The 240,473-nt window shown below is 39.8% G+C and overlaps 2 protein-coding genes and 1 pseudogene across 3 annotated transcripts; all 3 read left to right on the top strand.

The window, feature by feature from the left end:
- The first annotated feature begins 20,795 nt into the window (after positions 1-20,795).
- LOC116875802 (cyclin-dependent kinase inhibitor 3-like) lies at positions 20,796-21,570 on the top strand. The gene is given in 1 exon segment (XM_032871584.1): positions 20,796-21,570. A coding segment is annotated over 1 exon segment (639 nt). The 5' UTR covers positions 20,796-20,814; the 3' UTR covers positions 21,454-21,570.
- A 14,890-nt stretch (positions 21,571-36,460) lies between these two features.
- SYNPO2 (synaptopodin 2) lies at positions 36,461-205,945 on the top strand. 2 transcript variants are annotated; one of them, XM_032858735.1, is made up of 5 exons: positions 36,461-36,648; positions 170,812-170,963; positions 174,369-175,180; positions 177,623-179,805; positions 205,248-205,945. In XM_032858735.1, the coding sequence occupies exons 1-5, from the start codon at positions 36,544-36,546 to the stop codon at positions 205,785-205,787; spliced, it is 3,792 nt and encodes a 1,263-aa protein (XP_032714626.1). In that variant the 5' UTR covers positions 36,461-36,543; the 3' UTR covers positions 205,788-205,945. The 2 variants fall into 2 exon arrangements, with proteins under 2 accessions (XP_032714626.1, XP_032714615.1); XM_032858724.1 differs by having other exon boundaries at positions 205,245-205,945.
- Positions 108,746-110,729, top strand: LOC116871335 (annotated as a pseudogene).
- Positions 205,946-240,473: the final 34,528 nt, after the last annotated feature.

The raw sequence follows: 240,473 nt of genomic DNA, 5'->3' as shown, positions 1-240,473 counted from the left end.
GGGGCTCAATCCCAGGACCCTGGGATCATGTCCTGAGCCTAAGGCAGAGGCCTTAACCCACTGAGCCACCCAGGCACCCCAATAAATGTTTTTTTAAAAAAGGTAGTTCTTTTCCTGCAGTTGATCCTTTAACAACATGGGTTTGGACTACATTAATCCATCTATACACAGATTCTTTTATAACTACAGTACAGTATTATAAATATATTTTCTTAATCACATTTTCTTTTCTCTAGCTTGCTTTATTTTAAGAATACAATATATACTCTGTTCCACTGGTCTGTGTGTCTGTTTTTATGCCAGTACCATACCGTGTTGGTGATCACAGCTTTGTAGTAAAGCTTGAAATCAGGTAACGTGATGCCCCCAGTTTTATTTTTGTTTTTCAACATTTCCTTAGCGATTCAGGGTCTCTTCTGATTCCATACAAATTTTTGGATTATTTGCTCCAGCTCTTTGAAAAATACCGGTGGAATTTTGATCAAATGACATTAAAAGTATAGATTGCTCTAGGCAGTATAGACATTTTAACAATGTTTATTTTTCCGATCCAAGAGCATGGAATGGTCTTCCATCTTTTTGTGTCTTCTTCAATTTCTTTCATGAGTGTTCTGTAGGTCCTCGAGTACAGTTCCTTTACCTCTTTGGTTAGGTTTATTCCCAGGTATCTTATGGTTCTTGGTGCTATAGTAAATGGAATCGGTTCTCTAATTTCCCTTTCTGTATTTTCATTGTTAGTGTATAAGAAAGCCACTGATTTCTGTACATTGACTTTGTATCCTACCACGTTGCTGAATTGCTGTATGAGTTCTAGTAGTTTGGGGGTGGAGTTTTTTGGGTTTTCCATATAAAGAATCATGTCATTGCAAAGAGAGAGAGTTTGACTTCTTCATTGCCAATTTGGATACCTTTTATTTCTCTTTGTTGTCTGATTGCTGTTGCTAGGACTTCTAATGCTATGTTGAACAAGAGTGGTGAGAGTGGGCATCCTTGTCATGTTCCTGATCTCAACGAGAAGGCTGCAAGCTTTTTCCCATTGAGGATGATATTTGCTGTGGCTCTTTCATAGATTGATTTTATGAAGTTGAGAAATGTCCCCTCTATCCCTATACTTTGAAGCGTTTTAATCAGGAACGGATGCTGGCTTTTGTCAAATGCTTTTTCTGCATCAATTGAGAGGACCATGTGGTTCTTCTCTCTTCTCTTATTAATTTGTTCTATCACATTGATTGATTTGCGACTGTTGAACCATCTTTGTAGCCCAGGGATGAATCCCACCTGGTCATGGTGAATAATCTTTTTAATGTGCTGTTGGATCCTGTTTGCTAGGATCTTGTTGAGAATCTTAGCATCCATATTCATCAGTGATATTGGTCTGAAATTCTCCTTTTTGGTAGGGTCTTTGCCTGGTTTGGGGATCAGGGTAATGCTGGCTTCAGAGAAACAGTGTGGAAGTTTTCCTTCTGCTTCAATTTTTTGAAACACCTTCAGGATAATAGGTATTATTTCTTCTTTGAAAGTTTGGTAGAATTCCCCAGGGAATCCATCAGGTCCTGGGCTCTTGTTTTTTGGGAGGTTTTTGATCACTGCTTCAATCTCGTTACTAGATATTGGTCTATTCAGGTTGTCAATTTCTTCCTGGTTCAATTATGGGAGTTTATAGTTTTCCAGGAATGCATCCATTTCATCTAGGTTGCTTAGCTTATTGGCATATAACTGTAGAGAGCCCAGATATGGACCCTCAGCTCTATGGGCAAATAATCTTTGACAAAACAGGAAAAATTATATAGTGGAAAAAAGACAGTCTCTTCAATAAAGTGCTGGGAAAACTGGAAAGCTATATGTAGAAGAATGAAACTTGACCATTCTCTTACACTGTACACAAAGATAAACTCAAAATGGATAAAAGACCTCAACGTGAGACAGAAATCCATCAGAATCCTAGAGGAGAACATAGGCAGTAACCTCTTCGATATCAGCAACAGAAACTTCTTTCAAGATATGTCTCCAAAGGCAAAGGAAACAAAAGTGAAAATGAACTTTTGGGACTTCATCAAGATCAAAAGCTTCTGCCAGCAAAGGAAACAGTCAACAAAACAAAGAGGCCACCCATGGAATGAGAGAAGATATTTGCAAATGACAGTACAGACCAAAGGTTGATATCCAGTATCTATAAAGAACTCCTCAAACTCAACACACACAAAACAGACAATCATATAAAAAAATGGGCAGAAGATATGAACAGACACTTCTCCAGTGAAGACATACAAATGGCTATCAGTCACATGAAAAAATGTTCACCATCACTAGCCATCAGCGAGATTCAAATTAAAACCACATTGAGATACCACCTTACACCAGTTAGAATGGCCAAAATTAGCAAGACAGGAAACAACATGTGTTGGAGGGGATGTGGAGAAAGAGGAACCCTCTTACACCGTTGGTGGGAATACAAGTTGGTGCAGCCACTTTGGAGAACAGTGTGGAGATTCCTCAAGAAATTAAAAATAGAGCTTCCCTATGACCCTGCAATTGCACTGCTGGGTATTTACCCCAAAGATACAGATGTAGTGAAAAGAAGGGCCATCTGTACCCCAATGTTTATAGCAGCAATTGCCACGGTTGCCAAACTATGGAAAGAACCAAGATGCCCTTCAACAGACGAATGGATAAGGAAGATGTGGTCCATATACACTATGGAGTATTATGCCTCCATCAGAAAAGGTGAATACCCAACTTTTGTAGCAACATGGATGGGACTGGAAGAGATTATGCTGAGTGAAATAAGTCAAGCAGAAAGAGTCAATTATCACATGGTTTCACTTATTTGTGGAGCATAACAAATAGCATGGAGGACAAGGGGAGATGGAGAGGAGAAGGGAGTTGAGGGAAATTGTAAGGGGAGGTGAACCATGAGAGACTATGGACTCTGAAAAACAATCTGAGGGTTTTGAAGGGGCGGGGGGTGGGGGGTTGGGCGAGCCAGGTGGTGGGTATTAGAGAGGGCACGGATTGCATGGAGCATTGGGTGTGTTGCAAAAACAATGAATACTGTTATGTTGAAAAGAAATAAAAAATTTTAAAAAAAGAATACAATATATAATATATATAATACACAAAATGGTACTAATAAACTGTACTTTTTTGGTAAGTCTTCTGGTTAACTGTAGTCTATTAGTAGTTAAGTATATGGTGAGTCAAAGGTTATACGAGGATTTCTGAATTCACAGGAGGTTGGGTTCCCTAACCTCTGCACTGTTCAAAGGTCCACTGTAGTTTGTTGAGAGATTTTTTTTTCTTGATCGTACCCACATCTTTTGAGATAACTATATGTTCTTTTCCAGTGGACTGCAATGATTGAATTTTAAATGTTAAACAGTCTTACATTTCCAGAATAAACCTCACTTAGTCTTGATATATTATCCTTTTTATATGTCCTGTATTAAATTTGCTCATATATTATACAGGACTTTTTGCATCTATGCCCATGGAGATAATAATCTATATATTTTTGGTTATAATTGTACTTAAATCATTTTCAAATGTTCGGATATCAATACAAAAATTTTAAAATTTCTTTTAATATATAGATACATATTGTTTGTTTCTAGGAAAATATTTGAAAATAGTTTTTGAATAAAACACTTTTGGTCAATACATAAATACGTCAAGTATTAAAAATATATTAAAATAAATATTAATGCATTTGATTTTCATCATTTTTACTGCTCTTCTAGTTCTCAGAGGTGTCACAGATGGGTGATAAATTTTAGTGGTCCTTTATTTTTTTTAAAGATTTTTAAAAAGTTTTTTTTGTATTATGTTATGTTAGTCACCATACAGTATATCATTAGTTGTGTTTTTTTTTTTTTAAGACATTCTTGTCAGGTTGTTTTTTTTTTAAGATTTTATTTGTTTGACAGACAGAGATCACAAGTAGGCAGAGAGGCAGGCAGAGAGAGGAGGAAGCAGGCTACCCATGAGCAGAGAGCCTGATGCGGGGCTCAATCACAGGACCCTAGGACCATTACCTGACCTAAAGGCAGAGTCTTTAACCCACTGAGCCACCCAGGCGCCCCCTCATTAGTTGTTTTTGTTTTTGTTTTTTAAGATTTTATTTATTTATTTGACAGACAGAGATCACAAGTAGGCAGAGAGGCAGGCAGAGAGAGAAGGAGAAGCAGGCTCCCCACTGAGCAGAGATCCCAATGTGGGGCTCGATCCCAGGACCCTGGGACCACCACCGGAGCTGAAGACAGAGGCTTTAAACAGCTGAGCCATCCAGGCGCCCCCCCGCCATTAGTTTTTGATGGTAGGGTTCCATGATTCACTGTTTGCCTATAACACCTAGTGCTCCATGCAATACGTCCCTTAAAGAATTTCATTTGAGAGAGAGAGAGATAATGCATCTGAGTAGGGGTGAGGGGCAGAGAGGGAGGGAGCAGCAGACTCCCTGCTGAGGAGGAAGCCAGTTGTGCAGCTTGGTTCTAGGACCTGGAGATCATGACCTGAACCAAAGGCAGACACTTAATGAACTGAGCCACCCAGGTTCCCCATTTAGTGGTTCTTTATTAATATGTAGGGAAACTGTTGAGTTAAGGGCAAGGTTGGTTCTTGGTTGCTTTTAGGCCCTCAGACAAAGAAAAATAATTTTTTCTTTCTGTTGAAACATGACCCTCTAAACCTTTTGCTGGAAACTGAACATATATCCTTTCTGAGCCTCTGCTCTTGCTATCCCCTCCACCTAGACTTCCCTCTTAATTCTTGTAGTCTTTGCCTTTTGGCATTTTTCCTGCACTTTACATTTCAAATTAAATGCTCTCTTCTTCCTCCACTCCAAAAGTAAGAGATTTATTTCTCCTCTGGACAGATGATATTAATAATCATGAACACATATGACAATCACTACATGCCAGGTACTATTTATTCTAAGTACTTTAAATATGTTAACTCATTTAATGCTCTTAACAACCTTAGGTAGATATTATTTTTATTACTTTCTTACAGATAAAGAAACTGACTTGTAGAGAACTCAAGGAAATAGCAAAAGTTTATGCCATCAATAACCGGAAGTCAAGGAATCCAATCTAAGCTGCTTGTCCCAGCGTTTGCCACCACATTACATCACCTCTCAAGGCAATAGTTGACAATTATTTTCCATTTTCTACTGTCACTAATGTAATTTAAATCCTCTCTGGACAGTTACTTTTCAATATCTGACTCATTGCTATTGATAGAAGAGGCACTATAGAACATACTCTACCTCTCACACTACTCCCAAGGTAACTTCTTAAGACATGCATCTAAACAGCACCATCCCAAACATAACAAAACACAATAGCCACACACACACACACAAACACACAAAACCCCGTCAATTTCTTAGTTATTTGTTTAAAAACATTTGTTAGCTCTTCATGGCTTTAAAATAAAGTTCAAAGTCCCCCATCGCATCAAGGACCATTTAATCTGATCCCAGTCAACTCTTCCAAACTAGGCACTAGCACCGGGGACAGCACTCACTGTTCCAGCCTTTATTCTCCAGTTGCATCACTTGGTGAGTCCTTACACATTCATACCCACTTGTGTCTCCATCCTTGTTAGGATTTTGTTCTGCCAGCAGGCTTCCTTGCTCTCTTTTTGTGTTTCGAGCTCTCTGCTTCCCTCCTGGCCCAACTCCTTACCTTCTACCTCACTTCTACTTGCTCTTTTCCTCTCCATGTCCCCTCCCTTCCCATCTCTTTGTGTCTACAAAATTCCAGCTCGGTTTTTTTTTTTTTTTTTTTTGGCAGTGTCCCATAAGCACCCTTTCATCACCAGCAAAATTATTTTATTTTCTTCTGAGATACCATAACATAGTAAACCTCTACTGTAGCACGTGTCATATCGTATATTGTGATTTGCATTTCTACCTAGTTCCTCAGCTAACTAGTGAGCTGTTTGTGTGCAGGGGCCATGTTTTACTCATCTTTATCTCCAGGACCTAGCACTTTGTGCAAGATGCACAGTAGGCACTCAAAAAATGTCCTGTGAAATGATTTCTCTATTTATTGGGCCATCTAATAGGGTCAAACACATTGATGGCTCTCCATAAGTAGTTTTTGAAATGAGTAATCTGTATTTTCTTGTTCTTTGGCATTAGTATAGCTCTAATTCTGAGATACCTATGGATTTATTATGGAGGATTATAAAACCTACCAAAGGATAATCAAGGCCTTCTCTATAGCAAAGCTTCATATTAAGCCACAGTTTATACTGAGATGCAGAGAAATCATTCCAGATCATGCAGTATTTCAAATATATATAGTACATTTATATATTTACATAAAATAGTGTTTTATTGGCTTCAAAATAATTAATAAATAAATATAATTAAGCTATTTCTATGATTATATTGCATTAAACTGTGGCAATCTTTATAGAACTTGTCTTCATTCTTTTTAAAACATTAATGGAACAAAATATAGATAATTTCTTTGACTTTCTCCATTAAAGGCACTGGGGTAATTTAACAAAGCAGTGCAAAAGAAATACTAAATGTGAGAAAATATTTCCTTTCAAGGAATTATTCATAAGAGGGCATAAGTAAGAGCCAGGTAGAGGAACCCAATTCCCCAGGAAACTCAAAGAGCAGGATGAACTACGATAGGTGTGCATGGTGCATAATAAATAAGAAAATGATGACTCCAAAGGCCAGCCAAAAGACAATAAATTAATAGCAGATTGGATTGCATTTGTCAGCAGAAAGATTTTGTTGGAAAATTTCTGGATTTGACAATAAAAAACTACACAGAGCATATGGTTCATTGAAACAGGATACTTTAATTTTTTTAAAGATTTTATTTATTTATTTGACAGACAGAGATCACAAGTAGGTGGAGAGGCAGGCAGAGAGAGAGAAGAGGAAGAAGGCTCCCCGCTGAGCAGAGAGCCTGATGTGGGCCTCGATCCCAGGACTCTGGGATCAAGACCTGAGGCGAAGGCAGAGGCTTTAATCCACTGAGCCACCCAGGTGCCCGAAACAGGATACTTTATTTTTTTTTGAAAAATCAAATTGTCGGACACCTGGGTGGCTCAGTCAGTTGGGCGTATGCCTTCAGCTCCGGTTATGGTCCCAGGGTGCTAGGATTGAGCCCTGCATCGGGCTCCCCCGCTCAGTGGGGAATCTGCTTCTCCCTCTGCCTCTCCTATCCCCCCACCCCTCTTCCTTTGCTCTCTCTTTCTCAAATAAATTCTTAAAAAAAAAAAAAGAAAGAAAAATCAAATGCCTTAAGTAATCTGTGAAATTACTAAAATTTTGAATTTCTTCACAGATCAACATGAAAATTAGTTTTAAAAAATCTCTGAAGAGCCAGTGTAAAGTTTAAGATTGTATTTAATTTCCAGTTGAGTAGAATGCTTTTACACTAACAGTCACACAGATTTTTCTAAAACCATTTATTTGCATAATATTGATCTTTATATCATAACTATGATACATTTAGAGTATTTTTATTTATTACAAAGACTTTTTTTGAGGGTCTTGACTTATACCTTGACTGTAATCTTGGGAAAACACAATAATGTAGTACAACTGTAGGAATCAAGTAGTGGCATTTCTCATTTACCTTCATTTCTCTTGCTTTCTTCCAAGTTTATACTTCAGCATAATTGAAAACCACAGGGGCTCCAGACCATTAATTTCTCAAGGTCAGTTCTTGATGCTAGGTTATTTTCCTTGTGCTCATTTCTTTCCTGCTCAGACCCAAGGGCATCAGCCTTATCCACCATTCTCTTTAATATCATTAGCATCTTCCCTAGTGTTCGCTGGCTCTGTAATGAGGATATCATCTCTCCAACTCCTACTTCCCTAAAAACAAGCATAGGAGGCACTTTTCAGTTAAGAATTTTACTGTTACTTACTGTGGGACAGAGCGTCTTGATAAAAATAATGGGACTAAAAGTCACAACGTTTAAGAAAACTTAACAATGGCACGCCTGGGTGGCTCAGTGGGTTAAAGCCTCTGCCTTTGGCTCAGGTCATGATCCCAGGATCCTGGGATCGAGCCCCATGTCGGGCTCTCTGCTCGGCGGGGAGCTGCTTCTCTTCCTCTCTCTCTCTGCCTGCCTCTCTGCCTACTTGTGATCTCTGTTTGTCAAATAAATAAAATCTTAAAAAAAAAAAAAGATTCTCTTTCTCTCTCGCCCTCTGCCCACCCCTCTCCCTGCTTTCAAGCCCTCTTTCTAAAAAAAAAAGAAAAAGAAAAAGAAAAGAAAAGAAAGAAAAAGAAAACTTACGACATTTTTTTAAACGACTTTATTGTTTTTTAGAGCCGTTTCACACAAGGAAGGCTCAGAGAATTCCCATATAAGCCGTGCCACCAAACTTATTAATGCATGCTGTCTCCTCACAACTTCCTGATATGGGGAGGCCTAGAAACTCTCAGGACTCCTGTCCTACTCTGTTATTTTTGGTGCAAAGTATTATGTATTTCCTGTTTCCAAGCCCAAAGATCTCTTTCTCTATAAAGGCCTGCATTTCCAGTTACGTAAGCTTGCAGGTGCAAACGATAGGTATATGTCCGAGTTATTTTGGGGTATACATTTCAGGGCCTTTCAGACTTGACTCGCTTCTTGGTGGCCTCACAAGTCAACCTAAGCATGCTGTCCTATGATGTTACCACATCGACAAAGTTTCTTCGAAGAGTCATGCTTCTTGGGTGTTTTGGGGATGATACAATAAATAAGCTTGAATGACTGGATCTTCAGTCTCATTAGCCCCTACTGTCTGATGCATCATGAGGCCTGTGTTATCCATGTCCTTAGCTTAGCCCAAGGGTGCTCATTTCATCAAGGTTTATGTATGTTGCCAAGAACCACCTCCCCTCCCCCCGCCCTTCCTCAGTGTTTCCAATTCCCAGTTTCAGGTCCGTCTTCTGCCTACACTATCACCACCCTCATCCCATAACAAGTCATTGAGGCCTGGTCTGGGGGTTCAATGAAAGGGTGACCTTGGCTATGAGTTAAGCCCTAGAGGCCAAACTTTTTCCTGTGACCAATATCAATTTCAATGAACATCAAAATTTTATATCTCCTTCCTCTCAGTTAGGAGAAAAGTAAACTCAAAGTGTTCTAACATAAAAGCGTGTTACATTACCATCCTGATGAATAAACAAGATGATGATGGCTACAATAGCGTCTATTCCATGGGTTACTGGCTCTAGTATTAATTGAAAAGGCAAGTAAGAACACCAGGGCATTATGCCGGTAGCAACCGTAAGAAGCAGTTCTGCCCGGGCCGCGCAGGATAGGTCTAAGGGAATAAAGAGAAGAAACTGGAATTACTAAAACATGAAGTTTGAAGGTAGAACTTCGTGGGGCCGGCCTAGACCTCTAAGGAGGGGTTGCTGCTTGTCTGGTGCTGGTGTCTTTGAAGAGAGTCATAAGACTGGTTTTGCAAGTGTTGGAATAGCTACTAACTGGAATCAAGGGCTGCGCGGGAACTGACTTCGGTTGGAAACAATCAGGGAGGAAGCGGCTTCTCCCTTCTCTGGCGTTGCGCGTTCCCTCCACCGCCCCCTATTGGCAGGCTTAATAAGGAGCCGCCGGCAAAGCCGAGAGACAATTTGAGAGTCCGAGCTCAAGTTCAAGCATCACCCTTCGGAATGTGGAAGGGTGGGTTTGAAGCCGAGACGCACAGTGTAATAACTGACATATACTGAGCGCTCGAGCGTGAGGGCGTATTTAGTGGGTGGGGTGGTGAAAGGAAAAAAGATGATAGAAGGAGAATCAGCTTGGTGAATGTCAGAGAAGGAGATAAGAGGCTTTTAGCAGTTTTAAGTATTGTGGCTGAAGGAAGACCATTGGTTTCACAACTGTAATTTGGTTAAGAAGCCATATGTGGAGTCACTGAAACAGGCACTAGATTATAATAAAGTGGACACAGTGTATGTTGACTCCTTTTTCAATAACTACAAAAGAAAGGAGGTAGAATAGCATAAAAAAGTAGAAATAACTTGTTAAAGAATGAAGACAATTCAGAACACTTCATGTGTGGCATTTAATAGGGGCAGGAATAGTCCAGATCTGAGACTGTAAGAATCTGGCACAGTGATTTCTAGAAAATCTCTAACCAAATCAGGATTAAGAATTATATACAGTTGGAGTGAGTGTGTGTGTAAGTTTCTAAACCCTCCCTTTAGTTTCTGTAGCCCAGGGTTCTTCAAATTAGGTATTATTGACATTTGGAGCCAGAAAATTTTCATTGGGAGGGGGGTTGTCGTGTGCTTTACAAGGTGTTCAGTGGCATCCCTCATTGCTACAAACTAGATGCCCAAAGCAAACCATCCCATTTCCAACATCATGACAATCAAAAACTGTCTTCAGACACTGTCAGATATCTGCTGGAGGCAAGTTACCCCTGAGAACCACTGCACTGCTCCAAGAGATCAACAAAGCCTCTGCTGATTTGTTGGCTTCCGGTTTCAGTGCACGTTTGGCAAAATGTATATTCTCAGCTTCTTGTCCTTCTCTGGAATCTTGATTATCTCCTAATTCTGGTTGGTTCAGCACTTCGGATGTCTTTTTTTTTTTTTAAATGATTTTATTTTTTTATTCATGAGAGACAGAGAGAGACACACACACACAGAGGCAGAGGGAAAAGCAGGCTCTCCACAGAGCAGGGAGCCTGATGCGGGACTTGATCCCAGAACCTGAGCTGAAGGCAGACGCTTAACTGACTGATTAACCCCTGCACCACTGATGTCTTTTTTTTTTAACTGATTAATTTATTTTGAGAGAGAGGGAGAGAGAGCAAGCACGTGCATGTGCACACGTTGGCAGAGAGGCAGAAGGAGTGGGAGAGAATGTCCAGCAAACTCCACCCTGAGGACTGAGCCTGACGTGGGGCTCTGTCTCAGGACCCTGAGATCATGACCTGAGCCGAAATCAAGACTTGAACACTCAACTGACTGAGATGCCCAGGCATCCCACTTTTGATGTGTTTAAATAGATGTCTTAAAAAATGTGTTTGGCTTTTCTAGCAGTCTCTGTGGTCATTTTGTTCTGTTGAAGGATATCACCTAATATTCAGAAACACAGCTCCAAGGAATTATCTTTCAATGTTATGATATTGTTGGTTAATATATTGTTTTTCCTTTATTCTAACAACTGATCAACAAGCTTTGGCTCACAGGCCAGATATATTCTGGCCTGTTTTAGAAGTAAAGTTTCATTACAACATAGTCACACTATCAGTTCCAGATTGTCTGTGGCTCATTTTGCGCTAAGACTAAAGACTGGGGGGTGCCCGAGTGGCTCAGTTAGTTAAGCGACTGCCTTCGGCTTGGGTCATGATCCTGGAGTCTTGGAATTGAGCCCCACATTGAGCTCCCTGCTCAGCGGGGAGTCTGCTTCTCCCTCTGACCCTCTCCCCTCTCATACTCTCTCACTCTCTCTCTCAAGTAAATAAATAAAATCTTTTTTTTAAAATTTTTTATAAACATATATTTTTTTCCCCAGGGGTACAGGTCTGTGAATCGCCAGGTTTACACACTTCACAGCACTCACCATAGCACATACCCTCCCCAATGTCCATAATAACCCCACCCCCCCTCTCCCAATCCCCCTCCCCCCAACAACCCTCAGTTTGTTTTGTGAGATTAAGAGTCACTTATGGTTTATTTCCCTCCCAATCCCATCTTGCTTCATTTACTCTTCTCCTACCCCCTTAACCTCCCATGTTGCATCTCCTCTCCCTCATATCAGGGAGATCATATGATAGTTGTCTTTCTCCGACTTATTTCGCTAAGCATGATACCCTCTAGTTGCATCCACGTCATCGCAAATGGCAAGATTTCATTTCTTTTGATGGCTGCATAGTATTCCATTGTGTATATATACCACATCTTCTTTATCCATTCGTCTGTTGATGGACATCTAGGTTCTTTCCATAGTTTGGCTATTGTAGACATTGCTGCTATAAACATTCGGGTGCATGTGCCCCTTCGGATCACTACATTTGTATCCTTAGGGTAAATACCCAGCTGTGCAATTGCTGGGTCATAGGGTAGTTCTATTTTCAACATTTTGAGGAACCTCCACGCTGTTTTCCAGAGTGGTTGCACCAGCTTGCATTCCCACCAACAGTGTAGGAGGGTTCCCCTTTCTCCGCATCCTCGCCAGCATCTGTCATTTCCGGACTTGTTAATTTTAGCCATTCTGACTGGTGTGAGGTGGTATCTCATTGTGGTTTTGATTTGTATTTCCCTGATGCCGAGTGATATGGAGCACTTTTTCATGTGTCTGTTGGCCATCTGGATGTCTTCTTTGCAGAAATGTCTGTTCATGTCTTCTGCCCATTTCTTGATTGGATTATTTGTTCTTTGGGTGTTGAGTTTGCTAAGTTCTTTGTAGATTCTGGACACTAGCCCTTTATCTGATATGTCGTTTGCAAATATCTTCTCCCATTCTGTCAGTTGTCTTTTGGTTTTGTGAACTGTTTCCTTTGCTGTGCAAAAGCTTTTGATCTTGATAAAATCCCAATAGTTCATTTTTGCCCTTGCTTCCCTTGCCTTTGGCGATGTTCCTAGGAAGATGTTGCTGCGGCTGAGGTCGAAGAGGTTGTTGCCTGTGTTCTCCTCAAGGATTCTGATGGATTCCTTTCTCACATTGAGGTCCTTCATCCATTTTGAGTCTATTTTCGTGTGTGGTGTAAGGAAATGGTCCAATTTCATTTTTCTGCATGTGGCTGTCCAATTTTCCCAACACCATTTATTGAAGAGGCTGTCTTTTTTCCATTGGACATTCTTTTCTGCTTTGTCGAAGATTAGTTGACCATAGAGTTGAGGGTCTATTTCTGGGCTCTCTATTCTGTTCCATTGATCTATGTGTCTGTTTTTGTGCCAGTACCATGCTGTCTTGATGATGACAGCTTTGTAGTAGAGCTTGAAGTCTGGCATTGTAATGCCACCAACTTTGGCTTTCTTTTTCAATATTCCTTTGGCTATACGAGGTCTTTTCTGGTTCCATATAAATTTTAGGATTATTTGTTCCATTTCTTTGAAAAAAATGGATGGTACTTTGATAGGAATTGCATTAAATGTGTAGATTGCTTTAGGTAGCATAGACATTTTCACAATATTTATTCTTCCAATCCAGGAGCATGGAACATTTTTCCATTTCTTTGTGTCTTCCTCAATTTCTTTCATGAGTACTTTATAGTTTTCTGAGTATAGATTCTTAGGCTCTTTGGTTAGGTTTATTCCTAGGTATCTTATAGTTTTGGATGCAATTGTAAATGGGATGGACTCCTTAATTTCTCTTTCTTCTGTCTTGTTGTTGGTGTAGAGAAATGCAACTGATTTCTGTGCATTGATTTTATATCCTGACACTTTACTGAATTCCTTTACCAGTTCTAGCAGTTTTGGAGTGGAGTCTTTTGGCTTTTCCACATATAGTATCATATCATCTGTGAAGAGTGATAGTTTGACTTCTTCTTTGCCGATTTGGATGCCTTTAATTTCTTTTTGTTGTCTGATTGCTGAGGCTAGGACTTCTAGTACTATTTTGAATAGCAGTGGTGATAACGGACATCCCTGCCGTGTTCCTGACCTTAGTGGAAATGCTTTCAGTTTTTCTCCATTGAGAATGATATTTGCGATGGGTTTTTCATAGATGGCTTTGATAATATTGAGGTATGTGCCCTCTATCCCTACACTTTGAAGAGTTTTGATCAGGAAGGGTTGCTGTACTTTGTCAAATGCTTTTTCAGCATCTATGGAGAGTATCATATGGTTTTTGTTCTTTCTTTTATTAATGTGTTGTATCACATTGATTGATTTGCGGATGTTGAACCAACCTTGCAGCCCTGGAATAAATCCCACTTGGTCGTGGTGAATAATCCTTTTAATGTACTGTTGAATCCTATTGGCTGGTATTTTGGTGAGAATTTTTGCATCTGTGTTCATCAAGGATATTGGTCTGTAGTTCTCTTTTTTGATGGGATCCTTGTCTGGTTTTGGGATCAAGGTGATGCTGGCCTCATAAAATGAGTTTGGAAGTTTTCCTTCCATTTCTATTTTTTGGAACAGTTTCAGGAGAATAGGAATTAGTTCTTCCTTAAATGTTTGGTAGAATTCCCCCGGGAGGCCGTCTGGCCCTGGGCTTTTGTTTGTTTGGAGATTTTTGATGACTGTTTCAATCTCCTTACTGGTTATGGGTCTGTTCAGGCTTTCTATTTCTTCCTGGTTCAGTTGTGGTAGTTTATATGTCTCTAGGAATGCATCCATTTCTTCCAGATTGTCAAATTTGTTGGCATAGAGTTGCTCATAATATGTTCTTATGATTGTCTGTATTTCTTTGGTGTTCGTTGTGATCTCTCCTCTTTCATTCATGATTTTATTTATTTGGGTCCTTTCTCTTTTCTTTTTGATAAGTCTGGCCAGGGGTTTATCAATCTTATTAATTCTTTCAAAGAACCAGCTCCTAGTTTCATTGATTTGTTCTATTGTTTTTTTGGTTTCTATTTCATTGATTTCTGCTCTGATCTTTATGATTTCTCTTCTCCTGCTGGGTTTAGGGTTTCTTTCTTGTTCTTTCTCCAGCTCCTTTAGGTGTAGGGTTAGGTTGTGTACTTGAGACCTTTCTTGTTTCTTGAGAAAGGCTTGTACTGCTATATATTTTCCTCTCAGGACTGCCTTTGTTGTGTCCCACAGATTTTGAACCGTTGTATTTTCATTATCATCTGTTTCCATGAATTTTTTCAATTCTTCTTTAATTTCCTGGTTGACCCATTCATTCTTTAGAAGGATGCTGTTTAGTCTCCATGTATTTGGGTTCTTTCCAAATTTCCTCTTGTGATTGAGTTCTAGCTTCAGAGCATTGTGGTCTGAAAATATGCAGGGAATGAACCCAATCTTTTGATACCGGTTGAGACCTGATTTAGGACCGAGGATGTGATCTATTCTGGAGAATGTTCCATGTGCACTAGAGAAGAATGTGTATTCTGTTGCTTTGGGATGAAATGTTCTGAATATATCTGTGATATCCATCTGGTCCAGTGTGTCATTTAAGGCCTTTATTTCCTTGTTGATCTTTTGCTTGGATGATCTGTCCATTTCAGTGAGGGGAGTGTTAAAGTCCCCTACTATTATTGTATTATTGTCGATGTGTTTCTTTGATTTTGTTATTAATTGGTTTATATAGTTGGCTGCTCCCACGTTAGGGACATAGGTATTTACAATTGTTAGATCTTCTTGTTGGACAGATCCTTTGAGTATGATATAGTGTCCTTCCTCATCTCTTATTATAGACTTTGGCTTAAAATCTAATTGATCTGATACAAGGATTGCCACTCCTGCTTTCTTCTGATGTCCATTAGCATGGTAAATTTTTTTCCACCCCCTCACTTTAAATCTGAAAGTGTCTTCAGGTTTAAAATGAGTTTCTTGTAGGCAACATATAGATGGGTTTTGTTTTTTTATCCATTCTGATACCCTGTGTCTTTTGATTGGGGCATTTAGCCCATTAACATTCAGGGTAACTATTGAGAGATATGAATTTAGTGCCATTGTATTGCCTGTAAGGTGACTGTTATTGTATATTGTTTCTGTTCCTTTCTGATCTACTACTTTGAGGCTCTCTCTTTGCTTAGAGGACCCCTTTCAATATTTCCTGTAGAGCTGGTTTGGTGTTTGCAAATTCTTTCAGTTTTTGTTTGTCCTGGAAGCTTTTAATCTCTCCTTCTATTTTCAATGATAGCCTAGCTGGATATAGTATTCTTGGCTGCATGTTTTTCTCGTTTAGTACTCTGAATATATCATGCCAGCTCTTTCTGGCCTGCCAGGTCTCTGTGGATAAGTCTGCTGCCAATCTAACATTTTTACCATTGTATGTTACAGACTTCTTTTCCCAGGCTGCTTTCAGGATTTTCTCTTTGTCACTAAGACTTGTAAATTTGACTATTAGGTGACGGGGTGTGGACCTATTCTTATTGATTTTGAGGGGGGTTCTCTGAACCTCCTGGATTTTGATGCTTGTTCCCTTTGCCATATTGGGGAAATTCTCTCCAATATACCTTCTGCTCCCCTCTCTCTTTCTTCTTCTTCTGGAATCCCAATTATTCTAATGTTGTTTCGTCTTATGGTGTCACTTATCTCTCGAATTCTGCCCTCGTGGTCCAGTAGCTGTTTGTCCCTCTTTTGCTCAGCTTCTTTATTCTCTGTCAGTTGGTCTTCTATATCGCTAATTCTTTCTTCTGCCTCATTTATCCTAGCAGTGAGAGCCTCCATTTTTTATTGCACCTCATTAATAGCTTTTTTGATTTCAACTTGATTAGATTTTAGTTCTTTTATTTCTCCAGAAAGGGCTTTTATATCTCCCGAGAGGGTTTCTCTAATATCTTCCATGCCTTTTTCAAGCCCGGCTAGAACCTTGAGAATCGTCATTCTGAACTCTAGATCTGACATATTACCAATGTCTGTATTGATTAGGTCCCTAGCCTTTGGTACTGCCTCTTGTTCTTTTTTTTTTTTTTTTGTGGTGAATTTTTCCGCCTTGTCATTTTGTCCAGATAAGAGTATATGAAGGAACAAGTAAAATACTAAAAGGGTGGCAACAACCCCAGGAAAATATGCTTTAGCCAAATCAGAAGAGTTCCCAAATCGTGAGGGGGGGGGAGGGGATATAAAGAGGTTCAGAAAGAAAAAAAATAAAAAAAGAAAAAAGAAAAAAGAAACAAAAAAAGAAAACCAATAATGAAAAAATATAAAACAAAAATATATATATATATATTTATATATATATATTAGATATATATATATATAGATATAGATATTAGATATATATAGATATAGATATATATATTTATACATATATATATATTAGATAAATTAGTTAAAAAAACCTTAAAAAAGAAAAGGGTAAAAGTTAAAAAAATTTAGGAGAAGAAGAGAAAAAAAATTGAAAAAGAAAAAAAAATTAAATTAACTGCAAGGCTAAAGAATCATGGGGAGAAATCATGAGTTCCGTGCTTTGCTTTCTCCTCCTCTGGAATTCCGCTGCTCCCCTTGGTATTGAAACTGCACTCCTTGGTAGGTCAACTTGGTCCCGGGCGTTTCTTGTTGACCTTCTGGGGGAGGGGCCTGTTGTAGTGATTCTCAAGTGTCTTTGCCCCAGGTGGAGTTGCACCGCCCTTACCAGGGGCCAGGCTGAGTAATCCGCTCGGGTTTGCTTTTGGGAGCTTTTGTTCCCTGAGCGCACTCAGTAGAGTTTTGGAGGATGGGAATGAAGACGGCGGCCTCCCAGTCTCCGGCCCAGAGGAGCCGACAGCCTGGGGCCCCACTCCTCAGTGCACCCTCAGAGAACAGCACCCAATTGCTCCCGTCACCCTGGGCTCCGGCCGCGTTCCGAGCTGACCGAGCCTGCGAGTGGTTCAAGGTAAACCCGAGCTTAGAGCTCACTCCTCGGCTCTGTCTCTGTAGCCGGCTTCCCCGTTCTAATACCTGTAAGCTCTGTGACCCTCAGACACCCCCAATCCTTCTGTGACCCTGCGGGACCTGAGGCCACGCTGACCCCGCGTGCGCTTAACCCCGGTTAAGCCTCTGGAGCGATGTCCCTCAACGGAACAGACTTTTAAGTCCTGATTTTGTGCTCCGTTGCTCCGCCGCTTGCCGGGAGCTGGCCCCTCCCCCCGCGGTCTATCTTCCCATCGCTTTGGATTCACTTCTCCGCCAGTCCTACATTTCAGAAAGTGGTTGATTTTCTGTTTCTAGAATTGCTGTTCTTCTTCTCTTCGATCTCCCGTTGGATTTGTAGGTGTTTGCAATCTTTAGATAAGCTATCTAGCTGATCTCCAGCTACCTGAAGTAGTCTCAGCCTGCTACTTCTCCGCCATCTTGACTCCTCCTCCCAATAAATAAAATCTTAAAGAATAAAAGGAATGCAGAGTGGTTGTCCCAGAGAGGTAAGACACTCATTTCACAGTTTGCCAAGCCCTGCTCTAGATCTTGGATACCATGAAGGTAGGAACCAAGAGTTTGTATCTCTAGTGTCTAATATATTATAGCTGAATGACTGCATATATTAATTTTTTTAAGTTTATCCAAAAATGTACATTGAACTCAATCACTTTATTTTAAACATCCAAAGGCAACAAAAGATATTAGTATATTTGTCTACATTATTATGTGTAATTTAGGTCAAATGGCATCATTGGTTAAAGAACAATGCCAAAATGTTTATTTGTTTATTTTTGTGGAGAGGGTTAGAGGGAGAGGGAGAGAGAATTTTAAGCATGCTCCATGCCCAGCACAGGTTCTGAGGTGGGGCTTGATCTTAACACCCTGAGACCATGACCTGAGCTGAAATCAAGAGTCTGCCATGTAACAGACTGAGCCACCCTGGTACCCCACCAAAAGGTTTATTTTAAGAATAGAGAGCAGATTCCTGATTGTACCTGTTGCTTTTTTTTTTTTTTCCAGTCATAAATTACCCGTGTTGCAACTGTGTTGCAAAAAAATATATATTATTTTTTACAGGGAAAATAGGCAAAGCAAATGCTTCAGTATAAATCAGTCATTCCTACAGATTTTTTTAAAAAAGACTTATTTATTTTTTAGAGAGAGTAAGTGGGGGAGGGGCAGAGGGAGAGAAAGAGAAATTCTCAAGCCAACTCCACGCTGAATGTAGAGCCTGACCCAAGGCTCGATCCCAGGACCCCGAAATCATGACCTGAGCTAAAACCAAGAGTTAGCAGCTTTACCGACTGAGTCATGCAGGCGCTGGACATATTTTTTTTAAAAAGTACATTTATTAAAGGTGGTCATTTACTTCATCTTTCTGTTACTAGAATAGTTCCCCATATGTATTTATATAATTCATTGTACATGTTTTCCTTGAAGTTCATCTGAAAATTATAATAATTTATATTTGATATATTTGATAATGTATTATTGAATAAGAATGCCGTCCATGTAGTTTCCCTCAAGAGCAGATAGCCTTTGAAACAGTTACATTTTTCTGTTCTTTCACAAACAAATGAAGCAGAGGTAAGTAGCTCACAAATGGACTCATAAAGCAAAGAAAGGAAATGATTTACAGGTTCAAAGTTTTTTGTTTTGTTTTGTTTTTTTTTAAGATTTTATTTATTTATTTGACAGAGAGAGAGAGAGAAGAGAGATCACAAGTAGGCAGAGAGGCAGGCAGAGAGAGAGGGGGAAGCAGGCTCCCTGCTGAGCAGAGAGCCTGATGCGGGGCTCGATCCCAGGACCCTGAGATCATGACCTGAGTCGAGGACAGAGGCTTAATCCTGTGAGCAACCCAGCTGCCCCTAGCTCAAGGTTTTTGAGATTAGACCAAAATAATATTTGTGTTGTTGTATGGACAGTTGTGACCTGAATGCTTCTCCTTTAAAATCTTATAATTCTTATTAAAGATTTGTTCTACTAATCTTTAATGATGAATATTGTTAGTCGGATATTATCTTGAATTCATTTTGCATCTTGAATATTAACATCTGTGTGTTTGTCATTCCATTAATTCTGTGACCAAAGCAAGTTTACCATACTGTAAATCTTATCAGTCTTTGAACAAAAGTGGCTTAAAACTCTGAGACAGTGTTATCTTATGACTTTGGGTTGTACCTGGATAATATCTATGATTTATTTACTCATCTCTTGAAGGCTATTGGTAACCCTTAATGATTTACATCCCAGGGTTTCCTTAGCTAAAACAATTTTGGTAAGAAACTAAAGGGTTTGTTTTTTAAATGAATGGTGATACTAACTGGGAAGCATGCCTCTGTTTCACAGGGCTTAAAACAAAGTATCTTGCATCATTCTGACATCTGGATTTCATTTATTGCTAAAGCAGGATAAGATGGATTTGGAAAGAATGAAGTGAAATCAGTTTTAATGATCATTATCTTAATTTTGGGCTGAAAATTTCCCTGCAAGTCAGGCTCTGTCATGTTTAACTTTGAATGTGCACTTCACAGGAATAAAAGTTGCGGTGACCTGATCCACCCCTATTCTCCCTCTGACTTCAAAAAACCACTTAATGAAAATTTTTGGAGTAAAAGACATAATCTTACTTGAAATTTCTGTGCAATGGCTCTGTTAGAGCTCATATATATATATTTTTAATTGCCTGAATTTGTTAAAAAAAACTTAATTCCTCCAAAAGTACAGTACACTTACTCCGGATTTTACAGCTTTTCAAAAGATTATCTAAATTTGGGTGATTCTTGGATTTTCAAAATGCATTCATAAATGAGATACATAAGAAAAAATGTGTTTGAAGTACCTTACGTGTGCATTAAATTTTCCTATAATGATAACATAACTTTTTAATTGTTAATCTATGCAAATGTCCATGCATATTTATGTGTGCCTTTCAAAAAACTTTTCTTACATTTTCTTGAAATTCTGCATATTCTTGGCAGATGATGTTCTCAAAAAGACTTTAAAGTTTTGACTTTAAAACTACTTTTAAAAAGTTTTTTATACCTTATATTGAAGGTATTAAGCTTAGGTTTTAAGTTCTTCAACATATTTAAAGATTTATTCGTTTATTTTAGAGAGAGAAAGAGAGAGGGAGAAAGTGTGTGTGCGGGCACATGCAAATTAGGGGAGGAGCAGAGGGAGACAATCTTCAAAAGCAGACTCTCCACTGAGGGTGGAGCCCAACATGGGGTTTGATCTCATGATCCATGAGATCATGACCTGAGCTGAAACTGAGAGTTGGACGCTTAACTGACTGAGCCACCCTGGTGCCCCTAAAAACTATTTTTGAATTAAAGATGGAAAGAAAGGAGGTCAGGACGCGGGGCTGCCAGCGATGAAGCCGCCTAGTTCATTGCAAACAAGCGAGTTTGACTCATCAGACGAAGAGCCTATTGAAGATGAACAGACTCCAATTCAGATATCATGGCTACCCCTGTCATGAGTGAATTGTTCTCAGTTTCTTGGTTTATGTGCTCTTCCAGGTTGTAAATTTAAAAATGTTAGAAGAAATATCCAAAAAGACACAGAAGAACTAAAGAGCTATGGTATACAAGACATATTTGTTTTCTGCACCAGAGGAGAAATGTCAAAATACAGAGTGCCAAACCTTTTGGACCTCTACCATCGGTATGGATTTATCACTCATCACCATCCAATTCCAGATGGAGGGACTCCTGACATAGCCAGCTGCTGTGAAATAATGGAGGAGCTTGCAATCTGCCTTAAAAATAACCGAAAAACCTTAATACACTGTTATGGAGGACTTGGGAGATCTTGTCTTATGGCCGCTTGTCTCCTCCTCTACCTGTCTGACACAGTTTCACCACAGCAAGCCATCCACAGCCTGAGAGACCTGCGAGGGTCTGGAGCAATACAGACGATCAAGCAATATAATTATCTTCAGGGGTTTCGGGACAAACTAGCTGCACATCTATCATCAAGAGATTCATTATCAAGATCTGTATCTAGATAAAAAAGAATTTCAAATAACATATATATGACCATGTCTGAAATTTAAGAGCTATTTAACATAATTTGTATGGAAATGAAACTTACCAGTGTCACCAACCCAAATGTAAACGTTTATGTGCAGATAATCCTGAAGTTTTTATTGACAAAAAAAAAAGATGGAAAGAAAGATTTTCAAAGACATTTAAAATTCTTGCAGAGAAATAATTTTTCATATATATTGATCTTATTCTCAATAATCCCAATCATCACTAGTATCAGCATGAGAAAGGAAGCAAAAGATAGTAGTAGGAAGAATAGAACTAGAAATAGAAAAAGAGAGCTGGAAGTTATATTTCAAATGACAAGTTTCTCCTGGAAATCAGAGCTCTTGGCTGCTGGCATAATTACCAAGTTGAAAAGAAGAAAAATGGAAGGAAGTGCTATTATTAGAGATATTTAAGGCCAGATCTGATAATAAAAAAATAAACAATAAATAATAAACAAATTCAGGAAATAATAAACAAAATTCAGGAAAACCCCCAGAATATGTTCTCAGGGCAATGGCCTAAGTGACTTCCATGTAACTTTTTTCTGTGTACCACTGATGTGGGAAGAGGGCTCTGGAGTTTGGTTTGCTCTCACTGATTCCAGTGTGACCTAAAGCAATTTACTTGATCTGACTGCCAGGTTTTCCTCTCTCTAGGGAGTTTAGAGAATGATACTTACTAGATGGGCCCCTTAATGTTTGTATCCACTTCAGGATTTCAAAGAGAATTCTATCATGATGGAAAAAATATAATTGATGAAGGATAGTTGGAAGAAAAGCAGAGAGGGACAAGGGGTCCCCACCCTAAGAGGAAACAACCCTTAAAAGGATTTTATACCACCCTGGAGGGAGCCCTTCACCTTATCCCATGTGATTTATAGATGACAAAAACCTGGTTGGATAACAGGCTCAGGGAGGGTTAATCAGATTAAAACCCCTAGACTTAGAAGCTCTGGTGGCAACCCTCTTGGGTCCTTTTCCTCTTTGGGAACTTTGTACTATCATTTGGCTATCGCTCAATAAACTTTGCTTCATTTCCCACCACTCTTTGTTTGGTCTACCTCTTCATTCTTCCAAGCAGCATGATCAAGAACTGTGGGCACTACAGGAGAAGAAATCCTGTCACATTATTCTTTGTCACTCTACTTGTTAATTCACAAAAGTTGAAACCTGGAATTAAAGTCCAAACCAAGTTAAATATGTTAGTTTGACTACATTTACAATGTTTCCATTACATTCAGTGTGAGTCTATGCAATTTTATTCCATGTGTATTTGCTGAGAAGCTGCTATTGTCTTCAGAAAACTCAAAATTTTGGACCCATAGATCTTGATTCATTGACCATGTTGGAAGGCCAAGGGGTTCTCTTGCTTGCAGAGCAGAAAAAGAATCTCCCAAAACCCTATCTGGTTTAGCAATTTCATTAAATCTGGATGTGATGCACAGTGGAAGAGCGTATAGTCAATCCATCAGATGTGCTATCAGATATACAACCCATCGAATATACTATTTGAGAGGCTAGGGAATTAGGAGCACTGCAATGGAATCCCAGTCATGGATGAAACCAGTTGCTTTCACGGGGGCTCAGTTCACAGTTCTGCTGAAGGGTCTAGTAATATTTCTAATACTTCTACTACATGGTCTTCTGAGAAACCTGTAAGGTAGTGAATTGGGAAAGTGTCCTGAGTCCAAAATTAATAAATCACTACTAATTACAATAACCAAAAAAAAAAAAAACCCAAGTGCCTCCTACATTCCAGCACAGTGCTGAGCATCAATTAACCTCATCAATTCTTTACAATAGCTTTTCCTTTTCCACACATGAGGAAACTGAGGCATAGGAGTCCCAGTAACCAGCTAGTGGTCTGTCTAATTCCAAAGAGGTGTGAAGAGTAACAAATTCTGGTCCGCTGAACGTATGCTCCTCGGACACAGTGCGGGGGGCAGTTTTACTTTCTCTTTGCTCAGTTATTGCTGGCTGCCTTGCAAGGGATTAGCAGTTTTCTAGGAAATTCCTCACTTTTGTGGGAAGCCTGTTGCACCAACCTGCAATGAAAAAGTATTTCCTTCCCAAAAACTCTCCATTAATGCCTCTGTGTTCCCATCCAGGAAGATCCATTTTAGATAAGATAGCAAAGGGAGAAGTTAAAGGGAAGATTTATGAAACAGTTGCTACATGCCAGGTACTTGTTTAAAAAATAGATTTTAAAAATATTTCACTTATTGCTTAGAGCAACTTCGAAAGAGAATATCGAGGTTCAGAAAAGACAATCGATGCACTCAAGGCCGTGCAGAAAATAGCAGCAAAATGGGGGGTGGTTTGAATTCACATCAAGCCCCTGACTCTTCCCATTACCTGTGCCGCCTCTGATAAAGATACACTTACAGTGTCTTGTTTGGCCAAAATATTTTTATGAGTTTATGATTTTTTTTTTTAGGATTTTATTAATTTGACACAGAGAGAGAGAGTGCATAAGCAGGTGGAACAGCAGGGAGAGGGAGAAGCAGGCTTCCTGCTAAGCAGGAAGCCTGATGTGGGACTTGATCCCAGGACTCTGGGATCATGAGTTGGGCCGAAGGCAGACCTTTAACTGGAGCCACCCAGGTTCCCCTGATTTTATTATTTAAATCAACAGTGGTAACCACCATCATTTCATCACTTCAACTGCATGTACTAGGTCTCTATTCAAACATCACCTCCTCCCTACTAGAAGCTTTGCCACCATCTGACAAAATATAGGGTTATCTTCATTGCCTGCCCCACCTACAGGAATATGAGCCTCCAGGGGAAATAGGCCTCTGTCTGACTTGTTAATTTCCATGTCCCTCATGCCTAAAACAGTGACTGAACTAAATAATAAACACTGGTTACATGAATGAATAAATTAAGGCAGGTTTTTTAAGCCCAGGATGGATAGCAAGCATGAGACATGGTAGTAGAGGATGGTTTAGTCTGGAAAAGATTACTCTGATACAAGAAAATGCAGCAATCTGAATCGTATTTTTGCTTAATAGGTTAAAAGTGATTCCTGACTTAAACTGCTACCCGTATCTAGAATTTGACTCCAATATAAAGTTTCACTTAGCAAGCCCATCAGCATTATTTATTTTATTTGTTAGGTACTTTTAACAGTACTATTGCAACTTTTAGACATTTTGACATTATAAATTTAAATGTATCTATTTTTTAAAAAAGATTTCATTTATTTATTTGTCAGAGAGAGAGAGAAAGTGAGAGAGCGCACAGAAACAGACAAAGGCAGAGAGAGAAGCAGGCTCCCTGCAGAGCAAGGAGCCTGATGCGGGACTCGATCCCAGGACCCTGGGATCATGACCTAAGCCGAAGGCAGCGGATTAACTGAATGAGCCACCCAGGCATCCGTAAATGCATCTATTTGAAATATTATTAACTTCCAGAAGTGTAAGGGCAAAGCAGACATTTTAATTCATTTTGTGAAGCTTTGAAGTAAAAGAGAAGGTGGAAAGACTGATGAGAAATCAAAAGGTCAAAAAAGGGACAACTAAGTTATGAAAATCTAGAAAGTGTTAGCTTTATCTAGTAAAAAAGCCCTATACAAATTAGCCAGCTCCCACAAACATCTCAAAATTCAAGTAAATAATTGTTTTTATTAATTAACTGACACACCTTTTCCCCCCTACATTTCTTCCTTGAATGCTCTTTGATCTCTCTTCTTTATATGATAAAAATGTCATGATATCATTTTTTCCATTAACATCTACAACAGTTAACCAATAGTAGTTTTTATCATTGATAATAGGGTTGCACACAATGTGGGACTTCTCGTACAAAAGTAATCAGTGTAACGTGGCTTTACGTTTGTGCCTATAAAGTAAGAATTCCAGTACATTTTATTTTTTATAATAGCCATTAAGAATGTATGGCGCGGGGCACCTGGGTGGCTCAGTGGGTTAAAGCCTCTGCCTTCAGCTCAGGTCATGATCCCAGGGTCCTGGGATCGAGCCCCGCATCAGGCTCACTGCTCCGCGGAGGGCCTGCTTCCTCTTCTCTCTCTGCCTGCCTCCCTGCCTGCTTGTGATCTCTCTCTCTGTCAAATGAATAAATAATATCTTTAAAAAAAAAAAGAATGTATGGCACATTTGTGAGTATGTGCTACATTTTCTGGCATATTCCTAAAGGGAGGCACCTTTGCATTTTTGACTAGGCATCAATAAGAAACAAATTCTTCACGGGTGGTTTTTGTATTTTGCCATTAGAAGAACAGTCCACAGACTGGTCTGTGGTGCCGCACATTTCAAACTATGCTGTCCTCTACTACACAAATACACACAGCGTCCGCACCTCAGAATGGGTTGATGCTATGATAGGACCTCTGGCCCTGCCTTTTCATGTTTTCGCAGGAGGCAAATGGATACAACACATGGGAAGCGTCTGCCTGGAAGCTCTTCATTCCTGTGCTGGGCAGCTGGCAACAACGGTTCATGAATGCGGTTGTGAACCACAGAAGCATATTTCGTGAAACCCAAGCTGAACAAATCCCCACCTCGTCCTCCCCTTGGCGGGATTCCAGAAAGCCTAATGGGTACTCCACCATCACTTGCAGGGGAAGCTGGATGAAAAAGATAACCATCTTAACCAAATTCGGTTGAAGTATTTTACTTCTGCAGATTTTACAACAGCGGTGTATGCACATGTAAACACGCTGTTGGTGTTCCTTCCTGAGCCTTGGAGGGAATCCCAGAAAGAAGGGTCCTGAGCTTTAGCTTCACTAACTCCCTATTAGATTCTCCAGGAAGTGGTACACATCTACCACACTTCAGAGACCCTAACCTTCATATCTTTTCTGTATTGACAAAGCATATTTTTGCTGTTCTTCCTGCCTTTCAAATCAAATCATTATAATTTGTGTCTCACCTCAGGGAAGTTTTTCTGATCTCCTGTGTGTCAGGCCCATTACTCTCTGCTGGATCACCCTGTTCCTCTCTCTTTTTAGCCCCCATTTCCCTCCATTTTGTGTACATACTTATTGTCTTCCTTCTCTGGTAAAATGCGGGCTCCACGAGAGCAGGAATGCTGCCTAGGACACTCACAAAAAATATTTTTTTGAAAACGATTTTATTTGTTTGAGAGAGAGAACAAGTGCACACAAGTAGGGGGGAGGGGCAGAGGGAGAGAGAGAAGCAAACTCCCTGCTGAGAAGGGAACCCGATGTGGGGCTCAATCCCAGGACCCCGGGATCATGACCTGAGCTGAAGTCAGATGCTTGACTGACTGAGCCATCTAAGCACCCCCCAAAAATCATTCGAATGAATGAATGAATGAACTATAAGCTTAAATGTAAGTATCTTTTTAATTAGCTCAAGAATATTATTTTATAATTTTAATAAGTTTACTCCAACTCAAGTCCCCCATCTCACTGGATCTGGATTGGTGGGACAGCCAGTCTCATGTATCCTTAGAGCTACTTCTGCGCAGGGGTTGCAAAGTTGTTGGGAGTCAGCAGAGCAGCAGGTCCTCACTCATCTGCCTTCACTGGTCACTGAACCTCCACCGTCTTGGCCAGCAGCCAGGTACCCACCGGCAGCCTCTGTGATATGCATGTGGCTGAAGAGTGTTGGCAAAGGTTGGGAGCCCTGCTTTTGGTGTCCGGCCTCCCTCCAGATACCTGGTAGCTGTTTCCATCTTACCGTTATTTCTCTGGCAGCTGCATGGTGGTCGGCACTACTTGGGAGACCCCCAGATGGCCAGACACTCCTAGTTAGGTCTAAGTCCCTCCCTTGCTTTTCTCAAGGGCACTTTTCTTGCTTTTCTCTGCACTTGGGACACCTTGCAAAATCATTTCATGGAGTTTAGGCTTTACAAAACTGGGAATCACTATTGCCACCTTTCTTTCTTGCTCAGCAGAAGTCCCTGAGTTAAGGAAGTGAGAAGGTCTACTTCCTTGGAAGAGGAAGAAGGCAGAAATCTGAAGAGTGAACAAAATTATCAAAATCTCAAAAATTATCTTGTCACATACCTTTTATATATTTTTGTATATTGAAAAGGAAACTAACTGGTACTTTGGCTGTCTCTATGCTCTGTCTCTCTATTACGGGCTGAAATTTATCCCCCAAATTACATGTTGAAGTCTTATTCTGCAGTATCTCAGAATGTGACTGTATTTGGAGATAAAGTCTTTCAAGGGCATTAAGTTAAAATGAGGTCATTGGAGCGGGCCTTAATCCAGTATTACAGGTGTCATTATAAAAAGGAGGTTAGAGATACAGGTACAGAGAAAAGATGATGGGAAGGCACTTGGAGAAGACAGCCATCTACAGGCCAAGGAAATAGGCTGACACCTTGACCTCAGGTTTCCAGCCTTCAGATTGTGAGACAAGTGTCTCTTCTTTAAGCTACCCTGTCTATGGTGTGCTGGGGCGCCCAGCAAACTAATATGCTCCCTCATGCTGTGACTCTGGGCAGGACAGCCTCTCTGGGCTTTGGGTAAAAGTAAGAGTCGCTGGCCTGCGTCTCCTTCACTCTGCAAGCCCCAATGATGGGATTTTAAACCACCACCAGCAACTGTGGTAGTTTCTCCCCAAACTACATACAGCCTCAGAACAAGAGAGAGCATGCAGATGAGCAGAGAAAATGTTAGGGAAACCTAACAGACGGTTGCAGGGTGTCTTCTTTCACGCTGCCCCTTCTCTCTTGCCCCGGAATGCGCCAGAACACATCACCACCTGCTCGGAGGGCATTTCACAGGAAACAGCTCAAATACTCGAGTCACAACAGGCCCTCGTGGGGTCAGCAGATAATAAATGAGTGACTCTCCAATAGTCAGAGAGTTGCCTCACTGTTTAACATGAGTTCACAAATGTTTATCCATCGTGTGGATTATCTATGTATTTTTTAACACTTAGGATAAAGTTCTCTTATCTGTAATTAATTAATCCAGCCAGCATGTTTTCTCCAAATGTTAAGAACGATCATTTGAAAAGAGCTTGTCTTTGTCTGAGATATTAATTTCTTTCCATAGGTGCAATTTTATGTCTACTTGTTGTTAGTCCTTTTTTTGCAGAGGGAAAAATTAAAACAAAACAGTAATAAAATACGTTGTCTTAAAGCTCTAAATTTTAACCCTGATTTGGGAAGGTATAATTTAGTGACAGTTCCAAATAATGATTGTAGCCCATGGAAAAAGTGCTCTTGTGCATTTAAAAATACAGATGCTATCATTTAGATCTTTAATAATTCATTGGTATTACCTTACATTTTTCCTCAAAAATTATTTTTACTCCTTCTGATCTTTCAAGTAATACTATCTGAAATACAAAACGTGCAATATTTAATAGTTAAAAAAAAGTAGCAAAATGATATTGTCAGGAGACATCATGAATCATGTTTTCAGTTTATTTTTTGACATTACAGACAAATGCCTTCCAGCTTTTTGGAGAAAAGAGATGCCTAAACCTATTTTTTCTAACAAGTTTACTTAACTCCATCTTCATTGTCCTAAAATGTATACACACACACACACACACACACACACCTGTACTTTTATAAAATACGCTTTTTGAAACTGAAACTTTAATGTGTGTGTATCCTATGGGGACTTTAATCCCTGTGGTTTCATTTGGTGATTCATTCAAATTTAGCTCACATAAATATATTAGCTATTGTTGTAAGATGCCTGCTAGGTTTCTGTTTCTGGTTTTGTGTGTGTGTGTATGTGTGTGTGTGTGTGTGTGTTTAGGGCTTTTTGGTAGAGATGCCTGGGTGGCTCAGTCAGTTAAGTGTCTGCCTTCAGCCCAGGTCAGGATCTCAGGGTCCTGGGATTGAGTTTACATCAGGCTCTTTTCTCAGCGGCGAGCCTGCTTCTCTCTGTCTGCTGCTTCCCCAGCTTGTGTTCTCTCTCTCTGTCTCGCTGACAAATAAATAAATAAACAATACATGTAAAAGTAATTTTTTAAAGGCCTTTTGAGAAGGGGCACATGCACCCCAATCTTCATAACAGCAATGTCCATAATAGCCAAATTATGGAAGGAATCCAGATGGATAAAGAAGATGTGGTTCATCTACACAACAGAATCTTATTCACCCATCAGAAAGGATGGATACCTACCATTTGCATTGACATGGATGGAACTGGAGGGGATTATGCTAAGTGAAATGTCAAGCAAAGAAAGAAAATTATCATATAGTTTCATATGTGAGCTATAAGAAATAGCACGGAGGATCATAGGGGAAGGGAGGGGAAACTGAATGGGAAGAAATCAGAGAGGGGGACAAACCATGAGAGACTCCTGACTCTGGAAAACAAACTGAGGGTTGCAGAAGGCGAGGGGGATGCAGGATGGGGTAACTGGGGTATGGGTATTAAGGAAGGCCATGATGTGATGAGTACTGGGTGATATACACACCTAATGAATCCTTGACCACTATGTCAGAAACTAATGATGGCTAATTAAATTTAAATTAAACTGAGTGCAAGATGACCACTCTGGACCAGCCAAAAAAAAAAAAAAAAAAAAAAAAGCATTTGATAAGCATCAAGATTTAGTGGCCCAAAAGGAAAGGTTAGGTTTGGTATAGATATTGAAATCATGGTGTATTATTACAATTTTGGTTTTTCTAAATTTCAATAATGTTGTGAGATAATAGAAAGTGTATATTGGTCTCTGACCCCAGTTCCTGGCACACTAGGAGCCTCTCTTGTTTTAATGTTGGTCTATGACTTTTGTTCCTGATACAGAACTCCTGAAATCCTTGTGATTTTCTGGATGGTGGGAGTGTCTTTTTATTTCTTATGAGGTGATTGTGGGTGGGCTTTTGGATGAGGGCTGGCTACTGGAAAGACCAAGCCAAGATCAGAAGCTTGAAATTTTCAGCTTTGCCACCCATTTTGTTGAGAAGAGTAATGGAGCCATCATGCTTATATGATGAAGCGTCTATAAAATTCCAAAAGTACAGGGTTTGGAGAGCTTCTTTATTGGTGAATGATGGGTGCTGGGAGAGTGGTGTGTCTGGAGAGGGTATGGAAATTCTTCATCTTTTCCCATATTCCTTGCCCTACCTTCCAGCTGGATGTTCTCTGTATCTTTTACCGTGTCTTTTAATAAACAATCAGTTAAATGTAAGTAAGTATTTCCTTGAGTCCTGTGAGCCACTCTAGCAAATTAATCAAATCCAGGGAGGGGATCTTTGGAACCTCTGGTCTATAGCCAGTTGGTCAAAAGCCCAGGTGAGAACCTGGACTTGTGACTGGGGTCTGAAGTGTATGTGTGTGTGTTGGGGGGAGGAAGTACATTTTGTGGGACTAAGCTCTTACTTATGGGATCTGATGCTATCTCCAGGCAGAGAGTGTCAAAATTGAGTTGAATTTTTGAATATCCTCCTCATGTCCTGAGAATTGTTTGTTGATGGTGTGGGGTACACTCTCCACTCCCACTCTCACTTATTTTTTAGTAAAAAATTGAATTAGAAAAATAACAAAGAAGCATGACCCAGCGTAGGTGGCTAATGTGAAATTATTGTAGAATAAGTAATTCCTATAAGAATATTTTTGTTTTATAATGTGGTTTTCCAATTCACATTAGGCTCAGAAATCTTGCTGTGCTGTCAAAATTGGGAAGGATAATATAGGTATTATTTCTAGAATGATCAAGTGAATGAATGGATGGATGGTATTATAAAATAGAACATCTGGTACATTGTTATATCCTTTAAATGACTTAGAAGTAGAGATAGTTTAAGAAAATCTTTTTTTTTTTTATTGAGGTATAGTTGACATTGTTGCATTATGTCAGGTGTACAACGTTAAGGTTAGTTTCAGGTATACAACACAGTGATTTGACAAGTGTGCATGTTATGCTATGCTCACCACAAATGTAGCTACCATCAAAGAGGTCATTTTCAAAACCACTCAAATCACTTTTTTTCTTTAAGAAAGTGAATTTTTATTCTTGTCTTAATTCTTAAATTCCGAATAAAGAGCAGGCTGTGTGCTGTTTGCACAGGGCTCTGGTTCCATTTCTCTATTTGTGTCTCAGTTTCATTTTGTTGGGTCTGGTACTTGATTTCACCCTCCTTGCAAGCTATTAAGTTAGCCTGCTCCTGTTTCACGGAAGCTGGAAGAAGACATGCGATTCTTTGGTCAGAGACAAAGAACTTTCTTATACAAGGTACAGCAAGCAGCGTGTATATCAGCACATTTACATGTTTATCTAGCTTCAAACTCCATAGGGTTTCTAAGATATTACCCAGATGGATGCTACATACGTAGTGGATGTCCATAACAGCTAAGGGACACTAAGTCTAGTGAATCCATTGCTTTTAGTTCATTTTTATTTTTTGCTTTCAATCAGCTAGCAAACTTACTCTTTTCCCCACATTGAGATATTACCACATCCATCAAGGTTGCCTTACAAACACAAGCCTGAGAAAAGGCTCAGGAAAAAAAAAGGATTATGACCTTGAATTCTGACACATCCAGAAAGACACCTAGGAGCACTAGAGACCCACGGAAGACTCTCTCTCCCAATATACCTTGTGGTGGTTTCACCTTCATATTGGCTTCCCCCATTGGCTCTTATCAATATCCATGGGGCAAACAATATTGTTCCTGACAGCTATCTGGAAGAGTCTCAAGATGTCCTGGTTGGACCATATATGAATTAATCAGTGGAGCTGGGATAATGTCCTTGACTTAGGCCTAGGTTTGGCATCCATTCCTGAACTAACCCCTGTGTTGAGGAGGAAAGATTACTCTGACTGTCTTAGATCAACCAACTTATCCATGCTGTTGGGGTGGGAGGATTAATTTTTACCTAACCCAGTAGTTCCTGCCCAATAGGGAAGGGGCAAAATGTTAGGGAGACTTTCACTAAATATTCCACATGGTCTTTAAGTGGTATAATTGAAGAATTTTGCTTTATTGCAGATTTTCCCAAGTCAAATGAAGTGAGAAAAAGAAAAGAAATTAGAACTCTTTGGCTCTCTTTTCTATACTTTCTATATTCTGGGAAAGCTTATCTAGTCTTTCATTCTACTCATATTAATTGAGCACCTATTAGCGGTCAGGAATTCTATTAGACCTGGGAATACAAGTTCAAATAAATTGGAAACATCTGCTAATCTCATGGGGCTAATCATCTAGTGTTGGATTCAGACAATTTAAGAGACCGTTTGAATGACAGAGAAAGTGCAGGGTGATGGCAGCACATGGAAAGAACACCTGACTTGGACACAGGGGCAGGGCAGGATGGTTAGGAAAGGCTTCCTGGAGAATATGATGTGTAATCTGAGACCAGAAGGATGAGTAGGAATTATCAGGTGATCTATGTGTGAAAAGGATGAGATCGCTTGGAAGCATGACCTAGCAGATGGGGCAGCAAAGCAGGTTAAAGAAACTAAAAGCAGCTTTGTGTGTTGAATTATAAAATTCAAGGTGGGATGAGGTTGGAGAAAAAGTGAGAGTGAGAGGCAGAACGTATTCTCTAAGTAAAGGAGTTTTGATAATTTTGAAAGCTCTTAAAGACTTGAAACAGAGGGAAACATAAGTAAGATAATGATTTCATTTTAGAAGTTTCACCCTGGCTGTAGAGTCAAAAATGAATTGAGGGTAGAAACCCAGCTTTTGTAGCAACATGGACGGGACTGGAAGAGATTATGCTGAGTGAAATAAGTCAAGCAGAGAGAGTCAATTATCATATGGTTTCACTTATTTGTGGAACATAACAAATAGCATGGAGGACATGGGGAGTTAGGAGAAGGGAGTTGAGGGAAATTGGAAGGGGAGGTGAACAATGAGAGACTATGGACTCTGAAAAACAATCTAAAAGTTTTGAAGAGGTGGGGGGGGTGGGAGGTTGGGGGAACCAGGTGGTGGGTATTAGAGAGGGAAAGGATTACAGGGAGCACTGGGTGTGGTACAAAAACTGAATACTGTTATGCTGAAAATAAATAAAAAAAATGATTAAAAAAAAAAGAAATAGAAAAAAACAAAGCTGGGAGAGATGAGTTAGGAGATTGTTGAAATCCAGGCCAGAGATAGGATTAATCACACATGTGGAATAGAGTGAAGGGGCAGATTTGTGATCTATTTAGAAGTTAGATCCATATATCTTTTTTTTTTTAAAGGTTTTATTTATTTATTTGAGAGAGAGAGAGAGACAATGAGAGCAGGAGCAGGAGGGAGAGGCAGAGAACGAGAAGCAGGGAACCCAACATGGGGCTCAATCCCAAGACCCTGGGATCATGACCTGAGCCGAAGGCATATGCTTAACTAGCTGAGCAACCCCAGTGCTTCTGGATCTATACCTCTTAATGAGTAACTGGACACAGGAGAACTGCACTAAGGAGTACATAAGTCCTGGAGACAGGATGGCAATGATAAGAACAGATATATTAATTCAGGCAGGCAAACGTTCAAATTTCTACCACTTAGAATCTAAGGCTGAGCTAATTACCAGTAAAAGGGAGACACTAATAACTAAGTACCTAGCATGGTTACTTTGAGGATAAATAAAATACTATAAATCTTCAGTAAATTAAGCAGTATTTGAGTCCCTGGTGTTCTGGAGGAACTGGTTGGATGGAGTAGCAATTCCTTGAGTATAGCAGATGGGAGTGTGTTGCTGCAAGTAACAATAAACTGGACCTACAGCAGTTTAAGCGAATATGGGACTTAAGCGAATATGGGTTATTTTTCTTGCACAATAAGGACACTGGAGGTGGACAGGTATTGGCATTCATTCCGTCAGAACAGGAGTCTTTGCTGTGATCTTCATCTTTATCTCATGGTCACAATTTGACTACCCCAGTTCCAGCCTCCAGCATCATATTCACATTTAAGGCAGGACTGAGGGGAACCAGGCACAAGAAAAAGGCCATAAGTCTGTCAATTATCCTGAGATGGGAAACACAGGAGTAGAAGCAGAAGTTGGAGGAAATATAATGAGCTTGATTTTGAATATACTGAGTTTTAAGTTTTATATGTGTTCATGTAGAAACAGGTTTAATGAGCAGTTGAATATATTGGCCTGGAGTTACGGAATGATATTTGAGATTGAGGAGGAAGGTTAAATTCTGTGGGATGAATGAGAGAACCCATAGAAAGGGTGTAAGGTGAGAAAAGTAAGTAGATCAGGACATAGCCCTGGAAGAGAACACACACATTTAAAGAATGAGTAGAAGCTCAGGACTGCCAAAGGCGAGAGAAGAGTGGTTAGAAAGAAAAGAGGAGAGAGCATGTTTTGTATTCTAGAATAGAAGCCTTGGAGAGAAGACAAGAAGGACATGGTCAATAATCTTAAGTGCTCACAAAAGCGAGGAGGTAATAAGTGACCTTGTAGAGAGCTTTTCCCACTGTGGGGATGAGAGCTAGACTCGACCGGGTTGAAGAGCACAAAAATAGGCGGGAGTGGAAAGAACAAATGTAAAAAGGTTTTTTTTCTTATTTTATTTTAAGGTTTTCTTTATTTATTTGTCAGAGAGAAAGCACAAGCAGGGGGAGCAGCAGGCAGAGGAAGAAGTAGACTCCCCACAAAGCAGGGAGCCCGATGTGAGACTCAATTCCAGGACCCTGGGATCATGACCTGAGCCAAAGTCAGACACTTAACCGATTGAGCCACCCAGGGGTCCCTGAAGTTCTTTTTCTTTTTTTCTGAGTTCATACTTTAAGTTGTTACTTATAAAATTCTTTTTTTTTTTTTTTCAAAGAAAGATTTGGGAGGTAAATGCAATTCACCTATCAGGAGAGAATCAAACTTGAGATGCATGTTTGATCTTCATGCCCATCAAAGGATCTCTTTGAGTTCTGCCAGTATCTGAGTGACCGTCTTTTACTCCAGTGAGAAGGCACAAACAAAATCACTCGACACCTTTGGCTTCTGGGCAGCAAGGCTGTGTGAAGGTTCACTGCAGAGAGCTTCCTAGTACTGAAACAGGCAGAGTGTCTGGAAGTCAGTTTTATCTGGTACTGCATGTAACACGAATTAACTTTCCCAAGCTTTTCTTTATTTGGTATGTTTTTATATGGATGAATGTCATAGAAAATAAAAATATTATGGGAAAATAAAAATGTTCCATTTGCACAATTTGTGATAGATTGTATTCAGATTTAAAACATTAAAATATTTTCTACCACATATAAAGTCGACTTTTATTTTGGACCACCCAGACTCAGAACACTGTGATGAAGGACTATAAAAATAAGAAACTTGTAGATGACATTGTACGTAGTTGGCTGACTATTTTGGTTTAAGAAGTTTCTTTCCTGCTAAGGAAGGCAGAAAATTAAACACTTATTTAAATTTAAAATACTCCAAACTATGTAAGAGACATAGTTAAAAGAATGTAGTTTCCAGGAGGGAAATTATTTTCTTCTCCTCTTCCTTCTACCTCTTCTCCCCGTCCTCAACTCTAAAATACGTACACCTATTTCATAGTTCAAAAAAGTACCTTTCAGAGTAGGAGGTTAAAAAAGAAACAACAAATGGTTTGCTTTATTTTATTTCCTCTTATGTAATTAGACAGTAGACGCTTAGAAAAAATTGTAATATTTTCACCCTCTTGATCTCCCTTTGGTCTGTTTCAATCATCACTGTGGTCATTCTCAAAACATTTATTTGACAGAATCAAATTATCTAGTGGTTGAGTTCTCAGGGCTCGTATATTAGGATGTCACACGTAGCCCAAAGATTAAAACCTTCACGTGTTCTCCGCCAGTCACAGGATTATTAAACGGAAGTTTTTCAATCATCCTTTCTTTTAAGTACTGGCATTTAAATCCGTTAGCGCTAGAGAACTTTCGCTTCCCCGCCCCCATCCGGCCCCCAATGCGGACCTTCTCCCAAGAGGAGTCTCTTTTCTTTGCCTGAAGTGGGCGGAGCAAAGGAGCGTGACGCAAAAGTGGGCGGTGTCTTTGATGCTGGGAGCGCCTCTGCCTCCTAGTGAACGCGGCCAGCGGCCGCAGCAGCTGCTGAGGCTCTCGGTTCCCCGGGCGTGCCTCCTAGGCAGGCGCCGGGAGTTAAGTACACATCTCAGCTGCACGGAAGCCTCCTCTGGCTTTTCAAGCTCTTCATGCTACCCAACTAAAAGAAGAAAATGGGCACGGGGGATTTTATCTGCATTTCTATGACCGGAGGGGCGCCCTGGGGGTTCAGACTGCAAGGTGGCAAGGAGCAGAAGCAGCCCTTACAAGTGGCTAAGGTAGGACCACCAAAGAGGTGCTATCACCGCTCTGTGCTGGGAAGGAATGAGAGCAACCTGTTGATGGTTTTTTTCAAGTTGTGATTCAGGACTTTATGTATTAGTTTGATTTTGGCGCCGATGTTGAATTTTTCTAGGATGCGGGTTTGTTCGTGTTTCGAAAAGAAAAATTACCAGTAATTGATAGGAAAAAAAAAGAGTGCCGTGTTTATCAGTTGAAGAAAAGGCTAGTTAATCAGCTTTTCTGACAACCAGCAAACACCTGGGAAGTTTCTTCCAGGCAGTATTAGAATACGCAGTTACTGTTTCACGTTATGTTTCTCCGAAGAGAAATGCTCAGCCCAGCTTAACCAATTGGCATGGCTTTTGGGGACTTTTGTAAGGCCTTGGTAGTGACATTTACAATGCAGCATTTATGAAAAGTCTAATTTTGGGCAATACTTTTAGATATATGATGAAAATGTCAGAAAATCTATTTGAAAGAATATTCTTTTAAGGATTTGACAAATAAATGCAAAAATCTACTCCATTCCATCATGTGTACTCATCTAGTTAACTGCTCAAAACAAAATTAGAAACACTGGAAATATATTGTAAGTAGCTTATAAGAAACTTTGAAATGCACCTAATAATGACTTTAAATGCTTTCGATGCTTTTGTTTCCATTGTATTGCTTGTTTCTTGCTACCAGTTTGCTGGAGGGGATCTGATATGGTCTAAATTGAGATTCAGCTAAAATACATTCTAAAAATGCATGAAATTTAAGCAGACTTTTACCTGAATTGGATACTAAATTGTAGTATTGTAGAGAGGAACATGTTTGATTAATTTCCACTTTTATATTAAAAATGGATTTAGATTCTTATGAAATATGTGGACTTCTGGCCTTTGTAGTTTTTTCTCTTGGCTTTGGCTTTAAAAAATTTTTTTTTAATTTTTAATGTTCACTGTGAGGAAGGAGTTTCTTTGAAACTTTCTGCAACTAGGCTTCCATAGGAAAATCCTTTCATAATGCTATGGTGGAATCCTGCCACCTAGTGAAAATTTCTAACATCAAAAACGAAGCATAAAACAGAAGGTTAAAGCAAAATTTTTAGAACTGGAAAGTTTCTCAGAGACCTCTGGTTCAACCTGTGGATTTTAGATAAGGAAAGAGCCCAGAGAGTTTAAGTAACTTTCCTCTGCTCCAAACTAGCAGTGATTGAAGAATCTGAAAAGGTGGTTTCATTATGTTGCTTTAGGAGTCTGTGGCCGGAAACATCAGACAGAACAGTGATGCCTAATTCGGAGTACGCACAATTCATGAGACTGAACTGGATTTGTTCTGGGTCTAGAATAGCAGTTGGCTGGCTCCAGTTACTGAGATTTGGGTTCTAATTCCAGGTCTGATCTAACTTGTAGCCGGGCATGAGACAAATCTCTCACCCTTTCTGAGTCATCTGTTGTGAGGTGGTGTGTGTGTGTGGAGAGAGAGAGAGAGAGAGAGAGAAAGAAAGAGAGAAAGAGACAAACATTTTGAGTGAGAAAGGAAAGAAGAAAGTAAATTGGAAATTGTAATCTACCATTAGTGAGATTCTATATTGCTAGAGTATTTTACTGTCCTATTAGTATACAACTTTAGAATCGTTGCCTACCAGTTAAAATATGGGGACAAAGGTGGCTGAATGCTGTTATTCCCTGTTAGTTCTTTTGTGACCAGACCTTAAGAATAGGGTGGGTATTGAGTTTCTCCTGAGTCCTCAATGTGCTTACTGCAAAGCAGAACTATTGTGTGGTAATTTTTTTTTTTTTAAAGAATTAAACTAATAGCTAGTGAAGGGTGCTTTGGGAGCATTTCTCTGCTGATTACATCTCTATGAACAGGATTCAGAGAGGCTATTGTGTATGTGAGTGTCAAAAAATTCAATCCAGCTCTTCCCCCAAAATCAGATTTCTTAAAATACCCTGGAAATATATTTGTGATTTTTAAAAGACATTATTAAAGTATTTGGATGTTTGTTTTAATTTTCTAGTTTGTGATAGTATAATTGATTATTAATTCTAAAATATCATTATGAAGACATCTGGATGTTTGTCTTAATGTGTGTGTGTGTGAGAGAGAGAGAGAGGGGTACACTACAGTTTATAGTCTAGTTTCCCCATATGTAAAAAGTGACAAGAGAGCCTTCTAAAGAAGATAAAATTTATAAGTTAATATGACAATGGCTACTTTTGTTGGTCTATTTTTTTCCCCTTAATTCAAACTTACATTTAATTTCTGATACTAGCATTATTTGTTCTAGAAAACCCTTGGAGCAAAGTGCTTGTCACTTTCTATGTGCCATGGCCTCACAGGGATCACTGTTTTTCATTTAAAACATCATGTCAACTCAATTCTAGTAATGGTCCCTCAGCTCAAGGTGAAGTGAACATTGCATAGCCTAGACTTCCTCCTCTTTCAAGGTGATGCTTATGGGGGCCAAGTTTACCCCAAGAAGGAAGATGGAGAGGAACAGGGCGGAGAGCCTGGGTAGGGATGTTGCTAGCAAACACAATGCTCACAGTTTTGAAGAACAGGAAGGACGAATTTGGGAATTAAAGAAAATATATACTAACAAAGAAAAGGAAATTTCAGACAGTGCTTGAATCATGCCCCCTTAAAAGGGGAACACTACAGCAGTTCTATAGATAACAAATTTTTGTCTTGTTATAAAATATGTAGTGTTCAGATTTTTCATAATTCTGTGTAGAATGAAAATTGAGGGGCCCCTGGGTGGCTCAGTTGGTTAAGCAGCTGCCTTCAGCTCAGATCATGATCTTGGAGTCTTGGGATGGAGTCCCGCATTGAGCTCCCTGCTCAGCAAGGAGTCTGCTTCTCCCTCTGACCCTCTCCCCTCTCATGCTCTCTCTCTCACCCTCTCTCTCTCAAGTAAATAAATAAAATCTTAAAAAAAAAAAAGAAAATTGAACAAGCTGAAATAAGGGGGGGCACCCCCTAGCCTTATGTTATTAACGATGATTAGAAATTGAGTAGCTTTGGGGCACCTGGGTGGCTCAGTGGGTTAAGCCGCTGCCTTCGGCTCAGGTCATGATCTCGGAGTCCTGGGATCGAGCCCCGCATCAGGCTCTCTGCTCAGCAGGGAGCCTGCTTCCTCCTCTCTCTCTGCCTGCCTCTCTGCCTGCTTGTGATCTCTCTATCAAATAAATAAATAAAATCTTAAAAAAAAAAAAAAAGAAATTGAGTAGCTTTATAATTCTAGTAAATATCCTTCTAGTGGCACATTTAGTCACTTTTTTTTAAATTTTATTTTTTATAAACATATAATATATTTTTATCCCCAGGGGTACAGGTCTGTGAATCACCAGGTTTACACACTTCACAGCACTCACCATAGCACACACCCTCCCCAATGTCCATAACCCCACCCCTCCTCTCCCAACCCCTCTCCCCCCATCAATCCTCAGTTTGTTTTGTGAGATTAAGAGTCACTTATGGTTTGTCTCCCTCCCAATCCCATCTTGGAGATGCAACATGGGGGGTTAAGGGGGTAGGAGAAGAGTAAATGAAACGTTTAGTCACTTTTGAGAGATGTTCAAACATTTTTAGTATTTGGCTGGCTGATTGAACTGTAGGCAAACTCCAGCTTTTAAAGATCACTAACAGAAATATTAATAATCAAACTTTCATTGATATTGAAGTTCAAGGCCATGAAATTTGGTTTTGTTTTCAAGAATAAATTGAATTTTTAAAAGATTCAAATAATCAGTAACGGTTGTCTGGTTTTTGAATGCTTATTTATCTTTTAATTTGTGTTCTAATACATGTGATAGAAGGCAAACGTTTCTAATACAGAGTCATAAGTGTATTTCCAGGAGACATTCATAGAAACAAATTGATTGAGGCATATTTACAACATAAAATGCCATTGTATGTGTGGAAATATTCTTAGAAAAACTATGTTAGCACTTTTACTTTACAAAACTCCTTTTTTGAATATGGACTTAGATGGCTATGCTTCTGGACAGAGAACTTTGGAAAATCTTCATATAAAAAAGTGGGGAGAAATTTTTGTTTTACAAACAAATCTTATGAACAACTGAGTAATAACTCACATTTTGAAAATAATGAGCAAAGAATGTTCACACTGTATCCTTTATATGTTGAATGTTTAGAACTTTAAGTTTTCTTCAAAACATATAGACCACTATGGCATTTATTATTCTCTTACTGAATTTCTTTTATTTTCTTCCTTTCTTTCTTTAAATTTTTTTTTTTTTTTAAAAGAGAGAGAGAGGAAGAAGGGTTGGGGGAAGGGAAAAGGAAAGAGAATCTTAAGTAGGCTCTATATCCAGTGTGGAGCCTGATGCAGGGCTTGATCTCATGACCCTGAGATCATGAGCTGAGCCAAAATCAAGAGTTGTTCATTTAATCTGCTGAGCCATCCAGGTGCCCCTGAATTTCAGTTCAAAGTTTCAAGTAACTTTTATTAAAATTGACATGACAAATTACAATCATGTATTTTATGAGGCAGAAGTGGATCTAATGGTTCTGTATGTCCTCTCTTCAAAACTTTAAATAAAGATGTGTTAGTAAAGCACAATCAGATAACATAGTCTTATCCATTAGTGCCATCAGTGAGGTCTCTAAAATGTTTCAAATAAAGTAATTCCAGAAACTTAGCTATTTCTAAATGGAAAAAAAAAAGAAATATTTTAAATGTGTTTGAATATGTGTATTTGAGGATAAATGCTCCTTACTACATATGATTGATGACTTCATGTTTTATTGAGTTTTTGAGGGCTTTCTAGAAATTCTAAAAACTGGTATGCTTATAGAATTCTAAAAACAGGTATGCTTACACGCTAGGCAAACCTATTAAGCATATGTTATTTAAAATCTTTGTTTTGGAATTGTGTGTTTTAAGACATCTAGGTTTGTTGAAAGACAAACTAAGATAATGACTTTAAAAAATTTTATTTTTATTTTTTAAATTTTTTGTTTTTCTTTATAAACATATAATGTATTTTTAGCCCCAGGGGTACAGGTCTGTGAATCGTCAGGTTTACACACTTCACAGCACTCACCATAACACATACCCTCCCCAATGTCCATAACCCCACCACCCTCTCCCGACCCCTCTCCCCCCAGCAACCCTCAGTTTGTTTTGTGAGATTAAGAGTCTCTGATGGTTTGTCTCCCTCCCAATTCCATCTTGTTTCATTTATTCTTTTTCTACCCCCCAAACCCCCCATGTTGCATAAGATAATGACTTTTATCAAGCTCTTTTCAGAAAAATATTCTTTGCAGTATTTTCTTTGAAGGTGTTTTTTCTTTAAATGATCCCCTGTAACCTAAGAAGTAGTTCTTAGAGATGAAGAAATTCAGGCACAGAAAGACTAAGTTACTTTCCAAAGGTTAAGCTATAAAAAATGGTGGGATTTGATTGCGAACCTAAATTCTTCTTCTGAATTGGTAGAAACAAGTGCCTGAGAGAATAAAGGAAGGCTAAGGTGGTCCCCAAAAGGAAGCTTGTAAAAAATAACGTGCTCTTTATTGAATTGTGATTTAATTGGCCAAGGGATCCCCAAGTTGAGGCCAGATATGTCACCACGGGGCTTCCTGAAGGGTTGTGTGATATGTTCTGGTACATCCCCAATGCCCCTTTCCCAGCTGATGTAAGAAGAGGAACAGAGAGATGCAAGAATTATGGGGGTCCTTAACATTGGGATGAAGTCATCATTAGTAGTGGGAGAGTTTCCCCTTTCTGAAGCCAAGATCTCTGCATTGCTGGGAGGCAAGGAGGTGCTGAGAAGCTTAAAAATGCTCATTGTAAAGATTGGAGGTACCTGCAAGAGGGGCACCTAACAATATATTCCTAGCAGGATGTCTTCTTTGTCAATAGAATCGCTGGCCTGCCTAGTGCCTAGGTGAGTGGGGAGATAAGAGGTCAGAGAGAGATAATTATCATATGATCTTACTGATGTATGGAAGTTGAGAAACAAGGCAGAAATCATAGGGGAAGAGAGGAAAAAAATGAAACCAGATGAATCCAGAGAGGAAGACAAACCATAAGAGAGTCTTAATCTTGGGAAACAAACTGAGGGTTGCTGGAGGGGAGAGGGGTGGGGGGTTGGGGGCTGGGTGATGGACACTGGGGAGGGTATGTGTTTTGGTGAGCTCTGTGTATTGTGTAAGACTGTTGAGTTACAGACCCGGACCCTTGAAACAAATAATACATTATATGTTAATTAATTGAATTTAAATTAAAAAAAAAAAGATAGGGAGGGATGGGTGAAGGAATAAAACCAGAGAAAGATGTAAGAGGAGGGAGAGAAAAAGAGATGAGACAGAGAGAGAGAATGAGAGATAAGAGTAGGAACTTAACTATTTGATAAGGCAAGGATCCTTGCATTTCCCAGGGGTGAATGACTGGCACAGAAAGTGGAGGGATTTGAACCACCCTGCCCGATAGGCATGCTCTTAGCTAGGGACCAACAGACACAAGCTGGCATCCTGAGGAACTACTGGGGGGTTGGAAGGGAGCTGGGCAGGAGCTCTATTTCCATGTTAAGGAACTGTGCTATGATAAAACTCTCTAGGGCTTCTTGAAGAAACCACACAAGTGTCCTAGCATCTGGACACTGGCTATAGAGAGGACAGAGATGGCCACTCAGTGTTAACCAGAGGAGAGCAGCAACTAGAGAGAAATACCACCTCATTCAGTTATGAGTCTACCATCCCCGCTCCTTCCCCAGTCTTCCTGCCTTCAACCTGGGAGGAGCTAGAGGGAGGTAGGAAGAGAGCAGACAACATCCACCTCGGGTAGCCAAGCCCCAGAGCCACAAGCCCACCACAGTGCTTAGGGAGAGAGCCTAGGGACAGATATTAGATTGAAGCTGTAATTGGACTAGACTATTTTAATAACTGAGAGTCAACAGAAATGCTTGGGATATGACCAAAGCATTATTATGGGAGGGATCTGGCTTTCCCATACTTGAAAGCAGTTGCTGGAAGAAATGAAAGTTTCATGTTTATAACTGAAGGAGTTGACCCTCCTCAAAAATAGTTCCAACAAGCAGGTTTATACTATTAATCACATGCATTTGATGTATGTTAGCTTGAAAACTTACCACCAACTCATACGACTTCCAGAGATGATCATGTTGAAGCTATTTTATCTAGGTTGAGTGAATGAAAATCTGGCTTTGGGCTGAACCAGAAATGTAAGTTACTTCTTTTCTCTTTTCTCCTTTTCTTTTTTTGAATGTGAAACAGCACTTTAAAAACCGGGTATGCTTTTTGCTATTAGGTAGGCACATACTTTCAGTTAGTTTAAAAAAGTATTTCTAGAGCATTACCGTCAGGGTCCAGAACTCTTCATTTAGAAATAAGTACTCTGAACTTTTATTGGGCCTTAATCTAAGGTGATTGTTGTTTTCAAAGAAAGCCGTATTGCAGATTCCAAAAGTTAGTGTGTAATATCATTGTGACACACATATTACACCTAACTGAATAATATTTGTATATTTCTCATGGTAGTGGCTTCCAAAATAATCTAACCTTCCTTTGTCAGTCAATAAGTGTCCAGGAATATAAGCTAATTTATATATTTAGCTAAAAATACTTTGCATGAGTATATCTTACAATCGTCCAAGTATGTTAACATATGTTATCTCATTTAATACCAGTTGAGTAGATAGTTTTATTACTCTAAGTTTATAGATGAAAAAATTGATTCTGAAAAAAAAATTATTTGCAAAAAATTTATATAAAGGAGTCCAAAATCAAATATAATTCTTTCCCCTATGGCAGGGACGTCATGCTGCTCTCTGCATCAGTTTGAATAAAGAGAACAGTCTATCATTTAGTAATGCTGAAAACTGCATAACTTTAATTTAGAGTTTGTATGAAATAGTATGTCACCACCTAAGATTTAATAGTTAAAAACATTTATAACAATTTCTTCTTTCGGTGGGATCAAGGAAAAGGATTATGGGAAATGCATCTCCAAGGTCATGTGCAATGAGAGACAAGACTGGAAAGTGAACCAGTTTACTTATAAATAAACCTAAAAAATACATAGATTCCAAGAATTTTATTGTATCTATCCTAATTCATGATGAATGCCATGAGACTTTTGTAAAAGGAAATGGAGAATTCCTGCCTCAGCTTCATCAAACAGTCCTTAAACTGGATGCCTCAGTTGGTTGGGCGTCTGACTCTTGGTTTCTGCTGGGATCATAATCTTGGGGTGGTGGAATGGAGCCCAGTGCCTGGCTCCCCGTTCACTGGAAATCTGCTTGAAAATTCTTTCCCTCTGCCCTCTCCATTAATGCACATACACTCAGTCTTTTTTTTTTTTTTTTAAGATTTTATTTATTTATTTAGTAGGCAGCGAGGCAGGCAGAGAGAAAGGGGGAAGCAGGCTCCCCGCCGAGCAGAGAGCCTGATATGGGACTCGATCCAAAGACCCTGAGACCATGGCCTGAGCCGAAGGCAGTGGCCCAAACCACTGAGCCACCCAGGTGCCCCTACACTCAGTCTTTTAAGAGCAAACAACTTCATGAAGCGAAAAGCCTCATATGAGAAGCAAAATATTATTTGTGGTTTGATGGATATTTCATTGTTTAACCACCTCAATGAGAATATATTTATAGTATTGAATTACCTTAGGCATTTTTTTAAGTATTTACCATTCTTTTTTATTATAAATGAGTATAGGTGGCCAGGTTCTCAACAAATTGTCTTCCACGTCTTTGTGAATCCATTGGTATGTGGGAAATATTGGCAATAGTAGTTATAGTTTGGTGTTATGATTGTCTGGATTTAGTTTTCCTTACCTGGCCTTTAAATATAGTGTGTTTCAGATAAATATACTAAAAAATACAGTGGATTTGCCATTTGAAACATTGTGTAAAATCTCCTGTCACTTGATTATGAAACAATAGTTTTCCTAACCTTGGTCTTGGATTTTTATAATCCTGCTCATCCATGGCTAGCTTTTCTACTTTTATTTGGAAGCAGTGTGGGTACCAGATTGATAAAACAATGGGGGTAGATGAATTTTCCTGAAAAGAACTACAGGTTTATGATCTAATTTTGCCTGGACAGTATGCCTTTCTTACTGCTTTTCCTTTAGTCCCTTTATCAAAATCTACCTGGCTTGAATTTCACCATTTTAAGATACAGATTATTTTTTCCCTAAGGAATTTGTAATAACAGCCAATCAATGTCATTTTCCCCAAACATCTTACTGCCTTTAGCAGTATTTTGTGGAGATTAACTTTATTTAAGAAACTCATGTATAATGTTTCCTGAATGCCAGGCACTTCTTTAAACCACTTTTTAAATATTATGAGAAAAGTCTGTGAGGTTATCATTGTTTGAGATCCCTATTAGAGAAGCACACAGAGGTTAAGTGATGCCCAGGTCATATAAGTAGTTAGGGTTAGACCTGGAGTTCATACCTAGAGAGTTTGGCTCCAGGGTTTGTATTCTACCCACACAACTCTTGTGGGTCTAGTGTGGTTTTCTTTATTCATTTTCACAAAGGCATATAAAGACAATGAATTTAGATGGTAACTGGGTACTGACTTTCTACCTCCTCTAGCTCTTAGTCTGTTTCCTGCCCTGGATGCTTTCACTTAGGTCTTCAGCCCAGGCCCTTACTCTTTGTCTTTTGGATAACTATAAGCCTTTTAACTGTCTCCCATGTTGAGGTTTCACATTCCTAAGATTTGTGCTACAGAGAGCTGCCAGAGAGATTTTTCTAAATCACCTGTTATGTCATTGCTTAAAATACTTCAAAGTCTCCCCATCGTAGTCATCAAAAGAACCATAACATTTAAAAAATCTTATAATGTACAATCAAGTACTTAATGAATTATATCACACAGAACAGCTTTACTTTATTTATTTATTTATTTATTTAATTTGCGGATGAGGAGGCTGAGAGTTAGAGAATTTAACTAGATAATTTAAGATCACACAGCTGGTAAATGGCAGGTCCAGGACCAAGTCCAGTTTAATGCTGAAGCCCATAGTCTGAGCTGCTGTCTGCACCATGCTTTGTTTACTGGCCGTAACTCCATGTTATGGAGGCACCCATAACCCTCCACGATCCCATCTCTGCTATACTTTGCAGCCCCATCACCTGGGACTCCCTTCAAGGTGCACTTAGCTGTTTGAAAATATGGCAGTTCTCTTGTCAAAACACTCTGCCTTTCCTGCCACCAAGATTCATCCCTGCTGTGTGTACCCCTTCCTCTGGCACCTAGCCTAATACACTTGGAGAAATTTTGCTCACTCTGGGCAACTCAGTTCACAGTCCGTTCTCTCGGAGATCTGACTCAATTTTCTGGTCAGAGGTAGGTAAACATTTGCTCTGTGGTGGTCCCTTTATCACATATAGGTTTCACCTCATACTTTTGTACACTTTGCTGCCTGTGGCTGTAATTTTTGTTCACATGTTTGTTTCTCCTATGAGAGCAGTGGCATTCAAAATGTTTTGATTATATCTCCTTAAGTAAAACAGTTTTGAGGGTAGCCCATTTGTACCTCATATACCTATAAATGATGTGTGTGTATATATGGGCTATATAAGCAAGATATATATACATACATATGTAATACTGTGCCAATATTTTATGTACAGTGTATAATATATCAAAAAGGAAAATTTTAAAGAATAAAATGAAGATAAAATCAGCAATGTTTTTTAAACTAATTTTTATTTTACTGTAATAGCACAAAAAGTCTTCTCACTGTCACTGACCAGAAGTTGTTTTTTTTAGTGAGAATGATGTGTTTGATGGACTCTGTGATTTTGAAAACTGTATGTGACCCCATGAAGTACAGTTAAGAGGTCTAGTGAAATTTTAATTCATTTCAATACTTGATTTTGAAGACTATCATGGCTGAAAAAGATAACCTCTTAACATAGGTAGTTCCATATTGAAGAAATGAAGTACTAACGGGAAATTATTTTTCGTTCTCAACTCATAATGCAAATGTTTTTGTTGTAATTTGATGGGTAGATTTCCATCTTCCTTGATAACCATACTTTGTTCTCACAAACTAATGAGAATAGCCTATATTTTAACATTTTAGTGTTAAAATCTCACTGACACTTTTTACTTGGAAGATTGAAAACCTGTTAGAAATTATTTTTTTTTAAGATTTTATTTATTTATTTGTCAGAGAGAGAGCACAAGCAGGGAGAGCAGCAGGCAGAGGGAGAAGCAGGCTCCCCACTGAGCAAGGAGCCTGATGTGATAAAGGACTTGATATATGGACTCTGGGATCATGATGTAAGCTGAAGACAGACACTTAACCAACTAAGCCACCCAGGCATCCCAGAAATTCTTTTTTTCTAGTTAAATGTGTAGATAAGACATTTTAAAGAATAACACACTTAAATAATTTTCAACTAGAAAAATTGCATAATCATAGGAACATTTTCAAGTACTCTTCAAAATCTTCTGTTTCATCTACTTATGTTTTTGAAAAGTTTTTCTCAAAGCAGTTGATTGTTAGGGAACATATTGTATTTATTTATCTAAAATATAGGCCAGATAACTGATAACTAAGAGCCCTTATTCCAGAAAAGGTTAACAAATTTGGAATATTAATTTATCTGTTAAATAAAACTGTGAAACATCCTTAGGTTCTACAACTCTTAAAAAGATTTGCAAGAGATACCACTGAACCTCAGTGATACAAATTTCTGTGACACAAAAACTTTTGTGGTCACTCCCTACATCACTGCAACATATTTTAAAGATTCTGGTATATTTTAAATGTGAGCTTTTATAAAGTTAGAATTATTGATGACATCTATAGCACTTTTGCACTCTGTATTCAACTTACCCAAACATGAATTTGCCTTCAAATTATGCACTGAATGAATTTTATGGGAGACACCTTCATAAATTTACCATAGAATATTGTCTTCGTTAATCCCTGTTCAAGCAGCTACTTCCTCAGTGGTTTTATGTACATTTTTTCCCATAAAACATTGACTTTTTTAAAAAAGATTTTATTTACTTATTTGAGATAAAGCACATGAGAGAGAGAGAGAGAGAGAGAGTGCTTATGCACAAGCAGAGGGCGGGGCAGCGGGAGAAGGGGAAGCAAGCTCCCCTCTGAACAGGGAGCCTGAGCCTGGCCTGGGGCTCCATCCCAGGACCTTGAGATCATGACCTGAGCCAAAGGCAGAGACTTATTAACTGACTAAGCCACCCACATGCCCCAAAACACTGACTTTTTAAAAATTAAATTATTAATTTACTTTTTTTTGAGAACTTATCTCCGTGATCTTCCTTATTGGTTCTTCAAAGGAATAGTTCATCTATGAAAATATCAAAATTGAATCTTGAAGGTACCATATGTTGGGACATACCAGAAATATGTTCTTTTATTTAACTTTACAACAGACCTCCTCCAACACTACTTTGTTCTCATATTATTTCTACCAGTCTCTTGTGGGAGGAGGTTGCATCTTCAGCAATATTTGATAACAAAAAATACATCTTAGTTTGTTGCCAGTTACACTATTTTAGCCATTTTTAATTGCATCCATGAAGAATTTTCTAAACATTATCATTTGGTTTACATTGTGTAGTTTTAAATGGAGTATTGCCTGACTTGAACCATTGTTGGAAAAATAAGCCTAGAATTTTTTTGTGTTCTGGACACTTTGTTATTAAATCTCTTCTTAACTGATTACTTCACTCTAACAGTGGGTAATATCATTCAGCATAATAATGTAAAAGCTCCTTTCTAACAACAGTGAATATGAATTCATATTCCAAATAGTCTTTTTGGTAGTTTGGGATGTTTTGTCTACCTGTTATGTGATTAGGCAGTAATGGTTTTTAATCTCACAATATGGCTGATGAAGAGTTCTTTAGGATTATAGAGATAGGTTAACTGTGCCATATTCTTTTTTTTTTTTAAGATTTAAAAAAAAATTATTTATTTGACAGAGAGAGAGAGAGCACAAGTAGGCAGAGCAGCAGGTAGAGGGAGAGGGAGAAGCAGGCTATCTGCTGAGCAGGGAGCTCGATGTGGGGCTCGATCCCAGGACCCTGGGATCATGATCTGAGCCAAAGGCAGACACCAACTGAATGAGCCACCCAGGCACCCCAGCTCTGCCATATTCTTGTTCTTTTGTGCTTGAAATGTATTCCTTATCTTTATTTAATAGCTTCCTTTCAGAAATATTTTAAAACTTGTGTCATTTTATGGGAATTAAAACTTGACAATAACATGGAAATTAACTTAATGAAGCACTGTAAAACATGATATATTGCAATATGCTGAGAGAGAATGAACATGTGAAGAAGAGTGTTTCCCTTCTGCTATGTTGGGTTGTCCTCAGTTCAGTGGGGTCATCTTATATACTGTATGAAATTCTTAATTGCTTAGGCCAGACTGGCCCAGGGTACCTATGTTAGCCTTTATGTTAATGTAGATTAAACATTACTTGGTACTTATTTCCTTCTCATTTCTTTTTTCTTTTCTTTTTTTAAAGATTTTATTTAATTATTTGTCAGAGAGAGAGAGAGCTCGCACAAGCAGGGGGAGAGGATGAGGGAGAAGCAGGCTCCCCGCTGTGTAAGGGGCCTGATGTGGGACTTGACCTTACAACCCTGGATCATGACCTGAGCCGCAGGCAGACGCTTAATGACTATTCCACTTGGAATCCCTTCTTCTCATTTCTTGGATGAAAATAAGTGTCCTTAGGCATTCCAACTAGCTTGGCCGATTATTGGCGGGGAGGTCTTTTAGGCATAGTGCACTACAGTATAAAAGGGCCCTGGGACAGAGTCACCCTTGGCAAGTTCAAGGAAACCTAAAGATGCCAGTGTAGCTGGCACATATTTCCATGAGAAATTGCTGTAGAAGTCCAGTCTTCACAGTGATAAAAATGAAAAACTCTCTCCTGGGAATCCTGACCATGCGGTTATTTTCCCATTGCTAAGTGATTAACATACTGAACCTACTATAACAACTTTGAACTGTCCTCTTCGTATTTCCTCGTCATCCATTTCAGCTTTTCATAATGGAGCGGCCTACCGATCAGTGTCTGGAACACTTTATTTAAATGAATAATTGCGACTGCCTCTTATGTAGAAGTTTGGTTAGAAATTATATTAAACTAATCTTTCTCTTCTTCTGAAATTGATTCTCCCAGTGAGAGAAGAAGAATTTAAGGAGTGTCAAGGAGAATTTGATACATAGATCCTGTTTATTTTGACCTCGGTGTCAGACTGAGGGTAAAGAAGAGTTTTATATTTTCTAGTGTGTCTTCATTTTCTTTCTCCTTCAAAAAAGAGGTAATCCTATTTAGATATTTCTTGGGAACTGACCCTTGAAAGGACAAAAGCATTTTAATGCTGGCTATCATTTCTATGTGACTTTAAACACATTTTTTTCTGAACTTGTTTACTCATCTGTAAAATGGAGTGCTGTGTAATGAAATTGCTTTTTTTGTAGATTAAAAAGTGGAACCAGTTTGACAGGTGAATCTGAGCTTACTATACTTTGTAAGTATTGTGTATTCAAATATCACCTGACACATAGTAATCATGTCATCATCATCATTATTCTAATTAGAAGAAGTAACTATCTTCTACACAAGTTTCTTTTTCTTCAGAAATTAAGAAAGCACTAAACCAATTCCTTGTACTCCTGATATACAAATGGAAGTTAAGAGCACGAAAGGAAAATAGAACAACATGTGATATTTCTTTCTCCCAGTGTTAGTTTTCATTTTTGATTAAATGCAACTTTTCACAAAACGTTTGCAGTATCAAGGACTAACCAAGATTTCTTTGTTATGTTGTTTAATTAGTTTAAGGCAATGGATTCTAACGTTATACATTATACAAGGCCAAATAAAGTTAAATGATTTTCTTAAAAATCGTACAGATTTTTAAAAAAGATTTTATTTATGTATTTTAGATGGATGGAGAGGGAGAGAGAGAGCATGCATGTAGAATGTGGGAAGGAGCAGAGGGAGAGAATCTTCAAGCAGACTTTACGCTGAACGTGGAGCCTGAGGCAGAGTTTGAACCCACGACTCATGAGATCATGACCTGAGCCAAAACCAAGAGTTGGCCCCCCAACTGACTGAGCCACCTAGGCACCCCCAGATTTTCTTTAAAGGAAAATACTTGAAGCTATAAAGAATTAATTGCAATCATTATGCTGAGCTCTTTTTAGAGTGAGTGGACGCTGACTCTTTCAGTCATATTAGTCTTTGTGCCTCAGTTTCCTCAATTGTAAAATGAGGATAGTGTTAGGACCTATCTCTAAGGATCATTTTCAGGGTTAAAAATTATAAATATAAGTCACCTAGCACATAGGAAACATTCAATGGTTTAAAAAAATTACGAGTAGCACCTTTCTGGTTACTTTACTTTTATTTAACCAACTTTCATGAAATTGAAGGAATATCTGCTGTCTTCCACACAATGCCTTTTGAGATCCAGATCTCAATGTCACTGAAAGGGCCCCTGCAGTCCTTGGGATCCCTCCCTGTGAGATGGCATTTAATGGTTTCAGAATGTGGCCGTACATTCACTGAGTAAGCCATGTCCCTTTCCTTGGAAACAGCATATGGAAATCATCACAAAGAAAAGGAATCATTTCAAGGGCTTTGAAAATATAAAAGAAAATAAATTGTCCCTGGTAAGTAAATATAGGACACTGATCTCTGAATAGTTAGGAAAACTCTGTGCCAGGGCCTTTGGCGAAGGGCTAATGAGCATTTCATTCCCTCCCCCATCAACACCCCCACACTCTTGTCTTCTAAATTAGAAGAAGTTATTACTATATAAGGCTGCTTTTTCTAAGTAAATGATAATACATTAAGCTCTTGGTGTTTCCAACTTTCCAAACAGTGGTGAGTTATTTTCATCAGTCAAGATCAAGCTAAAATGAGAAACAAAATTTGTGAAAGGCTCAGGCCTTGGGAGTTGGATATGACCATAAAACTCACCTTTATTTTATTTCTTTTGTGAAAAACAACATTTCCCCCTGGATGGTGCTTAGCATGACTGACACTAGATTGAGTTGTGTGAATATTATATTACGTTTATTGGCTGTTGCATTGAGTCCAAATGCAGTGATCCATTTTGGGGTCTCCAGTCTTCTGGCTGCCTGCCTGCCAGATGGGGAAATGTTGATCAGAAGGATTTCATCCTGAGGCGGAGCTTCGATCAGGAGGGGAAGCACATGGCTGTATGCTTCCTCTCTGCCCAGATGACCCTGGGGCTTCATGCTGAGTGAGTTACCAGGGTTCCTTCAGGGCTGAGAGGAGACATGAATTCAATTAAAGATCCCATTATGATGTTTATTCCATTCTGTTCTTTATTACCTTCTCTAGTCTGATCCTCTGCTTCTCTTTCTTATTTGAGAAGTTCCTGCTTCTCCATCTTCATCGCCCCCCCTGCTCTTCAATCGCGTCCTTTATCTCATTCTTTTTGTCTCTTATTTCCCAGAGAGCTTTCTAAGCAAATTTCTAAGCAAATTAATCTGACGTTTTATCTGCAGAGGAAAGAGGAGAGGTACTGTATGTGTCTGTGTGTGTGTGTGTGTGTGTGTGTGAGAGAGAGAGAGAGAGAGAGAGAGATTGAGAGAGACAGAGACAGAGAGACAGAGAGGGAGAGAGGTAGAATAAACAGGAAGTTCTGCATAAGTCTCTTAACTGATTTTCATGGGAAGGTAACAACATACTAGATTTTTTGATTCAGGCATGAAATGAACAATAATGGAGAGTTATGTTGTCTTTATAAGCATTTTCCAGGCATGTGTTTTCCAAAGTTCAGCATTTCACTCATGGAAACTCCTTTTTAAGGTTTTTTTTAAGGCCCTTCACCTCCTTTCTTGGCTTCTGGTTGAGCCGCCTGCTTCTTCCTGTTCTCATTTTCTCCCAACATGACACGTGTATTCTTCCCACAGTCCTCTGTAACTGCCCATGATCTTTTCTGAAATAGAATGTTTTCCTGTTTATTTCTCCCAAGCACCCAATAGGTATGTAATAAGGACTGTTAATTTTTAACTGATTGGTTTATCCAGACTCTTATTTGTAAATTACCAAGTGATAAAAACTGCATTCAGTCAAAAATAAATACTTACTATGTGGGGAAGTTTATAAACTTCATCAGAACCTTTAAGGATGAAAACCTGAGTTGAAATTCACAGTCTGCCTCAAAGGCAAGTGGGAGCGTGAAAACAGTTATGCTTTGGGATTGAAGAAAAGGACGGAGGGCTGGGACAGACGAATGGCACAGGGATGGCAGGAACTAAGGTTTGTGATGCAATGTGAAACAAGGAGATCCTTGCTTTTGGTGCTCATAATACTGCTAGACTAGAACCCTTACTCCGGGCCCAGTGTCCCGGAGCCAAGGTGGCAAAGAGTGGTGTCAGTGTATGGTACACCTTCCCGTTTTGCCCTTAAACAAGCAAATATTACTGTTTTGCTGTAGATGGTTCTCATTAGTATTTCTAGTTAAAAGATTTGCATTTTCCTACACTTCTGTTGGCACCTTGGCTCTTTGAAAGCAAGACCATAGGTATTGGCATCTTCTAAAATAGTGCTCTTCAGGGGCGATGATATACATGTGTGTTACATCTATGTGTAACTAACTATGCTTAAGGCACACCTCTCTACTTATTGAAAGGTTGTTGGATAAATAAATGAGTAACTGGAAGGACATGTTATTCTTTAGCATGAGAATGGCAACCACTAAAAAGCCTGATGTCGCTAAAGCTTTATCTGATGCTTTTTTAAATGAGCAATGTATTTAGAGTAATTAGAATAATACTGTATATGTTTTATGTGTGTGTGTTCAGACATATTTTTATTTGAGATTTTGTAGTAACAAGACACCAATCCAAAGGGTGCAGTGAAAGTACTGAACTGAATAGGGGTCAGGAAGCCTGAATTCTGGGCATGGTTCTAACTTGACTTTACTCTGTGGCCTTTAACTGAGATGTCACTAAAACTATCTGGCTCCCAATCTCTCTATTTATAAAATGAAAGATTCAGAATAGATGATTTTAAAGTTCCTTGCAGCTAGAGTCTGTTTTGAATCAAGAAGATAATAGGTGAAAGAAAATGTCTATGAATGGTCATATTTTCTCTTGTTAACCTGAAAAATAAAGTAGTATTTTTTGGAAAGGGCAATTATTATTAATTTTTTAAGATTTATTTATTTATTTGGGGGGGGCTGAGGGAGAGGAAGTGCAAGAATTTCCAGCAGGCTCTCCACTGAGCAAGGAGCCCGATGTGGAGCTTGATCCCAGGACCTTGAACATCATGACCTGAGCTGAAGTCAAAAGTCTGTTGCTTAGCCGACTTAGCCACCCAGGCTTTCAGAAATGACAATTTTTTATGTAGCATTTTATGGGAATTTGATTTGCCTTTCTCCAAATTATAATTTATAAGACATATTTGTTTAAAAAAACTAAAAAAAAAAATTCTCAAAATGATATCAATTTAATGAATTCTCTCACAGAATTTTCCTTTTTTTATGCTTAAAATTATATTACAGTGAATTACCACTGCATTTTCTTATGCTTTTTTTGTAAATACTTGATTCCTTTTCTTTATATTTTTCTAAATAATTAGTTTCCTAGCATATGCTAATGTAACCAATATATTTTTAAAATATCATTAAGAATTTGTGGATTTAAACATAGTTGATGTTTTTAGAAATATAACTTCTTTACTCAGATTCTGGATCTGACATAATTTATACTTTTTTAAGTTTTGTTCTCCTTTGCTAGAAACCCTAAAGAGACAGTGGGTATGGACCATCTCATCAAGTAAAACCACTCATTCTGACCTAGCTGTTCACTTCTATGAGGTATTCTAATTAGATGGAGAAGAGGGAATATATTTGATATTCATCTATTCCTTAAACCTCTCTCATTTGGGAAAAATGTGTCCAAAAAAAGGAGAGAATTTTTAGCATACTTGGACTTGATTAGTTTAGTTCCTCATATTCAAGTGCAGGATTTTTTTTTTTTTTTTAAGATTTCATTTATTTATTTGTCAGAGAGAGAGCACAAGCAGGGGAGCAGAAGGCTCCCTGCTGAGCAAGGAACCCTATGCAGGACTTGATCCCAGGACCCTGGCAACGTGACCTGAGCCGAAGGCAGATGCTTAATGGACTAAGCCACCGAGGCTTACCAAAGTGCAGGATTTTTAATCAAATCATGTCTCTATCCCACAAATGGAGTGCTCACAGTTTTTTTTTTTTTTTTAAAAGAAAATAGCTAGAATTGAAAATAGCTTTTATTTTTGGATTATAAAAGATGACACATTGTTCTTACAAAAAAGATTCAAACATTACAGAAAAGGATAAAAATAAAGTAAAAATCATACAACCCAGAAATGACACATTATTAACATTTCAGTGAACAAGTTGTTAAACCCCTCTCCCGGCAAATGTGCTAACTTACAGTCACACTTGCATTCAGTTTTATGTCAACTGAATGGTACTAAATATACTTCCTTATTAAGTAACACAGCATGAACACCATCCCGTGTCAGTGAATATTGATGTACATTGTAATTTTTAATGGATGCGTATTGTCGAATTGTGTGGACTCACCACAATTTATATAACCCATCGCTTCTTGAGCATGTAAGTTATTTCTACTGTTTCAACATTAAAAATAGTGCCGAGATGAATACTTTTGTATATAAAATAGATTTGTGCACTGGTCTGATCATACTTGTAGAATAAATCTCTAAAACTAGAATTACAAGTTTGAGGGCATGCTATATATATATATATATATTTTTTTTTTTTTTTTGGTGGAAATGAAGACCATCTGAATAAATTCGAGGGCAGCTATTACAAAGAGACATTTTCTTATCATGCATGTATTACTCATTATTACACTAGCAAGTATAATTGTTTTTAGCTGACGAAATAAGTAAATATAAACTCAAATAAGCTATGTAGCATACTTTCATCTCTAAACATTTAAAAATATTGGTACTGATTTGTAACTTAAATGTCTTGGAAGAAAAGTTTTTGAGAGGGGGAAAAATTCCCGCTTGTTTCAGTTCTATTAAATTTTCAGATTGTTCCGGGATAAAAATTTTGCAAGAAGATTAGTGTCTTAAAAGTAATGGACAAAGGTATTAATGCCTATATCAATGATACCTAGATAAGGCTATTTAAAAGACAGAAGAAAAAAAATAAAAGAAGCAGAAGGAGGAGGAGGAAGAGGGGGAGGTGGGGGGGGGAAGGAGGGAGAAGTTGGAAACAAGATAATTTATTGGCAGTCTGTATCACTATACCAGTAGCCACCCCTCCCACCGCACCTCCCTGCCTGCTGTTCCCGTTGAAGGGCACTCTGTAATACAGTATTTTTCCAGGAAAAGCCTGGATTTTCTCTAAAGACATTGAAAATATGTGTGGGGAACATGAAGGCATTTTGTGTGGAAAATAGCACCCAAGAATGAAACCCTTCTCATTCTGGCACAGGAGGAAATGGGTTGTCGGAAGCCTGACACTGGACTCTTCCCCACACCACATAGAGAGTTCTTAGTCAAAAACTGTACAAAAGAATATGAAGAGCGTTAGCAAGATAGAAGGGAAAGAACAAAATATACAAGTAGAAAACATGACCCTAGGGGAAACAGACAATTTAGAGACTAGAAACTTTAAAAAAAGACAAGATGCCTAATATAGCCAACAAGATTCAACAAGACTTATAACCATAAAACAAAAAGAATGATTTAAATTGGTAAATTAAGCACAAATAACATGAAGGAATAGAAAATATGGAAAGCAAAGTTGAGATAGTCTTCGGAATACAGATAAAAAGACAAAAACTTATATAGAAACCACCCAGAAGATGCAGTATCTAATAGAAGTCCTGAAAGAAGAGAACAGAGAAAATGGATGGGAGAAAATCAAATAAATACTGGAAGATACTTTCTTAGAGTGGACGGGCTTGAGTTTCAAGATTGAAATGCTCTACTTTCGGGCCCACAGAGATCCTGGACCTTGACAGTCTCATGAAAAATAAGCAGAATATCCTAAGTGTCTTCAGAAGTACAAAAATAAAACCGTCCATGAAATATGGGAATGAAAAATAAATACTGTTTCTCATGATTACCTTAAAAACACAAAACAAAACAAAGCAAATCAGTATATATTTTGAAAGAATGTATAGAAATAAGGTAGTTATATATTTAAAAAAACAGTATTAATACCCAGGGAATCAGGGTTAGCAGCTTTCTATGGAATTATCAAGAAAGGATAACCAGATAAATCAGATTTTTAAAAAGAACTATTGTAGGGCTGCCTGGGTAGCTCATTCGGTTAGGGGTCCAACTCTTCATCTCGGCTCAGGACATGATTTCAGGGCCGTGGGATCAAGCCTCATGTTGGGCTTGGCACTGGGCTTGGAACCTCTTTTAATATTCTGTCTCTCCTTCTGCCTCACCTCTCCCCCCTCTCTCTCTCTAAACAACAACAACAACAACCCCAAAACAACAAAAAACATCCCAACCTGTCCTAAAGAAATAATTAGACTCTGATCTTTTGCTCTCTTTTTTCCCAGAGCAAAATGGTGGTTTTATTAAAGGGTGAGGAGAGAACTTGTGGGCAGAAAGAGCTGTCTGTGGTTACTGCTCCTTGCTGCTCCGGCATTATGAGGAGCGTGTGATTATATACCTTGGGGTTGGCAAAAGTAAAGATAAGGGAAGTTCCAGAAGGATGATATTTCTCTTTTGAGAAAGATATGAAAATAAGTTGTATATATGATAAAGCCATATATAAAAGTATTATAATAAATGTCATTGCAGTATTGTTTTCCTAAAGTTACAGAGTCAGTTTCAAGGGAAATATTTCTTTATAAGAAACATCATCATTGAAATTTAGGCCTTGGAATTCATTTTTTGTTTTAATTTACAAAAGTATTGCAAAACCTCTGTTTAGTTTTTCATACAGTTTATATAATTTTGTTTTAATAGGGTTTAAAGATTTCTAATATGTGTGGTTCTTAGAAAAAGAGAATTTATTTTGTAGAAGATTGGGCCTGCATAATGTAAAGCATGGAAGAATGACCATCTCTGGTCCCCTGTTCAATTCCCTGTAACAGCCGAGGGGCTCCTAGATAGGCCCAGCCACCTGGCCTGGAGCCTGGGTCCCCAGGAATGACTTCGCGCTGAGAGATGAGAACAAAACTCATGTGTTCTCTCAAACATCCTTCAGACCTTAACAAACAGTACCAGTGAAGGTAAATTCACTCTGAGGAAACACAGTATGAAAGATAAATCTCCTTTCATGGAAACATCGAGAGAATGGGAACTTACATACATGCAGACCATCTATTCTGTTTACATGTTTAGTTTAATTTTTTTTCTCCCTTAGCTTAATGACAGAGTGACGGAGTGGTTCTGAGACAGCCCAAGCCAAAAATGTGCTGGTGAGGGGCTTGACCTACAGGAGTTGATGTGTTTGGGTGCATGGGAGGGGAGGAGAGCTTGTGGGAAAGGGAGAGGCTTGTTCCCCAGCCTTCCCCAGGGACAACCTCATTCCAGTAGAGAGAGATTAGGTGGAAGCAAAGGAACTATTTTCTGTGAAATTCTGGGTCTTGGCTGTGCCAGCATCCAGATGACAACGTGTGACACAGCACTGTGGAGCTGGGTGTTCTGGCCATTTCTTTTTTCTCATGCGTGGTGAGGTTGGGGCAGATGGAGGATATGGCAAGGGCTGAAGACATCGCAGTTTATTTTCTTGAGGGCTTTGCAGCTTTCTACACAGGAACCACAACTCTTCTAGCAGAAAGGCGCTTTGTCATGGAGGCTTCTAGAAAGAGTGGTTGGTAGAGGTAACCATGGATGGATGGAGGACCATACCCATCTGTGGGAAGGTGGGAGCAGAAGGATGTGAGTGAACTCTACCTGAGGACGGAGGAGGAGCTAGTAAACTTCCAATTATTAGTGTCCCTGAGGGCATTGTGATTGCACTTAGATCTGTGTGATTCCCAGAGTACAGATGGCCTGGGTTCACATCTCTGACTCTTCCCAGAAGTTGGTATCCACGTACCAAAAGGTATGCTCGTATCCATGTACCATCTATAAGCTAAAATAATTAGAAATGAGATGACACAGCAATTGCACAATGCCATGTACAGATCACTCTCAGTATGTTCTTGGTCTCTCCCCTGTGTTGAAAACAGACAAACTGAGCATGATCCCCCTCTCCCAATTTTTTTTTTCCATTGTCAGAGTGTGTGTTCTGCAATGACCCCCAAATCATTAATCTAGCTACAGTATTGAAGGCTCACCAGTCCCTTCTGTGTTGCTGCTTTTAATCTTCGATTCTGTCTTTGCAGCAACACATGTTGTTACTAAAGATTGCCCTCGCAGAGAGAGAGACCCGGACATGGTACCCTCAAAAGCTTTTCCTTAGAACCTGTCCCTCCTTGGAATAGGAGGGCGCTCTGAAACAGGATGTCAGTGGAGAATGCAGACAAGATCGCTGACTTTGCCTTTTCTGTGTTAGGACTTTGTTTTGCCCTCTGTCCCTTCATTTGCTTTTGACCTTGCAGAACATGCCTATACTCGTATCTAAAAGAGGAGCACTGCCCCGGGGATTTCCAGTTTCACAGCGTCCAGAATCAATCTTCATGAGCACAAATGCTTAGAAATGACTTGTTTAACTTGGTGTTTGCTCATGTGTTTATGGGAAATAAATATGGGTTTTTTAAGAATTGCCCTTTTAAACTAATTGATGAGATAGAGAGGAACACTGGTGCATTGATTTCCAAAAAAAGGGAAGAGTGGTTTCAGGGACTTAAGTGGCTTTAGGGGACTTTGGCCCACTACCTGTAAACATTTCATAAATCAGCTACATTGTTTAAAGCTTGGTGTATGGGTGGATGCTTGTGGGGGTGAGGAGACTCCAATCTAATAGTTTATTTTAAGATACATTAAAGGAACACAGCAAGAACAAATCTTTCTTTCTTATTTTATGCAGCCATCCTCGCCCCCCATAATCTTTTAAAGTTTAGTTTCGCCCAGTTGTTTTAGTGAATCCTTCCAAACAAAATAAAGAGTACTTTTTTTGCTAAAACTATCAATGCTGTATCTTGTCAATGCCTGTGCATTTGGTGCTTGATCATATACTGTTAATTTATTTGATTTTTCACAAGTGTGTGGTTTCCCATCTCCCTACCCCCAACGCTAAGTCCTTTAAAAGCAGGGAGTATATTTTACATTTCTTTTTTCTCATGGTTTCTTACACATAAAAAACCCTCAATAAATATCCAAAAGATCTATTCTGGATTTTTCTACTCATCATCTAATCCTTAATTCCTTTATTGCTGGGTGCCATTTTTACTGTCATATGGATAAAGATAAGAAAATATTTTGATTTAAGAAAATGGATATGTGGGTAGAATTTTTAAGCAAATTTATCTTTGAATTATTGAGATTGAAATCATCTTCAGCTATCCTTAGTTCCAATATCATGGATAGATAATTGGGAACTGCATGTGTTATACCTACATGAACTTTCTTGGGTATCCATTAGTATGCATCAGTCACACAGACTTCTCTGCTTCTCTCTTATAGATTCCAGATGTATGTCTGAGATTAATTCGATCTTTGTTTTCCCCCCATCACCATTTGTTTTTCTATTGAAGATAGTCACCTTTCAAGCAGCTGGAATGGAAATATCAGTATGTTCTTGGATGCCTATCCTTTGTTCTTTCTTTTGTTTTATATTCTTCGTGCATGCATAAAAGTTTTTTTGGCAAGCTCCACTGATAACATTAAAAACTCTACACTTTTTATAGTTTGCATGACATTTCTGTGTGAAAGCCTAAGGAAAGCTTTTTGCGTGAGAGGTCATAATGATGGCCTTGCCATTTCACCATCATGGAAGACTTAAGAAATACTAACATTTCAAAGCTCTTTTGATCATTTTTTCTGGGAGTTGAGATGAGACATGTACTAAAAATCATTTTGTTTACAAGTCTCATTTTTAGAGATCTTTTTTCTTCCTTTATAATAGAATATATACAATGAGAACACAAACTTATTTTATAAAGAGAAATTTCCCTTGAGGCACAGACATGAATTAACAGGTTATACCAATTGATGGGAATAAGTCTACATGCAAAAGAAAATCGGTTGCAGAATGGCAAAAACTGAAAAATATGGAAAGTATTAATGGGATCATGAAACCTTAGAGTTGAAAGAGACCTCTTATTTGATACAGCTTGCCTCTCGATGGAGGACTTCTTTTTAAACCACCAGTGATAAACAACCAGCCTTTAAAAAAATAGTTCTGATAATGGGACCAATGAAATCTAAATTATTATGGTCACCATTACTCAAAGAAAAATTTTCTTTATATTTAGATGAAATCTTCCTTGTAACTCTTGCTCATTGATTCTAACTCTGCCTTCAGTGCAATATAGAATATGTCCACTCCTTCCTACAACAGCTGTTCAAATAAAGACTTCCAGAAATGTCAATCATTCCTTCCCTGTTATTTATCCTTGTAATGGAATATATCTACCTCAAAGCTTTAGCTGTACCATGGTTTTTTTTTTTTTTTGGTTGGCTACACTCACTATTAATTAACACTGAGATTCCACAGTTGTAAAATAGTCTCAGGCATCAATAATGAAGAAAATGTTGAGCTAAGCACATCGTTATTATTTATGTTTATAGCTTCAACTTTGTAGTAGGTTTTTTTTTCATGTAATGTTCTAAGTTGCATCTATAATCATTATTATTAGGGTTGCTATTTCAGGGTAAAATCAACCACATTTTCCAGATTTATAGATTCCATCTAATTTTTAGCTTCTACTTTGGCTGTTTGTCTTAATTCAACAAGCATTTTCACCACTTGCTTTATGAAAAGTATGGTTCCAATGTGTTTTTCCAATATCAAGAAACATTTCTCCATGTCTCAGCAGACACTGCGTATCCTACAGATTTGACTCAATTCTGATCCTATCTACCTGGAGATAGCATCAGATCCCACAGGCTGAGGGCTGAGTCCTACAAGACTGCCCAGTCTTGGGCATCTGGGTGGCTCAGTGGGTTAAGCCTCTGCCTTCAACTCAGGTCATGATCTCGGGGTCCCGGGATCAAGTCCCGCATCCGTCTCTCTGCTGGGCAGGGAGCCTGCTTCCTCCTCTCTCTCTCTCTCTCTGCCTGCCTCTCTGCCTACTTGTGATCTCTTTTTGTCAAATAAATAAAACCTTTAAAAAAAAAAAAAAGACTGCACAGTCTTCAGGCTCCAGTCACATCCAGATTGTTTTCTGTGCTTCTGACCAACTGGCTGTAAATTGGAAACTCCTCCTTGGGTTGGGTTAATATGTAGGGGGACCTCACAGAACTCAGAAAATCATTTACTTACACTTACTAGTTTATCATAAAAGCTATTGTAAAAGATAGATATGAGCAGCCAGATGAAGAGGTACATAAGGCGAGGTCAAGAGGGGTCCTGCGTGCAGCAGCTTCAGTCCCCGTGGAACGGGGGGATACAACTCTCTTGGCAAATGGGTGCATTTACCAACCTGGAAGCTCATCAAGCCTTGTTATACATGCATTTTTCTAGAGCTTAATCTGCAGTGTCCCCTTCTTCCCAGAGCTTGGTGGATGGGGCTGAAAGCTGCCACCCTCCAATCCTTTGGTCTTTCTGGCGACCGCCCCATCCCGAGCCTATCCAGGGATCCCAATCTAAGTTGCTTCATTAAATAAACTCAGGTATGTTCACAAAGCCTTCTTATGAGTAACTAAAAACATTCCTATCACTCAGGAAATTCCAAGTGTTCAGGAGCTTCATGCCAGGTAGCAAGGACAAAAGCTAACTATATTTCTGATTATACCACAACTATGCTTGATTCTTAGGTGAATAAGACATTGTCCTTGCTCTTAAGAAACTTCAACTTCCACGGAAGAGGCAGATTTATAATTACTATACAGGGTGATAAGTCTTTAAAGAGAAATAGATAATATAAAATAAAAACCACGAATAACCTCTTTCTGTATGGTAGCATCAGGGAGCACTACAGAGGAGTCACCAGTCCAACTGGACTCTGTCTTGGACAATGACATTCCTGGCCTTGGGAGCCATTCAACAAGGACATAAGAGCCGGTAAGAGTAGGGCCTGTTCAGTGAATGACAAGCAGCTGCAGAGACCAGAACTGAGATATTGTTCAGTTCTGAGGCTGTAGTGATCTCTTTTATGTGTATTGGATAAATCTTGATGAATTATGTATAATACAGAATGCAACCAGATAGGATTCAAAATGTTCCTCTCTGATGCCTGAGCCTTCTTTCCTTTATTGTTTTATTTCCTTTGTGCATGCATAAAAGCTCACTGGGATGTTCTTATGGTAACGTTCAAAAGTCTACACTCATTTTCCATAGTTTGCGTGAAATCTTCGTGTCACAATCAACAGAGAACTCTTCATGAGGAAAGCCGTAATGAAGATCTTGCCAGCTCACCATCATGGAAAGAGTTAAAAGATACTAAATTTAGAACCTCTTATAATTTGTTATCTCAGAAGTTGAGAAGAACCGGGGATTAAAAGTCATTGTCTTCTTACTTTCTTTTTTTTTTTTTTAAGATTTTATTTATTTATTTGACAGAGACAGAGATCACAAGTAGGCAGAGAGGCAGGCGGGGTTGTGGGGGGGAAAAGCAGGCTCCCCGCTGAGCAGAGAACCCCCTGATGCAGGACTCGATCCCAGGACCCTGAGATCATGACCTGAGCTGAAGGCAGCAGCTCAACCCACTGACCACCCAGGCGCCCCTGTCTTCTTCCTTTCAACTCATCATCTTATTTGCTATAAACTCTCTCAAATTCTCATTAAAGATTTTTAATCAGGGGCATCATAAGATCTGGTGTGTGCTCAGAAAGATGACTTAATGGTGGGGTGGAGCTGGATATTGAAGGGCAGAGCTTGGAGGACGGAGACGGGTGAGACAGAGACTATAATACTCCAGTGACAGATAGTGAGACTAGATTGGGCTAAAGCGTTGGGCTGGAAAAGAAGCAGCAGACCTATCAGAAAGATGCAGGATGTGATTAGCAAGAATAGGGGAAGAGTGGGCAATAAATTGGAGGATGGATGTGACATTTATTGAAATGTGTAGGAGGAACAGTTATGGGGAATAGCAGGAGCAGTTATGGGGAAAAGAAAATCAATTTAATTTTGAATAAATTGAATTTGTGTGGGACACACAGAAGGCGTTATAGCATGAAGAGCTAAGAGATTCAGGCTGGGCTCAGGAGAGTGGCCAGTGCTAGAGGAAATCTGGGGTTAACAGTTGAAACAGAGGAAGTGAGAAGCAGCTGACAGAGGGCAGAGACATGGAAACACCAATATATAAAGTATGAACAGAGAAAGAGGAGAGAGTGAGAGCAGTTAAAAGAGGTCTCTGGAGTGGTAGAACAGAAGTACTTCTGGTAAGTTAAGAAAGAAGCCTTTCAAGGAATGGGTTATCAGTGACAAGTATTTCAGGGCTCAAGGAAGAGGACTATAGGACCATGCATACCTTTGATACCTGGGAGGTTTTTGGTGATTGTCTCTCACTAGAATGGTGGGGATGGAAGCCATGCTGAAGTTGGCTGGGGATTGAACAGGAATTCAAGGAGGGCATGTGGAGATAATGAGCATAGATGTTGTATTTAAAGTATTTAAAGCAGTGAAGGAAAGATAGCAAATAGGATGTGAGCAAATAGGTGAGAAAACAGGAGTGAAGATGCCATCTACTGAAGGGAAAAGATGGTCCAGGAAAGCGTTTTTCAGAACACTGAAACCAAAAAGAGAGAAAAAGAATGTAAGACAAGTAGTTACTCTTATAGCAAGATCAGAGGAGCTGGAAGGGATTAAATCCATTGAACTTAGTGCTAAGTATGTAGAAATTTTATTTATTTCATTTTGATAGTTGGAAGTGTTTTGTATATAATAAGAAATATTAAATGTTAAGAAGTCCTATAAAAGAAAAGAAAAACAAGTAACATCTTTATCTGAAAGCTTTCTAGAGCGTCTGAGTCATGGACTCAACTTTTACTTTTTTTACGTATTTGAATTTTACTTATTTATTTATTTAAATTAAACTTTTTTTATACTTTGGACAACATGAGCCCAGAATTAGAATAAGTATACTGACTGCTTGGTTCATAGCATATTTCTTGAGTTGTTTTTAATAATATCATAAGCACATGTGACCCCTCCCCACCCCCACTCCCCGTCTCTAAACAAAAACTAGAACAATAGGGGCACCTGGGTGGCTCAGCTGGTTAAGCAACTGCCAGGTCATGATCCTGGAGTCCTGGGATCGAGTCCCGCAACAGGCTCCCTGCTTAGCAGGGAGTCTGCTTCTCCCTCCGACCCTCTCCCCTCTCATGCTCTCTTTCTCACTCTCTCTCTCTCAAATAAATAAACGGAATCTTAAAAAAATACTTTGGTTTCATGTAAAGAGAATAAAACAATTGCAAACTTTTGGAAAAATGTCTAAAGATCTAGCCACCATTTAGTACAATTTTATATTCTCTCACTTCGTGTTCAGAGAATGAGAAGAGTTACAGGGAAGTCCAAACTGAAGTGACGGATCTGCCATCAGATTGTTGAATTAGTTAAAGAGCAGGTTAGTTAAATGGTGCCTGCTGCACAAAGCCTTTTTTTTTAAAGACTTTTATAAATTTATTTGAGAGAGAGAGCACAAGCGGGAGGCAGAGGCAGAGGGAGAAGCAGACTCCCCACTGAGCAGGGAGCCTGATGCGGGGCTCGATCCCAGGACCCTGAGATCATGACCTGAGCCGAAGGCAGCCGCTTAACCCACTGAGCCACCCAGGCGCCCTGAAGCCTTCTTTTAACAATATTTCCCATTTAGCTTTCTATGCAAACTCTTCACCATACAAATGCCTTTATAAATTTCCTAGAAACCGAGTTCTCTTTTTTCACTTTGAAAAACAAATTTCTTTAAAAGAGTAGCCAAACTATAATTCCAAACTGCAACCAGGTGTCTTAATATTTGCAGAAACAAGAATGTCCTTTTATTTTACCATCTCATGTATGCCCAGGTGCCTATCTTTATGTAATGTGTTTATGTAAGAGATTATGGGATGGGACGAGCATTAAACAAACCTACAGATGTATTTGGCCAGGCGGCTCCTCCAGTAGTTCGTGTGTTTTGTAGGATTCTTGTTCTCCGTTGTTGAGACTGTGTTCAAATAGAAACAGAAAGAGGTTTATCTCTAGAAACAGGTTTGATTTCCATAAAAGGCAGTTGTTTCTTTTTTCCTTTGCTTCTCTGGAGAATTGGCTCCAAACTGGGAATAGTGATCCTCTGACTCATTTGCAGAGCAGTGCTAAGGCATATAGAGTTTAGCTGAAATTATAATGAAACGGACCCTAATTAGACTGTGCAGAACAAGACAGTAATTTTCAAAAAGAAACCTTACGGATTGCATTTTCTTAAATGTACTTTGTAGGTGGAATAAATTGTTCCTTTTTTTTAATGACTTAATCTAAACATTGGAATACAATTTTCATTTGCCTTTTTTTTTAAAGATTTTATGTATTTATTTGACAGAGAGAGATCACAAGTAGGCAGAGAGGCAGGCAGAGAGAGAGGAAGAAGCAGGCTCCCCGCTGAGCAGAGAGCTCGATCCCAGGACCCTGAGATTATGACCTGAGCCGAAGGCAGTGGCTTAACCCGCTGAGCCACCCAGGCGCCCCTTCGTTTGCCTTTTTAACTCAATAGATCTAGTTTTCGTATTTGACAAAAGTCATGCTGCATAGTTATATTAGGTAGTGATAATTTAATTCCTAAGTATTTCAGAGGTAATGCAATGACTATTTTAGATTTACAAGTCCATCAAGTTACATAAAAAAAATTGTACCAACCAGGGGTGCCTGGGTGGCTCAATGGGTTAAGCCTCTGCCTTCAGCTCTGGTCATGATCCCAGGGTGCTGGGATCGAGCCCCGTGTTGGGCTCTCTGCTCCCTGGAGAGCCTGCTTCCTCCTCTCTCTCTGCCTGCCTCTGCCTACTTATAATCTCTGTCTGTCAAATAAATAAATAAAATCTTTAAAAAAAATTGTACCAACCAGACTACACAGGCCAAGATTAAGGCTATTATAAAATTAAATATACATTTAAGAGTTCGATAGCAGTATCAAACAGCAGTATCGAATAGCCAGGTTTAGTGGTGTTCCCAGGGTGATACATGCATAGAACGCAGAACTGCTTTCCTCACTTGCACAAAGTGAGATCTTTAAAAATGTTTACTGAATACTTATTTAAAAAGACCTGCTTGTTGAACACTTGCATTAAGTGAAAGAGAGCAAATATAAAGCACAAATATGACGGAAAGTGCTAATAGATCATTATACTCATTCCTCAGTGCCTCAGTTGGACCTCTCTGTCCCTCAGACTTGTGCTTTACCAGCCATTTGCAGTTGATTAGAGTTGGATTTGAGCCAAAACCTCTTCGCAATCACCATACTTAGCCCTCTCCCCCTCATATTTTGGCTATTTTTATGTACCAAAGTAATTCAATTAAAAGAGAAGAACGTGGGGCACCTGGGTGGCTCAGTCAGTTAAGCACCTGACTGTGGATCTCACCTCAGGTTGTGATCTCAGGGTCATGAGTTCCAGTCCTCCCCTGGGCTCTACGCTTGAATGTAAAGCCTACTTTAAAAAAAGAGAGAGAGAGAGGGAGAAGAATGCAGTCATGTAAATATCAATTTTTCAACTCTGTTTTGATGTGTTTATTCATGTCCATAAACATCAACCCCTCACCCTGAGTCAAACTAGGTCCCGGGAACACAAGGATGAATTCTGTAAAGTTCATGTCTTCAGAAAGCTTGCACTATAGTAGTGGGAGTCAAATATGTGATACAATCAGTGTAATAAGATTTTGTAAGTGTTGTAGAAGGTGGAATCGGGAACAGTGGAGGCAGGAAGGGGAATAGAGAGAGATGATCAGAACATTAGAAGATGGAATACACAAGCTTTAGCTTGAAATTCAAGATGTCTATCAGGATGGAGCAGAGGGTGGTCACACAAAGTGTTCTAAGAACAGCCATGAGGCATAAACCAGCATGGTCTGGTAAGAGTCTCTGAGTGCTGGAGCTGGTGACAGCCGGGTCTTCTGTGTGTAACTAACTCTGTAGGGTAGGCTGGGGGAGGAGATCAGCCCACAAAAGATTTAGTTGGGGAATTAGGCAAGAGGCATATCATGGAGGGACTCATGGCCCTAAAAGGCAATGGGAATCCCATTTAAAACATTTTATGCATTTAAGGAATGATATGGTTGACCCCTGGAGAGAGGATTGGTTGGGTCAAAGACTGAAGGCTAGTTGAGCAGTTATAAGATTATTGTCCTAGTAATATGGGACTAAAGATGAATGGTAGAAAAGAGGAGATGGTTATCACTGATCAAAATAATTCGATTCTGTAAGATAAGGTGGTTGAAGGGACGTGGAAAACAGTGAAGGAGAAAGGAATCTGTTATGACTTGGGTGACTGAGCAAATGTTAGCATCATTTTTGGAGACAGTAACTATAGGAGAAGGAACAGGTATACAAGAAGATGAGTTTACTTTTATGCATTTGAAATCTGAAGTTCCTGGAAACTGTCCACAGTGCCTTGTCAGTAATTATGGATAAGGATCCAGAGCTCAAGAGAAAGGGAAGGATTTGGAATTCATCTGTGTACAGCTGGTGGTTGAAGTCATTGGAGTGGGTGAGATCACCCACGTCATGAAAAACAACTTTTATCTAAGTGCTCCAGCTTCACACATATTAAAGTAGATACAGCAATACTTGGCATCCACAGTGGGCACACCACCAGGTACTTGTTCTGTCTTGGACCCTGGGCTCTAAGAACAAAATATTCCACCATGGAACAAAGGAAAAGGAATCACTTCCTTAGGCATTCTCTCTCAAAACTGAGAAGAAACTTAAGTATCAAAAAAACTTCTTGTAGTATTAATGTGCTATAATAAGAAATACATATTTCATATTCCAACTTTATTCTGACTGCATACTGGAACAGTTTTGCAGAGGGTGAAATAAATCTTAAATCAAATGAACATTTTCATAATACACATATGAAACCATTTCTTTTTTGGACACCAGTCTAATCATGAAATAACTGGGTCAAAGGTGGGCATGCTGGCCTGATCAAAAATAATCTCTTCTGGCCAAGGAAGATTGTTATTAAGATTCCCCTAAGTTCCTGACCTAGCCTTTATTTATTTATTTTTTTATTATGTTATATTAGTCACCATACAGTACATCATTAATTTTTGAGGTAGTGTTCCATGATTCATTGTTTGCATATAACACCAGCGCTCCATGCAGTATGTGCCTTTGTTAATACCCATCACTAGCCTAACCCATCCCATCTCTAAAACCCTCAGTTTGTTTCCTGGAGTCCATAGTCTCTCATGGTTTGTCACCTACTCCGATTTCCCTTCCTTAATTTTCCCCTTCTTTCTCTTAATGTCCTCCATGCTATTCCCTATGTTCCACAAGTAAGTGAAACCCTGTGATAATTGACTTTCTCTGCTTGACTTATTTCACTTAGCATAATATCCTCCAGTCCCATCCATGTGGATACAAAAGTTGGGTATTCATCCTTTCTGATGGCTGAGTAACATTGGGGTGCACATGGCCCTTCTTTTCACTACATCTGTATCTTTGGGGTAAATACTGAGTAGTGCAATTGCAGGGTCATAGGGAAACTCTATTTTTAATTTTTTGAGGAACTTCCACACTGTTTTCCAAAGTGGCTGCACCAACTTGCGTTCCCACTGACAGTGTAAGAGGGTTCCCCTTTCTCCACAACTTCTCCAATGTTTGTTGTTTCTTGCCTTGTCAAGTTTTGCCATTCTAACTGGTGTAATGTGGTATCTCACTGTGGTTTTGATTTGAATTTCTCTGATGGCTAATGATGATGAACATTTTTCCATGTGTCTGTTAGCCATTTGTATGTCTTCTTTGGAGATGTCTGTTTATGTCTTCTGCCCATTGTTTGACTTGATTATCTGTTTTTTGGGTGTTGGGTTTGAGAAGTTCTTTATAGATCTTGGATATCAGCCCTTTGTCTATAGTGTCATTTACAGATATCTTCTCCCATTCTGTGGGTTGCCTCTTTGTTTTGTTGACTGTTTCCTTTGCTGTGCAGAAGCTTTTGATCTTGATGAAGTCCCAAACTGAAGAATGGAACTCGACCATTCTCTTAAACCATACACAAAGATAAACTCAAAATGGATGAAAGACCTCAATGTGAGACTGGAATCCATTAAAATTCTAGAGGAGAACATAGGCAGGAACCACTTTGCATCAGCCACAGCAACTTCTAAGACATGCCTCCAAAGGCAAGGGAAACAAAAATGAAAATGAAATTTTGGGACTTATCTAGCCTTTAAAGGTTGGGTTTTTGTAGGGCTTCATGGTCAGTCCCCAGCCTTCTCACTGTGTGCACTATGCCTTGCATGTTAATACCATTCTCAGAGGTTCTACTGTCATCATCATGTTTATGGCCACATCGCTGTCTCTAGTGGAGATCTTACCTTCCAGTCTGTCGTCTACACAACTGCCAGACTAATGTCTGAAACACATGGCCCATGTCCTTTTCTGATTAAAACTCTTCCCAAAAAATGAAACAAGATGGGATCAGGAGGGAGACAAACCATAAGAGACTCTTAATCTCACAAAATAAACTGAGGGTTGCCGGGGGGAGGGGGTTAAGGGATAGGGTGGTTGGGTTATGGACATTGGGGAGGGTATGTGATATGGTGAGTGCTGTGAAGTATGTAAGTCTGATGATTCACAGACCTGTACCCCTGGGGCAAATAATACATTATATATTAATAAAAATAGTAAAGAAAAAACCTCTTCCCTTCCAAGCTAAAGCCAAAGCTCTTTAATTTGGGAAGACAGATCTTTTGTTAATTATGTTCTAATGCTCCAGCCTTATATCTTTTCAAACTACTTGAGCTTTAAACTCTAGCAATACCAACAGCTTATAGTTATTTTTCATAGGAATTTATTTATTTATGTATAATATACTTATTTTGCCATCTTGTCTTCATTCTTCTCCTTCAATATGCAGTTCTCTGTCTTCTACCTAACTTCTGTCACTTCCCCACCATAGCCTGGCTTGGCCTTGAATTAATTACCTCATCTCAGTGTCTTCATAATATTCTGTGCATATCTTTGTCACTTAACACAGTGTTTCACAATTATCTGTTTCTATGACTTTTTCCCTCACTACTCTGGGAGCACCCTGTGGGTAGACACTATATCTTATTCATCTTGTATGTTTGGTGTCTACTGTGTGCTTGTAGAATGGTCAAATAAATGAGGAAGGAGTGAAGGTCAAAGTCAAACTCACATGGAAGATGGGTCTTTGTATTTCAGTGTATTGTCTTAGCCACACTAATTCTGGTTAATTGTGTACAGATTTGTTTACTGTCAAATGTTTTTTTCTCACCAGTTCTAATAATTGGCTTCTCATTAGATATTGCCTGAAGTACACATACGTCTGTCTCACGGGCAAAGCTGTTTCATTCTCTCAAGAAATCGTTCCGTGTTAGAGAAAAAAGATTGGCTCTCTGTTCCAAGACCCATATGTAAACGATCTCTTCTGGAAGTAAAAACATGCTATATTTGTGGTGCTTCTGATTTTATCCTCTAAATAATTCCTTGAAGAAACTCCAGTCCTGACTGACAGGATGGTCAGTCAATTTTGCTCCTAACTCTCTTTGACGTACAGATGCATGGGACGTACATATTTTCTAACTGTATATTCTGCTGGAACCTACATGTTCATATGGAGAGACACATACCATATTTATTTATGAAATCTAACAACCTCTTCTGTGTATATTAACCCCTGGCATTTTAAAATTTCTGTCAGGTGTGAATATGAGACTGCTATTATAATAGGATAGAAAGACATACTGCTAGCTCACATTTTAAATTCCAAGAAAAAGTGTCCTGTAGGACTCTCAATATATTTAGGGATCTCAGACAGCTAAAAAGCTCAGCCTGTCAAGAAGAAATAAGTGTTTTTGTTTTTGTTTTTGTTTTTTACCAGAAGTATCATCCCCATAGTATAGTTTAGTCATATTTGGATTGGCTGGTCTTTGCTATGCATATATCTTTAATTATACACCTGTGCTAATAACAGCACAAGGTAAATCTTTTAAATAAAATGAGAAATTCCCTGGATATGCAATAAAGGAACTGGGACATCTGGGTTCCTTGTATATATTTTGGGGAAAAAAGTCTTCTCTGCCATACATACAGTATGGTGGCCACTTTGGAATATTGGTGTTTTAGCTAAATTTCACGCATAATGTGTAGTCTGAGAAAATCCAAAAACTGACCTTGGAGGTTGCTTCCTAGCTCTGAGTACAAACATGATGGTTAACTGACCTATGTCATCCCTCGCGGCACACAGACATGGACTGTTGAGTGGAGCCCAGGAAACGCCGCACACGGCACCCAGTTGGAGAGAATGCTGCCTCTTCACAGCACAGTAAACTTGTGCTCCTCCATAACACAGCGGCTTCTCCTCAGCTTCTTGAACCATTCCTGTTGGAAAAATCCTTGCACGAGGAAGGACCGCATCACGAGGAAGGACAGTGTCCCAACAGGGAGTGCTAAAACAATAACAACAACACAACTGAGTTCATGTGGCCACAAGTTTTTCCAGAAAGCCTTGAGGGGATTGTTATACTAAGTTTCAGTTAATGCTGATCTCAGCTGGAATAGTCTGCACTTCTGGGTTGTTTGTGTTTCAGTACACATGTAGTTGACAGGAGTTGTCTAGATATGTCAGATTCTACACATCTGTCAGTGAATCAAAGCCTTAAATGTGAGAGGTAGTACCCAGGGGCTTTGTGTGGGTGTGGAGCATTCCCCAGGGGATGAAGGAACAACAGATCATGCAGAGTTAGAGACATATCAAGACCAACCCTTCTGGTACAGGTATTCCCATACTCCAGGACCATACAGGTCTGCAGAAAATTTTTGCCGCTGCCTATTCTTCTTCTTTCTCTTTTTAAAGATTTTATTTATTTATTTGAGAGAGAGAGAGAGAGAGAGATAGAGGGAATGTGCGGAGTATGGGGCGAGGGTCAGAGGGAGAGGGACAGGCTGACTTCCTGCTGAGCAGAAAGCCCACTGTGGGGCTCAATCCCAGGGCCCCAGGATCATGACCTGAGCTGAAGGCAGGCGCTAACCAACTGAGACATCCAGGCGCTGCTCCTTCTGCTCCTCTCCCTTCTTTTTCTTCCCCTTCCTCCTTCTTTTCCCTCCCCTTCCTCCTTCTTTTCCCATTCTTCTTGATTGAAAATTGGCAGGAAAGGATCTTGTGGCATGACTAATGAGAAATAGAACATCTTTGAATTTGGCATTGCTTTTTGGTGCTATCACTTGGAATGGAACAAAGCCATGAACATTCTGAGTTAACTGTTAATAATAACATGGCCCTTAAGAGAGTAGAAATAGGGGTGGGACATGTAATTATACTTCTCTGCCCAGGTAGGCTGATCAGGAATTGGTGCTCCGAAAGCTCATGTGCCAATTTCCAAGATATCTTAAAAAGATCTAAGAAGTGCCAAGCTTTTTGCTAGGTACTGGGAAAAACAAAGATAAATTAGGCACAGATCCTGCCTCCAAAATGCACACAGTCCAGTAGGGGAGAAGCTAGCAGATTTTTACCAGGCAGATGAGGGAAAATACAACTGGAGCAGACGGCACAATATTTTCAGTGGCAAAGAGGCATGGCATGGTGTGCTGTGTTTCCACCCGTGTGAATGCAAAACAGAGCTGGAGATCATAGGGAGTAAACTGGGGAGGAAGGTGGGGGCCAGATTAGAAAAGCCTTTGTAAGCTGTTGTGTGGATTTGGGGTTTTGTCCTGTGAGTGTGTGATAGGGAGCTATTAGCAAGAGTGAAATTTACTCACATAATTCTCAGGTTCTCATGGAGACGAAATAATCTTTTTTGCTTTTTGATACACATCTGGAGCTGTTGCGAAGCTATTGCAACCATGGACTATGGTGAGGACATGAACTGTGGCGGCATCGGGGGCGGGGGGTGCACTGAGGAGAATGGGACGCAGTTAAGAAATGTTTAGGTAATGCAGTGGAAAGGTCTTGATGATCAGTTGGAAGTAAGAGGAAAGAATAATAAGGGTGATTAAAGGAATATTTCTTTCTGCCTTGATTAAATGGTGTTGGCAAACCTGTGTGACGTGGAGAACCCTGACAGCCAGGCTGTAGTTGGGGCCCCAAAGTCTCTAGAAGTTAAAGTGAAGAGAAAATTATAGCCAGTTAAAGAGTCACGATAGCAAAAGGTGTAATAAAAGAAAAATGCAGAAATGCTATAAAGCATAAGTGTAATGAATGTAAATTATTACTGTTGTAGTTAAAAATGCTTTGGGCTGTAGAGGAGCCAGGGTTCTGTCCCCCAGCTCTCCTAAGTCTGGCAGAACCTTGGGGGTTCCATAAAGAGAGCATGCTCTCCGCCTCCCAGGTTCCTGGCTCTGTGAGCCCATGCAGAAGCAGCACTAACACTCCCTTTTTCCGCCCCTGCCAGGACTATCCCCGTCCATAGATGGAGACATCCTTAGGGACACACCAGCTGTCCTCCATCATGTTTGCTCTCACTCTCTGGAGTCTTCTGTCCCTTTCCCCTTTCGCAAAAAACAAGACCTGCACTCTCACATGCGAATGAACTCCTCTTGGTCCTGTCTCACCAATTTGCCAGACATTCCTAGTCTTTCCTGGACCCTAGCACCTGACGGGTACAGAAGCAAGTTGAAATTCCTGCCATGGGTATTTTCTGCATTAAAAAAAAAAAAAAATCTGAAATTCGACATTATTCAGATATTTGCTCTCATTTTCCTCATAGTGACTGCCAGATTCTCTTGATTTTATGTTATTAACAAGACATAAAATGTTGGAATCAGGAAGGACCATGAAGAGTATGTTGACCAACGCTATCATCCTTTTGCAGATGAGGAAAATGAGGCCCATGATTGTAAAGTAAATTGTGAGTTGACTAAACTCTACAGCCAGGTAGTGTCTGGGCCAAGTCTAGACCTAAGTGCAGTCATTCTCAGACATTACCTTTCTGCTTCCCAGAGATTTTTTTGAAATTGCATTGGGGAGAGAGAGAGAGGGAGATGGAGAGGTAGAATGAAAGAGAGGCCGAGAGAGAAAACAAGTGAAGGAAGAGAGGAAAAGGGAAAGAGTTGTGTCTCCTAGGTTTAAAGACATTAGCCCTCCCTGCTGGGCTGGAAAAGTAGAATTTTCAAAAAATGGCATTTGAATCGTATAGTAGTGTAGCTTTAAGATAGCATTACATTATGCCTCTTTTTTTTTTTTTTTAAAGATTTTATTTATTTATTTTGAGAGAGAGATAGTGAAAGAGAGACCAGGAGCAGGGACAGAGGGAGAAGCAGGCTTCCCACCAAGCAGGGAGCCCAACGTGGGGCCTGATCCCAGGACCCTAGGATCATGATCTGAGCCGAAGGCAGACTCTAAACCGACTGAGCCACCCAGGCACCCTACATTATGCCTCCTGTGAATGTAGGAACTTGTACCTGCTTTTTGATATATAGTGGTGACCATGTTGACTGAGGGTTGCTTTTAATGATGCTATTCTAGACCTTGTTTTTTTCCTAAAAGTGATTGAGGATTTACAGCTATAAGAGAACTTTGGGGATGATGGATGTTTACTGGCTTATGGATGAATGCAGAGTTTGTGAGGGCTGTTGCTGCTCTTGGTACTTAGTAGTTGTTATTGGCTTTATGTATATACTCTATTGGTATACTTGGATTTTTGGAAACTTTAAGCTGTGCTGTCATTCTTAGGGAAAAAAGCATTCTGCTTGTATATGGTATTGTATAGAAATTGGTGAGGAGACTGTGTTGATCTAGAAATACTAAACTTCTCCCCCATTTCACCTTTATAACGTTCTTTATTAAATATGTACATGGGTTGATGGCAGACATGAATGTTCTCTTTAAAAAAAAAAAAAAGCATTTGTGAATACTTATTGCACTGCATCCTGGGAGGAAGAAAGAGGGTGTCTGCAGTGTGCTGGAGATCTGAGAGGCTGGGCTGCCCGGCTCCCATGACAGGAGGTTTGCTAGGCAACCAGAGCAAGTTTTCAAACCAGCTTAGATATTCCTGCCTGGCCTGCTGCCATCCTCTAGGAAGGCAAGTAGACGCTGTAAATTAGAACTGACCATAATGGCTGACATGTTACCCTTTAAGAAGTGTTGATATTTTATAGCAACAGGTTTGTTTGTACAGAACTAATCAGTCCATGTAGGGGTTTATTAGCTAATTGGTCAGGATCAAAACTTATAAAAACGTTTGGAAAACAGTCTTCTGTGATTACACTGTAGGAAAAAACCCTTCTGATGAAGTCAGAAGTGTTGATCTTTGAGAAAGCTTGCCAACCTGCATATAAATTTGTGTGGGAAGAAATATATTTAAAATATGTCCTTCTATAGTAAACTTTTAAAAAGCTTCTCTGAGCAAAGAAAAAAAAAACAGATGGCATAGGTCTTATTAGGTCATAACTGATACTCTGAGACTTGCAAATCCAGACCAGTTCCAGCAACGTCCAAAAATGTTTGCAGTGACATTTCTTTAGCAAGATTAGACGTTACTCAGAAAGTCTCAGATCATTAAAAAAAAAAGGTTTTCAAGAAAGCCTCCATTATTTGTTCCTTTATTTTATACATGTCTGGTGAAGGGGATTAGCCCACTTATTAGAGGGAACCACAATGCCTAAACCTAGTTACCCCGGGATACTGTCAGGCAGTTTGACTATGTTGTATTTTTGTGTTTATATACTTGCATATAAATACATAGTAAGATGTAAAGCAACTTCAAAAACCCTGAGTAATGACTTGTTTCTTGTTCGTGAACTAAGCCACATTCCACAGCAATGTGCTCTTGTCCTCCACTGTACTTCCCTGATGATAGCATTTATCATATTGTCATAAACATACCTGTTTAATTAACGGTTTTCCATAGAAGATTATAAGCTCTGTGAGGGAGGAACTGTTTTATCCTGTTTCTTTGCCAGAACTTAGCAAAGTTTCTGGTCTGGTAAGGAGAAAAAAGGAGAGGTAAGAAAGAGAAAGGAAAGAAAGGGAAAGAAAGAAAGAGAGAGAGAGGAAGGAAGGAAGAAAAAGAAAGGGAGAGAAGGAGGGAGGGCTGGAAGGAGAGAAAGAGGAAGGAGAAAGGGAAAGAAGAAGAAGAGAGAGCAGAAACAAAAATAAAGCTACCTGAGGTGCACCTCGGTGACTCTGTCAGTTAAGCATCTGAGTCTTGATTTCAGCTCAGGTCATGATTTCAGGGTCAGGGGATCAAACCCCAAGTCTGCTTGTCTTTCTCCCTCTGCTCCTCTGGCCCCCCTTCCTAAAATAAACAAGCAAACAAATAAATAAAATTTAAAAATAATAAAGCTAGCTGAGTGGCTCTTTTTCTTTTCTTTATTTTTTTTTTAAGATTTATTTATTTATTTATTTGACAGAAATAGAGAGAGAGAGATCACAAGTAGGCAGAGAGGCAGGCAGAGAGAGAGAGATGGGGAAGCAGGCTCCCCTGCTAAGCAGGGAGCCCGATGCGGGACTTGAACCGAGGACCCTGAGAGCATGACCTAAGCTGAAGGCAGAGGCTTAACCCACTGAGCCACCCAGGTGCCCCTGTTTCATATTCACAGTTAAAATAAGGAACTGGCCAATTCTTTGGACCTTTAAAAAATTCAGATGATGGGCACCTGGGTGGCTCAGTGGGTTAAAGCCTCTGCCTTCAGCTCAGGTCATGATCCCATAGCCCTGGGATCGAGCCCGCATCGGGCTCTCTGCTCAACAGGGAGCCTGCTTCCTCCTCTCTCTCTGCCTGCCTCTCTGCCTACTTGTGATCTCTGTCTGTCAAATGAATAAATAAAATCTTTTTTAAAAAAATTCAGATGAATGTTTTCATCTGAATGTTTATCAGAAACCGAGTTACTTATATCTTAAAATTTTTATCAACATAAAGACTTCAGTATGTCCTTTGAGGAAATCAGGTACCCTCTCAAAGTTTTAAAAATCAAGAGGTTTCTAATCTTGTTTCAGCTATTTTTTAAAAAAGATTTTATTTACTTATTTGACAGAGAGAGACACAGTGATGTGGGGCTCAATCCCTGGATTCTGGGATCATGACCTGAGCCAGAAGGCAGACACCCAACCCCAAGGACTGAGCCACCCAGGCACACTTTGTTTTAGCTAATTATGCAGAAAAAAAGAAATACATTTGGTTGCATTTTCCCAAGTAGAGAATAACTGGTTTTTAATTTTTAATAAAATAATTTATACTTCATTTCTTGTTCACTTGAATCCTATTCCTCACTTTAGCCAAATGATTTCTTTTAATCCTCATTTTTTGTTGTTGTTTACACAAATAGAGTCCTTCAAGATCTCCCAAGATCCTGCAAAACTGAAAAATTTCCAGTAGGTTAATTCTGATAGAATGTTCCAAAAGTACATGTGTACTTTGTAAAACAAAAATATATAGTGATTATTGTAACTTGTAGCTAGATTGATATAGATTAAGTAAAATTCCATTAATTAGAACCCTCAGTCAACTGATTTATCATGGGTGTGTATATTTTGTTTTGGATTTACTTATTTTCTACATTCTGCATTTAGAAGAAAAAGGTAAAGAACTAAGAAAACAAGTAGATAGTATTAATTTAGTAAACAAAAACTATATCTTCAATAGTATATTGTTGGAATAGATGCTTACGATGATAATCCTTTAGATTAGCATTCATACTGACCCTATAAGATTGTAACTAAGAATTACAAGGGTGTCTGCGTGGCTCAGTTGGTTGGGCAACTGCCTTCAGCTCAGGTCATGATCCTGGAGTCCTGGGATCAAGTCCCTCATCGGGCTTCCTGCTTGGTGGGGAGTCTGATTCTCCCTTTGACCCTTCCCCCTCTCATGCTCTCTCTCTATATATCTCTCATGCTCTCTCTCAAATAAATAAATAAAATTTTAGAAAAAAAATTTATAGAGAGTCTGTTATGTGTGTAACATTGCATTAGGTACTCAGGCAGAAGCGTATATGTGCTAACAACTGAACATTTATTAAGGATGTGTTATGTGCCAGGTGTAATGCTAAAGCTTTATCTGTGTTGCCTCAATCCACACAAATGTCATAGGAGGAAGATAATATTTTTTTTCCAGTTTTATACATCAGCAAGTAATGAAACAAGTAACTTGGAGAAGATCGCATAGCTAGGATTTTAACACAAACTTGGTCCTGGATTTTTCTCTGTTGCTCTGTTATGTTATTTTAGAACTTTCTTACCATCTTCCCCATTATTTCCTTCCCACCCCTACTCTTGATCTATGTTGTGCATACTTTTGGTATCACATTCATTTATTTTTTTACAAGATTTATTTATTTATTAGAGAGAGAGAGCATGAGCGCACACGCAGATGTGGGGGAGGAGCAGAGGGAGAAAGAGAGCGAGAATCCCAAGCAGATCCCCACTGAGCACAGAACCCATCATGTGGTCCCACCCCAGGACCCCCAGATCATAAAATCAAGAGTTGAGCCAAAATCAAGAGTTGGAGGCTCAACTGACCGAGTCACACAGGTGCCCCGGTTATCACATTTATTATGTATTATATGGACACAGTTTGCATCTTAAAAAAAAAAACAAAAAACTTTGTCTTGGGATGCCTGGGTGGCTCAGTCAGTTATAAGCCTCTGCCTTTGGCTCAGATCATGATCTCAGGGTCCTAGGATCAGACCCCACATCAGTCTCCCTCAGCAGGGAGCCTGCTTCTCCCTCTGCCTCCTGTTCCCCCTGCTTGTAAATTCTCTCTCTCTCTGACATGAATAAATAAAACCTTTAAAACAAACAAAACCCCCCCCCCCCAAATTTGTCTTTCTCATTAGAACACTAGTTCCTTAAAGTCATGGTATAGGTCTTTTTCCTATTGGTAGCAAAGAGCCTCCTAGCATAGTGCCTGTCATTTAATAAGAATTTATTAAATATTTGGCAAGAAATGAGCAGTTGTATTTGGGTTTATCTCCTTAATTAGATTATGACTACCTCAAGGATAAAGATGTATCTGACTTGTAAATTCCTTACCCATGGTGATGACTCGAATGAATATTTACTGAGTTAAATAAGGGTTAAAATGAGTGTTATTATGTTGTATTAACTAAGATATGAGAATACTGTCACATCTTATGCAGATTTTCAGAATGGTACCTGTAATACCTTCCAATTTAAAAAGAAGGTATTACAAGGCCTTCCAATTTAAAAAGAACATTGTTGTATTCTCAGAATAAACTTGAGAAATTAGAAACTCAGAGGTAAGGAACATGGACCCTCATAGAATTTGTCTTGTCGGCATTCACAGATTTGTAAGTGGCAGAGCTGGGATGAGAATATAGGTCTTCTGACTCCTAGTTTGAGTCCTTGCCATGATAGTAAAATATTTCACAGCTGACATTTCAATTTATGAGCACACTTAATACCACCATATCCAGGGTCATTAGGCTATTCTTTTTTTTTTTTTTAATACTTATTGAACATTCACAAAATGGTAGGTTCCATTGTGAAAAATTTTATACATCTGTCCTGTACTCCCAAGAAATTTGACTCTCCCTAACAGGGGGAAGAGAAAAAGCAATTCTCTATGAATCCATATATCCATATATCCATACCAATTGTTTTCTCTGTGCTAAACTGTGCAACGATCTAGCTCTGCTGCACAGATCAGAAATAGCCCAGAGTAAGTGAGAGATAGAAAATGATCTAAGCAAATCAGTGGGATCACAGATTCTCCAGAACCAGGTCTATACCCAGTCTATTACTACCCACCTGGATACAGTAGTCTCTTTCCATTCCTGTGGCTCAGTGCATCTTGGGTTGGGATTCCCAATGCATGCCCCAGACGTTTATGGAATGCCTACTACAGGACCAGTCTTACACATCATTTAAAAAAAAAAAATCAGCAAATAGTTGTTTATATTTTGGGGTGAAAACTCCTTACTCTATCAGTCATTAATTTCAATTTATTGAGGTACAGGGGCTTTTTATCCCCCCCTTGAATTAAACACTTCTCTGTTCAACATGTCTACAGGTTTGAAAACCACTGTTTCTAGTCCCCATTTTAGAAGGTGAATCTTGCACAGTGGAACGTTAAGTAAGTGTGCCAGGGGCTAACCATCACTTGATTTTGTGGTTACCCACAGCCTTGTAATCTTTTCCCTCTGTGGGTTATCTTTTTTCCTGACCCATATGGCTTCCAAGCAGACTTCTAATAATACGCTTCCAACTATTTATAAGACTTTTCACTTCCAAGATCTCAGAATGTTCAAAAATAGATGAGAGTGGTTTTTTTTTTTTTTTTGACATATCTGTATTCAGAGATAGAGGCAGAATTGACCCCTAAGGGATAAAGTAGCATTTAGAGTGGGATTCAAAGAAGATTCTGGCTTAGGAGAAGAAGTGCTCTCAAAAGCTTCTCATACTTGCTGTCAAAAATATAGAGCCGAGAGTTCTGAAGTTGTAAATATACTTGTTTATATGTGATAGGTTATTGTTTTTTTTTTTAAATTTTATTTATTTGAGAAATAGAGTGTGTGTGTGTGAGAGAGAGAGAGAGAGAGAGAGAATGAGAGGGGAGGAGGGGAGGATGGAGAGGGAGAAGCAGGCTCCCCACTGAGCAGGGAACCCAATGCCAGGCTTGATCCCAGGACCCTGAGATCATGCCCTGAGCCAAAGCAGACAGATGCCTAACCAACTGAACCACCCAGGTGTCACTGTAATGGGTTATTGTTAATTAAAAAAAAATCATCTATAAAAGTGAGCATTTTGAAGTAATTTATCTCCTGCTAGTTATAAAATTTCAATTCCTTTGAATGATTGATTCTTGCTTACTATAGCCAACAATATCTAGATTTCATGCACTACAGATAATTTTATTCTGGCTGAATAAGAAACTTTCATGGGAATTGGGCACAGAACCTATTTAAGGTTGGGATTTGCCCCAAAATGGTGTTTTCTGTGTGAACATGATGTTGAAAGGTAAGAACTTCTTTTCTGCAATTTAAAACCAGAAATATTAAATAACCATTGTTAATGAAATTGATAGACAAAGCTTGACAGTACATAGGCATTATCATATCAGAACAAGAACCCACCTTTCTAGAGTGTTTCTTACACATTTTCCAAGCACCCTGTTGGGTGGTCTCTGCAACATTTCCCATTTCTCTGTGTCTGGCTGTAGGAGTCTTCTGCGAACAGCAATCATGTGAAGAAATGTACTAGAACATGCTCTACCCTGAAAAGCTACAATTTTATTTTTAAGCCAGAACTTGCTGAAATCCATTTTTCTAAGAGGAGAACTGAGTAAAAGGACATAGAAATAAATTTTAAGGGAAAGGAACAAGTGAAACTATTTTATCTTGGCACTGAAAAAGAAAAGTTTTGAATTGTCTTGAATTCTTTGAATTCAACTGAAAAGAAAGCCTTACTTGGTTTTAGGGATATTCTGGCTAAACAATATTTATCACAGGTTTCCAGAGCTGGAATCTATGAGATTCAATAAAAGAAGAACCAGGTATAACCTTTAAGTAACGTTACATAGGGTGGCACATCCTAGAATTTTTGTTGTGATGCTACACAGAGAAAATGAAAATATTTCTGTTGCATTTTGGGTAACAAGCTGCTCCTGGCCAGACACTCCTGATATAAGGTCTTGGTCTACCTGGAGCCCTACCCAACTCTCCTGAGGACTGAAAAAAAAATTTTTTTTTTTCATCATACTCATGGGCCATAAGCCAGCAGGCAAAATTAATGCTAATATTTGGTTTCAGTATAAGTCTTTGAATTTCACTTTTTATTTTAAAATTTACATATAGGCATAGATGAGTAAAGACTAGTAAAATTTGAACCTGGATGTGGGTCAAAAACCATTCTATAGAATCAAAATATGAAATATTGAGATGTAGCATGCAAAGTAATTTATAGTTCTTATAGTTTTAGTGTTGAGAAGTTATCAAAACTTTAAACAAATTGAGAAATTATATAAGCATTTAATATAGTCAACTCACAAAGGCATTAACACTGCAGGATTTATGAATTGATTATAACTGCTTTTTCTTCTTCTATTGACAGTAGCCCTGCGGGGGATGGAGGGAGACGAATTGAGTTTATGCATGTGGAATGAAAAGTTTTCTATAAAACTGCTTGCATCTGTTTTAAATGCTTAGTAATTTTTTAGTTGGAATTTTGGCAAACATGCTTTATTCTGAAAGAGATACTAATGGTCCTGAGACCCAAATGGAGATTTTTATGATTCTCAGGGACCAATATTAGAGAAATCTCTTGGTTGCTAAGTGGATCTCTTGATGCACCATGTAACTGGTTTCCTTTTCACTTTCTTTCTGAGAATGGGTCACTTTACACATATTTGGGTAAGAATCAGAGTTAGGAATCCATTGTTTTCATGTGTGGAAAACACTCACAAACGGCTTAAGAGACTTCACTGGGTCATGTAATGGAAAAGGTGGTTGGGAGAACTGGCTTTAGGCAGGGCTTGATCTGCTGGTGTCCGTGACATGAAAGGTCCAGGTCTTTGCTTGGTGTCTTTGTTCACCTCATTCCTGTGTGGTCCTAAGATGTCTACCAATTATTACGGCTTCCCTATCTCTTTTCCCTGTGGTGGAAATAAAACATATCTGCCCCCACATTCTTAAGAAATCAAATTGGATTAAATCACATGGTCACCCCTAAACCAATCATCATGGCCAGAGAAATGGAATGCACTAATTACTTAGTCTAACCCCTCCCCCACAATTTCCAGTGTGATGCCGGTGAACTACACAAGTCATCCAATGGAAATTTATGACTGTTAGAGTTATCTGTAAGAAGAATGGATGCATCATGGCCAGAGAAATGGAATGCACTAATTACTTAGTCTAACCCCTCCCCCACAATTTCCAGTGTGATGCCGGTGAACTACACGAGTCATCCAATGGAAATTTATGACTGTTAGAGTTATCTGTAAGAAGAATGGATGCTAGAGAAAATCATTACATGGTGAATTTTAGAAATAGAAGGAGACTTTAGAATCTTTAGCTAAATGCCTTTCTGATCGGTCAATCTTTACAAAAAAAGTAAAATGGTCATTTAGTCTCTGTGGGTATCACTTATGACAATGAGTCACTCTAGCCTGTTTGATTTTTGAACAGTTGTATTGGGAAAGGCTTTTTTTACCTTGAGCAAAAGCCCTTTGTCCTTCATCCATTGGACCCTGTTTTGCTCTTTGTGGCCACAAAAAGTAAATTCAATTCTTCTTCTACAATGTAGCCTTTCTAGTATATATTGAAGATAGTTAAGATAGTCATCCTTATTCTTTCCTCTCCAGGCTCAACATCCCCATTATCTCATCTGTTATTGATGTTGAAAGGTTTAAAATACCCTCACTCTTTTTGCCTTTCTTCTTTTTGTGAATTCTGGCTAATTAATTCCAAACTCAGACACACACTTCCATATACTGACAGAAAGACTCCCAATGTGGCTATTGGAAAGTGGTTTATTGCCATATGTGTGAGCAGAAAGATATTGAACAAAAGGAGGCTAAATCTCTTGAAACAATTTTTTAAAAATATTTTATTTATTTATGAGAGAGAGAGCGAGAGAGAGAAAGAGAGAGCAAGAGAGTGAGAGAGAGCAAATGAATAGTGGGGGAGGGGCAGAGGGAGAAGCAGACTTCCCATCAAGCAATCCCAGGACCCTGGGACAAAGATATGAGTCAAAGACTGAGCCACCTAGGTGCTCCAAGGAGGCCAAATCTCATGGAGAATAACTTGAACAGCAATCTATAGAAGAAGCCAGTCTCAGGACTAGTTACTTAAAATAAATTATCTGTAGCTAGAATGTGTACAGAAAATATGTTTTGGGACATGATTCCTCAAATCTTTAACCATTAACATTGGGTTTAATTACTGATTTTTTTTTGTTGGAGGTTTGATATATAATTTGTAAAACATTATGAATTATTAGCATTTTGATAAATAAGTGCCTAATATATATGATATCTATATATAATAATATATATATTTGTGTATATATTGTATATATAATATATTGTATATATATTTTATATATTCAAATATAAATATATACTGTTTTGTTTTTTAAAATAATTCTCTTTATTTTGTCTTATAAAAATGAAATAGGAAGTAGTACATCAAGATATGTGGTCATTTGTCATGAGAGAATTCTCAGTTCTCTTCTTCATGTAAATGTTCTCCAGCACAGTGACAACCTCCCAGGAGTGACAACTTGAAGCACTTGAGTATCATGAAAAATTTATACTGGTATTAATTCTAAAAAAGGACTGGTCCCAATCAGACACAGGAAAGTGGGAAGGAGTTGAGCACTGATTTGAGGAACACCTCTTTTTTTTTTTTTTTAAAGATTTTATTTATTTATATGACAGAGATCACAAGTAGGCAGAGAGGCAGGCAGAGAGAGAGAGAGGAGGAAGCAGGCTCCCCGCGGAGCAGAGAGCCTGATGTAGGGCTCGATCCCAGGACACTGGGATCACGACCTGAGCCAAAGGTAGAGGCTTTAACCCACTGAGCCACCCAAGTGCCCCATGATTTGAGGAACACCTCTGATGAGGTGTTGGCATGCCTTCTTTTTCATCCGGTCTGCCACCAGCTCCTGTAACCTTACCTATACAATACACTGTGGGCATGCTCTCTCTCTTCCAACTTCACTGCCACCACTAGTCCAAGCATCATCCCAACCATTTGGGACTCCTGCCATGGCCTCCAGCCTGATCTCTTCCCATCCTCCAGTCCATTGTCCAAACAGTAGCCAGACAAATTTAAAATGCAAATAGGGTCATGTCTCTCCTTACTCATAGAAAGGTCTTCAGTTGCTTTTCATTGTACTTAGGATGGTAGAAAATCTTTCACCAGTCTTCGAGGCTCTGCCTACTCGTCCAAACCCATTTCTCTCCATTCTCTCAGTTGTTCAGTACATTCCAGATATACTTACTTTCTTTTAGTTCCATTACTGAAATAAACTCTTTTCTGCCTCAGGGCCCTTGCATATGCCCTCTTTGCTGCTTAGAACAGTCCCCAATTCTTTGCCTCTCTACATCCTACTAATCATTAGCTCTTACCCCAAGGGTTCTTAACTCTCCATTCTTCCCTGACAGCCCCAATTCAGACCCTGTGTTTTATTCTCTAATAATATCCTCTATCTATCTTTCAGAGCACCTATGTATATACTGTTTGAATGTCTGAAGTTCACCTCAGTTAGTAGACCACAGGTTGCAGGAGGAGTAGGTTGGCTCACTATTGGATCTCCAAGATGTGGTCGAGCTACATGGGTTTGAATCCTTATGCCCTCACATGGCAGCTCTACCATGAATACTCAGCCTGTTTCTTCACCTGTGCAATAGGAAATATAATAATATATTTTTTTACAGGAGTATTGCAAGGATCAAACTACAAATTCCATGTAAAGTGCTATATAGAGTACCTGGCACATAACAGGTATTCAGTCTATATTGGTTATTAGTATATTATTGCTTTTAGAATATATTATTGTCAGCAAAAGCCGCTAGGAAATTGTTTTAGTTTCTTTAATAATTCTAAAAAGTCTCTAGAAAAGTTATTGTTATACAAGTTAGAATAGCATTAAAATACATGTTTTTTTTTTTTTTAAGATTTTATTTATTTGACACAGAGAAAGAGAGCATAAACAAGCAGAGAGAGACAAGGAAACAGGCTACCCGCTAAGCAGAGAGCCTGATGCGGGGCTTGATCCCAGGACCCTGGGACCATGACCAGAGCTGAAGGCAGAGGCTTAAACCACTGAGCCACCCAGGCGCCCCAAAATAGATGTTTTTCAACTGTTAGCTTCCCTGTTCATTTATAATTGTCTAATATTTCAGCTTAGCAATGCTAAAACATAATTTAACCTGTTTCAGAGGTTGTTTTCAAATATGTTGGGTTTTTTTAATGTGCAGATTATATAATACTTATTTTCAGATGCTTAGAAAAATAATCCATTGTTACTTTTTATTTTTCCATTGAGATTTCTTAGTTTAGCAGATTTTTTAAAAGAATTAATTAATTAATTTAGAGTGTGAGTGGGGTGGGGGATGGGAGGGAAGGGGCAGAGGGAGAGGGAGAGAGAGAATGTCAAGTGGACTCTGGACTGAGCACAGAGACCAACATGGGGCTTGATCCCAAGACCCTGAGATCATGACCTGAGCTGAAATCAATAGTTAGACACTTAACCCACTGAGCCACCCAGGCACCCCAGTTCAGTAGGTTTCAAATGCAGGGCAAACTGGTCGTGCCTCTTGACAAAGAAATGTTTTGTTTTTATAAACTTCAGCTTTTGGAGAATAATGGCAATTTTCCCTTTGTTTCTTTCCTTCTCTTCATCATGGGATTTTCATGGGGGAGATTTTTATACCTTTGGTAAGATCTATAGAGGAAAAATACCACTTAGTGTAAAAGGATTATGACAGTATATAGATTTTCTCTGTCAGACACCTTTCTTTGGGTAAATATTTATATGAAATGAGGCACAGAATTTAAAATAGCCCTAAAGAAGCTGCATACTCTCCTTGACAGCAACAACAACAAAGAAGTTTGTGTATTAACAGTTGGTTTAACAGTGTCTGGCAGAGAGAAATAAAGACAAAAATATACTTTGGTCCCATAATATTTATAGCATTGCCAGTTTAATCATTGTGCCCTATTTAGGAATATTTTTTGAGTGAGCTTTATTTTAATGTCCAAGAACACAGTTGTAAGTTGGTGGCAGGGAAGGTCAGTCTCTGCAAAAGTCAACAGAATACATTTCTGTGCTCGTCCATGAAGGACTGAGAAGGCCCTCGCATTGTAAAACTCGTGCATTCTTGTACATCCTGACATAGAAGACATCAGTAACAATGGGACAGCCACTTGGAAATGTTGTGTTCTGCTTAATATGCTTTTGTAATAAACACTGTCTTCATGAGTTTATAAGTGAGAAAGGCAAGAGATTCCATTCTGTAGTTTTGAGTAATGCATATCCACATATGGCAGCAACTTGTTTGTATGGGACGCCCACTGTTAGAGAATGAGCTGCTCCCCAGAATGCACATATTCCAGATAGCTGGAAGTTCAGCTGAAATGCATAATCACTTTACATTTTGAATCTTTCTAACATTTATATAACCTTTGCTTTAAAAGCTAAAAACCAAAAATAATTTCCGTTGTACTATAAATCTATCAAAAATGTCCACATATTCTCTTGGCTTACTGAGAGTTCTACCTGTTGTAATTTAGCCTTCTTGTAGACTCGATGTTCTCACAGGGACATCACTTTCTGATTTGTATTGTGTTAAAGTTTGTGAACATGTCGGCACTTACACTGAGGGACACTAGGCTGCCATATACAAAGCTTTTTAGCTTCTTCTCTTTGATTTTAAGTTCTCTGTGAGAGTATATGTGCCTCTGGTTCCATCTCCCATCTGTTTTTTAACCACTGGTGGGTTAGAAAATGTATTAGAATTATTTCCAAAACAAGAGTAAATTGGCTTCAAGTGATTGCATAAGGACCACTCTATGCATCAAGCATGATAACTTACTTTTCTTCTTTGATTCAACAAAGACAAATTGAATGTCTACTTTGTGCTCATTATTGGACTGGGGACACCGTGGTGAGAATGGTCTCTGCCATTAGGGGGGACACGCATCTGCTGAGACTCATGCTGTAACAGTGGAGGGACCCTTATTCCTACCTGGGGATTGTCAAAGAAAGCACTACAAAAGAGGCAGTGGTTGAAAGTGAGTTTTCAGCAAAGAATCCTGACAGAATAGTTTTTCAGATGAATAAGGTAGTGATGGTGGGGCAGGGAGGTGGAAGGAGATGGAGAAGTGAGAATTCCAGGCAAAAGTTTGCCCTCCTACTTCTCCTGTCACTCCATCTCAGTCTTCCCTGATGGCTCCTCTTCTTCTTGTTGATTAATGTGGATGTTTTTCTGGCTTCTGACTGAACTCTTTTCCTGTCATTCAACTCATTCTTCCAGCATCATTCATAGCTGCCATTTCCATTTCTTGGAGGTGATTTTTCAATTGTTTAGACATTATTTTTAAGTGTTCTATCTCTAGAGCATCATCTCTCTTCTCGTTCCAGACCATTATATCCAAATGAATGCCGGACGTCTATTTTTATGTCTGACAGACATCTCAAGTTCAACCCCTCCCCTAAATCTGATTCTCCCCTAGGTCATTTACCTCAGTGAAAGGACTGCTAGACCCATCTAACCAGTTCTTTAAGTCAGAAATCTTGGCTTCTTCCTTGCTCCTTTCTTTCAATTCAGCAATGCTGTTCAGGTCTTCATCTTGAACATCTTTTTAATTTATCAACTTCTGTTCATTCCCAGTCACCAATTTCACTCAGGAAACTATCAATTTTCTCCTACATTGCTTTTAAAATCTACTAACTGGCGGCACCTGGGTGGCTCAGTTAGTTAAGCATCTGCCTTCGGCTCAGGTCATGATTCTGGAGTCCTGGGATCAAACCCCATCAGGTTCCTTGCTCTGTGGGGAGCCTGCTTCTCCCTCTCCCTCTGTCTGCTGCCCTCCCTGCTTGTGCACTCTCTCTCTCTCCCTCCTCTGTTGATTAAGTAAATAAAATCTTTAAAAATATATATATATATCTACATATATGTGTGTGTGTATATATATATATACATATATATATACACACATATATGACTTTAAGTTAACATAAGTGAATTGGGGAAGGGAACAGTTGTTCATTTAGAGCTTGTAACTCCAAAATTGCTCTCTTTATATTGTAAGACTTAAGACTACATGCTGCTCTTAATCAAAGACATGATGTCACACCATTTCAGAACTGTCTTCAGAGCTTGTGTCATGTTCTTTTGAATAACATCAGGAGTTGCAAACATTGCCCTCTAAGGCAGGTAGTTTGATTTTAGGGGGAAAAGAATCAAGTGATTCGAAACTGCATACAGCAAATAAGGAAAATAATCCTTGTTCCTAAAGCCATGTTCATAAAAATTGAGTATGGGCTATAAATTCAATAAATCTGACTCTAAAGGCAATTCCAAAAGGAGTTTAGAAATGTCTTGAGCTATGTCAGCATCACTGGGGTGAGTTTGCAGGAGAAATGCTTACATTGCGATGTGCATGTCTCGAAGCATTACTTGGCGGTCATGTGGCTTTCAGTGCCACAGACGTGTGGAAGTAGCACCAAGTTTCTGTACTACTGGATTTCTGATAGAGCAAGAATGCTTAGGATGAGTCTTATTGCACTTTTTATGTGTTAAAGTTTAATTTTTAAGCTTTGATCCCACATTTCAAAATTGGCATTTCTACTATAGGCAAGGAGGTTATTTATCTTTGAAGTTTTTTCCTCAGATGTTAGCTTTACTTTTGGACATTTAGGCCTGATCTAGAACAGCTTTTCAGTGTCAAATCAAGAGCATGTTTAGGGTAATTGAGGATAGATTGGTGTTGTAGTGGACGAATTGATGAAATTACAAGTCTGCTCCTAATATTGATGCATCGCCGTTTGCCTAAGACTGTCCAGATTTTAAACCTGAAAGTTTTCTGGGAAACCCGTCAGTCCTGGGCAAATCAAGACAGTTACCCACTGCTAGTGTCTTAGTTAGCTCCTCCATTCTTTTTGGACTATTTGCAGTGAAAACAAAACAATGACTCAATCGTAAACAAAGGACAGGGCACATATATCTTGGAATTCATACAGCAACTGAACTCAAACAGCAGCATAGCTTAGCTGAAAGTAGGTTGGGCTAATCACTAACTTTTATGCTGATTCAACTGAAGTCAAGTTCTACTTCAATAACAGCAACAATACAGAGATAGTAATGCAATCGTTTAAGTTTTAGCTATCATGCTTACTGTATTTGTTGTGGTTCTTGAGTGGAGATATTTTGACAAGTTATGTCGTTGGGCAAGGAAATAATTGGCTTATTTGGTTCTTCAAAGTCTTTGTAAGTAGATCTAACAATTACCATGATGCCTGAAAAATAAATTATAGTGGAGTTTGAGTTAACATTAAAGATATACATCATTGAGGGAGAATTTAGGGCTCTACAGATAGGAGATAGAGCACTGAAGTCAGGAGGAGCTGCTTTTGTATCCTGTCTTGCCATTGACCAGTGTGTAACTTTGAATTTGTTGCTCTAAACTTCAGGTTCCTCGTAAAACAAACAATAGGGACAATTATGGTATTGGTCTCCTGGAATTGCTGTTTATTAAATGATAATGAATATATAATACTTAAGTTGTGCCCAGCACATAGGAGGTATTCAAGAAATAGGAGCCATTATTATTTTTTTTAAAGATTTTATTTATTTATTTGACAGGCAGAGATCACAAGTAGGCAGAGAGAGGGGAGGAAGCAGGCTCCCCGCTGAGCAGGGAGCCGGGCATAGGGCTCAATCCCAGGACCCTGGGATCATGACCTGAGCCGAAGGCAGTGGCTTTAACCCACTGAGCCACCCAGGCGCCCCAATAGGAGCCATTATTATTTGCACCTATCAGAAGTTTCGAGAGTAGTATATTCTGACTATATTCTAGAGTCATGCTGTGTCTTTAATTTCTAATTTCCTATCCATTGCTCTGCAGAAGGATCATTTTTTTAAAAATATTTATTTTATTTGACAGATAGAGATCACAAGTGGGCAGAGAGGCAGGCAGAGAGAGAGGGAGGAGGAAGCAGGCTCCCTGCTGAGCAGAGAGCCCGATGCGGGGCTCGATCCCAGGACCCTGGGATCAAGAAGGATCATGTTTTTAAAATACACAAAGAGCACAGAGATTCTGATAAAAGATGTCTTACTACTTATCAGTCTAGGTTCCAAAATCAGCATAGTGTTACTATAGGAGAATATTGATAGAAATAAATCACCCATGACATAAAACTCTTTGCAGTCTCCAAAACAAGATAAGTTAAAGAAAAAAAAGAAATTCTAAAAACTAAACCTGCACAATTAAAAGAAAAAAAAAAGGACTTGAACTACTCTCGTGTATACCTTACAGTGACCTTATGTATGTCTTTAGTTTATCTTTCAAGGCGGACTACATCAAAACATATGTTACTTGGGACAAGAAAATGACGATCTGTTATTAATATCTATTAAGCTAAAGATGTTAGAAACCAAGATATGACATTCCAAGGTAGTTGCTACACAGGTTATTTGATTTAATTCTATTCTATTTAATTCTATTTTATTTATTTATTTGAGAGAGCATGCAAGCAGGGGGAGGGGCAGAGGGACAAGAGGAATCAGGCTCCCCACTGAGCAGGGAGCCTGATGTGGGGCTTGATTCTAGGACCATGGGATCGTAACCTGAGCCAGAGGCAGATGTTTAACCCACTGAGCCACCCACGTGCCCGACTACACTGGTTTTAAAAAGTAAGATGATATGTCCAAAATTCTCCTATTTAGCTGTTTTCCAAAGTTCCTTGATGTATTGAGTTCAAAATTAGAGTGTTACATATATGAAATCAAAATAATCCACAATTTTTCTCTCCCAGGTTTTTCCTATAGCTAGTTTGAAAGTGGCTACTTGAATAGTTTAAATACTAATGGGAAAATCCCCAGAGAAAGCAAGATGTGTCCATTGTAGGGCATTGTAGACAAAGGTAGGTTGAGATCATGTGGTCATCTACCAAGATAATCAGAGGCAGACTGAAGGGAAAGGAAAGGGAAGAATGGGGCCCCAGTTGGTTAAGCGGCCGTGGCCACCTTTGGCTCAGGTCATGATCCCAGGGTCCTGGATTCAAGCCCCACATCAAGCCCCATATCAGGCTTCCTGTTCAATGGGGAGCCTGCCTCTCCTTCTCTCTCTCCCTCTGCCCCTCTGCCTGCTTGTGCTCTCTGTCTGTCAAATTAAATAAAATCTTAAAAAAAAAAAAAGGAAAGGAAAAAGAAGGGTAGGCACAAAAAGCAACTTCCATCCAGAACATTCCCTACATAGAATACCATAAGTAGGTCCAGATGCCATAAACTTAAAAATATGTGTTCTGCTGCAGTGTATATGGGTTTTATTTTCTGTGTGAGACCTGACATTAGAAAGAAAGCTAAGACATCAAGCAGAAACAACACTTTCTCACCAAGTGAGGGGTCAAGATGTGCTATTTGGTAAATTCCAGTGCTATTTTGAAAACAGCTGACAGATGATTAGGAGAGGTCACTGACTTTCTCGTTCTTTTTGTGACCCAGTTTTAGACAACTGCCAACCAAAAAGAAGAGAACAGCTATCAAAGACTGTTACAGTCTGGCAATCAGGTCCCAGCTTAGGCTCTGCCTTCCTCTGTGAGCCCTATATATCATTGCTCACTCTCTGTTCATTCTAACTACAAAATTAAAATAGTAATTGGTACTTCCTTTTATATTCTTTAAACTTTATTTGAATTGCTACAGTGCATTGTATGTCTTCATTAATGTTGTTGTAGATTGCAAAATCCTAGAAAATTACACTAAAGTATGTTAGTCTCCTAATTTCACTCTAATGTTGCACATGCATTATGATACAATTTAGCACGTTCTCATTTCTAAATCATTTATATAAAGTATAGAGAGAATTCTCTGAGTATTTCTTTTTTTTAAAAGATTTTATTTATTCATTTGACAGACAGAGATCACAAGTAAGCAGAGAGGCAGGCAAAGAGAGAGGAAGGGAAGCAGGCTTCCTGCTGAGCAGAGAGCCCAATGAGGGGCTCAATCCTAGGACCCTGAGATCATGACCTGAGCGGAAGGCAGAGGCTTTAACCCACTGAGCCATCCAGGCGCCCTATCTATGAGTATTTCAAGAATAAAATCAATGAAAGTCTTTAAAGTTTCTATGAAAATCAGTATGATTAAAGGAAATCCATTTAGGCTAGGACTTTTGGGTCAAGTACTTCAAGCTGACCAATTTTTTTTACTGAATTGATTGTCTTGCTCTTGTGTAACTAAAAAGTTTGAACAAATACACTTCTACCATCTCTTCTATCAAGATGATTTTTTTTTTTTCTGTTTAAAACCTGGTGTTTCAGGTTTAAAAAAAAATCACATATGTACTAGGCTTCCAGTCAGTTTAATTCATCTTTAAGCAGATTGACTTAATTCTATGAACTTCAGAGTCTCTGGTGATAGATTCCATCATCTCTGTATTATGTCTTTTACAACCTGATGGGGAAAATGGTTTACATCAGGCAAAATGTATATTTGAACAATAAGGTCACAAGCGGAGTTGTATTACCTTTTATGGTCAGGGAGACACTTAATGTGTTGCAGCCTTCTCTTTTAAGCTACATAGCAAATATGACACAGCACTTTGTTTTTATGCCTGGATTCCCATATGATCTTAGTTTCTAAGCTCATTCACGTCAACAACCTGAGCCTTATTTTTGCAGCATTTCCTCTTGAAGTACAGAGAGGAGGATGGCTTTCAGTCCCAGTTCTCATAAGTTTGATTAAAGCCACCTGAAATAAGTTTATTGTCTCGCGTTCTGCTTTTTATCCTCTGTGGTCTTCAGCATTCTCTCCCCTGTAAGGACTGAATCGGTTTATATTAATAAGTTCCTTCCCTGAAGAAGTAATCATTGCACCTCTGCTTTCAGATCTATTCCTGTGTTAGAGGGCAATTTTGAACTCTATATAAAATTAAAACAATAATGAAAACAGCTTAAGGGGATGGAACAGTTTACTTCTAGCATGTGGATATGTTTTAAGTTCTAGAAGGAAGTGCTACCATAGCATTGTGTGCGTATATATATATATATATATATATGTATAGTTTTAGAAGGACAATGTAGGTTAGGAATTGGCATGATTAAATAATACCAAGAGACAGGATACCATTATCACCATAGTCCAAATTGCTTTTTGTTTGATGTCACCCTGGCTTTGGGGATCTGATTAATGTTTGGTATTTCTAGCAAAACATAAAGAATTTTACATGTCTATAATGGTCCAAAAGGAAACTTCTTTGGTTAGTTAACCCTATAAGCAAAAGCAAAAAACAAAAACAAAAACAACAACAACAAAAAAAAACCTCATTTCTCCCCTCCTTCTCTGTAGAATTTGTTTAAAGAGAGATTCAAAATGGTTGGTTTAGAGCTCTCTCTGGTTTAATATAACCAACTGTGGTTTACAAAAGATGGAACTTTTAAAGTTAGTTGAGGGTACTAATATGATCCAGGTTATTAAGATCCTTGTTCATAAGAATTAAGAACAAATTAATGAAGTACAGGATAAAAATTAGCAGTAGTAATGAAAGGTCAATTTTCTTGAGAAGAAAAGCAGTGGTTGGGAGGTAGGGGGTGCCGGGTGGCTCAGTTGGTTAAGCGTCAGACTCTTGATTTAGGCTCAGGTCATGATCCCAGTGTCTTGGGTGGATCTCCAAGTCTGGCTCTATACTCAGCAGGGAGTCTACTTGTCCCTCTCTGTCTGCTCCTCCCCCTGCCCCAGATCTCTTTCTCTCTCTCAAATAAATAAATAAATCTTAAAAAAAAAAAAAAAAAAAGCAGTTGGGACATAAAGTGCTTGAGAGTCAGGTTTTATCACAGTGATTCTCAAACTCCAGAGTGTGTTGCAATGACCTGGTAGGCTTATTAAACCACAGATCCCCATACCCCGCCCAAATTTCTGATTCAGTAGGTCTGGGGTAAGGTCTGATAATTGGCATTTCTAATAAGTTCAAGGTCTACACTTTGAAAACTACTGTTCTATCCTAATAGGCCCTCCTGGGGTTGGAAGGCAAACAATTCTCTCCTGCCAGTTCTCTTAGGCCCAGTGCTGACCCTGTGCTGACCCCAAAATGGAAGGGGGGAGATTTTCTCCTTCGAACGCCATGTTCTTTGAATCGTGATCATGGGTCACTTCCTATTTTCATTCCAGAAGTATTTTCTCCACTACATCCTTTTCCTGACTGTACATGGGGAATCCATAAGAAATATACAAGTTTTTTTATTACAGTGTGAAATATTTGATACATGTACATTTATAATCAAGGTAGATCATAAACATACCATGTCCTCAGTTAGCTTGTCACAGCTTAATGCATGGAGTGAGCGTTCAGGCTTGTCCTCTCTGCTTAGCAGTTGAAGGATCTTTTTGATCCACCCCGCCTCCCAGAGAGCTTTAAAATAACAAAGCCTGGGTCCCATCTCAGACATATGATCATATGATGTAAAAATCGCTAAGTGGGGGCTTGGCAAATAAAAGTGTTTGGGATAGTTTTTATGTGCAGCCAGGGTTCAGACCAGTGGTAACCCTGACCGTGTCTTCTCACTGGTTATCAGTGGGGTGATCACCCTCACAGGGGTAAAAATTAGCTCTTTGCCGGGGGGGGGGGCAAAAATATATCTTAGGTATTATAATGGTTTGTGGACCCCCAAAGGGCCACAGTGTAACACAGATGTACAGTAGATCTGTAGTATTAGCGTTTCATGGGGATGGAGCAAAGTAGGAGAAGGTTCTTTAGGAAGTGATCATGAAAACAGGTTGAGAAATATTGCCCTAACCCTGAAAGACTGCTGTGAGTTTTTGGTAATGTATCTGACTTCTGAAATGCAACATGAATCTGGTTGAGTGCTCTTGCAGACACACTGGTAGGAAAAAAAAGTTTTTTTTAATTCTATTACCTGCTGATCATCTAGTGAGGTACGTTTACATATATTATTGAGTTAATCCTCATTGCCCTGTATTTTTCCTGTAGAATATACATCAAAATTATATTTAGTTTTGCTTGATTCTGGCTTCACTCCATTTTCAAAGTATTTTATAATGAAAATAATTACTGTCTTCTTGAGGCTTAGTGACAAGTTCCATTGGAAGCTGGGAGGCAACTAGGTGGCTTCAGATTGCTTTCACTCTAAACGATTACCAAATATATTTAATCCCTTTTGGAAAACATAACATTCCATTAGAAGAAATGGCAAAAGCAAGGAATCCCCATACCTTCATCTCGATAGTGTTATTTTTCTAAAGAAGTCTAGGAAATTGTAACTTCATTAATTTGTACTACTATGGTTGTTTTCAGAGTATAACTTGCCATAAAATAGGCAAATATTTAAAATACCTGTGGTTGCATATGTTCTTTTGCTATTTTCAAGGGTACAAAATTGTTTTAAAAGGTACCCAAGATTTTGTTATTTGGGTGGGATGAGGCCAACAAATCAGGAGATGATCACTGTAACAGTGACAACAGTTACAGTTGCCATAACTGTAAAAACAGTTCCCAAGAGGAGGGGAACAGCCGAGCCATGAATGGCCACAGGGGAAGAAGGGGGTTTGGTCAGGAGGTAGAAGGAGACAGGGGAGGGCATGGGTGAAAGCCTTAGGTGTGGTTTCTCAGATTAGGAATGGGCAAGGTGAGCAGGTTTAGAGTTGGGTAGTTTGAATAATCTGTGTGCTATGGACTGTGGTGGTGGGGGAAGAGGGGTGGTCCCTGTTGTCTGATACTTGGCCTCAAGATGATTAGAGCAAAAGAATGTTCCTTCCTGGAGTGCTTGATAGAGGAGGAAGAGGATTTTTGGACTCTGGATTGGTTGTTTTGTACATCAAAGGGCTGCTCAAAGGCAGAGCAAGTTGTTGACACTGTCTGGGAATTAGCTAACCTGGGAAAGGCAGCCTATGCTAGTTGGTAAAACCTCAGATGTCAGAGTATCAGGAAAACAGAAAATTTAAAAATATAGTTAATGTAGTTAAATATAGTTACTACAAAGTTGTCTCCAGAAACTCAAAGCTATAAACTAACTTGGTTGTGGAAAAGGAGGAAGACATTTGAATGTTGAAAAAATAATGTACCCAGATGCTATTAAGTCTTCTGGTCTATTTCTATACAAGGAGAAAGCTTTAACCAAGAACGCAGATGTTCAAATCTTCCTGATATTGTATACATAAATCAAGTTGGCGGGAGGAAACAGATGGCAGGAGGAGTTGACTGGCACTGTGGCCTGGATAACTCTATGGCCTGTCTTATTCCCTGTGTGCTTGGCTTATGCCGACACAGTGTATACTGATGGAAGCTCAGAGAAGATGCTCTCTGTTACCAGACAGTAGCAATACATGAAGAGACAGCAAGTTTGTGCCCCATGGACTTGGGTTTTTTTCATCCAAAATGCAAATTATATCTTTCTTGAGATTGGAAACAACCGAGAAACAAAACATAGGAAACAGAAGAAGATGTAAATATAACCAAACAAACTAGAGTAAGGTGAATTTGAGGATATGGCTAAGATGTGCAGCCATAACAAGCTTCTTTAGTATTTCACCCCAGAATTAAACTTCCCCACCCAGTCTCATGCAAAGCTGGAGAGAGCCCATTCTTTCAAACTTATCCAAGGACTAACTGAAGAATGCATCCTGAGGAAGGGTTCTGGGGCGGGAAGAGCCAGAGGAGGCTGATTTCTTGTAGGCTTGTTCAGTACCTCCTCCCAGTCTCAAGAATCAGGGAGGGCGGACGCACATGCCCCTGCTTGAAGAACAAGTGAGGAAGAGTGAGAGAGGAGACAGTAGGTCCCCACGTCCTTGCTCTGGAAAAAGTACAAGTGAGGACTGGAAATCCCCCTTCACTACTTCGAGGATTATTATGAAGATAGATTATAGATAAAATATGCAAGTGCCAAAAGTAATAGAAAGTATGTTAAGTGGAAAGTTGAAATTCAGTGAAATGACTGTCATTTTTGGTCTTTTTTTTTTTTCTTTTATGACACCCAAGAATAAGTTTTTTAATTCATGAGAAAAGGGGATGTACTGTCTGAATCCAATTTACTTGTAATTATGTATTCTGAATTACCTCATGATTCTCAAATTCCATTCCAGTAAGACTGCAGATTGGTGAAAATGCCAGAAATAATGTAATAGCAATCCGTAAACATGAGTATTAAATCGTACCATTCCATTATTCTTGTTAGTATTTTAATTGCTCACTTTGGATGGTAGGTATTTATTCATCTTTCCACATAGAACAAATTAGCACATTCTTCATTATTACATGTATAGGCCACCAGCAAATGAGAACTTTTCCAACAAGGATACTAAGACAGACTGTTTATTAAGTGCTTTGTCTGCCAGGCATTGTGCCAGGTGCTTTATAAAGCTTTATTCCTAATTGTTTACCAACTCTAGAAGGAATTATTATTATCCCAATCCTATAAAGGAGAAAACTGAAGGTCAAAGAGATTAAGTAACTTCCCCAAAGTTCTACAGATTGAAAGTTGTAAAGTCAGAATTAAAACTCAGAATCCAACAAAGCCCACATTCTCGCCTTTAAGTATATCCTTGGCTGGGAAAAAAATCTCATGTGAAAAGAGAGAAAATAATGTTGTGGTTCCATTAGTGTAACTAACAGAAGTGACCTTGGAACTTCACTTAGTGGAAGTATAACAAGGGATTGGAAGACAGCCTTTTTAAACCCTCACATATTATTTTAAACACATTATTTATTTTCAGCTAAGATGTTTTGTTGGTTATCCAAACTGTGTTGAAAGTTTAGGGAAATTTGAAACAAGGGTTTTTTGTTTGTTTGTTTGCATTGATTTTAATTTGAAGATTTTAATGGGCACACCGTTCATTTAAGGTTCTATAGCATCCTGTACTTCTCTATTCTTATGGCTTCATCACACTTGGGACAGGTAGGTGTTCATTAAATATTCACAGACTATTTGGGTGTACTAATTAATGATTAAAGGCATAGGGTTCTTAGAAATGAGTGGTCTCCAACGACAGACGTTCCTTTTGAAAATTAAAAATTGCTCATATTAGTACGCATCATGAGGCTTTCAACACTTTGTACCATATAGAATGTTATTATGTTTCCATAATTTCATGTATAACTGCAAAACCACCATGCTTATTATAGATTCCTAGGTATTAATAGAAAGTGCCAAAGGTCACCAAAGTAAAGATCATAAGCAAGCCTGAGGTTGAGTGCTGATGAGCTCCACAGAGAACCAGGGAAACTGACGTCCCTTGGTCCTCTCCAATGCATTGTCCTCTAACAAAACTGGATGCTTCTGGGCTTGGTGAGGAATGGATCAGAGTGTGACAAGGTAGAGTGGAACCCCTCTCGCTGGCCTCCTTTCCCCCTCACTCCTCCCAGAAAGCCAGGATTCCTACCAGGTACTCGTCCCTCCTGACACACAGCCTGTGTCTGTCTACACACAGACTGCTGCTCTCTTTAGATCCCATACCTGCCTTTTCTTTGGCATTACCAATTATGTATGCTCTTTTCATACAGGCTTTACTTGCTAGTAAAATCACAGTTTTATATCCTTTTTAAAAAAATTTAAATATATGGATTTTCATGTAACCATATCCTACAGTCTGTATATATCTTTTTTTTTTTAAATAAAGATTTTATTTATTTATTTATTTGAGAGTGAGAGAGAGACAGAGAGAGACAGAGCATGAGAGGGAAGAAAGTCAGAGGGAGAAGCACACTGCCTGCGGAGTTGGGAGCCTGATGAGGGACTCGATCCAGGGACACTGGGATCATGACTTGAGCTGAAGGCATTTGCTTAACCAACTAAGCCACCCAGGTGTCCATGTACATATCTTTAAAACAAAAAAAGATCTTTAAAAACTTATACTTTGCTTACAGATGTACTTAGATGTCTTCATTATTCAACAGTAGGGTCTTCCCCCCAGTTTCTTTCTGTCCTTTTTTTTTTTTTTTTTTAACTTCAGGAAGATTATTTATGGGGAAAGTCCTAGACCCTATTCCCAAGCTAAACACAAATTATAATACAAAGCACCCTTTTATATCGACTTATCATTGCCATGTAGAGAATATGTATGTCTCAAAGATGAAAGTATATTCAACTAAAAATGGGCATTTCTATGCTAATGAAAGTCTCATCTGAAAGTAAGTGTACACCCCATCTTTCTGTCCCAGAAGAACACTTACATGCATTCAGGAAGAGAATGAAGCTGAAGCAACCTTAGGCATAAAACTGAGCTAGAGGTGAGCATATATATATATATTCTTGAAGTAAATGGTATTTCTACACTCCCCAGATTAATTGGTTAGTTGATTAACTGCCTTTCCATATATAGATATAGATAAGAATATAGGTGTATGTGTATAGGTAAGTCAGTATGTGTGTGTCTGTATCTCTCTCTCCATATGTATCTATATCTATACCGTGGGAAATATGCAAGGAAGAAGAATAGCTCACACTTCCAAAGTACATACTATGTGCCTGGCATTGTCTAAGCACCTTACATTTATTAAACTCATTTCAGGCTCACAATAAATCTACGTGGGAAGTATGATATTGTTGTCAGTTTTACAGATGAGGAAACTGATGTGTAAGCAAATAACATTGCCCAAGATCACACAGGTGGTTAAGGGATGACTTGAACCCAAACAGTCTGGCTGTAGTCTTTTCCGCCAGGCCAAACTGCCTCCAACCTCAGAGGAGGTATAACATAACGGCAAATTTAAATAGTCGCATAGGAAACGTGAAATGCCTCCATTCCATGACACGAAGCGTCCCACAACAGGGTGTCCTTAGATAGCGCTGGGCCCCGCGGCAGGGCTAGTGGCCAATCAGCAGGGTCTGTTTCCCATTGATCTTACTGTGGACTGAGATAACCAAGGGAGGCTTCTTAGGAAGGCAAGAATGGAATTGGGCCTTCTTCAGTGGAAGGATTGGTTGAGAGAAGCAGAGAACAGAAAGCATTCTAAGGTGGGAAAAGGACTTGAGCCACTGTTCAGAGACAGAAATGCACAAAGTGTTACTCAAAGAGGAGCAGTAGGAAGGCCAGTCTGCCTGGAGCAACGGGGTCAAGCAGAGAAAGATGGGAGACGTGTTTAGAAAGGTTGCTTAAATCCAGATGTTACAAGGATGTGACTATCAGGCAAAGAATTTGGGCTTCGTTTCGTAAAGTGGTAGTGTCTTAAAGGGTCAAGATCAAGAATGGGAAAGTGAAAAAACAGGATTTGGGGAATATTAATCTGGCAACCATGTGCAAGATGAATGGACAGGATAACAAAAGGGAAAAGGGGCCCTACTTGGAAATTTGTATATTTTTCAAGACGAGGGCCTGTAATTCGATAGGTATGTATTAAATAAATATAAAGGAAGGAAGGCATAAATCTGGAAATATTACTGAGAAAATATCAGTAGGAATGGTCTGAATGGTTAAGGAACCCCAAGGGAAAACATCAAAGATTATTTCAAAGATTTTAAATGTAACACAAAGTAAGATGGAGTCTATGGGAGAAGATACACCCTGAAATGAGAAGAGAGATTATTTGTATTTTGTCGCCATAAAAATTATTCCTGATTGGGTAAGTTAGTTCTTACTCAGCCAGCCAGTCAATCGGTAATTCTTACTGAGCACTGGAATTCAGAACAGAGGAGGAAGGAAGCTTGGTGGGAGAGATGGAGGCAACTGTAACTCCCAGTGAAATAAACCGTAGAGCTTGGGTGATCTTAGCTCTGACTTATTTTCTTTTGGTACATGGAGGATGCATGTAGGAGGGTGACGTGGTGATAACAAGCTGATGGACTCACGCACACAAGACATCCTGGGAGTGTCCTGGCAACTTTCATCTCTGTAATGGATTTTTTTTTTTTAAGACTTTATTTATTTGACAGAGATAACCAGTAGACAGAGAGATAGGCAGAGACGGGGGAGGGAAGCAGGCTCCCTGCTGAGCAGAGAGCCCGATGTGGGCCCGATCCCAGGACCCTGGGATCATGACCTGAGCTGAAGGCAGAGGCTTTAACCCACTGAGCCACCCAGGTGCCCCTCTGTAATGGATTTTTGAACTATGGTCTTTATTTAGAAAACCCAACCCCCCCCCCAGAACATGGGGGGTTCCCCCCAAGGGAAGTTTACTGTGATCTTCCATGGCAGGGACCTCCTGGGTGCTTCTGATCTGAAAGGCTCTTGAGAATCTGTGGAGAGAAGTAAGAGGTAGGCAGGGACCCATCAACACACCCACCCAGGAAATCAGGGGCCAGTTCTCCTATCTTTCTGGCCTTTGGCCTGTATAACCTAGTGTGTAAGAATATGTGCTTGGGAATCAGGTCTGGATTCAATCCCCAGCTCCTCCATTTATCAAAATTATGATGTAGAAAGCCATTTAATCCCATTTATCATCTGTAAAGATGGCAGTAATAACCCTATATCAATGATTATTGTTAAATGCTCTGTTCATGTGGCACACTGTTTTTATTTTATTTTATTTTATTTTACTTTATAAGATTGAGTGAGCATGCTTGGAGGTGAGGGGCAGAGGGAGAGGGAGAGAGAACCCTAAGTAGGCTCCACACTCAGCACGGAAGCCAACATGGGGTCCATCCTACAAGCTTAAGATCATGACCTGAGCAGAAATCAAGAGTCAGGTGCTTAACCAGCTGAGCCACCCAGCCACCCCATGTGACACACTAAATACATGAGAACTACTTTCTTATGTAAGGAGGTTAATAGGAAGAATGGTGCTTATCCTACTGGATTATGAGGACTGAGTATTGTCAGGTCTCAATCCTGATTCTTTTACTACATAATAAAATGGCTTGCATATTTGAACATTTTCATAGCCCTTCTGTTCCCACTAATACGTGCTATTCTCACAACAGACCTGTGAGTGAGTCAGTGTGTTTGCAGATGGAGAGGATCTTCAGAAAGGGGCAAAGTGTTGTTTCAATCCTAAAACGAGGTCACAGAGCCTGACCTGGAACCCAGGGCTGCTCACTCCTGTCAGAGCCTGATGGGAAAAAGCCTGCCGCCACTTTTCCTGTGAAAATACCCCTCTATTAGTGAACACAGTGCAGAAATGAGCTCTAGTCACATCAAAGACCTGCTTGTTGAACTTTCGACTTTTGGCAAGTCTTAGCCTCAGCAGTTCCTTGACATTCTTTCTACTTTTAGTTTTCAAGGCACTTTTAAATTTACTCTTAGCATTCTTGAATAGTAGGCATTGGTTTCTTTTTTTTTTTTAATTTTTTTTTTCACATCTCAAAGAAGTGTATGACTATGTTCCCTCTAAGTCCACATTACCTATCCAAATATTCAAATCAGAATGTTGGTTTGGATACATGTGGTGTGTGTATGGAGGGGGGTGCGTGTTAATTAACATGAGGAAAGTGCAAGTGAAATTAATCTCAAAGATTTTGAGATATGTCATATTACTTTAAATCCTTTGATTTTGAATATAAAATATGCTTTTCTTCAACTTTGTACATCAAGTTAATGAATTGACTGGTCCATTTTTTAAAAAGATTTTATTATCTATTTGAGATAGAGTGAGCATGAGTGGGGGTAGAGAAAGGGCAGAGGGGGAGGGAGAAGCCGAAGCAGATACTCCATTAAGCAGGGAGCCTGATGCGGAACTGGATCCCAGGACCCCAGGATCATGACCGAAGCCAAACGCAGTCGCTTAACCAACTGAGCCACCCAGGTGCTCCTAGTCCATTATTTAATAAAATTTTGTACTTGCTTGCAAGGTATAAGGTCCTAGAGAAGCAGGTTTCAGTCTTAGGTAACTTTGTTTACCTCTTAGGACCTTCTGGCCAGTAGGAGAGGGGGTGGGAGATGGAAGAGAGAGGGTCAAAAGTATAAGACTGACATTTCTGAATCCATCTCCAGTGAGATCAGGATCGCAAAGAGCTCTGCTCTGCAACTTGTCCATCGTTGTATGAGTGGAGGGAAACTATAGAAAATTCTCCATATCTCCTCTGGCAGTCTTCGACAATCTCAGACTGCTTTAGTCATCATTTCTCTTCTAGAAGCAAGATGGCTTTATTAGAAGAATAGTTGAAATTTTCCCTCAATGTGCTCCCCTCAAATTTTTGAGGATTAAGTCATAGAATGACCTGCCAGCCCCCAAGGGAGATACACTTGGGAAAAGAAAAAAAAAAAAAAAGGACCAGTATTCCTGCATTTTGAGGTCATACATTCAATTTTACTTTGATTTAAAAGATATGTTTTCCCCAAGGCACCAATTTTTATGTTTTGGACAGATGATATTTTGACCCTATGTGATATATTTCTATTCAGAGGATTTTAGGATATGTTTGTTCATTAGTAAATAAAGCTGAGATGTATTGACTATAAAGTTGTGTGTAATACAGAATTTCTTATTTTTATGAAAAGACAAGGAATATATTTTCCTTGGAAGCAAGGAATTAATTGCAGCCCCGAGATGTATATCCCTTCTCTACATCAAGCATCAAAGGAAAGCAGCTCCCTCAAATAATCACTCTCCATCCTTTTCACTTCGCAAGCCAATCATGGAGGCTTGAACCCTAAATTTAACTTTGGAAGTTTGCTGCAAGTTCCAAAGAATTTCCTAAATAGGTTTCAAATGTTAGCACTTTGTAGGCTTGGGAATGAAGAATTAAAAGAGGAGCGACGATTACAGCTGCAATAAAAACTTGGCACAGAATGAAACAGGTTTTCCCTCTCTCTCTCTCTTTTCATGTACTCACCTAAAGCAATAAATGTGTGGGTGATTGCCCCTGAGATTTTCCAATAATCTCAAGGCAGTTTAATGGCATAGGCAACAGGCTTTTTAAGAAGCTCACTATAAACATTAATTTCAATTCAAGGAGTATCTTTTAAACTTACTCTGGGACAAATCTGGTATAAAGAGACATGCGAGGTACAGAAGAAACATGACCCCCAGGCCCTCTCTGGTTGTCTCTGACCGTCATGCCGCCCCGCCTTTCTTTCCTAGTTCCTCCTCCTCTACCAGTTTCTATATGTTGGAGTCTCTAAGGCCCTACTTGGAATGTCCACCTTGGAGGAATCTTTTGTCTTCTCTGCACTCTTTCCCTATGTGTAGTGGGCTGAATGGTGGTCCCCAAAGCGATATGTTCACACCTGAATTCCCAGAACTTGTGAATGTTAGTGAATGTTACCTTACTTGGGAAAAGGGGTCTTTGCAGATGTAATTATGTTAAGGAATTTGAGATGAAGAGATCATGCTGAATTATTCAGGTAGAACCTAAATCTAATAACTGTCTTTATAAGAGAAACACAGGAGAGGGGCACCTGGGTGGCTCAGTCGGTTAAGCATCTGCCTTTAGCTTAGGTCATGATCTCAGAGTCCTAGGATCAAGGCCCATATCAGGCTCCCTGTTCAGTGGGGAACCTGCTTCTCCCCCCCTCCCCCACCCTTGCCCCCCCACTTGTGCTCTCTCTCTCAAATAAATGAATAAAATCTTTAAAAAAGAGAGAGACACACACACAGGGGAGATTTGACAGACAGAAGAGGAGGAGGATATGTGACCAAAGAGGTAGAGTTTGGAGTGATATGGTCACATTAGGCCACAAGTCAAGGATTGCTGAGAGTCACAGAAGCTAAAAGAATGAAAATATGCATTCTCCCCTAGAGTCTCCAGAGGGAATGCAGCCCCTACAGACACCTTGATTTTGAACTTCTGGCTCCAGACTATAAGAGAATAAGTTTCTCTTGTGTTAAGTCACCAGTTTGTAGTTATTTGTTACAGCATCCACAAGAAACTCATACAATAGTGATCCCATCTAATCTCTCATCTTCCTATCCCATCCATAGATTTCAGTTTTCAAACCTGACCTCCCCTCAGAGTGCCATACCCAACATACATTTAACTTGATTACCGGACCTCTCCATTTGATATCAAGAGATATCTCAAACTTAATATGGCGAAGGGAACTCTTAATTTCCAACATTTACACTCACAAATCTACTTCCAGGTGTTCCCCATCAATAAATGGCACTGCTATCTCAGGTTTAGGGCTCGTTCCAACTACTTCATGGCTCTAGCAAAGAACCTAAACACCATGCTTGATTCTTTTCTTGTTCTCAATACCTGCCACCTAATTCCTAGATGGATCCTTCTTAGCTACTATCTTAGTCCATCTTCTCTGACTCAGGTTTCTGTTACAAACTTCTGTTCTCTCTGCTTCTTCTCTCATCCTGCTCCACTAAAGCCAGAATAAACTTCCTACAGTGTGACTCAGATCCTATTACTCTCTGCCAAAGATTTTTTTTTTCCCCTAACTCAGGAGTTTTATTTTATTTTTTAAAATTTTCTTCATTTATTCATGACAGACAGAGAAATAGAGAGAAGGAGGCAGAGGCAGAAGCAGGCTCCCTGCTGAGCAGAGAGCCCGTTGTGGGACTCAATCCTAAAACCCTGGGGTCATGACCTGAGCCAAAGGCAGACGCTTAACCGACTGAGCCACCCAGGCATCCTTTGCCAAAGATATTTTAATAGCTTTCTGTTCCAGTTAGAATAATATCCATATTTCTTACCTTGGTCTAAAATAATGGTTCTCAACTGGAGCTTTTTGGCTTCTCATTTGTTACTTTGGTGCCCAATTGGTAATCCCCATTTGGTAATCACAGATGCTTAGGTTCTTTGATTGTCACTAGGAAGAGCCTACTGGCACCTAGTGGGTAGAGGTCAGGAATGCTGCTAAACATCCCACACTGCACAGAACAGCTCCACATGGTAAAGATTTATCTGGCCCTAAATGTCAGTAGGGCCAAGGTTGAGAAATCCTAGCCTGTGGAGTCTGCAGGAGCTGATTGATATCTGCCTTTTGTTGTCTCATTTCCTTCTACTCTTCCTCAAATATGCCGAGCTTGTTCACATTTCAGAGCTTTTGCATAGACTTTGGGTTGAAACATTTTCCTAGATCTTTGCATCTCTGTATCTTCATTATTCAGGTGTGAGCTCAAATATTACCCTCTCAGAGAGACATTTGCCATCTCTAGTGGCCTTCACTATCCTGCCCCAAGTTGCTCTATCACATTAGTTTCTTTTTACTTTCTGTAATACTGATCTTATTAGTACTTTAACTTAATTATATTGGTGTTTGTCTACTCTTGGCTTCTTTGCTCAAAGATTTAAGCAAAGATTTAAGCTCTTTGCCATCTGCTCCTGCAGCCATACTTGGCACAGAGTAAGTGCTCGGTGAATATTTGTCAAATCACTGGGTACAAATGTAAAGCAATTAAATAGCTCATCAAATGTTTGGTGCCAAAAGTGATGTGGTGAATCACCAGGAAGGCAGGTTTGTTTCTAGCTCTTGTTAATTTCTAGTAGATGGCTCTGGGTGTTAGCTCCATTAAGGACTTAACTCCACTGACCGAAGGAGTGGTTGGGATGTTAAGACTACCTTGTTTGTAGAAAAGCTGTAATTTTGCCTGTGACTTTGTTGTTCTGAAGATAATGTAGGTTTTCATGTAGTAGATGGCTGGTAACCAGTTGATAATACGGTTGTGGAGTTTGAAGCATGCACACAGAAGTAACAGATGAGTCCCTGAGAGCAGACAAGTCCACTGAGGGATTGCTTTTGGAGAGAAAAACCAAGAATTTTCTCTGAAAGAGCCTACTGTTTGGAACAGAGAAAAAGAAGAGTCAAAGGAAATAGAGAAAACTGGTTAGAAAAGTAATAGGAAAACAAAACAAAACGAAGTCTCTGAAGCCCTGAGTCATGGAGTGATAGAAGACCGCTAATTTATAAAAGAAGTATTGTTAACCCTCCTAGAAGCTGATTCTCACCTCCCTCTTGACCCTCTGTTAGCTTCAGCCTATTGGCTTCCTTTCCAGCCTCCACCGTCAGGGTGGCTGAGAAGTCCTACAAGTTGTCCACCTCTGGCCCCCAGGGCCTTCAGCAGCCGCTCCAACACAAGCATTCCTGGCACCCACATCAGCTTCTCCACTTTCTCATGTGGGCAGCAGAAGCAGCTACTGGAGTGGACTTGGCACCAGCATGAGTGTGGTCGGGGGTTATGGCAGGGTGGGGGTATGGGGAGCATCATAGCTGTCTCTGAATCTGAGCCTGCTGAGACCCCTTAAGCTGGGGGTAGATTCCAACGTTCAAGCTGTGCACACCCCAGAGAAGGAGCAGATAAAGACCCCCAACAACAAGTTTGCTTCCTTCATCAACAAGATGCAGCACCTGGAGCAGCAGAACAAAATTCTGGAGACCAAGTGAAGCCTCCTGCAGCAGCAGAAAACAGCTCAGAGCAACATGGGCAGAGCGTTCGAGAGCTCCATCAACCACCTTTCAGGGCAGCCGGACACATGGGGCCAGGAGAAGCTTCAGCTGGAGGTGGAGCTTGGCAACATTCATGGGCTGGTGGAGGACTTCAGGAATGAGTACAAGGAGGAAATCAAAGAGCATGCAGACATGAAGAATGAATTTTTCCTCATTAAGAAAGATGTGGATGAAGCTTTCATGAACAAAGTAGAGCTGGAGTCCCTCCTGGAAAGCCTGACTGACAAGATCAGCTTCTTAAGGCAGCTGTAGCAGGGGAAATTTGTGAGCTGCAATTTCAAATCTTGGACACGTTTGTGGTGTTGTCCATGGACAACAGTTGCTCCCTGGACCTTGATAGCATCATTGCCAAGGTCAAAGCCCTGTAGAAGGACATTGCCAACCACATCCAGGCTGAGGTCAGATCATGTACCAGATCAAGTATGAGGAGCTGTAGACATTGGCTGGGAAGCATGGGGATGACCTCTATCACATGAAGACAGATTTCAGAGACGAAACAAGTATCAGCCAACTCCAGGCTGAGATCAGGGACCTTAAAGGCCAGAGGGCTTCCCTGGAGGCTGCAGGCAACTCAGTGAGCTGACTGTTAAGGACGCCAATGCCAAGCTGGCCAAGCTGGAGGCTGCCCTACAGAGAGTCAAGCAGGACATGGCACCGCAACTGTGTGAGTACTGGGAGCTCCTCAGAGTCAAGCTGGCCCTGGACATTGAGATTGCCACTGAACATGAGTATCCATACCAAGACCACCAGTGGCTACTCCGGTGGGCTGAGCTGGGCCCAAGAAAGCCTCACCAGTCCTGGCCTCAACTATGGCCTCAGTTCCTTCCAACCTAGTTTCAGCTTGGCAGGGGTTCCAGCTCCTTCAGCCATGTGAACCCCAATGAGTGTGTGGTTGTGAAGAAGATTGAGACTGTGATGGGAAGCTGGTATCTGAGCGGTGTCATGCCTGACCAAGTGAACAAGCACTGTAGTCCCCCCCAGCCTCCCAACTCCTGTGGCTGCCATACAGCCTTGGGGAAGGAGCTGTGCCGAGGAGCATCGGGAACAGGGAGACACCTAAGGCTCAGCCCCCGTCCTCAGCCTGCTCTTGGGGGGAGTCTACCGCCCTGGGTACAACCTCTCGCCCATGACCCCAACTAAAAACCAATTCAAGTGTCTTTTCCCAAATAAAGCCTCAGATGGCTCTGCCAGTGCCCCCTCCCCCATAAAAAAATAAAAGAAGCATTGCTGATGCATTTTTGGAATTTTGTGCTTTTGTGTTGGGGATACACGTTCCTTCCATTAATCAGTAAATAGCTGAAAAGTCTTTGGCAAAGCAAAAATAAATTTAGCTATAAAGAAGTACCTAGAAACAGAGAAGATAATGAAAATATTCAGTTCTTACTTTCTAAAAATGTTAACCCTGCTATGAAATTCCTATAATCCTAAAGGGTTTGGGGATAGTCCTCAGACCGCCAATTTTTTTAGTATCTATTTTACTTATTAGGAAAAAGTCTGATAATTTGTAATAGCTTCAAAGTGTTGGAAATAGAAGTTACTCTGTTCCCTTTCACCCTGTGTTGAGTGGTTGAGAAATCACCGAGGGAGATTGGCAAAATTAAGAACTGGCAAAAGCTTCCATCTGCCCCAAACTGATCCAGTCCCATTTCCATGTTTGGAAATGGTTTCTTGAGCTTATCCACACTTTGTTGGCAGGTCATATCTTTGCAGGATGACAGGCACTTTTCTTTCTGCCACCCACTAGCCATGATCCTGGCCTTGGGGAATGCAAACCGTCTGTCATGTCCAGAATCTGTGGGCAAATAAACCAAGGACCAAGTGAAATTGTGGGTGCGGCCATTGTGTAAGGACTAACCGCATGGCCACCAGGCATCACTGTGCTTGCCTGTAGAGGTGGATTTTGTCCCATCGTAGAAAGAGAGAAGGGAAGGAGAGGACATTTTTGAAACGTGGGTGGAGAAGGAGAGTTAAACTTATCTGGTAACGAACTCAATTACTACATTTTATTCTAAGAAAGAATCACTTCTGCAACACTTTTAGGGAGAGAATACATTGTTGAATTCAATGTATACAAAGTCAGATACTTTGCAGGGGACATCCTGGCCAGACATCTGTCCCCTTAGATGATCCCAGGGAGGATGCAGACAGTTCCTTCTGTCCTATTTCAGCATGTTTTCATCCAGGAGAAACTAAACTTCAATCCTATCTACAATCTCAGAGGTGAGTTAATTCAGGTTAAGGGTGTACAGGCCCCCAGACTCAGAAATCATTTTGCCTGCCTTACTGATCCATATTACCAGTAACTGCTGTTTCAATGTTTAATATATCTTCAACAATAAGAGAAACTTAAGACACTGGAATCTTCATATATTTAGACCTGGTCCCAACAATTATTTTTAAGGTTTGTTATCTTTAACTTTTTAAAAAACGTTAGATTTTACTTATTCCTTCTGTCAATTGATCAGAAACACAGGGAAATGAGGATCCATTAGCTTTTTAAAATACGTGTTATTAAATGTTGTTAAGATTCATTCTGTGGTCTGTAAAACCTTCCTCATCTACTGACCCAAGAACTTGCATTAAGTTATTTGCATTAAGTTCTGGGAAACCTCTATTCCCCAGTTAAGTACCGGCTCTAGGCAATCTCAGAAGCTTCGAGGCCAGAGCTGTCCTGGGTACATCCTGTCCTTGAAATGTGACTACTTCTAATCAAGGGCTGGCCAGGCCATGCATGCCTTTTGCTGAGACAGGGTGCAGCCTAGCAGGGTGTGCTTGGTCTTGGAATAAGAGGAAGATCACCTTATGATGACCATCCACCAGGCTTTGGGTGCCATTGAACCTAATTCTAGAATATGGAGCAGATGCCCAGGGAGGTTTTAGAGGCTAAGAGGTAAACCAGAGATAAAGGAAAACAAAACAAAACAAAAGCCAAAAAACATTGCCTGAGGAAACATTTGGGTTTATATATTCCCTCTCTCTCTCTCTCTCTCTCTGCCTCTATTTTTGTTTCTTTCTTCCTGCCTCCTTCTCTCCCATTGGATTATTTCATTAATTGTAGGTGGTTCTTGATGAAGAACTCTGTGATAAAGCTATTCATCTCTTAATTCAACAGATAGTAATTACTCTGTATTAGACAGTGTGCTAGAGATACTGATGCTCTTGCAAATAAGAAAACCCCTGTCTTCAAGGAACTCGTGATCCAAAAGCCATCACAGACAAGAAAAATAACCTTTCTGGCAGGATGCATAATATGTCCCAGGTATTAGCTGGGACCTCCTGGCCCTCTGGGACCTGGCAAAGATGAGCAGCGCAAAACTCCCATTTCGTGTCTCTTTGAAGGCCAAACCATGTCCCCAAGATCCCTGTTAAATTCACAGTCAGCTTTGCTCTGATTTCCTGCTTTCTGATGCTCTCTGCATCTTGGAGCGCTTCTTTTATTTCTGTTCTGACAAACCCAGGGTGGGGACGAGTCCTTCTCTTCTGTTCACTCCCACTCCCGGGTGGGCCTCTTCTCCTCCCACACAAAGCAATCACCAAAACAAGGTTACGATACTGATTCTATGTTTCAGAACTTGAACTGAAAGTTTGCTCTCATGAGAGAGCACAGCGGTAAACTTCAAATGACATAGGGCACATTCTTGTTGTGGTGTCGGTCTGGTACCCGTCACCAGGGCCTTCTTAGTGTCTGCTTCACCTCACAGAGCACTCAGATGTCCTCCTGTCTTCTCTTCTGCCTCCTGATTCTCTTCCGCATGCCATCCCTCCTGCACTGTATTCTGCCTCATCCCCCACACTCCAGTTCTGGAATATTCTTGCTCTCTACTGTCCAGAGTAAGCCTCTCCTTTTCATGTACTCCACAATTAAAGTGCAGGCCCATCTTGTTCATACCCAAATCCTTCCTGGTGCTCAGGCAATGGGGCTTTCGTGTTCTAGAATCCACTTTCTATTCTTTGCACAGAAGGCAGTGTGGCTGCATGCTGTTTTCTCCTCTCCTTTATCTGTAGTAATTCACTTATACACACATTCAGCAATATTTGTTGGATGTCCATTATGGGTCAGGTACCACTCCACGTGCTGAGGTTAACACTGTGTATGAGATGGACACAGGTCCTGTCCTTGTGGATTTACATTCCAGGAAGAATGTACAAGATGCTAAGAAGAAGTAGAAAGGCCCCACCTCATTCTGGGATAAGATTGCACATCATGGAGAGCTAAGTCTGACAGGACAAGCAGGATTGATGTAGGTCACGCAGAGGATATTTTAGACACAGAGACTCAATGACAAAAGTTGGCACTGAAGTTCTCCACCATTCATTCGAGCTGCTGGAATGAAGAGGGAAATAAATTGTGGTTTATTTCCATTATTTCTCCCTCCAGCTCCCAAACCTCAATCCTTAAGTGATAGCTTTTGGGCAGAGTTGAGGTAGGAGCTCTCTAGTGAGGAAGACAGGGCACAACCTCCCACCCTTTTCGGTTTCAAGGTGGAGTCAAGGGTCTGAGAGTCTTATTGGAATTGGTTTCTCTTTCCCAGAGGCTGGGCCCTGGAGCACCGGTCTCTCTTTGCACCCAGGTAGATCTTAGGGAAGGAGCTTCTCTGTGATCTTGTCTTGGAAAATGGAAGTCAGGGTATGGCTGGAGGGTTTGGTCATGCTCCTAAGAGCTGTGGAGTTTGGAATTGGGTCCTAGGGCTGTTGTTAATTCATATGAACACTGATGCAAAACTGAAAGACAAAACAAGATGAAACAAAACAACCCTGCCACTTCTTCTGGGATGATGCAACCTGTGGCCAGGGTACAGCCTCTGAGAAGGGAAAGGTCCCCTCTGCCGGCGTGCAGCCTGAAAGAAGGGGGATCCACTTTGTCTCAGGTTGACCAGATTCTATAAATGTAGTCTGAAGAGATCGATGAGGTTCTTATAGTACCCGAATCCATGGATATACTCAAACTGTAGGTCTTTCCTCACAAGGCTCTGAATGATTAGCTAATAAAATGGCAGCATTTAAGGAACCCCACATCACAATCGGGATATCTTTTCCCTTCTTCTTACCCAATTACTTTAAAGTAATTGGTTAACCTTTATTGGGCATACTTGACATGCTCCAGGCGCTGCACTAAGTAGTTTACAGAGATTAACACCACGAATTCTTAAAATAATCCTATGACTTACATATCATCAGTTCCATTTAATGTTTGAGGAAACTGAGGCTTAGGTGGTTGAGCTCAGCTAGTGAGTGTGTTTGAACTTAGAGCCTGTTTTAACTCCCACTCTATACTGCCAATTTTCTTTTTTTCCCCTGCTTTCCTCCTTTATCTCTCCTCCCTCTCTCCTTGCCCCATGGAAACAAATCCTTGCAGAGGAGCCAGGTAAAAAAGGTATGCATTAGGCTCCCTGGTAACTCTTCAGGTGACCTCTGAGTTCCAACCGGCCCTGAGACTGGGCTTTCCCAACAAAGAGCTTCCCTTTGTTGTTTGGGGTATGCTGAAGAGCCCAGGATGCCAAAAATCCTGGCTTCAGGTTTCCAGACCAGCAGTCATGCCCAGAGCCTAATCCTCGCTGGGTGGTGACCTGTCAGCACACAAGAAACACAGGTCCACTTAGCTCTTGGCAGGAGGTTCTGTGGCTTTTCTGGCCAGACCAGTCGAAGGCACAATGGAGAAGCCCCCATCCATGGTTGTTTCTCATGCAGGGAAAAGTGATATAGAATACTAGCTGATAGTTTCTCTACAAAGAGTCTCCATGTTTCCCTTATGTTTTTGGCACACCTCAGGATAATTTCCTTAAGTATTAGCTATCTCCTCAAAAAGTCATAAGATACACAACATTTTAACCAAAATTTATAGTTAAAAACTGGGGCCATGATAGTAGTACTCCTCTTGACCTGGATTTGAAAAACCTTTATACTCTAAAAACACGTAGAGTCTTACTTGAAACATGGATCTATTCATGCACCTTTAACCTTGGTTAGAGATCATGGTATGGTGAAGCTGCATAGTAATCCAGAAAATGTCTAATTTTGGTGAAAAATATACAGCAGCCAATATAGTAACTTCCAAATAAGATAACCTGGTGCTCTCAGTTATTGGTTTCCAAAGACTCGAACATTTCCTTGTTTGGTTTTGGAGGAATTTGCTGTGGGATTTCAGCCTGGCCCTCGACTCGCTGGAAGACTGCAGACTGAGAGCAAGCAGGCGAAGAGCGAGCGAAAATGAAAGTAAGAGGTCCTGGGCTCGAGGCTTAGTGTGTGTTCTTTGAGGAAGGAAGAACTCCTGCAGGGTCAGGAGAATGTCACTGGCAGCCCTAGAACTTGCGAATGCCAATCAGACATCCTGTGCTCCAGACAGATCAACAAAGTCCAGAGGCAAAAATGTTTCATGTAACTGTTACAGCAGTGTCCTGGCTTCCCTGAGATGTCCTCTCTCCCAGAGGTTGTTATTTTACCATTAGTCATTTAACCCTTTCCCCTGATGTTGACATACCTAACACAGTAGGGAAAGCTGGCGGTAGATCTTCCAGAACGAAGCACAGGCTTTGGAAGGTTACAGCTAAGAAAGTATCCATATCCAGGTCCAGTCCCGTTTAGTAAAATTTCTAATTATGATACAGTGCTGGGGCATGCCAAGAAGGGGAACAGATATGCATGCGTTGGCTGAGGTGAAAAGAACAACGTCTTCTTCTTAGTTGGGGTTGGAGTTGGGGTCAGGGAGTGACAAGGTCTTATTTTTGAAAATTGTGAAATACATATTGATTAAAATGTATAACATTACTGGGTATATTTTCTTCTTACCTCTTGAGAACTTTTGTAGAAATAGAATGTGAACACTACTGCATTTTTCTTTTCTTATTTTTTTTAAAGATTTTATTTATTTATTTGACAGACAGAGATCACAAGTAGGCAGAGAGGCAGGCAGAGAGAGAGGAAGGGAAGCAAGCTTCCTTCTGAGCAGAGAGCCCAATGCGGGGCTCGATCCCAGGACCCTGGGATCATTACCTGAGCCGAAGACAGAGGCTTTAACCCACTGAGCCACCCAGCCGCCCCTCTTTTTTTTTTTTTTTTTTTTAAGATTTTATTTCTTTGACACAGAGAGAGAGAGCGCACACGTGGTCAAGTAGGCAGAGCGGTAGACAGAGGGAGAGGGAGAAGCAGGCTCCCCACAGAGCAAGGAGCCCGATGCCGGGCTTGATCCCAGAACGCTGGGATCATGACCTGAACCAAAGGCAGACACTTAACAGACTGAGCCACCCAGGTGCCCCCTACAACTGCATTTTTCAAGTGAGGTTTCCTAAGATGTTTGAAACCTGAGAAGCACATCAGAAGTCCTAAGTCTTACTGTTAAATATTATGAAATATGATGTGGCAAAATAAGGCTTTAAAGTGAAAGGAGCAAGAAGACCACTGTTCTGATTATACCTTAGCCTTGTCCAGTGGAGAGAATCTAGTAACTTTTCCATGGTTGTCAGTTGACTATAAAGGCTCCTGGAAACTCTTAAATTCTCTGCTAATATAAGCACAGCACTCTGATAGGTTTCCACAGTTCTAGTGTCTCTTACACCATGTAGGTAAATTTTAGACCAACGTCACAAAGTAGTATTATCCTCTAAGACATTCTTCTGTTAATACTCAAGTGAACTCTAAGTCCCCGAAATGCTACATAGGTATTTCATTGTACTCTGTAAATGTTCTTTTTGGTTTCAAAAATGCATCTGGGACTAAAAATGTATTGTCTTTCAAACCACTTACATGTATGATGTTTAAAATGGAAAATGCAGCCATAAGGAAATACAATATTTCTCTCCAGATTGTAATAAAAGGTTTACACGATCAATTAACAGTGCTTTCACTGCCCTCTGCTGCCTTAATGAGAACATTGGATTTGGAAAGCTGAGTCTTACATCTGATTGGGGAAGGCCAACTTTTCATTTATGGTCAGTTATTGATGCCTGCTGGCATATTCCAAGGGTAACACTATCTGACTTGGAAAATCTCAACAAGGAAGCAGCCAATGACCCAAAACCAAATAAGCACTATGTTCTTATGAGTCAGGATTTTCTGGGGTTTTATTAAGTTCCGAGTGTTCTTACTATAAGATCACTAATATACATGGAAATAGCTGTTTATTTAGAAGTTGATTACAAAGGTTTTTAATACCTTATTATTTTTTTTAAGATTTTTATTTTTGAGTAATCTCTAGGCCCAACATAGGGCTCGAACCCACAACCCTGAAAACAAGCATCACATGCTCCACTGACTGAGCCAGCCAGACCTTCCAATATCTGTTATTTTTTTAAAACATGAAAAATTAATAGAAATGGCAATAAAACTGATAAGATGAGAACCTTTGCTTCTTTAAAAAGTGAAATGAAGCTTAATAGAATTGCTTTGTGGGACTGTTCTATTATTTGCATTTAAATATTGGGTGCTTAACATAAGAAAAAGATTGAGTATTTTCATAATTTCATTATATCTTCATCTACTTTTAATCAACAACGTTAAGTCCCATGTCAGTCTATTCTCTATGGCTTCTGTTTAATAATAATAGTGAAAATTACTAACTTACTCATGAAATTCTTGGAGATATGCTTGTTATATATATTCATTATTGACCTAGCAAAAGCTTTACCTGAAATCTGTTTTACTCCTGAATTATAAATTATCAACAGATTTTATTCACTTAACAACAATGTGTCAAATAACCTATTAAGTATCAGGCACAAATTTATAGATGAATATAAACTGCCTTTCTGACCTAAGATGCTCACAATTTAGTGGGTGCAAAATATAAATAAACATGTCTTATAGAGAAATTTCCAGGGGCAGGAGGGAGAAAAAAAAGAAATCCCCAAAGGTCGTGCTCCCATTTGTGCCAGTCAAGAGCCCCAATAGTCTGATTGTTTTGATCAGGACCTATGACACAGTTACTAGTGACTAATTTTGCTTGTAGTACTCCTCAGTGTTCACTAAGAAAAACAGGAATGGGTTTTGCAAATCTCAATCTCTCTCTCTCTCTCTCTTTTTTTTTTTTTTAACTATATACCTTTTAATAACTTGATACCTTCCTTGGACAAAATGGCTGTATCTACCCTAACCACCCCATTTCCTCTCCAATCACAAATGTGTTTGTAAACAATAGAAAGATAAATATACTTTCAAGTGCAGATAACCTTATTTTATTTTTATGACTCTGAAGGGACTGTAATAGAAAACTGGTTCTGTTATATCCAATTACTGCCAAAACAGAGAGCTATTGATCCAACACTCCAGAACCAAAGTGGATATTTTTTGGTGGATGATTCTGACATTTAACTGGCTCAGAGTCAGTAATCCTCTTTAGCAAGTTTATTTGGTTACCAAGAGTATGTTTTGAAAACACAAGGAATACACAAAGGGCTTTGTTTCAAGTCCTCAAATACCATATAAGGAATGCATGGGGAGTGACTGCTCAAAGTTAAAAGCTTTGATAAAGCTTCCCATTTTGTTATGGTGAAGGTAGTCGTTCAGTTATACTTGCCTCGGAAGTTTTCTAGGGTTAAGGCATTGAAATCATACTGTATGGTGTGCATTTGGGACCTTTGACTATCTTTCCACATATATGAGCCCCGAACGGAAACCTTGATCTTCTTCTTGAGCACCTTAACCAAGCCCAGCCTGCCTCTAGTGGTCCCCTCCATGAGAAAGCAGAGTGGCCTTCGGTTTGGACAAATTTAGTCTCCCCCATCCTGTGGTCATTGTGGTTCTTCAGCTAACTAGCACCACAGGAACGCACTACTACCCATCAGTAGTTACAAAAAAATGCGGTTGATGGAAACCTGTCCACATTAAGAAATATTTTAAGAAAAAGTTCCATAAATTGTTTTTTATCCAATAAACATGTAACATTTTAGAGGGCAATAATTAATCATCCTCTCTTCCTCTTAATTTTAGAACCAATTAAGAAATAGACCAGAGTTAAACGGATGGAGCTTAAAAAAAATATCAGCCTTATTATTGGTAAACTTGACTTGGAGAGTATGGTTTGACCTGTGACCAACCACATCAGTCTTCCTACAAAAAACTGAGGGTTGATGGGGGGAGGGGGGTTGGGAGAGGGGGGGTGGGGTTATGGACATTGGGGAGGGTATGTGCTATGGTGAGTGCTGTGAAGTGTGTAAACCTGGAGATTCACAGACCTGTACCCCTGGGGAAAAAAAAATATATGTTTATAAAAAATAAAATTAAAAAACAAAACAAAACAAAACAAAACAAAACCTTTTTTTTTTTCCCCCAGAAGCATTTGCATGTGTAGGGAAAACTTCTACCTATAACTGTAGGTGCTTTATAACTCCTTGTCAATGCATGAATGAATGAACCAATCAATCACAAAGGTTGCTTCTGCTTTTTTTTCTCAGAGGAATGTCGATATCAATTCCAGAGTACAGAAAATCTTTTCATTTGTTTTGACTCCATGACCAGTTGCCTCTTTGGACCTGCCCAGCTGCTCTCAGGTGGCAGAAAGCTGGAGTGGCTTTCGGACTGAGCACTTTCTGGTGCCAATGAGAGGTCCCATCAGCACCTTTTCCTCTTTCTCTTCCCCCTTCATCTGAAAATACAACATGTTCTCTGATGTGAAGATGAGTGTGTTTGATTTCAGAGATTTGCTCAGTGCTTTAGGCCAGCTGTTTTGGCTCAAGTGGGATTAATTTAAACACCAGTTGTTGTTTAGCAACTTTAGTCAATCAACAGATATTTATTATGATCTTTTATGCAGAAAGCAAAGAAAAAAGCAGAACAACTCTTAAGAATGGGAAGCCAGGGGCGCCAGGGTGGCTCAGTTGGTTAAGTGTCTGCCTTGGACTCGGGTCATGATCTCAGGGTCCTGGGATTGAGAGCGGCATCAGGCTTCCTGATCAGTGGGGAGTCTCCTTCTCCCTTTACCCCTTCCCCCGGCTCATGCTTTCTCTCTCTCTCTCTCTTCCTCAAATAAATAAATAAAATCTTAAAAAAAATTTACAAAAGGACAGCCAGGGATTCTGCTGATGATTATGCTATGCCAATGTTTTTATGACAGCAGAGGAGTGAATGCCTGTCAAATTATCAATTTTACTCGCAGTGAAGGTGGACTGGGCAATAGAACTTGGACTTGAGGCTAAACTAGCACTTCCTTTTAGGGAATTTCCATTTATTAAGGTTATTTGGCCTCTGGTGACTGGCCTGCCTGCCTCACCCATTCACAGACAAGATGGGAAAGCTGGCAGGGAGAACAGAAACCTAGCTGGGCCTACCTGGGGAACATGGATTTTGAAGCACAAGTGAGTCCACTTCCCACTCCCTCAGCCAGTATAAGACAGTGAGAGAAAGGACTGGCCATCACAAACTTTTCCATTCAATAACTGTAGTATTTGGAAAAATCCTGGTTCAATGGTGTTCACACTCTTCACTAATCAAATTAGCTACTCCTCCCACAGGAGAAGTGATAGGAGACATCTAGAAGTATATAGTCCCATCTGTGGGAAGAATGGAATTTCCCCTTTGTGGAGAAAGTATGAAGAGGGAAATAATGATCTCCCCAACACTGAATTATTCCACAGGGTAGACCACCCTTGGTAGTCCTGGTGACCTTCACTGTCCTGAACTCCACTGCGGATTGACATGTAGAACTCTATTTAATCTCTGTAGAAACTCAAAGAGTTAACCTAACTTCTTCTCATGGACACCCGCGTCAGAACATAATAGAAAGAAGACAGAATAATATTTACCATACATACAAAAAGAAATCCGATCCTGCAAGCAAAATCTGTACCCTCATGTTTCCCATTTGGGAAAATAAAATATTTTATATATATTTTTCTTTCCACCTCCCCCTCCTTCCAAAATGCAGGAGCTTATTTGTCTGAAGTAACCCACAAGGAAGTCTAGCAAATCTGTCTCTTACATGCTGACTCCAATTTCTTTGTATCATTTCCAACATTTTTCTCCTAGGATTGTCTTTAGCTTTAAAGTGGTGTCATAGGTTAAAACGTTTTGCCATTACCTAACAGTTAAAGTTATGTGTCTCTGGGTTGGAATCCTGGTTCCCTCCTGTACTAGCTCTGTGACCTTGGGCAAACCACTACAGTCTGTCTGAGGCTGGGTTGATTTTTCATCACAGGGTGAGGGCTTACTAATTTTTGTGCCTTTCCTCTGAATCTTAGAAATGAATTAGATGCAGAATCAGCAGTATATATTTTATAAGCTGGGTGTACCCACCAGCCTCCTGCTTTGTCTCCCCACTCACACCATTTTTAAAAAATTTTTATTTTTTGCAGGCAGTAAATGCAATGGGAAAATGTGAACTTGGAATGAAACAACCATGGGTTTGAATTTCTGTTGTATCATTTATTAGCTGTGTGACTTTGGATAAATCAGCTAAAGGGTCTCATTTTCTTACTGGGCTAAAAATGTTAATGAGGAAAGAGACCTGTATTCAGACTTCTATCTTAAAGTGGAGAATCGTAGTACGCACAGCAAATATCAGATTTTGTCCTGCATTTTAGAAAGTGGTTTATATAGTATATGAAGTCTTCATTTCTTCAGTGGCTGATTCGTTTGTAAGGCATACCTGTGCACTAAATTTGTACACAAACACACACACACACAGCTCCCCTGGAAGCCAGCTTCCTTTTGGGAGAGGGGAGTACGATTTCTTTGAGAAAGTCGATGGCCCAGGGCCGGTGATAACTGGCAATTTCTGTTATGGTGATGAGTGAGGATGGGTTAATCCCTCTGTGCCTGTCAGGTTTGGCCAACTACCCCCCCACCACCGCCCAGATTTCCGTTCATCAAATGTAAATATGCATCTTGCCAAGTATTTTCCATTTACTTTGTAAGCTTCATGTTTTTCATTGGAAATTCAGCCCATGTGTGTTGAGTTATTTACTGAACTCAGAATACTGTTGGGCAAATGCCAGTTTATATCCAAAGAGTTCCCTCCCCACAAAAGAACCCACCATAAAGTTCCACTTTTTTTCTCTCTCTTCCTTTCATTTTTTGTATTAATCAGGACCAGAACTGAAAGAAGTCACATAAAAGTTATATGGGCTACACCGGCCACTAGTCTTTAAACATACAAACTACAAGAACCATACCAAAATGAGCTATCTGGGTCCCTCAGAACATCTTGTTAAAATTGTCCATTCTGTGTTGACTTGTTTTAAGATTCCTTTCTTCATCAAAAAGGAAATTAGTTCTTAATGTTTCCGTTTTACAGATGAGGACACTAACAGTCAATGACTTGCTTATCATGGTCAGATGATAGGAATTTGGAAAGGAGAATGAAGAATTAGAAAGAAACACAGCTGAGGGTTAAACTCAGGCAATTATTGCATTTGAGCTAAGAAGAGAGGCATGTGGACCCTTCTGGTGGTAGAGTACATTTTAGCACCCGAAGGGAATCAAGGCTTGAGTGGCAGGTGCAGCTTTTCTCAGTGGGATGAGATAAGAAATGTTCACACAGTCATGATATCATGAGTTCTCATGCTCTAGAAATATCATGTGTAGGTAGAGAGGTGGATTTTTTTTTTTTTAGAGCCACGTTATACAACAGATTTTCTTATTTATGCATGTTCAGTCCATCTGTAACTCCTTTGCCTGTTCTTGGCCAGCAGCCTAGAAGAGGCCCAGGCCCAGAATATTGTGTCAAACTGTGGGATTTTTGACAAATTAGGTTTTAATTCCCTTCCCTTACAGTTCCCTCATCCACATTTATGACTTCCACTCCCAAATTGATGTGTTTAGCCCTGATCTCTCATTTGCCTTCTAGTCTCATTTCAGCAGTTCAACTGATTCTAACACATCCCTCTGCTTGAATATTTGCTAAGCACAGCTCTCATGTATAATCAGTGTTATTAATGAAACCTCTTAGAGAGCTTGGATTTTATTTTTATTTTCCAATATTAGAGCCCCTTCTGAGATTCCCTTGCTTCTACCAATAACACCACCATAATTACAAATTTGCAGTCATTCTTGATTTCCACTCCCCTATAAATCTGTTCTCTTCCTGAGTCTATAGTTTTTGCTTCAAAGTTTGTCTCTTATCTTTTTCCTGTGGGTTATAACAGATAAACTCCAATCCAGGCTTTCATCACTTCCTGTTTGCACAACTTTAATGGTTTCCTCCTTTCTCTGTCTTCAGTCTTCTCCTCTCTATTCTACCCTGCACACTGACTAATCTCTCTATGGGGGCTTAAGAACCAATAATAATTGCTCATCACTACTGGGTCATTTCCAGTGTCTCATCCTGGCATTTAAAACTGTTTTTAATGTAGTTCCACCCCACTAATCCATCTTTACTTTCAATGACCTGTCACACACACCCTCGCACCCTTCTTAGGTCAGCTCTACACCTTTCCAGAACACACTCTGCTTTTCCCCATCCTTGTCCTGCCATATTTACATTATGGGTCACACACAGCCCGGTTTCATGGTTAAAGGAGCTGGACAAGGACCTGCACATGGAATGGTAAATAATTTGGGAGACAGATTCCCAAATCTAGCTAGTACTAGTACTAGAGAGAAGACAAGTCTAACAAATAGAATAGGGCTTTGGACAAGTATGACAGCAGAAAATTCGGGGCACTCCAGGCAAGCAGTTTCTCTGAGAAAAATCCAAACTTCAAGAGTGGGAATGGACTAGTTAGTATATGGATGGCAGACAAATGAGGGATCCAGGACAGCCATTCGGAGACATCTAGGCATACAGACAAACAGCATCTGGAATATCTCCTTACAGGTGGTAGTAGAGTCCAGTAATTTTTGGTGAAGTCCAGGAGTAGGACTTTTATCCCTGGGAGGATGAGGAGATATGACAAGGCAAGAAAAGACTCCCATCCTAGAAGAGCTGGGATCATCAAAGCCAGGATTAAATCACAAAGAGTAAGACAAGCAGAAAGATGGTTACTGGATTTGCTCCCTAGAGCAATATAGAAGATTGTGGAAACTAGATCACCCACCCAGTCAGCACCAACCAGCATCAAATGACTCAGTCCCGTGCCCCCAAAAAACACAGAGCTAAGAATTTGCATTCAGAGGCTGAAAGGGAATCTACCACAGTAAATGCCTTTGGTCTTGAATTAAATCCCCCTGCCACTGACTGTATGATCGTGCACAAGGTTCTTAATTTTTGTGAGCTTTGATTTCTTTATATATAAAAATGAGGAAAATGCATATTTTATAGATTTGGTATGATGATTAAATAAAGTGCCTGCTATGACACCTGCCATTTAGTAATAGGCTTCCTGCTCTTTGCCAGACTTCTGAAATTTCTCCTACCCGAGAAAAGGATTGACCCTCGTGGCTGAGGTGGTGCTAAGCCTGTGGGTGGGAACCCGCTGTTCTACTTGTGGAATGAGGCAGAGAAGAGTGAGAGGCAGGTCATCAGGCTTGGCCTGACTCCTCACTGGGATGCCTGCCTGCCTTACCCTTCTTTCTCCCCTCCTCATTGGTCCATCCTCTTACCTCTATCAGTCCTGAACACGACTCATTCTCAGCACAACTGCCCCTCTTCTGGGAAGCATCAACTCTGTTCTTGAGATTCCTCCATTCTTTTGGCCCCTTTTGAACTGGCATTTTGCTAATTACTTGACCATGTATAATATTAGCAATCCCAATTTCGGCTTCTTTCAAGTAATCCCTAAGGTTCATGGCATGGCCATCTGTAATGTTGCAAAGATATAACTTCCAGAGAAGTTCTGTGAAACGAGCCAAGTGAGTGAACCCAGTAAGTTGGCCCCCATCATAGTCCAGCATAATTTTGATGATACCAATTTGTTGTTGCCTGAACATTTTGTGGGGGGAATTATATCCTATTTTGGAATGAGGATTGGGAATTTTTTAAGTTCTCTGGATGAAATCCTTGGTGATATCAATGGTCTGTAATATTATAATTTATTGATTTTTAGTTGCCTCTTGTACTCTAGCCAGTTTCGTTTAACCAAATTTCAAGCCTCTCTATGATTGAGCCGAGTCTCTTTTTTCACATGATTCCCCCCAAATTTAGCCCAAAGTTCCCTTCATAGTGAGCACTCAACCTGCAGTTGGTGATTGATTCAGTGACTATCTCTTGTTACCATTTTGTTTAGTTTGGGGAATTCTAGATGGTCATTTTCTTCAATTGTCTAGTTACATCTGAAATAAAATATAACATTTTCACTAACATAATAGAAAGGGAATTAAAACACAAAGGAGGTGAGTCTAATACTCAATTTTTTTTGGTAAGAAAAGCAGGACAAGCCATTTGCAGGGAAATTTTGGCTGCACATCATTCTTGTCACCAGAAATCAGGGTAATTTATAGTATCTTGTTCTGTTTATGGACTGGAGATCTGTATTCCAATGAATTTTCCACTTGTTCTTGTGATTTGCTGAAATGGAAAAGTACTCAACCTCATTTGCATAGAAATGTTTATTCGTATCCAATCACATCTCCCTGCTTCCAGATTATTATTACTTTTTTTGCTTTCATTTCTTAAAAATGCTCTTTACTTTGGAAAATGGTGCCAGGATTTTCTGGCTAATTGTGGGTACAAACATACCTGTATATGTCATACTAATTATTTCTAACATCACACACACATGTATTTAGCCCATCTGTTGAAAATGGCTGTAACCTTTTAGGTGGAGGACTCTAACCTCTTCCCTCTTGTCCAATCTGTTTTACCCTCTGTAGTGGCCTTGAATTTAATTCCATTTTTCAATAACACTGCCCCTGTCATGAACACACACAGTCACACACCATTTCCAATGCCATTCACTCTAGGTCACACCTTTATCATTTTTACAGCTGGACTAACATGATGGACTTCTAGAGGCATTCTTGGATTGTCACTTACCCTTTTAAATCATTCTGTACCTTGTTTCCATGCTTACAGCCCAATAACGCCTCTTATCCCCTTAGCACAAAATACGCATAGCTCTATAATATAATCCTGACCTACCTGTCCAGACTTGCCTTCTCCTCCTTCCCTGTCCCTCCCACTCCCTCTGCACCCCTCCACCCTCCTAGCTGTCCCTTGAACATGGGCCAGGCTTTCCTACTGCCATAGCTTTGCTCATGTCATTCCTGCCTGGCACGTTCTCTCTTCCCATCTTTACCTACAAAATTTTATGTATGCTTCGAGGCCCAGACCAAATGCAGTTTACTTCATAAACCCTTTCCTGAGCAAATTACTTAAGCTTTAAGTACTTACTTACTTAGCTTAATTAATTAAGTACTTAAGTAATTAAGTACTTAATTACTTAGCTTAAGTAATTACTTACAAATTACTTACTCAGCTTTCTATCAGAAGCACATATTATTACCCTATGTTTCTAATAGTAACCATATACTGCCTTATTTTGTAGTTGCTCACACATAATGCTTTTTACTAGCCTATATGCACTTGGTGGGCCAGGACTATGCCTGGTCCAACTTTGTATATCCATATTATTTACTTCAATGCCTTTCCCATAATGTGTGTGCAATAAAAATTTGTTCACTGAATGAGTATTCTCTCTATATATCTATGCTACATTTTTAATACAATAAAGGGATATCAGTAGAGGCATCAATGGAGGGTATGCAAATCAAACCTCAGAAATTCATGTAACTATGAGCTGTAGTTTGGGCAATTACTTTCATAAATCACAATCTCTTGATAAGTATATCAAGAGATATGAAACCACCAAGAGGACAGACATTTTTTTCTGCAGTTGCTCAGGAGACCTGAACTACAACATTGTATATTTCATGATTCTGAGTTCCTTGTCTGTTGCTTAATTTGTATCCCATGTTACCGAGAGAGGAGACTGGAGCCCAGCTATCACTCATCCACACTTATATCACCCTGACTTAAACACTACCGAGGAAAAGACACTCTTAGTGTTTAAGAAATAAAGTTGTACACATTTTATATTGCATCCTGTTTTTAAATAACTTAAGAGGAGAATTTCTTAGATGAAAATAGATCATGTTAATTTTATTAATGAAGGCTGCTACTAGTAGTGATACATATGACCATGTACAGTGTAGTAGAACTGTTTTCTCTATTTTCTATAAATCTTGATTTTTCAATTTTTAAGTATATTTTTCTTTGTAATATATAAGACCTTATAATACATATTCTTGAGGTACACAGTGAAAAGAGATATTGTTCTGCCTATGCTCTACTTTTTCCAGACCATTCCTCAGCCATGACCATTTTCTGGCTGGCTTTCCTGTCAGGGTATAACCATAATTACACACATTTCCACACTCCTAGAACTGTGTGTTGTTTGCTTGGTAAGTTCTAGCTGGTTCCTTCCTCGGCCTGCGTCCTTCAGTTTGCTGTGGGAGCACAGTGGTTCATACTCCTTCCTTCTTCTCTCCTCCTCCAGCACATACATGTGAATCATTTGAGAGTCAGTTTGGACTCATTTCATGGGAAAGTGTTAGGATTTAGAGCCATATGTGATTTCATTTAAGATTTAAAAAAAAGAAATAACAAGTGTTGGTGAGGGTGTGGAGAAAAAGGAACCTATGTGGCTGTTGGCAGAGTACAAATTGGTGCAGCCACTGTGGAAAACAGTATGTAAGTTCCTCAAAAAATGAAAAATGGAATTACTATATGATCCAGCAATTACACTACTGGGTATTTACCAAGGAAACACTAATTTGAAAACACTAATTTGAAAAGATATATGCACCTTCTACTGGGTATTTACCCCAAAGATACAGATGTAGTGAAAAGAAGGGCCATCTGTACCCCAATGTTCATAGCAGCAATGGCCACAATTGTCAAACTGTGGAAAGAACTAAGATGCCCTTCAACTGACGAATGGATAAAGAAGATATGGCCCATATACACTATGGAGTATTATGCCTCTATCAGAAAGGATGAATACCCAACTTTTGTAGCAACATGGACGGGACTGGAAGAGATTATGCTGAGTGAAATAGGTCAAGCACAGAGAGTCAATTATCATATGGTTTCACTTACTTGTGGAGCATAACAAATAACATGGAGGACATAGGGAGATGGAGAGGAGAAGGGAGTTGAGGGAAATTGGGAGGGGAGATGAACCATGAGAAACAATCAACTCTGCAAAACAATCTGGGGGTTTTGAAAGGGTGGGGGGTGGGAGGTTGGGCGAGCCAGGTGGTGGGTATTGTGGAGGGCACGTGTTGCATGGAGCACTGGGTGTGGTGCATAGACAATGAGTTCTGTTACACTGAAAAGAAATTAAATAAAAAAAAATGAAAAAAAGATATATGCACCTTTATGGTTTTTGCAACATTTTTTACAATAGGCAAGATATGGAAGCAACCCAACTGTCCATTGATAGGTGAAGAGATAAAGAAGATGTTTTTATACACACACACACACACACACACACAATGGGATATTACTCAGCCATTAAAAAAAGAGATTAAATTCTTGCCATTTGCAACAACAAGGATGGACTAGAGGGTATTATGCTAAGTGAAATAAGTCAGTTGAGAAGGACAAATACCACATGATTGTATTCAAATCAAACTTTAGGAAACCAAACAAATAAAAAAGGAAAAAAAAAAAAACCCAGACTCTTAAATATAGAGAACAAACTGGTGGTTGCCTGAGGGGATAGGTGAAATAGATAAGGGGGGATTAAGAGCACTTACCATGGGGCTTCTGGCTGGCTCAGTCAGAAGAACATGTGACTCTTGATCTCGGGGTTGTGAGGTCAATCCCCATGTTCGGTGTAGAGATTACTAAAAAAATAAATTAAAAAAAAAAGAGTGTACTTGTCATGATGAGCACTAAGAAATGTATGGAAGTGTTGAATCACTATATTGTACACCTGAAACTAATATCACACTGTATGTAAATTATACTTCAATAATTTTTTAAAAGCTTCACTAAAAAAAGAAAAAGAACTTCATCAATAAGTGTCACCATCACCATTTCGAGCGTCTTTTCCTATCACAATGTAGTATAGCTGGAAAGGAAAGATATATAGACCCCCTAATCCATTGGTTTTCAAAGTCTCATTTATAAAATGGATCAAGCGGGCCTGGTTGAATGAAGAGGAAGTGAGAAGGGACTATGAACCTGGTGATAGCCCAAGAGGCTATCACCAGAATCCACACACCAGTCCATAAACCACTAATTTGAACTAAATGTCACAATTTGCCAATGAAGAAACTGAGCCCAGAAATATTGGGTGACTCACTTATGGTCATGTAATGAGTTTGTGACAAAGTTGATTCGAGATCCCAGCTTACTAAGCACAGAGTCCTTTCCAGGGCTTTCCCCACAAATACTGCTAAATAAAGAGTGGACTAGCGCAATTCCTCTCTGTGCCCAAGAGCAGTGTATGAGAACTAGTGTTTTCCTTGTTACATATCTTTTGTTATTGAAGGAGATTCACAATTCAATGAAATCACCAAAGTACCAGCAACAGTGTGACAAACCACAAGGGACAGCCCATTGTCCATTTTTAGCTGGCCCACCTGTTCCATGCGATGCTTTCCCTAAAGCCTTGCAACCCACCTGCTTTGTAAGTTCAGCCCAGAACTGCACAGCAAGCCCTGAGTCTGCTGGTTACTTTGATGGGTGGTCTCCTTTCTCCATCAGCAACCAGGGAAGCTAACCACACATTAGAGGACCTCGATGGTGGCCAGTTAGCACAGAGCCCCCCAGAGCTACCATTAGAGGCCATCCACATGAATACCATCCTCCACAGCCTTCCTTATGATTAATGTAATCACAATAATTACTGGCCTCCCTTCTGAGGTCATGGCCACAAGAGCAAGAATTTTCCCTGAGTGCATTGTGTCCAAACAACCGTAAGTCCTTAGTTATGGAAGATGATGTCATGAGTTCTGATGTGGGGGTTGCTCTAGAACAGCTGAGGATTGTCCCCAAAGGCCTAAAGGAGCCAATTCAACTTCTGTCGCACAGCTGCCACCCCACGGCCACATGCATGCAGCCAATTACCCTATCATTAACCTAAACCAGCTTGTGGCTGTTGTGATTGTGATTGTACTTTTTACTCTTGTACCTTTTAGAGGAGTGTTGGGACCTAAAATCTTCCTTTTCATGCCCCTCAGATTTGGCACATAATAATCTTTTCTCCCTCCCTCCCTTCTTTCTTCCTATCCTATCCTTTTTTCCTTCTTTGTCAGGAGCTAATGCTTAAATCAAAACAGGTCAGATTGGAATTTCCATCAAGACAGAGACACACACACACACACACACACACACACACACACACACCCCACCACAGTTGGTTGTTGGTTATTCTATAATTTGACCACTTGAGGGCAGCATAGCCTTGGGAACATATTTTTTGAGCGACTGATCCCGTAGCACAAGGAAGAACTATGCACTGTGACTTTCATATACATATTGCTGTAATTCAGGGAATAAACCATAAATAATGAGAAAACACTCCCTGGAAGTCATTTCAAATTTAAGGATGAAGGAATACATGTCTAATTTTATTTTATTTATTTTTTTTTGAGATTTTATTTATTTATTTGACAGACAGAGATCACAGAGAACCAGGCAGAGAGAGAGGAGAAAGCAGGCTCCCTGCTGAGCAGAGAGCCCAATGTGGGGCTTGATCCCAGAACCCTGGGATCATGACCTGAGCCAAAGGCAGAGGCTTTAACCCACTGAGTCACCCAGGCGTCCCTACATGTCTAATTTTAAAAGTACCTACATCATGTTCTTACATAACATAGTTGCTTGAGTCAGGCACAATATAAACCATTTGCATGAAAAAGATTTAAAAGTGAGGGCTCTCCTGTTGGTGAAAATGCAAACTGGTGCAGCCACTGTGGAAAACTTCCTCAAAAAGGTAAAAACTGAATTACCTTAAGATCTAGCAATCGCACTACCGGGTATTTACCCAAAGAATACAAAACACTAATTCAAAGGGATACCTGCCCACCTGCCACCCCCCGTGTTTGTAGCAGCATTATTTACAATAGCCAAGGAAGAAGCCCCCCCATGTGTTTATCGAGGAAACACTGAATGGCTAAGGAAGAAGTGGTATAATTAGAGTGATTAGATAGATAATGGAATATTATTCCATTTTATTATTCAGCCATAAAAAAAGAAGGAAATCTTTGCAACGACATGGATGGATCTAGAATGTAATGCTAAGTGAAATAAATCAGTCAGAGAAAGACAAATATATGCTTTCATTCATATGTGGAATTTAAGAAACAAACAAGCAAAGGGAAAAAAATAAGAGAGAGAGGCAAATCTAGAAGCAGACTTTTAGTTGCAGAGAACAAACAGAGGGTTACCAGAGGGGAGGAGGATGGGGGGATGGATAGAATAGGTGATGTGGATTAAGGAGTGCACTTGTGATGACACAGGGTGTTTGTTGTGTGGAAGTTCTGAATCACTATATTATATACCTGAAAATAATAAAACACTTTATGTTAACTAACTGGAATTAAGGTAAAAACTTAAAACATTTTTTTAGTTAAAAAAATAAAATGTGTAAAACCAAGTGATCTCATCAAAATAAGTGGGTCCCGGACAGGAAAAACAAACAAACAAGGCTAAACTAAGATATACCCCATAGGGGTGCCTGGTGGCTCAGTCGGTTGGGCGTCTGCCTTCGGCTCAGGTCAGGATCTCAGTGTCCAGGAATCGAGTCCCGCATCAGCTGCTCCCTCTCTCTCTGCTACTGCTCCCCCTGCTTGTGCTCTCTCTCTCTCTGTCAAATAAATAAAAAATCTTAAATAAAATATACTGAACAATTGACCTGGGAATACAATCCTGGATATGTTTGCAAGTCCTTATGTTTCTCCTAGGACACGGTTTTTCACGACTAACATGTCCCTGTTACTACCTCTATTTTTTTTCCTCATGTATCTTTTTTTTCATTGTCATTTTACATCTCCTTACTGCAGCTTCTCCCACCCTTCCCTCTGATGACCACTTCGGCAGGCTACAGGGGAGCAGGGAACAAAGCTGGGGCCTGGCACCCCCACCAGGCTACCAGCCTGGGAGAACAAGTCACAATTACAAATTATCACAATTAGTGCCTGTACTTGGGAGATGGGCAAATGAGGAGGCCCAGATCCTCATTGTCAGCGGTCTGTTTGGCACTGACCTTGCTCTGGAGGTGATTGTAGTTCTTCAGCCTAAGGGAGTTGATATCTATGAACCCAGTGGCATTGACTGGCTCATAATCGCCCTGCACGTTTATGCTCACCAGCTCCTTGTTGTAGAGGGACAGCGGGGACTCCCAGCCGAGGATGTACACCCGGACTTGAAGACAGACACCTGCACTTTCCCTTCCACGCTCTCCTGGGATCTGGCGATGCAGTGGCGGACAGATTGACACTAAGCAGGAAAACTGCCTCTCTGCCTTTATTCTACATCTTGGGAGTCAATCCAGGATGGGCAAGAGAAGAGAAAAAGGGGAAGTTTAGAGGGAAAGAAAAGTAGAAAGGCATCGCACTCTGTCTTTGGAGAATCACGAGCAGTGATTTGTAGGGAAATGTCTACATTGACCTAAGTCATAGGGAACTATATTAACTCCATTCATCTCCAACCCTTGCCAATATATTGTTTGTAAATACCGTTTGGTAGGTTTTTTTTTTTTTTTAAGATTATTTATTTATTTATTTGAGAGAGAGAGAGAGAACATGAGAGGAGAGAGGTCAGCAGGAGAAGCAGGCTCCCCGCCAACCAGGGAGCTTGATGTGGGACTCAATCCCGGGACTCCAGGATTACGATCTGAGCCAAAGGCAGTTGCTTAACCAACTGAGCCACCCAGGCACCCTACCTTTTGGTAGTTTTCACATGACGTTAATTAAGAAATTGCACTTGATCAGCCTGAGATATTTATGTTCTCTTTCCACATATCATTGCCTAAGCTATCTAAAGAAGAGACAGATAACTGACTCCCAGAAACCTGTCTGGAAGGCACTCTGTATTCCTTCCTCTGCTTCTCTGTACGGGCCATAGAAAGAACTTGGTAGTTCTTGAATACATTTCCCAGATTATCTGAAGAAGCAAAGTCTTAACTTGATGCATGGGGTTTTTTTTGTTTGTTTGTTTGTTTTGTTTTTGTTTTTTCAAGGTTGTCATTGTGGCGAGGAACTGGAGGAAAGATCTGGAAGCAACTCATAAGAGGAACTTCTTTAGTATGACCTCAGCTGGACCTTCAGTGCCTTTTGAAAATCCCTTCTTTCATCTCAAGTCCATATGCTGTCAAATTCCTTTCTGTATTTTTTGGCAAACCTCCAAAACCAAACTCTTTCTCCCTGGCGCACGGAGGTGACCTCCGCTAGTTTGCTGAGATGGCCAAGGTGATTAGGTGCGAACTCCCTGGCTTTCCTCTCTTCACTTCAGTTTTTTCTCCTTTAATCTCTTCCAGGATCTTGTTCCATCAAATATCTCCCTTACTCCACTCTTTTCTCCCACACTTGAGAAAAAGTTCTTTCTCTACCTTATTCACCTTTCCAGCTCCGATCCTTTTGCCCTCCATCTGTGGCAGATTCTTGAAAGAAAGGTCTACACTGGGCCACCACATCCCGGAGTCCCTTTACATTATTCCACCCAGCTCCCACTCTTCACAAACCACCCTTTAAAGTTCATTAGTAATTTGCTCATCACCAGGTGGTCAGTGATTTCTTCCCACTCTTCTCTTTACAACATCACACACCTATCACTGTGGTGGCATCAATGACAGTTCCCCCACTTCTCTCTTTGAATTTCTTTCTTCCCTTGGCTTCAGGAACACACATACTGGCACTCTGACCTTTTCTCCTCAGTCTCCTTGGCCCCATTTCTTCTCCTTCCCTCTTACATGTAGGGATTTTTTCAGTACTCATCCCCTCCATCTTCGGGGTCCTCTTTTCCTGAGCTTATCTATACCTACAGCTTTAACTACCACTTCCTTGCCCTTGGCGCCCCATATTCATTTTTCTGCCAAGCTGTGTACCTCACTTTCCAATGGAACAGCTGTCATGTCCACATGTCCTGTATCTCACTTTGCTGCACAGCCTCCCTCTGTCTGTCCCAAACTCATTCTCCCATCTTACTAGCCCTCAAGTCTCAAGACAAAATTTCAGTCATCATTGACTCCTTCTGTGCTGTTTGTAAATTGATTGGACATGAACTTAAGGGATTAGGAAATGATTTTGCAGAATCTCCCTTGTATTCAAGTGACAGTGCTACACTTCAAGCCACCATCACCTGGACTTGAAACCATCACCAAACTGTTGTCTCTGTCATTCATCTCTTTCTTCCTTGTTCCAGCCCAATCAATATTTGGCCATTAGCTATTTCCCAACAGTCTCCCCAATGCAAAAGAAACGGGTAACATTAGTTGCTTCCAAAATAAATGGCTGGGGAACAAGAGTGGAAGGGAGGGGAAATTTACACTTACATACCATCTTATTCCTTTAAAATTCTGTGCTCCGTGAATATATTGGCTATTAATAATGTTTAGGGGTGCCTGGGTGGCTCAGCTGGTTAGGCCACCGATTCTTGGTCTCAGCTCAGGTCTTGATTTCAGGGTCCTGAGTTCAAACCCCATGTTGGGCTCCATGTGGACCTGGTATGGAGCCTGCTTTAAAAAAAAGCAAAAATAATGTTTAAGTTAAACAGGTATTGCCAACTAAGTTTAGAAAAATAAACTTTTTTTTTTTTGCAGTTACTCTTCTGCTTAAAATCTTGCATGCATGACTTCAAAACCAAACCAGACTTCATCCCATCATTGAAAGCTTCCTTAGGTCTGGCCACACCCATCCTTCTAGTCTGCTCTTTCTCTCTGCTGTCTCCACTGCACAGCCCAGTCACGTACCATTACTCTGGATTCCAAGCCTTCCATGCCCTTGTTCAAACCATCCCATCTGCCTGAGGCATCCTGCTTCATACAACTGTCCTTCCTTCCTTCCCCCTTCACCTCCGATGTCACCAGTTCCAAAGTGCTTTCCCGGACCCCAGCATGTAAAACCACTCCTCTTCCGTAGGTTCCTGGACTGTGCTCTTGGTTCTGTCGGAGCCAGCCTATGCCCATGCACGTGACTGTTCTTATCTGTGTGTGTTTTGCACCCCTTAGTTCAATGCTCTTCGCATGATGGGTTCTCAGTTAATGGTTTCTGAAGGTTGCTGGCCGCAGACACCACTAAAATGAAAACCGTTTGGAGAGGGTGCCCTTTGTGTCTTCGCTGGTGTTTGTCATTGCCCTCAGGAAATACAAAGGTTGAGGATTCCCTCTGCGGTCAGTGCTTCCTCAAGTCTGGTCCCAGATCACCTGCTGCGGAAGCACCTGGAGAGCTCACTAAAATGTAAATTGCTTGGCTCCAACTGAGACCTGCTGGTTTGGCATCTCTGGGAGTGCGTTTTGGCAATCTGTAATTTAAGCATGTACCTCAGGTGATTCTTACACTGGGTTTTGAGAGCCTTTGCCGTCGTAGGCTACGGCAGGGTTTAGGGGGAAGGTTTGAGGGGAGAGAATCCCTGAGGTTTCTTTAGCGCAACCCTCCCTGTGTGCTTGGTGTTCTCGGCTTCTGCCAGCCCGTTCACCCCGCGGCCCAGCCCGCTCCGTGTCCCTGGCTATGCTTCTTGCTCCTGGAACAGGACTTGCCCTCTGTCTTTCCTTTCGGGAGGTTGACAGCTGAGCTGTCAAGCTCTGATTCCTTGCAGAAGCTGGTGCTGGCCCCCCGCCGACGGAGTGCCTCAGACTTCAACAATAATCTCCTCTTTTTTTCACTCTTCTCTCTTTTCCTGTAACTGCTGTGGGCAAGTGATTATCCCTGCGTTGCAGACATGGGGATCCCGAGGCAGGAAAATGTTGAGACTTGCCTAAGACTCTGACATATTAATAGAGTTAATGTCAAAAGCCCTGTCATCCAGCTTGGCACTCCCAGTGGCCATTTTGTCAATCAGTAAGTCAATCAGTTAATCAACAAGTATTTACTGAATGCCAAATAGGCGTCCAGAAGTGTCTGATTTAACAACTGCTGGCTGGGACAGAACTTGGTTCAGTGACCTTATATCATCCCTGTGTGCCATGCTGTCCACAGTTTGCTGCTTTTGTGGTCATGCCAGGTTGCTGAGCTATATTTCACATCAATACCACCATATATTACATAATTCTGTAGCCCTTAACGAAGTTAAGAGGAATAGGGCTCAGCCAGCTCCTCCAGCGTGACTGGCTATTTGGCTATCTCAGCTTGACATTGTGGCTCTCACAATGTTTGGTTTTCCTTGGACTTCCATTGAATTAAAAGAAATTCTGCAGACAAGGACGTCTGGGTGACTCAGTCGGTTAAGTGGCTGCCTTCGGCTCAGGTCATGATCTCGGGGTCCTGGGCTCGAGCCCCACATTGGGCTCCCTGCTCAGTGGGAAGCCTGCTTTCTCCCTCTGCCCCTGCATGCTGCTCCCCCTGCTTGTGCTCTCTGTCTGTCAAATAAATAAATAAAATCTTAAAAAACTCTGTACACAAGTATGTGACTCTCTGAAAGAAATCTTTTTCTTTTACGCTTTCCATCCACGTGTACTCAAAACCTCTATCCTCAGCATAAATGGCATTCATTTTCACAGTCTAAAATCCTTTTATATATGAAGATGATTATTTACTTCCACCCTATGGCCCCCAACACTATACCCCTTCCTAAAACCAATAGACAGAAAGAATATTTTTGTGCTACAGGCTATATTTACTGACACAAGTATTTTTATTTATTTTTTAACAGTCACAGTGGAAACCATAACCATGTGTGTACAAACCCAGTTTGCTTTTTTAGCCAGTTTACTTTTTTTTTATGAATGAAAGATAGAAAATCAGTTCAACTACATGTTTAAAAATGCCTACTCAAACTGGGCTGTCTATGCGCAGTGTCCTGTAGGTTAGCATACAGGTTGTCCTGGCTGCTGAAAATCAGAATTCAACTGTCACAGACTAACCGGAAGGAATCAGTATCTGGATAAAACTCCCATGGATAAGATCTGAAAAAAATTTGGCCTTCTTCTTTTCTTAGATTTCATATGGTTTTTAAAGTAGCCCCAAAACTTGACCCTGATTTCAGTTAGCATTGGTGGCCCCAGAGGTATCTACGGGGAGCATCGCTGGCCCACCCCAAGTTTGAGAGGTGATAAAAGGCACCTGTGGCCATTTCCATTCTCTCTAGTCTGTAAGTGGGCTGGATTTAGAATTAATCCAAATCACCTTGGGTTGACAGAGAGTCTGGTCCTTTGCTGAGAGAGATTGGGGCCAGTAATTTTACCTCCACATTGTTCGACATTCTATTTCAGGCTTAATGTTGGAACATGTTCTTCCTTTTTCCATCTCATGCAGCCATTAAATAAATGCCCTGGCTGGATCAGACGAACCAGGAAACAGAGTGTTACTCAGTGAGCTATTGATATTGCCCCCTAAAGCTTCCAACAACTTCCCCTCTCAACATCACTGACAGGGCCAGAAGATTCCAGTGGGTTGCTTTTGTCCATTCATGTGTGTTGCAAATGTGTTACATGTCTCACTCAATGAAACTGCCGCAGTTTTCCTGAATTATACCAAGACCAAGACTTCTTTAGATATGTCATTCTCCTGCCATTGTTCAGGTGAAAATACAAATAAAAAACATCTATAATGAGTTGATTATAGATATCCAAATGGACACAGGAAAAAGTTGATTTACTAGATCAAGTTCACAGAACGACTTTAAATAAAGTTAGAACAGACCCAAGAACTAAGGCCTAATAATTTTCTTCTAAGTCCATAATATAACACAGTTTCTCTTATAACGTGGAATGTCTCACACAAATAACACGAAAGAGAAATTGAGTAATTTAAATCTTTAGAATTTCACTTTGATTTAAAGATAATGTGGCTTGAATTATTTTAAATGTTATTTCCTTCACTGATTAAAACTCCTATTATGCACCAGAATTGCTGCTTCTAGATTTCTTTTACTTATGACTGATGGATCTCAGAGAAGAAAAAATTAGATTGTGGTTTAAATATCTGAGCAGGGCTATTACTGTGTTCCACTTTTATTTTTCAAATACCCATTTTTATAGTCACTCCATGTTTAGGTGTTTTATATGCATTTTCTCTGTTCTTCACAATGATGTATTAAGTACAGCTTATCCTTGTTACTCTGCAGAAAAGGAAAATGACTCCATCAAGTTATGCAATGTGAATTAATGAGCTCGGTGCCTGACATGTGACAATTTCTCAGTCAATATTAGTTAAAATAATCATTATTTTTCCCAAGGTGACACAGTTACTACATGCAAGAGTATGGATTCGAAGTCAAATATAACAGCATGCTTTTGCCACTGTCCACACACTGCCTCAATTTTCACACTTGATTTTATGGGCAGACTTATTCTAATCTTGTTTATATGACCAGCTAGAGCAAATATTACATAAACTATATTTATCTGTCCATATCTCATTAACGTTAATTTATGTGCATGTACATCTGTGTGTCTTCTTGTCTTATTTGTTGTGTTTTGGTTTTGTTTTTAGGTCTTTATATTGTACATTGTCATGTGTTTAAGAAAACTTTTAGACCTAGGAGTGAAGCCTCGCCGCACCCCGGGAATGGGAAGAAGGTATTAATCAAGAGGCCTATACGTGTGAAATGAAACAGGCCCGCTCCAAGGAAGAGCTGGGAACTTCCCTAAAAGCAGAGGGCTCCTAGCATGGCCTTATAAGCAGGTTGAGTGACACCTCATCCTAAAAATAGGACTTGCTTGGACACTGAGAGGTGGGACATTTGGATTCTGTTTTATTTCGAACTGACATTTTGGAAAGTACATCCAACATTTCTGAAGAAAGTCTGTAAGAATTTGGACTTTTATTTATAAATTAATAAGGGGCCTTCACTTTCATTTCGAGAGAAGAAAGGGATTCAATTTATGTTATAATGAGGAGTTCCAGCTCAGACCTCCAGCCTCTTTCCCTGCAAGCCCCATTCCAGCTACACGAAGCTCACATTAGGCTCTGCCCAAGAGCCCTTTGGGCTTCTCTGCAAAAGTCAATAGCTAAGGAGCCTCAGTAGGCAACATACACCCCTCCTCTCTTTCTTTCCTTTTCACTCTCTTCTCTCTTTCTCTATTTTTTAAAACTTTCTTTCCCAAAGTCTAATCCCTTTGATCTTAAGTTTCCAAATTTTTTTTAAATTTTTTATTTATTTATTTGACAGAGAGAGATCACAAGTAGGCCGAGAGGCAGGCAGAGAGAGAGGAAGGGAAGCAGGCTCCCTGCTGAGCAGAGAGCCCCACTCGGGGCTCAATCCCAGGACCCCGGGATCATGACCTGAGCCGAAGGCAGAGGCTTAACCCACTGAGCCACCCAGGCGCCCCTCAAGTTTCCAAATTTTGACAGAAGGCTCAACTTTGATTGAAACTTCTCTAGAAGAACACCCAGGTGGTATTAATGATGAGCAGCTACTCAAGCAGTTCCCTTCTTTGGTTAAAAAAGGAGACACCTGGGTGGTGCAGTTGGTTAAGCAGCTGACTCTTGGTTTTGGCTCAGGTCTGATCTCAGGGTTGTGAGATCGGAGCCCCACATTGGCCTCTGTGCTCAGCACAGGGTCTGCTCCAGATTTTCTCTCCCTCTCCGCCTCCTCGTGTGCTCTATCTCAAATAAATAAATTAAAAAACAAAAAACAATAGGATGGTCACACAAAAAAGCAGTCATTGAATTAGCCAGAACTGGGCTTTGGAAATGCATATGAAACCCTGGAACCAGTGATCTTGGTTGCATAATTTCATGCTTACATACAGAGGAGTTGTTTAGGAAAGGCATCTCAGCCTGGTCTGGGCTGAATCACACGGGCTGTGTTAACCTGGTGCTCTTACCAGAAGCCTCTGAAAATACTTGAAAGCGTCAGACCCTGGGTCATAATTATGCCTGTGAGACCCTGTGCCCATTGCTGGGGAAGAGACTGTCAGCCTCTAGGGGTGTGAACAGCATTGCAGAGATTTCTGGAGAGCAACTGAGAGTAGCTAAGGCTTTGGCAAGCTTGGGACCGAGAGCCAGTTCCTCAAACTGTGACTCAAGTTGGCATATGACTTTAAACTTGTTTGTGTCATTCTCTAATTGTCTCATGTGTGCTCATATGTTCCTTGCAAGCCTGAAAGCATCAGAAGACAGAGACTATGCTATTTTTGATTTCCCCCAAATTCTGTCAGAGTCATGGGCTCACCTTGTTGGCTGATAGTCTCTGGTAGCAGTGACTTCAGCTGCAAATAAAGCAGTTGATGTTCCAAGTGATAAAAGAATGTGTCATGTTGGGGTGCCTGGGTGGCTCAGCAGGTTAAGCATCTGCCTTCATCTCAGGTCACGATGACCCCTTTGTCGGGCTTGGTCAGTAGGGGGGTCTGTTTCTCCCTCTGCCCCCATCCCGCTTGGCTCTGATGCTGTCTTTCTCAAATAAATAAATAAATCTTAAAAAAAAAAAAAAGAATGTGTCATGTAGTCATGCCTCTGTGGTAACAGATTGATCACCAAGATAGAAATACTCCATGAGGCATAAATAGGTGAACTGCACTCAGTATCTGAGAATCTTGTGGCAGAGACAGAAAAAACAGGTGGTCGGGTTAAGGGTTTCGGGATCTGGAGGACACCTGAGTTGTTTCCAGGCAGGGACCCCAGCAGCAGCTCTCCAGGGGGTGCATGATCAATACCAACAGCCCTTGAGAGCAAACACCATGCCCAGTGCTAGGAACACAAAGATGAATGTACATGGTCTCCGTGTCCAGAGGTGAGACTAACTGGAAACCGATACATTATGACCTCAAGCAGCATGGTTTAATGAAAAGGAATTTTGCAAAAGAGGGAAATGGAGCTAGTTTTGGATACAGGCTTTGCCAACTATGATTGATAGTATGACTTGGATATTTTGAGTCTGTTTCCTCAGTCTGTAATTTGGAAAGTAATATCTGTCTCTTAGGATTGTTGAAAGAATAAAATGAGAAACACAGGGGTGCCTGGGTGGCCCAGTGGGTTAAAGCCTCTGCCTCAGGCTCAGGTCATAATCCCAGGATCCTGGGATCGAGCCCCGCATGGGGCTCTCTGCTCAGTGGGAAGCCTGCTTCCCTTCCTCTCTCTCTGCCTGCCTCTCTGCCTACTTGTGATCTCTGTCTGCCAAATAAATAAATAAAATCTTAAAAAAAATGAGAAACACATGTAAATCATAGCACCATGGGATGCCTGGGTGGTTAAGCGTCTCCCTTCGGCTCAGGTCATGATTCCACGGTCCTGGGATCGAGCCCCATATGAGATTCCCTGCTCAGCAGGGAGCCTGCTTCTCTTTCTGCCTCTACCCATCCACCTGCCTGTGCTCTCTCTTTCTGATGAATAAATAAAATTAGAAAAAAAATCATAGCACCACACTGCATATGACAGACCATCAGGAAACATTTGATTCCATGCTCCGTAACCACAGAATATGCAGTGTGATGGCTGCTTGGGGACAAGAGCCCATGGGTGCTTGAGAAACGGAGAGGAGCCTCCACCTAGGAAATGACATTTTTGTTTGATCCTGAAGAGTAAGTCAGTCCTGTGTCTAGTCATTTACTCAGCACATGTTTACAGAGCATTGTTATGTGCCAGATATTATGCCAGCTGCTGGGGACACAACAGTGCACAAAACAGACAGTGCTGGACCTCATAGAGCTTATCTGCCAGAGGAGACAGACCAAAACCAAGCAAATGGACATACTAAGAATAAGCAGGGCAGTGGAGATGGAGAACTGTGATTTTCCCATGTATTCAGTTTTCTGGCAGGGGCACCAAGCTAACATAGCCCACAGCTCAGACCAGACCAGGATGAGATGCCTTTCCTAATCAGCTCCTTTGTGTGTAACATGAAATCATGCAGGAAAGATCACGGGGTACAGGGATTCACATTCCGGATCCAACATCCAGGTCTTGCTGATTCAATGACTCCTTTTTGGTGTGAACATCTTATTCTTTTTCTTTTTTTTTAATTAAAGATGGGAATTGGGGTGCCTGGGTGGCTCAGTCCTTAAGCATCTGCCTTCGGTTCAGGTCATGATCCCAGGGTCCTGGGATGGAGCCCTACATCACATCGGGCTCCCTGCTCAGCAGGAAGCCTGCTTCCCCATTCCCACTCCTGCTGCTTGTGTTCCCTCTCCTGATGTGTCTCCCTCTGTCAAATAAATAAATAAAATCTTAAAAAATTAATAAGGATGGGAACTGCCTGACCTCTTCATCATCAGTGCCACTTGAGTGTTCTTCTAGAGAAATTTTCATCAAACTTGAGCCTTCTGTCAAAGCTCAGAGATCCTTAAGATTGAAGTGATTAGACTTTAGGAGACAGACAAGAATTGGAAAAGAAAGGGGTTGGAGAGGGAGAGAAAGAGAGAGATACGTATTTGCCACTGATATTTTGCATTGACCGGATGGTGCTTGGGCAGAACCACATGTAAAGCTCATGTAGCTTTAACATCTGCATTTATTGGGGAAAGGGCTGGCATGACATCTGGCCTGTTATCAACCGAGAACCAAAGGACGGGAAGGACCAAGCCATGTAAGAAGCGAAGGGAAGAACATTCTATGCAGAAATAATGTGTTTAGTTGCTCTGAAGCAGGGAAGGGCAGGACTGAGCAAGTGAAAGAAGAGAATTAAAAGCGGGGGAAGATAGCATGTAATAAAGTTCAACAATGAAGGATTCAAGAGAGTTCACATGTGAAAAAGACAGAGTCACTGAAGAATCTGGCATGTTCTAAGAATCTGGAGGACTTCATCGTGGCTGCACTTGAGGCTGGAGGAAGGAGGGGAGGGAGGGAGAAGGGGGGCAGGAGATGGAGTTAGGAAGGTAGATGGGGTGATCGTGCAAGATCTCTCTTGTGTGATGTGAATATGTCTAGATCTAGTTCTGTTCATAATCAAGACTGCACAGATTTGTACAAGAGAGTGTGGATGTAGGACTTGATTGTGGAGAATGGATCTATTTATTTATTTTTAAAAATTTTTATTTATTTATTTGTCAGAGAGAGACATAGCTCCAGCAGAGGGAGAAGCAGGCAGAGGAGAAGCAGGCTCCCAGCTGAGCAAAGAGCCCGGTGCAGGACTTGATCCCAGGACCCCGGAATCATGACCCGTGTCAAAGGCAGTCTCTTAACCAACTGGGTCACCCAGGCGTCCCTGGAGAATGAATTCAAAATGAAAAGATTGAAAATGTGGCCATCAAATGGCAGGCTGCCAAAACAGTCTGAGGAAGGACTGAAGTAAGGCAGTGGTGGGGAGGACCAGATTCAAGAGACGATCTGCGGTAGAAGCAACAGGATATGATAAGACGTGGAGTTGAGGACATGGAAGAGTTGGGGTAACAGTGAGGCTTCCAGCTTGGGAGGCACACAATCCATTAGCCAGTGTCACATATAACATACAGCTTCTGGAAAACTCCCTTGCATGTTCATGAGAGTGAAAAGGGCAAAAAATGCCTTACTGTTACTACAAAATCGTCTTCACCTCACAGACCCTTCAAAAGGGTATTGGGGACCTCCAAGGGTCCTTGAACCATACTTTGAGACTTGCTGTTCTAGGAAGTTATCTGGGACTCCCCCTTCCCCATCCCTCACCTCTCTTTATGAACTGCTCACCTCCAGCAACCTCATAAATGCACGTGACCTGCAGTTATTTTCTCTCTGACTTGCTCTGGCCTTTAGGTTTGGAACTCCTATACTGGAGCAACAGCCCTTGCCTAAACTTCCAAGCCTGACGTGAAGCCCTCCCATTGATGGTGCTTCTTCACTGTCTTCCAAATTTTGGATCCTTACTCCTCTGCATGGCTTCAACTTGTCTTGCTGCTCAGACATCTTCTGTTGTTGAGAAGGATCTCTCATTCCGACCAGAGAAAGAGCATTCTCTGCTCTGGACCCCAGGCAGGTGGTCAGACAGAGATAGGTTCACCTTCTGAAAGCAGAGGAGAGCTGAGAGTTAGCGGGAAGCCCGTGTTAATCCTTGAATAGGAAAGCAACATGAGAGAAGTATTTATTAATCTATTTGACACTGATTTACAAAATTCATTAAAGAAGGAAGAGACTAAAAGCAGGAAGCCAGATGTGTAATGTGGATGTGTGTGTGTGTGTGTGTGTGTGTGTGTGTGTGTGCTTTTTTAAAGGAAAAAGTCCTTTACCATGTGGAACTGAAACAGCAAAGCTGATAGTATGTGGGATTGGCCATTGTAGAGAAATCCAGTTTTAGAGGATTGACATTTATTTGGAAACCTTTGCCTTCAGACAAATTTACCTTGTTTTACGACCCTTCCTTGATTTAGTTTGGTTTTAAATTCAGAGGAAAAAAACCTATTCCATTGGATCAAATTGTCAAGTGCAGCTTGTTAACATGTCTGCATAAATTTCAAATAACTTCTTTCTTCTAATAACTCAACACTCAATTCGTGGATCCATCCTCTTACTGAATGCTTGTGTATGAGCCAACAACCTCCCTCCACCCTCCATTTTGCTCTACCAGCATGATTCTCTTAGCATACAGAATTCTTAGCCTACAGACTCTCATGACATAGGTTTTCCCTTGCATAACCTACAGCTTAGGAAGCTGTTTCTAGAAGTCTGTTTGAGAACGTGTTTAACTACTGTGAGGGTCTTTTCTCCCTCCCCACACTTTTCTTCTCAATATAGATAACATTATTTTTGCTTTTGATATATTATTTTGAATCTTCCAGATTGTAGAAGAGTCTCAAGTGAATGTTTATTTATATTTAGATGGCTTGAAAATGTATTCCATTAACAGATTAATCCCTGGAGTTCCATTAATGGAAGCATAGAGTGATCTAACGCTACTCCTAGTCTTAGAATCCCTCATGTTGAGCTAAAGCCTAACTGGTTGATCAATAGTCTCGTGCACCAGCCTTGAACTAATTAATAATCCCTTTATTCTTGTTGAACATTTGGTTCTTCTAGGAGGCCTCTGGCTCAGTCACTGCCACTATATTAGGCAACATTCTGGGGAGTAGTCTTATTTCTACAGATAATCTGCTCTCTTTCTCTGGAGCGAGGCCTTCTCAGACCACTGGGCCTGGCTGGTGATGCTTGAACTGCCCAGGGGATGAGGCAGACAGCAAAAAATACACCAATTTTAGCAGAAAACACTGACATCAGCGACAGCTGGAGCACCACAAAATCTATAAACACACTTGTTACTCATCTGCTTTCCCTGTTGGGCAAGCCAGGTATGTGGCCCACTTGAACATCTTGTAGAGGAGAGGTTTCCTAGGCAGGCTTCCTGACGGAACCTGAGATGAGAAGAATCAAATGAGCTCGGCATTCAGAGCATTAAGTGGGTGATTAGTTTAGCCTTGATTTGAAAGAGGAGACCTACCACCTAAATGGAATTTAAAGTGTTGAGGGAAGGAATGACAATTGGATTGGATGGCTCAATGGAACTCTTGTTGATTCAACCTATGGACTGGGGGCTTAGAAGAGTTTGAGTGGTAGCTGGCTGCTGAGGTCTTCTTGAAGGCTGTTTAAGAGGTTCTGCATCTAGCATCCCTTCATCTAGAAAAAGGCAGAGTATTTTATGAAAGGCAAAGCTAATTACAATGCAAATTTAGATCACATGACCATAAGCTTGGCAGGAAATGGTATGTAATTAACATTAACATGTTGGAAGTCTAAAGTTACAAATGCCAGGATCGCAGAGCAAGATGTCCTCTGTTTATGGTTTTTGGTTATGTATTTTATTTAATTTGTCTTTTGTTTTTGTATCCCAATGCCTGCCCATACAAGAATGAGATTATCTGGCGGGGGAAATGTGATAACCCTAGACCTTATGATTAAATTTTCTTGGCTTTAACCAAATAACTGTAGATCTCTGCTTGATAAATATTTTTATTTGCTTTTTTCAATCACTAATTAATAAAAGTGCACACAAACAAATGTGTTCTCATGATGTATTCAGTCTGTTCTTGCAGACTCCTCGAAGGTAAGGACAAGGTTTTACTTTCAGCACAATTCTCCACAGCGTCCAAGGGCCGTGAACGCTCAGAGCTGCTGTCTCAGAGTCTAAATGTCCATCATTATTTTAGCTTTTATGCAGGATGACCCCAGCCTATAGCTCTCATCTGTGAAGTTCTTTAAATAAATGTCTTTGTAATGAGCCAAAGCCATTTCTTCAGAAGACAAAACTCAGACCAGTTAGTGTCTTAGGTATTTGAAGAGAAATATATAGCCCAATTTGGAGTTCTACATTGAGTTCCAAGCCCAGCATAATAATCACAGCAGCTACTGTTCACTATATGTTGTGTACCTACTACTCTGATGAACATTTTATATACATCACGTAGGACAGTCAGTCATTCCTCTCAACAACTATGGTTATGACAGGCATCTTATTCCCATTTTATAGATGAGAAAACTAAAGTTCAGTGATTAACCTGCTCAAAGTCACACAATTAGTAAGTGAAGGAGGAGTTATTTGGACGTAGGTTTGTGTGATTCCAGAGGCCTTGCTTTTGAGGGGCAGTACTATGTGTGGTTGGAAGCTTTGCCTCTGAAGCCAGACTGGGTTTCAGTCTTTGCTCTGCCATGAGACCTGGGCCAAAGGACTGATTTTCTTCACATTTGTTAACATGGGGGTTAGTAGTAAAACCCATCTTGTAGTATTGTTTTGAGGATTAAATGTGTTCATATACAAACAACAGAACAGACCTTGACACATAGAAGCATTATATAGTGTATTCTGTTCACATCTAATGTGTGCATTATTGTACCCACAGTCATGGCGGCCCTCACACGCCTCAAATTCAGCATGTCCCAAACACATTCATTCTCTTATTTTCCCTAGACTCGCTTCCCTGGTTTGGCTGAGCAACTGTCATCCGTAGGTTTCCCGAGCTAGAAAACTTTATATTCAACTAGTATTTCGTTATTGATATAAATCAGTTCCTAATTTCTGTCAAATTCGTCTTGTAAATCCTTTATAAACATATCCCATCCTTCCCATTTCTGCATGAGTCACTGCCTCATCATTTATTGTCTGGACCTTTGCTGTCCAGTATGGTAGCCACCAGCCACGTGTGGCTATTTAACACTTGCATTGTGGCTAATTTGAATTGAGATACATTATAAGTATAAAATACACAAGAGGGTTCAAAGACTTAGAACCAAAAAAATAATGTAACCTATTTCATTAATGAATTTTTATATTGCTTGCATATTGAAAGAAAAACACTTTGGATATTTTGGAATACATATATATATGTATACACACACACACACACACACACACACATACATACATACACATACAGATTTTATTTATTTGAGAGAGAGCATGAATGAGCACAAGCAGTGGCAGGGGTGGGGGGCATTGTCAGAGGGAGAAACAGGAGCCCAATGTGGATCTTTATCCCAGAACCCTGGGATCATGACCTAAGCTGAAGGCAGATGTTTAACCAACTGAGCCACCCAGGTGCCCCAAATATATATATTTAAATTAATTTTGCTTGTTTCTTTTTATGTTTTTACATGGCTACTAGAAAATTTTAAAATTATACATGTGGCTTATATTTGTTGTTCATATTATATTTGTACTGACTAGTGCCTGTCTGGATGTTTCCAAATGCTTTCTTTTGTTATCTATGTATCTAGTCATCTATGTAGCTAACCCTACTTTTTTCTGTCTTACCTTTCTCTATTCCCTTGTTCATAGTAATATTAAATACGTCTTCCTGAACACAAATCTGGTCCAGTCTCCTTTTATTTTTAACTCTTTAATTTTTTTATAAACATATAATGTATTATTAGCCCCAGGGGTACAGGTCTGTGAATCGCCAGGTTTACACACTTCATAGCACTCACCATAGAACATACCTTCCCTAGTCCAGTCTCTTTTTGTAATTAAAAGCCTTTGCTAGCTTCAGTGGTCACCTACAATGGAAAGTCCAAACTGCATCTGGGGCATACCCCAACTTATTATCCTCTCTCCACCTGGCCAGCCTCATATCTTGCATGACTCTCTTCCTTGTACTTCACATTTTGGCAGTTCTGAACTCTATTTTGGTTCCCAGGTCATTTCATAACTCTTTGCCTTCGCACATATTTTCCCCTTTGTTGTGAATACTCTTCTTTCTGGTTTTCTTGGTGAAGTTTTATTTATTTTCCAAAATCTAACTCAGACATGACCTCCTCTAGGGAGGCTTCCCAGCAAGGTTCATTGTTCCCTCTTTTGCAATACTCTTGTCCTTTATACTTTTATTATTGCCTTTCCACTTGTATAACTTATTTTTGTATCTGTCACCCCCTGCTAACCTGAGTCTATAGAGGACATGACTGTATCTTACTCATTTCTATTTTGCATTCAAAAAATAGTGACTGAATAAAATAAAACTAAACTAAGCTAAACTAAAATAAAACAACCTGCTCTCAAAAGGAGGGTTGCACTTCTGTAAGATAAAAATAACACAAGGCATAAACTGTGCCTTGTGTGTGTGTGAGAGAGAGGTCAATGAATATCTATTTGTAGGAAGAGAAGTCAATTAATTTTGACTGAAATTCGAAAGAAGGTATGATGAGGTAGGGCAAACTTTACTGACTGACTGAGGAAAAGTCTTTCAAAGGTGGCCTTTTATAAATTTAAGATAGTCTAGGGCCTGACTCTCGGTTATGCAACTTCTATAGCAATCTTGTCATTGTTCAGACAGTAACCCAATCTGGGGATCCTAACTCTTGCTACTGAAGTCAGAGAAGACTAAGGGTAAGCTAGAATTTTGATTCCTTCCTTTAGAGAGAGGGAAAAAACATAATGACAAGAAGACCGAATAGTTGCATCTTCTGGCCAGGGCCTGTCTTCCCTTAGAAACCAAATTATTATGTAAATCCGGAATTTGTGAGTGTGGAATCAGAACAGAGTATGTAAGCTGAAGGCTTCAATGGCAGGTGTCTGCCCTGCTCCCCACCACGGTTGGAAAGCCCCTGATACTGGGCATGTCAGGCCCTTGGTCTAGAGACCTACTCTTTGGGGCAGTACTTTTACAGGTACTGCTTTGTCTCTTACCCTTTTCTAATTTCTAATTCTGGACAACTCATTCAGAAAGACACAATCTTTCTTTTGATATAGTAATACCTTCCATTAGGCTGCTCTGGACAATGCTCAGTCCATTTATCTAAAGTTACTTTGAAAATTCTGTTCTCATCCATTACTGTTGACCTCAGAGTTACCTCTCACATACAACCCCCTTTCCTTATTTCCAAGATGTTAGATGTCCTTGATTCCTGCCACAGTGCATTTGCTGGGGATGGGGGAGGGGGGAGGCACTGAGGAAGAAGAGAAAAGAGGCTTCCTGGAGGAGATGTGAAGATTCAGGGAAGGGTGGGGTGGGGTATTGGCATGGAGTTTGGAAAGCCCAGAGTTCTGCACTGGGAAGTCATCTATGACTTGGTTAATAATTGTTCTTGCTTGCTTATCACATTTTTATGAAAGTATATATCAGTTAATTGAGGAAAATTACAAGGCCCTGAACTTGGCCCTGAATGTAGATAGTCACCTCACTGGCTTGGTCATATTCTAAACTTTGTGACCTTTGTGCTCTTCAAAAGTATGAATGTGGTAGGTTGCTGACAGATGAAGCATTCACTATTTGTGCTGTAATGACTCTAAGCGGCAAAGCACATTTTAAAGGCAAAATATGTCCTTTTTGATGAACCAAGAAAAGAGAATTATTTTATCTTGTAATAATTTCTGTCTTATAACAGAGAATGAGGAGGACATATTCTAGTTGAAATAATGGGTTCCTGAAATATCCAACGCTCACTGAAAGTGTAATCTTAGGCAAGCGACTTCACATCTCAGAGACTTAGTTTCTTCTTCTGCAAAGTGGACTTAATAACTCCTTGCCTCTCAGGGCTGTCGTGAGGATTAGAGATAGTGTGTACATAGCAAATGGGTTAGCTGTGGTTCTTGTTATTACTAATTGACCATGTCAAATGATAAGGAGATTAAAATGAGGTTGCTGTTTTCATGAAGATACAATTTAGGAGTGCAGATGTCATGTTTTCTAATAATTAAAATATAAGTTATAAAGTGCCACAGGAGAAACTCAAAGTGATTTTTAATGAGTTCATACACTGCAAATATTTCTCTCTGGAGGGCAAAGGGGGATAATGAAAGGAAGAGCTCCAGGGAGAACAGCCATTTTATATGGAATCTGAAGGGGAAATCATATTTCAAGACAGGATGAACATTCAGGGAAATACAGGATGGATTCTAAACACAGAGAATTTTCTTTTAATCTACTACTCTCTTCAAGGTTTGCACTGTTGCCTGACATTTATAAAAGGTTTTCAAGTAGAGATGTTAAATACAAACATGTTCTGGCCCAAGAAGTTGTATTTTCTCTGGAAGTTCTGGCAAAGGAAAAGTGAAAGAGCTTTGGAAATGGCTCCTTAAACAGAAAGGAATTTCAAAATATGGCTCTATTTGGGGAAAAAGCAAGACTCTTTTTAATAAGCAAATGGAAATGAACTGGCTGCAGGTCACAGGAGAGCTGCCAGTTATCACTCCATCAATCTTTCCTCCCAGGTAGCAATGTTTGGTGACTTAATGAGGTGATAAGGAGCAAGAAACTGACACATGCAGAGCCGGAGTCAGAAGAAGGGGATATCAGAGAAGGTCATTCCCATTTGAACATTTCTTTGCTTTTAATGTTAAAGAACTTGCTAATAGGTGAGAACCCCAGAGTTAGTGTTAATACTGAGTTTTCTCCCTTTTTTGCCATGTTCAAGGAGAGGAAGACTTCTTGATGACTGCCATATAAATAGGAGACTGCAGAAGACACACATACACAGAAATACACACACACACACACACACACACACACACACACACAGGTAATGCAACACCCAGGGATCACCACCCTGGATTAATAAAATAGCACAAGCTCATAGTTGTTCACATTACACAAGGTTCCCTTCTCGGCACTGTGGTGTGGTGCTGAAATGCTGTTTAAAAATTTGTGCTGCTGCCTTCATACCATGGCCATATTTTGGAGCCTATGACTTCATCATGGTCTGAGTTGCCAGGGCTGGATTCCAGGAGAAAGGGGAAGGGAGGTAGACAGGAGGGACAGGAAGCAAAATAGGCAGGTTGAACAAATTAAACATTTAATTCCACTTTTTAGAATTCAGTTCTATCATTCGCACAAAAGGTCTGTGTATTATGCTTTCTCCTTCCTTCTACCCCTCCCTCCTTCCTTTTTTTTTTTAACCTTTAACTATTTTCCTTATTTTCAAATTACACACTTATTTGTATCCTTCCTTCTTTCCTCCCTGCCTCCCTTCTTCCCTCCCTTCTTCTCTTCCTCCCTCCCTCCCTCCCTCCATCCTTTCCTTCCTTCTTTCTTTCCCTTGTAAATGTTACCCATTTGCTTACCAAAATGGAAGCTGAAGCTATAGTTCTGCCATGCCCCCCTACTCCAACCCCAAGCTCACATAATTCCCCTTGGCCCCTACTCCACCCTTCCAGTATAATTATATCATATTTTGTCTGGATCAATATGCAATGCTTAGATTATAAAGCTAAGCTCTATACTGTGATTACTTTTTCCTTTCTTACACAAATGTTTCTCTCCTTAGAATTAATAGCTGTCTTTCCTTTTTAGTGTTCTGTTTGTCCCCAAACTCTTCATCAAACAATTCACCCCCAAACTCTGTCCATCTGTCTAAATAATTCTTCTGATATTTTAAGTCACATCAGGAACTCTATCAATATCATCTGTTGGGGACGCTAGAGTCTCCTGACCTGCTCTAATTTGGACTGGTAACTCTCTTTGCAAGGTGCATGTCTGTTTCCTGGAATCTTTCTTGTATTCATCCTGGGGATTCCTTTTTTCCTCTATCTTGAGCTGATCCCTACTTCCTAGATCCCACATCTCCTTTTTTTCTTGGTCTTCCTCATTTTTATGTCACCCTTCGTCCAGTTGCTCCCTAAGAAGGGTGCTGAGAGCTAAGTTTTCTGCGACCTAGACTATTGATGGCATCTTTATTCTGTCCTTACACTTAATTGATAATTTCTCTGGGAATAGCATTTTAGCCTGGAAAAGCCTTCTTGGAATTCTGAAGATATTAGTGTGTGCTTCAGTGTTGCTATTGAGAAGTCCAAAGCAATTCTAAAACAAAACGAAACAAAAAAAAAAACAAAAACAAAAAGAAAAACAAAAAAAACACCTAAAGCAATTCTGATTCTTGATCCCTTCTGTATGTTAACTTTTCCTTCTGGAAACTTAAAAGATCTTTTTGTGAAATTCATGATGATGTGCCTTGGTTCGTATATATTTTATTCTAGCATATGGGTGCTTCAATTTTAGGATGTTTTCTTGAATTACTTATTTGATGATTTATTTCTTTTGTCTTCTCACCTGAAATTTCTGTTATTCAGACATTGGACCATTTGTATCCATGCTTGAATTTTTTAAACTTTTCCCCTCTATTCTCATCTCTTTATCTCAATATTTAAACCTGTTAGTTTCTAGGAGATTCTAGAATATTTCCTCAACATCATCTTCTAAACTCTGTTGAGCTATTCATTTCTGCTGAGATATTTTTAACCTCTGAGAGTCTTTCTCATTCTTTTCTATATCCTTCTGCTTCATGAATTTCATGTCACTCTGAAGGTATTAGTGACAATGTCTTTTGGTGTTTTCCTCTTCCAGCAGTTTTTATGTTTGCTTTTTGCTTATTTTGGCCTGTCTTTTACAACAGAAGGTTTTAGTTGTTGTTTTTTTTTTTTGGATTATAGACGTTTTCCTTTAGATTAGTAGATAGATTTCCTTGGCTATCTGCTTACTATAGAGTGATCACATTGTGACGTTTCTTGGTGAAGTCCTAATATCTCTATTTTTATTAATTAGCTAATCAGAATCTTTCAGTCTCCTTCCAAAAGGGTATGAAGTCCAGCTGCCAGAGTTCTGGGAGCCCAGATTTGGGGTAGGGGGAGTTGTCTCAGTATCCAGTAGTTACACTTTCACTTAAGTCCTTCTTTTAAATATGGCGCATCTACCTTCAACTGTGCCCGGTGTCCTATAGGGCTAACAGAGGACATTTGCTTGGCTGAGTGGGATTAGGAAATGGTATTGGGGGGTTCTAATGTCTTCTTAATCTTCCTGTTTTCATCCCTACCATCATCCTTACTTCAAGAGGGAGCTATTCCCACAAATTCCTGAGTCTTGAGGGAGTTCTACAGAGCACATTGTGTTGCTTTTTGTTTTTTTTTTCCTTTCCTGACATGGGAATTTTGTAGGAACAGCTAAAAATTACCTTTGTTTTTTATAACAGAGGAAAGTTTAAAAATGGCAAATAAGTATCTACTTTGGGAAAACAATATGGGCAAATAGCATTACTGGGAACCTCTAAACAATTGTTTTGAAATAGCATTAACACCAAGCTTGGAACGTTCAGCAATCATGACTATTATATTCTGCAAAGAGAATAGATGGTTTGATAGTAAAAAGGAAATGCATTGGCCCACAGTATGTCCATGGAGAGAAGCTAGGGTGTCCCCCGAGCTTTAGGCAGAGGCCCTGGGGTGCCAGAAAGGCAAAGATGTCACCTTCCCTAGCAAGAAGAAGCTGTGAGTGAGGGAAAGGGGAAGCAACAATCTACCCAGGCCACACTCACCCTGACACCATAAGCAATAAACAATACAAAACTTCTTAAAGATAAGCCTGAACCTGACGGTGTGAAAGTTGATGTCCTAACCATTGTCCTTTTTACACCTTATAATACATGAAGACAAAAGGAGATTTTGATGAAGAACCTATTCAAGATGGAGTCAGAGTGTTCATCTAAAGGAGACACAACTAACACTCAGGAACAGAAAGTCTTTTACTAGAATACAAATTATCCAGTAAATTTATTTTAATAAATCAAACATCAAGAAAATTAATGCAGGAGCGTCAAACTATTTCTTCTAATCGCACTCTTTCCCATTTTGATATGGATTTCAAATTTGTTAACACTAATTTTGGGGAACAGACAGAACATCTGGTTTATACACTTAAAGGCCAACAACATTATCTCATACTTTTGCTTTCGTTTCAAGGAATATTAACATGTCAAATGTAAATGTGCTAATAAAAGAATCTGTGAGATATAGAACCAGGCACAAGAAACCATTCTTCACACACTTGAAAATGACAAGCAAATTGAGTCTGTCAACTATAATTGTAGTCCATGAAACATTTGTAAGACACCATTATTAGAGAGATAGAACAGGGAAGGGGATGGGGAGGGACGAACAAATAAATGAAACAACGTGACCTATTTGTTGGTGGATTATATCACTTCTTATGGGGTTAGTTGCCCCTCTCACTATGGGTCCTGGTAATTATCTGTGGTTATCATGGCATGTCAGAAAACTAGCCTTTTTTTTTTTTTTAAGATTTTTTTTAATTTATTTGTCAGAGAGAGGGAGAGAGAGCGTAAGCAAGCACAGACAGACCGAGTGGCAGGCAGAGGCAGAGGGAGAAGCAGGCTCCCCGCCAAGCAAGGAGCCCGATGTGGGACTCGATCCCAGGACGCTGGGATCATGACCTGAGCCTTTAAAGGCAGCCACCCAACCAACTGAGCCACGCAGGCATCCCAGAAAACTAGCCTCTTAAGAGGGAGATCCAGTTGCCAAGTTCTTCCTAGTCTCTGGGGCTAACCTGGAAGACAAGTCTAGAACAGCACCTGCTGCTGGACACACTCAGTAGTTGGTAGATGAATGTTTGCCCTCAGGAGTGAGGTGAAATGAGCTGTGGAAACTTGCAAGCACATTGGTCTAATTTTCACTGGCTTTTTATTTCTGTGTAAAGCAAACTCTGAATGAAAGAAATCATGTCTTAGCAAATATAAATGAGATTAAACAGTGATGGAGATTATGTTGTGGTATTGTGAATGATGGGTACCAACCCATTCACTTGAAAAAAATTTGAAAAGATTTGATGTTTTCTTTGAAATCCAAATTGTTTCATAGTAAGAGGAGACAACTCAGTATTTCATAAAATTTCTTTTATAATTTGTAAATTAGGAAAGTCTTTGTCTCAAAAAATTAGTACAGTTTATTTTTTTCCTTTAAATTATAATTCATATAGACTGTTACACAGTTGCTTGAGTCATCTCAAATGTTTCTATACCGAACTTTAATTCATTAAATTACTTTAATGTATTTATCTGCCACCTGACTATTCCATTTCCTCCAAATATTATGCACAACTAATATAATTAATGAGACAATTTTTCCTATAAAACAAGCACTTGGTAATTCCATTTCTTTGCTTCAGATTTATGTCCTAATAGAGAGGAAATTGAAATTTCCTCATATTTAGTTTCAAATGAAAATCAAGAACACATGGAAATCCATCATCTTTAGCATGTTAGATTTTGTGACCAGCTAGAGAATAAACATCATAGTTAGGGTAAGGCAGAATTTGAACTTGTTGTGTTATATTTGCATTGTACATTTAGCACAAGTATTGTCAAATGGTACTTGGAGTTTTTGTATGGCTGGAGGCTACATACGATATTTTTGAAGAACTAGTTATTTGTCTGCATGAACTTCTTATGGATAAAATTTAGCTAATGGTGCTTCCATGTAAGCAGTCTTTAGCAACACTCTGGCTCACATTATATTTACTACTTCTAATCCAGACAGTCTTGCTTTGGAACATCTTTGTTTTCAGAATAATAAAAGTTGTATACTTAAAAGAATATGCCAAAAAATCTCATAATCATGATTACAAACTCATCTTCTAGTCTCCTTGAAAAGTATCATTATTTGAAGCTTAATAGAGTTTTTTCTTAAGATTTTATTCATTTCTTTGAGAGTGAGCAAGAGAGCGAGAGAGTGAGCATGAGTGGGGGAGGAGCAGAGGGAGAGGGAGAAGCAGACTCCCCACTGAGCAGGGAGCCTGATGCGGAACTCAATCCCAGGACCCCAAGATCATGATCTGAGCTGAAGGCAGACGCTTAACCAGCTGAGCCACACAGGCGCCCCAAAGCTTACTAGAGTTAATGAGATGGTCCTCAAAAGAAAGTTCCTCAGTACAGATCTGCCTATTTGTCACACACACACACACACATACACACATGAAATGTTGCCCCCCTCTCCCACATATTTCCCTACAGCATTTTATAGAAAATAACACCTGCTTCAGGGGCCCCCGTGAAGCCTGTTAAAAATGCAGATACACACATCCCAGCCTCTGAGATTTGGTTTCCATGGAGGATAGGGAGGGAATAAAAACTGGGTTTCTGCCCTTTGAAAGTCCTACCCAGAGATCTGATGTTTACCAAAGCTTACAAACACCAGTCTAGCAAGCCATCACTGGTTGATGAGCCTTCAGTACAGCATGTCACCAACCCTAACATGTATATGAATCATAGATGATCTTGTTAAATGCAATTGATCCATCTGGGTTGGGAGCTGCAATTCAATGGTTGTAACAGGTTCTGGGATGATGCCATTGCTACTGGTCTGGGAACCTCACTTTGAATTGCAAAGATGGGACTTTTATAGCCCTTTTGTAGGAAAGCTAACAGGCATTTGTTTTGAAGTACTTTAGGAGATACTATAGTATTGACTGGAGGCCACATTGTGTTGTGAAAGGATAGCCCCTACAACAGCACTCCCTGAGCACTTGCTGTGTCCTAGGTGCTGTGTCTGGGCATCTCAGATCTCCCTTGCCCCTCCTCATAAGGCTAACCTTTATTTGTCCTTCAGGAAACCTTGCCTCCTCCAAGAATCCTTTGTCAGTACTGCCCTGGGTGTGCTCTCATTACATACTCTGTTGACTTGAATGATAACGTTATGTGGGGCTACAGTTACCTACTAATTTATTTATCTTAGAATATAAAGGTTTTTTTTTTTTTTAAAGATGTATATATTTATTTTAGAGAGGGAGAGAGAATGTGGTGAGAGGGGCCAAGGGAGAGAAGCTTCAGGCAGACTCCCCTCTGAGCACAGAGCCCAGGCAGGGCTTGATCCCACAACCCCTGAAACCAAGTGTCAAGAGACTCAACCGACTGAGCCACCCAGGAGTCTAAGAATATAAAGCTATTGCGGTCAGTATTCATTACTGACTTCAGAACCCAGAACACCGTCAGTCTCAGAAAACACAATCAGTAAATATGTAGCATAATTACCTACTTAACTAATTAACCAATCGAGGTAACAAAAACAAAGCTCTGACTCCATTTTTCTTACATAAACTCAAGAAAGACCTCTGGCTAGGTGAAGAGAGAGTATCTGAGGGCTCTTGCTTGTCCTGGCTGGCTCTGGCCCAAGACTTTTTGGCAAGATGGCGACATTCACCTAGGCTCTCCTCAATCAGAAATAAATAGGAGAAGAATTAGTCGATCACAGCGGGGGCATGACTGGCTTTAAAATGCATGAACAGAACACTTACGTGGACACACAGAGCATGTGGCATGACCCCGATTTCCCTTCTTGAAGTAGGGGATTTGGAAAACACTCCCCGAGCTCCGGCGCGCTCCCCCGGACCTGCCAAGGCAGACAGAGCACATCTGAGCGGCTGAGGCACCTGCCGCATTGCCTCAGCTCTGGCAGTTCAGGCTGTCTCTGCTCATGTGCTTTTCTCCATAAATTGCAGCCGAGCCCATACTTAGGAAAGGTTTAGGTTTTACTGATTGCCTTGTGACTTTACCTCTTCTGGGGCCAGAGAGATGATGGCGAAATGGAGTGATTGGCAGGAGCAGCTGCAGAGTTGCTTTATGGAGTCTAGATGTGACCATTTCCTCTGTGGGGGGAAGCTCCGTCCTCGCTGATGTGCTGTATTCGATAGGACCGCTTCATTTCCCCCCAGTACACTGGGAATTCCCTATTTCTCATTGGAGACCTTTGTTGTAATCTCATACCTGAAAGAGACTAGGAAGTACAAAGTACGTAATAGGTTTGGGAGTGACTGTTGACCCTAGTACTGAGGGAAATGAGACAGATATCAAGTAAAATTTAGCTTCCTTATGTTGTCATTTACTAGGCACACTTGCTGTGTGCAAGACATGCTTGGGGTTGTAAATATACAAGGATATTTCTATTACGATCACAGTGCTCAATGAATTTCACCTAGCCGCTAGTTTGGAAACTGGATGAGGGTTATTTCCAATGCAGTTCTAGGGCAGTGAAGCCCTTCTCCTTCCCTCTGTCTCTCCTCCCACAGACAGTAGACTTTGAATCTCTAGAACTGGGCCAAACAATGAGCTTCTTCATTTCCCTACGTCAACAGAGTTGCCTTCAGTCAAAATTCACGGTTGGTTTCAGGTGTGCTCTCTCGGTGCAAGGTTTTCAAAAGGCATCCTTTCCTGGTTTCTGTCCGCCTTTTCTTCCCTCAGCTGTTTGCCCTTGCATTGCCTTTGATGGAATCTCCTCTTCTCCAGCTCAGAGACCCAGGATGCGGAAGATGGATATCACATATGTCTGTCCCTTTAGATCAGTAGCTATCAAAGTGTAGCCTGCAGTCCTCCGGGGGGCTCTGAGATGCTTTCAGGGGAGCCCTGAGTTCAAATTGACTTTCATAATAACACCAAGGTTGTTGCTTGTCTTTTTCACTGTGTTGACATTTGCACCGATGATGCAAAAAGCAAAGGTGGGTGAAGGCACTCACAGCTTATCATTCAGGGCCGTGACTCTGACCTGTACTAGGAGTCATTGTATTCCTCACTGTCACCAGGTGACTAAGAAAGAAGATTCTGTTTTGTATAAGGATATTCTTGATAAGGCAGTAAAAGCTTGCATTTTTTTTTTAAAGATTGAATTTATTTATTTATTTAGAGTGTGAGTGCAGGGAGGGAAAGCAGGTGAGAGAGAATCCCAAGCAGACCCCGCACTGAGCCCCGACACGGGGCTCAATCTCAAGACCAGAGATCATGACCTGAGATCGTGACCTGAGCCAAAATGAAGAGTTGGACACTTAATCAACTGAGCTACCCCAATGCCCCAAAGCTTGCATATTATTTTCTTGAGCACACATCTTTTTAATATTCTATGTGACAAAATGAAAATATATATAAAGCACTGTGAATACTGAAGAACAATGTTTGTCCTGAGGAAGGGAAGCACTTGGACAGTCCTTTCAGTTGCAAGCTTTATTAGCCATTTTTCTCTTGAACACCATTTTTACTTTAAAGAATAACTCACAGACCCACTGTGGTTAATCAGACTGGGTATTCAGTAGGTACTTTCTAAAAAAGGAGCAAAATGAACCTGTAACTTCAAGGAAAACACTGCCAGTATTTGAACTTTCAAGGGAAAATTAAGTTTCATCTGCCACTGTGAATTTGACAGCTTCTCAATACTTAAAGACCTTTCTGATAAGAACATTGATTCTATTAAGCAGGGTGATTTTGCCTATTTGTGTAATGAAGTGTGTCAATATTTGGAAGATCTGCATAACTCAGTGAAACCCGTATTTTCCAAATGACAATGTGTGGTTAACAGAATCATGAGTGGGTAAAAAGTCCATTCAAAGCGCAAAATACAGCAATGGATTTTAATGTAACCAAAAATGGAAAGTTCATTGCTATGGTTTTAAATTTCACAATGCAACTTTAGAAACTACCAGTTGTTGAGTTTGATGTAGTATCAAAGAAAAATACCCCAAATTATCAAAAAGCTATAAAAACACTCTTCCTATTTCAAACTACATACGTACATACGTATACATACATGTATCTGTGTGAGGCTAGATCTTCATACACTTCAGTCAACACAACGTAATACAACTGAACGAAGAAGCACATATGAGACTTCAGCTGTCTTCTGTTAAGCTCAGATACTAAAGAGATTTACAGAAATGGAAAACAATGTCACTATTCTCACTGAATTATCTGAGTGTTAAAAAGCATGGATATTTTTCATAAAAACATACTGCTTACGTTAACAGACCAGTTATTATATGTTATAATTAATTAAAGAACACAATTTGTTAAGTGTCTCACTTTTTATTTCTAACATGGTAAATATCAACAGAACCCCAAGAACAAAATATTTTTAAAGTTTGCTTTCATTTATTAGATTGCAAATGGGTCTTAAGACCAAAAGGTTTGAGAATTGTTGCTCTAGGTCACACACTCTTAAATACTGATGCCGGGCTAAATGAAATTCCAGTTAAACCAAAACTCTGAAGGTGATCATTTAACTTGGCTCTTCACTTGAAAGGGCACAGTCCTTGATCAACTTGCCCCTGGCTTCTGCATCAGCTAGCTTTTCCTTTTTGCAGCCAGATGGCTCAGCATGTCCTGTGGCTGGGGTGGTGGCAAGTATTCCAATTATGTGAAGACCGTATTAACATTGTCTCTTACCCCACTTTCCTACTGAGGTAAATGTTCAGTGCAATCAGTGACTTTCTTGGATTACTATGCAAAATATTTATAAATTTGTACTATTCACAGTTCTTTAATTAAAACCTCCTCAACAATTTTACACGATTCTTTCCAAAAATGGAAGCACCATGATATCTTATATGTATGTATGCATGTATGTGTAATGTGTGTATGTGTGTACTGCAGTTCAACAATGCATAGAATTAGCAATCTGGAGGGGATTCCTTTGTTGTCCTGAAAGGAAAACGAGTCCCTGAGACCCTAAATGCCTTGTGGAATGATTTGGTTGCTTAATTAAGGTACGATTTCTTGTTTGCTACTAGGGCAAAATAATAGAATTTGTACATTTTTTAAAGATCTGTACCCTTGTCATGAGGAGGACATTTTTCATGTAATGTCTGCCTTCTTTATCTGTAGTTTTATGTATGTGCAACCTGAAGAAAAAACTGCTTTATCTAGTTTAGTCAAATATAGAAAAACTGCAGAGGGCTGTAGAGCTGTGGAGAAACAGGGCATTCCCAAAAGATACATTTTATGGATATGTGAGACATACTCAGTGTCTAAAACTAAACCATTTCAGTAAAAACACCAATACAAGAAAAGTATTTAGGGCCTCAGATTATGAACTCTAATCCGGTACCTAATGAGGCGATGCCTCAGATCCAGTTAAGCCTTTAAATAGCAGATCTTTTGTTTTAGCTATTTATTTTAGCTATTCTCTAAAAGGTATATTTTTCTGCATCTCATCAATCTAGTAAAGATGACTTGAACATTTTAAATGACTTGAGATCACTATTACTAATGTCCACTCTTTTACTCTAATACAATAGAGGCATCCAGTCCCATTGAGCATGAGAGTTCTTACGCCTTCTTTAAATGATCCTGTATCTGGAGTCTCTCTTTTTTTTTTTAAAGATTTGGATGTGTTTTTTTGGCTTTTACCTTCTTGATTTGACATTGTATTAACTATAGCATCTACCTCTATGCAGGAAACGTGTTTGTCTCTCCACTTCTAATTTTCTGTAAACCAAATGAAAAACCTTATTAGAAATGTGTAAACTTGTTGGGGTGTCTGGGTGGCTCAGTGGGTAAAGCCTCTGCTTTCAGCTCAGGTTATGATCTCAGGGTCCTGGGATTGAGCCCCGCATTGGGCTCTCTGTTCTGCAGGGAGCCTGCTTCCCTCTCGCTCTGCCTGCCTCTCTGCCTACTTGTGATCTCTGTCAGTCAAATAAATAAATAAAATCTTAAAAAAAAATGTATAAACTTGAACAAATAGAGTGATAAAGGGCCCCAGACACTTACAGTGATGCACAGAAGTCTTAGTGAGCTTTATTTATTACTGTATTTTGACCACTTAAAAGACTGTTGAGCTTACTTATAGGTTTTTTTTTTTTTAAGATTTTATTTATTTATTTTGGAAAGAAAGAGAGCATGTATGTGCATGGTGGCGGGAGCGCAGAGGGAGAAGCAGACTCCCCATTGAGCAAGGAGGCTGATGTGAGACTCTGTCCCAGGAACCTGGGATCATGACCTGAACCGAAGGCAGACCCTTAACAGACCAAGCCACCCATGGGTCCCTTATAGGTTATTTAGATGACTGACTAAATTCGTATTAGGTGAGGTATTAAAGCATAATAATTATTTAGCTAATAGTCATGTGCACAGTTAAAAAAAGTCCTAAAAATAAACAGATATTTGAAAGTAGTGAGTTCTGGTTCTGTTGCCTTTTCTGAGTAAGTTTGCTTCTCCTGATTACATATTTATCTAGTCTTAGATTTCACATAGGCTTTTAATGAATTCTTTAAAAAGTATTTTTAAAAAAATTCTGTATAAATGCTTATAGAAGGCATGTTCCTTATGGGTCAAAAGTCTTCCTACAGTCTTTCACATTGAATCCAACAAAAAAGCAGACAGGGACATGTCCGCATAGGCTCTGGTCCATCAGTATTTTCCTGAAAGAGCTAGGATGTTTACATTCTTCGGAAGAAAAGAAGAGCAGAGAATACCATTCCATATTTGTACTTGTTGGTTTTCTAGCATCATGGTGGCTGCTCAGTAAGAGCTCACAGCGGTTACATTGCAGCCTCGTTTCTGCCTGTGAAATCACATTGGTATGCAGATTCTGAAGTATGCAGCCCATGGATTAGGGCCCTCATTGCTGTCAAAGATAGTTATTTACTCCGGGAGTCTTTCCAAGGTTGCTACCAGGAATGCTTTTTACTTTTATGGAGACTTGGTCCCTAAGGGTAAAGACAGTCGTCCAAAAGGAAAACTTCCTGCCCAGTGTCTGTACATATATTAGTGACCTGAGCAGTAAAGTTCATAGCCTTCAAACCAAACTCAACATGAAAACAGGTTATTGAGCTTGAGTTGAGGTACTGAGGATAGAATAACTGAAAAATTCTAGTGTCTGTTTGCATTTGCACTCGTGGCATGATGTGAATATAGTTTAAGATTTATTGTCACTATTTAGACAAACACTTTGTGAAGTGAGTGCCTTATTCAATTCTTTATGCACTTGAAGAAAAGCCTCATTTCCTTTTAGGAATCAAGTACTGTCCTTTCAGAACATTTGCCTGAGATAACTGTGCATGTTGATAATCATCTCCCTTTTCTTCGTACAAATTCTTCACAAAGTTCTTATTTCTCTTGCATTGATTTCCTAGTATGTACTCTATAATTGCTTTTCTGAATTGCCTTCTTTGTCCTCAAGTTTTCGTCTCCTCGGCCTGCCCTTCCTCCTTTATTCTTAGCAGATGGTGGCCTCAAACCATTTATCTGGTATATGTTTCTGCATCATCTCTCCTGTCTTGAATATTGGAGGCTGTATCCATTTTTTTTTTCTTATCTGTATTTGGCTAGTCACCCCTCTTCTCTCTCTTCTTTTTTTAAGATTTTATTTTTTTATTTGACACAGAGAGAGAGATCACAAGTAGGCAGAGAGGCAGGCAGAGAGACGGGGCCGGCGGGGGTGGGGGAAGCAGGCTCCCTGCTAAGCAGAGAGCCCGATGTGGGCCTTGATCCCAGGACACTGAGATCATGACCTGAGCCAAAGGCAGAGGCTCAACCTACTGAGCCACCCAGGCACCCACCCCTCCTCTCTTAACCTTCTGTGTCTGCCCTTAATTCTATCATTCCATATCGGTTCTGGGTTCATTCTCAGAAAATAGAAACCTCTCTAGTTGTTTTAGTCAGAAATTCAGTAAGTACTTGTAGAATTGTTGAAAGATCTGGAAAGGCAGGCTTAAGGAAGGGCCTCCAGGAATGACTTCAAACAACTTGGCACATCTGGCTACCCAAGGGAATGGCAACATTTGCCACAATACGGAAGCAGCAGAGTCCAGGGCCTGGCTCTGGGTCTGGGGTCACACACCTCAGCGATGATCTGGGATTAAGAAGCTGCCAGCAAATATGTTGTATCCAGAGTAAAATCGTCTCTCAGATCTGCACCAGCAAAATGGGTGTCTCACAGTCTTAACGTCCCTCTCCACCATACTCAATCCCCAATACAAGTTTTCTTGCAGCTACGCCCACTGGGTTAGAACTACATCACACCCAGAGCCCTGGCTGCAGGAGAGTCTGGGATATGCTGTTACCTTCTCTGCCTCTGTGACATTCGAGGCACACACAAATGAGCTTGGGACACGAGTTGAGCAGTCTATCCAGTACTGCCACGGTCTTCTCCACTGACTTTTGATTTACTCAGTTATTAGTTACAGTTCATATTTATTTACCATATTCTAGGGATTTTTGCAAGTCTTTTCTTTTCCCCTCCATTTTACTGTTTCAATTTTTGCACTAAGTTCCAGGATGCCTTTTGCTTCCCACGATAAAGATTTTCCTGGGGTTCTTACTGCTTTTATTCCATTGTATTCTGCTCCTTGTTTTCTTTTGCTTTGTCATCCTGAAACTATATTGCTATTTACTATTGATTTCCAGAAATACTGTACCACCTAAACATGAATTCCTGACATCTTGTGACCTCATCTTTGGTGCTAGGCAACTCACCACCAAAGATGGAGGTTTGGAGTTCAGAACGTGGAGAGCAAATCCTTTTAAAAGTTGGATTATCTCCTTAATTTCTAAAACTTAATCTATGATCATCACCGCCCTTGCTGAGCCTCCCAGTGACCATTCTGACCATTTCTCTGGTCAGCTGAGGAGTACAGACCTGCTTAGGGCTGTAGTGTGAGAGGGGTGAGGGAATGCTTATTGAGTCTCATCTCAGAGATACTAGGAGGGTTTTGTTGAAGGCCTGAAGGGGAGAACTGAGGAAAGATTGAAGCTTCAGCAAGAGCTGCTAGATCATAGACTACTTCCAATTTCCATCAAAATGTTTTAATTTCTGAAATTTTACTTGTCTGAGACCATCTCCCTCATCCTCTTTTAGTTATCTCCAGGTCCCTGAGACTCCATGTTACGGATTGAGAATAGCCCACATGCGATAGGTTAGACTTATGCTAATTTCCTCTTTCTTTCTAATATATTTTAATAAATAGAGTAATGGAATCTAAGAAAGAGATTGTCTTGGTTCTGCCACTTACTGTGACATGTTCCAACAGGACTTGTCAATGAGCTACACATGAAAAGGCAATCCCTGAGAGAAGATTTAGTTTCACCGACAGCAAGCTGACACAACTGATATGCCATTTACACAAGACAGAATAGTTTAACTACAAAGTTCTGTGTGAATTCAAATCTGATACCTGCTTTCTGGTCAGTTCTGGAAGACTTGGAAATGAAGTGATAATAAAAGAATAGAAAAAGAAGCTTTTTGCATTTTGCCAGGGAATTATTAATTCCTAAAACCAAATTAACATTGTTGAAACTTCTCAGATTTATTCTATGAAATGAAAATAATGTTGAATTTCCCAGAGAAGGTCTAACTTTCCATGTTCACTTGGTTGTAATAAATCTCTCCTCCTGTGGATCAAGAAAGCTTTTTTCTGCTTTTTTTGCAGAAAGCAAAAAAACACAGTCTTTGGTAAATATTTACATTACCAGTATCTCTTAGTTCTGTGGTCTGATTAGACTGAGAGATGCTAATAGAGCATACAATGTTTTATGGATAGAAACTTCCTATCTGTCTAATGTGTTAGATGTGGAATGAAATGTCTAAGGGAATGTTCTCAAGAAAAAGGCCATGCATTACATGCTCATATATGTATGTTGTGTCAAATTACAGTTTGCAAAAGATAATTATACTTGTTCGAATTTTTAACATATTGGGTTATAATATTGAGTATTTTCCAATCTTTAAAGAATATCTTATATATAAATCTTAAAAGAAAAGAAGACAAAAGAAAGCCAAATAAAGCAAAATCTGTCTTTCCCAAGTTATGGACTGACTTGGCAAGTTCTTATTTCCTCCCTGACTTTCTTTACAGCCTCTGCTAATTGTTGCTACACTCCACTCTCTCTTTAAGATATATGGTAGGGGGGTGCCTGGGTGGCACAGTTGGTTAAGTGTCCAAATCTTGGTTTTGGCTCAGGTCTGATCTTGGGGTTGTGGGATCAAGCCCTGTGTGGGGCTCTATGCTTAGCTTGGAGTCAGCTTGGGTTTCTCTGTCCCTCTCCCTCTGCCCCTTTCCCCTCTCAAATCAATTTTTTTTTTAAAAAGATTCATGGTAGAGAATTCGAACTATTAACTACGGAGTCAATGTGTGTAATGGTTAAAAACACACGCTCTCAAGTCAGATTCCCTGGGTTCAAATTCTGATTCTTGCTATGTGATTTCAGGCAAAGTACCTAATTTTCTGAGTCACTGTCTTCTTATCTATAAAATGGAAGTAAGGTAGTCCATCTGAACACTCACAAATGGAAGTGTACATATTCTCATTGAAGTTCTATGGGGATAAATGGTATAAGCATGTAGAGGGCTTAGCATAGTAAGTGCTCAGTGAAGATAAGCTACTAGTATTTAAATATTTGTATTGTTATTTCTACCAGGAAACAATAAATAGGCTTGTCTTCTTCCACCTTTCAGTTATAAAATGTGTACTTACTGAGGAAAAGACATATACAACATTTATCTTTAGATTATGATGAATTGATGCCAAACATAGGCATAAAAACTGAAAATAAATCCGGATGTTTTCAAACATCTTGTAGACAAATCACCACCATTTTATAGCTTTTCTTTTCACTTGGCATGTTCATTTCGTGTGTGTGTGTGGGCGCACATGTATGGGAAACCCACTCATTTTTATCCATTTGCCCCTTCTCATGCACATGTAGGAGCTGTATGTGGGTAATGGAACTTAGTACATATTATTTCTAATCTTTTTAACCATCTAGAGAAATAAAATTCATTAGCTCTATTTTACACTTGAGAAAACTAAAACTCAAAGATGTAATATGACTTATCTAAGTTCAGTCAGCTAGTAATCATTGGAGCCACACAATTGAAACCTCTCTTTCTTCCGAGTTGCCATTCTCTCCCACTATGTATTTTATGAATCGAGGACTAATGGCCTAAAAAGAAGACTGGTTGATAAATTCACTGAGGGGCAACTGGGTGGCTCAGTGGGTTAAAGCCTCTGCCTTCGGCTCAGGTCATGATCCCAGAGTCCTGGGATCGAGCCCCACATCGGGCTCTCTGCTCAGCAGGGAGCCTGCCTCCCCCTCCCCCTCTGCCTGCCTCTCTCTCTCTGTGTCAAATAAATAAATAAAAATCTTAAAAAAAAAATTCACTGAGATTTAGCATTATCAATGCTAATGATCTTCATATCCAAACTTATTACTGACAGTAATATTTCATTTTCACAAATAAGAATATTTTCAGGAATTGGAATTTTTACTCACATATGTAGTAATACACAAATATATACATTCTAAAATACCTGATTACGTGCAATGTAAAGTGAGGATCTTTTGTACGCTAATAAATGAACCATATTGGTTAAGTTGGTGATTGCAAAGGATATGTCTAGGCTTGAGGGACACTGTCATACCATCTTGTTTGTTTTGGTCATCCTATTAGAAATGGAGGAAGAGTAGTCCTTCAGAAAAACCTTTGTGGCAGGAACAATATCACCACATTTAACATGGTTCTTGAGGAAATTATTTCCTGCTGTTCAGGAATTGCAGTTCTGCCGCAATTGATTCTGAACGTTGGCTTCAGAATGTGTGCTCTGAGGAGATGCTAACTACTCCTCCCATGATGCTTTTGCTTATTTGGATACCATTAAAAGCTCCACTTGACTTGTGTTGCTTCCCGTCAAGCAACACATGTTTACATGAGAGACAGGTCTGTTAAATTGGAGTTTATTTCTCATCCAAGGATCAATTTTTCATCTTGTTCCACAAACCCATGAAGTTGTTTAAAATTCACACAACGTACTGCCGATAAAAGGGAGACCCCTTCTCCCCACCCCCGAGATTGGGCCTTGAGCGCTACAGGGTATAATGACACAGCTGTCTTACAAACATAAAACCTCTTTGGTCCTTCAAAGGATGAATTTCCTGTCTGTGTTCTAGTACATCTGACTCAATTGAATGAATGGGTTTATGCTTTAAATAATGCTTTATCATCCACCTCATCTTACTTTATAAAAAAGTAAATAAATAAATTTAAGTCACTGAAATGTGATTTAACTCTAACCGTAGCTTAAATGTTCATTGTTGCATATCATTTTATCCTGACTTATTAACAGCTCTCTTGTGATTCTTTATCTTAATTATATGCAAGACAAAATGAAACAAATATATTTGGCAGGTAAATAGATATTTTTCAAAATTGGGGGCATATTCTCTTTCTCATTACTTTTATTGCTTCTTATAGCCATGCAAATATTTTGTAATGAACTAGTATGTTCTTCCAAAACAAATAAAAATGAGATAGTTTTGTCAGAAAATGGGAAACCACTGTAAATTATAATTTCTGACCGTCAAAGGACAGACCTTCCCAGAGCAAAATTAACTGAATCACTTTAAATTCCCCTAGTGTCATCATTTTGGCACTTAAAGATATCTTCTACTTTCAAGAGTGCCACTTAACCTGTAAATGCACCTGGAAATAGAAACTTAAACTTGTATTAGCCAACTTGTCGATTATTGAGTAGTGGGCAGCTGTTGGAGGTAAGTTGAAATACATTTCATGCCCAGTCAGAAATGAGTCTGGCTATGAAAACATTCTTCGGGAAGTATTGCTGACCAGGCTTTGATCTCTCTGAACTCAGAATCTTGATTTTAATAGTCAGAAAGAGATCATCTTGGTGGAAAATATCTAGAATAGGATCTTAAAGTATGTTAAGTTTCAGATTGTATGACATGTTACATGGTTCATGGGGAACTATTAGACTCACATTATAAAATGACATCTAAACACATTAGTATCACTTAGGGTCCAGCAGGAAATAGGTGGCATGCTCAAAGGAGTAATTAAAGATACTAGAATGTAGGGACTAAAGACAGGTTTAGGTGAACCAAAAATGATAATGAAGTGCTGGAGATAGAAAGTGGGAAGCTATTATTACTGTTAGGCCTGAAGAAGCAAGAAGATGGTATGTGTTACTGGAATATAACAAGACTGAAGGCAAGGGAGAGGGGCAGACGGACAGGAGCTGTGACTCTCGAGATGGAAGAACAGAACCATTGCCAAACCATGACCCAGCACATTCAGTAAGGAGAACATCTGTCTACCTGATCTCTTATTCTTCTTGCTCTTTGATCTCTTCTTGGGCCTTCCTGTTGACCAAATCCAGCCAGGAATAGTGCACAGGGAGCTCAGCCAATGCAGTCTCTAGGAGCCAATCCCCCACTGGCACAATGCAGCACCGAGGAGGGAGGAGAATGAACTTGGAAGGGCACAGGGAGAATAATCAGCATAACATTTTGCCATATTCTGAATTATATGGGATATAAGCCTCCAAGTATTCCTCACTAAGGAGCTGGTGAGGGCTTTCTGCCATTATTCTACTCCTCTGAATTTCTCTTTTCCAACTTCTGAAAGTTCTTTGTTAGGTTTTTATTCAGTTTTTGTTCCATGTCATTCTGGGCAAGAATATGAGGCAATCGTTATAGCAGGGATGTTTTTGTTATTTGCAAAATCATCCTTTTTTTTTTTCTTTTCCTTTTTGCTAAACATTGCTTTGTACCAAGACTTGAATAGTTGATTTCAATACAGGATTTTTCTCTTTGACATAATTCTTAGTATCCTGGCTGCCTAACTTCCCCATTACGCTGGGATGGCTTTCACTAGTTCACCTAGCTGTACATCTCTTTCCTTACACTGTCCTGCCTTACAGCTCCTTCTTACAGCCAGCGTTCAGCCCATCTCCTCAATAGGAAAGGCTTTTCACACTTTTTTGAATGTGAGAGGTCACTCTCTGACTGGGGTCAACCTTCACAGTGTGACAATTATTTTCAATGTAAACTCCATTATTTTAACATGTCTGCCCTCACTTTTCTCTATTCTTTATTTCTTTGATTCCAGTTCCTTTACTATAGACTTGCTTTCCTTTTCCATTCACCTACAATGCTATGAATTAAATATTGACATGATGGCGCATTATACATTGTGTGTGTGAGAGGGGTAAGAGGGGTTTTAGTGGTCTTCTAGGTCAACAGATGGATTAAAAACCAGGGCTGATTTTATAGATTACAGATCTATTTAACTCCCAAATAAATGTTTCTCAGAGATGGTGGCATGGTTTTTTGTTTTTTGTTTTTGTTTTTACAAATTATATGATTCTAAGTCTTCCTTTCTTTTTTCACTCCACTCAGATCCGAAGCCAAAGCAAAGCCTCTGGGTCTGGGCTCTGTGAGGGAGATGAAGTCGTCTCCATCAATGGCAACCCCTGTGCGGACCTCACCTATCCCCAAGTCATCAAGCTCATGGAGAGCATAAGGGACTCTCTCCAAATGCTTATCAAAAGGTACAGAAGATTTGTTGGGGTATATATTTTCTTTTGAAGTTAGATAGGAATGACTATAGCTTTTACTAAATGTATCATTTGTCATTTATGGGGAAATTGGGGTTGCTCTGTGGAAGGTTAATATAGTTAAACAGAAGAACCACTGTGTTTGAGAAATGGCAATTAATTTTCTGGTTAATTGAGAATTAACTTGAAAATTTTTGTATCATGAGCTTTGTTGAAAATCTCAAGTATTTTAGACAAGTGCCTTAGAAAGATCATTATGTTGGACATAATTTAATACTTCTAGGTCAAGATATTGTGGTGCGTCAGGATCACTACTTTATTCACTGATGAGTTAAAAATGTTTAATTTAACTTCAGAGAACAGACTGAAGGTTACCTACCATTGGGGGTTGGTAGTGGGTGGTAGTGGAGGGGGAGATAGGTGATGGGGATTAAGGAGTGCACTTTTCATGATGAGCACTGGGTGTGTATGGAAGTGTTGAATCACTGTTTTGTACAGCTGAAACTAATATTACACTGTATGTTAACTGTACTGGAATTAAAAATTTAAAAAAGAACAGCAATCAATTCCATTAAAAAATGTTTGTGTTAAACTATTACCCTGTACAATAATTTTTTTTTTTTTTTATAGAAAGAGAATGCCTAGAGAAGGAAAAGAACCACATAAAACCCTAAAAGCAGCTCGATTTCTGCTTGTCAGGACCTCTAGCGAAAGCATTTGTGTATGGAAAAAAGCAGATGGATAGAATATAGGTTTTGGACTACTAATGGAAATCATTGTTAATTTGATCTCCCCAAATACCACCCTTCCTACCTAATTGCTTAAAAATGCAGTAGTAAACTTTAAACATTAAGACAAAAGAAAACAAGGGCAATCATAAAAAAGCAACAGCATCCGCATTTTTACAGCCCTGTGCAAATCACAGGACCCTGTACAAACCCATACTGACTTTGCAAGTGAGCCTCTGACCATGACACTGTAATGAATCCAGAAAGGAAAGTTCTGGCTTCCTGGAGAGCAGCCTTCGGGAAGAAGCCAGAGGACAATCTCACACAGAATTGAAAGCCCTCCAGGTTCTGACTTAACTCTATAGTTAACTCTATAGTTAAACGATGTGCAGCATTACCCCTCTGATAATCATTCACTATTGATTCCATTTCACACATGAACTCGGAAGGGCCATGATCTTGTGAAAATAAAAGAAATGTAGCACTATTCTTAGACTCTCCCATCTAAATATTTACCCATCAAGCCCAATGTTTAAGCCTTTAGGATCCTACTTCATTATGAAGCCGCCATTTGCTTTTAAAAGCAAACTAACAGGAGTCTTGCCAAGTGTGGATGGGGTGTTTGCCATTATCGTGCATAAATCTCTGAGGAATTTGAAGACTTCCATCTTTGTTAAAGGTTTAATCACATCCCCAAAAGGGGGAAAACCTTCTCTAATTTATTCCCTTCTTAGTGTCTTTACTGTTAACGAGGCCAATTTCTTAGGAACATACTTGTGGTGTGGGACATTCCCTGCTAGTTCTTGTTTTGATTACAATGACTACCACTGGGAAAATCCTTGGTGATTTAAAGCTGAATGTTAGGTACATGTTTACTTTCAGAAATAAATTAACTAGCTCTCTGTTACTTTCAATAACTGGAGATATGATGATGATTATTTTCTCTTAAGTATTTGGACTTTTGCAAAATAATTAATGGATGAGATTGAAATGGAATCTAAAATTAAAATTAGCCTAAAGACCATCATCATCACCACCACCATCACCATTCTGGGTATCTGAACATTGTACCTATGTAAACTGAAAGGAAATGAGCATTTTAAGGAACAAATCTCTAACCTTTAGAGCTTTTATGATTTGTATTCCTGTATATCTGTTTTACTTCTGCTACCAGTAAATGTTAACATTTATATGATCCATTTGCCTGAATTACACTCTGTAAGACTGGAATAAGTTCAAATGACTCTCTTCTCAGCTTCATAATTGATTGCTAACATAATTCAAAGTGATTTAATCTACTTCCATCCGAGGCCTTCCTAAATTAAAACTCTCTGACCTTTTGGTACCATCAAATTTGGTTGCATAGAGTGTATTAATCATTTCTTATATAAGAAAGATCTAATTTACTATCATCATGTTTTTAAAATGCTATGTTATAATTTTTTTAATTATCAGGAAGCTTTACAGATTACTTCCTTAGAGAAAGCTGCATTTCATTTGACTACTAGTTTTTTTTATTGTTTTGCTTAGTTTTGCTTTATTAAATGCAGACAAAAGCAAAGTTAGGAGCAATTATTTTGAACATTCGTCAGAATTGCCATCAGACAGATTCTAAGGTATATTCCTTGGGGTAGCCCCTTGAGTAGGGTTCATTCACCCCCATCAAATGATAATCTGGCATTAATCAGGGGGCATTTTGAGGAAGAGGAAAGGGGCAGAGATAGACACTGCTGCTCTTTAAAAAAAAAAAAACTTACACATGTGAGACATGAAGGCATCTCCTACAGCTGTTCTGCGAGTGATGCTTCTCTTCTAAAAGGAGTTTGAGTTTAAATTAGAGCTTTAGCAAGAAGTTGTTTGACACTTAAACTGGCATTGCTTCTTGCAAACCCAGGTTTGCAAAACCAGCTGGGAATGGTTAAGGTCAAAAGCAAAGGATGGTAGTGAGCAGAGCTGGGCTTCTTAGTTGAGAGATAAAGGAATGGTATGACTTCAGAGATCCTATAAGGAAATGCTCCGAGAGACAGGTTCAAATGGGAGAAGGGGAGACATCTCCGATTATAAATACCCCATGACTCAATGATTCATTGCAGCATGGAAAGGATTTCTCTTTACACAAGAGTACTGGGCTGGGGTCCATTTATTACAAAACACATGCTCCCTGGAGCTTGAAAAACAGCTTCTATTTCATTCCTTTCAAGAAAGCACAGCCTCTAAAAGGATTACTTGAATTATCTGTATATTAATATTACTCTGAAGTTGCTGAATATGTTTACATGACTTTACAATGTTCAGACCTATACTTAGTAAGACATTGAAATGCTTTGTCATATTAGAACAAACGTGGTTATTGAAAACACCCAAATAATTACAGATAAAGGACATCCATGTAGCTATAACCTGTGCTTTTAAAAATCAAAGCTGAATTTAGGGTAGATTTAGGTTCCATAATCTTTTGTAAGCATTTTTGCTTTGCTTTAAAGAAAAGTTTATTTGGAAGATCTTTAAATAATAATATCAACATGTTGCCAACTTCTGTTCTCAAATATGTTGCACTTGACATTTAAGAGGAAATATTTTGACTGTATCATGTATCCTAAAAGTGTCAGAAAGTTCTTTGGCAGGTGTAACACTCTGATTTAACCTTCTGGACTGATTTTCCTGTGTGCAGACCATCCAGTGGAGTAAATGAGAGTTCCATCTCTGAAACGGAAAACAAAACCCCCGAGCATCTCACCCATGAGGGGCGCGTGGAAAGTACCATCCTGCAAATTCAACCAGCCACAAAGAACCAGCACAGAGAGCTGTACGTTGCCTCGGTCAGGAGTGGGGCTCCTCTAGCTGAGGACCAAGGGAGTGGTCCTGGTTTTTCTGGGAGCATACAAGAAGAAACAGGCCTGAGCTGCCATGTTGCTCCCCATATGCCTGACTCCCAAACAGGACACTTAGCAGAGGAGATCATCTTAAGGGAGAAGCCAGAAGTTGGGCAGCCAGGCCCTGTGGTTGAACTACAACTGTCCCTTTCGCAGGAGAGACACAAGGTCACGAATGTCCCCGTGGTGGCTCTCCTGGGAGCTGAAAAATCCAAGTCTCCTGACCCAGATCCTCATGTACAACACTGCGGAATTGTCCACATAAATTCAGTCCCCACGAGGGAGAAAGGGGAGCCTTCTCTGAGGTCCAGCAAGATAATCCAGCTCTCCAGTGGCAAAGAGTTAAAAGTGACCCGGGGATGTGAAGCAGGAGACGCGGGGCTGCCCCAAGTGGAAGTGATACTCGACTGCTTGGACAGGCAGAAGACGGAAGGGTGCAGGCTTCAGGCAGGAAAGGGGTGTGTGGATTCTTCAGTGGAAGGAGGGCAGTCAGAAGCACCTCCTTCTCTGGTATCCTTTGCAGTCTCATCAGAAGGCACAGAGCAGGGAGAAGATCCACGCTCGGAAAGGGATCACAGCAGACCTCACAAGCACCGAGCGCGCCACGCACGTAAGTCCTGCCCAGGGCCACTGCTGGGCTATTGGAAGGGGTCTGAGAGCTTAAAGGGCATTTTGCTGCTGCTTCACTTACATGGGTTTTTTTCTTTTTTTCTTTTTAAGACTTTTCTTATGTCTTTTTCTGTGGTTAAAAAAAAAATTAATTAATGCACAGAATAACAAATGGGAAATTGTGGAGAACACCAGTTTCTGAAATGGAGTCAATAAGTTTGAAGTTTGTCATAGATTTGAAGGTATTTAAGGCATTTTCTTTGATCCCCAGAGGCACAGGAGCTGTTCAAGAAAATGATATGGTTAATGTGTCTCTTTGACTTGTCTCAGAATGTTGTCAGATTTCAGGTAAAATTGCAGAAGGGAGTATTTGAAGTCGGGTGGACTCTGAGTTTAAATGTCAAAAACCATTGAGTGTGCTGCTGAGAGGTGTCTTGAAAATAGAGGCTCCACCACTGACACTAAAAGCAGATCTTCATTTTGAAAAAAAAAAAAAATCATTGTGCAGCTTGATGATGCTTGCAGAAGTGAGTTTGACAGACAAGGACATGTGGAATACTGAGCAGTTACATGATCCTCTTGGTTTTGTATGTCTTCACCCGACTGCAAAGCATTTCATCTACCTTCTAGACACACGGGTCAGTCTCCCGGACCCTGTGGAGGCCTTTAAGTGTCCCCAAATGTAAAATATATTTACATTCAAGGCTCTTTATGGTGTTTTGTTTTATCCAAGGGAGTGACTAGAGAAAGGAGAATGAAGATAAGAATGTCAGTTAGGTTGTATGATTTTTGTTCTTTTCTCTTTCTCTCTCTTTCTTTTTTCCTTTTTAAAACAAATTTCAGAATTTCATTTGAGGAGGTAGAAGCTGACTAGCAAAAGCACTTGAAGGTATGAATGATATACAACGGTAATGAACTCAATTATTCAAAGTACTATATTAAATCTTCTAACCTCTCATTATTCCCTTCCAAGCATATTTTTAGCAGAAGCATTTGTAGCTTTATTGGCAAGTGCTGTTAATCGTCCTTATACTTGAAGCATCTGTACCCACCTTCACATTTATGGCATATTAAGTGTATTAAGGCAGTACTCACATACTTTACATGTTGGCTGTGAAGTAAGCAACAACTGTGCAACTGTGACTGTCAATTTAATAGTAAGTTGTATAACACTAGTCAAAAAAAAAGGAGTTACATTCAGTAATGAATTTGCTTTTAACTGTTTTCTCTAAATAAAATCCAAATGCCAGGGAATATCTAACTTTGTTATAAAGCCATTCACTCTGATTCTATTTTATTTTTTAAAAAATGAATCATGAAGTCCGATTTTTTTCCAGGGACAGAAAACCCCCCTAATTTTCAATCATAAAATATTCAAGAAGTTTTTCCGAAATTTCCAGTTAACTATTTTGAAGAATTCAAAACTTTCTTGTGAATCATTCTCATTATCATTAAATACATGATGACAATTAACTAATGCTATATATTAGTTTGCCACCAATTTGTTTTCTTGTAACAATAATGATAAAGGAAAAAATTAAATATGAATGTTACTTTAAAATTATCAAACTGTCATTTTAAATGACTTAAGTTCTGCATCAGCTTTTACCCACAGTTAAGAGGGTCACTAGTCACATAATTTTTAAATATCCCCAAGATTTACATTTATTCTTGCTGTGACTGAAGTACTTATATTTCAAAACAGCAATCCATATCAAACAAATTTATGTAGACAGCTCTGTAGATTGAATTTCTTACATGTATTCACAATGATCCAGTGTTCCAAATCATTAGCAATCACTGATTCAGTGCCTTCAATTATTATTCATTCAGTTTTTTGAATTTATACTGATCCAGTCACCATGAATACAAGGACTTTGGGGAGATGTCAAAGTTTAAGAAAAGAAAAGAAGAAAACTTAAATATTTAAATTCATTACACAGAAACACTTAGAACATTTTCTTGCCCCCCCTCCCACTTTTTAAAAATGCTTGGATACAGTTTTATATTGACATTTTATTATTTAAAACGGAAGTACAAGGTATGTCTTACCTGTTTTTCAGAAAATACTATGTCCTCAAATTATTTCCTTTTTGGTTTTGATTACATCTTATTGACTGACATTTACTAGCTAGCGCTTATTGTCAAGGTATAAAGATCCATGTCTACATATACTCCAATCACCATACATAAAAATGTATTTATATGAGCAAGTGAAACAGAAGCATTGTGTAGAATTATATATGTCATTGTAGATCATCATAAAAGTATACATTTTAAAAGAAATAAGAAAGAGAAATGAGTTCGATTGCTTCAAAATTTAGTGGCTGATTGTAAACATGTTTTTTCCACATTTACTTTCCCCCAGGAGAATTGATTTCTGGGTTGCTATGAGGGCTTCTTGGAATTCATCAACTCAGTATAATTTCTGTACTTTCCCTAGGGCTCAGGAGGAGCGAAAGCCTATCAGAAAAGCAGGTGAAAGAAGCGAAATCTAAATGCAAAAGCATTGCCCTCCTTCTTACAGATGCCCCCAACCCCAACTCCAAGGGGGTGTTGATGTTTAAGAAGCGCCGTAGGCGGGCCAAGAAGTACACCCTAGTCAGCTACGGCACTGGCGAACTTGAGCGCGAGGCCGACGAGGAGGAAGAAGGTGACAGAGAGGATACTTGCGAAGTAGCATTTCCAGGCACGAGTGAATCAGAGGTGGATGAAGAGTTATTGTCTGACGCTGACGACAACGCACAAGTGGTGAACTTTGACTGGGATTCTGGACTAGTGGACATCGAAAAGAAGCTGAACAAAGGGGACAAGATGGAGATGTTGCCGGACACCTCAGGCAAGGGCGCCCTCATGTTTGCCAAGAGGAGGGAGCGAATGGATCAGATCGCGGCCCAAAAAGAGGAGGAGAGGGTGGGTGGAATGCCAGGCAGAGAACCCGAAGCTGCGCAGACGGACGGCCTGAGAACCATGACGTCTTACCAAAGGAAGGAGGAAGAATCGGTCAGAATGCAGAGCTCTGTGAGCAGAAGCTACATCGAGGTGAGCCACGGTCACGGCCACGTGCCCCAACAGAACGGCTTCAGTGGGGCCTGTGAAACCGCAGAGGCACAGAGGATGATCCCTATGAACAGAACAGCCAAGCCCTTCCCGGGGTCTGCGAACCAGCCCGTGACCCCCTTCTCCCCAACGCGGAACATGGCAAGTCCCATGGCGGACTTCCCAGCGCCTCCGCCCTATTCCGCGGTCACGCCTCCACCTGAAGCCTTCTCCAGAGCAGTGTCAAGTCCCATAGCGGGCCCGGCGCAGCCTCCTCCGTGGCCCCAGCCCGCCCCGTGGTCCCAGACAGCCTTTTACGACGCCTCGGAGCGCATAGCTTCCCGGGATGAAAGGATCGCTGTGCCGGCCAAGAGAACAGGGATATTGCAGGAGGCCAAGAGGAGAAGCACGACGAAGCCCATGTTCACATTTAAAGAGCCCAAAGTAAGCCCAAATCCCGAACTCTTGTCACTTCTTCAAAATTCGGAAGGCAAAAAGGGCACTGGAGCTGGAGGCGATTCCGGACCCGAAGAAGACTACCTCAGTTTAGGGGCCGAGGCCTGTAATTTCATGCAGAGCTCCTCTGCGAAGCAAAAGACTCCGCCTCCGGTGGCTCCGAAACCTGCAGTCAAGTCCTCGTCCTCCCAGCCAGTAACTCCAGTTTCTCCGGTCTGGTCCCCAGGAGCGGCTCCAACCCAACCTCCTGCCTTCCCCGCGTCCAGCCCGTCGCAGGGCACCGTTGTCTCCTCCATCAAAATAGCCCAGCCTTCCTACGCTCCTGCTCGGCCCGCGAGTGCTCTGACCCTGGCCGGTCCCTTCAAAGGACCACAAGCAGCAGTAGCCAGTCCCAACTACACACCTAAGCCAGCGGCTCCCACACCAATAGTAAACGCTGCTCATGCTGCTGCAGCGGGACCATCTAATGAGCTTCCAGGAATGAGTGGGAAAGGAGCCCAGCTCTTTGCTAAGAGGCAGTCGAGGATGGAGAAGTACGTGGTGGATTCAGAAACGGTGCAGGCCCATGCCGCTCGCGCCCAGTCTCCCACTCCGTCTCTACCGGCTGGCTGGAAGTACTCCTCCAACGTCCGAGCCCCTCCTCCTGTGGCCTACAATCCTATCCACTCCCCCTCCTACCCTCTGGCTGCTCTCAAGTCTCAGCCATCAGCCCCACAGGCGTCCAAGACAAGCAAGAAAAAGGGCAAAAAACCCCTCAATGCTTTGGACGTCATGAAGCACCAACCGTATCAGCTAAACGCATCCTTGTTTACTTTCCAACCTCCAGATGCGAAGGATGGCCTCCCCCAAAAGTCATCCGCCAAGGTCAGCCTGGTGCCCGGCATGAAGCAAGCTCTCCTTCCCCGGCCCTTGAACCCAGGCTCGCCCACTACTGCGCAGGCGTCTTCTGTGTACTCGGTGCCAGCATACAGCTCTCAGCCCACCTTCTTTGCAGAGGCCGCCTCACCCGTCAGCGCGTCCCCAGTGCCCGTGGGCATTCCCGCCTCCCCGAAGCAAGAATCAGCCTCAGCGTCTTACTTTGTGGCACCGAGGCCGAAGTTCTCAGCCAAGAAAAGTGGTGTCCCAGTTCAGGTGTGGAAACCATCTATCGCGGAAGAGTAATCTTGTAGCCGAAGCTGAGTGTCCACTTTGTTTGAAACAAGCTGTTTGCAGTGTTGCTCCAGTCCCGGAGAATGCCTAGCAAGTCCTCAACTTACTTAGAATTTCAGATGTCACTTCCCAATCTGGGTCCAAGGAGCATAATATTTTTAATGAGTCAAAAATCTAACTCAGATTGACTTAAAACATATTTACCTTTTTCGCAAAAATAGGGGAGCACCCCCAAATAGACATGTGCCATTATATTAAGTAAGCAGGATGCTTAGGATTTACGCTTTAGTCCCAAGAAAGGCAGTGATCCGTGTTAGCAGACAGTGCACACAGCCTTTCTGTAGCGTACCAGCTACTGTGCTCCTGTGGTGAAAAGTTTAAGATGTAGTGAGAAAATACATGTATTGACTGAGATTTCCTTTTTAGGTAGTGCTTTATCTCTATAATGGGTGTGAAGAGATAAGACATTTATTGAGGACAGGGATCAGCTCTCTTCTGTCAACCTCAGCCACCTGTTTGATAGTGCAGAGGAGGACTCTGGGGATTGTTGAAATGTACATATTTAGTAAGCAGGGTAAGGAAGAGGGTGTGGAGCACTAATTATGTATTGGGTTCTTCACCAGATGTTTTCTATGTATTAACTCATTTCAGAAGACTCCCTTAAAGTAAATGAGACAGGGCAAGAAGGCTAATTATCCTTAGAAACCGATTTCCATCTTCTCTTCCTGGTTACTTAAGAAACGAAGCAAGTGTTATCTCCGATTGCCCATGAAAAGTGTAAGTTTGTGTTCCTCAGCCGAGGCAAGTGGTAGAGCACAGTATAAAGGAATAACATAAAAAAGGGTGAGCAGGTTGCAGATAAAGGTAGCTAGGACTATTATTTTCCCTTGGGAAAGCACGCGATTGAGGCATGAAGGGTTTCCGACTGCAGGGGCTGATTGTGAAGCACGAGGAACCCCGCATGTGTGGAGGCTGTAGGGTGAGAACACACAATTACTAGCATCGTTTCTGAGTGACCTCACAGATGGTTTTCCTTGTGTTTGTTTTGCTTTCCGCCTACTGTTTCCCCCACTGTTCCTTGCAATTCAATTCTCGCAGCTTCACTTTGTGATTTTTGTGTGATGGACCAGGAGGATTCAGGCAAGGTTACCTTGTAAATTTGGATTGGTCACACACCATGCCGTCATCCAGCTGGCGATGAAGTTAAAAATGTTACTGACAGTAAACCTGAAGACCTTTCTCATATCTATTTTAAGTCCAAGCCTGACCAACCATGGAAAATATTCAACAGGAATTAATGTAGAGAGAACCGCAGAGCATTTTTGACAGCTCGGAGAAGAACCATCTACTTAGCACAGGAGACACATTTAGAGACCTCTTATAAAAACTTGCCTACTTTGAGGGTACATGGTACCACTTTCACCCTCTGAAAATGTCTGTATTCCTGTTCTTTTAATGCCGTCACTGTCAACCTGCTATATTTTTCACTATCCTATTAAAATATCACTTCCTTCTTTATCTGTTTAACGTACATATTTTTAAAAGTAATCTTACCCTGTAGGACTGTTCTGACCTAAGTCATTTCTCTGATATTTCTCTTCTGTTGCTCCAAAAACCTCTGAATTTCCTTTTGTGAGCATATTCATTTGTCTGTACATTGTAAAACTCTAAGGCAGAACACACAAAAAGAATTAGGTCAGCTACAGGACAATGGGGCTGTTTCTTTTGCTTTTTTTTTTTTTTTTTTTTTCTGGAAAATCTTCCATTGCCTTTGGTAGTAGTTTACCTAGAGGTTACAACCACAGGATGCAGCTCAGTCCCTCATTTGCCTTTTTTGGAAATCAATTAGGAAGATTAATACAGGGTAAAGGAAAAAGCAATCTATCCATTATATAACACTATTGTTTGTATTACTTGTTCCCTGCAAAGGAAGTCTGTCAAAAGCTGTGCATTTTGCATTCTTTTCTAATAGGACAACCAAAAAAGGCTTCTTAAGGTGAAGCAGGAAAGGAGATCATTTTTATAACTTTGCATTCTTGACATAGCATTTAAAGAATGGTATGAAGTAGAGGAAAGATAATGGAACACAGGGTAGTTAATTTGAGATCACCAGTTCAAATGTAGCTTGGGCTGGTAATGACCCACAAGTATTCCCAGTTGTCCAGTGGTTTGTGGTGTGTAGGAATGAGAAGTGTTTTCAGTCCATTTCCTGTAGGACAGGTGGCAATCTTAGCAGAGCCACTATTTGGAGTCGATGACTAAACACACCACTAGCATAACTGGGAGTGTCATAGGGTTCCCAAAAAGCTTCTCAGAAACATGCTAGGCATGCAATCAAAGCATCCACCAACCTCGACTGGGAGTGGAAGCATAGGTTTCATCTTGAACCATATGGATCGTCCTGTGTTATGCAGGATGGGTGGGTACCCTCCCAAACTGTGTCTGTGACAGAGCGTCACCACACCATGAGGATGGGGGAGTGGGAGGGAAAAGGACCCAGCCAGCACCCTGGAGGAAGAGGGATTCCCTTTGCCTCTTCTCCTCAACCAGACAGCCTCCTGAGAACTTGCATGCAGAATAAGCTGTATGTACCACCTTTCAGGTTGGAGTTATAGGAATGACATCAGTGTGGTGGGTGGGAGCCTTGGGAACTCGTGACCTCAGCTCCCCACCCACGAGACCCCCTTTGCAATCTGGGTGTTGTTGGCTTTGTTGTGGTAGCAGATGTTGGACTGGTTGGTTGTGGGGTATGAGGAGGCAGGTTTTGTTTTGTTTTTAGCACCTTGCCTTTTCTCTTGTCCTTTGTTAGCTTACTTACTGGGCAGAGCACCTATGAAGTCCAGTTGTCACCGTCAACACCATAGCAATGATCATTTACTGAGCACCTGTGTTCGGTGCCTTATGTACCTTATCCCAAGGAATCCACCGCATGGTTTACAGGCACTGAGATATAAAATAAAATGTAGTCACAGTCACTGCCTTGCTGCAGGATCTCATGCAGTTTTTTCCCCCACGAGTTTCCCCTTAACAAGGTCTCAAACCTCTCTTCCTGGACCGTTGTGCCGGGAGGAGTATGTACAACGCTAGATATTCTAGGAAGAGAGGCCTGTGTGAATCTAAACACAGCATGAGCCTCTCGGTCTCATCAGAGTATAGACTGAATCACATAACTGGTGAGACTGGGAATCTGAGCATGGCCACTTCCACCTTAAAACCTTTACGATTTTGTTGCTAATGTTTCGATAATAAACACGTTCTGTTTTGAGAGAGGAAGAATCACACTGTTTCTGCATTTTGACTGCTCACTGGTAGCATAAAGCATACGTTTTTAGGAATACGTCTTATAAGACACATTTGGGTTGTCATTGTAAAAGTTTGTACTTCAAAATCTATCCAGCACTACTGTTAATGATAACACATATCTCATTTAATCTGCACACGAACCAGCTCATTTAACTACAGGAAAACCGATCCGAGTTACGCATAGTTCTTTCTCGCAAGCCAGGGTTCTTCAGTTCTTCCAGATTACACCGACCCCTTTCGAGAAGAGGGCTTCTTCACAGGGCTACTGAGTATTTTCACGCAGCCTAAATTCTAGCCTGGCAGCGAGAGTCACATCTGAGATGTCAAAAACAAATGATCTGCATTAAAAGGGTGTGGACTTGCAAAAGTGGGACCATTGTCCTGTTTACAGCTACTAGGTTAGAGAACTTTGAAGGTCGTTGTGCTGCTGACAGGTGTATCCAATACTGGCACTCCGTGGCAGTTCCAGCCTCTTAAGATCCCGGGAAGACACAGGGCTGTTAGTGTCTGAGTGTGGAGTTAACCTTTCAGACAAAAGCCCTTGCTGTGTATCATTTTATCCACTTACAAAGTGGAGAAGAGGCAAGGACCCGTATTCTAAGGGTGAGTTCCTGAAATCCACTGCTGTTTTATGAGTCACAACCGGCCTGGCAGGAAGGGTATTTGAAGTCATGGTTATCAAAAAGAAGTGATTGTTTTCTGAAAAGCTAAATGCTTAAAATGCTTCCAGAGAGAAACAGTGGGTAGCGAGCATGCTTTCTCCCTCCTAAAATCACAGTTGTTGAGTTTGTTTTAAAGATTGCTAAGAGTTCATGAGAAAGATATATAAAGTCTAAGAACCAACATTATATTCCCAGACACACTGACCCTTACTGGTCTCATGTCCCCTTATTGCTGGACTCTGGGGGACACAAAGCTCAAGTAACACTTCAGTGCTACTAAGTTCGTCAACAAGTATTCTGGGAAAAAGGAGAATTGAATTCTTCTCTAGACTTCCCACCAGCTCTGGCCAAAGGCCATAAAGCAAACTCGCAAATTCCCACAGGACCCAAACACCAGGCAAAATCACTGTAAGAGGCCAATCTCTGTTTCTTCCTTACAGTTAAAAAGAAAAAAAAAAGTACAAATATTATAGTCTATACTATGGAGCAACGGGCCAATAAAAATCAGTTTCTGGAAGAGCCCCCAAAGCAGACTTATTCTTTCCTTAACATTATCAGGTACAGCCAGTTTATTAAATTTTCAAAAAATTAATATGTTTCTATGGTATGTATATCTGTACACTAGATTACCTCTTGGCACTTGGAAATCACAGAGCTTACTACTCAGAGGCAACTGAATGAAGAAAAAATTTAACTTGAAAATACCAAATCCTGTCAGACATTTCTCAGACTCCTGATTTTATATAAGTTTGCTAGCTAATACAGTATATTTCAAGTATAAAAAAGTTAGGCTTATTTTGGGGTCTTATGGTTTAAATAATTTTTTGTTATTAATACATAGAATTTCTTTTACCCCATTACCTCATTCTTGGCATGTTTATCTAAATTATGTGTGTTTTATAACTGCTGAAATATATATTCAGGGTCCCTAATAAAAATAGTTCCAAGGACCCACTTTTCAGCCTGTCTTCCTTCCTCTATTTGATAACACTAATAATACTCAAAATAATGACATTCATATGTGCCATGGATGAATCCTGCTTTCACAGCCTCCACTTCTTGAGCTCCTTGATAACTGTTAATGATTCCTTCATGGAAAACAAAAAACAAAAAAAAACAAAGGATTGCAACTAGCTCTGAGTGGAAAAGTAGTGCACGATCTAGGAATAAACAAAATTTTTCTTCTTGGAAGTAAATATCGAACACCTAAGTGTTTTGTTATTTAGAAGACATTTTAGAAGTCAGGGAATCTTTGATATCTTTACCTGATGCAATAATCTGTTTTCAAGACAACACAAAGACTTCGACTCAAGTATTATGATCCAATGCAGGATTACATGGGTGGGGATGGAAGCTGGGCAGCCACTCAAACAACCTCGTGAGGCCTGAGGAAAAAGCGGGTGTGGGGGGCGGGGGTGGCATTCATGTATTATGTTTCTACTATGTGCCAAGAACTGTGTTAAACGCTTCCCATAAGTTATACAAATAGCTAACATTAACTGAGCACAAATTTTGGGCCCTGAATTGTGGCAAGTATCTTTCATAGATTACCTCTTTTCTTTTATTGAGATATAATCCACATATAACATTATATTAGTTTCAGGTATACAACATAAGGATTTGGTATTTGTTATTTATTATGAAATGATCACTGCAATAAGCGTAGTTAACATCCATCACCACACGGTTACAAATTGTTTTCTTATGAGAATCTTTAAGATCTACTCTCTTAGCAACTTTCATATATACAATATAGCATTATTAACTATAGTCACCATACTGTACATTATACTCTCCAGACTTACAAACCGGGAGTTTGTACCTTTTGACTATCTTCACTCATTTCAGTCACACCTCCCTCCGTTCCCATAGGCGATCACCACAGATTATATCTTTTAATCAATAGTTCTTATAGAATAGATAGTATCATTATCCCCAGTTAATAGATTATAGCTGGGATTCAGAGGCACAAAGAGGCTAAATAACTTGCCCAAGGTAACACAGTGTTAATTAGTGGACTTTGGATTCAATGTGGGCTTGCACTCCTAACTGATTATACTGTGAATTCATTTACTCCTCCGTATGATGCTGAAAAGAAGGTATTATCCCCAATTTATAGGCAAGGTGTCCGAACTTCAGAGAGGCTAAACCACTTGTCGGACAGTCATTAAGCTTATGAGTTGCAGGCTAGGTTTGAAACTAGATCTTTGTCTGACATCCCAGCCTGAACCCTGTCTTCCACACTGCATGGTTTCCACAGTCTTATTAGACCCCCGAATACTACTCCCTGAGACCCATTAATTGTGTGTTGTCCAAACTATTTAGCAAGAACCTACTCTGTATAGACTTTATAGGTGACTTTGACCATGTTGATGACATTAGAAAATCAGATGCTTTGATAGTATGTTGGAAGTGAAAGCCAGTCTTTGAGAAAAAAGCATCTGTCTTATAAGTTAAAAAGGCGAATTTGACAGTGATTTTGTACTAGTTACCCAAATTCTCTTATTTTCTTATTTCAGGATGAATATGTGATATTTATGGGCTGAGATTAGGGAGGAATGTCACTTAAAAAAAAATAAAGCAAAATCGGAATCTCTACATAAAAGGAAGTGTTCCCCTGGGCTTCATGCCATTCTGACTACACGTGATTGAGGAAACGTTCTTGTTAAATAGTGAAATGGTGCCCAGCTTGGCTTATTACTAAATACATAATTTAAGACATTTCAACCAGAATAATTCTAAACAGAATAATAATGAGAGAGTCACAGGCTTTCAGTGTTTCAAATCTAAAAAATAGTTGTCACTGGAATCTTAGAATTCCATGAAGTGTCTCCTGGATATGCACAAGGCAGCAGAACTTTCTAGCCACAGTGTCCTCAGTGGAGGATTTCTCAACAGTTATTGCTGTCAAAGACTTCCCAACAAGGACATTTTTATACCTTATGTTTTTCCAGTAGTTTTTTTTTTCCTTTTCTTCGGCAATGTCTCATTGTTATTTTGTAAACATCTCCTGAGGAACTGGTTTAATGGATTCTAAACAGGGATTTGAACATTCCCATCACTAACTTCAGGGAGAGAAGATATGAACTTCTAGGTTCATTGTAAACCGCCCCCCCATTATATTTGCAGAGCTCTACTGCCTTAATTTAAAAATCATAGAGCCACTAATAAGGTGACTTATAATCATGAGGGCTTACTATATGCTAGACGCATACCTAACAAACATTGACTTTCAGTCATCACAAAATGACTATAAAGTAGATATTATGATCATCCCATTTTACAAATGAGAAATGGAGATGTAGAAAAGTTAAGGAACTTTTCTAAGGAGGTGAGGATAAGGCTCAAGACCTGATAGTCAAACACCAGAGCCATTCACTATCCACAAGGCTACATTACCTCTCTTGATCACAAGACAAAGGTCACAGTTGAAAGAACTTGTCCACCAGAGTGATAAGCTTTACCAGTCGCAGAAATACCTCAAAAGTTACTTTAAATCATCTAAATCAAAGTAAGAAATATTAAAAGGACTTAAAGTTTGGTAGCCCCAAATGATAGATACTTGTAAGCAGGTACAAGGCAAAAAGAAACGCTGTAGTTTTCTGTCGGCCTATTTGCTTATAACTCAATACATGGAAGGGGGGAGCCTAACATTTTGCTAGTTACCATTGACCAGAATTTGCACTAGACCAAACTCCTCAAACACCCACTTCTAGCCAACTAGCATCATATATTACTACCAGGGCTGTCTTAATTTACACCAGGTAAATTAAGGAAAAAAAGAAGAGTGATGAAGAAAAATTTCTCAAATTTTAAGAACAATATGAAGAAAAATATTCACCCCCCCAACTTCTAAATTTAAAAGTCGTGATTTGGTTTAGGGGAGGCAAAAGGTAACCATTTCTTAAATGAAACTCATCTATGATTAGGTGAGAACCTGCATGTGAACCCCAAGTGTACAGAGGCACATATTGTAATGGGCAAATGTGGACCTGGGCTGAGGGGTCTACAACTGCCTCCAGGCCCACCTGTGGCTTGTAGAGAGGCTCTAGGCAGATGCTTCTACCTTTTCAAGCCTCAGTGTCCCTCCCTGTGACATGAGGACAATGCTGGGTGCACCTCACAGCTTGTGCAGGTTAGAGAAGTCCATGGTGTTAGGTGTATAGAACAGTGCCTGACACATGCAAGCATTCGACAGGTGTTACCTGCTAGTATTATTGCAAAGGTCACTTAACAAACCATAGCTACTATTTCAAAAACTTCCAAGGAGGAAAACGCACACACAACTCGTAGACAAGTTCTTTTGTTTTTTTCTGTGAATGTGCATCCCAGTTTTAGGGATTAAAACACAACTAAAATAGAAAAAGCAGAAACAATGTCTGTATAAATCTACTGACACAAGCAATCTCTTCTGAAGAGGCTTGTACTGAGAAGTCATTGTTTCTTCTGTTTTCTTCTTACTGAAACTTTATGTCTATGTGCATCTCTCTTCAGCCTGTTAGACAATTTCTTTCTTCTTTTTCTTTGTCTACTGTCCTAGTTTTATAACAGTATACAAAATGAGACCAGGATTCAAAGAGATGGTACAATATTTAAAACAAACAAACAAACAAAAAACTCCTTAACATCAGCTTTGAGACTCCACTATAAAGGGACTGTGTTCAATTCAAAGTATCAATGTTAGTAAAACAAGTGTGGGGCCCTTAGCAATATACAGAGAATTCTTATGGGGGTATGCTTGTAAATTAAATATAGTCTCAAATTTGGGTGGTTGGTCTCCTGAGGAAGGTTCTGGTAGGATAGTTGAAGTTTAAATAGGCCTATCCCACAGAAAATAGAACAGCTGGCCACCTGATTGCCTAGGCCACCCCAATTCAGACTGCAACAGTTGGGGCTCTGACAGAACCTGGCTGACCCCGGAAGAAGCTGCAGACAGCTGTTCTTACCCCTCCTTCCCAACGCTGTCCCAGGACAAAGGGTCAGCAACCTGGCCTTTTTAGAGTAATTGATCCCCTCGCCTGAGAAGCATGAGCGGTTTCCAAAAACAGGGTGGACCCTCTTTCTGAACAGAGCAAACTCCCAGTTCACAGAGCAAGGGATGAAAAACAGTTCTCAGAATTTGAGTGCCTGGTGTAGGGAGGAACCTAGAATTCCAGCTGCCTTTCAAACCCAGGGAATTTTTGTGGGTTTCCTGGTGTGCCTCTAGAATCTTACTGAGTCAGAAGCAGAAGTTGGGACTAATCTTGAAGAGAAAAAAAAAAAAATCAAAACAACCTGAGAGGCTGAAAATTTTATCTGAGTCCCAAATCACTTTTGCTTTAAATACATTTAAATTGATTTAGTTCTGTTCTCCTTTTGTACCATTTAATTACTTTTTTTTTTTTTTTTGGAAAGTAAAAAAAACAACTAGATCTTTTTCTTGAATGGCATACCCCTTAGTTTTGTTTTCTCCTGACATGTCTCAGATTGGTAAAGAAATATTCACAAAACCGTCCTCTAGAGCTCAAGATCACCAAAGAATAAGCTGGACTAATATAAATGAAGTGCTAAGTGTCATACCAATCCTTCCATTGTTAGGGTTTTTTTTTTTTCCCCTCTTTATATCACACTCAGGAGTTAATTGGTGGTCTGCTCCACTGACTACTTGTTAATGCTTATCAGATGGTGCCAATTATCATTCTTCATATAAACCAAAATTAACTAGATTTTGAATTCTCCATTATGAAACAGCCAGCGAACTGTTACAACTCAGGGTGGGTGCTATTATTGAAATAAAAAGCAAAGCAAAATAGATCACTTAGAATTTTTTATTTTCATTTTGCACTTAAGTTTACCAATTAACAAGATTTCCTTTACGTAGAGCACTTTAGTTTTAGCCAACCCTTGTCTTCGGAGGGTTCTAACACACCGTTTTCCAACTTTTGTTCACAGAGGGAAATTAAGACCTTCCCCCCCACCCCCACTCTTGGCCCCCACCGTGGAAATTCTGACTTAGTAGGTCTGGTTGGGGCCCAGGGATTTGTTCTTGTAACATACACTCCAGGTGATTCTGATGCTAATGGTTGTGCACCACACTTTGTAAAATACTTTTCTAACACACAAAACACTTAGGTCAACCTTATTCTTTAAAACCCATAAATAGTTTTCCAGTTTGTCCAGTCAGGCACAGCCAGACTTGTAAACTGCACCTGTTTTCCACTGTTTGGAGGCCTTGTCTGCAGTGATCTGCGGGGGTGCGCGGATCTTGCGGGCATGATCTCAGAGGTCCGCCAGGGGGCAGCAAACCCTCTTTCCGCTCCAAAAGGGCTTCGCAGGCAGCCTCTCTCAAACTTGGGAATAATTTGTTCGGAACATTCTTTTTCTTTATTTTTTAAAATGGGAGAATAAAGAGGGCCTTCAGATGTGATTTTGTCGGGCCTCCTGCTTCTAAGCAAGGCCGAGGAAGAGAATGATACAATTTTATCACCTAAAAAGGGACTATACAAAGTTCCTTGGCCGTTTTTTCTTATCTCTGGGGAAAGAGATTGTATGACTTCCCTTGGCTGTAGGGCAATAGAGTCTGTTATCTCTGATCAAAAATGTTCTTACTAATAACTAACTTAAATCTCTCTGGCAGTAATCAAAACATTTTTATTTTGGGATCTAGGCTAAAGGAGAATTTTGGAGCACTTTGAGTGCTAATTAGCCTCTTAAAGGGAAAACAAATATGACTGTAAAATTTTCAGATCTAAAAAACACCCAAATTCATGTACTTTAAGGATCACTGGGGGAGATCCCGTGTTTTTGTTGTGCCTTTCCATTATGATGATCACATGGTGTGATAGACTGACAAACTGCAATCAGTCAGGGGCTGTTTAAATACTAGGAGAATGTACAGGACAAAGGGACAGGTAGACCCACTGAGCAGCGGCTTTGATCCCAACAAGACCATTGTTTTCAGATCTTTGACGCACTAAAGTTTATTTCTAAAACAAAAAGGATGGTGATGTCTGGAAGTTCCGTAATATGAGATGAATGTTTGTACATTTACCGGTGGGAGGAGAAGAGACCAACAAGAGATAGGAGAGTTAGATATTTGAGGAACTATTGTGAATGAGGGAGTAAATGTATCTATTGATGAAAAAGAAAGGTTAGGAGTAATCAACAGAAGTTACAAAACAGTAAGTTTCAGTTTAACATAAAACTTCAAAATCTTGTGGGGAAGAGATGGAGAAGGAATTAACATATATGCTGGACACACAAAAGGTGTTAAGAGCTTTAATACATGTATTTAGTTCTCATAACAACCTTATTTGGTGGAAAACTATCTTTTTTTAATTGTAAGAAACTGGAGCTCAGAGAGGTTAAGAAAAGTGCCCAAAGTCACACAGCTAGTTCTAAGGTGGGAGACCTGCCAACTGAGTTTATCTGTTTTCATAGCCTGTGCTTTTTCCCACTACAATGCCTATCAGGTATGTTGTAGAAGGAACTCCTGCACCTACTTGAAACCTGATTACAGATCTCGAATCCCATCCACCTCTGAGATTTTATAATTTGCTATATATGTGTCTTCTAAAAAAATTTTGGGTTTTTATGTTTTGTATTTTGGTGTAGTTCAATACTTTTTAAAAAGCAAGGTCGGATTAATACCTGACAAGACAAAATTTGTTTGTTCCTTACCCCTTCAATTCCAGGATATTTGTAGAAAACACATCTTAAAATTAAATAATCATTTCTTCTAATAAGAAAAAAACAGAGCTTAGGGGAGAATTTTTTTTTCTTTTCTTCAAGCCATGAGTAGAATGATTTCCTTCAGTTATAGTGTCTGTAAGTATGATTATAATTCCTTTTGACTATTCTTGAAACAAACACAGATACTCCTTGAGAAGGGGGAGCACTGTGAAGCTCAGAGGAAACTAGGCCCAGGGGAGCCAGAGGTGGGTGAGAAACAGCTGGCAATGCTATAAAGTAGAATTTCCAGTTCCCTTTCCTTGTCATTTCATCTGCATCACGAGATCTCCACACTTCGCTATCAAAACACCCATGTTCCATTGTACAGAATTATATCAGATGTACCATGCATTCATACAGAAAGCAATCTTCTATAAGAAAGAACCATTCGGTATTTATCTTCTTTGCTTTCACTATCCAACCTCTGTTTTGTTGTCCTTCTGCTTTGTTTTTTAAACTTTTGTAATAGTCTACCTAGCACGGTCAACCATGGTCAAAGTGAAAATCCTATCTTATGAATGATGCATAAATTTTAATTATCAGTGTATTGTTGGGGATGACTGCATTGTCAGACTTCATCTGGTCTCATGTAGACTTCAAATTTTTGCAAAAAGAAAAAAAAAGTACTGATCTAGAGTGAACTGCATTTAGCAACTAGTTATAGCATCAAAGTTGCATTTCGCCTGAGAATACCTGACCCATGGTGATAAATTTTAAGCCATTGTCCCCCCCCCCGTCCCCACCTCCTTCAGGCCCTTTAAATGAAAGAATTTGGAGATAACTTTCCTCCCAGCTAAAACACACACAAAAGCTCTAGCCTAGGTCACAGCCATGTGTGATTCCAAATGGTCAGTGATTGCTGGTCTATGATTTAAAGTTTGAAAAGAACTTAACTGCCTTGGGGGGTTATGGACATTGGGGAGGGTATGTGCTATGGTGCGTGCTGTGAAGTGTGTAAACCTGGCAATTCACAGACCTGTACCCCTGGGGATAAAAATATATTATATGTTTATAAAAAATTAAAAATTAAAAATAAATTTAGAAAAAAGAACTTAACTGCCTTAGACTTAACAATTTCAAAACAGGCAAAGTTAAGGACAAGGATGCGACTGAAAAGTCTGCACATCACTATCAGAAAGTGTCTCATCATGTGTAAGAACTAGATCAGAACAAAGAGAGGAAATTTTTGATGGGTGTAACTTAGGAATCTTTTTACAAAGAGATAAGCTCTAGACATTTCTTTTTCTATCCCTTCCCCAGAGTTTTTCATTTTTTGTTTTTTAGTGGATAGTTGCTTAAGAACTTCAGGCATGCATATTAACAGAAGGGTCCCGACTCTCCATCTCAAATGCCTATTTATAAGGATCTAGACATTTTAGTACCTCCAGAAGAATTTATCTTTTATCTTAGGCTAAGACTATACATCCAATGTGGCTTAGAAGGTTGATGAAGTGTTTATAGCTAATTCACGGGGCTTTGTTAACTCACCTGTGTATCTGCATGAATCAATATTGAAAAAGGAAAAAGTCGTTTGACAATTGATAGTTACAACTACCTAACATTATATCAATATGAAGGTGAACTTGGGAAACAGGAGTAGTCAGGGGGATGATAAGGAACGAGATCCTTTGAATAAATGTGTGGCCCACATAGCCAAATTTGCTATAGTGTTAATATCCAATATTATGTCTAAGAAATGAGATATTGGAGTTTTGTGAGAACATTAAGAAAGCTATAGCAATAGGAAAAGCTGTAATAATAGCTAACAAGAGGGGAAAATTAAAGCATACTAATGCCTCCTGAGACACCTCCTTGAACCATTAATTGGATTACAGATACACCTGTGGTTAGTATTTTCAAGTGAAGTAAATGCTTCCCATTCTGAAGATATGTTCCTGGGACACTACTGATAAAAAGATGTTTCCACGTTCTCCATTTGTATTTGAAAAGTACACCATCATGACTATCACCCTATACTCTGCTTTAATATATATTTCCCCCTGAGGGGCCTTTTTATCTATTTCAGAAAAACAACCATTCCTTTGAAAACCCTAATTACTTTATGGCATCCTCATGTCTATAAAATGAAATGACATACATGGAATTACTACATAAATCCCTCAGACAAGAAAGATATCATGAAATAAAAATTACCACTTGCACCAGAGAGATGTGGTAAGGCAGTTAAACAAAATTTTTCCTATTCTGTGCTTAAGAAAATACGTTGTTGGTTACTTCCCGGATGAAGAGTTATATTTTTTTATTCCTAATTTTAAACATCACTCTGGGGCCATGATTTTGATGAAGGAAACATAAATATGATTTGGCACTAAATCTTAAATTTCCCAGGAACAGTAGGTTAAACATTTTCCCCAGGGACCAGGAAATGAATCAAAGGATCTATTTCACAAGCTTAGAAAACGTAATGGACAGAAACACAGTTACAAAGACCAAATAAGTCATTTTTCTCATACTGTGTTTTCCACATCCTTGTGAAATAATATTGTCACATGTTTAGTTGTTGATGTGTCTTTGTCATTACCATTAACCAGCTTTGGTTTGTCAGCTTTTTAATGTAATTAGGAGTTGTAATAGAAGAATGACTTAAAAACATCCCGGGGAGAAATTCGGAGAATGTTTTCATGTAAAAGGCCCAATCAAGGTTGTTGCATGCTATGCACACATTTCTTAAGAATTCCTTTTCTTAACCTCTTATCTGATAAAATTTTCCTCTGGGAAAATCAAAGCCATTCTACTTGGGAAGTGAGTTTGCTTAAGGGATATTAGCTCTATGTCAAATAGCAGGCACATAATCTGTAAAATATATTTAAAAAACACCTCTCTTTTCTCCACTTTTTCCCTAGGTATAAGTGTACATTCGTGGTGACTTTTCTTTTTTGTGAATGAGGGAGGAAGGAGATGGTTACCCAGATTTGTTTTAGGAAAAGTATCGAGGATATAATGGACAGCTAAAGCTATATTCAGATAGTGAAATACATTTTAAGTAGGCTTTACCGTGTAGGTAATAATTTTATACTAGTAATGATGAGTCCCCTTTCTTAAGTACTTACTACATACCAGACACTGACAGTTTTCTTTACAAAAGTCTTCCAAAAGTTCAACAGTTCATTTATTTCATATAGGATCATCAACCTTTGTTTATTGTGAAAGTTTCTTTGTTTTCTCTATAGAAACTGATGAAATTGGAACTTCTGATATGTTATTCATTTTTTTTTTCTATCATGGGAATCCATATGTCTTTTACTGCTTAAATCTTCGGAGACGAGAGAACTTTCTCTTCAGAAAATATTTTGAAATGTGTTTAAAATTTTGTTTTTACGTTCAAGCCAATTAATGTAGATTTTTATAAAAATGTATTTTAGGGGGCGCCTGGGTGGCTCAGTGGGTTAAAGCCTCTGCCTTCAGCTCAGGTCATGATCTCAGGGTCCTGGGATGGAGCCCCACATCAGTCTCTCTGCTCAGCAGGGAGCCTGCTTCCTCCTCTCTCCTTCCCTGCCTCTCTGACTACTTGTAATCTTTGTCTATCAAATAAATAAAATCTTTTTTTAAAAAATGTATTTTAGGCCTTTCCCCAAGAAATACAAAAAATTAAAATGGCAATTCCAGCTTTTTAAATAAAACACGGTATATATATTTTTTAAGATTTTTATTTATTTGACAGAGAGAGATCACAAGTAGACAGAGAGTCAGGCAGAGAAAGAGGGGGGAGCAGGCTCTCTGCTGAGCAAAGAGCCCTATGTGGGGCTTGATCCCAGGATGCTGGGATCATGACCTGAGCTAAAGGCACCACAAAACCACTGAGCCACCCAAGCACCCCTAAAATACAGTATATAATAGGAGTATTTTCATAGGCTATAGTTTTTAGAATGGCATACCTTTTTGAGGATAAAGGGAGGTGAGAGGGTAAAACATTGCTGTGTCGTTAATCTCTCTTCACTAATAGATTCAGTGCCTTAAAATGATTTAGATACAATTTTATTACCTGTGACTTTAATTTTTAAATTTCCCTATACAGACACATACCAGCTGCGTGACCTAGTGTAAATTACCTCATTTTTATGCTTCAGTTTCCTGATTTGCAAGATTGGGATTATAGGGTTGTTGAGAGGATTCAGTGAGTTAATAGAAAAACTTGCTTAGCACTGTGATTAGTACACAGTAAAAATTCTATACATTTTCGGTCTTATTATCTTTGCTATCTAAGGTGAAAAGGGACCGTGGAAGTATATGCAGATTCCTTGTAACGTCAGGCTTCATGATCTTACATTGAATGTGGTTACTTTTGTTCTTTTATAACAGAGGGTTAAGAAAGATTAAGAAATCTGCAGTCTCCCCCCCCCCCCCCGCCCCACAGCGGAGCTAGCAGAGAGGTGAGGTCAGTGCGTGTTTCTGACCAGTTCTGCTGCCTGGGTTCTGACGTTCTGACGGGTGGGAAGCCACGCTGCGGTATCTGAGGCCTGTGGTGCTAATGCCACTTCAAAGGCAAGGCTCCCTCCTATTTTTATCCTGGGTCGGCAGCCTGCCCATGCAGTTGCCTCTTGAACAAAAGGTTCTGCCAGGTCTCTGACACCTTCTAAGACCTCACAGTCTCTTCTCCCCAAAACAAGAATAATCGCCACTTGTTTTGCCGTGGGGCGTTTGATTTCTAAACGAAATCTCTCCTCTACCCCTGCTCCTGAAACGGTAGCCGGCATTGTTACCATTTGACGAGTAAGGAAAATATGGCTGGAGAGGTGGACGCACACGGGTCACCAGAGGCAAAGGCAGGACTCCCCGGGTCAGTGTGACATCCCAGGTATTCTTTCCAGCATATCACGCTCGCTTCCATTGTCATTTATAACCCTTAGCCTTTCTCCCGAAGGAATTTCCTTCAAACATAAGATAAGCTTTTTTTTTTTTTTTTAAGATTTTATTTATTTATTTGACAGAGATCACAAGTAGGCAGAGAGGCAGGCAGAGAGAGAGAGAGAGAGAGAGGGAAGCAGGCTCTCCCCTGAGCAGAGAGCCCAATGGGGGTCTCGATCCCAGGACCCTGAGATCATGAACTGAGCCAAAGGCAGAGGCTTTAACCCACTGAGCCACCCAGGCGCCCCCAAACATAAGATAAGCTTTTAAAACGTGCATTGTTCTAGAACCCAAATTTAATCTAAAAGTTAATCTAAAAGTGAATGCAGATTAGAATAGCAGAGGCAGAGCCCAGATGAGAAGCACTAGCTACAAGATGGTATCTCTTTTTCTGATGCCCAAGTATGTTTATTTCATGTATCCAAGCAATGTATGATTACTTGGCTACTTCCCTAGTCAACAGTAGGACTGATTCGTCCTGACTCCCGGCACTATTCTTGATGAGCAACCCAGTGCTGCAGATTGCTGTCTGAAGAGACGGACACCCTCCTCCATTTTGTTAGGAGAGTGTTACCACAGGATTTCCGAAAACTCTGCAGATGAGAAAAACTTAAGATTCACTTTAGGAAGGCACATCTCAGAAAATAGGAGATAGACACTATTTTATTAAGAGACTAGGACAAAATGACCTTAAAATTCTCCTTATTCCTTGATGTCAAGCTTGACTGTATGTGATTCACCTCAGAGGAACATTTATCCTGCATTTAAGGATCTCTAGATATAAGTGTTCTGCATCTCCATGGAGAATTCTTTCCTGTTAACCTGCTTCCCTATCAGGAAAATTAATCCAAGACTCAAGAAAATGGGAGTGCACCTAAAAGATAAATTAGTAGAAAAGGCCATTTCCTACACCTGATTGCAGTCTCATGATAAATGGTAGATCAGCTTTCAGCTTTCCCTTCTACAATTGTTGTTGTTGTTTTTTTTTTAAAGATTTATTTATTTGAGAGAGAGAGAGAGAGAGCACAGTGGGGAGGGGCAGAGGGAGAGGGAGAAAGAGTCCCAAGCAGACTCCACACTAAGCATGGAGTCCGACATGGGGCTCAATCTCAGGACCCTGAGATCAGACCTGAGCCGAAAGCAAGACTCAGACTCTTAATGGACTATGCCACCCAGGCACCCCTTCCTTCTGCAAATCTAACTAACCCAATGTCCATTATCTTTTTTTTTAAATAATTTTTTTATAAACATATAATGTATTATTAGCACCAGTGGTACAGGTCCATTATCTTTTTCTTCTTAGGTCTTATTTTTTTTTTTTCCACTCTTGCAAATATATTTTAGGTTCTCTTTAGGATTCATGCATAAGTCTAGGACTTTTCTCATTTGGGGATTCAGAACAGCTTGAAGCCCTCACACTTGCACTGCCCTAAAAATGCAAATGATTTTACTTGCACATTAAAATCTTCTACGGGCTTAGAAAAGTTGATTTGTATGTAAATAGTGATTCATCCTCTTAATTTTGACAAACATGGGTTGGTGTGCAGATTGGTGTGTGTATAGTGAGGGCAGTGGGATGAGTCTCTCTGTGTGAGTCCCTCACTACATGTAAGTGTTGTGAGAAGGGCTACCTACATCTTGAGGCATGATGAAAAATTTTAGTGAAGCTAACCAAGTTTCCTGGTTATAGCAGTCTGATATAGAAATTATTCATTCAGCTAACAAATATTTCCTAATTATTCATTCAACCAACAGATATTTCCTAGTTATTCATTCAGCCAACAAATATTTACTAAGCATCTACTTGCCAGGAACTGTTTTTCATCTAGAGATGTCTTAATGAAAAAAACAGAATGAAACAATAACTCTTACTCTTACATGGAGCTAAATTCTAGTGGGAAGAAGCACATGAACAAAGTAAATAAAACATTTATTATGTTAAATAGACATAAGCTTAAAGGGAGATATAAAACAAAGAATGGGTAATTTCGACAGAGAAAGAGATACAGACAGATAGATAGACAATAGTCAGATAGTGATCATATGATATTTGAGTAAGGCATGAAGGAAAAGAAACAGGAGTCATGCTGATATCTGGAGTACTGTGTTCCAGGCAGAAGGATCAGCAAGTGTAAAGGTCCTGAGGCATGAGTATGTCTGGTGTGTTCAAAAATAGCAGAGGCTGGTGTGGCTAGATGCAAGTGAGAGGGAAAGAGCAGAAGGCGGTGAAATCAGATACTAAGGTGGGCAAGCAGATTTTACAGGGCCTCGAGTCAATGAAGGCCATTGATTTTTCTTTTTTGAAATGAGAAGCCAAGAGAGGATTTTAAACAGAGAACTAAGTGACATAATCTGACTTAGATTTTAACAGGGTAATTTTGGCTACCATTTGAGAGTAGACTAGAGCAGTAAGGGTGGGACCAGGAAAATCAATTAGGAGACCGTAACAATAATCCAGGCAAGATTATGCTGCTTTCCCTTAGGATGGCAGCAGTGGAGGCATGGGAAATGGTGGCAGACTGGGTATATTTTAAAGTCAGTGTTGACAGATCAGGTGGCGTGCGAGGGACAGGGAAGAGTCAACAAGGACTTTCAAGATGCTGACCTGAACAGATGGGAAGCTGGAGAACGCCTGGCTTTTTTTTTCCATTCATGTGCCTCTCCATAGCCCTCTGCTTTTTAGAAATTCTTATGAATGACTTAAAAGGCAAATGAAATGTCCTTTATTTCTGTTTGTCTCTGTTGGAATCTGCTAATGACAAAATATATATTTGTGATGAATATTTACTGATCATGTGTTTAAGAGAGAAAGTTGTCGAAGGAGTCGAAATGACATTTGAAGGAGTTGAAATAACATTGGAACCAACATTTGTTGAGGACACTTCCACTACTACGGCACGTTTAAGCAGGGACTGAGTTAAGAGAATGTTTTCGGCTTTCCAGGTTTATGGTATGAAATAATTTGAACTTCAGAATATAGCCTATTAAACTTCTTTGGCTTCTAGGGCTATTTGCATTGCTTTGGAATTCACTTCATTGTCCTATGCAAACCTCAGACTACACTTCCTTTTTAAATGTCAAGTGTTTCCGGCCAATTAAATCGATTCCCCAGAAGTTTAGCAAGGAAGCTAACTAAGCTGCTTCATTAACTGTTTTCTGTGGATAAGTCAGCATTGAACTGACATGACAGGTTGGTTAAGGTAAGCTGGGAAAGGCCCTCAGCTCCTCTGAGCTTTTCAGGTGACTTGAGAGCAAAGCCCCATGTGTGTCTCACCTTCACAGAAAGGGAGCGAGCACATCTAAATGTGAGGTATGCCCTAGAACCTGCCATTGACTCTTTCTTGTGACAAATGGCAAGATGGCAGTAGTAATTAATCCTAACTTAGTCAAAATTTAAATGGTTCTTTCCAAAATTTCTAAGATCTCATTTCATTTAGTTTGCTTGGATTTGAATCTTAAAAACAAACAAACAAACAAACAAACAAACAACAGAAGACATTTTCACAAAGCGATTTCATGGCCAAGTATGACTGAGAGCTCTGGTGTAAAACTGTGTGGGACCAGCTAGATTTCTGCCCTTAGGGAAGGAAGTTATTTATTTATTTATTTATTTATTGCTACTTGCCCCCTTTAAGTCTCACTCTCTTTGTCTTTGTCCTTGAAAATAGGGACAGTAATAGGGCCTGCTTCATGGGATTATATGAAATACTCTATGTGAGGCAATTAGTAGCCACCTCCTGGCACACGGTATGAGCTGGTAGTGTTGGCTATTATTAAAGGCAGAGGTAGGAAAATGCTTATGTTTAGCCTTCGGTGGGAATATCTAACACGAGGTGATTCGTGAGTTCGGGGGAATCTTTGCAACCTTTGCTGTAGGCATTATATTGGACTGGCTAAAAAGTAGCATGTACTTTCTTGCACTGAACACTTAAAGGACACACCATCCTAAATACACACAGACCAAATGTTCTACATGTGTATGGACTGTGCCATCTGCCAGATGACAAGTTCCCTCCGTCAATTTGAATGACGTCTTCATTGGTATGCTTTCGGTGTCTGTATTTATGGATATACATCTACTCAGGAAGATTAGGATGGTGTGTCTGCATTAACCTTACCTAACAAACTGAGACAGAAGGATGCAGACTTGAGAGAATGACCACCGTAGATGTTATTTCTCCCTCGTTTGAAAATGAGGAATAGGAATAGGATGGTGAAGGTGTTCAAAGAGGGTGGAAGCAACTAGGAATATGTGAAGAAAAGACATATAGAAGTGGAAGCAGGTATATTTTATGTTACTAGGACCACTGGGGCAAAAGTTAGGGAGGCGAAAGTGGGTTCAATGTAAGGAGGGCGTTCTCAACAGTTAAAGCCTAAGGATTGACCAAGATGCCCTGAAAACATGTGAGCCCCCTTCTCTAGAGCAAGGCCTGAGTGAAGTATGAGGTTTCAACTCTTAACACTATTTGAATTTCTTGAAATTAATCCTTAGAAAAATGTTTTCATTCTATTTTTAGCATATATTTCAATGTTAAAAGAATAAAGAGAGTAGGGCTTAGTGTACTACTGAAAATGGTAATGTTACATGACAGGGTATAAAAGCAAAAGTTCCCCCAAGGCCCTCAAATATCAGAGATGTTGCCCACTAAAGTCTGATTTCAGATGAAACTACAGACTTTACAAAGAACACAGCAGAAGCCACTCCCGCCGGAACCCTCCAGTCGGGTCTAGGTTATTAAAAGGGATCAGAGAATGGCAAGGAGAGAGGATTTCTTGAGGAAGAATTTGGATGCCATAGATCTTGGGGTGTGGGTTTGGAGTAGGGGGAGGTCCTACCCCCTCATCCCCACCCATGTGAGAGAAGAGTTTCAAAGTAGCTTCTTAGAGGGGCACCTGGGTAGCTCAGTTGGTTCAGTACCCGACTCTTAATATTGGCTCAGGTCATGATCTCAGAGTCATGCAATCGAAACCCACATCAGGCTCTGTGCTAGGTGTGGAGTCCGCTTAAGATTCTTTCTCTCCCTATGCCCCTCCCCCAGCTCACACTTTCTCTGTCTCAAAAAAAAAAAAATTTTTTTTTTTAAAGTAGCTTCTTAGAGAGCTTGTTATGAGATGTCTGCGCGAGAATGGATAGGAAGGCAGAGTAGATTGGGGTCTGACACTCTCCCAAGAAATCTGGAAGGTGAGACATGGGCTCACAAATTGTTTTGGCAAAACACTAGGAAATCTGCTGCTGTCATCCAAAGGCAAATGATGAGTGTTCTGCGTGGTCCCCAGCAGGCCAGGAGCAAAGGAGAGCTGGATGGGGTTGTCTTGAGGTCTCTTCAAATGGACCCTCTTGTAGCTTCAGCTTCCTTGGGGTTAAAGAATGAGTCACAAATAACCTGTTAGAATAGGGATGACTTGGCATGAGTTGAGGACTACAAGCAAAATGTCCCCAGTGATAGGAATCTCCAAAGATCCTGTGAAAAGTTCTCTTGTCTGGGCCTACCTGGCTCTGAGTGTGAAAAGCCAGAATATGATGTTACCAAATCAAGTAAAATTTCCCCTCTGCTCTTTGTCTCTTCTCCATTCTTGTTCTCTAAGTCCAGGGAGCGTGAAGTCCCAGTTAGCAAGTTGAGGGAAGAAAGAGGAAAGAGAGCAAGAAGAAGCCAACTACAGTGCCTTCCCTGAAGGAAGAGGATCTTCCTGAAACAGGCCCCAGGGAGAAGAGATTTAATTCTTGTTACTGCAAGGGATAGAATATTCTATTTTGAAATGAACTAGGTTGGGTAACTTAAAGTGACCACAGGACTATTCCTAAAAGAAAGCAGAGTACCACAGGACCTGCTAGTGACGGTGGAAAAAACTTCTTTCATTAAAAAAATCAAAGGTTTTCAGGAGACGAAAAGAAAGAGGCAATTTGATGACACATCATATGTATTGCTAATTTAACATATGGGTTACAGTTAAGTGCTCATATATCAGAAATTTAAATTCTTTAGATAATAATACAACCCACAGTGGAAAAATAGCAACCAAGGATCCAACCCATGTCATGCTAGGATTCTACCACCAGACATTCAAACTCCAAAATAGAAGAAACACCTCTGTTATTTTCAGGTCCCTTTGGTCATTTCTGGCTTGGGGTGTATCACATGGCTTCCTTTTGCTGGCCAAGCAGAGAACAGCATGAGCCTTGGGACAGAGACTGACAGAGGGAAATAGCACCAAAGAACAAGATGCGAGAATTGCTTTGGGGAAATACGTTAAAATTAGAGGTTTGGGTGCAGGGAGGGGCCAGAGGCCTGCAATATTTTGGGCACAAACAGTAACAACAATGTACCTAGAGAACTATTTATTTATACCACATTTGCATCTCTTGTCTCTGACAGTTTGTACGTTTATGTTCTATTGTTAGCACTTAAAGGAATATGAAGGCTTGTTTGGTGGACTGAGGAATCTGTAGGAGAGCAATAGTCATTTTGTTCACTGAGGTAATTGCTCTCTTCCTTCACAGCCAGTACTGCTACTATATTTGGCATATTTGTATTCTATGGGAGATTTTTTTTAAACTTTGATGCTATTTAAAATTTTTCCTCAAAACAATTTTTTTCCCTCAGAGAGACTTATTCTTTCAATATTATACTTCATAATGTTTTTTGCTCACATATTCAACTGATTAACATTTATGGCTTATCTGAAAAAAAATCTCTGATCTCTTCATTATTAGAATATCATTCAGCAATACTTTTGAGCTAATTTCTGTTAAGTTTCCATTCTTCTGAAGATTTTTAAGCGAAGAAGGGAGAGGAAAAAATGGAAAATAAAATTTTCACTTTCATCTAGTGTTTTGGACGCCCTACCACTGAAGCGTATGCATTCACATTGCACTTAATTCTTCCAAATAAATTCATAATTATTTCTTTTCCCAGTCGCTAGCCAGTGATGTTAATCATCTGTATGTGTATTTAAGATCACTTCCCATGTTTCTGTAGAGGCCTAGATCCCTTTATTAACATCTCTTCAAGTCTTTGATGTTTTAAAGACCTGACTGAAATAGCCCTCTGAGGTGCTAGATCTGATCAAAGACCACATAAGGCAGGTATCATGGGAATTGGAAAACTGCCCAAGGACTCTATAGACCAATACGTCCTCTCTCTTCCGTTAGTAAGGACTAAAGGAAAACATGGATATATACTATGGGAGACAAGAGCTGAGTATTTCTTTATCATATTGAATGTTAATACTTCTCACAATTTGGAAAGTTCCCTATTGATCCTGTCAAGATAGGTAGAGTCTATAAAGTGACCTTCCATGACTAACTAACTTGCCACTGCAGAGCTAACAGCAGTACTGTGTTACATGTTTCTTGAGGGCAGGGACTTCATGTAAATCATCTTTGTATGTCTAGACTCTGATGAGTGTGCCTGGGAAGTAGCAGGTGTTCAATAAAATTTTTGTTAAATGAATGAAACCAGCACATAAATAACGTGAAATAGAAATCAAGTCCAAAACAGTAACTAAAATTAGGCTTTTCTCCCCTCCCTGATTATATAGACCAGAGAACTTATTATTAGATCTAGGTTAGGATAAAGAGATTAATGAAAACAAGATTTTTTAGGACTCAACCGGTATTACTGAAATTGTAATGATAACAAAGAAAGAGGCAAGATTCAGTATATTGACCTAATTCTTGATATGCAAGCCAAGAAGGAACCACCTACCCTCTTTGTGTGTTTAATGGAAAATAAAAAACCAAAACAAAACATTTGAACCTAAGATAACTTGTCAAATCCAGGTGTGGGTATTCACTTTAAACTTAAGGACTTGCTCAGGAAAGAAAAGCTGTTGGAACCGTTTATAAAATTTGGGTGCATTTTTAAGCATGGCAATGCTTTTTGTTCCAGAGACACACAATGTTATAATACTTTCAAAGTTGACTCATTTCCCCTAGGTGTACATTTGCTACTTTTTGCCAGAAGTTTGTCTAAGACAGTTTCATGTTGATGGTAATGTGTGAGGACGTGATGTAGATAACTAGTCTTCTGGGTTCCTGGAAATACGAAGGGGCAAAGGAGAGAGAGAATACTAGAGCTTTCAATAAATTATGTTTCTGCATACTGACAAACCAAACAGTTCATGTACACGGGGAGGACTGCAAGGGCACAAAATCTCAAAAAAGTAAGGAATGTAATACACATAAAAAGAAGCAAATCTCAAATAAACAAAGGGCAGGAGTATTTATCTGAGACATGGGCAATATCCTCTGCTTAGGAAGTGAAGAGCCACATGATCTGCAGTGATTATAAATAGATTTTGAAAAGAAAAAGTCCGCCCACTCCATCAGATCAGCAAAATTAAATACATCTAAGTAGCTCTTGGATTTTTTATTATTTTTTTATTTTTGACTTTTTGCTATATTCAGTGGACCAAAATAAGATAACACGTTGGAAGTCACTTGGGAAAAGTAAAAAGCCCAGTAGCTCATGGTCTGTTTCTGGGGTAGTCGATGTTTTGTTTATTTTGTATCACAAAAACAGGACCTGAATGAGCGTGGGCTGTAGATATGGATATGAGTATGTGGAGGGCAGATAAGTGAGGGTGGCTCCTAGTGATAACAGAGTCCTAGCAGCGGTAGTTGTGCCCAAGAGAGATGGTAGTGATTGGAACTATGGGTTCAGAGAGGGAGAGCAATAAGAAAGTCCTAAGTGAGGAGCAAGTCCCAGGCCAGAGCTAATAATGCAGCAGATAGAGGCAGCCTGTCTTGGCTTTAGCACTAAGTATTTTGGGGGTTTCATTTTTACAGTGGTCAGTAATGTTGCCAAGATTACTTTGGAATAACAGTCAATCAGCACAACAAAAATGAATGAGATATACTAACATTTTCATTGTTTCTAGCAGATTGGACACTCCCTTTCTCTTCCTGGAAGACCAGTCCCACCCACTATCTCCACAACATCTCCTTGGGTATTCCAGCCTGCTTATAACTACTCTAGCAAACCAAGTGAGGAGCTAGAGAAGGCAAACAAGAGACTAACTCCTTGGGAAGCAGCAACGAAGTCTCCTCTGGGTCTAGTGGATGATGCGTTTAAACCCAGAAACATCCAGGAATCCATTGTGGCAAATGTGGTCTCAGCAGCTAGGAGGAAGGTGCTTCCAGGGTGCTCAGAGGATTGGAATGAGAGACTGTCCTATGTTCCTCAGGCCCAGAAGGCTAATGTGAGCTCATTTGCAAGGCAAGAGTATAATGTTGCATCTTTACCTAGTAATAATGTGTCTACCAACTCCCAGTATGGTTCACAGTTGCCATATGCATATTATAGGCAGCCTTCCAGAAATGATTCTGAAATAATGTCAATGGAAACTAGGTCCGATTACTGTCTTTCAACAGCTGATTACAACTACAACCCATACCCAAGGGGATGGAGACGCCAAACATGAATGTTAGAAAAACTGATCATGTGCCGTCTTACAATAGTCATTATTAAAATGTTCCTTTGTAGGGCATTTCACTTTTCCAGTAGATTTTGATTCACTTTTGGTCTTGGCTTGTTCTCAGAAGTCATTTATTTGAGTGTGTGTGTGTGTATGTGTGTATGTGTGTGTGCATGTGCACACATGAGGGATCTCTTTCTCATCTGCTCATGATAGAGAATTTCTTTGAGGAAAAAATTCATTTTCTGCATTGATGTGTTGGCACTTATATCTAATTCATAATCTTAATTCCATTTATTCCATTAATATGAGGTAGTCTGGGCAACTAAACACTGCTCATTTAAAGTGAAATTAAGTATTTTCTTCTAAGTGTCTTAGTCCAGGAAGGTATTAAAGAAATATGATGTGCTAATTGTCATTAGCAATAACAGCAAGGAATAGAACATGGGAGAAGTTTTCCATGAAAGCATGCCATTGAATGATAATTATATAAAAAAGGATTTCCTTGGTGTTATTTTAAGCATTTCTCTGAAACATTATCAAAAATCCAATGAAATTCAGTTTTTTAGAATTGAAAATACAGGTGTTCTCAGAAAGAAAGAAATATTCGGCAGAAAGATAATTATACAATTCAGAAGGACTTTTGAGGCAAATTGTGTAATGTATGGGAATAGAAAGATTTAGGTATAGAATATATTTTTAATCTATTTAAAGCCAGCAGCCTGAAACAGGAATAGATTCTGGGTTCAGGTATTCTCATTTGTCAAATGCGAAGATCAGATTATTTAATCTCTTATATCCTCAACAGCTCTGATACTCTGAGATTCTCTCATTGGTAGAATGACCTTTGGTGCATTATTCATTTTTGTTGCTCATCATATAAACGCAGGATTAATTTAGGAGTGGGTTAGGTCATCAGTGTCACTACAATATAATTAAAGGTCCAAAAGGAATTGTTGGGAGACAGGTTTTGTGCTATGTGTTACATGAAGGGAGGGTTGATGTGGAGAAAAATAAAACTGTTAATGGATTTAAGGAAGTGGTAGATGAATGTGTCTGTTATTATGCAACTGTAAGTCATGACCATTTATTTAGTTACAGAAAACAAAGCCATCATTAGGATGTTCAAAGGAAGCTGAACAGATGCTTGGTCAATTTCATGACCCATGCCTTGTTAGCACGGCCAAGAGACAATCAAACAGCTGCTCCTTACTACCGTACCCACAAAGTACTCAGTACAAGAAAATTCAAAGCATTTAACATCATAAATAAGAACTGAGAGCATCTTAAAAAAAAAAAAACAAAAAACATTTTGAGTATTCAAAACTTCCTTAGGTATTTAAATGTGACTCTTTTGCTCTGTTTTACTCTGTAACTCTTGAATTTATCATTATAATGGTGTCTTCCACAGAATAAAACTTAAAAAAGAAAAAAATTCCAGGGCCTAAATGATCCCTTATCTTGGAAGTAGAAGATCAAAAATGTGAAGAAATCCCAAGAAGTTCTCTTATTGATGGACCCAACCAGTTACTAATATTTAGTTATAAAGAAAAGATAAATACTTCTAAAGTTACATTGTTAAATTCCCTTAAATTTATATACTGTTAATTCTCTCAAATTATAAAATATAATCATTGACTCCAAACACTTTCTATGGAATCTTAAAAAATAATGTCTTGTATATTGATTAGTACGTCAGCAAATTCTCAGGAATCCCCTACGTTAAAGTCTTACGTGCTTCAAACTTTACTATATTGCCTAAATCATTTTAGATGTCAGTGTCTTAAGATAAGGGTGATTTAGCAGGAAAGACTGCCTGACAGGACCAGATCCTATTTTGTGGTTCTCTTTGATAAATTCTAGTAGTGGTTTTCCTTACTCCTAGGATTTAATATACTCCAACTCCAGAAATTGATATATATTAGATTATTCACTAAAACTTTCACTGGACTTAAAATTTAAAAAGCAGACATTGTAAACTTAAATATTATAATAATAAAATAGCCATCTCCTTCTTTGCATTACTAGATCAAAATTATCATTCGTGTTAAGTTGTCTGAATTGATTCTACACATCAAGAGAAAGACAATACATGTCAGGAAAGTTGTACATTTTTCACCCACAAAGAAATGAACATCTCACAGTTTTATTAGAAATTGATGTTCTCAAAAGTCATACATTGCAGATATAATTTGAAAAGCAGGAGTGCCAACGTCAATCATCACTAAACATATTGAGGATATAGAATCTCCAGTTTACTTAAAAATGAGCAAAGTTAGATTGCTTGCATTCAAGCTACTGTTTGAGACAGGAGACTTGTCACGCTGAGATCTGATTCCTATGGGTGAGAATACCTTATATCTGTAAGATAAAATCAGCATTTTTAGGAGGACTGTTGCTTGTAAATATATACCACATTCGTGAAGACTTTTTTCTACTAGTAGCAATCACATAGGTAGACAGAGTTCCTGTTTCACCGTGGATTAAAAAGCATGCCCTAAAATGTTACAGTATGCCAGTCACAGGGACACTAATTTGTCATCTTTCCTCCATCTTGAGTTTAAATATCACATCATTACGTGTGTGTGAAGTGTCCCCTATTAAAATGATGTAGAGTTTGTATTTTAAGTTTTATAAATGCACGGATTCTAGTCCATTTATTTCTGAATATGTCTCTTTTTTATGTTTTGGCACCATCACTCACATTGGAAAGGGCCACCTTATTAGGGCTCAAGCATATATATGTATTAATGAATTGGAACTTTGGATAAAAGATTGTATTAGATAGGCTCAGTTATTATAATTAGAGAGGAATTGTAGAAATGTTTGTTTTTTAAGAGAAAGTAGATTTTCACATTTGATTTCTGTTCAAAGTAGAAGTATTTACTCTGGCCACACTTTTCTTTTAAAAATGACTATGTTCTCCTGCTAGTTAGGTTGACATTTCTGACTGTGTTTATCCCAAAAGACTGTATTTGAAAGATGCATACTAAAAACCAAATTTGTATTAGTAATAAAAAGTAACTTGGAAATCAACTTAAAGAGTGTTTTCATTTTTCCTTGTAAAATATTATTTTGAATTAGTTTTCACCCCAAAGAACTGGGATTTGATATATTCCAAATCCAGAAGTTGATGTATATTATTATATACATTATATTCTTAAGTATGATATATTAGATTATTAAGCTTATCTATTACATATTTTTGAATTTTAGTTTCCATAATATTAGCTTCCAGACACATCAAAAGAATTTCATGCTGATTGGCAACATTTTAACTGTCACACTTAAAAACTTTAGAAAAAACTAAAAATATGATCATTTTGACATGTAAGTTAAGATGTTTGGGGTCCAAACATAAATTAATATTTTCCTTCATAGTATATTGGAAATTACTCCTAAGCCTAAGATAACCAATGGCAATATGACTTGATAACATGTTGGTTGTGATTCTGAAGCTGTTGGGGACTGATTCAGAGAATCTGTCATGTTTGTGATTCCAAAAATGACTTTGGCTCCTCCTGCATGATATTAAAACTATCAGCTGGAACTCAAGCTCCCTGGTCAGTTGGTATCATATAGCCCAGCTTTGTGACACCGGTTTTTGGTTTTGCTTTGTTTCATAAATTCTGAATAGAGTGGTTATTTTTGGTATTCTGAAAAAAATATATACATATTTTTTAAAGGGCCAGCACTGGAAACATATTTCAAAAATGAGGACTTTTTTAAAGATTAAGATGACCTAAGGGTACTAACACTATACTGTCTTAAGATGCTAATGCCCTGGAAGAATCCCATTTTCTCTGAGGAATTCCTAGTGCTTAGTAGACTAAATTTCAAAACATACTGAGAAGTAGGTAATATCATTTCCACATGGAGTGGACAGACAGCCTGAGGCAAGGGGAGTTCAATTCCCTGGCTCCTCATTGGGAAGAACACGACAGAGCTGCTTCAAAACTAGCCAGTTTCCTCCGGTCTACTTACTACCAAAAGTATTTAGTACAAACTACTCCCTTTTCCTCAGAGGTTCTGGAAAACAACACAATTTGTGACTTCTCAAATTTAATAGGACAGTATTTTCCGTGAAGGGGCATTTCGTTATTTACAGCTTTATAAAATGTGACAGTTTATAATTCTAGGAAGAATCTGGCAATCTAGCTATAAAAATCAAGTAATTATAAAAAAGGGCATTTAAAGAGGAAATGGCCTCCAACGAATCTTGCTGTGGTATTTGTTGGGTCCATGGTCAAAGGAACGAGACTGATACAAAGCGAAGGTCAAGCAAAGCTTTATTTCGTGCCAAGCATCGAGAATCAAACTGACTGTTCGGCGCCATCTCTTGCAAAGAGGTGACCCCTCTCTGCCTTACAGACTAGCTTTTAAGGGCAAAGGCCATGTGGTCAGGGCCTGGTCACCAGTGAGATTGTAACACACAGAGAAAGCTGCACAGTCATGTTAGGTCACACACGGTGGCCAATTGAATTACAATTTACCCTAGTAGATATTTGAACTAGCCTATCACCTTGGTCAGAATCAGTGCCCAAAAGCTACCAAGGGACCCACACTCCTTGGTAGCTAGGGAGACAGTATGCGCGCCCCACTGATTGGATGTCTCCACCTGGCCTGACCCGCCCTTGTATTTGGGCTTTGTTACCTGGGACTGGTTTCCTGGACTTGCTTTTAAGTAAGTTCCCTGAGGAGGGTGGGCAGGGTCAGTTTAAGTTTTACTGCATAAACAACAAAATCACTGTTTAACCGGATGGAGCTGCTCTGGCTAAATTGGTCCTTACAGTATTTTTTTCTCTCTATAGTTGTACTGAAGCTTTGTTATATTGTAACTTCTTTCTCCTTTACTTTTCTGTTACCAGTGTTCATGAATTTTCCTCTACTCCCACCTTCCCCAAGAGGAAAAAGCTTCATTCATGTTTTCAAGGATTTTAAGATTTATATTTCTTTTTCTTATGTCAAGTTTTTATTTAAATTCTAGTTAGTGAATATATATATGGTAAAATTCCTGTGTAGAATTTAATGATTCATCACTTACATATAACATTCATGTGTAGAATTTAATGATTCATCACTTACACATAACATCCAGAGCTCATCACATCATGATTTATATTTCTTACTTAAGAGTCTAAAAAAGCTTTTATAAAGCATGACTGCCGAACCATGATGATTTGAATATGTGTGAGGTTTGCCCTAAATTACCAAAGAAATTTAATGGGGTATGTTGTAAGAACTAAGGCAGGCCACCATCATTATGGGCCACTTTGGAATGAAGATTATTTTGAGTTAAAAGCAAACAAAACCCAGCAGATTCAGAAAAAGTTCTTTACCTCCTCTTCAACTGCCTAGAGATAATTGAGGTAGAGGGCCCACTCCAGGAAGAGACTGATCACCACAGTTAACTACATTATGATATGAACCGAGTGGGTGGTAAACACGGAGGAATTTAGCAAATGTCCCATTGTTTCTGTGTGGCCCAGTGAACATTTATTTACCAAACGTTTACTCTTTTTCATCTTCCTGTGAATTTCATTCCTTCCTTTAGAAGTCCCAAACCCCTAACCCCATCTCCTAAAGTAGGAATGACAAAATACTTCATTTTACCTGTCTTTGGAATTTCATGCTTGTGTGAATTTCTCTCATGTATGAAATTAAAGTTTATTTTCTCCTGCTAATAGGTCTCATGTCATTTTGATTCTTAGTCCAATTAGGACTTTGAAGGGCAGAGAAAATTTTTTCCTCCCTGACAATGTAGGCAAAGGCAAAATCTTATCCAAGCTCAAACTGCCTTTGAAGAATCCTGTCTACATTTCTATGAACATTTAGAAGTAGAGATAAGACCTTCCTTAGCCTTTCTTCAACACTGCCTTTTCTAGAAAAAATTATTTATTTAGACAATTGAGCTATAGGTGTATTCTGCAGGGATATTTCCTCAACAAGGTGTAGTGCATGTGTTGGAAACTAAAAGGCCATCCTTAAACTAGGGAAGGGACACTGCACTGCCCCTATTACCACTTCTATGAAGCAACCATTTCCAACGCAGTGTAGAAAACCAAACCAGGGGTGCGTGGGCGGCTCAGACGGTTAAGCATCTGCCTTTGGCTCAGGTCATGCTACCAGACTCCTGGGATGGTGCCGTGCGTTGGGCTACCTGCTCAGTGCAGTCTGCTTCTCCTTCTCCCTCTGTCATTCTCTCTGCTTGGGCTCTCTGCCTTGGTCTATGTCACTGTCAAATAAATAAATAAAATGTTAAAGAAAGAAAAAAAGAAAGAAAGAACCAAAACAGAAGTCAGCAGAACCTTTGCAGCTCCTGGGGTTAATCCGTGCCCTATCAGGACTAACCTCATTTTAAGAGATTGGCTTGGTTGTTTTTCCTGTTGATCTACATGATATTCATACCACAGCTTTCTGCCAGACCAATACACAAGACTGTAAGGACCTATTTAGTCAGAGGCTTCCATCAAGGTTAAAACAATAAGGTTGTTTAACCCTTAAACTATCCCTGCTCCCCTTCCCCCAGGGGACTTACTTAAAAACAAGTCCCGGAAACGAGCCCCAGGTAACAAAGCCCAGATACAAGGGTGGGTCAGGCCAGGTGGAGACATCCAATCAGTGGGGGGTTGCATACTGTCTCCCTAGCTACCAAGAAGTATGGGTCCCTCCCTTTGGGAGCCTTTTGGGCGCCAATTCTAACCAAGGTGATAGGCTAGGTCAAATGTCTACTATAGGGTAAATTGTAATTCAATTGGTCACCTAGCATCACTGTACAGCTTTTTCTGTGTGTTACAATTTCATTGGCTACCTGTGCGTTTCCAGGCCCAACCGCATGTCCTTTGCCCTTAAAAGCTAGTCTGTGAAACAGAGAAAGTTTGCCCTCTCTTGTAAGAGGTGCGGCCCTGAACGTTCCATCTGATTCTTGATGCTAGGCGCAGAATAAAGCTTTGCTTGACCTTCACTTTATATCAGTCTCGCTCCTTTAATCATGGACCCATTTTGGGGGGGATCTAACAAAGACAAAGAATAATATTTTTTAAATTAAAAAAGGGGTAGAGGGTTGCATATTTCCTCATAACTTGGTATTATTTGGGCCCTTATGTCATTTAAATGTCTCTTTATCCTTGAATTCAGATGATCTCTCTCTGCTTTCTAACTACAACAACTACAGCTCTGATCATTAGCAATACAAAGTGTCTATAAGTTATTGAAGTTGATAATTACTGGAGGGCTGAGAAGAGGAAAAAGAACCCGATTTTGTGATAAAACAGCCAAACTTCAGTTCTCAGCTAAGCCAAGCTCCATGTCCAGCATGAATTTGAAATAGAAAATAACCAAAAAAGAGGGGAGAGGTTTCATGTCTTGTAATATTCTCCAGTGGCGGTGTCTGAAAATCATTCCTTGTGGAGACTCAACTGGTTCTTCTACAATATGTTTGAATAAGCAAAGTATTTGGGTTTCTCATTTGTATAAAAAAGGAGACATTAAGAAAAAAAAAAAGAAATACTGTTTCAGGTCTAAAATGCTATCATGGAGAAAAAAATCAGGTAGGAATGCATTTTATACATATTTTGGCTGAGGAACTTTCAGAAGAATTGGTTACACTTTTTTATTTCACCATTACCCTGTTATAAAATTATTCTTGAAACAAAGCACATTAAAAGAGGTCCATTCCAAGATCAAAAAAAGGGGTATTGTGTGAATTTTATCCATAAGTATAAAACAAATATTTTTACTACCATGAAGACATTGACATTTTAAAAAATTTTTTAAAAATTTATTTATTTGACAGAGATCACAAGTAGGCAGAGAGGCAGGCAGAGAGAGAGAGAGAGGAGGAAGCAGGCTCCCTGCTGAGCAGGGAGCCCGATGCAGGGCTTGATCCCAGGACCCTGAGATCATGACCTGAGCAGAAGGCAGAAGCTTAACCCCCTGAGCCACCCAGGCACCCTGACATTGCCATTTATGGCACAAATATTTCCATAAAACATGTGCATTGCATTCATTTTAAGAAATCTCTCTTTAGGGGGCACCTCAGTGGCTCAATCAGTTAAGCATCATATGACTCCGGCTCAGGTCATGGTCTTAGGGTCCTGGGATCAAGTCTGATGACTGTCAGGCTCCCCATTCAGTGGGAAGTCTGCTTGTCCCTCTCCCTCTCTCTTCTGCCCCTCCCCCTGCTTGTGCTCTCTCTCTCTCTCTCTCTCTCAAATAAATAAAATCTTTAAAAAAAAAAAGAGAACTCTCCCTTTAAGCATTTGATTACCCATTTTCCCTTCGTTATTATTATTTGAAGTTAGCAATGACAACATTGGGGCCTTCATGAAGACATCAGAATTAAAGTCTGCAAGTAATGCTTGTTCTGATTTTTAATTTCTCTGACAAGGGGAAACATTAAATTTTATCAGTGTGAGCAGCTAGTAGGTTTAATTAACATTGAATGGCATTTCAGTTCCTGCCCTGGACTTTTTTTCTTGGCATAATGAATACACCTAGAATTGGATTTAAAGTGACAGCAAACTCAAATACTCTCCCTAAGTGGAGAGCTAACGTAAATAGGCTCACCACAGTCTATAGCTATAGACTCTTCGCAGTTTGACAATAAAGTCCTAGAATGGAGAGCAGTATGTCCCGATCGGTAGACCCTTAGTAATTCTTCTAGAATGTACTACTTTTGACAGGGCCACATACAGCCCTTCTATTGGCAGCTCCAGAAATTACTATTAAGGGGAGATGGATTCATTCATTTATCAAACAAATAATCCTTTATCCTTTATCACTGTGCCATACCCAGTGTTTGATGTGGGATATATTAGTGAATAAAACATGGCCTCTATTGCCAGGAAGCTGATAGTTCTAAGGGAGGGGATAGTGTAAGGAGACAAGAACAATGATAGGATTATACAGAGTATTATGAGAAGAACAAAAATAATTCAACCCTAAGTGTGGGAGGGTCCTCACAGAAGGCTTTCTGGAAGAGCTTATGGCAGACTTGAATCTTAAGGCTGAGTAGGAGTAACAGTGCAACCAAAAGAGAGGCCATTTCAGACAGAGGGGTATACCCCGGGAGTTCTGTGTTATCCCTGGATAATAAGGTGGGTTTTATCTTACTGGGAAGGTTAAACTTTCTTTGGTAAAAAGCCACTTGGTAATACTTTAGGCTTACAGAACCATACAATTTCAACTTAACTCTGCAAAAGCAGCCGTGGCTAATAGGAAATGAATGAGCATGGCTTAATAAAACGTTATTTATGGACATTGTCATTGGACTTCGATATAATTTTCACAAGTCACGAAATATTCTTAAAAATTTTTTTCAAGTACTTAAAAATAGAAAAACTGTTTGTAATTCACTGTCTGTAAAAAAAATAGGTGTCAGGCCAAATTTAGGCCCTCAGCGGTCGTTTGCGGATTCCTGCTGTAGGGCAACAATGGGGCACTATTGAAGGATTTTAAACAAGGAACTGGCATGACCCTGCCTTCTTGGTAGGAAGTTTATTCTGGCAGCACTGGGGAAGATAGAGTTGAGAGAGCAGGACAAGGGAAAGGAGGACACGGAGCTGTCTAATCTTCCTGTGTGAAAAGGCAGGCATGGTTTGCCTGCTGGAACACACTATAATAAATCATCAACTCTAAACCACCCCGAAGAGTCCCTTCCCTCCCTTATTACTACCTGTCCTTCTCTTTGTCACTGTGCCTCCTCAGTGTCCCAAGTCCCAAGCACACATTGTGGCCGCCAGCTGGCCTCCTCTTTCAAATTCTTTCAACCGAGCAAACAAGAGGGAACTGTGTGGAAAGAGTCACTCCCCGCAACCCACTTCCCTAATTTCTGGGAAGATGGTGGCGGCTGAGTGAGTGCTAGGATGGCCCAATTCCTACAAGCCATCAATATGTGTTACAGATGTGGTCACACTCGTCACAACAGTTATTTTCTTGTTGACAGCCGTAACAGCCTTTTGTTTGTTTGTATTTGACAGATGAACTGATGCCATCTCAGAAAACCAAAATGATTAGCTTCTTTTCCTGTAGCATAATTGAAGATTTCATCCTTTGCTAAATAATCTGGATTTCAAAGCATTTAAAATCAAACATGTCACAAAAATGTCTTGAAATGAAAAATAATTTTCAAGAGATTAAGAACTAAATAAAATAGGAATATCTTAGGGAGGTTTTCAAAATTCACTCTTCTGTGAAAGGGAGGTCTATGCAAAATACCTCTAAAGGTTGAAAGAGCCACAGGACCAAAGAAAAAGGCTAGTAAATCCAGCTTGACAAGAAACGGTTTATGAAGGGGATTTGTGGACAGAAACTTGTCTTGGGTGGCTGCAAGACCAGTAGATCTCCACAATCCCAGATCTCAGCAAATCCACTCCCATAAGACACACTTGTATAGCCCTGGAGGCTGGGAGTATGTCCTGGTAGACCACCTGGGAGGAGATGTTTGAGAAGAGTCATAGTCACAGCTCCAGAGCACACTGAGGACGTTATACCCCAAGGATGTACTTAAGGCTGTGGTTAAACAAAAAGCATGTGTGTGTGTTAGGGGGGGAGGAGGACTGTGCTCCAGGCTTCAGGTCATCAGGTAAGTCTTCATGGCAGATTTTCCAACATGGCATCAGTCCGGTTCATACACTCACAGACCATTAAAATGTAATGAAATGTGTAATGAACTACAGGAGGGATTTTTAAAAAGCCAAAACACGTGCCAGGTTCTCTTTTCCTTCAATGCTGTGTTCTTTCTTCAAAGAACTGATTACAGAGCTTTTATAGCTCAATATCTGCTAGATTTAAGATGGCAATATTATCCTACCTTCCGTGCAATGCCATTTTCAAACGTTAATGTTGCTGTATTATTAATTTCATTTTAAGGTCTTAAGGCACTTGATGTTTATAGACTTGAGCCAATGTTATGTTGTTCCAGACATGGCCCATGTCAACATCCCCCCCTCCCTTCCTGTTTTACAGACAGAGGTGATGTCATTGGCAATTGATGGGATAGTTTTATGTGGCACTATGTCATTATCTCTGTTCTGAAATCCATCCAAAATGTAGAACCATAAAGTGGAGAAGAACATAGTAATGGAAGATGTATAATAATATGTATTTCTAAAAGGGTAAAGCGGAATAAGCCAGAGTTGACTACAATAGTAAGCCATTCTAACTAAAGCAGCTATGTAATCTGCAAACTGCCAGGCTATTATACCCACACAAATAGTTGAAGCTCAAGAATGATGTGAAAATCTTTTAACAGGATGATATGTGAAAAAATTATGACAAATAGAAATTTGTAAAAATTTAGTGATTGTTGATTTTCAAAAACAGAAAAAAATCAGAATGTCATGAAAACCAACAATTCTTTTCTTTAATTTTTAAAACTTTTTTAAAAAAGATTTTATTTATTTATTTGACAGAAAGAGATCACAAGTAGGCAGAGAGGCAGGCAGAGAATGAGAGGGAAGCAGGCTCCCCACTGAGCAGAGAGCCTGATGCAGAACTCGATCCCAGGACCCTGAGATCATGACCTGAGCCAAAGGCAGAGACTTAACCCACTGAGCCACCCAGGCACCCAAAACCAACAATTCTTAAAAAATAAAAATAAAAAAATAAAAAAACAGACAATTCTGCTACATAATCTTCTGACCTACTGTAACTTCATCATATACGCCTCCCCAAAATGAAGCTTCCTAAATATAACAGGGTAAAGATTTGCACAGGAGACTTAATTGTTGCTAATCTACTTTCACAGAATTATCACAAATCTTATTTACATAATCAAGGAAAAACTTAAGTAGAGATTTATTTGAAGTAATTTACCCAAACTGGTATTCTCATTTACTGCATTTATCCAATCATTAATCAGGAATGTATAACGTGCTTTTTAGGTAGTAAGCAGTCTACTAGTAGTAAGAACGATGATGATGAGGATGATAATGGTGATGATGGTGATGATAGCCACTTTTTGTAGGTACTCACAGCGTACCAAAACCCTACACTAAATACTTCAACTCTATTGTCTCATTTAATTTTCTCACCTTTTTGGCAGTCGGTACTGTTATTATTCCCCATTTCAGAGATGAAGAAACTGAGACATAGAATGCATAAATAACAGACAGTCACACCACTAGAAAGTATAGATCTGGGATGTGAATTGACTTGTTCAACAGTCCATTCTATATATACTTGTCTGTATACACATGATAAAAAAGATATAGATGGCATGGTATCTCCATGTTTGGGAAACTAGACAGATACATTTACAACAAAAGAAACATTGTAAGGCATGCATGGGATCATCATGCTGAAAGTGATCATAGAGATTATCTAGCCAAACTGTCATTTCTAGGAAGGAAACTGAGACCTAGCTAGGACAAAGTGGCCAAGGTCCCCCAATGCAGTATAGAAGTGATTTGTCCCTGTGCCACTCTCCAAGTCCAGGTCCTCATCCCCTATCACCTGAACTATTAAAATAATGTCAGACCGCATTTCTCTGCCTCCAGTTCCATCTTTTTTCTACCCAGTTATATTTCTAAAACTCATGTCTGTTAACGTTGAATGACTTAAACTCTTCAAAAACACTTTTCCCTACCTTCTCCCTGAAGGCCCAGATCTGCCTTATCAAGCACCAATCTATCCTTCCAGCTCCGCTTCCCACCACCGCTCCAACTGCTCAGCAATTCTTTCCCACAGTCTGGCTGGTCATGATCCTTTCCTTATGTGTCTGAGCCTGCCCTTCCCTTTGTCTAAAATACCCTTCTTTCCTAGCCTATAAACCTGTTCATCCTTCCAGAAGCAGCTCAGATATCACTCATTTAAGCATTTCATTCTCCAAATTACTAGTCACTCCCTCTGCATTTCCATAATCCTTCACTTATACTCAATATTAGAGAAAATGACTGGGGAGCCTGGGTGGCTCATTCGTTAAGCATCTGCCTTTGGCTCATGTTGTGATCCTGGGGTCCTGGGATCGGGGGCCTGCATCAGGCTCCCTGCTCTGTGGGAAGCCTGCTTCTCCCTCTCCTACTACCCCTGCTTGTGTTATTTTTCTCGATGTCGCTCCTTCTCTCTCTCTCTCTCTGTCAAATAAATAAATAAAATCTTTAAAAAAAAGAAGAACAAAGAACAAAGAGAAAAGTACTTGCTCACCTTTTAGCCTAACACCTAGTGCATTTAAAAATGAGTAACATGGATTGAAGGTCAAGGATAAAAGCAGGAAGCCCAGCCAGCAAGCTCTTACAGAAGTCCAGGCAAACAGTGGTTAAAGTGGAGTCACTGGAGATGGAAAAAGACACAGACCGATTCTAATTTTATTTGGGAGATAGGCTCACCAGGTCTTGGAAACATCTTGGATGTGGGCAGTAAAAGAAAGGGAGGTGTTACAGCTTATTTTTAGATTTTATGGTTTGAACCATTGCATGGATGGCATTATGTTTTACTGAGATGAAGAAGATTAAAGTGGGAAATTTAGGAGGGAAAATTAAAAGTTCTGTATTTGGACATATTGAAATGATATTAAGTCTGGACATTTTAAGCTTTCCTGTGGAAAACTGTTCTTAAAGTAAAAGAGTCACCAGATGACAGTAATAATAGCTAAGAGCCATTGAGATTGCTCAACATGTCCCAGACTTGGTTTACATATTAAGTTATATAGTCTCCGCGATCACCTACAAGGAAGTTACTACAGTGACTTGCATTTTATAGACAACAAAAGCAAAGTATAGAAAGGTCGAGTTACCTCCTCAAGATCTCACATTTGTAAGTGGGAGATTCAGGATTTAAATCCAGGAAGTCTGACTTCGGAGCCTGGCCTTTTATTCTCTGCATCAAAAAACAAAAACAAAACAACAACAACAAAAAAATGAATGACCCATAGCCAGGAAATTGTACTTATTTCTGAGTAAGACTAACAGGAAGCAAACACAACTCTCCACATATTACATGAGAAGATTTATTAAACACCGATTTTAGGAAATGACAGTTCTGTTGCTGAATAACCTTTCTTATCATGGATGCCCTTATAAAAATGACATTACGGTGTAGGACCCAGCAGCAATCAATCAGCAATGACTTCTCCCAGGGGAGTTAACTGGGTTCCCTATCTAGCTCTCTTGCCTGGAGGCAATCACCTGCGGACGCCCTCTGACATCCATAGTTGTCACTTGAGAAACTATTTACTGACAGTCTGTTAGGAGTCAGGGACTGGAGTAACTATGGGACTATGACTCCGACTTCATAGAGCTTCTGACTGGAGGGGGAGGCAAAAACGAGTCAGTCAGTCAATCCACTAATTAAAATAAACTGTGATACAGGCAGGAGCACCCAATCCTCTGCACAAAATCAGATTTAAGGGTAAACTTGAAAATGGAGGTAGAATTAAACCAGGAAGCAGCTCAAAATTTCTTAGCCTGAGAAGAGAAGCAGCAGGTAGGGCACTGTGGAAATGGCGCAGGAGTATTTGTCCCATTGGGCACAGGTAGCAGGTTTGCAAAACTTGCAACGCAGCAGATGGGGAAGTGGCCTATGCCTGTTGTGAACGTCCGTGCTCCATCCCAGGCTGCCCGCTCTTCTGTCTCCCTGAAGGTCCTCTCCTGGTGATCCAGCAGACAACCACCTAAATCATTAGCACACACGGGGGACAGTCCGTATCCAAACCTGACTTGAATGATCTCTTTGGCTCCATCCCTGAGTCTATTTGCTCATTAGAGTTCACTGTTTAATCACCCCTGATTAAACACTTGCAGAAGAGACCCTGCTCCCTTCCTGCTCAGAGTCTGCTTCCTCTCCTCCCTCCCTGGTGCCACCAGCCACCCACCTGACTGCTTAAGGTGGGACTGGATGCACTGCCCTTGTTTTTTTCCTCACCTGAGCCCTCATGCAACACCTCGATCATGAAACTCTATGAAACCCCCTCTTCACAGCGTTTCTCATTATCTGCCTGCCCTCCCTGGAGCCCATCGCAGCATCTACTCAGGCCCTCGTGACCTTATACTTTGATGACTGCAGTAGGGTCCTAAGGTCTTGCCGCCTACATCCTCAATCTGTTCTTCATTCAAGTGTCAAAAGAATAGTACAAAAATGCATATCATGTTACTGCCTTTAAAGCCATCAATGGCCCTTCTGGTTCTCAGGCTAAAGTCCAAACTTCTGGGTATCCCTCCAGTATTTCCTACTTTCCTGCCTTTCAACCCTTCCTCTTGCTAACAGTCCCTCTTCCTGCACGTCACACTCCCGCCCTACGAGACTACTTACAATTCCTTCAACTCCGTATGTGTCTTCAAACCTCCCTGCTTCAGCTCACGCTGCTCTCGGCTTGAAGTGCCTTTACTCATCTTTCCAGTCTCAATTCACAGCCCGACCTGTCTCTGAAGTTTTTGGGATCACTGCGCCTCTGCCCCAAATAGAACTGACCTTTTCCTTCTTTCTGTTCCCACTGCTTCCAGGGCAGACTACTTCTAGCGCACTTTTGTTCTGGTGATCCCATCAGTCTGGCACGATGCCTCGTCCCATCGCTCTGGCACGATTGTTTCCTCAGCATAAACACAATTCATTGACCAACACTTATATCCACCATGAGTAGGGCTGTGGCTAAATGTTGGAGAAGTGGAAAAGGCAAATAAAACAATCTTTGCCTTCATAATTTATTTATGGCCATAAAATAAAACCTTTCAGTCCCAAAGCTCTCCCAGGATTTACCTCGAAGCTAATATAGTTTTAGCTAGTTTAAGGTAGTTTACGGGACCTGATTTATAGAAGTCTCTTTTATCCTGTACTAATTTTATTTTTTAGATTTTGGGTCATTTTTTCTTAAAGGAGTCCCTGAATTGTATGCATTTCAGGCCCCCCACAATCTATACCCATCCCTGGTTCCAGGACTGTGGTCAGAAATTTTTGGAAACAAAGCTTAAAGAAAAGTCAGTAGTGATTTGGGGAAGGTTGGTGGATGGTGGAACAGGTTTCCTCCTGGGCTGGCCCTGAGTGTTGAGTGGGAGTGACTCAAAGCCTCCCCCTCAGAGTCCCTTGGAGTGAAGCAGGATGGTGACTGACCTCTGACAGAGTCTTCTACAGTCTCCCTCCTCTTCTACCTCCCACAATCCATAAAAGAGGAGTGAATTAGAGAACAAGGGGAAAAAAGAAATATAACAGGGCACCTGGGTGGCTCAGTTGGTTAAGTGTCTGCCTTCAGCTCAGGTCATGATCTCAGGGTCCTAGGATCCAGTCCCACATCTGGCTTCCTGCTCAGCCGAGAGTCTACTTCTCCCTCTGCCTTTCTCCCCAACTTCTGCTCTCTCTCTCTCTCAAAAATAAATAAACAAAATCTTAAAAAAAAAAAAAAGAAAGAAAGAAAAGAAAAATAAATACTTCAAAAATAGGAAGAAAACCATGGTTCTGAGCTACTAACAGAAAAGGTATCACTCCAGCTTACTCAATGTTGTCTGGTTTATAAGGATCCTGTGGCTTGACAATCATTTCAGAATAAAACATGTTTGTTGTGGCTGGGAAGCGAAGGGACGAGGGAAGTTGGAGGCAAGAGGAAAAGAGAGGAAGGACATGTGACAATGGCGAAGAACATGACTAATGAGCCCCATTCTTCTTTGTGCCACTTGTGGCTTCCCTGAACATGGAGAAAGGAATAATGGGCTGGGACCCGTCATACGCATTCCTTCTTCCTACCCCACCCCTCCTTCAGCATTTCCTGCAGAAGCAAGTCAGGCCCTGGCACAATAGCTCCGTGTGGCAATAGAAGAGTAAGACGCAGACTGGTAGTTGGGGGTGGGGATCTGAGTCCAGCTCTTGGTTTGGCCTGAGCAGGATTCACACTGTGAGGCCCAAGCACAGAGAGGACTATGGGGCCACCATGGCTCTCATTCTATAATTCATATTAATGTTTTTAAGTGACACGTAAGTTACCCGTATGCTGAAATTATGCTATTTTTCTAGATTCTGTGATCTTCACATTTTGGACATGCTGAGTACAGCCAGACTTCTCCCTCCCTGTTTTGTGTTGGTTTTGCCTAATCTAACACCATCCTGGGCCTTACTGATGGTGTGACCTTGGGAGAGTCCCTCACCACTCTGGGTCTGGTTACCCATCATCTGGTTACTATGAAGTTGGTATGTCATGTTCCTTTAATTCCTGAGTCCCTTGGAGTTCTCTTTAATCTTTCAAAAAAAAGTTAAAATACTTCTGCTCTGGCTTGTGTGTCCTAATGACTTGCACAGAGTAGAGAATTCTAGTCTGGATGAGAGAAGACATCCTGTGTATGCAGTGATACATCTGATTTTACTCATTCTACAAATATTTACTGAATACCTACCATTTAACAGCTGTTGAGTGTACAGTGATGAGCAGAGCAGATAGACTCCTTACCTTGTCCAGTTTACTTCCATGGTGGTGGAACCTAGGATCAGCCCACATGTCTGGTTTCTAGAACCTCCCCTCTCAATCACAATCTAGCATGCTGGTGAGGAGCATGACTCTGCAGTCACACAGCTCAGGTTCAAATCCCAGTTCTGTCACTTCCTTGCTTGGGGACCTTGAGCAAGTTTCCCAAGTTCTCTGTCCTATGATTTCCTGTCTTTAAAACCAGGCTCACAATAGCAAGTCCTCATGCCCATGGTGTCTCCCGACGTGCCTGGGTTATTGGTGTGACTCTTGTGATGGGCTTGTGCACCTGCTCAGGAGCAGAGATGGTGGGCTCAGAGAGACTGCTGCAAGCTGGCTCCACAGCTCAGGCCTAGACTTTGGCCTAAGAGGGAAGGAAGATTCTCTCCCCGGTTTGTGTCTTACTCCGGCATGTGGGTTAAGCCATACTGCCCTAATGCCATTCTGAGTTTTTTAAGAGAAAGCAGCCTTTTTAGTTTTTACTCAGGGCCCATTCTGTCTTCCCCACCTTCTCCTCTCTGGTTGAAAAAGTATCCTTAGGGGCTTAAATTAGGAGATCGTATGCAAATGTAACCCAAATTTCTTCTGTTCCTTGGTCTTTCTCTTTGAGTTCCCCAACCTCCTTCTCCACCCAAAAAATTAATGAATCCACTCCACAAAAAAATACTGTTGAGAACTGTGGAATTTATACAAGATTTTATGGGGGAAAAAAGGAGGAGGGAAGTAATAGCACATACTCTACAGCTGACTGCTTGAAAATTCCTAATTGACATTTTTCCATTTCTCTTCTCCAGATTCCCCTTTCTGACCAGGTTACTAGCAAAAGTTCCCCTCCTGGCAGGGCCCAGCCTCATTGTGCCTCTCTTCCGTTACCAGTACCCTTCCTCCTTGGAAGATGGTGGGCGTTACAAACACCAACAAAAATTCCTATTACACAAGTAACAGATGCGACTTTATATTCAAAACACCCACTGGCCCATTACGACCAAAGCTTTGTCACTAGGTGCCATTTGTCTACCATCTGCTTTTATGTGGTGAAAGGGAAGAAGGACCAGTCCTTCAGAATCAACCCTGCACCAAAAGGCCTCTCAGCCTCTCATGAAATAGTCTCCAGACAGGCCAGCTCTCCTTCTGCCAGAGATGACTAGTGGGGACTAAGCTTTAACCATCACTGAAACAAAATGCTGGTATATTTTCTTCCCATCTTATCCATCCAAAGGAACTTTACCGTTTACAACTCAAGGTTTTGCCAAGTGCATTTAATTTTCATCACTGTCCTTCAGGTTTCAAACTGTTGTGATCATTCTTTCCAGCCTCCCACCCTCAACAAAACCATCTGCTTCCCACCTGTTTTCTTTAGCACCACCATATGACTTTACCTGTCACTCAACATAGTTCATTTATGGTTCCTATTTTGCATGTCCTCTAGTAGAATATAAGTTCTGTGAGAACTGGGATTGGGGCTGCTGCATCCCCAGCACCCCCACACAGTTCTTGACCCAGTTAGGAGCTCAATATCTATTCGTTGAATTAAGGAATGAATGATCAACAAAGGCTTTAGTATTGACTCTCCTCATTATAAAGTAATAGATGTCATGGACTTCGTGGCCAGTCTCAGGTGTCAGAAAACTGGAATGCCAGATCCGTTAGGGCTAAGGATCCACTCACTGTGCTTTTATAAAGTTCATCCAAGTCGTGGTTAACTTCAGAATTCTCTTCTTCCCAGTGACTCTGCAGGGGAGCCATAGAAGACGCCACTGTGAATTTACTCCATTCTTTCTCTTGTCCTTCAAAACCATAAAGCAACCCCCCCACCAACGTATAAGTGCTGGAGGCAAATGGACATGGGTGTGAAACTCACTTTCACCACTTACTGGCTTTATGATCTTGAAAAATTAATGTCTTTCAGTTTCATTTTTCTTATTATAAGATGAGGACATCTATATCCACCTCATCAGACTGTCAGAGAATTAAGTGGTACAACTAAGCCCTCCTGGTTCATAGCAGAGCTTTGGTAAATAGGAAACCTGTTAAACTTCCCTACTCACCCCTTTCCCATAAGTCACATTATTACTCTACCCCAGAAGTTCAAAAGCCTCAAAATGCTCACAACTGGGTTTTTCTGTACCTTTTGCTATTTGCAATTTATGATTCTCTGCTGCCCCATCCCTCCCCCCAACATTCCCCATCCCCAGAGCTGCTATTAAGACTTTTTTTTTTTAAATCTTAGCATTTCATTGTGATATATTTAGGTATAGATATCATTTTATAGTTCCTATTTGGGCTTCTTTAGTTTTCTTGATATCTTTTACCAGGTCTTAGTCATTATCTTTACAGAAAAAAACTGCTGTCCCATTCTCTCTCTTATCCTTCTGGGATGCTGACTAGATTTACTTTGGATTCAACCTCCATTTCTCTCATCCTCTCCTTTTTCCCTTCCTTCTCATTTACTCACTGAACTGACAATATCTTCAGGTCTAGAGTATTAATTCTCTCATAAACTGTGTTAACCCACTATCGAACCCATGCATTTAGTTCTTCACTTCACTTGTAGGCTCTGGTTAATTTGATTCTGTTTTAATTGTGCTTGCTTTTTACTTCTAATTTAAAAAACTCTTCTTTTTTATGCCTTAAAATCTATAATTCATCCTTCTTATAAGATATGTGTCTATTAATTGCAAAATAATCGCAGACGTCTCTGCCTCTTGATTGTCAGCTCTCACTCCTAGTATTTTGTTTCCTTATGTGTTTTGTTGCTTTTTAATGAGAAGCTCCTATCCCTTGGGCCTTTATCGTTGGGGATTCTTTAAGGTGTGTCTGAAAAAGACTCCCACCTGTTTCTGCCAAGTGCCTTAGCACTTCTAGTCTTGGATCACTTGAAACTAACTTGACTTAAGATGTTTCAGGCCACCACTGGTAGTGGGAGTTCTGTCTTCAAACATATGAAAAAACATATAAAGGTTAGTTTATGGTTAGAAATTCTCGGGAGACTTTTTTTTTTTTAAATTCGGCTTATCGTCAAGGTTTAATACAGGTAGTTTTTCTTGAAATACCTAGGGAGGGGCAGCGTGCATGGTACATGCAAGTTTATTTCTGGTTCGCCCTTTTAATTAGAGTGCAATCCTTTGGTGTTCCAGTTTTATGGAGTGGGGGGGTGCCTCTTACTAAGCTTCCCATGTTAGGCAAGCCCTCCGCTTCCTTTCCCATCCCCATAAAACTGCAAAGAATCAAAAATTAACCCTGAGGTTCATCCAGGTCAGGAAAAGCCCTCAAATGATGTCGTTTGCTCACCTCTCTGGATTCATTCCCACCTTCATATAATTCACAGCCCGAGTATTCCAGCTTGTGAATACAATCAAGCCTTTTTGTCAACTGACATTGTGAGTTGTTTTTAGCAACAGGCTCAGTCTGGGCACCCAAAACACCAGGTTGCCCTTCACAGTTTGTGCAGTCTAATATTGAATCAGGTTGCCTGATGATCCTGCTTGGTAATCAGCCTAATACAGCATCACAGTGTTTAAATCTTTATGCTAAGATTTACATTTCAATGAGTCTGGTGTGTTGTCTTTTTCTACTCTTTTTGCCTGAAGCAACAAAACATGGTTGTAGAAGAAACCGAGATGAAGAAGATACAGTTAACAAAGAGCCTGGATTTTGGGGCCCTTAAAGGAGTCCAAGCCAGGGCTTAAACTGTTTTCATTGCCTTGCCCTGTTTAAGATTCCAGAGGGTTGGCCTTCACATTAGCAAAGTTGATTGTTTACAAATGTTTGAACATTTTACACTGACCCCATGATCCAGTGTGCCTTTGGAAGAACAAAAGACGAATAAGCTAAATAAATTAAAATTTATCCTCATTTTGAAGGAAATATTGAAAATAGGTAATAAAAAATGGAAGTAGGAATATATACCTGGATTTCGGTTTGTGAATTTTTTTTTTTCCACAACACAAAGCCTTTCCAGAGGCCCTAAAATAGAGGGTGAGACTAGTAATCTGGGAGGGAAGAGAGGATCACCTAACTCAACCCTCTTCCATTCCTGATGAGGAAACCAAATCCCAGAGAAGTTATGTGACCTGTTTAACATCACACAATAGAAACTATTTCAGGACTGGGTCTCCTGATTCCTAGGAACTGATTCAACTCTACCATGCTGTCATATACTATGTAGTTTCTGTTTTACCAGAAAATGAGAAACATGCACAATAAACTTGCACAATAAACATGCACAATAAACATGCACAATAAACAATAAATTTTATAGATTTAGTTTATTTTGCACACCTCATAACAGAGATTTGTGAAAAACAAACAAAAACAATCTACTGGAACTCAAATACTCAATGAAAAACAACAGCTTAAAAAACTTTTCCATGGCATGGGATAGGCTAATCTTTTTATTTTCCAGTATCTTAGTTGTCCTTGCTAGCTCAGTATGTAGAAAACTAGAACACATCAATGTTACTTGGAGATGCCATCATTATTAAAGATAAAACTCTTATTATTTACATATGTTACATTTTGAAATAAACAGAAATTCATTTACATATTTAGAAATAAGTATCTTTCATCAGGCTTCTCTGGCATTATCACAATTTATAAGACACATATATATTATAGCCAAGAAACTAGAGCTACAGGTGAGATTGAATGTGAACTGTAGACCTGCCCAGAGTAAATCTCAAAACTCAACTAAATAAATGAGGTCAGAGGTTGACACAGAGAGAAGGATCAAGTATTGTCATCACTACTCATGATAAGAAGCAGCAAATCACCTTGACTGACACACCATGAAAGTCTATTGGGCATTAGAACCCCATCACAGCAATGATCACGTCAGGACAGCTCTGATGCATCACATTTGATGCATCTACTCATAACACGTGAATGATTGCGTATTGAGAGTCACATTTTTACCTTTATAAGATGTTATGCAATTGTGAATTTCCCTCTAAGGGAACAATAATAACATACACTTGACATTATTTTTGGACACATTAGCATTTTAACTTCCTATTTCAAAAACACAATCCAAGATTCTAATAGATAACCCAGGCTCTTTGCTGCCAGTACATTCCAGTCTCCACAGGTTCACAGAATTTTTAGTCACCTAAGAGTAATCAGATCCAGCAGAGATTTTTGTTTGTTTTCTTTTGTTTTAAGAATAGACATAGAAAATTCATTTATTTAGTACGGGTTTTATTCCACATCTGCAAGAAATCAAAGTTAGTATGGAAAGTATCTCCGGCATGGATAAGTTGTGAAATCAAAAGAATTGCATGTATCGGGAGTGTTTACTTTTTGGATAAAGCCTCATGAACAAAAACCTAAGACAGGGTAAGCATAATACACATTAATAATAACAAGTAAAATGCTCAGTCAACAAAATATAAAAGGGAGCTACTCTACAGAAATTAAACTCCATAGGATATGGAGTAAATGAATGGTAAAGAATGTCAACATTATTAGCAAACATTACCAAGAGTACTGAGCAGTATACTAGGTAACTATTTGTGAAAAATAACTAATAAAAGAAATACTGTTTCTTGCTGACAGAGTTTCTGCTCCAAAATGAACACAATGATACAGATGCTAGGAAAGAAACAGTGGACACGTTTTTAGTAGTATTGCCAAAGAAAAAATTCCTTTAAGCTAACCTTTATTTCCAAAATTTGTTGAGCTATTTTTAGGACTTTTCTTCCAAATGAAAATTTGATGAATATGAAGAAAAAGGTTAATGGAAGAAACAAATCAGAGGACTGAGTTTACGGAAAATGGAGGAAGGATAATAAAAAACAGAAGACTGAATCAGAGAGCGTGAAGGATAAGATGGTACCAGAGAGGATCCATCCATTCATTCTCTCTTCCACAAATATTTATTGAGACTCTTGTTATGTGCCAGCCATTCTTCTAGGCACTGGGGTTAAGACAGGGAACAGAACAAAATACTTTCTTTTGTGGGATTTATATTCCCACAACCATAGAGGTTGGCCAACATCTTCTATAAAGTTCCAGATAACACATATTTTAGGCTTTGTGGGCCTCATAGTCTCTGTCACAGCTACTCAACTCATATGTGGGAAAGCTGTCATTGAAAGACATACAAGTGGCCATGTTTGTGTTCCAAAAAAATTTTATTTATTCAAACAGATGGCAGGCTGATTTGGCCCTCAGGTCATAGTTTGCCAACCTCTGTTTTAAGTGGAAGGAAACGGATAAATGTAGAATATCATCTCAGGTCATTATAAATGCCTTGAGAAAAGTAAAACAGGCCAAAGGGATAGAAGGTAATGGTGAGGAGGAGCTGCTATTCTAGATGGTTAGAAAAAGTCTTTTTCATGATAACAAAGCAGAGAACCTGAATGAAACAAGGCTGTTGGACAGGATGGGATCCAGGGCTTGAGTGGAGGGCTTGACTCTAAACAGGAGTGTGGACAAAGAATCTCTTATAATAGGAAAGAAGGCAAAATTTAACATTGCAGAAGCAGTAAGTTGGCATATATGGTTGGGGGAATACTGGTGTTTTTTCTGATCACTGATGGAAGGTGGTAAGTAGGGTCACACTTAACACACTTACCACCTCTTATTTTTGTCCTCTACCTGCTGAAGACAGCAAATTCAGTAACTATTGAGGGTAAATAAGAAATTACAGAAGGACATTTTATAGCATTTTTAAAGGAGCAGAGGAATGACTAGGGTTCGGTGCAACAGCTTTGAGAAATGCCATGTGACCTGGACGCAGGAGTCAGAAGGAACGTGTATGCTGGTGTGTAGTGAGCATTGTCACCCAAGGAAGGTAGGAAGTGATCAGATGAGTTTTAGAAACATTCTTAGAAGTTTAAATTTTATTTCATCAGCAATATTGTCACTCCATGGGGACCCTGCAGGGTTCTGTGAAAGGGGAAGTAAAAGGTGATATTTCAGGAAAGTGAAACTGTCTATCAATGTCTACTGTCCTAAGAGAAACCAACAAAGAGGCCTGCCCTCCCAGCTCCATTGGTGTCCTCTCTGGCTTGCCCCACAAAATATTTCAAAGTATCAGCCAACAAAGCAAATTTTATGCAATTAAAGCTCATGAGAAAAATTGCGATAAAGACAACTGCTATACAGAGAATAATATGATAATAGAGAATTGGGAACAGACAGAGAAAAATCAACTGGATGATTAAGAATGATCAGTATACACACACAGAATTAATATCTATAATTTCATGATAAATGAATTCTAGAAATTACTCATGCCCAGAAAACAGTGATACTTGTGTGAGTCAGCGCTAACAGTGCCCTTCCTGAAACATTACATCATAGCAGGTAGATATCCAATGGGAGAAAACTATATTTCTAAATAAGAGAGCAATGGGTCATGCTGCTTTATTCCTTATGCTTACTTATAGCTTGATTCAAGACTGCCTGAAGTTTAAAACCTTTGTTCTTCAGGAGCAATCTACTCTTCAGGCAAAGTTTGTCCAAAGAAATTAGCAACTGACAAGGAACCTTCACTTTTAGATTTGATATCTCATAATAAAACCAAGAGGTTTACATGCCAACCATATGAAATAAACCCTAATTCAAGGTGATGTCATTTCAGAGAGCAGCAGTGGTGGTCAGAACAAGCCTATTTGCCCTGCATGAAAAGCCCATGGGTTTGAAGGTGGCACACTGGCAAAAAGGCAGATAAGCATCTAACACTTATAACCAGGAAGTTTCTTATTCTCTTTTGGCTGACTCTGTTGTAATCTTGAGTAAGTCACTTAAGTTCCAAACACTCAACTTCCTTCTATCTAGAAACAATGATCTGATACAAAGAAATCCTAAAAATATGAGACAAAACAATTTCTCATTTATAATTACCAGCAGCTAACAGTAGTAGGTGACTACTACTAAGGAAGAAAAAAAAAAAAAAGAAACTATCCATAAGGCGAAAGTAATTCACTCATTATCAGAGTATCTCTACCACCACATTACAAATATGTCCTCTAGAAACATTCTTTTTGAGCTATTCTAACACAGGCACTGTAATAGTTAATTCAAGAGAGGGGGTTCAATGATGTCCACACAAACAGGTTTTCAAACTGTGGTTCTTTGTCTAGGTAGGAGTAAGTGTACCAGGGTCTGTTTTTGAACTATTACAGTATATTCATGAATTTAAATCTTAATCTGCTAGCTTAATTAAAGAACTCTCACAAAATACAACCAACGTAAGTTCAGAGCTCTAGTTCAGGAAGAATTCCCTCACTAAGATGCAAATTAGTGATGAGGAAGAATTAGGGCTCCAAGCAGATCTCCTTTCCACAATATTTTAGAATGTAAATTTTAAAATTTGTTTTATTATTATTTTTAATGAGCCCCCAAAAATGAAAGAGTGTAACGTAGGGGTTAAGTATGTAGTCTTGGTTGTTTACTAGCTGTAGGTGAGGGAAGGCTACTTAATTGCGTCGTCCCAGACTTCTCATTTGCAAAATGGGGGTAGTTACGCGTAATCCGTGCATATTGCTGTGAATTTTCAACAAGTAAAATACATGTATAAAAATTACACATATATAATATACATATATAGCAATTAATGCAAATATCTTTTTTTTTTATATATCTGATGTATAATTCAACTTGGTTTTTATAAGTGAGGAAAGCGTGGAGCCACGTAATGTAGTAGTTGAGAGTAATTTTATTGTTGACTTTTCAGCTACTCAGAGCCTTTAACAAAATATTTAGGAAGAAGTGATTTCCTAAATTCTTCAAAATCATCTACCAAATTTAAAGTAGGTATCACACTTAGTGTTTTTCCTCTCTACTCCAAATTCTATAGCTTACCTCTATGTATTATTTCAGATCCCCCAAATATTAAAATTTCCAGTTATTCTGGAGAGGTTATTTGTGCATCAGACATCAAAATGTCAGTCATTGTCCTGGCAGCTCATATCTTAGAATGTAAGAGTGTAGCAAAGCAGGACTGCTATCGGAAAAATGGGTATTAAAAAAATAGAGACACTAATCCTTACCTTCTTTAACCTCAGAGTCTAAACAATCAAGCCTTGTAATTACATGGCACATTGTACTTTGTCCAGTAAGAATGGAACAACAAACGGCACTTGTAACAAACAGTTTTCTGCAAGCCAATGGCAGGCCTCCCTGATCGTTTCATTTCCTCGGCCAGGACTTGAGACATCAGGTGACTTGACAATGAAAAAGAAATAACATCCATATTCATGGTAAGTCCATAAACCAGGATGACGAGTAACTTGGAAACTCAAGCAAGGGTCTGCCTCCCTTTTATTGTTTTCACCTCTGGCTTCTATTGCCTTTTATTACCTCTACTGATGGCAGTAGAAGCCGTGAGCGTGGTAAGGAAAAAAGAGACAGCTAAAACTGACTTGGCACTGAGTCCTGTCACACAGCATTGCAGGTCAGTGAGAACACGAGCAGAATTTGACTTGACCTTCTATAACTCTCCACTGTAATCTTTTTTTTTTTTTTTTCCTCCGCTGTATTCTTGGTCACTCTCTTAATTGAATTATGGATCACAGGTTGGTTTTGTCTTTCATATTCTTCATTGAATATTTCTGTTGACTCAGTATTTATTGTCGTTACTATAGTCATTGCTATCATGCCAATTAGTTCCATGAAAATGGCCCTATCCAAATGGCCAAGGACAACTAAGCAGAGCCGTTCTCTTGTCATAAATGATATATCCTATGAATATATTAATTTATGACTATCGAGAACATGATGTGGTCCTTTAACATGAATTTCTTCACCTCTAACTTGAATTAAATTTAAAAAGACTTATCGATCATGGAGAGTTATTATAAAGGATATAAGAACTACGAGGCTTGAACAAATCATTTAATTGAGTGTCCTACTTCTATGCCAAAAAAATCTTATAATTTGTTTATGATAAATTCTATATTAATTACATATATAATGAATGCATTATCTGTATATAAATGCACACAGCTTTTTAGTGTAAATCTATATTTAAGTTATTCTCAAATAAGAATCTGGGTCAAGGATTCCATGACGTCCAAATAGCCAAGATTTTCCATAAAACAAGTGAAAGGGAGGCGTACCTGGGTGTTTCAGCCGGTTAAGCAGCTGTCTTGGCTCAGGTCCAGTCCCAGGGTCTTGGGATCTTGCCCCACGTCAGACTCCCTGCTCAGTGTGGAGTCTGCTCCTCTTTCTCCCTCTGGCACTCCCTCCCTGCTCATTCTCTCTCTTTCAAATAAATAAATGAAATCTTTATTTAAAAAAAAAAAAGCAAGTGGAATGGATTAGAAGATTTCAAATGATGTTGGCATATGCAATGGTAACATACATAGTGAATTCAGAAGAGTGAAGAACTGCTTCCTGTCATTCAAGAAGAACAGCCATCTTATTCTAGTGAATATGGTGAGCAAAAGCTGTAGTTATACCAAATGATCTGGCTATAGTTCTAAAACTAATTCTTCTGGGAGACCATCACAATCCATATTTGATTTTTTTAAATGGCTCTTTTAAAAAAAAATTTTATTTCTTTTCATCGTTACAGTATTCATTGTTTTTGCACCACACCCAGTGCTCCATGCAGTCCGTGCCCTCTCTAATACCCACCACCTGGTTCCCCCAAACTCCCACCCCCCACCCCTTCAAAACCCTCAGATTGTTTTTCAGAGTCCATCCCCTCACATTTCACTTTTTTGGCTTTTATTATTAAAACGGGGAAAATGGGATTAGAGACCTAATAGCAAAGAATTCTAGGCAGTTTTAAATGTGCAAAATCTGAACAACATCCTTCAGCCCAGAGCTTAGCTTCTCCTGCGTCCCCCTGGCTGTTTAGCTTTACTTACCAGAAATACCACTCTGGCATGTTCAGGAAGCATAAATCATAAGAGCCAAGAGAGAAAGTCAGAAACTTGCACCTGGCACAACTTATCTATCTAGTCTTGTCAATATAAATGAATGTCAACTCCAGAAGGACCTGAGAACCCCAGAACAGAGGCATGATAGATATTATAGTTTGGTGGAAATAGCGTGGAGATGGCTGTAAGAAAACCCATTACGATTCTGGTTCTGCCTCTTCATAGTTCTGTGAGTCAGGACCCTTGTGGGAAGTTGCAAAAACCCAACTAGAACTAGCTTAATCAAAGGAAAAGGAGGTATTTATTGGCTCAGGAAACCAGACAGGCAGCAGATTAAAAACACAGTTGTCCTATGCAGCCATCAAAAGAAATGAAATCTTGCCATTTGCGACGACGTGGATGGAACTAGAGGGTATCATGCTTAGTGAAATAAGTCAATCGGAGAAAGACAACTATCATATGATCTCCCTGATATGAGTGAGAGGAGATGCAACATGGGGGGGTTAAGGGGGTAGGAGAAGAGTAAATGAAGCAAGATGGGATTGGGAGGGAGATAAACCATAAGTGACTCTTAATCTCACAAAACAAACTGAGGGTTGCAGCGGGGAGGGGGCTTGGGAGGGGGGGTGGGGTTATGGACATTGGGGAGGGTATGTGCTATGGTGAGTGCTGTGAAGTGTGTAAACCTGGCGATTCACAGACCTGTACCCCTGGGGAAAAAAATATATGTTTATAAAAAATAAAATTAAAACAAAACAAAACAAAACAAAACAAAACAAAAAAACACAGTTGTCATGAGGGAGAACTGGATCAGGGACATGAGTCCTGCCAGGTCAGCTTCCTTCTCTTGGACCAGCACTCTCGATGTGCCTACCATGACAACTTTCAGTGGCTTCTTCTGGTTCCCTTAGGAACAGCTTCCCAGCCAGAGAAGAGGATCTCTCTCGACATCACCTCCCTCATTTTCCTCCATTCCTCTCTTCATCCAAGTTAAAAAAAAAAAAAAAATGTGAGGAAAGATTCTAATTGCCTAGGCTCCCTTCATGTATTCATGAACTGGGACAGAAGGGTTATTTTTAGTCTAGTTTAGGTCAAGTGACTACTCCAAGGTCAGTTAGTGTTGCCCAGGAGACTGAGGACACAAGATGAGGCAGCTCCCAGACAGAACACAGATCAGAGGTGAGGGTAGAGAAGCAGTTTTCCATAAGAAAGTAGCTAGCACAGACACCAATTCTGCGAGTGAGGCAGCCCCAGTGGCCTGACTACCCCAGTAACGCCAGGGTCCTAGGCCAAGCTCTTTAACCTCCTTATTTTCTCAAAGTATAGAGTGGGTAAAATTATGATACTTAACTCACAGAATTGTTGTGTGGAATTATTATTTTTAAAAAATTTTTATTTATTTATTTGATAGAGAGAGAGATTACAAGTAGGCAGAAAGGCAGGCAGAGAGAAAGGGGGGAAAGCAGGCTTCCCGCTGAGCAGAGAGCCCGATGCGGGGCTCAATCCCAGAACCCTGAGATCATGACCTGAGCTGAAGGCAGAGGCTTAACCCACTGAGCCACTCAGGTGCCCCTGTTGTGTGGAATTGTTAAATTAATATATGATAAAGTATCTGGAAAAACATAAAATAACTTAGAAATACATTTTGTTTTTTTCCTCAGAATTAGTGGATTTCTGGAATCTGGTACAAATGAACAAAGGACTGTCTTTCCTTCAGCCCCATTTTTTGCATCAGATTCTTTGGGAAATAGCTGAATAACTATCAGGTTATTTGTAGCATGTACACCGCATCTAATGTAAAAAAAGGCACATTAGCCAGAATTAGGTCCAGTAATTTAAAACATAAGCCTGAAGGAGGAAAGGTTTATTTTATTTCATCAGAAAAATACAGCTGGTTTTGTTCTATAACCTAATACCTAAATTATGGATTAGTACAAAGAAATGTGTTTTCTGGTAAATATAGCCGAATATGTATCTTGAATAAGAAAATAATCTTTCTCAGAACTCCTTGCTCCGAGCATTCTGAACTGTTTTGTTTGTTTTGTTTTTTTTTCCGGTACTGATTAATATCACATGAGAGACAATACAAATTTCTTGCTACCTAAAAGGAAACTGAGGTAGGAATATTTAACAGTTCCCCAACAACGGTTAGTAACATTACTCAAGTGATGACACCAAACTTAAATTCCTTGTCTTCCACCCCAAATTTCAGGACTTTCATCTATCTTCAACCCACTGTCTTTGATTTTTGACTTTGGAATGTATACATATGGTACTTGGTTAAGTACATAAGGTAAGGATGTGGCTTGAAATGAGCGTGAGGCTTCCCTGGACTAGAAGCTTCTGTTGTATTTTCCTGGCAAATACCTGGTGGGGAAGGTAAAGGAATTTAGGGAAAGGGGTGAATTTTTCCATGTCAGTTCTGCTTGAACCCATGTAGACCATTTCTTACAAAAAATGATTCTGCCTCATCTTTGACATGTTAGACAAATCTCACTCCCTCTGGGAATAGGTCGCTGAGCTCTCAAGACTGGATCAGATGACCCTCCTTTGGGTCGTAGAGAACACTGTGCTTGTTTCTTGTATCATGTATATCTCTTTCGGTCTCAAAACGCCAACAAATATGAATCAAACCAGCTTATACAAGAAAAGACCATTTTCTTCCACAATGTATATATCTTCAGTGCCTAGTAAAGTATGTGGCATTTATTCATTCAAATATTGATTAAGCATCCACAACATGCTAGGCTTTATTTTAGGAATTGTGGAGCTAATGTTTGAAACATTAATGAGTCCCATCTGCAGTTGGGACTAAGAATCAATCTTGTACCATAAACCTGGGCCTCCCGTGCCCATCAAGATACAATTGTTTCCCTTAATTATCATTGTTTTTGTCCAGCCATTTTAACTGTGCTTCTCCTTAGTTTTTTACTGGTTTCTGAAGTCCCATGCTGTGGCTAGAACTCTCCACTCAGCAAGAAATGCACCCCTGGTTATTTACCACACAAACTTTATGAGCTCTCTGAATCACGATGCACCTGTCCTTTTAACTTCAAACAAAGCCACTGCCCATTCTCTACAGTGGCTATTTCAACTTTTATTATTCTTAAACCTCTTCAGTTACCGCTGCTATCTCTCTCTCTCCCAACAGATTATCTCACCTGTTATCTCAGAAGACATTCGATACAAACATCTGGAAATTTATATCTCCACATCTTCAAAATTACCTTCACCCATTGTTTCCTTCTTTCCTGCTTTCATTAGGGAAAAACCTCCCTTCTCTTGGGAAAAACAAAACAAAAAAACAAACAAACCAAAAAACCCAAGCTCCTCAAGCTAAGGTCTGGTTCTCATTCTTGTCTTGTGTCTCTTTGACTTTGAAGCAAAACTTTTGTTTGAATGTGTAAGTTCTCTTATAAATCAGACCTATTAACTTTTCCATACAGAGCCTAAAAATCCTTTACTGTAGCTGAAAAGGTAGCAAAGCAATGTATTCAGTAAGGGTTTCAATAAACTAGGTTTCTTTTGTTTTTTACCCTCACCACTCTTGGCATTTTGGATGGGAGAGCTTGGGTGGAGGTGTCCTGTGGATTACAGGATCATAAGCCAAATCTCTGGCCGCTATTCACTGAACACCAGTAGCACCCCATGTCCTGACAATTAAATATCTCCAGACATTGTCAAATGCTCCCTGGGGAGGCAAAATTACCCATTTGAAAACTAGTATTATATACAATCAGAAAAAAAAATGTAGGATTTGAAAGCTAGATCAAGAGTTTCATGTTTCTGGGTTCAGATTCAGTCTGAATTATGTTTCGGTTTGAACACCATTAACCACACAGATTTCAGGGTTTTTGTAGAGCTGACCCTTGAGCAACACAGGTTTGGACTGTGCAGGTCCACTTATATGCAGATTTTTTACAGTACAGTGGTATAATGTATTTTCTTTTCCTTGTGATTTTCCTAATAACTTTCTTTTCTCTAGCTGACTTTATTATAAGAATACAGCACACAATGCATATAACATACAAAATATGTATTGACCATTTATGTTATTGGTAAGGCTTCTGGTCAACAGTAAGCTATCAACAATTAAGTTCTGAGGGAGTCAAAAATTATACAGAGATTTTTGACAGCATGGGGTTTGGTGCCCCTAATTCCCATGATATTCAAAGGTCAACTGTATTGTGAAATTGTGGTAAAGAATTAAATAATTCAAAATTCAGCTAGGGTTCCAAGATAAAGTTATGAATCACAATGAAATAACAGATCAAGAATAGAAAGATTTAAAAAATAATAAAAGTAGAAAGATCTTCATTTTGAAAGATATATAATAAAGAAGAATTTTATCTTCTGTTTGTTCTTTCTGTAGGAAGCTTTGTTGAATGAAAAGGAAAACTGCAAAAATCTATGAAGTGACTCAGTATTCACAAAATCCTCCTTGAGAATGTCTATAAATATCTCTCCAAAGAAGCCTTTCTGAATTACACAGTTACAATAAAAACTCTTACTTCCTCTTCTGATTTGTAGAAAATAAGACACAGATTAAGAAGATAAGAACTCTTCCAAACAGTATAATGAAACAGTACACATTTATTGTAATTTACAATGTTTCGTTACTTAGTTGCCCTGTGTAATTCTCATATATATATTGTTACTTGCATCAACAGATTAGATACATTCATAGTCACTTCTATTAAAAATCTGGTCAAGGGTCACTAAATATACATAGGAAATAATACCCTATACTAATTTTATTTCCATGAGAAAATTCAATTTGCCATTTATTATTTCAATTCATTTTCTTTTTTCAGAAAGGGAAACTTGACAGGAACAGAGTATGTTGTGGTTAAGTGTAAGGGCTAGAGGCAAACTGTGGGGGCTTGGATGCCAGGCTCCCTCACTCACTGATGTGTGATATTAGGATAATCACTTATCTTCTCTGTGTCTGCACCATAGAATTCAATGTAATAATGCATGTGGGGAGTACAGTGCTGGTATGTCCATAGCTATCATAGCTATCATTGTCACCATGAGTAACCATCCCTGTTCCATAGGCACAGGATGAAGGCTAACCAATGTGCCAGTCAAGAACAGGGCTTACAGGACCTTACAAGAACAGGAACAGGACAAACCTTGTGCCAAAAGTGATAATCAACTAATAATGACTTTTCTTCCTAATGTACATCTGGATTCATTGGTATCTGCTTCTGGTATGATTCTAAAAATCTCTCAGGAGCTTGCTGCTGGTTGACTATTAACCTGATCATCAAGAAAGGAATTATCTAGGATTTAGCACATTCTTCAAATTACAAAATCTAATTTTCTTTCTTAAAAAGGTAAAATATAGAAATATATCTTATGCATTGCAAAAAAAATAAAAGCAGAGAAAATATATGGAAATAGTGATTGCACATTGATTTATTTTAAAATTGTTAAATGTCTCCTCTGTACAAGGAATAATTTTGCTGGGTGTTACATAACAATACAAGATGAATATAATATGATGGTTATTATCAAGCAGTAGAGACAAATGTAAAACATATATACTAGATAGCAGATTCCATATCAGAAGCATGAGTTAAATGCTGTAAGAACATAGAGGAGAAAGAGAAAATTAAATAAAATAGAAGAAAATGGAAAATTTCCTTGGCTACTAGGAAGACATATATAAGACTATCTATAGAAGGACAGGGACAAGGAAGGGTGTATTTTCCATTACCAGCAGCTATACTGTCTCATCTTCCCCACCTGTTAAGAACCACAGTTTTGGTACAGGAGATAGAGTAAAGAGAAAAAATAGCCATCAGAATAAGAAAGATTGCATGCTGAGAAGTATATGTGAAAAAGAGGATTGTCCCATTCATGATACAAAGTGAGGGAATTTATGGAGTGATTATATACATGGACACTAGAGCGCCAACTTAAAAATCCACTGTCACAAGGCAAGTGGGTGGCTCATGGGTTAAGCGTTGGACTCCTGATTTCAGCTCAGGTCATGACCTTAGGGTGGTGAGATGGGTCCCCTTCTAGGGCTCAGCTTGTTCCTCTCCCACCCTTGTCACGCGCCAGACCAGCCTGTGTGCACATGTGCTCTCTCTCATGTAAATAAATAAATAAAATCTTAAAAAAAAAAAAAAAGCCACTATTAACTTTTATTTCCACGTGCTGCAATGCCTAGCATTGTCTCCATGACTGAATGTGGCTCCATACTCAGGGCTTTATTTCCTGTAAAACCATTCTGATTCTCAGTATACCAGGAATAACTTTGGCATAACTGAAACAGAAAAATAAGTAGATCAACTTTATGAGACTCCATTAACCAGCCTTTCCTTCATTATCTGGTCTGCTTCACCGTAGACAAAATTTAACTCAAGGATGATGAGCAGCAAATGTTACCCCCACATAGCTGCTAGCCAGAAGTCTTGTTCTTTTATATATATATATATATATATATATATATATATATATATATAT

Source organism: Lontra canadensis, unplaced genomic scaffold (assembly GCF_010015895.1).
Source record: "Lontra canadensis isolate GAN:19392208 unplaced genomic scaffold, GSC_riverotter_1.0 scaffold1, whole genome shotgun sequence".
NCBI classification, from domain to species: Eukaryota; Metazoa; Chordata; class Mammalia; order Carnivora; family Mustelidae; genus Lontra; species Lontra canadensis.
This window is presented reverse-complemented; position numbering and strand designations above follow the sequence as displayed.

Coding starts and splice junctions, on each gene's coding strand:
- SYNPO2 (XM_032858724.1), top strand. CDS start 36,544: ATGGGCACGGGGGATTTTATCTGCATTTCTATGACCGGAGGGGCGCCC. Junction 36,649..170,811: donor AGCCCTTACAAGTGGCTAAG/GTAGGACCACCA, acceptor CACTCCACTCAG/ATCCGAAGCCAAAGCAAAGC. Junction 179,806..205,244: donor AAAGTGGTGTCCCAGTTCAG/GTGTGGAAACCA, acceptor CATTGTTTCTAG/CAGATTGGACACTCCCTTTC.